The sequence below is a fragment of the Panthera onca genome, chromosome D1, assembly GCF_046562875.1.
Source record: "Panthera onca isolate mPanOnc1 chromosome D1, mPanOnc1 haplotype 2, whole genome shotgun sequence".
Taxonomy (NCBI): domain Eukaryota; kingdom Metazoa; phylum Chordata; class Mammalia; order Carnivora; family Felidae; genus Panthera; species Panthera onca.
The window spans coordinates 97,372,919-97,661,276 of NC_138348.1; the positions used below are offsets into that span (position 1 = coordinate 97,372,919).

Sequence of the window (288,358 nt, forward strand, 5' to 3'; positions counted from 1 at the left end):
ATTTAAAGTATGAAATGGACTGATGGATTTTAGTGTGACAAAGGACAAAAATGTTACTGATGGGGCTTCAGATTCCACACTGCAGCTCTTTTAAGAAACTACTACCTGTCAAAAGTTTCAGGGTGGTATCCAAGAAGAAGATCCACAATCATCTGAAGAAAGCTATTAAAATACTTTCCCCCTTTTTAAAATAGATGTGTGAAGCCGGATTGTCTTCATAGACTTCAACCAAAACAACATGGCACACCAGACTGCATGCAAGAACAGAAATGGGGATCTGGTTGTTTTCCACCAGGACAGGCTGAAGGCATTTGAAAAACTAGAGAGGCCTGGGTGGCTCAGTCGGTTGAGTGTCTGACTTGGCTCAGGTCATGATCTCACGATTCGTGAGTCTGAGTCCCGCATCGGGCTAGCTGCTGTCAGCATGGAGCCCGCTTCAGATCCTCTGGGAGCCCTGCATCAGGCTCTGTGCTGACAGCTCAGAGTCTGGAGCCTGCTTTGGATTCTGTGTCTCCCTCTCTGCCCCTCCCCTGCTCACGCTCTGTCTCTCTCTCTCAAAAAATAAACATTTAAAAAATTTAAATTAAGATTCTCTCTCTCTTTTTGCCCCTCTCCCCTGTTCACTCTCCCCCTGCCCAAAAAAAGATTGAGAATGGCTGCCCTTTATTATTTAAAATAATAGAGGGCAGAAAAAATTTCTCTGTACAGATGCTCCTCCAAAACCTTTAAAAAATTACCAACATACACCCTCATTATTGTTACTGATCAGAATGTTGACTGGGTGGCCCCAACCCCGTGGTCACACGTACAAAGAAAGAGATCCCCTGGAATAAAATGCTATAAAGGAAGCCTTAAGTTATAGGTAGGTACCAAAGCACCCTAAGCAAATAAGGGGGAAAGACTGGGACAGAAAGAGAGCTCTACCTACCTTAAATGATCTCACATCAAGGCCTCGGCTGACGCTCAGGGAATGATGGTGTCTCCCTAATGACGGGTGGCAGAACCAACCCGCTCCCTGACAGCTAAGATCAGGCAAGGGCTTGCAGTTCGTAATACGAATTACACTTGACATTAGAGAAAGAGATGGGAAACACCTATATCTAGCTATTTACCTGTAATATTTTAGGACATTCGTCATAGTAGGAAGCCATCAAGTCCAACTGAAAAGCAACTTATTCATCCAGACAGACCCTCTTATCTTTCAAAGTGGTATTAAACTTTCGGTGAGCCAGTCATTTAGCTTGGAAGAGGACAGCAAAAAGTGAAAGCAACTGCTCATATGCAACGACAGTATTTTATTTTTGCCACTCTTCTTAGAAGATGGCCATCCAGGAGTGGGGATGGAACAGGCATGCGTTTCCCTACCGGTTATGCTCATAAACACAGCCACAAGCACAAACAGGTTCATTTCTGCAAAGTACATTTGCGTAGTCTTCAGTTTTAGAAAGCTTAACTAAAAAATCCTACAAAATACTGAGCATTTTTTGTCACGCTTATTAGATCTATCAGCCAAATGTGCCCCTGAATGACTGAAAACTAAAGAATAAGTCGAATGATACCTCTGTGTCAAAACCAACATACCAAAAAGCCCAAAAGTTGAAATGGGGTCCATAAAAGCATAGAAATATTGCTACTTTAGGAAGTCCAGCACTGGGGATAAGAATGGTAATAAAGACACCATATTTTCATTTAGGGTGGCATTAAACCAAAGTCATTTTCAAGTGAACCATAAAAGCGGCCCCATTAATCCCACTGATTTATACATTTAAAAGATGGTTAAGATGACAAATTTTATGTTACATATGCTTTACAATTTAAAAAATACATACCAAAAATCATCGAACTGTACACGTTAAATGAGTGAATCGTGCGAAATGTGAATTATGTCTCAATGAAGCTGTTAGAGAGCAAAAGCACTGCCCCGGACGCTGCGGCAACACCCGCCGTCGGTGTCCTCACGGACGCTGGCCCATCACAGAGACGAGCTGGCTCGTCTGGCTAGTAAAGATGCTCTAACGAGCAGGAAGCTGCTCGACAGTCACTTGCCAGTAAGATGAATGAAGGCCTCCTTGGGGCCTCAACTTCTCTAATGCAACTCGGAGAAGACAAACGAAGAAGAACATAAATAAAAAGCCACATACTTGGTTCCTTTAAGCATATTTAATATTTGAACTCTCATTTTCTATTTTCCCAGACCCCAGAAAACAGAAAGTTTTTAGATGACCAATATTTTGTTCCAGAAACATACAGCCTTATCAGCTAATTCATAAAAGAGCTATTTTACAAAGGTACATCTGGATAATTAGAACAATAAAGTCTTTTAGGCATTTCAAAATGTGATCAGTAAAAATACATGATTATTAATAAAGTTCTTTTAAAGATAGTTCCAGATTTTTTTAAAAGTAATTTCTGTTAAAGAGTACATGATTGTATGGTGAACAAGGAAAATAAAATGTTCTAGTAGGAAGAGGCTTATTAAAAATAACCAATAGTGTGCACATTACAGTTACCACTTTTGCAGTACATCTGCTTAGCCATTGGCACCTGGAAATGGCAGACAGGGCTTCCTTCTACGAGGTACGTTGTTCTTCCACCAATTTATTATCAACACCATCAGTACCAGTGGGGAAGGCATACGGAACGAGGCAAAAGAAACTCTTTTCTCGAAGAAGGAACTATTTTGCAGATCAACGAAAGGGGTGGGTCAGAAAACAAACCAACAAAACAAACAAAAACAAAAAAACCCCCATGATTTAAAACAAAAATTGTAACAGGAGGGGGAAGAAACCAGCCAGCAGAAAGATGACTACACGGTCCTGACAATTTTGTATTCTGAGGTCCTCTGTACACAATTCTCAATGGTGCCCTCTGTGACGTATACAGAAGGAAATATTGACCAAAGCTCTAGCAGTTCAAAATAACATCATACACCACCTTCAGAGAAGACAGTTTCCAGTTTGAAATAGAGAAGCTCCATGTAATACACCAAATATACCAACATCAAAAGAAAAAAAAAGTATGCAAGTAAAAGACAACTCACAGGAAGCCTTAATTATCTTCTCTAGCTTCTAAAAAGAAGAAAAAATAAGCTTTTCTCCTTTACTCTCACATTAGGTTCCCCCTCTTGCCTCCAAAAAAACAAATAAAAACTGTCTTAAACAGTGGTTAGAAGTTGTTTTGGGGAATGGGAAGCCAGGAAACTAATGAAATGTGCCTTCTTACGGTACGATAGAATAGTTACAGTTTAGGTTCTAAAAGCCAAGATAACTCAAGCAGTCCAAGTTGGCTGATTTTAAAGTATGTAATCATGATTTTAAATTATAGCACTTTGGGGGCTTGCTGATTTGCCTTGATTAACTCTGTTCTCTGAAAAGGAAGGAGACACTCCAAATGTAATTTGCCACTTAATAGCAAAGGAGCCATCAGGCCCACGAGAGAGAGCACAGGGTCACAGCAGGTCACTTGGATGGCTAAAGCCCAGCCCTCCTGCTCTGGGAAGGTTGCTGTGTTCACCACCCTTGATTCCAGCTTCTAGTCAGGTAACCTGGGAGAAAACAGCTTCGCTGGGGACCACTGTCGCTCAAAGACACCAGGAATATCTAATTCCATTGTCCTGAAAGGCAGATATGGTATCAAAGTAAAATGGCTGTGATTATAACGGCCAAAAAAATGGAAGGTGTAGGAGGCAATGCTGGGAAGGAGGCGGGAGGGAGGTAGGCTGGGAGGATAAAAAGAACACACTCAAAATTGTGGAATCTTTTCAGACTCAGACTTTGTCTTGGGGCTTCATTTAAAAATCCAGATATGAGTTTATTTGGAAGTACTAGAGCTACGGTCAAAGTATTTTTCCAGTTAGCCCTGTTCCAAGGAGAGCTTCAACTGCAGGAAAAGCAAAGCCAATAGCTGTTAAGGGCGAGATACACTGGCTGAGCTAGAAGAGAAACCAAAACGCTGTTAACCTACAAAGCTTCTTGAGTGCTAGGGAATTACGGGATTACCCTGTACTGTCTGAATTTAAGATAAAAGTTCCATTTACAGTTCCCTTTCTCCGGATTAAGTGCCAGCTGATGACCCCGGTGTCAGGTGGCCACGGGCGTGTTGCCCTTTTGGTTGCGAGTGACGACGTTATCTCCAGCAGCACTACGTGATCATTTGGCTTTTCCACTCGCTTCTCTTAAGAGACACAGAAAGCTCAAGTCCCAAGCTTCACTTACTAGCTTCTGCCTCTAAAATTTTTAAGCCCACTCAGATTTAATTGATACTTGGTCTATGACTCAAAATAGAATTCTAATTTATAGATGAGGTCCAACAGTCCAAATTGGTCTACTTCAAAACATAGGTCAGATTTGAAAAAGGCAGGAAATAGGAATCCGGACTTAGATGAGCTTGTTAAATTGTAGTGGTGTTTACAAAAGCAGTAGGGAATCCTTACCGCTTGCGACGAGAGTGCGGGGGGAAGAGTAAAATTACTTCCTGATTACCCACAGAGTTCAGAGGGCACTACTGAAATGAGCAGTGGAGGTACTCTTTATGTAGTAACAGAATTTGAAGACTTGACCCATGATTTAGCTTTAGTTGGCAAAAATACTCCAAAACACATATACCTGATGCACAAAGAAAACCACAGAAAGCCAGTATCACTGAAGGAGTTCTCAAGTTACAATTCTGAAACATTTACCCTCTGCAGGGGGCAGCCGATACTACAATTCATTCTAGAGCAGGCAGTTGGCAACCCCTTGCCCACGGTATCCAGTGTATGCTCTGGTCTGCAACTTTTAAGGTCGGTCATGCACCAGTGTGGAAAAAGCTCCGGCAGTGAAGTCAGAGGAAGTGCTTCGGGAGCTGGTTTGAGCGGCTCTGCCTTCTCCACCTCATCTCTCTCCACTCCACTCGCGGCTCTCCTTTGAACTCAGAGAGCCCTTTGGCACCCATCAGTGCAAAATTAATATTAAGAGTCAAACCTCCAGGTACTAAAATTTTACTGGCCTTATATTCAGCAGTACCCGTGGCTAATGAGAGCCATGGTTCAACTCAGTAGTGATTCAGTTAGATAACCTTCCCAAACTCTTTTCCCCGCTCCCATCCCCCCCTTCCTCAGCACCCCCACCCCTGCCACCATCTGAAGCATCTCCATTTGTTTGTTTTTACTTCCCGCTCAACCTGCAGGGATAATTTTACACAAGCGCCGAAGTCTAATGTATAATTATAAAAATGAAACAATACCAAGAATAGCAAATTTATAGCCAAGAAAATAAAATTTGCTTTCCTCTCCCTCCCAAATCCCTACCCTCGATAGAAAGAAGACAAGAAGAACACACCCATTTTCAAGTGCCTGCTCTTTAGTACACTGAGGATTTCTGTTAATTGGGGGTTGATCCCGGCTACAGAGAAGAGGTGCTCGCCTCACGTGGGAGGAAGCCCACCTGGCTCTCTGCCCATCTGGGTAGCACACGGCTCAAGTCCTCCGCACACGGGAGCGGAGCCACGGGCATACTATGCCTTTGAGGTGACCCTCAAAGATGACGCCCACTGGGCAGCAGAGGGCATGGAATACAGTTTAGTGGAAGCTAGATGCTCCTTGCTCCCCCTGCTTACTTCCCCCTCTCCTTCACCTCTCTACCCAACCTCCTAACACCTTATCCTGAACTCTTGGCTTCAGGAGCAACTGACCCTTGGGTGTACTAAATACAAAGGGCTAAAACTCTCACTACTGAAAACAAAACATGGCAAAATAAAAATTAAAATGTGCTTTCAAATACGGAATGAAGTCAAATAAATACATCTGATTTTCTCTTTTTCTTAAGTCTAAGTAAAATTTCATATCCTACACCCAAAGCTCTATACATTTGGTTTCTGTTGTGAATCAAAATGAATTTCCGATAGTGAGGAGAGCAGAGTGAGAGAACGAATACTCCCTCACTGACAGACCAGTGCAGCTGCCAGACTGTGAAGAACTAGTCCCGCTCTGGGCGCCCGGGGAACATGGCTGCCCCGGGGGGGGGGGGGGGGGGGGGGGGAAGGGGGGTGGTTCACAGGCAGACCCTCTGGGACACACTCTTCTCTGCACCCACGGTGGAGCCAGGATGGGTGATACAAGGCCGACGCTCAAAATCCAACAACCTTCAGTCACCTCCAGGACACGCGGCTCTAACTTTTATCTGGGAAGAATAAAGACATGCGGAGATCCAATTAAGAAGAACAAATGACACTCAGAGAATACCGAGAGGTGAGGTCTGAGGGCACGGCTAGGTCTTTTGTTCACTGGATCAGAGCAGCCTCATTCGAAAGCACGTAAGCAGATGGGGACAAATCGCGTCACCGAGCACAGATCCATTTGCGGTCGCGGGGAGGCACCGCTCTGGCTGTCGGGACAGACGCCGGAGTACAGCCAGGCCCCCGGAGCACCAAGCCCCCTCGCAGCAGCACTGGCAGATCTCTAAGGAACCTAGGATTGCCCAGGCTTCCCACCGCCCTGCTTTCTGCTTCTGTAAAGGTGAAGAAAGACGGGGGCGGGGGAACGGGGGAGTGTGCGGTGGGGAGGGACCGCACAGGAACCGATGGCCGCGGCTCCTCTCACAAGAGGAAGAGCACAGTCAGCAAATGGCAGCCTCTGCCTGATAGATGATGTTTGGAAACAAGCAGTTTTTTAAAGACAGGAGAGAAATGGAATCTCAGAAGGCTTCCACTTTAAAGAATAATAAATCATTTCATCCGATGTACTGTTCAGGCAGAATGATTCTAGAGTCTGGAGTCCACAATTTTCACATACCTGAGTGCTTGTCTGTGAGGGCTGATCCAGCCAGCCTTTGGCAAAGAATGTTGTAACTTTCCTCCACCTTCTGTAAAATAAAACCCATAGGTTTTCATTTGAACATCCTAATCTTTCTTCATGAAAACAGGAAAGAAAGCTTTTGCATATTACTGGTACATGCCTCTAAATGTCCACATTAATGTCGTTAACAATTTTGTTAGTGGGGAAGAAGAGGAAACTTCATTCCTGTAAAAAGCTTCTCCCTTGAGTGAATAACTTAAAACCTTCTCGTGTAAAGGTGATTCTCCCACCCCTAGAGTCACCCTGAAAATGGTCCCATAGGTGACATGAACGGTGGCAGAGCCAATCTGCCCACAATGGCCTAGGAGATATCTCATCAGCTCTGGGATGAGGGGAACACCGACCAAGTGAGGTTAAAAGAAAAACTAAGATGGGTGGCTCAGTCGGTTAAGCGTCTGACTTCAGCTCAGGTCATGATCTTGCGGTTCGTGGGTTCAAGCCCCGCATCAGGCTGTGTGCTGACCGCTCAGAGCCTGGAGCCTGCTTCGGATTCCGTGTCTCCTCCCTCTGCCCCTCCCCAACTCACACTCTGTGTCTCTTTCTCTCTCTCTAGAATAAATAAGCACAAAAAAATTTTGTGTGTGTAAATAAAGAAAAGAAAAAAGGAAGACCAGTCTTTAGCTGAAAGGCTAAGATCACTTTTTATATTGTCTGCAAAGTAATGAAAAAATGTTTGGGCTCTAGCAGTTGTATCTACTGATGACAAACTTTAAGATAAAGTCCCTTTCTCAGAAATTACCACCTAAGTCAGTTTTGAAATAGTGGCCCATACGGTGACAGCTTCAACTACCAACTCACAAAAATCCATTCATGTCCAGGTTTTCAGATTACGGGAGCCATTGGAGCCAATGTCTATGTGTCAAAGCGGCTGGGAAACTACTGACATCACCTAACGATTTGCAGATAATTAATAAGTGAAAGCATTTTCTAGCCTAGATTCATAACGACACAAACCCCACCTCCGTCAGCTTGCTATTCACATTTTCTCATGGAGGCCAGCCAGTCATCCCAAATATATTTGGGTTCTTAAACTTAGAAACCCAAACAAACACGCTGTCTACGGTGCTACAACCTTTTCCTGTTTCTGTGATCTGCAACCAGATAAACAGTGCTGATTTCGGCTTTTTATCCAGGTCTGTTCATGGATACTGGTCAAAGAAAACAGCAAATCTAGAACCTGAACAAGCTTACTGACATCAGCATGTCAGTTGTTCTGCAGGCCCTCTCTGTTAGGTATGTTTCTTTACCCCAGCCACGAGGACACGGACATGTGAGGTACCTTTAAGTGTTCAAGGTCAGCCTCGATCTTACGAATGTACTCCATGATCTGGCTTTGTGAGTCTGCACAACAGGGGGGACTCTGGATCTCAAAACAGGAATCCTCCATAGCTCCCCAGCGCTGCTGGACCAGGAATTCCGGGGTGAACGGTGAGAGCGCCCCATCGGAATGGGCGTTCTGGGGAGAATGCTGCTGCTGGCCGGCAGAGTCCGTGGGGGGGGCGCCTGTCGTGGGCGGTGGGGGGAGTGAGGAAGCAACCTCCTCATCCGTGGAGCTCTCCTGCACCGCATCGTAGCCGTCAAGGATCAAATAGTTTCCTAATGACAGAGACGGAAGAGCTCGATGAGCTTGGTGCCGCCATCCTCGCATCAAAAAACAGAGACGAGGGGATATGCTGACAACTTTCAAAGCCACTCAAGATGGAGAAGAGCCATTAACTCTCCGATCCTCAAGTTCAGTTTTAAGTACATCAGGGTCTTCGCACTTTGGCTTGAAGCTAAACTTAGCACAGTTTCATGGCAAATCTCCAAAAAACTTCGTGTTAGTGTCTTAAAAGTCAAAAGCTGCAAACTGCAAAGTCCCCATATGATCCTGCCACAAGTGCCCTAGCCAAACAGTCCTCGTACCTCATGGCGCACCACCTTCTCCCTCACCCTGCACCTAGCCACCGCCAGACGCTTGCTCTTGTCCAGCGGCCTGCGTGCCCCCGCTCTCTCCTAGAGTCCTCTGCACCCCGACCCTGGTTGCCGACTGCCCTATCAATCTCTGCCGCCTCGGACTTATTTTTCCTCCTAATTCTTCTGTCTGACATCTGTTTACTCAGTTACCATTATTCTTTCCTCTCCTAGTACTTAAGCTTCCCAAGAATAGTGGATTTTTCTGTGTTATCAATGCCGTATCTCCCAGCACCTACGATGGGGTCTGGCATAGAGCAGATTCAGTCATCATTTACTGCATGAAAGATAAATGCTACACACACACACACACACACACACACACACACACACACGAGAATGCGTAGATACCCAAACAACATCCATCTCAGCACAGCACACAGCACAGTTAATGACATTCAAAATCAAAGTTTAAATGTAGTTTAAATGTGAAAGAAACTTGCCTGAGATGCGCAAATTAACATCCTCTTCCTTCTTAACCACTCCATCACCTTCTGATGGATTATCATCACTATGTGCTTCCCGGGCATCAAAAAAGTGCTCTCCACTCTCATCAAGACTCCCTTCTGGCTCTGCAGGAGGCATCTCTGGGGTCATAATCATGTGGTCCATTACTAAAATGTTACTTGCCTGGCTATCTTGGAATGCCAGTACCACTGAATCTCGTGGAGCAGAAGATTCAGTTGAAGTCCGTGGACTGTAACAAGTGGAAATGTCACCACTTTCAGTTCTACAGGACACCTGTCCTTCACCAGGAGGACAGGCCTTACTATTTTCAGAGTTCTGGGTTACACTGTCTGTCTGTACCCCGGAAGACGCTGTCCTGTATCTCGGGAAACGTGACCAGTCTTCCTGAGTGCTCTTCTCAGCCAAACCCAGCTGTTGTACAAGCAACTGCTTCAACAAGCCCACTGAAAGATTTAGGAGGGAGGAGAAAACACACATTCACAACAACAGCCTCAGACTGCCAGAATTAAATTCGTCTGCGGAACTACCAATTATTTCAAAAAGTAAGTATCTTTTTAGTAGAGTCAAAATATTAATTTCATACCATCATTTTTTTTGTTTTGTATTGAAAAATGAGATAAAGCACCATCTAGAAAAGATTTAATATCAAACAAGACTTGAAAAGATGTAAGTAAGCCTTCTGAATGAGGAGATACTCCTGTTCAGGACAGCTAACTAGTACCATGCCTTTGTCTATTTTTGATTCCATGTAACCTGAATAATACCCCGAAAGTACTTTTTAAAAAGATGTTAAAAAGCTGTGTTATGCTAGAAAAGAAGCCCTGAAAGTTTTGCTTTTTCCAGAAGCCGACACTGTATACACAGGTGTTATTTTTTCTAATTTTATTACGACACACAGAACATTTATTTTATCATTTTATAATAATCCAAAGAATCTCCTTACATGGTGAAGAAAATAAAGTTGCCTTATAATAAAATTTAATTTCAATGATTTGGTAGCATGTATAGTTTCAAAGGATAAGAACATATTTATTAGTTTTTAAAAAATGACCTTACTAGTGGGACAGTGTTAGTCAAACCATCAGAAATCATTCTGACTGTCAGAATCAGGAGACTCTAGAATGAATTAGATTTTAAAGAACTTGACCAATTCCGTACTTTTCACTCTGGCTTAATTTCGATCTTGTTTCTTTAGGGAAACTGTCTCCATATAGGTCTGAGTCTTTGGCCCTCTGTCCCGCTCTACCTTCATTTCCCGAGAGATATGATGAATTCCTATGGCTCTGACACTCAAACCCATCTCTTTCTCTACCCTCTCCCCAAAGCTCCAGGCTTAAAACTCCCAACTTCCTGCTCATCACTTCCTCTTAAATAGCTTGCCAGTTTTCAAATTGAGCCCGTAATCTCTGGTAAATAAAAAAAGGAAACGATAGGGTGCCTGGGTGGCTCAGTGGGTTGAGCATCTGACTCTTGATTTTTTTTTTTTTTTAATTTTTTTTTTTTAACGTTTATTTATTTTTGAGACAGAGAGAGACAGAGCATGAACGGGGGAGGGTCAGAGAGAGGGAGACACAGAATCTAAAACAGGCTCCAGGCTCTGAGCTGTCAGCACAGAGCCCGACGCGGGGCTCGAACTCACGGACCGCGAGATCATGACCTGAGCTGAAGTCGGCCGCTTAACCGACTGAGCCACCCAGGAGTCCCTGACTCTTGATTTTGACTTCAGGTCATGATCACAAGGTTGTGGGATCGAGCCCCGTGTCGATCAGATCACACTGCGCCCCCCTGCGCTGTGCCACCCTTCAAATTCGGAGGACTCAATCTGGTATTCAAGATTCACAACAGCTGGCCTCAGCGTCCCACCTTCCACCTTTCCCACCTTATCTCCCCTGCCTCCTTGAGCTCACAGGGTCTACCTGCGGCTCTCTGAACACACTCAAGAGTTTTCTGCCTCTGTGCGTCTGGCCCTATCACTATTCTGATCTGCGTGTTTTCTACATGCCTCTCTGAATCCTGCCCATTCTTCGAGGTGATAATCACATCCCCCTTGTTTCCTGATGCATCTCTCTCTGGTCACCACCACCAGATCAACTGTAACAACCTGTACCGGTTACTTTAAAAGGTGGGAGGAAGTGTTCTATCATCTTCCCAACGAGATAGTACAATTCTTTAAGGGAAGAGTCAGAGTTTAAACTTCCTTGGGTTCTCCCTAAATGGCTGCGTGGTACATGACACAACTCTGGCACTTCACAAACATCTGTGTTAACTTATGAACAGCACTTACAATTCCTTAGTGCGTCCAAGGCCCACCGTTCTTCTGAGGCAGGCAAGTGCGGGTCTGGGATTGGGATTTGGTAACTTGCTCCAGCTTCCTGCAGAGTCCCATCTGCATGCCGCTCCTTAGCAAACTGTCTCTCAGCCACAAACAGATCATCTACCTCGGACTTCCCAGAGGCACCCAGTGAATGAGACTGAGGTTTTGACGATATCAAGGGAGACTCTAATCCCAAATCTCTGTCTGTTCAATGGAACAGAAAAAGTAGAATAGATCTTAAGCAAAACTTTTAACTTTCAATGTGAAGCATTCAGGAAATACTTGAAAAAATAACCACAAGAGTACAGAGATCATCTGCTGTTAAGTGAAAGACACGGCACTTGGAGCGGTGTGAAAATGGCACACGAAAGGCTCATAAGCGAAGTTTGTTAGAAGAAACGACTTATGCGAGAATCTGCAAAATCCAAAAGACATAAAGGCTCTTTGCGTCTTAGTAATATTTAGACTCCACTCTTCCAGGCAAACCTAACAGATCAGTTTACCTGGACTCTGCAGACCAGGGACTGAAATGCTATGATGCTCCACTTTTAATTTTGGAGGTTCTTCTTCATCGTTGTCTCCTCTATGGAAGAAAGAAAACCATCTTTCAGCTTCACGAGTTGCCAAAACATCATTGTGACACGATGTAAGAATTAGCTATTCCCTTCCTGACAAAACGCGAAGTCAGTCCTACTGTAATGCAAATGCACACTCACTCGCAAGGTGGTGACTGGGGCAGTGGGATCGGCTTCGCCGACTGTTCCTTCACTGATGCGGCCATCCGGCAGATAAGGTCCTGCCAGCTGCAGAAGTTTGAGAAGGTTCCAAAATCCAAAAGTGAAAGGAAAAACAAACGCCCTTTAAATACACGCAGAAAGAAGTAACAACAAAAACAAACAAACCAGAAACCAAGCCAAGCCAACCCAACAAAAAACCCTACTTCTGCCAGAGTTATTTTTATTTTGGCAACGTAAGTAGACTATAAAAAATGCCATACCTTAAAGAAAAACCTAACAAACAGCGTTATGCACACACTGCCCATTAAAAACTTCACATGACACTTGTGAGAAATTTTCTTCAGAAAAGATACTTTCAAAAGAATAGAATCAAAATAAGAGACGTCAATCTAAAAAAGAACAGGTTCTTAGAAAAACATCTCTAAAAGAATACAGAGGAAGAGCTTCTTTCCATATAGTTTTCGGTTGTCAAACTACGATTACAAAAATGAAGTTAAGTTTATAGAATATTATATTCAGGACAATAAAAACCATTAGGGTAAGGTAGCTATATCTAATACATACACAGTCTTTTCAGAAACTGTCTGTGCCACCAGTTCATAAATTTGGGCCCCATTGTCCGACATGGAGATGACAAACAAAGCTTTGTTATCTGGAAGAAACAAGACAAAAATCACTCTGACGACATGAATGTGACCTATAGGGGCCATGAAGGATGCTTCTAGTGTCCTGATTTATTCTGCATCTTAATCTAGGTAAAGGTTAATGTGTTCACTTTTAAACATGTTCACTCTGTAAAAAATTGTTAAGCTACACGTTACGATTTTGTGCGACTTACCGTAGATGATGCTGTATATATTATATGTCAATAAAACAAAGACTATAAAAACCAGCACTGATTCCACAGTCACTTATTAGAAACAAGAGGTGTCGATATATCTAAATTACTGAACTGACTTTTTTGCATTTATTTTGAATTGCCCTTTTGCTAAACAGCTAGATGTTGGAGAAAAGAGGTCACCAATTTTTCTTGTCATGGCGGAACGAACAAGTTTTAAAAGGGATCTCATTGTTGGTACAGTTAACATATGACTTGCTGACTTAAACGGATTTCAAGTACCCCAAACTAAACCCATCTCTTCATTTTTGTTTGTTTGCGCTTTTTTCACAAATCAAAAAATACACCACTCTCATGAAAGCCTTTTCGTTGGGATTACCTCTCAATTCTCCATCTTCGCTGGTGTCTATCAATGATTTGAACACAGAATAAAGATCAGAGTAGTGTGCAGAAAATTGCTCAGAGAATCTAGGCATCCCAAATAATTTGGGGGCACAAACTCTTACTTTGTCCCCAGTAAATAAATTTCATTTGTCTAAGAACATGAAAAAACCAAAACTCTACACCAGTTGGGCTACTTAAACAATACCGAACATCTCCTGTAACTGTATCATGAACCTGAAGCTTCCTGTCACTCTGCAGACATACTTGCCTGTTGCCACTTGTCGAACCAACACTGTATTCAACTTAATGACAGGGCTAAACGTGTGTTTGCTATCAGCTGTGGATGCCAGAATCTTACTATGACATCGTAACACCAGTCTGTCATCCTGTTTTTGTAACAATACAAGAATGTCTTCCAGCAGCAACGTGTACAGATCTGGAAACAAAAACATAGAGGAGGTGATGAGTGCAGATACTGAGATGTGGTTTATAAACTTTTTAACAATTTGACACAGAAAATTTATTTCTGTTAAATCTAATACAGTCTAATACATGTTAAAAATTAACTTGCTATTGCCTTTTTTAGTTTTATTTTTAGGGGCGCCTGAGTGGCTCAGTCGGTTAAGCGTCCGATTCTTGATTTTGGCTCAGGTCACAGTCTCACGGTTTCATGAGTTCGAGCCCCACATTGGGCTCTGTGCTAATGGCCCAGAGCCCACTTCAGATTCTCTCTCTTCCTCTGCTCCTCCCCTGCTTGTACTCTGTCTCTCTCAAATAAACTTTAAAATAATAGTAATATTAATTTTTATATTGTATTGACACACACGCCAATCTGTGACTGATGAGGAAAAAAAAACCACCACGGTTTCTCACCACAGATAGTTTGAAATGGAGCAGTTTAAAGAAAGCTTATTGGAAAGCTCATTAGAATACAAGAATGATGGAGACAGGGCAGAATCATGACAAACCTCTGCTTCACCCCAAATGAATATGTAGTGTACTTCACATATAACAACACAGCATAAGCAGATCTGCAAAAATACGAGAGCAGCACTGCTCACTGCTGCAGCTGAAAACTGTGAACGGTCATCTCTTCTCTGGGCATAAGGAAACTTTACTATTTTCTTCTTTCTTCCACTCTCCCCCATACTGACAGACATTACACCTACCAATAGTTTTATCCCGATTCACCTTCCAGACCAGTGGCCCTTCGTGAATCATCTTCCTTTTTGTTAAATCCAAATTCTGCCAAAACAAAGACGATTATACACAAATTATTCCCAAACATTTAGGGAGATCATATTCCATACAGTCGCTTTTCAAAAAATTCTTCACATAAAAGATGCCATTTACCTTCAGTATCATTATCGAGATCTATCAACTATTGACCATGGAATAAAGATCAAGTTAAAGTAAGCTGCATACAATCTCCTAAAAAGGGAAGAAGCATCTTGCAGGAAAATATTCAGGAGTGCTGTCTTATAAATCTCACACTAAACACATGACAGCAGCTTATGAAAATGATCCGCACTGGATTCGCAGCCCATCCCCTCATTTTTCTATGAATAACTAGATAAGGGGGGTGCCTAGCTTATCTGCAGGAGGCCTGTGAGTGCCAGACTCTAGTTCCAAACCAAGTTAAGGAAGAAGAGTACTCATAAAAAAGTCGAGGCGGTGATCAGCCTTGCTCTAAATATTAATAATTTAGTAAGAGAATCATCTTTTAGTCTGGGTAGCCCTAGAAAAATCCCACTGTCTGGAAGAGATGGGGCTAAGCATATTAAGCCTGCTTTTTGATAAGCTGTTATATAGGACATAAAAGTCTGATTAACCGGCCACCAAATACATCTGCCAAAAACCACCACCAAGTAAAACAGACCAAGAAAGATTAAAAATCCTAAGCAGTTACTTAACACAAAAGCCCCATGTAACAGAAATGGCAATTACTAAATATTTTACTACCATTCCTGTAATGGTTTCAACATTTATGCTTCTGAAGAGGTTCATGAAAAAATCATTATCTTGTTTTACTCAATAATCTAGAAAGTTCCCAGAGTAAACAGCCCTACTCCCATTCAGACTGTAAGAACAAAATAAAACTAAATTACTAACGTTCCCTTAGTCTCCTGCAAATTTCTCTTACAAAGAGTTCGTTTTACAACAAAAGATTCCTCTAATGAAAGACTAAGCTTCACGCAGACCAGATGTTGCAAACGAAGAACAGAATCATAAATACAGACAATCTGTGATACAAGAACTCCTTCAGGTGATGGATGTTCCCACAGAGATGTTAATTACCTGCAAGGGCTTTAGTAAACTGTATTTCATTTTTTAAATTATGATTAGACAATCTCTCACCCTGAGCTCTTCCACATTTGGGTACTCTGACAACTTCAGATTGGAGGTATCGAGGCGACGCTGATAGTCTTCTAGGCGCTGCAAGTACGACAAGATGGAGCCAAGGTTACTGCTTTGGGTATCAATGACCTCCCTGTTCCTAAACCAAACGGACATCTTCTTACCTGTATTTTACAGAGCTCTCTGCAACCCCGGACATAACCGACAGCTCACTTGTTCTTAAAACAACCCCCTCCTTCCACTGGCTCTGGAGACATCACACCCTCCTAGTTTTCCTCTTGCCTCTTTGGTTGTTCTTGTTCAATCTGCTTTCCAAACTCACTGACCTCTAACTAGCTTGTGGTTATTTTCTGAATATGTAACTCATGTACGTGGTACAAAACCCGAAAAGTAATATAAGACACACAATGAAAACGAAGTCTCACTCCAATCCTGTCCTCTCGCCTCCTCAATCTTGATACCCAGTCTTGGGTAGCCTATGAGAAAAATTCTAAGCAAACGGAATATATGCATATGTAAGTATGCTTCTCTCTGTGCATGCTGTGTGTGTGTATATATCCTTTTTAAAAAGATATGGTAGCATATTAATATATTAATTACTCAAATGGTAACATTCAGATACACATGTGTCCGTGTACGTGTGTGTGTGTGTGTGTGTGTGTGTGTGTGCATCACTCATCACTTATCTTGGAGACTGTTCCACATGAGCACATAGAGAGAGAACTCACTTTTCAAATGGCCGTATGGTATTAAGCTCTATGAACGTACTATAGTTTACCCAACTACACTGACTGAAGGACGTGTAAGTTATTTCCAATCATCTCCTATAACAAACAATATTGTGATATAAAGGCCTTAAAACATATATTTTTATGGACATATATAGATATATCTGTAAGATAAATTTCTAAAGGAACAACTGTTAGGTCAAAGCGTATGTGCATTTTCCCCCAAGATTACAAAATGTCCAAGTGAACAGAAAAGTCTGAATGTGTATTGTGAGCACCTATACACTCATTACTTACGTCCACAGTTAATATTTGCTGTATTTCTTTTATTATATGTCTGTTCATCCCTCTAGCTATCCATCAAGGCACAACACATTTTGAATGCATTCCAAAACAACTTACAGATGTAAGCACACTTTACCTTTAAACATTTTAATGCGCATATCATTAACAAGAGTCAATATTTATTTATAGTTACTTTTTAAACATTTTTTTAAGTTCATTTATTTATCTTGAGAGAAGAGAGAGAGCATAAGCAAGGAAGGAGAGGGGGAGAGAGAGAACCCCAAGCAAGCTCCACGCTGTCAGCACAGAGCCCGATGCAGGGCTCGATGCCACCATGAGATCCTGACCTGAGCCAACATCAAGAGTTGGACGCTCAACCGAATGAGCCGCCCAGGCGCCCCTACAGTTACTTTTCTGAAGTAAAAGGTACCTGTGAGATGCACACACTTTAAGCGTACCTTTCCACAAGTTTTTACACATGTATGCCCCTGTGCAATCAAACTCCTATAGGAAACACTGCCATCACCTCATGTGATGTTCAGAATGTTCCCTCGTCCTTCTTCCTGGTTAGTATCTGGCCCCGCATCGCCAATAACAACCACTCTTTTGACCTTTTTTTCCTACCACAGATTAGTTGGGCCTGTTCTAGAAGTTCACATAAATCAAACTATATATATGTGCTCTTATCTGCTCTCTTTCACTTGGCATCATGCTGGTGAGGTTCATCCACGTTGTATCAGCAGTTTCCTTTCTTTTTATGCGGGTATTTATTACTCTAGTTTATGACTACACCACATTTGGCTTTATGCTAAAACACTCCTGTACAAATCTGTGGGCACATATCTTCATTTTCCCTGGGTAAATCACTAGGAACAAAATTGCTGGGTCAAAGGGTAGATGTATGAACGTATGCATTGTTAATTTAGGTACATATTGCCAAACTGCCCTCCGGAGTTTTATCATTTTACACTCCAAACAACACAATTGAAAGTTCCCGTTTTCCTACAGCCTCACCAACAGAGCCGTTGTCATAATTCAGTTCCTAAGAAATTACATCCAGGTCCACGGATTCAATTAACCTCTATATATACTCACAATCTTCCATTTTTATCTTCAGCGCAGTCCTCTTAGAGGTGGGTCCAGAGAGCCAACGGCACACCATACATCTTCACCTGATATTCCAAACTGAACTCCTCATCTTCCCTACAAATCTGGGGCCTTCTTCACTCGTCCTGTCCACCCAAACGTGCAAACCAGAGACCTGGGATTTATTCCCACCATCGCACCTCCCTTCGAATCCTTCTCTAAATCCGTCACCAAATCCTGTTAGTTTTACCCTCCACTTCTCCAACTCTTGTACCTCTCGAGCCGCCGCGACCTGTCGTGAACTGCTGCAACAGACTGAGCTCCTTCATCTCCTCCCCGCACCCTTCCACCCCTCCGCCACGGACCAGTACGAGTGATACTGACAAAGTGTAAAATCGGAACATGTCACTCTTCTTAGAAATGTCTGTAACGAATTCCTACTGCTCTCAAAATCAGAATCTAAACATGGTCTACAGGGCCCCGTGTGACTTGGTCCTGGCCTACTGTGCGTCCTTCTGTCAGCGCTCCGGCTTCACTTTGTAGGCATGATCCACACTAACCTAATCTTTCAGTTCCTCAGACAGACCACGCTTCCTTTTTACCCCAGGACTTTTGCACATGCTGCTCCCTCTACTTGTAAGGATGCCCCCTTCCATATTCTTTTGGTTGATTTCCACTCATTCTTCAGGGCTTGGCTTAAATGTCACCTCCTCAAAGAAGCCTTCTCTGATGGCTACCACCCAACACCCTCAAACCAGGCTCTCCCTGTACCCCAGCACTAAGCTATACACTCCTAGCACTCCAAATTCTCCCTCATAGCAGCTATTACATAAAATACTTGCACCACAATCTGCTCGGTACCTTCTTCTCCTGCCAGAAACTACGCTCGATGTGGGCACTTACTTGACTTATTTACTTAAGCACTCTATACCCTATACTCGGCATACACTCAGGATACAGGTGCTCTAGAAATATTTGTTGAATGAACACATAAATGAAAGACCGAACAACTACAGATGCTCAAGAAAGCCAAATACAAAACTGATGCTCTACCACAGACTGAACCGGACCCACCTACTACATGAAGAGCCAACAAATGTTCCATCTGTCAATTATGTCATGATAATTTCAATTATTATTTCACAGATCCCAGGTAACACTAATTTAATACTCTCCCTATGTCATCCTATATCTTGTTTTTCCCTTCTTACCTGCTTATTTTCTGCCTCCTTGACAGCCTGATTTACATAGTTTAAGATCTGACGACAGTGATCTGCAGCTTTCTTCACCTTCTCCCTTTCCATTGGCCATTCTAAGTATAGAAGAAAAATCCAAAATGTAAGATAAAGGAAGTCAGAAAAGAACATACATTTTACACACACACACACACACACACACACACACACACACACACGTACGTATATATATATATGTATGAAGAGTTTGAATATTTTTATATCAGGCCAAAATCTACAGCAGAATCTCAATTCAGATAGCCTTTGGGCAGGTGAGATGTCTTAGGACAAATAAGCCCAAATTAAGCCCAAATGCAAGGAGCTGTGCATTAGTGTCAGCCCCACCGTGTTACATACTCCAGGGGGTGGGTCTCATTCATGCTGTAAGCTATACGAGTGGGACCCCTTCTCCCCCTGGAATCTCCCCTGAGGGCACAGCCTATGTGATTATGTCCAGGGAACCTGTTCAGCGATAACTGTTTAATGGTAACACTGAATTCAAAATAACTGCAGAAGATGTTTCTTTGAATTTGAGAATATATTTAAGGAAAGAAAACAGATTACAACATTTTATCATTAAAAGAAGATAAAATTCACCAAAATGTGTTGAGATTACATTGAAGCCTACAATGTAAAGAATGAGAAAACCAGAATATTTAAGACAACAACCCTCAGAACAACGGCCCACCTATCTGGAACAGGTGTGTTCCCAAATGAACGTGCATGAGTATTTCCAAGTTTTCAGGTACAGGTAATAGTTTGCAGAAGATTATTAATGAGAACTACGTGTGAGAGACTAAAAGCTCAACTCAGAAACTCAGACTGACCTCCTGTTTTTAAACAGGAGAGCTGGGGTTACAGCGCACTGCTGGGGCTTCATGGAGGTACATGTTAGATACACAGAATTTCTTTGCCCAGGATATGCCTTCTTCAAAGCAAATATGATGTATGCTAGAGGAAGGGCTGGTGCTCTCTGTAAAGCGCCAGATGTACGTTTTGTCTGTAAAGCACTGGATGACAAATATTTTACACTTTGAGGGGCTAAGTGGCCTTTGTCACAACCACTCAATTCTGTTTGGTGCAGAAGTAGTCGGAGACAATTTGTCAACAAATGAACGCTAGTGTGTTCCAATAAAACTTCTTTACAAAATATGGGATGAACCAGATTTGGCCCACGATCCATAGTTTGCCAAATGCTGTATTAAGAGCTACTAATGGAGCACATTAAATCAAACAGCCTAAAGAAGACTGGACTGAATCTTGTTAGGAAATGTTGCCATATTCTTTGGAAATCAAACCCTCGGACACCAGGACTCTGTGAGAGATTATTCAGCAGGACATGGGTTTTTTGTTTTGTTGTGTTGTGTTCCTAAGCTTTTTAATTTCAGTGAAATGCTGTACCTGTGTATTTGGCAATATTATCTAACAGAAGAGGGTACTTAGTAAGCCTCTGCATTTGGGTAGGAATGATATCCTTCAGCTGCAGACGACGACACAGCGGATTGCTCTCGGCATCCTAAAATTAAAGTAAAATAGGTGAATTTGTGATTCGTATTAGTTACCTTACATGTACCATATATTCATCATGTATGTGTCTACAACATCACAGTTCTGGTTATTAAACCAAGACTTAAAACATGGCAAGGTATAACACGGTCTCACTGTACTTCTGGCTTTCTCCTTTATTGACGTAATGGGGGAGGGGAGCCTTTATCACTAAGCCAACGGCTTCTTTCTTACCTGTTTAAGCAAAAACTGAGAACATCCATAATCAACTCTAAGAACTGCTTGTTTGTGATAAAAGTTTTATCTTTACATATTCAGGAAATCTAGTTACATTTTCCTATGACTGGCATTCCCACCAAAAGTTAGTTGGCTGATTTGGTATTTGCCATTCCAAAGTGGGCACGATGGATCATCAGCCCGGATATATACCAGCTCATCTCTAACAGGGCGTCTGCAAACTTTTGAGTAAAGTGCCAGACGATAGATACTTAAGGTTTTGCATGCCGTCCAGTCTTTGTCACAAGTACTCAACTCTGCTGTTTTAGCACGAAAGCAGTCATAGGTAGCACGTGAATGAATGAACATGGCCGTGTGTAGTAAAGAGTTCTGAGACGGCCTTCTAGATTCCCATTCTCTGGTGCACACACCTGTATAATCACCTCCCCTTGAGGGTGGAAAGAACTTGTGAATGTGATAGGATATCACTCATATGATTAGGTTATTACCAGTTAACTTTGTATTGATCAAAAAGGAGAGTGACTCCTAGGCGAGTCTGGCTTAAGCAGAGGAGTCCTTAAAAGAAAGCTGTCAGAGAGACACAATCCTTCTGGCCTGCAAGAAAGGAAACAACTATCTTGTAAACTGCCTATGGGGCTGCATGGCAGAGATAGGGGCATTCTCTAGGAGACAAGAGCAGTTTCTAGTCAACGACGACAGGAAGACAGGGGTCTCTGTTATACATTTACAAGGAAATGAATTCTGTGAACAACCTTGGAGCTTAGAAGAGGACCCCAAGTCTCAGATGAGACCTGCCGCTCCAGTTGATGCTCTCATTTCAGTCTGGTGAAAAAGCATGAAGAGAGGACCCAGCTAAATGACACCTGTACTCCTAAACCACAAAAACCATGACATAATACATTCGCATTAAGTTGCTATGTTTGTGGTGATTTGTACCACAGTAAAAATCTACCACCCTGTGTTCCAATAAAACTCTATCAAAACAGGCAAGAGGCTGGATATGGCCCGTGGGCCACAGTTTACTGACCCTTGATATATACCAATATCAACACCTCTGTAAGCATGACTGTGGTTACACTCTTCCCTGGCTAGTTATGAGCCCATTCTCATGTTGTGACCGTATTATGTCACCGGCGTACATGGGACACTTGCTGACAATATCTCCGTGGCAATGTGGACTTCTCTGTCAAGTATTTTAACCCTGATAATTATTCTTTGTTATTTACCATTCCAACATCATCTTTATACTCTCCAATAATTTAAGAGATCATGTAGGACTTGCAAAAATATTAACATAATCCTTTTAAAAATCTTGGTCTGAGACTCCCCCCAGTTTATTCCATATTCCATAAAAAAAGCTGCATTATTTTTTTCCTTACATGACTCACTCAACTCACTTGCACAAAAGTCTGAAATCGGGAATCCTTTTTCTGACGAGACTTGATCATTTCCAGGGCAAAAGGTTGGTTACTGCAAAAGGTGGCAGCAGCGTGTTTCAACTTCTCCTCCCCTGGTCCGCTGAACTGTGCCGGGAATGCAAAGAACACAATAGAGAACGGCATATGGAGCCCATCTCAGGCCAGGCAAAATGAGAGACAACCACGATTCTTTCCACGTCCCACTAATTACTCTCAAAAGACAAGAAACGGAAATCTACATATGTCTGTGCGCTATCAATGCTTTTCCGTTACACAGGTCCGACCCTGATACAGCCAGACCTTTTCTGACCACGTTCCAATGTTTTCTTGCTCACAGGCTACCACAGCTTATCACTTGTTCAGTCTACGCCACTTCGACATGAAACAGGAAGATTGACACTTGGGAAATGTAAGACACAAAACACTTCAAGACTGAGATTAAAACTTGATTTCCTTATAAGCGGACCCCATCACAAAAATTGCTAACTGCTCTAGGAAGAAAAGCTGTGGGCTCTGGCTTTTTATGAAAACCCAGAACAAGTCATCAGTTTTCCGGTCGCAATAAAACTGAAACGCTGCTGCTTCATCCACACGGAGGGTAGAGGTCCATGCCTTCAACCTCTCTGGGGAGGGTCCCATGAGTCTATGAACCTCTTCTGCCAAAAATTACACCTTCTACTGATATTTTTAAATTTCTAAATTTAAGTTTGTATATATACTGATTTTAGGCTCTTATAAAACACCTAAGAAGTGCCTCACTCATATAGTCTTTCAATTATTTTTTAACCATCTTCATGTTCATAATAGTTGCTCTATAGTTTACAAAGAAGCTTTTCATATAATCTCCCATTTAAAGCCATTATTTCCAGGGGCACTTGGGTGGCTTGGTTGGTGAAGTGTCTGACTTCAGCTCAAGTCATGATCTCAGGGCTCGTGAGTTAGAACCCCACGTTGAGCTCTGTGCTGACAGCTCAGAGCCTGGAGCCTGCTTCAGAGTCTGTGTTTCCCTCTCTCTCTGTCCCTCCCCCACTTGTGCTCTGTTTCTCTCTCTCTCTCTCAAAAATGGATAAACATTAAAAAAAATTTTTTTTTTTAAAATAAAGCCATTATTTCCAGAAGTTTGTATGTGAAGGTATTTTGTGAAAAATCCTTTTGTAGTGCATTTGTAGTTAAACTCAGGGTATCCTTTCTTCAATTAGCATACGTAGTACAATGTGAAAACTTTAATAGTTTGCTCCAGTGTCAATTGGTATTTTATTATAAATATGACACTTAACACATTGAAAGATGAGACCGGCAGAATTTTTGGTATGTTAGTCAATCAAAGTGCCATATATATACTAACAGCAGCTGGGTTTACAAAAGAAAGTAACATCCCAACCTCAAGTAGCTTTTTTCTTCTTACAGTAGTTGTCAAGTAGCTTAGTATACATAAGGTGATCTCAAGGGACCAATACCAGAAAAATACTCTCCGAGCCGGTTTTAAAAAATAGAGCAAATCTAAAGGCCTATTTATGATTTCTGCTTGCAGTATTTCTGGCCAATGCTTTGCCCTAAGCAAACACTTTGTACCTCATAGTTACTAACCAAATTGGTTAGTCCATTCTGTTTTTCCTTAGCTTTTTATAGGTACATCACAATGGTCAAGAATACAATTCTTCTGGGGCACCTGGCTGGCTCAGTTGGTGGAGCATGCGACTCTTGATCTCAGGGTCCTGAGTTTGAGTCTCATGTTGGATGCAGAGATTACTTAAAAAAATAAAATCTTAAATTTTTTTTCTTAAGTTTATTTATTTATCTTGAGACAGAGAGAGAGAGCACAAGTAGGGGAGGGGCAGAGAGAGGGAGAGACAGAATCCCAAGCAGGCTCTGCACCACCAGTGCAGAGCCTGACGCGGTGCTCAAACCCACGAACTGTGAGATCATGACCTAGGCCGAGATCAAGAGTCGGATGCTTAATTGACTGCGCCACCCAGGCACCCCTTAAAAAAAAAATCTTAAAAAACAAAAGAATATGATTCTTCTTACATGTTCTAAAATTAATTTTCTTCTGTCCCACTCTGTTAAGGGGTTTCTCTACCTTATTTGTACCATGTAGTAGGTTTATGCAGTCTAATGGACTATGGCAAAAGGACTGACTGCACCTCTGTACCTTATTAATGATAAATCTCACTTGGCACTTGGTGGCAAACACTACTTATATGAGATCCAAGTGAAACTGCATAGGAATCAAGATTGGTATCTTAAGTCCACATGACTTAAGCTTTTAAGTCCAAATTTGACATGAAAATTGATGCTTTACCATGTCATACTATGGATTTTCTGTTTCAAGTTGAGTAGTGTGCTGCCAAGCCAAGAGAACGCGGTTGCAACCTTCACTGTCACCCTGAGATCAAGGAACAAAACGAGCCACACCATCACAAAGTAGTTGTAAAGTGAGTTGGGTTTTTCAAGGACTTAAATCTCCTTAGTAACAATAATGCCAGAGCAGGCCTTGTGAGAAGATGGTTTGGAAAGTTGAGTAAATGCAAGATGAGACCGGATTGTGATTCTGCAATTTTTTCTAGGAGTCAAGTGGCCGAGAGAAGATCTACTATTGGATTAGTAGATTCTGAGCCATGATCTCACCATCAACAAAAGCAGTATGATGGACATTGTTTTAGTCAACTTTCTAGTATTTAATTTTTTAAAAACTTATCATTGTAGAGTTAGCAAAATCTTGTGGCATTTTTTCGAGCCCTCTGCATAATGACGTAAAATAAGTTTCTGTGGGCGTATCTAACCAGTTTCTGTTCAACTTGGGTTAACATTTTGAGAGGAGGATCATATACTTTACTATTATCACAGCCTTAACTATAGTACTTTCTTTAAAAGTTTGGATCAAATTCACTTTCCCTTATGAAAATTTTCTCTATGTCCGAGTTTGGGTCTCCCTGCTATTTCTTCCCCTAATAACCTGTCCTCTCCCTTTTTTGTAACTCTTAACACACTCGGAAGAACTAATGACTGTCTTCCCAGGGACTGTAAGCTCCACCCAGGCAGAGGCCATGTCTGCTTCGACTGCCACTGTACCCCTAGCATCTAAAACAGGGTTTGGCTCAGAAGTACATACTGTGGGGTACATACTCACAGAGTCGGACAGAAAAACAGAACAGCTATGAAACAGCTATGACAGTCTCTGAACTCTTTCCTTACACTGTAAATAACTGTCACTTCTTTACTTCTGTGATGGTAGCTCTGGATCTACAATTGTTTAATGTCTTAGAGCACGATTCTGAGACCTGGACAACAGAAGACGGCTAAAATTTTACATTAGTTAAATTATTCTTATCAAGAGTCACTTTGCTATTTGTTAAAACACAAAGAATATCTTTGATGAAAAAAGAGCACTTAATTTGAATGAGCACCTTTTCTAAGATATTAACAACAACAAAAAACTGATATTACCCAAGAGAATACATACTTGGACCCCTTTCATCTTTACAGGAGCTTTGCAACATGGATGAGTTTGCAAATTTGCAGATTAGTTACTCAACCCTGAATGTGATCTCCAAGTGTCTATAAAAACATTAAAATGAAATAGCAAATTTCCTTACCCAGGTCAGTAAATCTTCCCCAATCTGATCAATAACTGAGGTCTCATTCCTCTTTCGAACAGCCTTCATTTGCTCATTCAATCCAACTAAGGGGGGAACAAAACAGCAAAAAATAATTAAGTATACAGCCTGCATTACTGGTTGTACCAAGAACCTAAATTTTCAAAAAAAAATTTTTTTTCACAGTAGCATACCCGCTTCTTGCCTCCTTAAATATAAATCTGAACACAATTCTTATACGTACAGATACCCGTGAGCTCTCTCTGAAAAACAGGTGCCAAAGCATAAAACAACGTGAAAACTAGCACATTACATACAGTATAGGTGCATCAAACATGCACCTAACTTCAAGACTCCCTCATAACCATGCTCATAAAGAAATTTAAATAGAACAGGTGATTCTGCCTACTGTTGCTCTCAAAATGTTCCCATTCACAGGCAGTGGATATAATCACACTGAACTTGTCAGTTCATGCCGGTGAAACCTAAGATCACCCACAAAGACGTAAAAGGCATCAATTTGGTAGGCAGGCGTTGGCAGGTGCTGATGGCATCCTTGATGCAAGAAAGCTTGAGAATTAAGGATCACAGAGAAGCAGTGACTTACAAAAAGAGAAACTGTGTCTACAAAAGTCTGAGATGACTATAACCAAGGAAAGCCAGCAAGGTAGAATTTTTTTATATATTTACGCAAACCTTTGAAGCAACAATAATTTAATTCCTGAAAATTATTCCATCATAAAATTATATACTGTATATTATATATCCAAAAAATATATACATCATTATATTGGATATATATTTTTAAAAACACATATACTGCAACTGATAAGAAACTTCCAAGGGTAATTTTAATTATTCATATTTTTCATCTTAGACATCAACTTTAGACCTTAACTCCTGGTGCTAATACTTTATATACAAAAGGCTGATGGTGTGAGTGGGTGTTTGGGGAGGGAGGTATTCAAACATCAGATCACTTCTTTATTTAAGTTATGTGCTCACATATTATTATATAATTTCAGGAATGCTAACATGGATACATTTAGAAGATTTTACTGTTATGGTGCCTTTATGCACTCACAATCTTTCATCTATTAAAAACGTTAACCACAAAGATCAGAGTTGATTTTTCTTACTGTGAAGTTGAAGAATATCTTCCAAGTTTGAAAAAATTTTCCGTAGTTCTGAAGGTGACAGAATTCCTTCTCTGGATACTCGCTGGTAGAACACTTGATCAAGAACCTTCAGTGTTCGAACATGAGCTCTTTCAGTGTAGAACAATTCTAAGCAGAAAAAAAGGAAATATGAAATATACCTCATTTAGAATGATTCCATGAGACCAAACACAAGCTTTAACTGGAATTAAGCAGCAAATTAGCTCTATAATAATTGTTCATAGTTTTGAAAGGATGTAGTATTTCTGATGTCACTTTCTTGAATCTATGAGACCCTCCTACATACCGGCTCTAAGAGTTGAATGCCAACAAATGAAAAATATCATTCAAAGCTATTCTGTATATTAAAGGTAACAACGTACTCCCAAATCCTTCTGTCTCTTCACAGTAGTACCCACCAACAACAGTAGAAAGCTAAAGCCCAAATAGTATACAGTCTTTCAGTTGAGACCTCTTCAGAAGTAATAGTATTTTGGTTACCTCATTTGCCTACAAACCCTCATTTCTGAGGCCAGACTTGTTATTTCACTACGTCTCAAAGTGATCAGACACAGGAAGGATATTTATTTAAATAGCATCCTAAAGTCAGTGGAGGGCACAGCCTCTGTGTCACCCCCATTTGTCGCATATATGCTGGGGTAAAATAAAGAATACTGCTCGAGGATAAAGGAAGGACTGGTTCCCAGTTTTCTCCCTATCACTTATCAGCTAGCCGTGTGGTCTTGATTAATTCAACCAATCACCCTGAGCCTGAGCTTCCTCATAATCTATGCATAAAAATAAGTTGGCATGAAAGTGAAGTGAGAGGACCCATATTGTCTTAATGACTATTCAAGTTCAAGATCTATAATGCTATGAATCTTAAATACCCTGAAAGCTAAACACCTTTGCCTTTTAAATTATCATTAAGAATCATAGAAGCGTTTGCATTTTTTGAGTTGGAAAGTTCAAGGATCAGCTATCTAGTTTAAGTTCCCTTTTATGTAAAACAAAAGGCTAGCAGAAATTTTGAAGCAAACTCCAAGACTCAGGGGCTTGTTTTAGTCTAATAAAACTCACTATGTGTGAACAACAACAAAATCTAATTACACTCACCATTAATTACTTCCTGTCTTTTGATCTCACAAGGCTTTAGTCCCAGTAACACTTCTCGACTAACGAGCTGTTGCCAGTTGGGTGGATCTGTCTCTAAGTCATTTTCAAACTGTTCATCCTCACTTTGACTTTCTCCAAAAGCTATGCTGTCGAATCTGATGGAAAAAAAAAATAACGAATTCTATTCTGAGGACATCAGGTGGACAACGGGAAATAGCACAAGTTTTTAGATTACAGCAAATAAGTCATATTTCTGAAGTACTGCCTAGCGCAGGGCCTGAAACATCATCCTCTCATACAAAATGATTTACGTGTGTTATAATATATAACTCTATAAATATCTTGTGAATAGTTTGTGTTTACTAAGAACTTTCTTTTATACTATCTAACGGATCCATGTACAGGTTTTTTCCTTTAAAATTAGAATGTTAGTTTTCTATTTCTTAAAATATGCCTCTACTGAAAGTTACTTCAGGATTACTCACTTTCGAAAGGGCTTTGGTGTCCCATGTTCAGGCACCCTAAAAATAATGGAGAATAAAGGGTCAACGTAAAAACAAAACGGTAATCAAGACATTTATGCCAAAGACCCTGAACAGACACTTTTCCAAAGAAGACATACAGATGGCCAACAGACACATGGGAAGATATTCAGCATCACTGATCACCAGGGAAATGCAAATCAAACAACGAGATATCACCTTGCTAGAATGGCTAGTATCACAATGACAAGAAATAGCAAGTGTCAGTGAGAATGTGGAGAAAAAGGATGTGATATATATATACACATATACATATATATATATATGTACACACACACACACGCACACACACGCACACACACACTATGGAATATTACTCAGCCATAAAAAGTATGAGATTTTTGTCATGTGTGACAATATGGATGAACCTAGAGGGTATTATGCTACGTGAAATAATACAAAGACAAATACCATACGATTTATGCGTGAAATCTAAAAAACAAAGGAACAAAGAAGCAAAGAAAGCACGAACAGACCTATAAATACAGAACTGGTGGCTGCCAGAAAAAAAGTGGTGAGGGGATGGACAAAATGGGTGAAGGGGTGACAGATCCAGGCTGCCAGTTAATGGAGTGTGTAAGTCAGGGGAACGAAAGGCATAGCACAGGGAATACAGTCAATGGTGTTATGATAGCTGTTGTGGGGGGACAGATGGCAGTTACACGTGTGGCCAGCACAACAGAACGTATAACCTTGTCAAATCCCTACGGTGCACACCTGAAATTAAAGTAACATTGGGTGCCAACTATAATAAAAAGCAAAAGAAAAAGAAATTCATGCCAGAGATACTCAAAACTGGGTTAAACTACAGTGGCTAATAAACAATTTTTCTGGAAGTTATAATGATTGAATATAAAATAAATTAAAAACATTTCAGTACCTGTCTAAGATTTACCAGCTATAAGCTCTAGCTCCTTTCTTAAAAGCATATGTGGGGAAAACGCTACAAAGTACAGGAATACCATACAATGAAATAGGTGAAGTTGGCCTAACCGTCCTCCATAAGATATCACTGAATTACCTTTCCACCTCCCACTCCTCCTCCTGCACTTGGTCTAAGGGAGGAGGTGGGAAATCGAAGATGGTATTGGGAGTGCGAGGGGCGCCATCCATGCAGTCTCCAGATGCAGGTGTTTCTCCAACTTGCTTTGATCCTGAAAAGACGAAAGTCAGACCCTTAGACGGTGTTAATGAAGACAACGATTCCAAAAAAAATCAGTCTCCAATGAGAGCTTCAATCCATCCACAGCACATTCGTAATTCAATTACAGGTTAGCTAGAACCAAAACTCTAAGATAAAATGCACTAAAAAATAAACAGAAATATTATTTTTAAGCAACTTTTTAAAAACCAACATAAGACACATAAACAACTCAGAAGAGAAACATTTGCTGACGTTATCTTTTTCTAACCCCTGTGCCAATCTTTTTCACACAAATCTTAGTTATTATGGTGGTCCAATTTGAAATAGTAACCTCCTACTTCTTTTTCTTGATTTACTACCTTTAGGTAATACACATTTCTTCCTCCTCTGAGGATTTTGCTCAGTTATACTTCCCACCTTCACTTTCCTCCCATTTCTTCCTGATGGATAATAATTATGTTATTATTACTAGCTGAGTTACTGGTTATAGTCTAAGTTTAAATGATAGAATTATATCTGTATTTTTATTCCATCAAGAAGTTAGTAGCTTAAATCTGCTCTATATCAAATTAGGTATTCGGTGTATCTATATCCTTCCCTTTAATTGCATTTCTCTCCTTCTACCCTTCATTTCTTTCAACTACATTTTTACTTGAATCAGTCGATGGAGTTTCACATTTCCCTGATCTATGGCCACAACTAAATATTCTGTGCCTTGCCTATTAGGTGGATTCTAAAAGCCTGAAACCCAACAGAGTGCTCACATTATTGTGTCAACGTACACAGTGTCACAAGCAAAATACAACACATTACATATACATATGATTCCTGCCAGGTTAAGAGGGATATTAGTTAGGATTATGTTTCCTTTTCTGCTGGTCCAAAGATGCAACTCACGGATCATGAGAAATAGAATGCTCATTGCATCAACGTCAGGCCCTCCATCAGCTACTTCAAGATTATGCCACTTAACTCTGTTTCACATTTAAATCATGACTTAACTTTCTTGAACAACTGTTTCACTTAGCATCTCTGGATGGCTTTATTTTACAACTGTCAAAGCACTATCGTTTTATCAATTCTCAGAGTTTTTCATTTGCTACATCATACTATCAACTGCTTAGAATCTCCCTTTTTCTTATCTACTAGTTCTCGCGCTCTAGTCGGGAGCAGCTGCTCCCTTGGCCTGTGACGTAACTATCGTCTAGGAACTGCCTGCCCGTCCCCACTTTTCTGGGTTGTTTCCACCATTTCCTGGATCCCGTAACATTTTCTTCTTAACTTTTCTCTCATTTTGCCGGAGTGTGTATCTTCAAATCATGTTCAAGGAAAGGGTGCATTTCAGCTAAACTTTGAATCGTGGCATATCTGAAAATGTCTTTGTATCTTCCTTCATTTCTGATGGGTAATTTGGATGGATATCGAATTCTAAGTTCAATGATTTTCCTTCAGCAAGTTGAAAGGCATGGCTCCTTTGTATTCTAGCCCCTCGTGTTATAATGAGAAATGTGATGCGGCATAATCCCCGTTTTTTTTTTCCCCCTTCAAAGCTTTCAGGACTCTGTATCTCTGATGCATGGAAATTTCCAGAGACATTTTAGGTATGGCTCTTGTTATTATTGCTGTTCTTGTTATTCACTGTAGGTGGTTCCCAGTGAAGACAACTATTCTTCTTTACCCTTAAGATGGTCTCTCTCATCATTTCTCTGTCTCTCCTCCATTTCCTCTGTTGATCTTTCATCAGACAGGCAGATATAGGACCTCTCAAGTGAGTCTCTCTCTCTCTATATAATTCTTGTCTCTCCAATTTCTGTCTCTTGGTATTTCTGATATACATTCTGAAATATTTCCTTGACTTTATTTTTACGGACTTCTTTTTTTTCTTTAATTCTTGGTAGCTCTGGTGGTTCAAAACGTGCACAAAGTTTTGATACTCCTTCCTTCAGGGGTCGAGCCTAATTATTCTGTCCCTTGAGTGTGAGCTAGATTTAGGGGCTTGCTTCTAACTTGCTGAGGTGACAATGTGCACCGACAGAGACTAAGTCATTAAAGATAGCGAGGCTCCTTTCTTGCTCTGTCTTTTGGATCACTTCGGAGAAAGTTGGCTACCGTGTCATGGAACACTCAAGCAGATCCGTGGAGAAGCCCGTGTGGTGAGGAGTCAATGCCTCCAGCAAGGAGCTAAGTAAGTCCCCCTGCCACCAGCCACCTCCCTGAGCGTAGAAGTAGGTCTCCTGGCCCCGGCTAAGCTTTCAGATGACCGACAGACACCTTGACCGCAACCACATGAGACAGAATTGCCCAGCTAAGCTGCTCTCAAGTTCCCCACCCACCAAAAATGTGACACAAGGAGTGTTTTTTTTGTGTGTTAAGCTATAAAGTTTTGAGGTGGTTTATACAAAGCAGTTGATAACTAATACGGTAGTTATTGTATTGTAATAGTTATATTAAATCATTTCTCTTTGGTTTCTGAATGTTCCTTTTTCATAGTACTGTTATTCTTGTTTTACAGATGTAATGCTTTTTAAAATTTCCCCAAGTATGCTATCTAATTTAGAGGTATTTTTTCAACGTTCTTGTCTATTACCTAAATTACAGTTTTCTGCTAGGGGCGGTTTTTCTGTTTATTTCGTTTTCTTTTTTTACGCCATCAACAGGTTTGGCATTAATGTATTATCTTCGGTCTTGACTCTAGCAAGCAAATTTTTTCAACAGCGAGTAATACTATTCGTATTTGAGTAGCTGCTGGGGCTTTCTTCTGCAGCTATACACAAGCAGATCCATTTCAGTTGGGAGCTCTCTGGACAGGGTGAGACCCTGGCATGTCTCCTGTCAGGCTTCAGGCCCCCAACTGTTAGAACTAACGTCCTAATTAATGCCCTCCAGGGCACTAATGTCAAGGAGGACCTACCCAGCTCTCCCCACACAACTCACTCACTCCTCTAAAAGAGCACACTCATGTTCTTCTGGTACATAAATGACAGACGGCTCACATTTTACAATGCAAAGATCAGAAACTGTTGACGTCATTGTTTTGATTACAGGCCTTCAATTAATTATTTTCAGCTTTATTTCTTACTCATGCGCTCCATGTAACACATGCCAACTGCTGAGCCCAACATCTTTCCAGGGTTCTAATGGGCAGACTGGCTCCCCGTCTGGGACCCCTTGTACGGATTATGGACTCCAGCTTCCTCTATGTTGTTTTACTCATCAAACCACTCTTGTCCACTTTTAATCTCCCCAAACTCTGTTGAAATCTCTTACTTATTGATAACATGTTCTCTTCCTCCACTTCCTTTCTCTTCATGGTTTTTATTTATTTGTTACTGGTTACCCATCTGCCATGTTTTTATTTCAGTGAGAGCTAGGAGCCATGAATTAATGCACGTACTCAACCCAACATCTTCAGAATTCCACGTAAGATAAAACCTCCAGAGTTTTCTACAAATGTCACCCCTCCTTCTTTGTCTTAAATAAAAACCTGCCTACCCCACTGGCGATGACCTCTTCTGCTACAGTGCTCTCAAACGGAGACAGATGTTTCCATCGTACGCTGTGTACTTCAGGGCAGAGCGGAGGTAGATACCCTTGTTCCTCAATACTACTGTCAGACCATTATCTTGCCTTCCTGTAAAAACCTCTTGTCGCCTGAGACTCTCACTCCGAGATACTATCACACGCTCTCCCTCCTCACGACAATCATCTAGCAATACTGAACCTTTGGCTGCTGGCTCACAGCTTCCCTCTCTCTGCTGCTATCACATGAGGTGACCTCAAAACCCAGGGCTATTAAGGTATTCAAACCCCTGGCTTGTTGGCCCCTTACTTTCTTCGTCTCTAGTTACTTCCTTTATGCCATTTCAGCGACCACTCCCATAGCTTTATCCTCGACCCTGTCATACCAGAAATTGAACTGCTTCCAAAATCGCCAGTATAGATAGGCATTCCCTTCTCCAAATAACACCACTGATTCACCCAGCTCACTTGCTTAAGAAACCCATTATAACAAGTATGAAGAAATATGGTAATAAGCTCTTTTCCCAGTGACCTACAATTACTTTACATCTTCTTCTACTCAAGTCCCCTTGCCCTTCACACACGCTCTGCCTCTCATCTCCTCTCTCCTTCTCCAAGCTCTTCCCTATTCGTTATATACAGTCTGTCCCCTGCATCTTCCACCTCCTCCTCCTTCCTGGCTTCCCTATAGTATTAAAACAACAACAACAAAACACCTCTAGTATCTCAGGTTTTTAAAAAAGTCTTCTTCAGCCTCCCCCCAGGTCTGCTTCTAGCTACTAAATCCCCTCAACACTTCTTTTACCCTTCCATTACTGGATCGGGCACAATCTGAATTTTTTATTAGTGTGACTATCTCCCCACGGGACTAAGCAGCACAGGGCAAGAATCTAAGTGTCACTTCTGTGTGCTAGCATCGGATACAGAGCTAATGCCTGACAGAGCGCTCGATCGATATTCCTCAATTGGTGAGAATTCAAAATGATCACTTAGCACAGATTTACCACCAGCTGTAGAAGATATTAAAACGTTAAAATGAAGTTAAACTGGGATTCAGGCTTGATTAAAATAATATGCCACTCTATTGCCGACTTAGTGTGATCGTTTTAAAGTCTTGAGACTTAGTGAAGTTGCACTACAGCGTTCGCTCACCCAGATCATTCTCTTTCCCTCCTTCCTGGGAAAGAGTGGCCCCTGAAGCCCCAGAGGACATGGAATTGGCTGGCAGGTACCCAACGTCTGTTCCTTCACCTGCTAACCCACTCTGGCGCAACTTGGCAGAGTCCTGAGGCTCAGGACTCACAGAAGAGGGTGTGGATAAGTGCTTAGGGTGCCGCTGCTTCTGTAGTTCCATAGCTCTGCCAACTGAACAGAAAGCAATGGTTAGTAATGAATGTTTCAAAAATCTAAAAAAAAAAAAAAAAAGAAGAAGAAGAAGATGTAAAGGATCTCAAAATTGTCTGGAACATGGAAAATATTTGTGAATTATACTGTGTGAGAGACAGATAGATAAGACAGGAAGAAATGAAAGAAGGAAAAGGAGAAAAAAAGGAAAGAGAAAAATAAAGGGAGAGAAAGAGAGCAAAAGAAAGGACGGAAAGAAAGGGGGAAAGAAGAAGAAAAAAAGAAAAGGAGGGAGGGAAAGAGAGAGGAAGGCAGGGGAAGGTGGAGGAAGGTAGAAGAGAAAGGGAGGAGAAGGTGGCAGTGAGAAGGAGAGACAAGAGGGAGAAAAGGAGAGGAGAGCAATGGTGGGGAGGGAGCGTGTTGAGAGAAGAGACGGACGCACACAGAACCGTACTCACTTGTAAGAGTGACGATGGAGCCTTCTGTGAGCCTTGGGAAGGCCCCGCCCGCCCCCCAACACTCACAGCCGCACCATCATAATGTGCCTCAGACACGATCGAGATTAATCTGCAGCCTGCTCACTATCCTTGTTTGCATCGGTAACCACGGGAAGCTAAAGACACTCGGGTCATCATCCCCCACAGCACCGCGCACCCTCACATAGCTCTGGACTTCCCCAATCCTAAACTTCTCCCTTCCCTAATTCCTACAATTCTCCTTCTGTATCCCTTGGAACTCATGGGCAGCACCTATGAAGGACTCCATTCTTGGAGTACCTGGTGGATCAGCCAGTGGAGCCTCCAACTTTTGATTTCGGCTCAGGTCACGATCTCAGGATCGTGGGATGGAGCCCCGTGTCAGGCTCTGTGCTCACCGAGCATGAAGCCTGCTTAAGATTCCCTCCCTTTGCCTCAGCCCCTTTACCCCGCTCACACATGTACTCTCTCTCTCTCCAAAAAAGAAAAAAAAAAAAAAAAAAAAAAAAAGACATATTCCATTTTCTCCACCTCGTCTCTAAATGTCCTTCATCTTCTCAGTGTTTGGGGCCCTACTGGTATTTGACACCGCTACCGGCGTCGGACACCCAGCACCGCTGTTCGCACAATGCCACTCCCACTCCAACCTCGCCAATATTTTCCAACGCGGTGCTGCCCGGTCGAAGACCACTCCATGACCTAATTTCCCGCCCGGTGGTACCACCCTCCCTACTTCTCCCGCAGAGGGCCGATCTCTCTCCGTTAGGCCTGAGGGTGGAGGGAGATCAGGAAACGAAGCACAATGGAGAGGTGGAGACATTGTACAAGTATGGAGAGAGTGAGTAATACGTGTATAAAAAGATTAAACAAAGAATGGTGGAGAAATCCACGCACGTTTTTCTTGTTTTGTTTTGTTTTTTGTTTTTTTTATTTAACAGAAGTTGAATGCAAATAAAATCCGAATAGGTAAGTAAATTATGTTATGGACAACTGACAGGATACTACAATTAAAGAAGTTTTTTTTTTTTAATTTTTTAATGTATTTTTTAATTTATTTATTTAATTTTTTAATTTATTTTTGAGAGAGAGAGAGACAGAGAGAGAGAGAGCACAAGCCGGGGTGGGGCAGAGAGACAGGGAAACACAGAATCCGAAGCTCCAGGCTCTGAGCTGTCAGCACAGAGCCCAACGCGGGACTCAAACTCACAAACCGCGAGATCATGACCTGAGCCGAAGTTGGACGCCTAACCGACTGAGCCACCCATGTGCCCCTAAAGAAGGTGTTTAAGATAATTATAGAGCCACGTGGGGATAGTTAGCTCAGAAATAACCTTGAATGCCAGCACGGTACATTGGAAATTCAGTGGAATCATTTCAAGAACACCTTTCTCTAATACTTCATTCTAGTTAACTGAGCCTCTGAAGGGAAGATGGAGGGAGCTGGTGAGAACGCGCCATTTCCAGCTTCACATACTTGCACTGTTGTCATGACGGCTTGGTCTCCTTGGGGGTCCCAGGATGCTGGGGAATCCTCTGCGCTTCCCTTTTTCTTCGCCTTCTCGATCTTTCTTCATACTTTGCTAGAGTCAAGGTACAACCAGAGAGATAAGAGACACACAACAGAGTCGAGTTCTTTTGTCGCCGTCGAACACAGAAACGCAATTCTAATGGTCAGCTGAAAGAACTGGCTAAATGCAAGTGAGAGACACACACGCAGCACTCATTAGAGGCCGACACACAGTACCGTGTGCACATCAAACTCAAGATGTCTTTTCAACCTATTTCGAGCTGACAATTTTGGAAAACAAAAAAGTAGTTTGACAACACATTTACCGGGAGCCACTTCCAAGCCATTCATTCCTCTGCTGAACAGACAATACGCCCTTCCTGCGTGATGGCACTGTGCTAAAAGCTGGGGACACGACGAAGGAGGCCCTCGCCCTCACAGAGCCTCCCCGTCTGACAAAAACTAAACGAAAACATAAATAATCACACACTGTGACCGGCGCCATAAAAGGAAAGACTGAGGCCGTGACAGAGCTGGGATGGCACTCGGCATAAAGTGCTATCTGCACTCCTCGCACTGTCTGATCACTGGTTTCCATGCCTGAATGTCTCACTAGATTTTTTACTTTCTTGAGAACGGGGACCACGTCTTACACACGTTAGCATGCCCAACGCTAACTTGCTGAATCGGTAAATACGAAGACGAAGGAAGGCACCGTGACCCCGTGTAAAGAAGCATAGGGACGTGAACACACTAGTATCCAGTCCTACCTTGATTTTTGGAAGGAATCCAATCCGACCTCGCTTGTGCTCCAAATTTCGAGGCTCTTTCACTTTTACTCCCAAATGCTTCATGTACATAAGGATAACATACTGCATTGTTGAACTGGAGGAAAAGGATTAAGTCAAAGAAGGACTCTGAGAAGGGAGGGTGGGCAGAATAAAGACATCAAATGATTTAAAAAAAAAAAAAAACAACTCAATACTGGAATTCTTAGAATTCATTCATCAAGAAAAAACTAAGCAGGTATCTACTGGTTGCAAATAGAAAAGGACTCTACTCAAGACACTAGAATATTAGTTGACTAAAACAGAGGCCACCAGAGGGAGACACTCTATACTTTGAAGTTAAAAGAAAGAAATCATAATTTAGGACTTAGAAAAGACAGTTTCTTTTTTTTGTAAAATTCTTGGGAAAAAAACCCAGTTATATTACCTTTTATCTTCTTCTACAGCCTGAGCAGTCATCCTAAAAGTAAAAATATTTCAAAATTAAACATTAAAGTTTAACGAAGGAGTTGCTATTAACTCAGATACCTGAAGCAACAGAACAGAGCTCAATCTGTCACCTGGCATGAAATAGCAGAGAAACCCTAACCCTCTAGGGGACTACAGGCTTTTCTCCTGTCATCAACTGTAAATGTTTTCTGACCTCAAACAGTTTCAAAGCCCATGAACTGAAACCGCTGGAAGTGTTTCTGATCAGTTAGACATTTTATAGTTACTCATTTTACCAATACCCAGAAAAAGAAACACAAGAACTTTTCTAAAACATCAGCAAAATTTAAAAATTAAAACATTAGGGGTGCCTGGGTGGCACAGTGGGTTGAGCGTCTGACTTCGGCTCAGGTCATGATCTCACAGTCTGTGAGTTTGAGCCCCACATTGGGCTCTGTGCTAACAGCTTGGAGCCTGGAGCCTGCTTCGGATTCTGTGTCTCCCTCTCTCTCTGCCCCTCCCCACTCAGGCTCTGTCTCTCTCTCAAAAATAAATAAACATTTAAAAATTAAAAAAAAAAATTAAAATGTTAAAACCAAAATACATGGCTCCACATACATGGTCTGACTCCCCTTTTGAGTTTGTTCAAAGTGTGCTTTAAGCATTAAGGAGCATCTCAAGAGAGAGGGTGCATCTGCACACGCTTCTGTTACTTACAACACTTCTTCGATTTTGGCAACAATCTGTTCCGCACATGCCCGTTCCTTCTCCAAAGTTACCCGGTCCTTGTCTCGCTCCGCATCAAGTTTTGTCAGCTCGCTTTCAGCCAAGGTCAGCCCCATGCTACGTTTCTGCCTAAAGGGAACAGGAGAAGCTTCCTGAGGTGGCCTAGAGAAGAACCGTCTCCCTCTGGAGATGTTTCATCAGAGTTTCCATGGCTATGAGTTTCTAGCAACAGGCGAAATGTCACAGTTTTCTATTTTGGGGCCCCTGTCACCTAGGACACCAGAGGAAAAGAATTCTAGAGGCGATCACTCAACAGAACACACATCCTGAAGGAACACACTTAGCCTAGAGGAGCCCTGAGCTCAAATCCTGAAAGCATACAGAATGGGGACTGTGGACTCAGTACCATGCCAACTCTTCGACTCTAGGTATTCCTTATGTTTTAATCACAGTGATAAAGACCATATGCTAAGCCAAGGACTTAATGTGTAACCTTTTCCTACCTAAACAGAAAGCTCCTTCAGAACTACCATATCAGTTTATATCTGCCACCAAGCTTACCGAAAATCTTCCAAGTGCCTCTGAACTTCTGGGTGGACTCTTTCCTGCATAGTTTGAATATAGTGGCGGTGTAGATCCTCAGGTATAAGCTCAGGTCTTCTTTTTTCTGCATAAAGAAAAGGCAAGGAGTTACCTGATGTGAAGGTATATCCTGTGCATTATAACTGGCAACATATCAATGCTATTTGGTACAAACTTGGAGTAAGACAAAGAGAAGGTCTTCAGTGCATTTTGTTTTTTACCTCACAATTCCAATTTCATATACATTTAATGTATTACAGAATCTATTTTCTGTTGTGATTCAGATGATCTGCTCATTACCACGTGACAGATAAAACCTTTAGAGATGAACTGTGCTACATATCTAACAGAGACATAATTCTCCAGAATATTGATACTCCAAACTTACCTAGATCTATTGATATTTCATCAGGAACAGAAACTTTCAGGTGCTAAAAAAAAATGCAAACAAAAAGTGAAACAACACTAAATACTTATATAAGGTGTATATATAAGGACTTGTATAAAGTGAAGAGATACAACTTGGATAACTATTTTTACAATCACATTCAGGTTTAAGCTCACTTATCCCATCCAAATTTCACAGCTCTGGAATGTACCACTGTTTCAACATGAAAATAGGCCCTTTCCCCCAATGATCATATACAGGAAATATCTATAATCACTGGTTAATATAATCAGTTATATACATCATTTGAATCAATATAGCTAACACCGAAACTGTGTATATATGGTATGAAAAATTTAGTCATATATAATCATGACTTTTTTTTTTTTTTTTTTTTTTTTTTTGCTGTACTTGAGACTCCAAACCACGTATTACCAGTAATTTCCTATGTAAAGTGAAAGAACCCTCACAACATTCATGCCCCGATGAGAAGGTACTGGGTGTCAATGTCGAGCCTTTGCAGTATTAAATCTCCAATAACCATCCATAGTTTTTACTATTGACCCAACTAAGGTAACCGTGTCATAATTAACTTCTTAGCTAGGATTTTCCCCATAATAACTGCAGTTTTCGGTCCTATTACCACATAGTTGTGTTTTCCCTCTCATCAATCTGGGAAGTATCTTAGAAAACAACTTATTTTGTATTTAAAGAAAGTATCTTAACCTCTTCATGCTTACTTTATAACGTATACCTACTTGTCATATACTTTGGGAATTTAAACAGTTCCTGTAAGATCTAAAGCTTTACATTAAAAAATAAGTCTGCTGCAAATTATGAGATCTCCAAATTCATCTGAAGAACAGTGAAATGGATTTCAAAGCTTTCTCTTTCACTGACGTTGTCACACAGTAGCTCAAATCAACTGTCCTAGAAGTATTGCTAGCATAAATGTAAAAAAGTATATACGTGCTCATTTCTGTATTTATATGAAATAAATAAACCACCTGTGACATGAAAGAATAATCAGCAAATAAATCTATCAGCGTTATTACACTTTAATACTGATAAATTTAATACAGATCACAAGCAGCAAAATAAAGATTTGACTTAGCTTGGAGCTCTTAAGAAATGTGACATTAACTTCTGGGGATTTACCCGAAGTAAACAAAAACACTAATTCAAAAAGATACATGCACCCCTATGTTTATAGCAGCATTATTTACAACAGCCAAGATATAGAAGGAACCTAACTATCCACCAATAGATGGATGGATAAAGAAAATGTGGTAGATACACACAGTGGAATTGTTACTCGGCCATAAAAAAAGAACGACACCTAGCCACTCACAACCACATGATGGACCAAGTGGGTATTATACAAGGCAGATGGTCTAGACAGAGAAGACAGATACTGTATAATTTCATTTACATGTGGAACCTAAGAATTAAAACCAATGAGCAAACACACACAAAGAACAGAATTAGGCTAATAAATACAGAGCAGACTGATGGTTGCCAGAGGGGAAACAGGGTGGGAAATAAGTTAAATGAGTGATGGGGATTAAGAGGTACCAACTTCCAATTGTAAAATAAGTAAGTCACAAAGTACAACATCCATTCATGATAAAAACCCTCAACAAAGTAGGTTTAGAGGGAACGTACCTCAACATAATAAAGGCCATATTTGAAAAACCCACATCTAACATCTTACTCAATAGGGAAAAACTGAGAGCTTTTCCCCTAGGGTCTGGAACAAGACAGGATGTCCACTCTCACCACTTCTATTCAACAAAGTACTGGAAGCCCAAGCCATAGCAATCAAACAACAAAAAGAAATAAAAGGCATCAAAATTGGTAAAGAAGTTGTTAAACTTTCACTATTTTCAGATGACATGTTATACGTAGAAAGCCCAAAAGACTCCACCAAAAAACTGCTAGAACTGATAAACCAAGTCAGTAAAGTCACAGGATACAAAATCAAGGTACAGAAATCTGATGCATTTCTATACACTAATAATGAAGCAGCAGAAAGAGAAATTAAGAAAACAATCTCATTTACAAGTGCACCAAAAATATAAGATACCTGGGAATAAACCTAACCAACAAGGTGAAAGGCCTGTACTCTGAAAACTATAAAAGGCTGATGTAAGAAACTGAGGACAACACAAAGACATGGAAAGACATTCCACGCTCAAAGATCAGAAGAACACATATCGTTAAAATGTCTATGTTACCCAAAGCGATCTACGTATTTAATGCAATCCCTACCAAAATACCAACCATATATTTCACAGAACTAGAACAAAGAATCCTAAAATTTGTATGGAACCACGGAAGACCCCAAATAGCCAAAGCAACCTTGAAAAAGAAAAGCAAAGCTGGAGGCATCACAATTCCAGACTTCAAGTTATATTACAGAGCTGTAGTCATCAAAACAATATGGCACTGACACTAAAACAGACACGTAGATAGATCAATTAAAACAGAATAGAAAACTCAGAAATAAATCCACAACTATATGGGCAATTAATCTTCAACAAAGCAGGAAAGAATATCTAATGGGAAAAGGACAATGTCTTCAACAAATGGTGTTGGGAGAACTGGACAGCAATATGCAGAAGAATGAAACTGGACTGCTTTCTTATACCATACACAAAAATAAATTCAAAATGGATGAAAGACCTAAATGTGAGACCTGAAGCCATAAAAATACTAGATGAGAACACAAGCAGTAACCTCTTGGACATTGGCTATAGCAACTTTTTTCTAGACACGTCTCCTGAGACAAGGGAAACAAAAGCAAAAATAAACTATTGGGTCTATATCTCAATCAAAAAGCTTCTACACAGCAAAGAAAACAACCAACAAAACTAAAAGACAACCTACAAAACAGAAGAAGGTATTTGCAATGACATATCCCACAAGGGTTACTATACAAGGTATAACAAGAACTTATAAAACTAAATACCCAAAAAGCAACGCAATTACAAAATGGGCAGAAGACATGAACAGACATTTCTCCAAAGAAGACATCCAGATGGCAAACAGACACATGGAAAGATGCTCATCATCACTTACCATCAAGGAAATGCAAATCAAAACTACAATGAGACATCACCTCACACCTGTCAGAATGGCTAAAATCAACAACACAAGAAACAAGAGGTATTGGCAAGGATGTGGAGAAAAAGGAACACTCATGTGCTGCTGGTGGGAATGCAAAGTGGGGCAGCCACTCTGGAAAACAGTAGGGAGTTTCCTCAAAAAGTTAAAAACAGAACTGCCCTACAATCCAGCAATTGCACTACTGGGTATTTACCCAAAGGATACAAAAACACCAATTCAAAGGGATACACGCAACTCTATGTTTATGGCAGCATTATTTACAATAGTCAAGATATGGAAATAGCCCAAGCGTCCAGTGATTGATGAATGGATAAAGAGGATGTGGTATATATACGTACAATGGAAATCACTCAGCCTTAAAAAAGAATGAAATCTTGGCCATTTGCTGCGACATGAATGGAGCTAGAGCGTATAATGCTAAGCAAAATAAGTCAGAGAAAGACAAATACAGCATGATTTCACTCATACGCAGAATTTAAGAAAACAAACGAGCGAAGGGAAAAAAAGAGAGAGACAAGCCAAGAAACAGACTCTTTAATTAGAGAAAACAAACTGAGGGTTACCAGAGGGAAGTGGGTGGGGGATGGGTTAAATAGGTGATGGGGATTCAAGAGTCCATTTGTGATGAGCACCAGGTGATACAGGGAAGTGCTGAATCACTATACCGTACACTTTCAGCTAATGTAACACTGTCTGTTACTGAACTGGAATCAAAAACTTATCAGAAAAATAAAAAAATAAATAAGTCACAGGGATTAGAAGTATAGCACAGGAAATACAGGTCAATAATACTAGAATAACTTTGTATAGTGACGTGATAACTATAGTTATCACCATGGTGAGCATTATATATGTAATTGTCAAATCACTATGTTGTACACCTGAAACTAATATAATATTGAATGTCAACTGTACTTCGATTTTAAAAAAAGGAAATGTGAAATTCAAATATACCTCAATATACTATAGTTTCCTCATGGAAGTAAATCATCTTAATGAATATACGTACAATATTTTATTTTTTAAGTCTATTGTTTTATTTTTGAGAGGGGGGGAGGAGCAGAGAGAGAGGGAGACAGCGAATCCTAAGCAGGCTCAAACCCATGAACCATGAGATCATGATGTGAGCCAAAACCAAGAGTCAGACTGCTTAACCAACTGAGCCACCCAGGCGCCCCTATAATATTTTAAACAGTGGCAGTATAATCAGAACCCTAACTCATTCACTCAATAAATATCAAAGTGACCACTCTTCCAGGATCGATCAGTGTTGGAAAAGTAGCAATGAACAAACAGAACAAAAATATCTGCCCTCATGGAGCTTTACATTCAGGGCAGAAGAGTAAGAATACAGACAAAATAAACCAACAAAATAAAAGTTCTATGGACAAAAATAACACATGACAGGTGACAGAAGTGAAGGGGATAAAATTTCAAGCAGGTTGGTCAGGGAAGGCCTCACTGAAAAGGTAACTGTATTCTGCAACATGTAGGTGTGCAGGCAACTTTGTAAAGGAATACAAAGATAATGAGGTAAGAGTTGGAGGGAGAAGTGGAGACAAAAATGTTTCTGGGTATGTTTGTTTTAGGATTGGTAAACTCACAACGTCTGCATGCTAACGTGAACAAAAAGTTGACGATATCAGAGAAAAGGATGGCAATTGCTAGATGATGTTGTCAAGCAGGAAGAAGGAAATGCAGTCCAGGTAAACAGGGGAAGAGTCACCTTGGTATAAAACAAGACAGTCTCTCCACAACGTCAGGAGAAAGGGCAGAGCATATACTATGATGAATGAAGGCAGTTGATATCTGGTAGAAGTTCACCTGCAGATACTTCAAATTTCTCAAAGAAACAGCAAGGTCATGAGCTGAGAAAGGGCAGGAGAGGAGGCGATGAGGTTTCCGGAGAGGGAAGTTGTGACACAGTCATAGAAGAGAGGAGCAAACGTGGAAGACGCCTCGGGAACCGCAGCACAATTATCTAGGGAGCATTACGGGCTGGTACTTACCCTACCACGAGGCCAAGAATAATAAAACCCATTAGTTTAAAAATCTCATAAAGACTTCTACTGGTAAAATGGGGCGCCTGGGTGGCGCAGTCGGTTAAGCGTCCGACTTCAGCCAGGTCACGATCTCGCGGTCCGTGAGTTCGAGCCCCGCGTCAGGCTCTGGGCTGATGGATCGGAGCCTGGAGCCTGTTTCCGATTCTGTGTCTCCCTCTCTCTCTGCCCCTCCCCCATTCATGCTCTGTCTCTCTCTGTCCCAAAAATAAAAAAAAAAAAAAAAAAAAGACTTCTACTGGTAAAATAAAATAAAACACTATTATCATTCATGTAAGATCTTTTCCACCACTTTTTAAACTTGTGCCTCTAAACTTCAAAGAGGCCAACCAGAGTTCATTATACCAGCAATATCCTCTGGATCCCAATATATACATATATCATTTGGGTTCTCCTTTTCACTCTCTTATTATGCACATGTATAAGCCCAAACGTACGTGTATACCCCCTAAGACCTACTGTGAGAATTCAGAGCCTACAACTAATTTAAAAATAATAAGAGTAACAGTCAAGAGTAATCAGTAACTGAGACACAAGTCAGATGTCAGAAAGTCCAAAACAATAATGTCCAAAAATATGAGGGCAGACTGGAAGTAGGAGACCAATAACTCAACGTACGACAGTGCAGATGACATAATATTAACTTGGTAACTTACTGCAGATCGATCCAGGAAAAACTGATGAAACTCGAGGAAGACACGCCGAGTCTCCTTGGAATTGGTCTGCTTATATAGGTCTGAATAGAGATAACAGAGCTGCAGTAGAGGAAGAAACGGAAAAGAGAAAGAAAGTGAGAAATCATGAAAAATATAATCTGCTAGATCTTCACTAGGTAGCAAAGTTTCCCACAGGTAGGCCACTACAGACAATGTAATCATTACCATGCAAGCAAGTTTACAAATAAATAACTTTTCAACTATCTTACGTATCTATCCGTATATGCTTAGCAACTCATCTTGCAGAAGTGCAAAGTTTTACAGTATAAGAATCAATGTAGGAACTCTGAATTGGCTAAATCGTCAAATACATTACCAACGTTGCAGGGTCAAACTGTGAAACTACGTGGTGTAAGAAAACAGCCAGGTGAGCAGGGCGAGATTTTAGCAGTTCAATGCTCTGGAAACAGCTGCACTGCCCATTGATCTAGAAAAGGAAATAATGATACATCAGTAACTCCACCACGCAGATGCAAAATGTAAGGTAAGCTCAGTTAAACACAACTACCCAAATTTCACTTTGACATACCCTAAAAAAATTCAACATCTTAAAAATTTCACTGGAACTTATGAGCACCTGGGCTTTTGGAATCTCTCCCTCTGGAAATTAATAATCTCTTGGAAACAGCTTGGAAGAAAAACCATCTTAGGAGAATGCAAGTTCAATAGATAATTACCGAGGAACTCAGATGTCTACAAGTCAGTAAGTAAAAAAGCAGTGTAGCAACACTTCTAAAAAGGTAATGGGAGGTTTTTGCCTAATAATGAAATAGGTGTCTTCCTTTCCTTTTGAGCTAATCGCAGAAATGGTTGTATGAAAATGGAGATGTAGAAGTTTAAGTGAGACAACTCCTAGAATAATTGTATTCCCTAACTGCACTGAACACAGAAAACTAATAGTTCAACTTAAGGTAATCTTGACTCACAATTTCCATTTAATTTCTCATGTTTAAATAAATTAAAGAAAGTTAATCTAAACAAATAATACCAATTCTTCACAATCTCTTTCAAAAAACACAAGAGGAGGGGACACTTCTGAAGTCATTTTAAGAGGACAGCATTACCCAAACATCAAAACCAAAGACATTCTAAAAAAAGAAAACTACAGATCAATATACCCCATAAAAAACAATGTAAACATCATCAGCAAAATAATAGCAAACTGAATCTGGTAATAAATAAAAAGGATACGACCTTTTTATAATAAAAAACTATATGACCAACTGTGGTTCATCCCAGGAAAGCAAATCTGGTCCCACATACTAATATCAATGTAATTTATCATATTAAGAGACTAAATAAAAAAAAAAAAAACCTGTATGATGTCAATTATTTAACAAAGTTCAACATTCATTCGTGACAAAAAACTCTCAGCAAGTAGAAATAGAAGTAAACTTCCATAACCTAATAAACAGTATCTACAAAATACCTATAGCTAACATCGCACTTAATGATGAAAGACTAAATATCTTTCTCCCTAAGGTCAGGAAGAAGGCAAGAATGTCCTGTCTTACCACTCCAATTCAACCTCATAGTGGAAGTCCTAACCAGTACAATAAAGGTAACAACAGGAAATAAAAGATAAACAGATTGGAAACAAAGAAATCGATGTGGTTGTCTATGTGGAAAATCCCAAAAAGCCATTTAATTTTATGTATTTAAAAAAAAAATTTTTTTAATGTTTTATTTTTGAGAGAGAGAGAGAGTGAGCAAAGGAGGGGCAGAGAGAGAAAGGGAGACACAAAATGAGCTTACCTTACATTTTGCATCAGAGAATCTGAAGCAGGCTCCAGGCTCTAAGCTGTCAGCACAGAGCCTGACATGGGGCTCAAGCTCATGAACTGCGAGATCATGACCTGAGCCCAAGCCACATGCTTAACCCACTGAGCCACCCAGGGGCCCCCCAAAAAGCTATTTTAAAAAGCTCCGAGGGGCACCTGGGTGACTCATTCAGTTAATTGTCCAACTTTGGCTCAGGTCATGATCTCAAGGTTTGTGAGTTCGAAGCCCGCAACGGGCTGTGTGCTGACAGCTCAGAGCCTGGAGCCTGCTTCGGATTCCGTGTCTCCCTCTCTCTCTGCCCTTCCCTGCTCACGCTATCTCTCAATCTCAAACATGAAATAAACAGTAAAAAAATAAAAATAAAAAGCTAAAAAAAAGGAAAGGCTCCTAGAAGTAGTGAGTTTATTAGCAAGATCATGGGATACAAAACCAAGAAATCAAGCCAATCATATTTCCAAACCATTGGAATTTTAAATCAAAAAAAGATATATTTACAATTGCACCCTCCTCTCCCAAAAGGAAGTACTTTAGTGTAAATCAATCACTTCTTATCAGCTTTAAAAGCAAAGTCATTTCTATTGGTCAAAGCTAAAATAAACAACTAAGCCAAGCAATTAATCTTAGCTCTAAGATACAGCTTCAAATCTTTACAAATACAATTTCAATCTCCAAAAAGCATTCATTTTTGTAACAAAGTAAACATCTCCAATAATTAACAATTTGTTTTTTAGAAAAAAAGCCATCACCTGTTCATGTTCAGTACCAAAATCATCATCCTCTGCTCCAATAATATGAGGTGCCATTCGGGGAGAGGGGCTCCCGATGAGTGACTGAGTGTCCTGGTAACATTCAGAGAAAAAAAATAGAGAAATTATCTGTTGGTCAAATTCAGAGAAAAAATGAAGCCAAATCATCAAAAAGAAATGGTTCAGTCAACCAACCAGATTTCATTTTATTGATTTTCTTTAAGTGCTTCACTTTCAAAGAAGTGGATCTCAAATTTTCAAGGCAATGAATCATTTTAGCAAAGAAAACCACAACAGTATCAACTGTTCTTAGGGAGAAAAAAACATTTCCTCTGGAAATAATTAACACCTTTTGCTCACTACACTCTTGGATATCTGATTCTAATCTCTGTGTACTCCACTCATTTCATATAAACCTTGTTCCAGACAGAAAGTTGGCTTCTGTAAATAATTACAATTCTCAAAAGCTAGATTAGGAAAAGTGAACGAAGACAACAAGACAAAGGAGAAATGAGAATAGAAATGATAAGATGAAGTGAGTGAAGAGGTTAACACAAAGACTTCTATTAACATCGCATAATTGAAAGCTGTCACTGAACCCTGTTTTTTCATTTTCAATTCATTTTCCTAAGTGCATAATGCAGGGTTTTTCAACCCTGGCACTGCTGACATTTTGGGCTGGATAATTCTTTGTTGTGGGGGCCGTCCTGTGCATTGTACGATGTTAAGCAGCATCCTGGGCCTCTACCCACCCACTACATGCCAGCAGCAGCCTCCCAGCCATGACAATCAAAAACGTTGCCATACACTGCCAAATGTTCCCTGAGGGACAAAATCACTCCCGGTTGCAAATCGCTGGCATAATGCAACAAAATTTTCAAGCAATCGCACAAAATTAAAATCATTTTGTACAGAAACAAAGAACCAGAGTTGCAAACACGAAAATGTAGGTTGGCAGATCTCCCTCCCGTGCCACAGCTCATCCACTTGTCAGCTCACTCACAAGGACGGACTGAGCAGGAAGAAGGCAGTGAGGGCACGAGCATACGATATAAAAAATATGCGACGTATGAGGTCCATAAATACTAAAATCAAAGGCCATACAGTATTAAGGAAATAAAAATTGGGGAGGAAACAAGGAAGGCATGAGTTTGGCTCAAACCTGACAGCAGCTGACATGCAGGATCTGGGGCTGAGCAAGGACAGTGGGGCGATCCTGACTTGGGGGCCACGTGCATCTCAGAGCTGAAGGTACGCGCGTGTAGCCACAAGATACATGAAGTCGTATGTAGCTAAGTTTTCCCTCCTTAAGTGTGCTGCAGCCCGTTGTATTTGCGTCTTCTAACCTTGATTCTGACATTTTTACTGCTTCTTTTTTAAACTCTAAGGCTTTTGTAATTTTTTAAAAAATGGTGCAACAACAGAAATTTGTTCAGAGTGGTTGTCAAGACAACTTTTGATTTTATAGCTGTTTCCATGTCTCTGAATTTTCAATAACCCTTACGTTGCTAATTATTGACGGATCACTTGCTGTTTAATTAAATCTTTTACTATAAAACTTTATACACATCTAATTAGAAAACAAAAGCAGAATGTTAAAAGTATTCACATAAGAATATGCAAAATCCAGCAATCTCACTTCTGAAGAAATACCCAAAAGAACTAAAAGAAAGCACTTGAATAGATATTTTACACCCATGGCCACAGCAGCATGATTCACAAAAGCCAAATGGCAGAAACAGCCCAAGTGTTCACTGACAGATCAATGGATAAGCAAAACATGGTATATGCAAACAATGGACTATTATTCAGGCTTAAAAAGGAAGGAAATTCTGACATAGGCCACAACATGGATGAACCTTAAGTGAAATAAGATAGTCACAAAAGGACAAACACTGTATGATGCTACTTATATAAGGTTCCGAACCTAGTCAAATTCAGAGTAAAACAATGGTTGTTAAGTGCTCTGGGGAGAGGAGAGTGGGGAGTCAGTGTTTAATGGATACTGACTCTGAGCTGGGGAAGATGAAAAAGTTCTGGAGACAGATACGGTGACGGTTGTACACGAAGGTCAATGCGATTTAATGACAATAAGCTGTATACTTAAAAATTACTAAAATGGAAAATTTTACGTTACGCATTTTTTACCACAATAAGCAAAGTAACACTGAACCACCTAATACTACTATCATGGAGTAGCTCTCCATTTATCAAATCTTACTGAATCAGTTTAATAAGCTTCTTCTCTCCCCACTCCCCCTCCATCCCCAAATACACAAATATCAGGGGTGTCTGTTACTGAAGTGGAAGGAAAGCGAAAGGAAGCCCTACCGCTTCATGGACTCCATACTCACAGTGTCCTGAATCACTTCGCTTTTCTCTGGGTTTTCCTCTAGATAAATCCTCTCTTTCAGGGCACTCTTGGGACTCTAAAAAAAGACATTCAGTTCATTTCAACAGGCTCCCCAAAAAGGGACAAGGAAAAATAGGGTGGAAAACAAGGTTCCGGATTTCACATTTGTATTTGAAACCACAAAGGATCTTGCATCATACCTCACTCTACTATTTTTTTCCCCGACTTTGGCAAGGCACTTATTCTCTTGGCCTTTTGAGTGTTATGCTGATGAACAATATCACACTAACAGAATAGTTGTACCTCATCTCCTGGACTGAGGGCTAATTTCTACCAAATAAACCTAACTGGATGCATTATGTATCTCTCAAACTAGTTATGTCAAAGTCAAACTCTGTCTTTATCCACCACTTCTAACCCCCTCTGCCCCCAACTGTTTCTTTCTATGCAAGTTAAAAGCATTTTGGCCTATTTATAGGAATGAGATTAAGTTTCTATTTTTCTGCGAGTATCGTGTAGAAGTGACGTGTGGATTCTTCTAAAATTTACAGGGTATGTTTGGGATGACCGAATACAAAACACAAAGAATATGATGTGTGGAACTTCGATTCTGGAGGATGAGGAACACTCCACAGCAAGGGAGCCATTCGTCAGAGCAGCTGAAAATGAGGTGCAAGAGATTTTTGTGTGAATGCCAACGGGGAACACGCATGCTATTTATACATATACTAAGACAGCACAAGATAAAAACAGTAGCTTCAAATATAAGCTCCACCTTGGACAAATGGACGACTCTGGGTCTTGGACAAGAGACATAAAAGATAAAGATAGAATAATCTTGTCACAGCAGAAAGCGTTGCTGATAACTTGTTATCAAAATTACTGGGAGGTCATGTTAAAAGAACACATAAGACAACTAGAAGGAGCTCCCACTGCCCAAAAAACAGACAATTTAAGCAACAAAAAGAAACAATGACTGCAATGGACTAAAACACAATAAGCAAATATGTTAAAATCTATGAATTCAAAATATTACACACGTGTGTATACACACACACACACACACATCCCCACATTGGTGACCTTTAGATCTTGTTAGGGTACCAGCTCCTCTGGAAACAGGTACATGATGGGATAAGAATCAAGTATTTATCCCGCATTTCCTGTATCAGCTATATTTTAGGGTCACCTAAAAGCTAGTAAGACAAAATTCTTTTAAAATGATTCCATCTAATAAACATAGAAGGAATGACAAAATTATAATATCATCCTTTTGAAACCACTAAAGAATGGATGCAGGCATTTTGATCATCAGTGACTGGTGACAACATTATATAAAAGCTTAATGGAAAAGTTGATTATGAAGGAATCATGCTGACATAGTCTGCACGCTTTAAACTTACAGTCAGAGAAAGACAACCAGACATCCACCTCCTGATGTGATGTAACAGGATATACACAGTCCCACCCATGAATTGTTCTGGCCAAACAACAGCTCTTAATCTGATCAAGATTCTAGATCTCACTAATAGCTTTCAGGAAATATAGAGAGATGAACATGTTAAACAACACCATGAAAATACAATTAAAATGTGGGTTGCTTTACCGGGCATATGACCCAGTTTCTGTCACAAAAGAACAGCAAGAAAAAAAAAAAAAAGGACATAACAAATTAAGAGACTTATGAACCAAAGGCTGAAGACCTTGACTAGATCCTGACTCAGATAAACCAACAGCAGAAAGATCATTATGAGACAATTAGGGTAATCAAATTACATACTTAGAAATTTGATTTGATGATGTTATTATGCCTGTATTTTTGAAAAAGTCCTCTTTTCTCTTCAAGACACATATTGATGAAATAATGTCATGGATTTACTTGAAAAGAATCCTGTATTTGGAGGGTGTGAAGAATGAGGGATACAGACAGAACAAGTTTGAGCACTTGTTGATGACTTGAGGCTGGGTGATCAAGTACGTAAAAGGGATCATTATGTTAGCCTCTATTTCTGAATAGGTTTAAAAGTTTCCAAAGTAAGTTGTTTTTAAAATATCAGCCACAGATTCACAAAAACCAGACAGATGCTCTACATTTTAGATGCTGATTTGTGATGTACTTGCTTCTGCTGTGAGAACCGGGTACATGGGTGTTCTTCCCAGCTTTCTCTGAGGTGAGCATAAGCAGGGAATTTTACAATAACAATGGTATCACAAACATTACAAGAATATTATTTTATAAAATGGGAGCAGAAAATGGGAAACAAGTAAAAGCACTGATTCAAAAGACAGTAAGACCCATTGGTTCCTGTGGTCTTAACAGAGTACAAATGAAACAAACATGGAAATCCACAAGCTAAACAAAGCACATCTCAAGCTTCCAACAGACCTTGTAGGAATTAAACTAGTTATGTGTTCAAGTAAATATCCTAGTTTGCGATGTATTATCTCTCATCTGGATTTCCACAACACCCATTTATTTACCTGGCTTTAATTTCTTCATCTATAAGATAGTGATATTGCTTCTTTAATATTATTATGAGAGTTTAATAAAAGAATATTTGTACCGCAGGCATGACTGTGGACACAAAGTAGGAGGAAGTCAATAAATGGTAACTCTTTATTAGCCATTCAGCACACATTTGCTAGGGTCTTATTAAGCCAAGCAATCTTCTTTCCTTACAGATCTCCCTGTCTCTTTATTCCAATTCATTGCCACACCGACATGTTTCTGATCGTGCCTCTCCACTGCAAGCAAGATAGAGCCCAAACTTGCATTCGTTCTGTTGTTCATTCAAATACTTATTATAGGGGTGCCTGGGTGGCTCAGTCGGTTAGGTGTCCAATTTCGGCTCAGGTCATGATCTCAAGGTTGGTGGGTTCGAGCACTGCATTGGGCTCTATGCTGACAGCTCAGAGCCTAGAGCCTACTTCAGGTTCTGTGTCTCCCTCTCTCTCCATCTCTCTCCTACTCGTGCTCTCTCTCTCTCAAAGAACATTAAAAAAAAATTTAAAAAAACCAAAACAAATACTTACTAAACACCAAGTACATCTCAAATAATCTCAAGTCACTGGAATGTTTATTTCTACACTTGCCAATTCACTCTGTGTTTCATAAAGTTATATTTCTTTTTTTCTTTTAATTTTTAGGGGGGGACGAGGGTGGGGGGGAGGGAGAGAGAGAGAGAGAGAGAGAGAGAGAGAGAGAATCTTAAGCACAGGCTCCACACTCAGTGCAGAGCTTAACGTGGGGTTCGATCTCATGACTATGAGACGACGACCTGAGCCGAAATCAAGAGTCACATGCTCAACTGACTTAGCCACCCAGGTGCCTCCATGAAGTTGTATTTCCAACCCACATATTTTATTGTAACATTCCTCTAAATACAAGGTAAAATTCAAAGTTTTCTTTTGTACCATCTGTTCTGAATTCCTGATTGTAGGATCTGCCAGACTTTGGAGACATGGAGTCAAATAAGACTGTCCCTGTCCTCTCAAGAAACTATCAAATGGTAAAGACGAGCCATGAAAACAGGAGAAGCAGCAGTGAATCTAAAAGGAGAATGTGAGAAGGACCTCCCAAAAACAATACTTCTAGAACAACTTGAAGGCCTCTAAAACCTGAACTCAAGCCTCTGTTTCTAAGATAAATTCTAGCCATTCCATTCATCTATCCCAAATACCAGTAAAATTTTCACTGCTCTCCCAAAATGTTATGCATTTTTACTCCTCAGGGCTTTTGTTTATATTTCAGGTAATGGTACTTTAGAGCTAGATGTAGGCAGATCACATACTATCGGGATAAGTCAGCAAATTAGTTAACTCCCTTTGGCCACAGTTTTTTCTTCTGTAAAATTATGGTAACAATAGTACTACTTCATAAGGCTGTTTTGAGAATTAACTAAAATAAGTAACATAAACGAGTCATTATAGCATATGGTGTGTATGGCCAGTAAATGTTTTTTTCTTGAGTCAAAATTGAAATTTTTCATTAAAACCTTTAGCCTATCGACCAATCATAAGACTGTTATGTTAGCACTGTCTTTAAAAAAAAAAAAAAAAAAAAAAAATCCTCAAATTTTCCCTGAATGAAGGACTGAGTCATTGGGCCTAAGCCTCAAAAGGTGGCCTGACTGATGGCTTTAACTGGTGGCTTCCAAATTTTTTTATCACAACCTTCAATAAGAAAAAGAAATTTTAATTGTTGGGGAGCCTGGGTGGCTCAGTTGGTTGAGCGTCCGACTTTGGCTTGGGTCATGATCTTGCAGTTTGTGGGTTCGAGCCCCTCATTGGGTTCTGTGCTGACAGCTCGGAGCCTGGAGCCTGCTTCGGATTCTGTGTCTCCCTCCCTCTCTGCCCCTCCCCCACTCATGCTCTGTCTCTCAAGAAATAAATAAAATAAACGTTAAAAAAATTTAAAAAGAGAAAGAAATTTTACATTGTTAACCAGCATACGAATGAACACACACACGCGCACATACACACATACACGTGTATATAACAAAAGTCACAAGAAGTATGTTACCTCATCTACATTTTGCAAAGCATTATTTCCTATACTATTCTTTCTTTTTTAATGCTAGCCCTAATCCACTAAACTGACTCCATGATCTACAGTTTCCAAAACACTGGTTTAGACTATTTTCCTCCTCACTTTTAAAGAGGGTGGTCTACTTTTTTAAGTCATCATTCTTATCACTGCATACCATTTACAAAGTATTGCTGAGTAAGCAACAGTGAACTTAGCTTTTAAGTACTCGTATGACTATGGTGCTACATCATATTCAATTTGAAATATTTTCTTATGATCTTCTTAACAAATACCCATGTTTATCTGGCAATTCTGGGGTTAATCAAGAAAGCATTACTAAACAAGGGCTATTAACTCAAGTCTATCTAACAGGACTAAGGCTTTTCCTCTTTGTAATGGCAAAGTGCCCCATGATTCAAGACTGAGTCACTCTGACCACAAATGGAATATTAACATGCACTTAAAGATATCAACAGTTGGCTTCTTGGTTCAGTAAAAAAACACTAGCATTATTAACTTCTCAACCCACAAACAAGAGGCCTGCTGGGAAATTCCACCTCCTCAAAAGAAACATTTGGCAATGTGTGTCTAAGGGAAAAAGTGAACTCTGGAATTAAAAGCTCATATACAACAGTGGCCAGGATTTCTGCTCATCAGATTGCTCTATTAAAGGCGGTGGTGATAAAAAGAAAGTATAAGAGAGCACCTCTTATTCACGTCACTTAAAATCAAATATGGAAAGGAGCTGTAAAGAAGAATACAAGACCAAGACGTAGAACACTTACTTCTGCGCTGTCACTACTGGGCCGAGAAGCATCTCCGCTGCTGTAGTCAATTCTCCCTAGTCCGTCACCAGGGTCTGCTTCTACCTCACTGACTGTCGGGGGGTCACCTAAAGACCTGGAGGACGTAACTACAGCTCCATCCTAAAACAGATTAAACACACAAACACACACACACACAAACACACCAACACAATAAAAAAAAAAGTCATTACTGACTGCATAAAGAAACAGACTCACGCTGCAATCTAAACGGAGACTGGTAAAAGCTGGCCAGTTTGATTCAATCAAGAAAGTTTAAACCTTTAAAAATTTAAAGCATCAGTAGTTACTAATTCTGTGGTTCTAAAATGGCATGATCTGAATTTAGCAAAGAGAATAAAAGTTCAAACTTCTGAATAGAACAAAAAGGTTAAACTGTATAATTCATATTTCCTGCCCATTACAGCAAAGATTATTACACTATAGATTCTGGTTAACTACCTTCTAACACTTTAAAATTTCAAAAAATTGCCAATTCTGGGACACAATACTATAATATAAATTATTACAGGCTTTTAGATCAGGAACCACGTTTTTATTGTTTGAACAGAATAAGAATGTTGTCTTCGCTCAGTAATTATAACAACATAAAACTGTCAACATTACTGAGGCATAGGACTCAAAATTTCATAGAGATAATGGGACTAAAAGTAATGAAAAAAAAAATACTGTGTAAATGGAAAGTACACCAAACCAGGAAGTCCGGAGACCTGACAGCTGTGCGCCCTTGTGTAAGTCACTTAACCAGTGTAGCCCCTTATTTTCTCAACCGCATGATTTTTTGACTTTAAAATGAGATGAGGCTAGATGATCTCAAAGAATCTGCGGCTTTCTATGAACCAGTGTTTTTCACTTATAGACTCAGGAAGCATGATAAATCAAGAGCTTTTACTCAGTTTAAATGGTGCAGGTAATTTGTCCATTTTGCTTTAAGATAAATTATAAGGAGCCTTTCATATTCCAAACATGAATATTACAGAATATAAATCTGCTTAAGCTATTTTTCTAATGAGACCATCATCTCCATAACTTATACCTATGTAACAAACTCTGTTTAAATCTAGTTTAAAATTCCAGTAAAAATATAGTTGTAAACAATATGAAAGTGCTTTGAACTCATCAGACTGGGTTTAAATCCAGTTCCGTTGCTTTTGAGGTACACGACCTCAGACAAGTTATTTCCTCTCTCTGAGGTTCTCTAAGTGTACACGTAGAATGGGGGGAAACAATAGTAGTATCTAATCTTGGAGGCTTGTTGTGAAGATTAAGCAAGAAAACGCTTGTCTCTGTATTTAGCATAATGCCTGTCATTTTATAAAATCTGTTCCTAAAAACTTAACTGCCATTCTGTTACAAAATGGCAGAATGAGTCTCAAAAATGTAAATATATGCGTCTGAATACATTTTGGTAGTTTGTTACATCAAAGCAAAAGCACTCAATTCTTTTTAAAGTTATTACGGAACAAAGAAACATGATATCATGAGCAAGCAGAGAATTAGAAGCCCACATTTCTTTTAGTTCATCATTATTTCTGTAACATGCTACACAGGACATCCTGTTGGCCTAGGCTAGAAAAAAATCACTTTTAAAAAAGGCAACTGCAACCCTCTGAACTGAACACATTCCCAGAAGAAAAATCTCCTGCAAAAAGTTGGGTAGCATTTTTAACAGCGATGCTACCTGAGCAGAGCCTGTGGCTTTGGATAACTGCTCTTGCAGCTGAGGAATGTGTTTCTTGGCCTCTTGGATCTCTTTTAGCAATCTTTGGGCAGGTGTTCGGTTGTAATCTTCCTGCAATAACTGAAAAGTTATAAAAATATTTTGAGAATTAATTACTTATGTCAAGAAAATATAGAAAAAGTCCATTCTTAATAAATTAGCAGATGGCATTGATTACAATACTGCGTGATTGTGATCATGACAAATATCAACTCAACTATGCCCACTCACATTTTCACTGGCCTGTAAACAGCCCCATTTCTAATTTAGTACCTGCAGCCGTTCTTGTTCTTTCTGTAACATTTTTCTCAGAATTTCTACTTTCTGGTTATGAACCACATTGTTTTCCTCCTAGAAAAAAGATAAAAAAAAACAACAACAACAACCAAACAAAAAAGAACCAATACAGGGAAAGTGAAGCTAAAATAAATAGCAGTTATGAAGACAGGCTATTAGACATGACACTTAGAAGGTTATTGAGAAATTTCAGCCCTTTTATTTCACTTTTACTAAACTAAGTTCAAGAAAACATTAAATACTGTTTATTAGCTGGAGAAATGAAATTGCCTTAAGTACAAGAATAAGATCTTACACTTTCCATCCTTTGGATCTGTATTACCAATCCTCATGCACGACTCCTAGTACTTCCTGCCTGAAATATTAAGACAGCTCCCTAACTCCTCTCTCTTTGCTTCACAACCCTATAATATTTTACCTAATTAGCCTTCCTAAAATCACTCTCTCGCTCCCCCCAAATTTTAATAGGTTCTTACTGCCCACCCAGTTACATGTAAATGAGTCTGGTAGTTGTGATTTTTCAAATAGTCTTACCTTTTTCAAGCCTCATCTCCCACTACTTCAAGCCTTAATAGGCACCGGCCAAACGAGAGTCCTGGCAACTTCCCCCCAATACTTGGTGCTTTCTTGGCTCTTTGTTTCTCTTTATTCTACTTCTTTTACCTGGGCTACTTTTCTCCCACTGCCACCACTTAAGTGATACCCATTTTTCAAGGTCCAATTCAATTAATAGCCTTCCATAAAGTCCTTCCTTACTACAACTGGATGTACTTCCTCCCTTTGAATTGTCACAGAACTTAGTATTTTCCCCTTCATAATGTCTACATTCTGCCTTTGTATTGTAATTACTCATATACCCTTGATTCTATCTCAAACAACAAAGGTTTAAGTACCTACTATACGCCGAGCAATATTTTAAGCATTGGGGACACAACAATACACAAACAAAAATACCTCTGTCTTCTTAAACTATATATTCTAAGATAACTAAGGACCTTGAACATAGGGTATCTTAACTGTATTTTTGTGAATGACTTCCTGTTTTGTATACGGCAGGTGTTAAATATTTGTTACTTAAATGTGTTATCCCAATACCCTATAATCATTTCAAACTATTATGTAAATTTTTATATTAGGGAGCTGTTTTCTACTATCTTGAACTTGAATTTGTCAGCTCAACACTTCAAAACTCTTAATAGAAAGCAAAGGCACCATTATATAAACTGAGCATTTATAAAGAAGTTTTCCCCCTCTTACCCCCATGAGCACAGGACTAGTAATTCTCTCCATGTTCCCAGATGCTCCAGGTGAATGAGGGGATGTCATGATGGGAGACATATGTCCAATGACTGATGACTCTACTTCAGAATCGGCAAGTGGAATCTGGGGCGACCCAGGTGGGCGTCCCTGAACAGTGAGAGCTACATAGGAACCAGCTTTGGAGGGGTAGATAGAGAAAGGGGAGGGAAGGAAAAAGAACATTGTCACCTTTTTTTACAGCATTTCACTACTTCATCTTTGACAGTCCTATAAGATCCAGTTATGTAAGCAAGCATGATCTGCTAACCATTGCTCCAGAAAAAAAGAATCCAACTTGTCATTTCTCTTTTGTTACTCCCCTAAAAATCTAAAAGAACAGTGCCATTTTCAGATAGCAAATTACCACTCAAAATATCAGATATTACATAAAAGCAAACAAAATTTCTAGTCCCAAGAATTGTTTTTAATTTAGGGAAGAGTGTGTTAGTAGCAACCATCTACTAATGGTTATGTTCAATTAATTTCTCAAATGTAAATTTAAGGAATGATCCTATTTTAAAACGCTATAATTAGGCAGGGATTAACTAATTTTCTAGAGTATCATGACGCATTTTTAAAATAACTTTAAAAAATGCATATGACCAAAAAAACCCACGAAAATTGGAGAAGAAAACCCAATAAATAAATAGTCAGTTTTTATTTTAAACTGTGGAGAAGACAGAAATTCACTAAGCATATTACAGGGGGAAGAAAGCACAGAAAGCAAAATCAACCCTGACCAGAAAGACTCGACAACGGACGCTCATTTATCTAGCATTGAGAAAAAAATGAGACTTTCAAATTAAGGACTTTTCTAGATAGCTGACCTTTGAGTAACAAAATCTTCCTCTTAGACTTTCCAATAGAACTTTTAAATGCATTCATACTTTTCTCCCTATTTAACTGTCCATGGAACTCACTGTCAATTATTTCAGTGTCTGGGGTCCTAAAAACCATTTTTTTTTTTAACACTTATTGGTCACAAATGCTATTATTTGGGGGTATTTTAGGTACATATGCTTTTCAAGGTTTTCTTTTATTATATTTCTCTCTGTGAGAAAGTCATCTACTATGTCTTATTTACTTATCCATGTGCTTGCCTCTGTTAGCTTCCTATTTCTTCCCTTCCCTTCCCTTCCTCAGCTATGTTTCAACTGCTTTCATTTGAAATCACTTGTATTATGTCTAGAAAATGCATTCATTACACAGTAGGACATGGGGGACCTCCAGCGTAAGTATAGTATACTTTAGTATGCTATAGTATACACAGGTTTGAGGCACTGCAAATTTATATCTGTTGGACACTCAGAGTGTTTTATGCTTTAAGTTTTTAGCTAGGCTCTCGTTATTAGATAAGTCATCTTTTGCTATAGTGATAGGATTTAACTTTTTAAGTAAAATTTACATTGGAATGGATAAAATATATAACCTAAAAAACTAAAGAAATCATCTTTTTATACTCTGCAATAGTTAGTTATCAGGCATATATTTAGTTATTATCATAAGCCATCATATTTATGTAGCACATAAAAATGCATAAATCACAATCTCATCATATAAATAATCAAATTTATTCATAAACGCAGACCTAATTTTGATTGTCCCTTTTCTTTTTAAAACATACTGAGATTAAGAACTATGATCACAGCGACCATTTAGAGCACTGGGAGTCTGATAAACGTAAAAGAATTCAAGGGTTGTTTTAAACAGTAAGATGGCCAAGGAGGAATGCCATTTATTAAATTTATCCAAAAGATGTCCAGTCTATGAAAAAAAAATGGATTAAATAAAACAGTAGTGTTTCTGCTCAACTATAAACAACTATTTCTCACTTGTAGTCTACTTTAAAAAAAATTTTTTTTAATGTGTATTTTTGAGAGAATGAGAGAAACAGAAATGGGTGGGGGAGGGGCAGAGAGAGAGGGAGACCCAGAATCCGAAGCAGGCTCCAGGCCCTGAGCTGTCAGCACAGAGCCCAAGGACGGGCTTGACCTCATGAACCGTGAGATCGTGACCTGAGATGAAGTCAGATGCCTAACTGAGTGAGCCACCCACGTGCCCCAATTGTAGTCTACTTTACTGTGGAATAGTCTGATGCAGAAGATTCTAAATTCTTAACTCTGGAGATTTCCAAGAGATCACTACCCTGCATTTTATTTAATCTTTTACTTATCTGAGGAAACATGATTATGCCAGATGATTTTTAAAGTTCCATTTCAGTTCATCTGGGTCATTCCATCTCAATTCTCAATCTCTTCCCCCTCAGATGACTCATGCATTTCCATATTACCATACGCTTTCCGTATTACCATATTACCAAGAATGACAAGGATATTATAATCAACCATGTATATGAAGTGGACCGAAGATAGTTATTAGTAAATTAAGAATTTTCGCCTCAGACTTTCCTTTAATGCAGCGTTAAAGCAAACTCCAGCCAAGAGGCTAAGTCCAGCCCAGACTGTTCTGACAAAATAAAGTTTTACTGAAACACAGCCACACCCGTTCATTTACATACTGTGTATGGCTGTTTTTGTGCTACAATGACAAAGTTGACTAGCACACTGTAAGGCCCACAAATCCTAAAATATTTACTATCTGGCCTATCACAGAAAATGTTTGCTGATCCCTACTTTAAGGAATTCAGAAACCAATTAACACTAAGAATAACACTTACATTTGATTAGCTTCACCACTTCCAAATGGTTTGAATGAGTCACCAATGTACCATTCACCTTTAAGAAAATGGAAAGTGTATGTCAGGTACACTTCACTGAGAATGGATAAATTGACTTCAGGAATTATTATACATAGTACAACCCATTATAATATAACATAGTACACATAACTACATTAAAATATGTATGTATTGGGTGCAATATTCACTTTTCTCACTGTTCTATAACGTATACTCAGCAATCAAATGAAGTTGAATGCAAAATAAGGCCTTGATTTAAAGGACATTACAATTTACCATGAAAAATGACAAAATACACCATGCAACAGGTTTTACAAGTCCTTCACAGTGAAGGACTCTTGCAAACAAAAAGGACTTCTCTGCTTTTAATTACAAATTCTGTGATTTGTCAAAATCATACTAATTTTTTTGAAAGATAAAAAAATAAGCAATATTTCCACAATACTCAATTTACTTTGAGTTTTCCAATCGTGACCTAATCTTTACAATGAACATTAATTTTCAGACAGGCTAACTGTGGGAAAGGTTATCCAAAGTCTCAACTAAACCAAATTAAGATATAAATATCAAACACGGATCTACCATTATTTTTGTTGATGTAAGTAATGCTAATTTTTACAAGTTCAAATATGTCAGTGTCAAAAACAGCAGTAAAATACTAACCATGCGCACCAGAGATGATCACTATTAACCCAAGAAATTTAATCTGTGAGACACTATTTTAGCAAACACACACCAGATACCCAGGCACATATACATATACATTATATCTGTCTTGTTTTCTGCAAATACTTTTTCATTCTACTGTGGATATCTTTCAATATAGGCACACACAGACCTAATCCATTCTTTTTTTAACAGATGTAGATGAAATGGAATTTCTTTCTCTCACCCTCCATTTATGCACATTTGGCCTGTTTACAAATTTTCAATATGATAAGGCTGAAATGAATTTCCCTGTATATATACCAGTTCACATTTGTAAACTTACTTTCTTAGGTTTAAGTTCCCAAAAGCAAAGTTTCTGGTCAAAGGTCATATACTTTTTGAAAGTATATAATCTTTGATGCAAATTCACAGATTTCCACCCAAATAGATACTACCCAATTTATACTCACAAGTTTATGAAAACAGCCATTTTACCATACCTAAACTATGCCAAATGTGTATTATCAATAATCTTTAAAATTCCTCACAACCAAATATATTTGCACCTACCATTTTATTTTTAAATGTTTGTTTATTTTTGAGAGAGAGCACGCACCCAAGCTGGGGAGGTGCAGAGAAAGAGGAAACAGAGGATCCGAAGCAGGCTCCGCACTGTCGGTGCACAGCCCGATGTGGGGCTTGAACTCACAAACTGTGAGATCATGACCTGAGCTCAAGTCAGATGCTCAACCGACTGAGCCACCCACCCAGGCGCCCCTCACTCACAATTTTAATTTCTACTTCTTTGTTATCAGTGAGGTGAGACATATTCTCTATAATATTTATTTCAGTTACTTTGGGGAACTGATAAAATTCTCTGCCTATTTTTCTATTAAGCTATTTATTTATTCTTTTCTTAGGAATTTAAAAATGCGCTTTACAAGCAAGGATATCCTACTCTATACTAAGTTTCAAATATTTTTTTTCCAGGTAGTTGTAAATACATTCATGGTGTGTTTTCCTGTACAGTAATTTGATTTTAAGTATTCAAATTACTCAACTGTCTCAAGAATAATTACTAACTGGGGCGCCTGGGTGGCTCCGTCGGTTAAACATCCAACTCTTGATTACGGCAGAGCATCAGGCTCTGCACTGCCAAGTGTGGAGCCTGCTTGGAAGTGTCTCTCCCTCTCTCTGCCCCTCTCCCACTTGCGTGCGTGCTCTCTTTCCCTCTTTCTCTCTCAAAGTAAATAAATAAGCTTAAAAAAAAAGAGTAATTAGTAACCAATCCACTCTTTTCATGCTTGTCAGAATTCCAGGCTTGTTTCTGGACTGATAGGTCTATATCTAGACTAGAGCCACTTGCTTTGAATTAATCCCTACATCTCATCTCACACATACCCATACGTGTTTGTTTTTTTTAGCTATTCTTATACCTCTGTAAAATCCATTTGGAAGAATCATCAGTTTCACAAGTAATGACACATCTCCTCAATCATATTAGTATATTTTGATGAGACTTTCTTGCTAACAGATTAGTCTGGAGAGAAATGATCTTTATAACTGACTTACTTTCCTATCCCAGAACAAGACTCCATTTATTCGAGTCTTTTATTATGCCCTTCAGTAGAGTAATATTAACCTTAAAATAAATAAGTTTTTTATAAATACATCCTATATAATGCACTGTTTTTGCAAAACTCCAAGTGAAAAATCCAATCCAAAAACAAATCCAACCCCAAATATGGCTAATATATGCTGTTTTTTAATCTACCATAAATTCCATCTTTTCCTTACCTTGATGATTCGATCACCTGTCTGTACTCCAGCCCGCATGGCTGCTCCATCTGTAAGAAAAATTAATTACTCAAAATGTAATTCATTTGCCATGTACTGATAATCTTCTTGAAAAAGGCAACATAACCAAATGGTTAAAAAACATGGGCTCTGCCACTCACTAGTTGTATGACCATAAAATCAGTCAATTTTATGTTTTCTTACTCTAAGCCTCAATATCACCTATAAAATGGGGATGAAAAATACCTACCTCAAACTATAGTATCCAAATAAAGTATTTGACATAGAGTAACAGAACATATTATTATCATTTTGGGAAAAGTAGATGTTTTTGAGCATATAACCATTTCTTTAATCTGGTCTACCAAAATATCTCTGGTGCCATGAAAAAATAAAAGTCCATAAATTTCTGTAAGTGATAATGAATAAACATGAACAAGGAGTCATACGGTTTCTAAAACTATATGAGACTGTTTTCTTCCTAGTGAGTACAAAGAAAATCACCTAGGGTAAATTTGTACCTATAAATATGACACTAAAGACTGATCTAGCCCAACAGGCCACATGACCAGCAGTGCATGTGATTATTTTATTATGCACAAGAAATATGAAGCTTTTCTGTTCTTACTCTGTTTGCTCCCAAGTGACAAGACTGTTTTAAAAAATGCCTTGCCTTCTTTGACAGACTGTACGAAGACTGGATTGTCTCCACTGACCGTCAGCCCAAATCCATTGTCATCCTTCTGGATGATCACACAACGCTGAACAAGACCTGCACAAGAACCACAGGGTAAAGAGAGAAGGAAGAGAAAATGGAGAGAAAAAGACATTATTACATATTAATAATGAACTGTAATGAACTGTATTCTATCTGGAGAAACACAAGATGACATGTGAGGCCCTTATCACAAATCAGAGTACTAACCCCATAAACAAAACAAACACAAGAACATCACGAAGAGCCATATATGTTGGTCTCTCACTGGAGAGGTAGAGTAGAATTGCCTCAAGATTAAAAACAGCTACGGCAAAGTGGAAAAGACGAATTATTAGAGAGGAGACAGAACGGAAGCCTATTCACATCTCTGCTATTTATGTGTAACACAAAATCCTCCCCACCGCACTGTGTTTTTCGGTGCTCTAGTTAGTATTTAAACCCAAGAAAATCAAGTATTTTGGGACATAAGGCTAGAAGCATCCCCTGGTAAACCCTAGAGAAATCCAATCTCACTCTCAGAAAAATCCACTCAGAAAAAAACTGACTATGTGAGGGAAACTGACTATACAAAGAAGAGCACCGGCAGATCTTCTCCCAAAACGAGCAAGTTCAAAGACAGACCCCGGCTCATAGAAAAAATAAACAGAAAGGAGAAAAAAGTAGAAAAGACAAAGAAAGAACCTGCGAGCTCAACCAGTTCATTTCTTTCACACACTCACCTGGATTCTACAGGAGAACTGTTTTCCTTTTAGCTAGACAGCAAACAAAAGTAGTCAAGGCAAGGCGAGAGAAAGAGGGCCACAACCAGAGGAAGAGAGATGTCCCATCACAGAACCCTGATTGACACCCAAGGCTGTTTGATCACAGATCAAGATCTAAAGATCCTGAACTCTGTGTTAGCCAGAGATTTAACACTTTCAGCTTTGCAGTATCTAAATGCTTCACCAAAAATCAATATACAAAATACGGAGAATAATGCAAGTATAGTGATGATGAGAAAATAACAATTTCTTCAGAATAAAGATTTTTATACAAAGAGCATGACCTTTTAAATAAGTCTGATGCACAAAACAAAGGGTATGTTAAAGATTGCATGTTAATGAATACACGTATTTCTCGCTGTCGTGCAATGTCACAAGTATGTGAGCCTACTACAACCGAAAGCCTGGAATAAGTATATCACAGTACAGGAAACACAAACTATGAACCTCACTCATAACCCTACGTGAGAAATTAAAGTGAATCATGGACCTAAACACAAAGGTTTCAACTTTTCATAAGAAAACACAGGAAAAAATCATCAAGACCTTAGGGTAGGCAGAGATCTTTTAGGATGCAAAATGCATCAACCATAGAAGAAAAAAAAATCATACATTGGACTCAAAATTTTAAATATCTGCTCTTCCAAACACTGATAAATGAAAAGGCAAGCCACAGAGTAGGAGAAAATATTCACGACACAAATATCTGATAAAGGACTTGTATCTTTATTATATTTAAACAACAACAACAACAACTCTACAATTCAATAATAGGGGACACATTTTACTTTATTTATTTTAAATGTTAATTTATTTTTGTGAGAGAGAGACAGAGAGAGGCAGAGCATGAGCAGGGGAGGGAGACACAGAGTCCGAACCAGGCTCTAGGCTTTGAGCTGTCAGCACAGAGCCTGACGCGGGCCTGAACTCTCGAATGGCAAGATCATGACCAGAGCCAAAGTCAGCTGCTTAACCGACTGAGCCACCCAGGCGCCCCTAGGGGACACCTTTTAAAAACAGCAAACGATTTCGGGGCACCTGGCTGGATCAGTCAGTGAAGCATGTGACTCTTGAACTCGGGGTTGTGAGTTCAAGCTCCATGTTGGGTCTGGAGATTACTTAAAAATAAAATTATATTGGGGCGCCTGGGTGGCTCAGTCGGTTAAGCGGCCGACTTCGGCTCGGGTCATGATCTTGCGGTCCGTGAGTTCGAGCCCCGCGTTGGGCTCTGTGCTGACAGCTCAGAGCCTGGGGCCTGTTTCAGATTCTGTGTCTCCCTCTCTCTGACCCTCCCCTGTTCATGCTCTGTCTCTCCCTGTCTCAAAAATAAATAAAACATATTAAAAAATAAATAAATAAAATTATATATAAAAAAGAAAAAGAATAAAAGATCTAAATAAACGCATCACAAAGAAAGATACTGAATGGCCAATAAGCACAGGTAAAGGTGCTCAACATCTGCAGTCATCAGGAAGACGCACATTAAGATACAATGAGATACTACTATACGGTAACTAGAAATGGCTAAAAATAAAAAGACTGATAATATCAAATGTTAGCAAGGATGTGGAGCAACTGGAATGCTCATGCACTGCTGACAGGAGTGTAAAATGGTACAAATGCTTTGGAAAACAGTTTAGAAATTTCTTATAAACATGAGTACTCGAATCAAAAGGTGAGTATGCATTTACACATGACACAACAATTTCACTCCCAAGAGAAATGAAAACCCATGTCCACGTAAAGACTGGTACACAAACATTCATAGCACTTTTGTTCATAAGAGCCAAAAACTAGAAACAACTCTAACGTCCATCAACACGTGAGTGGATAAACATACTGTTGTGTATCCGTTATAAAAAATACTACTTGGCAAGAAAAAAAAAAAAAGGAATAACTCACACGTGTAGCAAACATGTAAGAATCACAAAAACATCATGCTAAGCAGAAGAAAACAGATACAAAAGAGAGTACATACTATGTTATTCCAAATGGAGAACAGGCAAAACTGAAGAACAGTAACAAAAGCAGATTAGTGGTTGCCTAGGGGCAGGGTTGGGAGGAAGGGTAAGAATGACCACAAAGAGACACGCAGGAACTTTCTGGGGTGATGGTCCTGTATCTTAATTAAGGTAATGGTTACATGAATGTATTCATTTGTCAAAACTCATCCAACGGTACACTTAAAAGGACTGCAACTTATTTTATACAAATTGTACCTCAAGAAAGTTGATTTTCAATATCAAAATCTGTTAACCCTCAATTCTAGAGACTACTCAACACCAAACAGTATTTGAATTAGCAAATTCACCACTTCCACAAAACAGTACATTGAAACGGGGACAGAGGAAAGATAATCTATCAGAATTCAATGTTTGACTTAATGTTGCGTCCTTCAAGTAATTAGGAAAAGTTATAAAATCAAGGAAGAAGTGTTCTTTGTAAATTTCTAGTACATAATACAATCAATATAAGAATCAGACTAGAATAAGAGCAATGGTTTATCAGAATCTTTAAAAATTAAAGATTAAATTTTAATTAATAAGATTAATTAATTAATTAATTAATTAATAATTAATAAGATTATAAGATAATAAGATTATAAGATAAGATAATAAGATAATAAGATTAATTAATTAATAAAAATAAGAGCAATGGTTTATCAGAATCTTTAAAAATCCATGCCCGGTATTAGAAAAATAAACATTTGATGATCTATTTCCTTTAAAATTATTTAAAATTTGTTTTTTAAATTTTTTAAATGTTTATTTTTATTTTTGAGAGAGACCAAGCATGAGCAGGGGAGAGGCAGAGAAAGAGGGAGAGAGAGAATTCCAAGCAGGCTCTGAGCTGTCAGCGCAGAGCCCAACATGGGGCTCAAACTCATGAACTATGAGATCATGACCTGAGCCGAAGTTGGACGTTTAACCAACTGAGCCACCCAGGTGCCCCTGAAATTTCAAAGTAAGATATCATGACTTTAAAATAAAAATCAAGACAGCTGCAACACTGAATATAGAGATTTTTCTCACACTTATATCTATGTTCCCCAGTTCTCCTACCCCACTTCCCAAGAGCTGAAAAATCAGTGAATTAAAGGTTTCTAATGTTGGGGTTTGCTGTGCTAAGCCACTGGCCTTCTTAAACAGACTGTTTTTTTGATCCCTGTAGAGAACAGGATGCTTGTAAAAAATAAGGGAGAGGAGCAATGGGCATTAAGAGTTTTGCTACATTTGTGTATTTCACTTGAATATAATATATATTAAGTACTTAGCTTAATGCCTGACAAATATAAATAACGGCTCATAAATGTTATTATTTTATTATGATGAGGGGTAGCATGCCCTTGGATTTTCATGCTCAGAAATATAATACTCATCTCTCCATGCCATCAATAAAAAATCAATTAATAAACACTTTTAACTTATGGGCAACTGGGTGGCTCAGTCAATTAAGCGTCCAACTCTTGGTTTGGGTTCAGATCGTGATCTCATGATTCATGAGTTCAAGCCCTTTGTTGGGTTCTATGCTGACACCGTGGAGCCTGCTTGCGATTCTCTCTCTCTCTCTCTCTCTCTCTCTGTCTGCACCCCTGCCTCCATTCTCTCTCTCTCAAAATAAATTGAAAAAAAACACAAAAAAACACAACATTTTTCTGTTAAACTCCTGTCATTAATGGGAATGCTCCTTAAAAGGATCAATCCTCATTTATGTCTTTGTCTAAATTTCATTTTGTTTTGTTTTAACAAAACAAGCAAATTAGATTTGGGTGGGGAAGGAATAGAGAAGGGAAATATTACAGAGTAGGGCTTCTTCTTATAAGAAGGCAACGTTAGAATACGGGAGATAGCAAGAAGGCCTCGAGAAACAAATCACCTTCTCTTATAAGCTTTTCCTAAACATCCAGACTAGGTCGGGTACCCCCTTACAGACTGCACCCTCTTGTTATGCCCACAGTATCATTATCATTCACAATTGATTCCTATTTCTTTTTCTCTTCTCACTAGATTACATGCTTCAAGAATATAGGGTCTCTATCTTGTTTACAATCTTATCTCAGGAACTGGCACATGTTGAGACACAGAGAAATTTTCTTGAATTGGAAAAGTTGAGGAGTCTAGAGATGGAAGTTCAGAAAAGAAAGTCATTAATAAGAGAGAAAAAAAATCCACCACCGTCAATTTCAGCAACTATGTCTAGGGTCCTGACAGACTGCTACAATTTGAACGATATAGTAGAATTACCTCAGAATACTGCAAACCTGTTTTCTACAACTCAAAACTGTCCAGCTTGATCACTTTTCCCTCTTAATTCTACATCAAAAGGAGATGAGGACCAAAGGAGAAGAGCAAACAGAGAAAGAGCTATGTACATATCCTATTTATCTTTCTCCTCTCCCCAACCCCACTATATTGTCCATTTATTATTATTCTATCTGCTAATCTGAGAATCTGATATACTTTAACATATAAGAACTACTAGAACAATACAAAAAGAAAACATGACTTACATATACAGTCGATTCAGAATCCACGGAATTCAAATTAATGATCCTATTTGTCCTATGAATCTATGCCATCTGCAAAACCTTAGATTGGGGGTCGTAATTAACTAAAAACTAAGCTGTTGTTCCATTCAAAATTCAGAAATCCAGTCTTTCAAATGCTTAGATCTATTATGTTCCTTCCCATTGAAAATCAAATAAAATGCTTTCCTTTTTTCTCGGGAGAAATTATTTTTTTTTATGTTTATTTATTTATTTTTGGGAGAGAGAGTGCAAACGGGGAATGGGAAGGGAGAGAGGGAGACAAAGAATCTGAAGCAGGCTCCAGGCTCTGAGCTGTCAGCAGAGAGCCCGACGCAGGGCTTGAACTCACGAACCACAAGATCATGTTCCGAGCCAAAGTCAGGAGCTTAACCAACTGAGCCACCCAGGCGCCTCATTGGGAGAAATGTTCTACTTGTTGTAGACCAGAAGCTGTTTTAACCCAAATCTCACCCTTAACACCCTTAACACTGAAATCACCAATACACCAACAATGAAATCACCAAAGATTAAATTATCATATCACTGAAATATCCTTTTTGACAAACTAGAACCCACTTTCTTAATTTAACAAATTTGCATTGAACATCTGTCCAGTAGTTATTTAATACCACAGTCTATAGGTGTTGTGAAAAGTACAAAACTACTAGAAGCCTTTGCTCTCCAAGAACTTAAAATCTTGGCAGGAAAGGACAAAAGAGAAACAAATAGAGAAACAATGACAATGTTTAATAAAGAATCCAAGTATGGTACAGATAACAGGCCCTGTATGTTATAAAAGAAGGGAAAGATAACAGTGGAGTCCTAACTCCGAAACAGCCATTTTCAAATTTCATTGATTAAAAACCAACCAACCAACAAACACCGTCCACCATTTTTACTTTTTCTGGTTTTTACAAACACATGTAGTTCATAGTTTGTTTGTGGGTCTGTCTTGCTGAATCACTTACTGTCTGTGATAACTGCATACAATGTGTTGACCTCTGAGTATGAGTTTCTATACGGTCCCAAATCACTTTGAAGCTGCATCCAAGTGCCATGTGTGAAGACAGGCAGAGAGTGCTCAACAAGTAAGATAATGGTGAGGCTCAACCTCCCCTGAAACTTGGTCATGGTAATACTTTCTCATTCCCATTGTTCTTGGTGCCATATGAAGATTGTTTTCACAGCTATCCACTTGTTAAGGGCATACGGAGCACTGGTAAACAAGAGCCTATCTCTATTACGGTACTTACCAAAACGTGTTAAGATTCTTCTTTTGTGCTAGACTGTGAGCTCCTAGAAAGCACGTACAGATCCTATTATCTTTGCATCTCCATCCCTTATCATAGTGCCTGGCATACAATAGGTACTCACTGTATATTCACTGAGTAAATCTGCATGTATTTTATATACGGGAAATTTTAAACCATATTCAATCACTTTTTAGGAAAAAGTAAAATCATAGGCCTGAAAACCATGCAAAGTAGTGAAGTACTTTTATAAGGACACTAATCTCCTGCCTTGCCTAAATTCTAACTAATGTAATTTGATTCCCCACCTACCCTAAAATAACTCTAGTTACAAATAAATTTTTCTTTATTTCCTGTTTTTTAAAGTTTATCATATTTCACCTGGAAGCTAACAGACATCATGCTTCATATCATCAGTGAAGTAAGAATGTTCTTTAAAATTTATATAAATACTATTCTTTTCCTAAATTTTATTTTCTCTTTATAACAAGACATTTCTTTTTCTTGTTATAACAGTGGGGTATTTGAAACCAACATAAAATGACTGTTTCTTACTTAAAAGGTAATTACCAAGAATGGTATTTTGAAAAGTGAAAAAAATCAAGCCTTTGTAGTGCTTTGGAGTGGGGAGGGAAGAAGTCATGAAAAGGTCCCCTGAAAAAGAGGAGAAAGTTCTCTCTGATTTCACTATAAGACATATGTGGAGAAAGGCAACAACCATAGTGCCAAAGAGCAAATTACTGAAAATGGAGTGTTAAATACGCAAGGCAATATGTGAACCCTTCCATACTGCATTTAGTCCAGGGAAAGCACATTAGTCTTTCTTCACCTTTGATTTTATTACATGACCAAACTTCTCGAAGTCTCACCTCTTAAGAATTAGCTTCAGGGAAGGGTGTGGAGAAAGACCATGTGCAACCTCATAAAAAACAGCTCATTTTTAAACTGCTGCCAGACATACATGTTTTATGAGTAAGACCTCAGATAATCCTTTGATTAAGAAGCTTCTGGATTCTAAATGCACAATGCTGCCAGCAAGAGGAAGCCTTAACTTCCAAGTAGGCTGATTTCATTCTTTTAGACTATTACCAGCAACGAGGCTCTTTTCTAAGTTAAATTTTCTTCTACCTTAAAATTTTTCTGAAGACAAGAAAGATCCAATCAAGGTGAGCTACCATTTTGTTCTATCGATTCTCTTTACTAAAATACTTTATTCCAATATCAATAATCACTCATTCATAACTCACTTGATGTGTGCCCCCCCACCCCCACCCCCGTGTCAGGCACTACGGGAGATGCACAGATAAAGATAAATAATAACAAGACAGTCAAAACAGTAGACACAAAGCAGGATGTCGAAGGTCAGACAACAGAGGAGTGGGGTGGACCTAGGAAAGCCCTATGTTGGAGGTAGTATTTGAATGGCGCCTTGTAGGAAGGAGAGTTAAAAGGAGGTAAACCGTTCAAGACAATGGGAATGGCATGAGCAAAAAAAGAATACCAAGCTACGTTTGGAAAGTGAAACTTTGGAGGAGGGGCTGGTATCTCTAGGTGAGTGGTAGTAGAAGTAAGTTAACAGTAGGAGATTAGGGCAGAATGATAAACTGGAAACAAATTACAGCATATCTAAACTATCTGTACTCTCCTAGTAAGTGAGTGAATGACCAAATCCTTACTTTAGTATACTAACAGAAAGAGTAGAATGGAGAAAAGGAAGTGAATCAATGTGAAACAAAGTTACGAGTCTACGAGAATAGTCTTATGTTGTGATGGAAAACTGAACAAAGCGGTGGTAACAGAACCGAGTGAGGGCCGAAAAATAATGTGAGGGTAGAATCAATGGGACTTGGCAAATAGTGGACTACCGAGGACAGGGGAAAGAGGGAAGTCAAAGGTAACTTCAAGAAAATGAGACTAGGTGAATGGAAGAACGGCAGTACCATGAAAAGAATCAGGGAAATCAAAAGAAAGTCTGATTTCTGGCCCAATGATGAATCCCACACTGGCCATTCCGAATTTGAAGGATGGTTAGGGGCACCTGGGTTGCTCGGTTGGTTAAACGTCTGGCTTCAGCTCAGGTCACGATCTCACGAGTCGTGGGTTCGAGCCCTACATCAGGCTCTATGCTAACAGCTGAGAGCCTGGAGCCTGTTTTGGATTCTGTCTCTCTCTCTCTCTCTCTCTCTCTCTCTCTCTCTACCCCTCCCCTGCTGCACTCTGTGTGTCTCTCTCAAAAATAAACATTAAAAAAAAATTGAAGGATGGTTAGAGTGAAAGTATTCAGAAAATGGTTAAAAATAGAAGACTGGAAACAGGAGAAAAGATCAAGGACAGAAAAGTGGACCATGCCTACATTTATAAGAGGGAAAAAGCAATCAAGTAAAGAAAAGTCAAAACAATTGCAGACAGAAAAGGACCAGATTAATGCAATACCATGGAAATGAAAAAAAAAAAAAGGGCATCAGCACTGCCAAATTGTTCAGAGGAAGGTGAGAACTGAGAAAAAGTTTACTGATTGTTAAGGATCTTCTGGTTCACCTTCCAGATAGTATGTGTTCAGAGGTCAGATTTCAAGAGGTTAAGAAGTGAATGACTTATAAGGAAATAGAAGGTTCATGTTGTAGAATGCTCTTTGTCAGGCTAAAGAAGAAAGCAGAAAGAATAATAACTTGGTGAGAGTAAGAGTCAAACCAAGGACTTTTATATTTATGAATCTGAAGAAGCTGAATTTAAAAAAAATAAGAATTTTTAAAAAATACACTGAAGTATCCAACCAGGACAGTTCAAGTACTAATAGTTTGCCTCTGTTACGGACTGCTGCTTGTGTCCCCCCCCCCCCCCAAATTCATATGCTGAGCCCTAACCCCTAACGTAATGGTATTTGCAGATGGGGCCTTTGGGAGGTAATCAGAATGAGATGAGGTCCAGAGAGTGGGGCCCTCATGATGAGACTCATGTCCTTAGAAGAAGAGACACCAGAGAGATTGTTCTCTCTCTACATGAGCTCACACCAAAGAAGGGCCATGTGAGCACAAAGCCAAAGGTGGCCATCTGCAAGCCAGGAAAGAGAGCTCACCAGAATCTGGCACCCTGGTCTCATACTTCAAGCGTCCAAAACTTCAAGAAAATACATCTCTGTTATTTAAGCCAAGTCTCTAGTATTTTGTTATAGTAGTCCCAGCAGATTAAGACAGCTTCAAAAAGACATGGGTTAATTTCTGGTACATAATACTATCAGCTAGAATCTCTTCATGAAACAAGACAGAAGGTAGGAAGAAGCTGCAAACTCAAAATTCCCTTGCCCTTCTCTCATATCCCACAAAAATCCACAGAATTTTCCATTACGATAGTAGTGAGAAAAAGACAAAATTAAGTATAATTAAAATTGCAAATCAGAAACACGATCTGCTCATGATCAACGGACTCCAAAAGGTGCAGAAGGAAAAATAAGGAGAAATGGAATAAGTACTGACCTACTGCACCAGGCAGAAACCTAACAAAAGAAGTCCATACAAAACAAACATTTGGTTTCCTTTTAAAATGAGGAAAGTAAATCTACCTCACAAAGTAGCTCTAAAAATAGCCAAGAGAGTTCAAAATAAGTAATTTGTAAGCAAAGAACTAGCATTCGTCTAAGTAGTGAGCTAATGAATTTTACCCCAAGACCATATATAATCTCAAAAGTTAGAAGTGGGCTTGTTAAGAGACCCAACACTAAAGCAATGTCAGCAGTTGCTACAATTCTAGTCCATCATATTTCAGTATTTCCAAGCTTTTCTGGACTCCCTAGAGATTCCTTTCCAACTGTGCTAACTGCACCAAGTCTGAAGGAGTCCATTCACACAGGTGATAAAATATTTGTAATGTCAAAGAGATTTAAGTTAGTATGCTAACTCTGTTCCGATCAACTCATCCCTTTTATAAGTGCTTTTTAAAGACTCACGGCTCAGTTCCTTCCAGAAAAGGTATTTCGAGGGTTTTCAAGAAACAAACATACAAAGAAGCCACACCTTGTTTCCCCATTACCACTTTAAATGTTTCTATTACTAACAAGTGAATGGCATGCCTGAACTAGCATTGATATTCCTATCACTGAAATATTAACATCCAAATCAAACAGCAAGCTTTTGCATACATACCACAGATCTAGGAAAATGGTGGGGAGGTGAAATACAACACTGCAAAGGCTACTGGAAAAGAAGGGGGCCGTAAAGATGGTGTTCACATTCCTAAGGAGAGGATAAACCATAGGAAGCTCTTTACGAAGAACAGAAAGACAGAGTCTCGAGAAATTCGGAAGCTATTTCTTACTTATGAGAAGCCAAATACTTTGGAAGGGAGGAAAAACACAAACCTGCCATGCCATACAGCACGGTGCACATTTCATCTTGAACTACTGTAAAAGGTTTCACTGCACGAAAAAGGTACTGGTCACAAAAACCAAAGCAAAGAACCGTATTTATCCCACAGAGAAGCATTAACTGGTTTATAACCAAACACTGAAGCCTCGTAATATTAAAAAGTATGTGACACTGTGGGCTCAAGTGTCAGGAAATACAAATTACAAAATGTCTTACGGGGGGAGGGGCATTCTCATATATTTGTTTCCTTTCATGTATGTCAAGCTAGGAAACAGCTACATCTGGGCGAACTTCCGTTTGATAGACTTTTTGTTCTTTTAGAGAAGACCTGGTTCTCCTTTGAGGACAAATTTGGAATCTTCATAAAAAGAAGTAACTTATTAGTCTTTCAGCTATTTTAAAAGTCTTGGCTCCAAGCAGTGCTTCTCCTATTCACTTTTCTCAAAAAACGAACTGGATGCCAAAACAAGGGAAGAGGACGGCAGGGAACACTGTGCAGAGGAAAGGGAAAAACACATATGAACTTCACAAACATGGTTTATATTCTCTTTGGAAGACAGGACACAGTCTAGAAATATTAGTGTTTCAATCTTCTGTTGCAAAAAGTTAACCATTCAGATTAAACCTGCTCTTTGTGAAAAATACCTTTAAAAGGTACCATTTTGAAATTTTCCCATTCAGAATAAGCTTCAGGGAAACTTATAAAAGGCGTAAACAAATTCTTCAAGCCACAGAAATAAAATACTTAAGGTATTTTTGCTGTTGTGGATTAATCATACACGAACAGCATTTTCAGATAATGAAGGCAATTAAAAACAAATAAAAAAATCAAATAAGAATTCCAGAGAACTGCTAACACCTCTGAATCACACCAGTGCTATACTTAGAGGGAAAGACTGGTGCCATGAAATTCTACATGATCCAATCTCCGCAAATGGGACACGGGAAGAAGATGCCAAGAATTCAAAGCCCATCCATGTTGCATGGAGGAGGCTGACTCAAACATATCAGACATCATCACTTTCCCATCATCCACAAGATGGAAGAGAAGATGGGTCATGTGGCCTACCCTTACTCTACAATGTTAGTTTCTAGCAACCTTAAGCTTCCCAGTTGCAGCCACATTAAAACCCCGGCTCCCTTTCCCTGCAGTAGGTCATGCCATGCAGAGCAGACACAAGGAAGGCTGCAGTTATTTAAAAAAAAAAAAAAGTAAACAGCATGAAGCAAGCTCCAAAGGTGCAAGGCTGAATCAGCTACATTAGCTTACCATATATCTCGGATCTACTCTCCTCTGAACTAGACTTTGTCTTCTTGGAGGAGCTATCTGCACAAGAGCGGGAGAAAAGGAGAGAGATATAGAAAATATGGAGACCAATGTAAGGGGAAAAATTCATGGGGGGGGAAAGAATGAATCATGATCAAGTTAAATCGTGCAAACACAAAGTATGAACATCACAGGTGATAGCACTTAGAACAGTCACGAACAGCACAGGTAATGACATATTTTAAAGATTTATCGAAGAAAAGATAGTGCAATAAAAATATGTTCAAACAAAACAACACATGAATAGTCTACAAAATGTATCATCTGACGATCGTAGAGATGGCAAAAGCACCAAAAGCTGTGATAATCTCATTTTGAAGCACTGCATCCCCTCCGCTAAATCTGTCTTTGGAGACAGCACATCACAGGTGAACAATACAGAGTAAGTCATTCTAACAAGACTAGACTATTTGGGTGCACTTGGGCAGAAACTCATTAGCAAGACAGTAACTAATCATATAAACAAATAAAAGCCACTGAGCCTCATGATGTCAAAGTTAGGTATCAGAAATAATTATCTTTTAATAGAAATCCACAAGTTATACCCCACCACAAAGCCTAAATTGATGATCGGGACTTCATTTTTACCTACTACTCAAGATGCAAGTAAATTATTAGCTATTCACTTCCTATTCTTCCCTGTCTAGATGATAATATTTTTTCAAAATAACAGTTTATACTAAGAATATGAAATATTAGACACCAAAAATATACTTTTAAAAATTAAAAATCGTATTTATAAACAAAAATATCTAAAAAGATATTTTATTTGTGTATCTAAGACCCTAGCATTCATTTACTTTATCTTTTGTCATAGGAACATACAACTGAGTAAAACTGTTATGAGCACAGAGAACACAAATCAGTTTCAAATGACAAAAGCAAAATTATCAAGCATTTTTTTATAAATTAAATACTGAGAGAGTTTATAAGGAGAAAACAAAAGACCGTATTTTACAAAAGGAGTTCAATCTGTATGTATAAAATTAAGAATTTAATAATCAGAAGTCTACTAGCATGAAAACTTTAGGAAAGATCAACATTACTTAAGACTCTCTAAGCTCAGAATACTTGACTGAAGAAAAAGGGATCTCTATTCATTCGCTTACTCTAAAATCGTACGATCATTAATTTTTGAAGTTGGATTTTATCTAATACTCCAATTTACCACAATCACACATGAATTTTTAAATAACTACAGAAATCTGTAGTTGTTACTGCTTTGATTTCATGAATTACTACTGTTCATACTTATGATTCATTTTAACACTAAGTCCTTGGTCTGACTGGAATCTCTAATTATGATATAATAACTATTTCTCTTCTCATGATTATTTTTTTAAAAATCACACTCTACAATGATGCTTCCATAGTGGAATCCATAGTGTTGAGTGTTAAAAACGCATGCAACTCCTCCTGAATGCACAGGTTTTATATTACATCACTGAGGAGGAAGGAGAGTCCTGAACAGACCAAACAGTAACTCCTGGTGTTTCAGGTAGTTCTACAGCTTAAGCTGTATTAGTCTGAACTTCATTACTCTCAAAAGTCTTTGGAAAAATGGTGTTTTACCTGTGGGATCAAAATCATGTGATGCACTGCGCTCAACTTTCTGCTTCTTATCTGTTGGTGACTCTCGGTTCAAAATACTTCCATGCCTAAATTAAAGTAAAGCAATCAAATATTTACTACAAGCAAATCAACAGAATAAAAACTTAATTTAAAAATTGCTGATCAGTTTACCCTATACAGTCTCATAAATCTCTCTAACGCATGTTTTTCAAGAAGTTTTAAATTCAGTCTGTGCTATGTGTAATAAAGAGTCTATTTATTTGGTTATATAAAGTGCTTAAAAATAATAAAAGTAGTATTTAGCATGAAGTCTATTTTATTCTTAGAAACAAATTCTTTCAGTGGTTTTCACAAGTTACTATTATTTCCACCGAACAGGTAAGAAAACAGTGCCTGAAAATAATTAAACACATTCCTCGACCAGACTCTACATATACTATGATCAGGTTCAAAATCACTGTGTAAATATAACATGGATGAGAAAAGTTAAAAAGAAAAAAATCTTAGGCAAGCCTCACTATAGCTCTAGCTACAGAAGTCAGGCAGGCCCAGTTGACACTAGAACTATTATTTTTCCTATGGCCTACCCAACTACAGTGATCAAATAGTGACTGGGCAGCAGATAAGACCCTCAGGGTGACACATACGCTACTAATTAACTGAAATGTCAAGATCAGCATTGGTATCCTGGACCACACTGTCACTAAAAATGACAAAAGCAGTATAATAGTTAGGAATGATATACTACCTACGTTGTAAATAATATTCACAACAACCAGGATGAGAAAGAGATGTTGAAGAACAAGTACTGAGGAAAAGGCATTTAATCCCAGGGTATGAATACATATGGAGATATGGATGTGGGCACAGGCATATTTGACCACTCTGGATTTTTCCCTTTACTGGCTTAAAGTAATTAAGACTGATTCAGTTTGCCAAAGTTCATTAACTAAAGGCAGCTGTAGTTACCCAAGTGATAAAACACATCAAAAACTGGCAACCCATTTGCACTCCCCAAGCTACTCACTACTGAAAACAGTCACAATAGATTTTAAAATTAAATCTCTTCATAGGGAGTGACCTTAACTATCGATTTGAACAAACTTTTAAAATGCTTATATTAAAAACATTGAAAATGTTATCAAAACAATGCTCTCTCCAGAAAAAATATGCAACACCTGTTATATTTTAAATTTGTAAAACATTTTGATATTTTAAACTACTTAATATAAAAAATCCACATTTTCAAAAGCCACAAAAATCCACCATAATTTCGAAGGAATGCTTCTAATTAAGAGTTAACCTGAACATATGAAGGGCAACTGAACAACTTACCTTATAGGTTTTTTGAGGGGAAACCTGAAACAAAGGAAAGAAAAAAAAAATGGGTTAAATGTAGTTATCTCACTGGTAAGACTGTTATTCAATTTATTCATTCTATTAAACCAGAATAAGAGATTTAAATCTTACACTAACTTTCCCAAAGCAAGATTCAACAAACAGGCAGACAAAAAAGCTAGATTCTATTTTTTTAATATCTTAACTCCTTTGTTAAATCTTAAATTTCAGGTGCTAGGAGCTGTCACTAAAATCTAAATATTAAGTGCTCAGCACTATTCTAAACTGTTAACATGTACTATCTCATTTAATCCTTATATACTTATATATACATATACATATTATTATTATTATTTCCATTTTACAGGTTAAAAAGACTGAGGTAAAGAGAAATATCTTACCGTTAAAATATTCTACCTCGTTTCCCTGGCAGAGAAAGTTTCCTCCCTTCCGTCACCCCCTCCCCAACCCTCACAAGATATCTGGGTGCTGATTACTGCTCTGTTGATCTGCATCTACTACCCTTTGATCATAATCAAATCACAATTCTTGTTTATTTACGTTTGGCATTTATAACAGAAATCTAGAGAAAATACCATCGCAGGATTATCAGTTATTAAGAATATGTTCCAAAAGTAGAAAACAAAGGTTACATCTTTTCTTCTTGCAGTTCTATAAGCTATAAAGAACTACTGCATTTCCTCCCGGTTGTCTTTTTTAAAGAAATATTACTGGGGCTTCCTGATAAGAATTTGATGTTACATATAAACACTAAGTCTCTAAGTGTTCCCAAATTTCTTCCCATTCTCCTTTTCAGGTCTGTCCTTTCAGAAATCACCTCAACCTATGGCATTTTACGTAAAGACTATTTAGCCTGCGTAATAAAAACAGGCTTTCTTAAGAATAGCCATAAAATTTTTTTTAAAAAAGGTTATTAGTAAACACAGTAAGAAAAACAAAACAAAACAATGACATTCGAATGACTTTTATTTGTCATGGAGATAGTTTAGTTAAAAAAAGAAAAAACCCTCTAACATAAAAGTTTAATTACAATTTTCTTTAACTCCCACATAAGCCAAAATTGATCCAAAGAAAAAGACAAAGAATCTAAAAACTTCCGTGATAAGTGCACGTTAACTCACAACAAAGTCAGGGAAAAGGGGTTCTGGGGTAAAGAGCACATTGCTCTACTGAATGTACCAATTACAAACGATTATCAGACTTTTAGAAATAGTTCCTAAGAAGTCCATCCCTACTTGTTGGGGAAGTGGGTAGGTGGGAATGTTTTTCAATTTGGAAACAAATATAAAAGTTGGCAGGAAAGAATTCCCAGCTGAGTTTCTGCAAAGGATAATACCTGCAGTTAGCAACCTCAGCCACTCTTCCTGATAGCCATTACAGAAACTCCTACCCCAAAACAATGGCCGCTTGCGTCAGGGGCTGACTGCAACATCCAGGGAGATTCTGGTAAAGAATCCCGGAAGTTCCCAGACTACCGATTGAAAACCAGCTTCCTGAGCGGTTTTCTCTTACTAGGGAATGGAAGAGGAGGGGAAAGAAGATAAAAATGGAATGAAAAGATGAACAAGGACTACTGTACAGGAAAATTTGCTTACCACAATCTACTTACTAAATTCTTAAAGCACAGATGAAGAGCAAACATTTTTAAATCACAATAATTTTTCTCTAATCACTAAATTGCAGTTAGCCCGACACCAGGCTGATGAAACGGTTCCGCACAAAATCCTCTATTTTCAAGTCCTTGTCCATTCTGTAACCCAAGCATAATAAAACTGACAATCTCCTCTAGTTCGATATTTATGTAAAAGAGCTATAGTTGAATGAAGACATTATATTAATGTACTTAATCAAACTGTACCTGGCTTTTGAAAATACCATATTGATGACTTGGGCATTTAGCCAACAATGAACATGTTTGTGCTTATTTACATACACGTGTATGTATTCTTCCAGATGTAAGACAAAGTCCAAGTACTAATATGAAGAACCATAATTTAAAAAGGAAACTGGGGTGCCTGGGTGGCTCAGGTGGTTAAGTTTCTGACTCTTGATTTCAGCTCAGGTCATGACTCAGTTCATGAGTTTGAGCCACACATCAGGCTCTGCGCTGACAGTGCAGAGCCTCCTTAGGATTCTCTCTCTCTCTCTCTCTCTCTCTCTCTCTCTCCTCCCACCCCCACCCCCACTTGTGCATGTGCTCTCTTTCTCAAAACAAATAAATAAACTTAAAAAATAAATAAATAAATAGGAAAGGGTTGTCAAAATTTGAGCCACTGGGATAAGGCAACTAGATGCCCTTACTTTTGATAACCTATATAGCAAGCACACTCATACGCCACAAATCCTAACCAAGGGCCTCAAGCTTATAATTACATTGACTCACTTGACTTCGGGATGCCTTTCTTTCTTTTTTTTTTTAACGTTTATTTATTTTTGAGAGAGAAAGAGACAGAGACAGTCAGACAGAGCACAACTGGGGGACAGGCAGAGAGAGAGGGAGACGCAGAATCCAAAGCAGGCTCCAGGCTCCAAGCTGTCAGCACAGAGCCCAACGCGGGGCTGGAACCAATGGACCATGAGAGACCATGAGACCATGACCTGAGCCGAAGTTGGACACTTAACCTACTGAACCACCCAGGTGCCCCAGGATGCCAGTTTTTTTAAGTTTATTCATTTATTTTGAGAGAGAGAGCATGTGCAGGAGGGGCAGAGAGAGAAGGAGAGAGAGATAATCCCAAGCAGGCTCTGCACTGTCAGTGCCAGGAGCCCAATGCAGGGCTCAAACTCACGAACCCGTGAGATAATGACCTGAGCCAAGATCAAGAGAAGGATGGTTAACCGACTGGGTCACCCAAGTGTCCAGGATGCCTTTCTTACAAGTTCTGAGCTCTAATATTAAAGCCCCAGGTAGCAACACACAGAGGCCTCCCCAAAGTTTTTATTTTCACACTCCACCCATGTGTTATTACAGTATAAAGGGAGTTATGATTTGATAATTACATAAACCCTAACCAAATAAATATTTATTCTAGTAAAACTTCTAATTATAGCCAGGTTTAACTATACATATATACATACACATATTTAAGTATATAATATGTATACACACATACATAATTTTCTAACTGGGATATTCCTTTAAGTTTGTTAAACAGAATTTGTTGTAGATGAAAAAAGAATTGGAAAGGGCCGCCAAACTTAGTGTTTTCACCTATTTGCTTATAATGAAGAGCCTATAAGAAGTCATTTTTCCTTTTTTGATTTTTGTGACAGAAGAGCTAGCCTTTGACACTGTTCCTATGAGAAATGTCCCAAAAGAAAAAATAGAGATTATCACACTCAAACCCTAATTCCTACCCTCTCTCTCCTTCAAGGTAGATATTTTTTTCTTGGGGTTAGTAATGATGAAGAATTTGGGACTCTGGATGGTTCTTAATAAGGGATGATCGAAATGAGGAGAATAAAGTTAAGGATATTTTACCTACATTGTTGGATTGTGGTCGAGTTTTCATTAGCAAACAATGTTGGCTACTAAATTTAGAATTCCAAAAAATTCCATTGTAAGATACATCCTGACTTTAGCAGTGTTAAAATTCAGGGTGAAAAGCCTGTGTACCTTGGAATCCATGACATATAGCACTAGTTTATTGGAATTCATGCCAGTGAGGAGACTTTCTAGACAAAGAACTCTGCAAAATATCTTACAGCTAAGATAATTCTAAGGCTCAATCCTCATAAAGTGATGGCAAATATCAATGCAAAAAATACAGTGTTCCAATACAGTTATAGGCAATGAAAATCACGTGTGATCTCAAGGCCTCAGGAACAGGGATGTCTCAGAAAACAAAGAACAAGGTTCACATTCTAGTTTGAAAAGGCGCTTGCACTTGGGCAAGTTGCTTAACCTCTTTAACAATCATCTGTAAAATAATGATAATCCTACTACCTACCTTACAAATTTGTTTTGAGGATTAGATTAGAAAATGAGGAACATTAGATGAGAAGCACTGCCTAGCACAGAACAACCACTTAATGATTATTAGCTATTAGTTAAAATGCAAATAAAACCTGAACTTTAGAGACATAACTACAAATTAAGTCGAGGAGAAAAATAAACTTAAAGGCTAACAATATTCAAATAGGCTTTCAGTTCAGCAAAATCCACAGAAATGCAAAATCCAAAGCCAATGATGAAACCATAGGTTTAACGTGCCAAGCCATATTATATAAAATTAACGTCAATACTCAAGTTAACAAACTTCCCAGATGCTGCAGGGTAAAAGAAAAGATCAGGTTACAACCAAAACTTTTAATTTTCATGGCAAGTAGGGTCAGTGATTTTTTTTTTAAGGCTGTGAAATTGTGCTGACCATAACTGTCACTTCTTAGCAAGAGAGTGCATTATTTCCACATCGCCTTTAAAATATCAAAATGATTAAGGCATCCCGTGTCCTGGATATAAATTAGGTTTTTTACTTCTCTGTTTCTACAAAATGATTGAAATAGCCTAAAGTACAACACTTAAATTTGAAATTACTCCAACGTGAATACGAACCAGCTAGCTCTACTATTACATCATTTTTCACAAAATAACAAACAAAACAGCTAAAAGGGCATCTGTACCCATAAGTACCCATAAGTATAGGGATTTAGAACATACTGCTGACTTTAGCTAAACTGTTAATTCAAGCTTTAGATCTCTGGACAGTCAGATTCAAAGAACCAAAAGTAGTAATGACCACTACCACTCCTCCCCCTTCAAAAAACACCAGTCGTAGATCCTGTCACCACCTACAATTTATGACTGGCCTGGCTGAAAGTCACTAAAAGAACCAAAAATTATGGAAAGAACAAAAAAATAAAAGTCTGAAAATGACCTACCACTGTACCTTTTTATTAGGATATAGATCCAAAGCATGAAAAGTTGTTAGCTGAGCTGGCAATAAAACATTAGTTACATCAGAAAGACTCAAACAGAAGCTACAGCTGACAGGATGACTCATGGAGAATTTTTCATGGTGTTATTAGTTTTAAACCTCTGGACCTTGCAATACAAAACCACAAAATGACAAGGACCAAGGAGCTCAGTTCTGGTGTAAAATCCAAAAACAATTGTAATTGTAATGTAATGTAAGATCTCAAGCTAACTTCTTAAATATGGTTTGGTATACTGTCACTGTTACTGAAGAACTTGAAACACATGATGACCCTCAGTAAGTGGCTCTTCTTTCCTGGACGTACTTTGACAAATCAAACGGTAAATTCTAAATTATCTTAATTGCCTCTGTCAGATATTGTAAGCTGGACACTGGTTGTTTCGGAACTGAGAAAAGTAGTTCACAATTAATGTAACAGCTTATTTATTACAGGCTCTCATTTACTCATTGATAATCTGGAATAGTATCACTTTTGCAAATATTTCCTGTAAGGTTTCTCAATAACTTTCCTTTGAAATCATGAGTATCACCATTAACTTATACAGTGTCTTTTTAGACTTCAAATTACTCACTTCAAAAAACAAAGAGAACTGCCAGAAAAAAGTATGAGAACCTCAAACTACTTAGTTATTTGCATCCCATTCAACATCAGTCAAACCATCAAATCCATGATTATATGGATCTGGGCTTATATAAACAATAAACTGGACTCAACAGAATAATCTCATGATTTCTAAAATAATGACGATACATAATTTTCATTTGGTAGTGATTAAAATCTCAATCTTGTTTCATGATTCCCTATTTCAGAATTTGTTTGGAGAAGTGGTTCAAGACGGCAGTGCCTGAAGATCCTAAACTCACCTCCTCCCATGGACACAAAATTCAACAGCTAAAATGGAAGAATTTCCTCCGAAAAAGTTCTGTGAAAACTAGATGAACAGTGCCTCTACAACAAAAGATAAAAGGGCCACACTGAGACAGGTAAGGGAGGTGGAGACAGACATGCTCTTGCCAAAATGCCACCCCAGGGGCAGTGACCCACAATTGGGAGGGATCTCAAAAAACATGGAACTTTTTCCAGAAGGGTGAGGGGTTTGTGCCCCACATCAGGCACCCCAACCTGTGGGCCCTGCACCAGAAAGACAAGCCCTCAGAACTTTGTATCGACTAAGATTACATCCAGGAGAACCATAGAAATGTAGGTAATTAAAAAAAAATTAAAACACTCTTAAAGGTCTTGCAGGCAGACTCACTCACCTTGAGACCTAGCACAAAAGCAGCAGTTTGTAAAGTTCCTAGACCACATGTAAAGGAGACCGAATTACTCATCTTAAAGCAACTTCCAGAGAAGAAGGCACCTGATGGTTCTCTCTCCAAGAACAGAGTGTTGGCAGGTGCCATTTTTGTGATCACATTCTATCGTGCTAAGGCTGGCACTGGCGGGCACCGTTTTTATAATCTCCCTCTAGCCTGCTAGTGGAGGTTGGTATCCCCCTCTTCAGTGCCCAACCATGCCACAGCCAGGCAAACATCTCCTTCACCACCTCCAATGCCATAGCCATAGCTCCACCACAACCAGCAGGCATGTACAGAACACACAGGGGATGCCCTTTGAGAGCCTGGCTCTGGTGACCAAGGGGAACGCACTTCTGGGCCTCCGGGTCATCTCCTACAGAAGGCCACTCCATCAATACTAGGAGATGTAGCCGTTTTGCCTAATATATAGAAACGAACTCAGAAACTCAGGCAAAACAAAGAGACAGGAATGGGTTGCAAACAAAAGCACAAGACAAAAACTTCAGAAAACGATCTTTATGAAACACAGATATGTAATCTACCTGATAAAGAGTTCAAAGCAATGGTCATAAAGATGGTCACGAAACTTGGGAGAAGAAAAGATGAACACAGTGAGAACATCAACAAAGAGAAAGAAAATAAAAGGAGGTACCAAAAAAAAGTCACAGAGCTGAAGAATGCAAGAACTGAACTAAAAAATACACTGGAGGGGTTCAACAGCACCCTGGATGAAGCAGAAGAACAATCTGTGAGCTAGAACACAAAGCAACAGGACCCACCCAAACAGAGCAGCGAAGAAAAAGAAAAACAGAAGAGAAAATGAAACTTTAGGAAATGAAGATACGTAAAGGGACAGATAGGATAACATCAAGTGTAATAACACCCCCACTATAGGAGTCCCAGAAGGAAAAGGGAGAGGCAAAGGAGCAGAAAACTTATTTGAAGAAATAATGGTTGAAAACTTCCTCAATCTGGGGAAGGAAACAGACATCCAGGTCCAAGAAGCCCAGAGTTGTAAACAAAACAAACCCAAAGAAATCCACACAAAGCAATATTACAATTAAAACAACAGAAGTTAAAGATAAAGAGCCGGGTGCATGGGTGGCTCTGTGATCAAGCATCCATCCGACTCTTGATTTCAGCTCAGGTCATGATCTCACAGTTGGAGATCAAGCCCCACAGCAGGCTCCACACTAGAGGGAGAGAGGCTCTCCCTCTCCCCTTGCCCTTCCCCCCTCTTTTGTTCTTCTCTCTCAAAAACATAAATAAATAAAAATAAAGATAAAGAGAGAACCTTAAAAGCAGCAAGAGAGAAACAATTTGTTATGTACAAAGGAAACCGGTAAGGCTATCAGCAGAATTTTCAGCAGAAAATTTGCAGGCCAGAAGGGAATGACATGACATACTTAAAATACTAAAAGAAAAAAAACTTCCAACCAAGAAAACCCAACCTGGGGGGTGGGGGAGTGGGGGGAGGATACTCTACCTGGCAAGGTTATCATTCAAAACAGAAGAACTAAGAATTTTTCAGATAAACAAAAGCTAAAGGAGTTCATCACCACTAAACTGTCCTTACCAAAAAAAAAAAAAAAAAAAAAAAAAAAAAGTTAAAAGAACTTCTTTAAGGTGAAAAGCAATGACACTAATTAATGACAAGAAAACACATGAAAGTAAAAAATCTCACTGGGAAAGGTAATATATACAGTAAAGGTGGTGAATTAATCACTTACAAAGCTAGTATGAGGGTCAAAAGACAAAAGTAATAAAAATATCTGTAACTACAATAATGAGTTAAGGGACACCTAAAATAAAAACCTATGAAATATGACATCAAAAACAAAATGTGGGGGGGATAAAAATGTAGTTTTGGAATGTGTTCAAATTTAAGTTGCCATCAACTTAAAACAGACTATTATATAAATAAAGATGCTATTTGGGAACTTCACAGTAACCACAGAGCAAAAACTTATAGTAAATACACGAAAAAAAAATGAAGAAAAACCTGTACATAAACGAAAGAAGGTTATCAAACCACAGGGGAGAGAGAAAGAAGAGAGGAACAGAGAGGAACTACAAAGACAGCCAGAAAACAATTAACAAAATGGCAATAAGTATATACCTACCAATAATTACTTTATAAATGTAAATGGACTAAATTCTCCAACCAAAACGTACATTATAGTTGAATGGATTAAAAAAAAAGACTCATATATATGGTGCCTAAAAGAGACTAATTTCAGAAGTAACACAGAAACTGAAAGTAAAGGTAGGGAAAAAGATAGTCCATGCAAATATGAACTGAAAAGAAAGCTGATGTAGCTATGCTTTCACTAGACAAAATAAACTTTAAAACAAAGACTTCAATAAAAAGAAAGGCATTACATAATGATAAAGAGGTCAATCCAGCAAGAAGATATAACGTTTTTAAATAAATATGCACCCACCATAGGAGTACCATAGTAAATAAATATTAATGGACCTAGAGGAATAAACTGATAACAATACAATAATAGTAGGCATCAAAAGATGATCATCCACACAGAAAATCAATAAGAAAAAACTGAACTAAAACAACACATTAGACCAGATGTCCTTAACAGATATATATGGAACATTCTATCTAAAAGCAACAGAATACACATTCTTCTCAAGTGCACATGGAATATTTTCCAGGACAGATCACACGTTAAGCCACAAAACAAGTCTCAATAAATTAAAGAAGACTGAAATCCTATCAAGCACCTAGTCTGACCACAATGGTATGTATGAAACTAGAAATCAATTTTAAGAAGAAAACTGGGAAAACCACAAAAATGTGGAAATAAACAGTATGCTACTGAACAATCATGGGGACATCAGAGAAATCTAAGAAATAAAAAAAAATGCCTAAACACAACTGAAAATGGGCACCTGGGTGCCTCCGCCGGTTAAGCGTCAGATTCCCAGTGTCGTCTCAGGTCATGATCTCGCAGTTCGTGGGTTCAAGCCCTGCATTGGGCTCTGTGCTGAAGGCACGGAGCCTGCTTGGGATTCTCTCTCTCTCTCTCTCTCTCTCTCTCTCTCTCTCTCTCTCTCAAAAATAAATAAATAAATATTAAAAATTAAAATTAAAAAAAAAAGACAACTGACATGCAGCAAAAGCAGTTAGAAGAGGACAGTTCATAGCAATGCAGACACACTTCAAGAATCAGAATATGTTTGGGGCGCCTGGGTGGCTCAGTCGGTCAAGCGTCCGACTTCAGCTCAGGTCACGATCTCACGGTCTGTGGGTTTGAGCCTCGTGTGAGGCTCTGTGCTGACAGCTCAGAGCCTGGAGCCTGCTTCGGATTCTATGTCTCCCTCTCTCTCTGCCCCTCCCCTGCTCATGCATGCTCTGTCTCTCTCTGTCTCAAAAATAAATAAAAACATTTAAAAATATAATTAAAAAAAAAGAATCAGAATATGTTTGTGAGCATAATAAAAATAAGAGGAAAAAAAATGTCCTCTTAATCTAGGATAGGCATGTTTCCGAACAAGATTTTACATAAAATACATTAAGATTGAATGTTCAAATTTTGTAAACTGAAGAGAGAACTGTGCAAAATTTGTTAGGACAAACTGCTTTGTGTAGATTTGCCAAAGGTCACAATTGTACTTCTGAAAAAGCAGAAAGTCTTAGCTTTTACCTTTTATATTGAGGTGTCATTGAGACAAACTCCACCATCAATGTGAACTGGAGAATTTTATGAAAATGTAAAATTAAAATATAAAATAATATGTCAAATAACATATTGTCTAGTATATTAAAAAGTTCCACTCAAAATACAAATTCTTCTGTACCACTTTAAAGCACATATATGATATATTTGCAGTTGGCCATTTTTATTAAAGAAAAAGTCTGAAACATCCATAAAAATAGCAGTTTGTAGCAAGGAATACCAATTCAACAAAAAAGCAAATTATAATAGATTTCTCTTAAATTTTCCTAAACATTTCTTAGCAAGTGCCAACACAATGATAATGGGAATCTTTTAGGAGAAGGAAAACCAGTCAGGATTTACACTGACACCCAAATCACAGAGTATTAGTCATGATCTCTGCGTACCTTCAGCTATTGTACTTGGTATGCACTCACTCCTTGACTACAAAGAAAGCTAATTCATATCATATCTATACCACAAAGCTGAATAAACAAGGATTTACCCCCCAAAAGTCACAGCACAAGGAAACACAGGGAATGAGAAAAGTATAAACTTGGCACCCATATACTCTAAAAATGTGCACAATTTCTTTGAACCAAACCGACACAGACCTATTTCTTACAAAGAAATAAAAACCTCATATACTTTGCAGGAAGAACTCTAAGAGAATAAGGATTAAGGACGTTCCATGCTTTCTACTTATAATTGTTACAATTATTTAAGAAATGCATTATGAGTAAGCATTTTGATGACATATCATTACATTTATATGTCACACTCCTTAGTTGGTGAAATATTTCCATAAATAAATAAAACTTACAGGATATATGAATATAAAATATCAGTAAAGATAAGACTAAAAAAACTGATCATAGCCAATATCATTACAATTAAATCTTCTATATAACACACATCCCGCCTTCATAAAAATGTCTCATTTTCTTCTAAGGAAATTTTTTTTTCATTAAAAACACTTTTACCAGCTATGTATACAATGAATGTTATAATGCAATTTTTCGTTTTTAACTAGAGACTTCTCTTCATAAATGCTTTCGTTCTGGCATCAAATATTACCAATTCTTCAATTCCCCTTAGCCATCCACTTAGTCTATCAAGAAACCACATTTTCTATGACAAATCTGAATACCCCAAACTTTCAAACCAGCACAAAGGAAAAAAGACCTCTGATTCTGAGAGGGAAAGGTGAGAAAATTAGTTATATGCAGGCTATCTCACATCTTCTTCTACAAGAGTTTTTCTTGGCCCAAAACTATGGAGTTAGAGTAGAGGGTATACAGTCTTATCAGTAACATGGCTCACCACAACACTGAATTTGGAAAGTTGGAGGGAATGTGTGTTTTAAATATTTTGACATGGTTCTTTACATCACTCCAGATCTGGGAATCATTTTTAATTCACTGACATTTAGTTCTATTTTCTTCTTTAGATACTAAAAATGTGACTTATCCCAACACACTTTCACCAGGTAAGACTACTGACATTAATTTCTAAATAGATCTATGTTACCAATAGTATTTTTCTAACATTTTCAAGAGAACTCCTCTCTCTCAAGGGACTGAAGAATTAGACTGTTATCTTTCCAAAAGTGTAGTTTCCTAGAAAGCAATAGTTTTCTACTTTTCAACATGAAGAAATATCCTCTTTATTCCCCCAAAAATATATGCACTAAAGTTTTAAAAATTAAAAAGACAAAATAGAAAATAAAAATCACCCAAGAGTTCAATACCCAGTATTTTTATGAATACTTCCCCCAACTTTACTAAAAATACAGACTTTTCTATTTGTATATAGTATAGCTACAGTGTAAAAGTTTCTTTTTGTAACAATTACAGCATATAGGCCATACCGTTTGGTAGACTTTTTAACTAATGAAACATTGACATAATTTTACATCATTAAATATTTCACTACAGCACTGATTTTAAATTGTGCTGCACACAACCTTAAGGGTTCAAAAGACGTCCCTCAGAGAGCACAAGTGGGTAGATGGGAGGGAGTTTTAGGTTCCCTGCACATCAGAGCTGCTTAGCTTTTATTTATTTTATATTCTGAACTTCCAAGTAAGATAAAGATTTGAGAAAGAGATCTCTAAACAAATAATTCCTGATAGCTACAGAGTGCTTTGAGATAGGCTATTCAATTTAACCAATTATCTTTTGTAAATATTTGGACTAGGCCCATTTTTTTTTCAGTATAACAGGCATTGTTGTAACAAATAACCTTGTAACTCAAATTAGGCACTCCCTCTTGATTTCTTCCTTAGGATGAATTTATCTATAGTAAAGAATCCACATGGGAGTTTGGACTTGAAGAGGAGTTTGTGTGTGTGCCAGGTAAAGAGAAAAGAGAGGACACACTATTCCTTTAGCTCAATCCCATGGACTCATGCCTAACCCTTATGGAAAGACACAGCAGCAAGAAGCTAATAAAGGAGACATTTTGGGAACAGACCTTGTAAGACAAAGGGCCAGAGTAACATTACGTTGGTGTTCAAGTTGACGAAATTTTTCTCACTAAATAGACGAAAGAGATTCTTTCTGTTAAAAGTGAAAACAAAACAGAGGAACCATATAAAAGCCACAAATTGAATAAATACCAAAAAGCTGTATTTATATTTTCTAATTATAATACCAGAGTTACATTTGAAAAACAAGTAAACATAGATGAGGAAGATGCATTACTTACTCAGTGTGGGAACTGCACATAAGTGCATACAGAGATTATCAGTTCCCCTGCATTAAACGTGAAAGCAGCCCCTAAACTGGGCACTACCACACTTGTTATAGGTTGAATTGTATCTCCCCACAAAGGTACATTGAAGGCGCACCTGGGTGGCTCAGTAGATTAAGTGTCCGACTTTGGCTCAGATCATCATCTCACAGTTCATGGGTTTGAGCCCTGTATCGTATCGGGCTCTGTGCTGACAGGTGAGCCTGGAGCCTGCTTTGGATTGTGTGTCTGTCTCCCTGTGTCTCTCTGCCCCTCCCCTGCTCACCTCTTGTCTGTCTCAAAAATGAATAAACTTTAAAAAATTATTAAAAAACCAAAACATTGAAGTCCTAATCCCTAGTACCTGTGAATATATGACCTCATTTAGAAACAGGATCACTGCACATGCTTTGGGTGTCATATCTAAGAAGTCTTTGACTAACTCAAAATCACAGAGATTTTCTCCTATATTTTCTTGTAGAAGTTTGAGAACTTTCCAGCTTACTTTCAGGTCTTTTGACATATTTTGCAATAATCTTGGTATAAGGTGTGAGGTATGGATAAAAATTTATTTTTTTTATATATGAATATCCCACTGTTCCAGCATCAATTGTTGAAAAGACCATCCTTTCCCCACTAAATTGCCTTTGCACTTTTGTTAAAAATCAGTTGTCCGTATAGATGTAGGTCTATTTCTGGGATACCACAGAAGTGAAGTTCCCTTCTTATCACACATCAGGGGGTGTACAACTGGACTTGTCCCTTGTAATCATGTAAGCATGCTAACCATGATCATTTGGTCAAGGTAGGGTTTACCAGACTTCTCCCTGCAAAGTTACATTTTTTCAATTTTCATACTCTATTCTTTAAAAGCAGGTCACTAAATCCAACCAATACTAGGGGTTAGGAAGATTAAGCTCCATTTCCTGGATAAAGGAGAATGTACACATGCTATTTGGAATTCTTCCGTAATGAGTATTTCTGTCTTATTTATGCAATCATTTATGTCAATACTGAACTCATATGTATTATTTTATACTTGGAATTCTAATCCAATACATTACTTATTTTCCTGCTCAAACAGTTTCAGCTTAAGCCATTCACAGGTATTTCAGGTCGGCACCTGTTTCCTTTTGATATGTCCCCAGCTTTTTTTTTTTTTTTTTAATGTTTATTTGTTTTTGAAAGAGAGAGACAGAGCGAGTGGGGGAGGAGCAGAGTGAGAGAGAGGAAGACAGAATCCCCAGCAGGCTCCAAGCTGTCAGCACAGCACCCAACGTGGGGCTCGAAGTCACGAACCATGAGATCATGACCCGAGCTGAACAGACTCAACTGACTGAGTCATCTAAGCTCAGCCTTTTGTTTTTTGGAGCATTTCCTTGCTTCTGGCACTATAAGCTGCTCCAGACTCCTCTTTTATTTTCCCTAATCCAGCCTTGGAATCAACCATTTCTCCAATGAGCTATTTACTGGGGATTGGTAGTTAGAAACCAAGATCTGGGTTCTGGGTGTGCTTCCTGGTATTTCTACGCCTCCTCAGCAGACAGAACTAGAAAATCAAAAATTGCCTCAGTCTCTATCCATATTTATGTATATATTAAGCTAAACATGAGTTCACACTGATGTCTATAATTCTAATCCAGTACAAGGTTCATTGATCTTCCCTCCTTGCTTAACTGCCCTATGTGACAATGAGAAAATTAGCTTCCATCTACTCTGTACTCTCAGGATAAACTCCACTTGGTTATAATATATTGTTCATTTTATATGTTTATATATGTGTGTGTAAATGTGTATACATATGTGTGTATATACATACAACTGTGTGTATATCTGCACATACACACATGTATTTTACATGTTCATATATGTGTATGCATATATAATACATAGTTATACCTTACATATGTTTGTATATTGGTAGACTTTTTAAAATCCCAAACCATATTTCATCTAAGTTGTTAAACTTATTGACATAAAAGTATTCATAATATTCCCTTATTATCCTTTTTTTTTCCCTTTTTTTTTTAGAGAGCGAGTGAGCATGCGAGAGGGGGACAGAGTCATAAGGAGGCTCCACGCTCATCACAGAGCCTGTTGAGGGGCTTGATTTCATGACTCTGGGATCATGACCTGAGCCAAAATCAAGAGTCAGACGCTCAAATGACTGAGCCACCCAGGTGCCCCCTCTCCTTATTATCCTTCTAATATCTGTATAATCTGTAGTGATGTCACCTCTTTTATTCCTGAGAATGGTAACGTTTGTCTTCCCTCTTTTATTCCTCATCAGCCTGGCTAGAGGTTTAACAATTTTATTGATATTCTCAAAAGAAACAGCTTTGCTTTCGTTGATTTTCTCTACTGTTTTTCTGTTTCTACTTCATTGACTCCTACTCTGATCTTTATTATTTCTTTCCTTCTTACTTTGGTTTGTTGTTTCTTTTTGTTTGTTTTTAATTTACATCCAAATTAGTTAAAATATAGTGTCATAATGATTTCAGGAATAGAATTTAGTGATTCATCACTTATATACAACACCCAGTGCTCATCTCAACAAGTGTCCTCCTTAATGTGCTTCTGCTTACTTTGTTTTTAATTTTCTCTTCTTATTTTAGTTTCTTACAAAAGAAGTCGACTTTAGACTTTTCTTCTTTTCTAATAGGTGTTTAATGCTTTTTAAAGTAATGGTTTAGTGGCATCCTGCAAATTCTGATAAATTGTGGGGTTTTTTTTCATTTAGCAAAAAATAATTTCCTACTTCCCCCCCTTTTTGTAAGCTTATTTATTTGAGAGAGAGCAAGCAAACAGAGGAGGAACAGAGAGAGAGGGAAAGAGTATCCCAAGAAGGCTCCATGCTGTCAGCGCAGAGCCCAATGCAGGGCTCAATCTCACAAATCATGAGATTGTGACCTGAACCAAAATCAAGAGTTGGATGCTTAACGGACTGAGCCACCCAGTTGCCCCCATTTCCCTTCTGATTTCTTCTTTCACCCATAGGTAATTTAAAAGTGTGTTGTTTACTTTCCAAATATTTGGGGATTTTCCAGAGATCTTTCTTTTATTGATTTCTAATTTAATTCCACTGTGGTCAGAGAACATACTTTACAGGACTTGAATCCTTTTAATTTACTGAAACTTACTTTGTGGCCCATAATATGATCTATCTTAGCAAACGTTCCGTGTGTACTTGCCCAAAAGGGGAAAGAAAAAAAAGGTGTACTATGTCATTGGCTAGAATGTTCTATAAAATGCAATTCGATCAAATTGGTCAATGGTGTTAAGGAATCTATACCCTTGCTGATTTTCTGTATACTTCTTTCAATTATTGAGGGATACTGAAATCACTGATAACAACTGTGGATTTGTCTATTTGTCCTTTAAGTTATATCAGTTTTTCTTTCATGAACTTTCAAGCTCTGTTATTAGGTGCATAAAAGTTTAGAACTGTTATCTCTTCTTTTTGACTTGATGCTTTTATTATTATGTAATGACTTTTTTTATCCCTAATAATTTTGCTCTGAAATTTACTTTATCTGATTTTTAAAAATTTTTTTAATGTTTTTATTTATTTTTGAGACAGAGAGAGACAGAGTATGCAGGGGAGGGGCAGAGAGAGAGGGAGACACAGAATCCAAAGCAGGCTCCAGGCTCTGAGCTGTCAGCACAGAGCCCGACGCGGGGCTCGGACCCGTGGACCATGAGATCATGACCTGAGCCGAAATCGGATGCTTAACTGACTGAGCCACCCAGGCGCCCCCAACTTTATCTGATATTAATATATCACTATAGTTTTCCTTTGATTAATATTAGCATGGCATATCTGCTTCCATCCTTTTAAACTGTATGTGTCTTGGGGCACCTCTGTGGCTCAGTCGGTTGAGCATTTGACTCTTGATTTCAGCTTGGGTCGTGATCCCAAAGTCGTGGGATGAAACCTCCTGTTGGGCTCCACACTGAGCGTGGAGCCTGCTTAAGATTCATTTTTCTCTCTCTCTCTCTCTCTCTCCCTCCCTCTCTCTGTCTCTCTCGGCGTCTGGGTGGCTCAGTCAATTAAGCATCTGACTTCGGCTCAGGTCCTGATCTCCTAGTTCGTGAGTTCGAGCCCTGTGTCTGGCTCTGTGCTGACAGCTCAGAGCCTGGAGGCTGCTTCCAATTCTGTCTTCCCGTCTCTCTCTCTCTGCCCCTCCCCTGTTCGTACTCTGTCTCTCTCAGGAAATGAATAAACATGAAAAAAAATTTAAAAAAAGATTCTCTCTGCTTTCTCTTCCACTCGCGTGCTGTCTTTCTGTCTCCTCTCTCTCTCTCTCTCAAAATAAAAAAAATAAAAATAAACTATATGTAAGAGGGGAAAGTGGGTGATGGGCATTGAGGAGGGCACCTGTTGGGAAGAGCACTGGGTGTTGTATGGGAACCAATCTGACAATAAACTATACTTAATATAAAAAATAAACTATATGTGTCTTTATGTTTATTAAGGTGTGTTTCTTGTATGCTGTATATAGGTGGGCTTTGCAGTTTTATCCAATCTGATCACCTCTGCCTTTAATTGGGGTGTTTAAACAATTTGCCTTTAATGTGATTATTGATATGTCTAGATTTAAGCCTATCCATCTTGCCATTTGCTTGTTTGTCTCATATGTTCTTTGTTTCCCCTTCTCATTTTTTTTTTTTTGCTTTCTTTTGGATTAAATTACCTTCTTCAATTGATTTTTGAAATAATGTTAATAATCTGTTAACTTGTCACTCTCACTAGATCTTAAATTATCTGAAGATGATGGGGCGCCTGGGTGGCGCAGTCGGTTAAGCGTCCGACTTCAGCCAGGTCACGATCTCGCGGTCCGTGAGTTCGAGCCCCGCGTCAGGCTCTGGGCTGATGGCTCGGAGCCTGGAGCCTGTTTCCGATTCTGTGTCTCCCTCTCTCTCTGCCCCTCCCCCGTTCATGCTCTGTCTCTCTCTGTCCCAAAAATAAATAAAAAACGTTGAAAAAAAAAAAAAATTATCTGAAGATGAGGGCAGTATTTTATCTGATTTTGTATTCTAATTAACTAGTTCGTCACTGAGCTTCTACTTGACAATTCAATGTATGTTTAATAAATGAATTCATTCATTCAAAACATGTTTATTTCGAATTATAGAGGATATAAGGGCTTCCCAATCCACACCACAGCCCTCCTTCTAACCCCAATTCTATTCAGTTATCTACCACTTTCCCCAGAATGACTCAAGGAAAGATGACCCCATTTGCAGCAACAGAGATGGGCCTTTTTGCACTGAATGGTAAATGCACTGCTGGGTAACTGGTTCAGAAAGAGACGATGAGAATAGAAACAAAGTTTACTAAAAACATCTGTGGAAGTATTTTCTTACTCTTAAGAAAGAAGATGAAACTTCTTTTCCTCTCTCCCACTGGACAGGAATGAGGAAGAAAGCAGCCCTGACTGCTACTTACTTAGCATCCATCCTTAAGAACTAGTTTAAGATGATGCTGACACTAATGGCAACAGTGGACAATTAGAAAGAACCTGGGCTCTTGACACAGGTAAGCCATGAGATCAAAAATCCCTGAGCCCTGGGGCACCTGGGTGGCTCAGTCGGTTCAGTGGCCGACTTCGGCTCAGGCCATGATCTCGCGGTTCCTGAGTTCGAGCCCCACGTCGGGCTCTGTGCTGACAGCTCAGAACCTGGAGCCTGTTTCGGATTCTGTGTCTCCCTCTCTCTGCCCCTTCTCCGCTCATGCTCTGTCTCTCAAAGATGAATAAACGTTATAAATAAATAAATAAATAAAAATTTTTAAAAATCCCTGAGCCCTACCTCTAGACTTCTTTTTATGTGAGCCAGTAAATGTTCTTACTTCTTAGATTTCCTGTTAACGGGCCACCAAACACACACTAAGTTACACAAACAGCAATCTGTGCCATGCACTGTTCTAGTCACGGGAGATTTACATCTATGAACAGATAGAGCCTCTGCTCTCAAGAAGCTTACATTCTACAGGAAGACAGACTAGACAAGCAAATAATTGTACCAAATTGTTTCAGACAGTGGTGAGTGCTATGAGAAAAATAAAAGACACGTGACTATGACTAGACGGGTTAATTCTGTTTATTCACAGAAGACTTCCAGGGCATTTGACCTGACACCTAATGAGGTGAAAGAGCCAGCGATGAGGAGATACGGGGCCAGAGAATTATAGGCACAGGAATAGTCGCACAAGGTTCACAAGGGAGAAGCAGCTGAGCGTATTTGAGAAATACAAAGTCCAGCGTGGCTTGAGCATAGAAAATGACCGAGAGTAGTAATGAGATGAGATTAACAGATACAGGGGACCAGATAATGTAAGAATGTGAGCCATGTCAACAAATCTAGATGTTATTCAAAGTACAATGGAAAATTAGAGGGTTTTAAGTCATGATCTGATTCGTGTTTTAAAGGAGCACTCTGAAGAATGAATAAACCTTCATATGCCATAGACATGAACACCAGGAAAGTCTAATTCAGTCTTTGTTTACAGTAAGAGTGTATTTTGCCCCAAACATCAAATACTTATGAAGCACCTAACATGTGAAGAACACCAAAGTTTATAATGTGACATGTTCTGTCATGTATGAATTCCACATTATCTTAAAGTTAGACTTTATTAAAAAAAAAAAAAAAAAGAATAAAATGAGCACAGGAGAGGTGGGCTGTTAAATTTTTGTCTATATAATGTCTGAAACTCATAGACGTAACTTTTTCTAATTTTAAGTGTAACATGACTGAGAGGCATCTGGTAAACTTAGAACTATAGTTCAGCCATTTAGTGTCTGCCCAGGCAAGTGTTTCAGTCCTGTTCTAACACAAGTATTTGGATTTTTCCAAGAGCTGATGTCAGGGCTTTTCAGAGAGACAGAACAGCATTTACAGGCCAGAGAAGGAAAAAGGGTTTCCCCAGCAGCTATGCTCAATGTGGCCTTTGTACTGTTCCACTGCTAACGGCAGGAAGACCCCGCTAGATAAAGCTATTTAGTTCCTGAAAAAAAATTCTACCCGGGGAGGGTGAAGGAGGATGAATGGCCAGACTCCCCATTAAGGGAACCCAGCTCGGTTTTCTATCAGTGCTCCAACCCAAATTTAAATGAGCTCATCATCAGAACAAATGTTTCTGAATTCTTAGGAGGAAAAAAACATTCTACTGAACTTGTATTTAAAGAGGAGATGAACCGGCTGGAAATTGTAAGTCAGAGAGGTGAAGAATAACACAGTAAGCTGTTGCGTATTTCCTGGGGTTAGAGTCCCTGAAAAATACTCATTTGGAGAGAAGGATTAGTTGAGGAACACTCCATACCTTCAAGTCCACACCTGGGAGTTAAAAATAATGCTAGACAAATTGTTCCAACTACGTGTCCTCCATTATTCAGAAGAATAACGATTAACAATTACAAGTGTGATAATAATAGCTAAAACTTACCTGACTAGTTTCACTGGAGTTAACATATTTATATTACATATAATATATATGTATATTATATCTTATATATATTAATTCTAACAATAATTCTAAGAGATAAATACTATTTTTAGCCTCCTTTTTTAACAAAAAAAATGTGAGGTTCAAAGAGGTTAAAGTAACTTATACCAGTGACATAATCAGTAGATGGAGCACCCTTGATTCAAACCCTCATGGTCTAGAGTCCCTGCTCTCAACCTCTAGACCACTGCCTTCCCACAAAACACTATCTTCCCTTTGTATAGTTTTTTATAGTTGACCAAAAGTTTTCACGTTTTCTCATTTCAGTGAGAATCAGAAAATTAGATGTGATATAACTACAAAATATTTAGCTAGAAAGGTGTTCACACTCGTTATATAGTTTCAGGCAAAGATAAGCCAATATAAACTGGTTACAAGAGAACTCCCAATCCTACGGAATCTGCGTGTCCAAATCCCAAAGCTCAGTGGAGAATTCAGTTAACATCTACTTGCCATGTAGGCAACTTGCCAGCTACGCATCATAAAGGAAACCTGCTTCCACCTGAATGTGTTTCTTCATGGCGACCGTCTCACAAACCACCGGTTCCTTCAATAAATATGCATGAAATTCCAAGTAAAGATGAAAGATAATAAAAACAATTTTACTCCACCAGCCTTCCTCGACACTAAAAGCAAAGAGAGAAGGGGAAAAAAATCCATCTTCTATGAAAGAAGGACATGATTATAACCTTAAACCGCTAACTACAAAACATACTTGCCAAATCTATTAAATTCTGGATCTCTACCAAAACAGTCTTGGTACACCTGAACGGGAAACTGCTTTCCCTAAACATAAAGATCACAGATCTGAAATGAAGATCTAACTGTCCTTCTTTTAGGAAGTCAATATCCAGTTTGGGGAAAAAACAAAGGAGAAGGGGACTCCGTAGAGACTCAGAACAACAGGAGGAAGTAAAATTAAAAAACAAAAACATGCTGACACATTCCTAGGTTTATGATACTGCTGGAGGTAAAGTGGAGATAATGAGGGAAAGACAGAGCACCTGCCATCAGAACACAACATAGAAAATCCTGTAACCAAGAACTTTGCTGTGAGCCACATAGGTCTTTTGAACACAGACAGAAAAGAACAGTAAGTAACAGAAAAAAGGAATAGTTAACAATAACAGCTAACATTTATTGTGCATATAGCATGTACCAGTAACGGTTGTAACTGTATTACATATATTAACTAATCCTCAGTAAATACTATTATTATCCCTGTTTGACAGATGAAGAAACTAAGGCACAGAAAGATTAAGGAATTTGCCCAAAGTCAAATAGTAAGCAGAGAAGCTGAGACATGAACCCAGACCTTACAATTCTTGTTCTTAATCACTATGTAATCTTTTTACAGGTAAAAAGAATATTCAAAAATATACTAGAAAAAAATCCCCCCAAATACAAAATAATTGAAATCTGAACAATACACCATACTCTAAAAACAGACACAAAATAATCAACACTAACACACACACTGCTAAAGTTATGAAAATATAAGATTTTTAAATAAAGAGTTATATGACAACAGCATTTTTCACAGAACTAGAACAAAGAATCCTAAAATTTGTGTGGAACCACGGAAGACCCCAAACAGCCAAAGCAATCCTGAAAAAGGAAAGCAAAGCTGGAGGCATAATTCCAGACTTCAAGTTATATTACAAAGCTGCAGTCATCAAAACAGTATGGTACTGGCACAAAAACAGACACATAGATCAATGGAACAGAACAGAAAACCCAGAAATAAACACACAACTAAATGGTCAATTAATCTTTGACAAAGCAGAAGAGAACACCCAATGGGAAAAGGACACTTCAATACATGGTGTGGGGGAAACCGGACAGCAGTATGCAAAAGAAAAACTGGACCACTTTCGTATACCATACACAAAAATAAATTCAGAATGAAGTTAAGACCTAAATATGAGACCTGAAATCATAAAAATCCTAGAAGAGAACACAGGCAGTAATTTCTCTGACATTGCCCATAGTAAAATGTTCTAGATAGGTCTCCTGAGGCAAGGGAAACAAAAGCAAAAATAAACTATTGGGACAGTATGACAATAAAAAAGCTTCTGCACAGCAAAGGAAACAACGAACAAAACTAAAACACAACCTATGGAACAGGAGGAGATGTTTGCAATGACTTATCTGAAAAAGGGTTAGCATCCAAAATATATAAAGAACTTATAAAACCCAAAAAACAAACAGCCCAATTACAAAGTGGGCAGAAGGCATGAACAGACATTTCTCCAAAGAAGACATCCAGATGGCCAACAGATACATGAAAAGATGCTCCATATCACTCATCATCAGGGAAATGCAAATCAAAACTACAATGAGGTATCACCTCACACCTGTCAGGATGGCTAAAATCAACAACACGAGAAACAACAGGTGTTGGCAAGGATGTGGAGAAAAGGGAACTCTCTTGCATCATTGGTGGGTTGCAAACTTGTGCCACCACTATGGAAAACAGTATGGAGGGTCCTCAAAAAGTGAAAAACAGAACTACCCTATGATCCAGCAACTGCACTACTATTTACCCAAAGAATACGAGAACACTAATTCAAAGGAGTACATGCATTATCTACAACAGCCAAGATACGGAAGTAGCCCAAGTGTCCATCAACTGATGAAAGGATAAAGAAGACGTGGTATATATATACAGCGGAATATTATTCAGTCATAAAAAGAATGAAGTCTTGCCATTTGCAGTGACATGGATGGACCTAAAGAGTATCAGCTGTCAGTATCAGTATCAAACTAAGTCAGTCAGAGAAAGACAAATACCACATGATTTTACTCATATGTGGAATTTAAGAAAACAAACAAGCAAAGGGGAAAGAGAGAGAGAGAGAGAGAGAGAACCCAAGAAAGACTCTTAATTACAGTGGTACAAACTGATGGTTACCAGAGGGAAGAGGGTAGGGGGATGGGTGAAATAGGTGATGGGGATTAAGGAGTGCACTTGTCATGATGGGCACAGGGTGATGTACAGAACTGTATTACTATACAATTACTATATTGTACACCCGGAACTAATAGAACACTGCATATTAACTAACCGGAATTAAAAAAAAATTTTTTTTTAACGTTTATTTATTTTTGAGACAGAGAGAGACAGAGCATGAACGGGGGAGGGTCAGAGAGAGAGGGAGACACAGAATCCAAAACAGGCTCCAGGCTCCGAGCTGTCAGCCCAGAGCCCGACGCGGGGCTCGAACCCACGAACCGCGAGATCGTGACCTGAGCTGACGTCGGACGCTCAGCCGACTGAGCCACCCAGGCGCCCCTGGAATTTTTTTAAAAATTATTTTTTTAAAGTTATAGGAGTACCTAGACAAAAAAAATCTAAGTCTTATGCAAGTAGGAAAGATTAAGTTAGCTTAAGATTTCTCCACAGTAAGATTCCATATGCCATAATATAGGACTCCAGTGTAAGAGATAATGACACAATGTCTAAAATTTCTTTAAAAAGTTTCTATGTATACTGGAAATTAAAATATAAGGAATCTTTAGAGAAATTAAGGATATAAAGCACCTATGAGCCCTTCTTGGAGAGGGGGAAAAAAAACCTACTTGAGACAAAATCCATCCAATAAAAATATCTTCAAAATAAAGAACTCAGGAGCCATAGTAAAAGGATTGAGGGTGAGCACTGGACCAATTAACATACAGAAACTAATAAATACCTGTAACAAAAGCCATTCCTACTGCCATTCAATAAAACATTAGTATCTCCTCAATGGAGAATTTGTCTTAATTTTGTATCTCCACTATATCTTACACTTACACTTCTGCACACAGTATCAATAAATAAATGCTTTTTAAAATGATCATCTGATACATTAACCACCCACTCATGCCCCCTCCCTCTCTTGCAGGAATATAAGCTCCATGATGGCAGGATCTCTGGTTCACTGCTACATTCCTGGGCAGTGCTAGATACAGAGCTCAACAAATATTTGTCTGATGAAATAATGAGTATTAGACTCAGGAAATGGACTTCTTCTATCTTCTGGGCTTTAAACAACTGCTATTTGGGCATATTCATTTAGATATACCACTGACATCCCAAATTCAATAAATTCAAAACTAAATCCTTACTCAGCCTCTCAAAACTTCTTCTCCATCTAAAATAAATAGATCTCTGTCCACCTACCTGATCTAGTTAGAAATCTAGAAGTCATCAATGACACATTCCTGTCCCTGCTCACACCCAATACATTCAACTCTCCATCCATCCAACATTACTTATTGAGCATTTACTGTATACCAAGCATTGTTCTAAAGGTTGAAGACACAAACTAAAAAAGTCTCCATTTTCGTGGGTTAACATCCATCATTGCATTCTACTGATTGTACCTTCAACACATATCTCAGATTTGTTTATTTCTGACCTTTGCCACTGGTAGCTCAGAGCTAGCCACCTTGTCACAAGTTTATACTATTGTAATAATTTAGGGGCACCTGGGTGGCTCGGTCAGTTAAGTGTCCAACTCTTGATTTTGACTCAGGTCATGATCTTACAGTTCGTGGGTTCGAGTCCTGCATCGGGCTCTGTGCTGCAGTGCGGAGCCTGCTTGGGATTCCCTCTCTCTGCACCTCCCCCGCTCTCTCTCAAAATAGATGAATGAACATTTAAAAAAAAAAAGTCACTTGAAAGGTCTTGCCACTTCTACTCTTGCACCATCCTCCAATTCATTTTCCTATTCAGGAGCCATAAAATTTCAAAACACCAATCTTAGTGAGTTCCTCCCCCACTTAAATTCTTTCAGTAACTTCCCAGTGCACTTAAGAAAAAAAATTCAAACACCAAACATGACATGCAAGACCCAAATATAAAATACAGCTCTTCTTACTTTTTTTTAATGTTTATTCATTTCTGAGGGCCAGAGAGAGACAGAGGGTGAGTGGGGAAGGGGCAGAGAGGGAGACACAGAATCTGAAGCAGGCTCCAAGCTCTGAGCTGGCTGTCAGCACAGAGCCTGATGCAGGGCTCGAACTCACGAACCACGAGATCATGACCTGAGCTGAAGTTGGATGCTTAAGCGACTGAGCCACTCAGGTGCCCCAAGCTCTTGTCACCTTTCTAATTTCAGCTCCTCCCACTCTCCTGGCTCACTATGCCCCAGCCAGTGGCCTTCCCTTAGTGCTTGGCATGCTTCCCCCAGAAAGGGCTATCTTGCATGCTGCTCTATCTGGGAAACTCTCCCCACCAACCTAATTCCTGAATAAACTTTAGGTCTTTGCTTCAAGGTTGTTACCTCAGAAAGGCCTTTCCTAACTTCTGTTACCCAATTTAAATTGGGTTCCTCCTGCTATTGCCTCCCACAATTACCCTGTTCTCTCTTTTTTTGTTTGTTTTTACATTCTATAATTATATTGTGTTTAATGTTGGTCTATATCATCAGCTCTAATTTAGACATGGTAAATTCAGCACCTGGCACATTCCTCAAGGTGTTCAATAAATATTTCTTGAATGAATTAATACTTCAACCGAGGAAAAGAGACAAATGGAGAAATTCTAAGCAAAGGAAGAAGCATATACTGATGTGTCTGGAGAAAATGCAAGTAGCTCAGTATGGCTAGAGCATGAGGGTTGGGTTGGGGGAGAGTAATAATGTCTGCGGAGGAGTCTCTCTCTCTCTCTCTCTCTCTCTATATATATATATATAGAGAGAGAGAGAGAGAGAGAGAGAGACTAGAAAGATCCTTAACCCAGACTTCAGCTTCTACAGGTATGGAACATTTTGGGGTGAGAGAATCTCTAGAGAGAATCTCAAAAGAGGTCCATTAAAACACGGGTCTTCTCCAAAGAACCACTGCTAGAGACCATGCAGGAACACTGACAGGTTTTAAGCCAGGCAGTAATATGACCCAATATGTATGTTAGAAATATCCCCTTGGAAACAGAATGAAGAATGGGCAGGGAAAGTATGAAACTGGAGGCTGCAAAACCAGTTAGAAAATAGTAACAGCACAGATATTTTAAGTGATGAGGATCTAAACAATACCAAAGGCAATACAGAAAAGGGAATAAATAGTAAACATAATATTACAGTAATAAACATTGAACCTCCAAGCAGATCTAGAAAGGAGAAGGAAAGAAACTCCCAGGATTTTGGCTTAGATGACAAAACATTTAATTGTGCCACTCACCATGGAAAGAAATGCAGAGCAAGCTTGGGTAAAAAGCAGTCTGATGTTTGCCAAGGTACCTGCTGGAAGCCATGGTAGACATGTCCACCAAGGCCTTGAGTTCAGAGACACTGGTCTGGATGACAACAGAGTTCATGAGAGTAGGGGTAATTCCCCCAGAGATCTACTTAACATCATCTGTAAAATGTTAAGGGTTACACTAAATCTGAAAGATACTTCTACAGTAACAGTAACGTGGTTTTACTCTTTATTCATAAAAATGAGTATTTCAATTTTTTTATAAAAAAAGTCTATAAATGAATGAAAAAAAGTTTATTACAGCTGATCCTCGAACAACACGAGTTTGAACTGTGCAGGTCTACTTACATGTGGATTTTTTTTTTATAAATATAGTACAGCACTGTAAATGTCTTTTCCTTACAATGCTCTTAGCAATATTTTATTTTCTCTCGCTTACTTTATTGTAAGAACACAGCATATAATACATAGGACATACAAAATATGTGCTGACTGTTACCCGTAAGGCTTCGGTCAACAAGAGGCCATTATTAGTTTAGTTTGGGGGGAGTAAATATTAAACATGGATTTTTGGCAGCTCAGGGGTGTCAGCGCCCCTAAAAACCTTCATGTTGTTCAAAGGTCAATTGCATATTTTTAAAAATTTTTTTTAATGTTTATTTATTTTTGACAGAGAGAGAGAGACAGAGCATGAGCGGGGGAGGGGCAGAGAGAGAGAGGGAGACAGAATCCAAAGCAGGCTCCAGGCTCCAAGCTGTCGGCACAGAGCCTGACTCGGGGCTCGAACTCACAGACCGTGAGAGCATGACCTGAGCCGAAGTCGGACGCTCAACCGGCTGAGCCACCCAGGTGCCCCAAAGGTCAACTGTATATTAAAGTTCTTCTTATATATCTATAGTTTCTACTTCCTCCTCATATTCTTATGATATATTTGAATTCAAATTTATGTCACAACTACTAAATACAGGGAAAATACTAAAAACTTGTTTAGCTGTAACTTCTTGCAATGCCAGAATTTTGGCAATGGTAGAATTTTCTGTTAAAAAGAGTAATTATTATACTGAAAAATACTCTGAAAGTCTTTGTTCTTTATTTTTATTTTTTTAATGTTTACTATTTATTTTTGCGAGAGACACACAGAGCATGAGCAGGGGAGGTGCAGAGAGAGAGGGAGACACAGAATCTGAAGCAGGCTCCGGGCTCCAACCTGTCAGCACAGAGCCCAACATGGGGCTCGAACCCACCGATTGCCAGATCATGACGTGAGCCAAAGTCAGACGCTTAATCAACTGAGCCCCCCAGGCTCAGTCGAAGGTCTCTATTCTTTAAAAACATAAGTATGCTCTTTTCTATTTAAATTTTTTTACTTAATTTGAACAACAGTATTATCGATTATATTTCTAGTTCTTATAGCAACAAACACTCACAAAAAGAGCCTAATCTGATAAATGACATCTACAAAAATCTACAGCTAACATTGTAGTTAATGGTGAAGAACAGAAGGCTCTTCCTCTAGGGTCAGAGACAGGATAGGGACATCCCCTCTCATCACTTTTACTCTACACTGTACTATTCTTACAGCTAGTGCAGTAAGGCAAGAAAAATAAATACAAGGCATCCAGATTGGAAAGGAAAAAGTAAAACTGTATTTACATAGAGTACATGATGATCTATATGAAACCAAAAAAGCTACTAGAACTGATTAATAAGTTTAGCAAGGTGGCAGGATTCAAAATCAATAATCAATTGTATTTCTATATATTGTACTAACAACGGACAATTAGAAACTGAAATCGAGGGGTGCCTGGATGGCCCAGTCGGTTAAACGTCCAACTTCAGCTCAGGTCATGATCTCACGGTTTGTGAGTTCGAGCCCTGCCGTCGGGCTCTGGGCTGACAACTCAGAGCCTGGAGGCTGCTTCAGATTCTGTATCTCCCTATATCTGTGCCCCTCCCCCACTCTGTCTGTCTCTCTCTCTCTCTCTCAAAAATAAACATTAAAAAAAAAAAGGAATTGAAAAGACAGTATCACTCATGGCAACGTTAAAATGTTAAACACTAAACACTTGGGGTAAATCTGACAGAAGATATAGAAGACTTGTAAACTGAAAACTTACATGGCTAAGAAAAATTGACATCTAATTAAATGGAGCTATATGCCATGTTCATGGATTGGAAAGCTCAATACCGTTAAGATGTCATTTATCCACGAACTGATCTACAGATTCAAGGCAAGTCCAATCAAAATCCCAACGGGCTTTTTTCCAGAAATGAATAAACTGACTCTAAAATTCATATGGAAATGCAAAGGGCCTGGAAGAGCCAACAACTTTGAAAAAGATCATAGCTGGAGGATCAACTCTACTTGATTTCAAGACTTACTACAAACCAACAGTAGTCAAGACAGTGTGGTATCGGGGTCAAGAGAAACAAAGAGATCAACAGAACAGAATACAGAACCCCATGTATATGGACAACTGATTTTTGACAAAGGTGCAAAAGTAATCCAGTCTTTTTAACAAATGGTGTTGGACTATTTGGATATCCATATGCAAAAAAATACACTTCAATTTATACCTCATAACATTTTTTTTTTATTTTTTTTTTTCAACGTTTTTTATTTTTGGGACAGAGAGAGACAGAGCATGAACGGGGGAGGGGCAGAGAGAGAGAGGGAGACACAGAATCGGAAACAGGTTCCAGGCTCCGAGCCATCAGCCCAGAGCCTGACGCGGGGCTCGAACTCACGGACCGCGAGATCGTGACCTGCCTGAAGTCGGACACTTAACCGACTGCGCCACCCAGGCGCCCCTATACCTCATAACATATTAAAAAATTACCTCAAAATGTATCCCAGACTTAAAAGTAAAGCTAAAACTATAAAACTTCTAAAAGCAAATATAGGAGAAAATATTGATTAGGAAAATATTTCTTAGACATACCAAAAGCACAAGCCATAAAAGGCAAAACTGACAGACTGGAATTCAAAGTTAAAAACTTCTGATCTTTGAAATATGAACAACATATCAATAAAGTTGTTTTTTAAATAAGGAGAGAATACTAAAAGAATTTAAAGACAAGTCAAAGACTGGAACAAAGTATTTCCAAATCAAGTATCTAAGAAAAAGACAGCATAATTAAAAATAAGACTTCCATTTGCAACTTGGATGGAACTAGAGTGTATTATGCTAAGTGAAATAAGGCAGAGAAAGACAAATACCGTATGATTTCATGCACATGTGGAATTTAAGAAACAAAACAGATGAACAGAGCGGAAGGAAAGGAAAAATTAGATAAAAACGGAGAGGGAGGCAAACCGTAAGAGACTCTTAAATACAGAGAACAAACTGAGGGTTGCTGGAGGAGAGATGGGTAGGGGGATGGGCCAAATGGGTGATAGGCATTAAGGAGGACACTTGTTGGGATAAGCACTGGGTGTTACATGTAAGTGATGAATCACCGGGTTCTACTCCTGAAACTAATACTACACTGTATGTTAACTAACTTGAATTTAAATAAATTAATTTTTAAAAATTTAAAAAATAAGACTTGCACAGGCAACATGAAAGAAAAACGTATGAATGATAAACACATAGAAAGGTGCTCAACATCACTGGTTATTACATGAAATGCACATAAAACCTACAACATGATACCATTATACACCCACTAACATGGCTGAAATTAAAAAGACTGACGATACCATGGGTGCCTGGGTGGCAGAGTCGGTTAAGCATGCAACTTCGACTAAGGTCATGATATGGTTCATTGAGTTTCAGCCCCATGGCGAGCTCTGCTCTAACAGTAGGGAGCCTGTCTGGGTTTTTTTCTCCCTCTCTCTGCCCCTGCCCCATTTTCTCATACACTCTCTCCCCCTCCCTCTCAAAACAAACAAACAAACAAACAAACAAACAAACAACGAAAAAGACTAACAATATCAAATATTGGTGAGGCTGTGTAGCAACTGGAACATTGCTGGTAAAAACATAACACAGCCACTTCAAAAAACAATTTGGCAGTTTCTTAAAAAGTTAAATACACTCTGAGAGAGAGAGAGAGAGAGAGAACAGAGCGTGAGCAGGGGAGTGACAAAAAGAGGGAGACACAAGAATCTGAAGCAGGCTCCAGGCTCTGAGCTGTCAGCACAGAGCCTGATGTGGGGCTCGAACTTGTGAACCTCAAGATCATGACCTGAGCCAAAGTCAGATGCTTAACTGAGCCAACCACGTGCCCCAGGAAGTTTATTCTTAATAGTCCAAAACGTGAAACAACCAAATGGCCATCAATGGATAAATGGACAAACTATGGTCTATCTATACACTACAGTATTTACTGCTCAGCAATAAAAAAGTACTAACTAGGGGCGCCTGGGTGGCTCAGTTGGTTAAGCGTCTGACTTCGGCTCAGGTCATGATCTCGCAGTTCGTGAGTTCAAGCCCCGCGTTGGGTTCTGTGCTGACAGCTCAGAGCCTGGAGCCTGTTTCCGATGCTATGCCTCCATCTCTCTCTCTGACCCTCCCCTGTTCATGCTCTGTCTCTCTCTGTCTCAAAAATAAATAAAAGCGTTTAAAAAAAAAAAAAAAAGTACTAACTAGTGATACACACATGGACAAATCTTAAAATAATTATGCAGAATTAAAGAAGTCAAACAAAAAAGAACACATACTGTAAGATTCCAGTGATATAAAACTCAAGAAAATGCAAACTAATCCATAATGATAGTAACAGTGGTAGCTGGGGATGGGTGGAAAGGATTCAAAGGGAAGAATGGCAAAAGGTACAAGGAACTTTTGCGGTGATGAATATGTTTATTATCTTAATTGTACCGGAGAGTTTTCCTGCTGTACACAAAAATCAAAACCTATCATACTGTATACTTTAAACATATATAGTTTATTATACAATTATACCTCAATAAAGCTGTTCAAATCTCAAAAAGCCTAATGTTCAAATGAACCAAAACTGCCAGTAAACATTATGTCATACCTTAAGCTACTTAAGAAATATTTTAAGTAAAAAGACTCAATGGTTTGAATATTTTCTACTCATTGTAAACTAATAGCATTTGAGAGTATATATAACTATATATAACTTAAAGGATAAACCAAAAAGCTATGGAGTTTTGTTTGTTTGCTTATGTGGCAGCATCCAATAATGCTTTAGTACAGTATTTTTAAATATAATACTGGGCAAGCCTATGGTCATCAAGTTCTATACTGTCAATAATTTTATATGGAGAAATTTTAGCAAACTTTACTTGCCTAAACTTGATTGTAGGTTCTCTTCTTTTCAAGATTCTCACACTATTTAGTTCTTCAAAAGATCATTGCAATAACAAAATGAATAGTTTTAGCCCCAACAGAATGTGTTGGTATTAAAAAGCACAAAGTTACTTATCTATTTTACCAATGTACTATACAAGTTTATTATTCATTCATTCATTTATTCAATAAATGAATTTATAACTGCATACTCTATAGTCAAGCCCTAGCCTAGATCCTTGCAATATATCTGGGGTAAAGGCAAGAGGGAGAAAACAGATAATAATGATCTCAATAAATGTATACTGTAATAAGTTAGAAGACGGTACATATTTTAACAACACACATTAATGAGACTTGTTTCCATAAGCCACACATGAAAATCGCTTATACTAAATAGAATCACATTATGTTAGAGCTCTACTTTAGGGTGACTTAGTTTAATCTCACATTTTACAGATGATGTTAAATTATTTACACAATCGCCCAGTACTTGGCAGAGATTAGGATCCCTATCTCCTGTTCACTCTATTGGCAACACTCTTTGTCATGTACAATAATTGTGATAAAATGTTTTAATCTGCTCAGTGGAAAGAGATTGGGATTTGACAGGCCTAGGCTTCATGGTTTTGTTTATATTCCTTAACCTCTCAAAATATAAATTTCCTCCACTACAAAAGAGGGCCAGATGTAATTCTGTGACTGGGTTGTTATGAGAATTAAATGTAACAGTTTATGAAAAATACCTACATATTAGTACATGAGTATATAACCAGTATTCATATCTTGGCACCAAAAATAGCACATCATTTGCATGAGTTTTTTTATATCCTCTACTAGACTATAAACCTCATATATACCTAAAGTACAGAACATAATGTAAATACTCAATAAGTAATTGTTAATTTGTTAATATTCTAAGGGTCAACCAGCTTTCAAAATGTGGCAAACAGTATGATAACTCAAATCACCAAGATGGGGATGATCAAATTAACTGAAAGCTTCAAAGTATACTTAAAAATGGTTTCAGGCAATCTTTTCTAAACAGAGCTGTCTGTAGCGCTAAACAGTTTTTAGTGTCATAAATCATGGTCCTGGGTCTTTCTGTCCACAAGAAAATAACTTCCACTATGAAAAACACATTCAGGAGGAAACAAAAAAGCCTGCAGCATTTTATACTATTTCTTTTCACATTCATGCTTCTGCTCTGGTACGAATACAGATATGAATGCAGAAAAAAAAAAAAAAAAGCAAAATGCAATTCCAATGCCATCACATAGTAATCCGGCAGCGTCTTCATATTTATAACCAACATTTTAGCTGACAAAGGCAAAAAACACCACAAATTGAACAAAGGATAAAATAATTCAAGTTCATAAGAGTGTCTGGCACCATGGAGATCACCTTTTCCAAATGACTGTGTGCTGCTGCATTTTAGTTTCAAATTAAAAAATAATCATGAAAATTACTCTATAAAAACATTCCCTTCCCCCCACCATAGGATTAATCCCTGTTCTCTCATACCCCATCTGAGGTCCCTTGGGTATCAAAGGGAAACCACCATCCTGAAGCTTCAGATAATTAAATCACAATTTACAGAATAATAAATCAAAGTCCCTAGCTCAGAATTAAGAGAAGTTATATCATTTCAGGTCTAAAAAAGGTAAAAAAAAGGATGCTGCTTCCCATCCTTTTGAGTGAAAATATCCCTGCAGTGCTGGATGTTAAACCTTTGTTCTCAAGCTAAGCAATTAAAACACAGATTTTCAAAACTAGAAATTTTCTTCCTTTAGGTCAAATTAGGTTTTTTAAAACATGAAACAAACCTTAAAAGCTATTTTAAGAATAATGAATAATGTAAAAACATCCTTTTCCTTTTCTATCTTGCTCCTCCGTGATAGGTACATCCCTTTCACTGAAGCTATTTTTCTACCATTTTGCTACATTTCATACACCACCGAGAAAACAAAGACTGCTATAGATTACCTGGATCACCGGACAAATCAGCAGACAAGTAAAACCTCAAAAGGCTCGTTTCCATGGAGTAAAAGAGAATGAAATCCTCACCAAAACACCACTCCCTTAGCAATCTTAGGCTTTTCCTTTATATATACACTCGACATCCTTGGAAAGGCATTTGCCAGATGATTTTACTGCCCACAAGAGGGATGAGAGGAAGAAACCCCACCTCTTCTCCCACCCCCCAATCATCTACTATCATCAACCGAAGCCCACCACTACGCTGCTAATGGAAAGGCAAAGAACAGCATCCATGAACACTACTCTCAACGGTTACACCATAAAAATACTGCAAGAAAACAAAGATTTAACTGACAATTTTTTTAAGGGAGCAGGCCAAGCAACTCCCACAATATTGAAAATACTTGTGAAAGATCTAATTGTAGAGCTACAAAAAATTAATTTTCTTCAGAATTTCCTGAATAAAGTATGATTTTTATTTTTTTAAATTTTTTTAACATTTATTTATTTTTGAGAGAGAGAGACAGAGCATGAGTGGGGGAAGGGCAGAGAGAGAGGGAGACATAGAATCCAAAGTAGCCTCCGCTGTCAGCACAGAGCCCGACGCAGGGGCTCGAACCCATGAATCGTGAGATTGTGACCTTGGCCGAAGTCCGAGGCTTAACCGACAGAGCCACCCAGGTGCCCCTAAAGTATGATTTTTGGAAAAACAGTGTGTTCTCTATGAAAAATGCAGTTTTTCAAATACCTTAAAATTTTGTTCTTGCTTATTGCTCCTTTCCCTACAGGCAAATCAACCAAATAAATTAAGATTTATAAAAAAGGTCTCTTTGCTGGTAGTGTGATCTCTTCGATGATAATCTGGGACAGGAGATGGCGATGGAGGAGAAACAGATAAAATATGGGAGGAGGAAAAATAGTTTCTGCCCCAATAAGCCTAATTAAGTTTGTAAGCAAGGCTGAGAGGATTGAAATTTCTTCATGCTACTTTGTCTGTGTTTGATTATTGTAAATCTTCCCTGGTCTCTAACTATGCCCCAGGCATTATGATGTCTGGCACTCTGTTAACTTGCATCCCTGCCACTTACAGTACAATGAGGGAGGGACACACAGTCATTCAATTTAATCCCTGGAAGCCATGTAATTTTGCTAAAACAGTAATTTGCCTCAAATACCGCTCCCTAACAAATGCACTGCCACTCCAAGAGGACTCGTTAGCCTCTATTTTCCTTTTCTGAAGCATCAACCCAATTTGACAATTTGTACACACATAATTTCTGGGGTCAGTACATTAGTAATGAACAAAAAAACATATTCTTTGTTTGATAAAACATATTCCCGAAAACATCTGAATGTATCTAATTTTAAGTTAAAACCCAGTAATCATTGCACTCACTTAAATTATAGCCTAGGGTTCTGTGAATTTATAAGCAAATTCACAGAACCTCAGAATCAGTCAGTGATGTATGAGGAATCAGCTTCCATGGAACCACACCTTGGTAAATTCAGTTTGTAAAAAATAAATAAAGGAAGAACCAAAGGACAGATAGAGGAGTAGATTTTCAGATTTGCTAAACTAGACACTAATGATTTTAATGTTCTCCTTGGACAATATTAAAGAATAAATTTATTGCATTTATGACTTATAAGCACTTAGTACAGCAGCAGTGATGCAATTTACCATATGACCATATGACCCAGAAATCACAATTTGGAGGGATTTTACCCAAATGATGTGAAGATGTATGTGCACACAAAAATCTGTCTGTGGATGTTTACAGCAGCTTTACTCATCAGTGCTAAATATCAGAAGTAACCAAAATGTCCTTCAATGGGGGAATGGATAAACACACTACAATTCATTCATACACGGAATATTATTCAACAATTTTTAAAAGATGAAATACCATTTCATACAACAATACGGATAAATCTTAAATGCATTTCACTATGTTAAAGAAGTCAGATGCAAAACCCCAAGATTTTGATATCATTACATTCATAGGACACTCTGAAAAATGCAAAAGTAAAAGCAAATTAGACAAAAAAAACCCAAAAAACAAAAAAGACACAAAACCCAAAAAAACAGATTAGCGATTAGCAGTTACTAGGAATTAGGGGAGGGGAGAGTGGTTGGCTACAAAGAAGATGCAGACTGAAACATTTGGGGATGCAGGATCTTTTCCATATGATACTAGGGTCATAGATACAGGACTCTACTCTTTAGTCAGAAAACACAGAACTGCATGTTCTGAAGAGTGAACTTCTATGAATACAGACCAAACAATAGCAAAAATCCATCAGCCAAAATGTTGGAAGACTCCAAGATGAAATGCAGACCGTGATAAATGAATCTAACTGCATTACAAATTATGACATAACTGCACTAAAGGGGTGGAGGGAAAAGGAGCTGACCTAACTAGTTAATTCCTAACTAACTTTGGAAATTGTAAGGCTAATGACAAAAATAAACACTGGACTCTAATTGGAAGGTTTGTTTCTCCATGGGTATACAGGTTAACACTTCTGAAACAGTTTTGCGTGTATACTGAAGTCGAACAAATAAGTAAATGGATAATATATGGCTGGAATCAGGTTTCTCACTGTCAAATAGGGAAATCACATCTAAACAAGAAAAGACGACCAGAGTGAACTCTGTACTGAATTAAAATCAGATATACCAGTAAGAACTCAAGTTTAATATATATACAAATAGGTACAAAAACAATTACAGGTAGGTGTGTGTGTGTGTGTGTGTGTGTGTGTGTGTATATGTATACACACACACACACACACACATATACACACACATAACATACACACACATTACCTATATATACATATATTACCTAGCTAGCTCTGTCCCTTGAGAGGGCTTAAAAGCAATGGCATCCCAATGGTCATGAGCATACCCAACAACTACATTTTGGTCTCTAAATGCCATTCTCCAATAAAAGGAATCACAGCTCCTTGGGAAAATGGCTGCAACTAGGGCAAAGAAAATATAAGATGAGCATCTCAGAGTACCAGAAAATAAGGAAGTACTCAAAAAACAAAAGAGATACACGCAAGTGCCAACCTGAAAGTCTTTCCAGTGGTCAAAGGTGGAACAATATGAGCAACAAAATAAAAACATAGTATTGGATTAGAACTCAAAGTATAAAATAAATATACACTAGTCATACTGATAAAAGTAACTCAATAAATAGAAAGAAAGAAAGAAAGAAAGAAAGAAAGAAAGAAAGAAAGAAGACACAAAAATCTTTCTTACAGAAGAATACTAAATCATATATGTAGATACTTCCTCCTCCCCTAAGTGCAGATTGGACATAAACGACTTGCTTCTAAAGAACAGAGTATGGAAACAGAAAAAGAGTAACTTCAGAGTGGAGAAACCTGGCAAACACTACCTTACCCAAGAGGTCAAAGTTAATACCACCAATGACATCATATGGATGCCATACAGACATCATATACTCCTGATACCAAATGAAAGAGCACTTCACCCCTGCGGTATCTTTTCCAAAAATGCATAACCCTAATAATCAAAGACAGCAGCAAACCCAGACCATGGGAAATTCTAAAAAATACCTGGTCCACTACTCCTCAAGTCTATTAAGGTCATACAAAACAAGGTAAGCTTAAGAGACTTTCACAAGCCAGAAGAGACTTGGGAAACATGAAAACTGCAATGTGGTATCCTGAATAGGATCCTGGAACAGAAAGAGATCATTAATGAAAAGCTGGTGAGATCCGAATAAAGTCTGTAGTTTAGTTAATACCAGTATCAATGTCTTAGTTTTGATAGATAAGCCATAGTAATGTAAGATGTTAACAATGAGGAACACTAGGTGTAAGACATATGGGAGCTCTCTACCCTGTCTCCCATCTTTTCTGTAAATCTAAAATTAGTCCAAAACAAAAGTTATTGAATAACTAGTATATAATGCTAGAAGTCAGAACAGTAGGTGCTCTTAGGTAGTGACTTCAACTGTTGGTTAAAAACATTCCCACAAAGAAAACCCCAGGCTCAGATGACTTCATTGAGGAACCATCACAAATATTTAAAGGAAGATGTAATAACATCCTACACACACTCTTTCTGAAAACCCATGACACTTTCCAACTTAGTCTCTGAGGCCAACATTACACTCAATATCAAACCAAGGCAATGATATTACAAGAAAATGAAAACCAATATCCCTCATGAACACAGATGTAAAAATCTTCATCAAAATACTAGCCAACCAAATCTATTAATATATAGAAAGAAAAATACATAGTGACCAAATGGGGTTTATCCCAGGAATGCAAGACTGGCTTGACATTCAAAGTTCAATGTAACTCACCATATCACCAGTCTAAAAAAAGAAAAACTATCTGATCATCTCAATAAAGGCAGAGATAACATTTTACAAACTTCAATACCTGTCAATGATAAAACATCTCACAAACTAAGATAGAAAGTACTTCCCCAAACTGCTAAAGAGCATCTATAAAAAACAAACACATAACATCACACTTAATGGTAACCAATTAAATGCCTTCCCTCTATGAGAACAAGGCAGGGATGTCTACATGTCTACTCTCACAACTTCTACTTAACATGTTAGCCAGAGAGATAAGATAATAAAGAAAATATGTAATAGGCTTACAGACTGAAAAGAAAAAAATACAACTGTCTGTAACCACAGACGACATGATCATCTATGCAAAAAATCCAAAAGAGAGGCGCCTGGGTGGCTCAGTCGGTTGAGCATCTGGCTTCAGCTCAGGTCATGATCTTGCTGTTTGGAGTCTGAGCCCCACATTGGGCTCTGTGCTGACAGCTCAGAGCCTGGAACCTGTTTCAAATTCTGTGTCTCTCTCTCTCTCTCTCTCTCTCTCTCTCTCTCTCTCTCTCTCTCCCCCCCCCCCGCCCCCAGTCAAAAATAAACATTAAAAAAAATCCAAAAGAAATCTATATTTTCAAAAAATAGAATGTTTAGCAAGATAACAGTACACAATATCAACATATGAAAAGCAATTATACTCTATATACCAGCAACAAATTAAAAATTAATTTTTAATTACCATTTACAATAACCTCAAAACACATGAAATATATAGAGATAAAGTTAAACTATGTGCAAGACCTATATACACTGAAAACTATAGATTTTTTTAGAGAAATAAAATACTTCAATACAGGAAGAGATTATGTCCATGAATCAAAAGACTCATAATGTTAAGCTACTGATTCTCCCTCACCTGATCTAGATTCAACACAATCATCCTCAAAAAAATCACAGCATTAAAAAAAAAAAATACAAATTGACATGCTGATTCTCAAATTCAGATCCATTCAATACAAAAGATCTAGAAGAGCCAAAACAACTTTTTCAGAAAACAACAAAACTGGAAGGCTTACACTATCTTATTTCTAAGACTTAAGATAAAGCTAAGGTAGGAGTCCCTGGGTGGCTCAGTCAAGTTAAGCGTCTGACTTCGGCTCAGGTCATGATCTCACACTTCATGAGTTCGAGCCCTGCACTGGGCTCTGTGCTGGCAGCTCAGAGCCTGAAGCCTGCTTCAGATTCAGTGTCTCCCTCTCTCTCTGCTCCCCTCCCCTACTCTCTCTCTCTCTCTCAAAAATAAGCAGTAAAAAAATTAAAAAAAAAAAAGATAAAATTAAGGTACTCAAGACACAAGGACAGGCATATTGATCAGAACACAATACAGAAAGAACATAACAAGAATCATGTGTAGACGGCTGATTGAGTTTTTAACACAAATGCCAAGGTAACTGAATAAAAAAAGAAAGTCTTTTCTACAAACAGCACTGGAGCATATGCCAAGACACACACACACACACACACACACACACACACACACACACACACAGACTTCAATCCTTACATCACACCATATACAAATGTTAACTTGATATGTATCAATTGGACTAAACATAAAAGCAAAACTATTAAACTTCTAGAAAAAATTAGGAGAAAATTCTTACAACCTTGGGTTAGGTCAAGATTTTTCAGGTAGGACCCAAAAAGCAAAAGCTTTATAGTTGTTCTTTTACAGAAGTGGACAGATGGAACTTAACCAGAATTAAAAACTTCTATTTTTTGAAAGCCACTTTTAAGAAAATAAAGACAAGGCACAAACTGGGAGAAACATTTTCAAAACATGTACCTGATAAAGGACTCATATCTTATATCTAATAAGAAGAAGAAAGGCCAATTTTTTAAAGATTTTAACACATACTTCACAAAAGAAAACAAACAGCAAAAAGCACATGAAAAATCCTCATCATTAATCATAAGAGAAATCCAAATGAAAAAATACATTGAGATGGCCATCCAGACCCACTAAAATGACTAAAATTAAAAAGACTGACAATACGAAGTTCTCGTGAAAATATGGAGCAACTGAAACTCTCTTACCTTGCTGGTGGGAATGTAAAATGATACAGTCACTTTGGAAAACAGTTCAGCAGTTTCTTATATAGAATGCATACATTTGTCAGATAATTTATTAGCAATCCTACTTCAAGGTTTTAACAAAGAGAAATGAACATGTAAACCACACAAAAATTCACATGCAAATGTTCAGATTGATTCAAAACAGCCCAAACAGGAAACAATTCTAATATCCATCAACAAATAACTAGATAGGGAAACTCTGATACACTCACACAACAGAATATTTTGACAAGAAGCAGCAGCTACCGTAACATGCAACAACTTGGATGAATCACAAAAGCATTAAAGAAGACAGACACAAAGATTACATACACTGGATGATGCACTTACATGACATTCTAGAAAAGGCAAAACTCCTGTAACAGAAAACAGATCAATGGTTGTAGGAAACGAAATGAAAAGATGTAGGAGAGAGCTTTTGGGGGTGATAGAGATGTTCTGTATCTTAATTATAGTACTGTTAGTTAAAAACTACATACACTTGTCAAAGTTCTTCAAAATACACAATGAAAATGAGTGGAGTTTATTTTTTTTTAATTTTTTTTTTTAACGTTTATTTATTTTTTTGAGACAGAGAGAGACAGAGCATGAACAGGGGAGGAGCAGAGAGAGAGGGAGACACAGAATCTGAAACAGGCTCCAGGCTCTGAGCTGTCAGCACAGAGCCCGACGCGGGGCTCGAACTCACGGACCGCGAGATCGTGACCTGAGCCGAAGTCGGACGCTTAACCGACCAAGCCAAAATGAGTGGAGTTTATTATAGGTATCTCAAAATAAGGTTTTTTTTTTTTCTAGATAAAATGAAGAGAGTAAGTCCAGAATTTAAAAGGCTGATAAACTAACTTCTCTCACTCCCTACCTAAAATATAAAACCCAAGTTGTTGCTTTAAACATAAGATCTTTAGAATTCCACCAAAAAATAAATGTTTATTTCAAAAATAATACTTGAAAGGCTGAGCATTTTAAAATTTAATTCTTAGCTCTAAACATATTATTTATAAGAATATTGAACATTTCAATGACTACCATATCAATATGATGACTTACTTCAATACCTAAAGCCCAAGCAATTATCAAAGCAATTCACCTAACTTGGATATTCTGGCCAGAATAGTACAACACTTACAGTAGAGAAACCTGATGAACGCTACTTCAGACAGTTGATCAAGGTCATCAATAGTCATAAATTGTGTTGATGGTACTACCCTTGATATGATGATATGATGAAAATGGCACTATACCTCTGTGATCTTCCTTCCAACAACCCGCAACTCCAGTCTAATCACGAGGAAAACAGACAAATTCCAATGTAGAGGCTATTATAAAATACCTGACCAGTACTCCTCAAAACTTTCAAGATCATTAAGTAAGTCTAAGTAAGTCTAAGTCACTGTCACATCCAAGAGGAGCCCAAGGAGACATGACAACAAAATGAAATATGGCATCCTGTACAGGATCCTAGCACAGAAAAAGAACAAGAGATAAAAGCTAAGGAAATCGGAATAAACATTGGACTTAGTGAATAATAATGTATTAAAGCTCATTAATTTTAACAGAAGTACCGTACTGATGTAATACATAATAACAGGGGAAGCTGAGTGCAAGTCTGAAGTTCCTCTCTAAACTAGCTTTCTAATTTTTATGTAAATGTAACCCCGTTTCAAAAATAAAGTGTTAGAAAAAACTCCCCCTCCCTCCACTACCAAATAAAAAAGGCCATTACATCAGAACTTAGAACACTACAGGAAAAGGAAAGACACAAGGAGAAGGGAATCAAGAAAAGGACTGTACAGGTGTTAAAGAAATTCAGTACAGCTTGGGCAGAAAATTATGTTATAAAGCTTTTTTTTTTTTTAACTATTTAGTGGAAGAAGAGAGAACATAAAAAGAAAGGTCAAAAGATGATCTAACAGGGACGTTAAAAATACTCTTCCTACTGCTTATACAGCTGTACTGGTGTTTTGACGTCAATCTCCAGACTCCCATGGATTATAACAACAATTCATTCTTTGGTGTTTGCTGTATAAATTTCAAAGTGAAGCCCAGTTGTTAATGAATGTTCACAGTTTCCATGATGAGAAGATTAACTTTGCCCAAAATCTGAGAAACACAGTGGCTAATGATGGGGGGAGGAGAAACGGAGAGGGCCATTTTGAACATGTTCATTTGAGTTTAAAGTCAGTCTTCTCTCTTCAGTCTTCAGCCTGCGAAGTCATTTATGTTCTTTCTCATTCTTAATCTTCCAGTGAAATACTAATCTCTTTCATTTCTTTTACAAACCTGGAAAAATTGGATTGGGTAAAAGCAAATTATTAATGTGCCTTTCAACTGACGGTTGATATCCAAAAGCATTTGGAATTTCAGTCTGGAATATCTGGAATATTTTGTATGGTAGATTTAATACTTATATTAGTGATGTGAATCGCTTATCTGTATGATTCAGTGGAATCAGTTATTCATAAGAGCATAGTCTTCACTAAAACCATCACATAAAATCTTCATTATCCCAAGAGAAATGTTTTTTAAAAATACGTTTTTCCCTAAATTTGTAACTACATGAGGGCTCTCTGTTATACCAAAATTCATGAGGTAAATTCTGCTTTCTGGAAGGTAATTTCTGCTATGTTATATGTGTCGTATACTTAGCTTTATGAACCTCCGGAGCTGAGCAGAAAAATCGGCTAGAGATGGTCGGTGGTTCAACCAAGCTATTTTTATCAAGTAGCACAACATTCACATACATAGTTAGCTGTACACAATAATCCAACTTTATCTCCAGAAGTACCTCCCTACTCTTTATAGGTGATTAAATCCAAAGGAGTGAATGTTTCTTCTCTACCCAAGGAAAAAATATGCCAGCAATGTCAAAATTGCAGAACTGTTAGAGACATTTTTTTTAAAAAAGTACTAACTAGGCACATCATTTTTATGAGAAAAAGCCTATCTAGACGTCAAAGCATCTCTCCTACACTGAACAAAGGTTACACTCTGAAAATGATCATAGGAGAGGGACACAGGAGGCATGTAGGAGGAGATGGTTAATGACAGCCACTAGATCATATTTAAAAGAAGCATAATATAGGGAAATAACCACAAAAATACATTTTCATATTTTAATTTTGTTCGCAAATTAGTTTATTTTCACCATTATCAAAAAAAATTGTACACTGAAAAGAATATGGGAAAGAAACATAGAAAAATCACCTGAAGTCTTACCATCCATCATTATTCTACTAAATAATTATACAGCTATATAATAAATTACTATACAACCACAGAGTATAGGCACTCACATAGAAATAAAACATATTTATGGGGTACCTGGGTGGCTCAGTCAGTTAAGCGTCCGACTTCAGCTCAGGTCATGATCTCACGGTCCGTGAGTTCGAGCCCAGCATTGGGCTCTGTGCTGACAGCTCGGAGCTTGGAGCCTGTTTCAGATTGTGTGTTTCCCTCTCTCTCTGACCCTCCCCCATTCATGCTCTGTCTCTCTCTCTCTCTGTCAAAAATAAATAAACGTTAAAAAAAAAAAAAAAAGAATTATGGGGCGCCTGAGTGGCTCAGTCGGCTGAGCACCCGGCTTCGGCTCAGGTCACGATCTCACGGTTTGTGAGTTCAAGCCCTGGGTCGGGCTCTGTGCTGACAGCTCAGAGCCTGGAGCCTGCTTCGAATTCTGTGTCTCCCTCTCTCTCTGCCCTTTCCCTGCTCACGCTCTCTCTCTCTCAAAAATAAACATTAAAAATAATAATAATAAAGAAATAAAATATATTTAAAAAGTATATTGCTAATTGAAAACTTGAAGTTAGAAAACAATACATATAGATTAACTTCATTTACATAAAGCAACTTAATGGTTGTTACGTCTGGTAAATCAGATTAAGCAAGCGAATGAAGAGAGGGAATCTGTCTTCATTATACCTTCTTCTATGGTTGAAAAAAATTAATCTCAAGTATAGTTTTAGTACTGAAGTCGGTAACAGGTATATGAAGGTTCCCTGTGTATTCTAACTTTAATGTATGTCTAAAATTTTATACAATAAAATCATGTAAAAGCGCACTTTAAAAAACTACTTCTAAGGAAAAAAAACGTTTGCAACTAGTTTCTTTCTGAATTAGCCTTTGTGTCTGCATTTATTTTTAACTCTAGAGGGCGGTATCTTAGCTAGATCCCCTTTAAACAAAAAAACTATCAACCACCTACAATTTAATAACTAAAATATATATATATATATATATTACTCAAAACCCCTTGAAGTAGAATTACAGTAGATTTTACCAATAAAGAGACAAAATCGAAGTTAGAGAGGCTAAGTAATTTAAAGTCATTTAGCTAACAAAAGCTAGAGACAAAATTTGAAACCCAACGTATCTGATTGCAAATCCTGTCTGTTTCTACCAAAAGGTGGAAAATTTTGTGGGGGGAAAACCCTACAAAAATTGGGCACCTGTCTTACCTCTAAGAAACAAACTTCAGTTTCTCACAAATAATTCTTTCTTTTTTTTTTTTTTTTTTAACGTTTTATTTTATTTTTTTTGAGACACAGAGAGACAGAGCATGAACGGGGGAGGGTCAGAGAGAGGGAGACACAGAATCTGAAACAGGCTCCAGGCTCTGAGCTGTCAGCACAGAGCCCAACGCGGGGCTCGAACTCACGGACCGCGAGATCATGACCTGAGCCGAGGTCAGCCGCTTAACCGACTGAGCCACCCAGGCGCCCCACAAATCATTCTTTCAAATGTAAGGAGTTAACCACAAAAGGAGTCCTATACTCTATTGCTCACTTGCCTAGGAAGATCAAGATATGTCTGAGAGCAGACTGAACCCTGCAAAGCAAACTGATTAGTAACACACTGGGAGAAAGGTCTGCCAGAAAGAACTCTGTATTACGCTGGTATATGACACGGTGTGTGTACTGAGGCACAAATAAATTCAGAGGCATTAAATGATATCAGGCCCATGTTAAAGATGACATCTCTGTTAGAATACATGAGAATTTTACTTCCAGAATGCAAAAAGAAAAAAAAACATTATCAGCAGATGAGAGCAGTAAACAGTTACACTGAAACCCAGATTATAGTGCTAATGGTGACTAGTAAATAATAAGGTAGTTGTAGATTCTTTTGTAATTTATAAGGCAGTTTTACTGTAGTACTAGTTACTTGGTAGTTACTACTACTTTTCAAGTGTCCTTTTATATAGTGGCTTTAAGGGTGCCACTAAAAATTCCAATATTCAAAAGTATGAAGGTACAGTATAAGCACAAGTATAAACACAAAAATGTTTAGAGTACCACTTCTCAAGATTATAATCCAAGTTCATGCTTTGTAAATTAGATTATAAAATATCCAAAGTAACAGGAGCTTAGTCCATGCAAAGGATAGTTTTGGTGAGTTACGCTTTATTATCACTTCAGGTTTTTACCAGAGGTCATTAGAAAAGACATTTTAAAAAGTCGCTCATGACTTGTCATAAAACTGTTATTTTAGTTCTTCGCCTTCTCCCCAAAACAATGATGCCAGGTAGTAGGTGCAAGAATATCCATTATATTCTTTTCTCTTGTTTTGCCTTATGCCTGAAATATTTCACAATGAAATGAGAGGAAAAGAAAAAATTAAAATTAGATGTTACAGCTAATTGAGACTTCTGTTTAACGACACTGAGAAAGCATATGGTTTTTCCTTTTTTAAATTTAGAATTCATTGGAAGAATAAAATGTTCTTATATTCCTCCCAAATACTACCTTTGTTAAAACTGCAACACTCCAATTAATGTCTATAAAATGACAGATGTAGTATTTAAAAGAGCTTATACCACCAGTTCACTGACTTAAAACTCTCTAAAACGTATCAGCAAGCGCCAGTTCTGAAACAGCTCTCCCTTATCTCTGAAATCTATTGTGAGTTTTCAATTAAAAACAAAAGGTTTGCGAGTACACTTCGGTAGTCATCAGTCACTATATAAGATCACACTGCTGTCACGGAGCTAGCTAGAAACCAAGGATAAAACCAATTCTACTTTTCCAGCAGCTAAAGAATAACCACCTATATCATAAATGCTGGCAAATAAAACTAATTGAAAGGCCAGACGATATTTATTAATAGAGCTTTTCTAAAAGGGATGTACAGAGAGAAAAAAACATGGGTTCTGCTATTGGTCAGAATGAGGTCAAAATCTGGCACAGCCATTCAATGCTTTGTGTGACCCTGAGAAGCTTACTGAACTTCGCTGAACCTCAATTTCCTCACAAATGATTAAACTGAAGGCCTGCTTTACAGGAATGCTGTGAGGAATTAAATGACATAAGGATAGAGCCCAGTACTTCAGATATAGGTAAGAAACAAATGCTGATCCCCTTTAATAAAAATGTACCCAAATAAAAGGTACTATCTTAAATTCTACATTCCACGTGGAAACTTTGGGTCTCATGTTATCAGTAAAACAAAGTATCCCAAAATACCTTTCAAAAATCATTCAAAGCATGTAAACAACAGAAACAATTGACCTTTTTGCGCTGCTCTGTGATCCCTGGGAAACTCCCATTGACATACCTTTCCCCAAAACTACAGAAAAGGTTTCAGGACTGTTCACATATCTAACAGTTCTGAGATGTGACGAGCAGAACCGCAGATCAATCGGACACTCTCTCCTTCCCATGCTGTGGGATCCCTCCCTACTTGTGTAACAGCTCAAAGAATCCATGCAGTAAGACGACTACTGGACAGCAATGAAGCTTTTTTAAACTACCGGCTCCACTTGGCCATAGTGTAGCAGTGACTGGTAAAAAGTTTTCCTTTTCTATTTATTTCTATCCACCTATGGAGTATTTATCATGTGACCTCCAAGAAGGGAAGGCGGGTTAAGTTTAGAAATAGGACACAGAAGTCAGGATTTGGGGGGCAGACTGTGGTCATAGTAATTCACCTGTTTGCTCAGTCAAAAAAGGGAAGAGATCAATACTTTTGTGGAAAATTAAGGAACCTCATATTCGATACACAAGAACAGAGCACTCACTGCATTACTTTATTGCCCACAGCATCATGAAAAGATTTTAAAAGAAATCTAATGTAACTTCCCCAAAGCAGATATGTTTTAATTTAAATTAAATTTTGGGTCACCAAGAAATATCCCTTTGGTAGTGTTTTCTGTTTTTAATTAACCCTTTTCCCAGAGTCTTGCAGTGGAGGAAGAGTTAGTTGGCAGGATATTTTTTTTCCCAACTCTTTTGTTGTTGTTGTTGTGGTTGGAAGTGCTACCAGAGGTACACGTAATTTTTCCAGTTTGACCTAAAAATTATCCTTCCTTGCTTGAGAGGTGCTCTTTTTCGCTAAGATTATAACTTCAGGAGTGGTGCTCACAAATCGGTGAGCAAATCAGCTAACACCTGTCAAGAAACCCAGGTCCACTGACTGGCAATCCACAGGGTGACTGATGTCAGAAACATATCTTCATTGTCATACGTTTGTTCTTAGCCTTAACAAATTACAAACAGCATCTTCGACAACATACAGGATTTAAAGAATTCAAGTATAAAGAAAACAGAATCTGAAGTTGTTAATGACCACATTAAATTTATATGTTCTGCAAATAAGAATACATTTTTTAAGAGCCAAACTTTCGTCTCAATTTTTTTTTAAGTTTATTCATTTTGAGAGAGAGAGAGAAAATGGACACACACATGCGGGGGAGGGGCAGAGAGAGAGGGCGAGAGACAGAACTCCCTCTGGGGTTCAAACTCACGAACTGTGAGATCTCTTGAGCACAGATTAAGAGTCGGATGCTTAACCTACTGAACAACCCGGGCACCCCGTCTCAAATTCTTTATATTTACAATGAACATGCAGAAATGAGGGTTTTCCACAGCCCGCATTTTCCTTTATCCCTCTATCTTATTGGTCACTCAGGTCCTCTACAATCCTATCACCACTGCCCCACCGTAGAACTTCTGTCTCCCACTGCAGTCTCCCAACTGCCTTCCTAGTCTCGAGAATTACCTCCCTCTCAGGGTGCCTGGCTGGCTCAGTCAGTAGAGCATGTGACTCCTTGATCTCAGGGTCATGAGTTCAAGACCTACGTTGGGCCTAGAGCTTACTTTAAAAAAAAAAAAAAAAAGAATTACTTCCCTCTGGTCATCTTTCAGATTACTAAGTTTTTCATTAAAATAAAAATCAAATAAATAAATAAATAAGTAAAAACTAAATAGAGTTTTCACTTCAAAACATTTCTAATTACAAAAGCACTATATATTCATTGCTGAAAGCCTGGAAAATACAGATAAATATAAAATATAAAATAAAAATCATCCATAATCTCACACCCCAGAAACATTTATTTAAATGTTAATTTATTTTTGAGACAGAGAGGGAGAGAGAAAAAGCATGCACATGCGAGTGGTGGACAGAGGATCCAAGAGGGCTCTACACTGACAGCAGAGAGCCTGATGTGGGGCTCGAACCCACAAACCGCGAGATCATGACCTGAGCCGAAGTCAGATGCTCAACTGACTGAGCCACCCAGGCACCCCAACCCAGAAACATTTTGAAAATTAGTACATGACCTAGAAGTCTATATATTAAATATTTTAAGCACTATATGTGTTTTTAAAACATTGTTTTAATGTTTCATTTATTTTTGAGAGAGAGAGAGAGAGAGACAGAGAGAGAGAGAGAGAGAGACAGAGTCTGAGTGGGGGAGGAGGAGAGAGAGAGGAACAAAGAATCCGAAGCAGGCTCCGGGCTCTGAGCTGTCAGCACAGAGCCCCACGGGGGGCTGGAACTCGTGAACCGCAAGATCATGACCTGAGCCAAAGTCGGACGCTTACCTGACCGAGCCACCCAGGCGCCCCAAGCACTGTATGTTTTTAAAACATAACTGGCACTATATTTGAAGTTTTATCTTCTACTTTTCACATGCCATGGACACTTTCCCATTAAAGTTTACTTGAAAATGTCTTCAGTGCTTGAATATAAAATATCCTATCAAACGTCATACAGTAACTTAACACTGATCTGACAGCTCCTTGCCACTGCAACTTCTAGGTCTACCTCTTCAGAGACACCAGACTTACACTGATTCCTCTTTGCCCCTACTACAAATAATGGTGTGGTTGACATCTTTCCATAAAAACTGACAACGAAATCTTTATCTCCTTTTATGTCTTGAGATATATACTAAAATTGGCATTAATGGATCAAAAGGTTGAAATATTTCTTGGGCTTTTGAGCTATACTGTCCAATTATTTTCTATAAAGTTTAAAACTACTTTATATGCTCAACTGTAGAGTATAAAAACCAGTCCTTACCACAATCCTCCCTGGCATTACATATTTGCTTAAATTGAAATTGAAAAAAAAAAAAAAAAAAAAAAAAAAGCACCAAAGCATCCAAAGCAGTGTCCTACCAAACTCCCTCTGGACTAGCTACCTTCCAGATCCAGTCTGGGCTCAATTTTCTTGAGCAGAGGCTGTCCCTGTGTTGACCAACATGAAAACTGAGGCAACTGAAAGTGGTGAGGCACATCACCAGAAAAGTTAGAGGCCAAATTGTGAGTGGTCTTAAACGCATGTTAAGGAACTGGACTCTAACCCATGGGCTACTGTTTCTCACACTTAAATACTACCTTACTGATTTGCCGGTCACATAAGCCCTGAACTATTAGTTGCTTAATGTTTTCCTTTAAGTACCATGGAAACTTTATTTCACTATTAGAAGTAAAAAGCCGGGGCGCCTGGGTGGCTCGGTCGGTTGAGCGTCCGACTTCAGCTCAGGTCACGATCTCACGGTTCGTGAGTTCGAGCCCCGCGTCAGGCTCTGGGCTGATGGCTCAGAGCCTGGAGCCTGCTTCCGATTCTGTGTCTCCCTCTCTCTCTGCCCCTCCCCCATTCATGCTCTGACTCTCTCTGTCTCAAAAATAAATAAACATTAAAAAAAATTTAAAAAAAAAAAAAAAAAAAAAAAAAGAAGTAAAAAGCCAATATTATTTGCCACAAATAGAAGACAATAGTAGACAAAAAATACAAAAAAATACAAAAAATACAGATTTTTTAATTTTAAAAAATTAAAAGTGAAATGTAAATAAAACGTTCTTGGGAGTAGGAACATAATAATTAGCAGACTTGTTACATGGTCATTACAGCAGCCTAGAAAAAGAGGCATTTCTATGTTTCCTTCTCTTCAAATCTGAAGTCATGACATGCCTTTAGCCATACAGTAAAAACTTCCATTCAATTCACTGATAATAGTGATTGGTTATTTAGTGGAAAAAAAGTTAAAGTAAGGAAATGTTAAAAAAAAAAAAAAAAAAAAACTCATATATACCTTAAACTTCATTCCAATTTAGAATATGTAAGCGGTGCCTGAGTGGCTCAATTGGTTGAGAATCCGGTCGTGAGCTCAGGTCATGATCTCACAGTTCACGGGTTCAAGCCCCACATCGGGCTCGCTGCTCTCGGTGCAGAGCCCACTTCAGATCCTCTGTCTCCCTCTCTCTGTCCCTCCCCTGCTTGCTCTCTCTCAAAAATAAATAAAACGTTAAAAAAAAAACAATAAAATATGTAAATGTACATCTCTTTACCAATTTTTAAATGTAGGATCAAGGCCTTTTCCTGAAGTAAGGATGTGTTGATTGAAGTGCCCTATTATCTTTTTTGTATGAACTATACTAAAATACCTCAGCTATGATTTATTTCCTGTTTCAGTTTCCTTACAGTAGACCAAGAAACCAAAAATACTCACTAGACTCTACTTTTTTCCCAAATAACTAATAGTTGTTTTTCAGTCACATCTAATACAAAAGCCATTTCTTTACAGACAAGCCTCTATGCACATTTCCAAAGTGAACACAACTCAGTCATAGAAATACCTCTCTTTTTATGCTCATATTTCATTGTTTTTCATAGTATTTAACTAAATTATCTAATTCTAATACAAGTACAACAGGTTAGGATTATACAGTTCAACCGGAAGCAGAAGTATTTAGACATATTACAAAGGGACCTACTGGACAGAAACATTTAACCCACTGCAGGTATAAGTCACGCTCTACAGAGGAAACAGAGTGCACTAAATTGAGGTTAACCAACAGATTGATTCTCCCCTCCCTTCTTCCTAATATGTTAGTCACATCGTTCAAGACTTGACCATGTTTAGCTACCCTTGATGTTACGGGACTTCAAGGATTCCTAAGTGACCACCCATCTTTACCACATTTCCTCCAACAGTTCCTTAGCCCTAACCAGCCATCTTGAGATACTCCAAAACTGTATCTTAACATCAGGAATGATACTCTTTTTTGGCACTTTCGTAGCATCTCTAATGCTGTTATTTGCATGCTTTTTCTCGGCCATTAGAGCTTAAAAACATTCATTAAAAATCTTATGAAAGTATTCCCTATCTTAACTTCAAAATTGGAACTATGTATATAGTCTGGCAGAAACAGTGGAAAAGTCTTCACACATCCATTTGGGATGCAGGAAGAATTTCAACTATTTTGGAAGAAATCTTCAATTTGTGAGATCATATGCGTGACTGAGACAAGCTCTGCAAATAAGCACATCTTGACAAATATATCTGCTCATGTGAACAACTTAAATTTATCCTAACGAATTGAAGTATTCCATGTACAAAACAAAGTGAACAAGATAACTGCAAGACTAAAAGCACAAGATATGTGAGGTGGATTTTTTTTTTCTGCTCTAAAAGGACCACTTGAGGACTCTTCTGAAAAACCACTGAAAATATTTCAAATGTTATAAAAGATGCTTGGAAGATTTGGTATTTTTTCAGAAGAATTTTCCCAAACCAGATGGCAGCAAAGAGTAGACGAGGAACTCCTTTTTCCATTTCATGGACATCACCTAATAAATAACTGGACACATTCAGAAGAACAGACTCTAAAAATTCTTTTACGTGATTTCTTGGAATAAAAGATCTAATATTTATTAGTATAAACCGTTGATCAAAGTTGACCATTAACTAGCTTCTGACCTTTCCAACTAAAAATACGTGAGCGTTGAGATTCTTGGTATTTGTTAACATCAAAACTTTAACAATGCATCTGTCTTAATGACCTCAAGTCTCATCTTAGTTATACACCAAGCAGTGTCCAAACAAATATCCCCTATTGCCAACTAAAAACAGTCTTCTCACTGAGGAACTGCTATTTCAGGCAGACATTTCTGCTAATCAAAGGATGCGTTACTGTACTTCATTTTTAATTTTTAAAAACTTAATAGCAGTTGTGTAATTTTTTCTACCGTTCCCTTCTGTAAGTGGCAAGAATACTGATTTTCTATTTATAATAAGGAAATCAAGTTACTTTTGGAAATGGATTTTCAACTTAAAAAGTAATGTTAAAAAACGTATTAACAACAACTCATGTTAAAATTACAAGCAACATAAAATATAAAATTCCAAGGGCACCTGCATGGCTCAACCAGTTAACTGTCTGACTGTTGATCTCAGCTCAGGTCACGATCTCACAGTTTCATGGGTTCAAGCCCCACAAAACTCACAGTTTTGTGGGTTGTGCACTGACTGTGCAGAGCCTGCTTGGGACTTTCTCTCTCCCTCTCTTTCTGCCCCTCCCCCTGCTCACATGCATGCACACTCTCTCTCTCTCTCTCTCTCTCTCTCAAGAATAAATAAACTAAAAAAAAAAAAAAAAAAAAAGCCAGAAAATTTAAAAAAATATGTATAAAATTCCATCTAAAAAAATTAAGTAGCTGACAGTTCTGTGATTATAAGACTAGGGCAAATTATGAAGGCAATATCCAAATAATTTCAGTACAGAAAAAAATAGCCTACAAGATAAGGGCAATTCCTTACCGTGCATTCAAGAACACTCTATCTTCTCATTCTCTTTCTCACCACTTTCCTTCACCACAAATTTCACGTTCTAGCAATATCCCACACATAAAAAAATATACTTTCATATACATCCACTGTATTATCCATATCACGACCACCACCACACCTCCCCCCATACACACCTAAACATCCAACTTGAATCCTTACCTGTTAAAGAAGTTCTTCGTGAAGGTATTACTTCCTCCAAGAAAACTTCCCTTAACCATGTCTCCTCAGACTGTATTACAGTCGTGTCTCATTTTATTACACTTTGCATACACTGCATTTTGCACCAATTGAAGGTTTGTGACAACCTGCATCGAGCAAGTCTATCGGTGACATTGTTCCAACAGGTTTACCTCACGTCTCTGTGTCACATTTTGGTAATCCTCACAATATTTCACTTTTTCATTATATTTGTTACAGTGATCTGTAATCAGTGATTAGGACTTGCTGAAAGCTCAGATGATGGTTAACATTTTTTAGCATTAAGTATTTTTAGTTAAGGCATGTACTTTTTTTAGACATAATACAATCGCACACTTAACAGACTATATACAGCATGGTGCAAACATAACCTGTATATGCACTGAAAAACCAAAAAATTCATTTGACTTGCTTTATTAGTGGTCCGGAACCGAAGCTGCACTATCTGTGAAGTACGCCTGTATAAGTTACTAGAAACTATCTTATTCTCTATATTATCTTTCTCCGGTTCTCAGCAGTTATTCAGCAAGTAATTCTTGAAAAAATGACTCTCCTATGTTTTACTTCACTATTTTATATTGCTTAACAATGTTAATTACATTTACTTTCCACTTTAGACCTTCATGAAGTTTCCTTTGTACATATATCTGTACTCTCCTGGTACTCCTCTACTCCTCTGTAACCCTTCCCTTGATTCTCTGTAACCATTTCTCAATAGCCTTTGAGAGCAATTCTGTCCTCCCCCAAACATGTGACCCAAGCTATTATTTTGGTCAGCCTTCCCACACAATCTTTTTCTTTTGAACTCACCTATTCAAATTACTTCAACTACCATAACAGACACAACAGCAGTAGCCAAGACCTCACTTCTATAGAGCTCACATGCATGTCACTGAGTAGCCATTTACAGCCAGATATTCACAGGTACCTGTGGCGAGCAGCCTCTAAAGCATCCTCCAAAGAATCTTGCCTCCTGGAATTCGTGCTCTGTACAGTTCCCTCCCAAACAGAATTGATTTGCGTTACCAACAGACAATTATAAAAACGACAGCAGTGTGACTTCTGAGGTCAGCTCCTGAAGGTTCTTATGGCTCCCACCTTGCTAAGATCATGTGCTCTGGGTGAAGTGGGCCGCCTCAAACCTCCTCACAGAGAGGTCCGCCTGATGAGTAACTGAGGCCTCAACGACAAGCACTCACCCGGCATGTGAGCGAGTCACCTTGGAGGTGGATCCACCAGCTCCACTGAAGCCTTTGCTTATTCAGTAGCAGCCATCTGGACTACACCCTCATTAGAGACCTCGAAGCGGAACCACCCCGCTAAGTTGCTCCCTGATTTGATCACGGCAAATTATACGAGATAATAAATGTCTAGCAGCACTGCCCAACAGAACTTTTTGCACTGATTGAAATGGTCTATGTCTAATGTCCGACACAGTGCCCACTGACTACATATGGCTACTGAACACTTAAATGTGGTTAGTGTGCCTGAAGAATCACATTTTCAATTTTATCTGACTTTAACTAGTTTAAATTTGAATAGCCAGGTGTCTCATGGCCACCGTAAGTAGCAAGTTTATGTATTGTTTTGGGATAATCTATCCGCAGCAACAGACCACTCCTGTAGTACCTTAAACTAAATCTGCCCCTTACTGCATCTATCCTCTCCTCAATCTTTCATCTAACCAGTCAGCCAAACAAACATAATAAAACGAAACAAAACTGTGCCTCCTGTCTTTTACATTCCCCATCTTCGCAAGTGGTACCAACATCCAAACACCCAAGCCAGAAAGGTCTTCCCTTTCGCCACCTACCCTTTTCATACTGCTGGTATTCTTAACACCTTCTTAATGGCTCTATTTGTCTCTTCTCTTTTCTGTATGTTGGTACAACTTCAGTTTAGAACTTCGTCTTTTCACCTGGATTACTGAAAAATGTCCCTTCTTGGTCTCTCTGCCCCAAAACTGCTTCTTGAGACTAATCCATTCTTCACACTGCCACCCAAATGATCATGCTATGACATAACACTGATCTTATTACCCTTCTAATGTTTATTTTTGAGAGAGAGAGAGAGAGAGAGAGAAGAGAGAGAGAGAGAAGAGAGAGAGAGAGAACGAGAACATGAGTGGGGGAGGGGCAGAGAGAGAGGGAGACACAGAATCCGAAGCAGGCTCCAGGCTCTGAGCTGTCAACACACAGCCCAACACGGGGTCGAACTCACAAACCGCGAGATCATGACCTGGGTCAAAGTCGGACGCTCAACCCACTGAGCCACCCAGGTGTCCCTACCCTTCTCATGAAAGGTCTTCAGTGGCTTCCCACAATCCAGAAGATAAAACCCCATCTCCTCAGAACATAAAAATAATCTGGTGCCTCCCATCACTGCAACTTTATAAACTGCTATGCCCATCATCAACCCCTCTGCTCTAATCACCTATATGCTTTCTTAGAAACCGTGAGTAATTCACTTCTGTGCCTTTGATCATATTGCTACTTCTACCTGATCTGCTCTTCCATTCCTCACCTGTCTGGTAACTATGCCCCATCTTTCAAGATTCAACAGAAGCATTCACCTCTTCTGTGAAGCTATTTCCGATCTACCCAGAGAGTACTGATTCTTCTCAAGTCCCTACTGTACCTTGTGCACTTAGCTGCCTACATGTTTGTCTCCCTCTATTAGTCTAGAACTCCTCAAAGGCAGAAACTGCCTGATTCAATGCTAATATATCTGGTAGTATACCACAGTATTTAAGAACGTAGGTTGTAAAGTCAGACAAATTCAGACTAAAATCCTAGTTTTATCACTCACTAGGCACACCACTTAACCTTTCTGAGCTTATTTCTTCCCGTGTCAAATGGACATTTTATAACAAAACCCATTACTTCACACGATCATTATGAAAATTAAGTACAATACTATGTATAAAATATTACAGCGCCTATTATATAACTTTTACTCAATAAATATATTTTGGGTGGAGAGGTTAATGGTTGGGTTACTACCTCCTAGGTAGGTAAAGAAAGGGTTAGAAAGGTCAAAATAGAAGGTATCATCTTTGAAATAACTTGTTGGGTTACCCTAAAGACAAATGAAAGATAATCCAGGAAGCCTACTGGGTATCTACTATGTGGTTAGAAAAGTGCAGGAATGGCAAAAGGACTCAACTAGAAATAAATAAAAGCCTGAGGAAGAGCAGAGGTTCTAGATGGCATCAGACAGGAGAAGAGAAGCCTGGTGACGACCATAAAAATAAAGAGTTCATGCAAAAGGGTATGAGGGAGAAGGAAGAGAAGGTAAGAGATAGAAAAACAAAAATTTCAAAGTGGAATCCTTCCAAGCAATGACAAGATCTAAGATGTACTCATATTGCTAAAGCTCCCAGGATAAATCCTATGAAACTACAAATGCTGGGCTGCTTTTGACTAACAAGATGGATTGGGCCTTTTTAAATAACAGAATAAAAGTTTGGGGATTACATATTGATTCCATTTTATATTCTACCTTTTGCCTTGTGTGCCAGAGACAATGGAAGGATCTTAAGACAATCTGGCAAAATAAACAATGATATTTCTACTACAGTGTCCTGATGTTCTCTGGAACACAATTTAGAAATTGCTACTGTAGGGGCAGTCTGGATGGCTCAGTCTATAGAGCATACAACTCTTGATCTCGGGGTTGAGAGTTCAAGCTCCAAGATGGGTGTAGAGATTATGTAAAAAAAATTTTTTTTCATCTTTTTAAAAAAATTTTTTTTTACGTTTATTTATAAACGTAAAAGGGCAGAGAGAGAGGGAGACAGAGAATCGGAAGCAGGCTCCAGGCTCTGAGCCATCAGCCAAGAGCCCGACGCAGGGCTCGAACTCACGGACCGTGAGATCGTGACCCGAGCTGAAGTCGGACGCTTAACCGACTGAGCCACCCAGGCGCCCCAAAATTTTTAAATCTTAAAAAAAAAAAAAAGGGATTGCTGCTTCAAATTATGTTAAAAGAAACTAAACAACCTTCTTTGGCTGAAAAGTCAAATAATTTTATACTTTCTATTTGTGGATTCTGACTTTACAGAAAGGATGAGTCCCCAAAATTACGTGCAGTAGCAAATACCACAAACTAAAGAGTCAAAAGACCCGGATTTGAAACTTGGGTCCAAAAATGTACTACCTGGAAAATACTGGACTAGTCAATGAAGGCTATAAATCTAAGATTTTCCTCATCTGTAAAATGGGAATAACATTTGCCTTGTGGTATTGTTCTATGCATTAATTACAATGCTTATAAAGCATTTAGAATAATGCTTCATAAATGGAAGCTGTTATTGTTACTAAGTGAGAAAACAATTGTACAAGTATAATAAATGTAAACTAGTACTAGCATCATACGAATAAACATATGAAAGGGACAATAATTTGATTTGTCACATGTGACAAGACTGAAGTGAACTACACTGTTGTGAGATAATAACCTTCCCATTTTTAATTACAAAAAATAAGCCTGGGCAAATATTTTTATAATAACCAGATTATTTATAGACTATGAATTGGTTATTTACCTCCGTGTTATTTTTTTCCAGTCTGATTTTCACCTTCAGCAACCCTCAGAAAATAACAGAACATACTCCAGACTAGTCATATAGAGAACAGTAAACTTTTCAAGCTGGATAAGCAAAGGTTTCCTTATTGCTAACAGTGTGAGGAAGCAATGCTAGCTAAAATGAGATATGGTAAATATTTATGCAAAATTAACAGACCTTTACCCCACAGGGAGGCTGCAAGCATGGGAAAAAGCAGCTTCCCAGAACTCAGCATAGCGGATGTCTGCAGATCTCCCTAAGGGCTAGAAAAGTCTCCACATCCATAAGAATGCTTCAAAGGGCACGGCTTTTTTGCAGGCATCCTCTCTGTGGGTTTTAAACCTAGTAAAATTCTCAAATTGTAATTTCCTAGCCTTTCTCTACCTAGAAGCAGTACATATTCAATAAAAGATTTAGTTTGTAGGCTTCTTTTTTAAATCAACTATCTGCCTACCTCTGTTCTAGACTCTCTAAGGTTACTAAGAAAACGCAAGGAAAAAAAAAACCAATTTATAGCTAAAAAGGATTAGATTTTAAAAATACACTTAAATATCTCTTAAGCAAATTTCCTTTCCAATGTTATGACATAAAAAGTGGCTGGACTAAAATGATTCGTGCCACAGGATTTCAGTAACAACAACAAAAAATATCATTTATGAGGAAAAAACAAAGATTAAAATTAACTCTTTTATGGCTCGGAAGATAAATCTAGAGCTTTAGAGTAAAAGTGTTTACATATTTTTTTAAGAGGTAGAATATATAAAATGAATGATAAAGAAGGAAAGATCACTATTATAAACAAGAAATCTTTAAAAGGAAAATATCTCCATTGCCACTTAACCAAAGACTCTTGTTTAGGAAAAACTTAAACCCAATTTACTCAAATCACTTATACTTCACAAAGGCACCTAGTATTAAAATCATTCATTTGCTGCCTTCTTTTCCTTGTACTCAGTGTAACAATTTTTAAAGTCCCTTCTTACTGCTTTGTGTGCTTACAATACCAAAACAAACAAACAAACAAACAAAAAAAACCCAACAAAACAAAAAAACCCCACAAAACTTGTTTTAGATGGGCCTTAAACTTCTTAAAAGAACTTTAGAATAGTTATAATGGAAAATGATTTATAAGCAACATATATCAGGCTTCAAAAAAGTCCAATGTTTACAGATGTGTGTATTTAAAGCAATGAATAAGAAACCAAAACACAATGTAGCCATTCTTTAGAGGAAATGAGACAAAATCCCTCATGTCAGCAATCTGGAAAAGGGAGTAAGTGAATAGGTGATTAAAAATAGAAAGACTAAAATATAGTTACAAAATTATAATGCAAGACAACACTTTAATGGTGTTGTTGAAGACAAAATCCACTTTCTGGGCTTCGTCCAACTGATTCAAAAGATCAACGGACTGATCGAGATGAGCCAATCTGACTTATACTAGCAGGCCTGAGATCAGAAGGCCAAAGGAAAATGAACATTGGAATCATAATCCCAACTCTCTTGCTTAGAAACTATGTGACCTTAAGCAAGTTCGTGAATGTCTTAAAGCCTCATTTTTCTGTTTTAACATGGAGACAACAATATTTAACTTACACAGCTAAGAAGATTAAAAAAGACAATGCATAAAAAGTTCCTGGGACAGTGCCTAGCACTTAATATGTAGTCAATAAATACAAAAATCTTTTACCACATCCCAAATTTCTTTGTAAGACTAAACTGCATCCACTTTAAAGTGTTCATTTTTACCCACACTCACCTTTCCACCTTTCTGAAGTATAAAATACTAGTATACCAAGTCATCAGGATTTAAGCACTGTCTTGCTAAACAAACTACTGTACTTTCCAGAATCTTTCACTGATCAAATCAACATATTTACCACTGGATGTACAAAGTATAAGCCTAACAGGTTGCTAGCACCTTCAAAGAGGTAGCTAATGAGAGGGTCTCCCTCCAAGAGTGACTAAAGCAATGCCTAATCAATAAAATGTGATTTCTTCTATTCAAAAGCAATGAACATCTAAAGCTTCTTAAATTTCACCTTAAAGCACTGCCCTTTCCACTTTAAGTAACTCACCAAAACATAATTAAACTGAAAAAAGCAAAAGGAAACATAAAAGGACAAGTTTATGATGGGAAATAATTTAATTTGGAAAATAAGGTAAGTTTCATCAGTAATAATTTTATTTCCCCAAAATACACGACTTCTCACCTTAATCTACAGCATGACTCAACGGATGTCACTCTCACAGGTAAATTTCTTACTTGTTAAATATAAATCAACAGGTAGCAAGAGCTCAAAATAACTTTGCCAACACAATGACCCAGGAAGAGCAGCCATTCATTATTTACTGAATAAATGAATAAACAAATGAAGGAATGTTGTAAAGACAGAACTCAACAAATTCTGAGGGATCCAAGGCAGATGTAAAAGTTGATTGCCAATCCTAAAAGTCTTACCGCTTCAGCAACTAGACAGGTTAGTTACTATTTCAGTCTGAATTGAAATAACTGTCTCTCCCTGTCTATTCCTCCCTTCCAAATGTATCTTAATTCTAAAGACAACCTACAGTTTGAAATATAAAGGATAAGGAATACTATCACAGCAAGGAGAAAACACCGTCACAGCAGGAGCAGCAGAAAATACCTGTGAATTCAAAATCCTTGTACACGCATAGATCAAATTTTAGGAAAACCTAACAGCTACTGTAACTTACTGACCTCTTACGCGCTAGGTACTTAAATACTTTCTCACTTCACCTTCACAACAGCTCTGCCAAGTAAGTATTGTTATCCCCATTTTCACAGATGAGAAAACTAAGCTGCTGTTCTGAGAGGTAAATCTGCCTATGGTCCCAGATATAAGTAGCAGAACAAGCCTGACACCCTAAACCCAGGAGGCTCTTTTCTCTGCATCATCCTCAAACAGTTCCCTTCTATTGCTCCCTTTTACAAAAGCTGTATATACATATGATGTGTGACTATATATATATATATAGAGAGAGAGAGAGAGAGAGAGAGAGATATACACACACATAAAATTAAGAACTAAAACACCTTTTCCTTTCACAGCTACTTTTAATTTCTGACAAAGAGGATAGTCTCAAAAAGAATTCTGCCAGCGGAATCAAATTAATATAATTGCTAATATTTATCCACATAATATTTCGCTTAATTCCTATTTTTAGAAACAGGACTGTACCTTGTATCCTATTAAGCAATAACTGCATGATGAGAAGCTTCTCTTTTTTTACTGGTCACATCCAGGCAGCACACCCAACTTACTTCTAAACGCTGTCTTGAGAATTCTGATCTTGCGGAGCTTCTGAGTAAATACAGTAACTAGAAATCACAAATCTTTCCCCAAAATGTGCAACTAACAAATGCAACCGAGGTACAAATATATTACTCTGACAAAGGTGCTGACAAATTATTATCTCTGAAAACGATGTTTTTCAACTGTGATACAACAAAAAAAATAACATGAACAATGGCAAGTCCAAGGGTTATTCTCCATGGGGAAAATATTACTTACATTTTAAATAGACTATATTGTTCCAAGCAACCCAAGTCAGAATCAGTTCAATGCCAAGAAAAACTCAAATTTAAATAAAAAATGTATTTACAAGCTAATGGTTTCACAAGCCAAGCATTTTCTACTGCAGTTATACTACATGGATTCTGAAATGAGACTAACAACATAACTTAATTAAAGAAAACAAACCACTTGGATACCTAGAAAAACCATTTTATCCTAAGTGTTTCTAAGCACAGGGAAAGAAGCCCATTAAGAAAACAAAATTAGCTAGTCGTACTATACTAAAATAACCACTTTAATCAAATTATATACAATAATTTATTCACTAGTCTGTAAAAATCCTCTTTGATCACCTCACTGTCACCTGCCAATCTACAAACTGAAGGATTATATCTGCTTAATTCCTTCCCACTGTTGATTACATAATACCCCTTTCCCCAAAGAATTTCCTTGTGAAGCTGATGATCACAGATGCATAATGTAGAAATGACAAGTTATTGTATTACGCTGTATGCTAATAATATCTATAAAGTCTTGAGTCAAAATGGAGGCTTGAAGTCCCTCAGACAACTAACCTGAGCAGAGGAAAGTGGCTTTAATTATTTCTAAGCCAAAGTTAGACTCTCTTCCTTACTTTTAGATCACCTTAGGGATCTCCTTACAGATTGATCGGAGCCTTTCTCTGCCCAGCAAATAGCAAAGGTGAATAGAAGATTTTTAGAAATGATTCTGATGTTCTTCCTCTAGAGTAAGTAACATCACTGACTGGGAACTCCCAGAACACTTAGAGCCATTAAGGGCTGGGATTCCTTTCAGCTGGCACCATGCCAACAGAGGCTCAGTGAGAAATGAACCCTCCTGCAAATCAAATCTGTTGCCATGTTATTTTTTCCAGGGGTTAATTACCTGCTTCTGCTATACACACACACTCTCTCTCTTTCTCTTTCCCTCTCCCTCTAAAGTGGAGAAAAGGAGGTGCTGGGAAAACAGATGACATTCTGCTGGTAAGCCTCCTCCAGAAATACTCAAAACGAAATCAAAATAGGTTTCTGGCTGTCAAAATCCAGATACACTCCATGAACATCCTCTCCTACTTGACACCTGTCAGTCCCTGGTACCATTACCTCAAACTACTAGACAGTAAAACTTCACTAAAGGAAGTCACACTTTCAGACTTTATCTTTCAGAGCTAGTGAAATATTTACGGGTGAAATGTTGAGAAACTGCTTCAAAATAATCTGATGGAGAAGCAGGGCAAGCAAACAGATGAACCAAGGCTGTCCATACACTGGTAATTATTGCAGCTAATGACGGGTACATGGAGGTTCATCATACTATTCTCTGTACTTCCGTGTATCTTTGAAATATTCCATTAAAAAAATAAAATTTTTACAGATTCAAAACAACCCATCTAATAAGCATTTATGGAGTACTTCCTGTGGTAGACTATGTTACTGTTCCTAATTTTTCCCTCTCCTCTCTCCTTCCTTGAGAGATTTATACACCCTCACCCATCAGTATGTGATTTGCAATGCCACCTGTCGGAGGAGGACACCTCCCTGGCACACTGCAATGAGCCTGACTGTATGACTTGCTTTGGCCAATGACACGTGAATGATTTACGTACACCAGGCTGAGTAGAAGCTTTAAGAGCCACTGCATGTTTGCATGTTTCCTGCTCTCTCCCTCTGCCATGCAAATGACATATCCCAGACAGGGACTACTCCTTCAGCCAGGGCTCCAAAAATGTTACAGCCAATCCACAGCTAACAAGGTGTAATGCAAGCAAGAAATAAACCAGTGTTGCAAGCCACTGAAATTGGAAGCTGTTGTTATGGTAGTACAACCTAGCAGAAACAGATATACCTACTACCGGCTAAATATAAAGAATATTAAAATGATAGGCTGCTATATTTGTAAGGATGTTTTGGTAGATAGACAAAGTTTAGCTGAGGAGAGTATGAGAAGTGGTAGGTGTGTAGGGATAGAGGTAAGATCAGAGGGAGACTTTATTATTACTGTTATATATCACTGGAATTTTCTGGTGTGTTTTTTTTTTTTTTTTAACCTGAACAACACTATCTGACTGGTTGACTAATTTGGACTATTTTCTTCTTATGGTTCTTTATATTAAAAAAGAATAAAAACACAGTAAAGCAAATAGTAATCACTTAAAAATCAATAAGAACTATTCTCCTACCTTTGAGGAACTCAAAACTTAGTTGGCAATGTAGCTTTAAAGAAAGCCTCTTCCCAGAAAGTATTCATTGTTAATTTTTTAAAGCAACAAAGGGTAAATGCAAGCCAAAAATAAATAAATAAATAAAAGTATAACATCTGCAATTCGATCAGTTTTTTTAAGGTTCAAGCAAAGCCAGTACAGGGTTTTGTATACGAGTGGTACAGCCATTGATTTCAAAGGAAATTCTCTTATTTCTGTAGGCCAGTTAAACTAGTGAAGAAGCATGCTTGAACCATTAAGTTTTGTGAACAAGCCTTAACCAGTACTATAGATAAGGTATCCACTCCATTAAGTTAACCCATGTACAGTAAAATTACAGTTAGAAGAAGAAAAGAAAAAAAGGAAGAACTCCTAACCCTATCACAGCGATTAAACAACACCTGAATGGCCACAGAAGTCAAGGTCCACAGAGTTAACTCTTGACTGCATAAGAATGTTTTCTCCTTAAATTTGAGCAATATCTGAACAAAGCAGTAACTTGCAAATATGATTACAAGCATGTCTGCACTATTCATCTTAAGATCTCAAAGCATCTCACAGACATTAATTTAACCTTCCCATCCCCTGAAAGGTAGATGTTACATAACATTATAACCATCCATCCTGCTGCTACAAAATATTTCAATACCCCTTCAGCAGTACTCGCTCTGAGAAGGCCTTGCCCAAAAAGCCAATAAAACAGGAAATAAGCTGACAGTGCATGTGCCACCAACAATCTCTGAAAAGATCAGACCTTCACCCACAAGAACCACTTCCTCTGAGTAAACCACAGAGACAGTACAGGGCAAACCACATCATACCAGCTTGTGTCCGGAGCGCAGGCAGATAACCCATCTAAAATCAATGGAAGGATATATTTAAGCCCCTTCGTGAGATTTCTTACACGGATTTAAGTGTACAAATCTTCCTCAACTTACGATGGAGTTCCGTCCCGATAAACCCATTGTTAAGTGGGAACTATCGGTAAGTCAAAAACGCACTGAACGCATAACCTTCGGGACATGACAGCCTAGCCTAGCCTACCTGAGACGTGCGCAGAACACGTACATGAGCCTACAGCTGGGCACAATCATGTAACACGAAACCTTTTTCATAACAAAGCGTTGAGCATCCCACGTAATTTATCGAATACAATACTGAAAATGAAAAGCAGAATGATTCTCGGGGTGCCGAATGGTTGTAAGTATACTGGTTGTTTAGCCTTGTGACCATACGGCTGACTGGGAACAGCGGACGTGCTGCCTCTGCCCAGCATCGAGAGAGTACCGTGCCACACAGCCCTAGCACAGAAAAATACCAACATTCCAATTCCAAAGTACAGTGTCTACTGAAGGCACATTGCTTCTGCACTCTTAAAGTCTTAAAAAACTATGGTAAGTTGGGAACCATCTGTACTTTGGGGACTTGTGATTCTTCTAGATAAGATACAGCCACCTTTCTGCATTACACGACCAATTTTACATATAACTTCTTCAGATGCCGATGAAATCTCCGGTTTACGACAATATAATCTACATTTTCTGAATTCAAAGAAGACCCACAAAATCCTCTTTGACCTTGTCAGTATGTAAACCTAAAATCAGTATTTAAATGTGATATTTGACCAAAAGTACAGTCTCAGAGCAATATCATTAAATGACAACAATAAGCTTTGTAACATTAAAGAAAAAGCAGTGTACAAGTGGCAATTAACTGTAAGCATGAACTAAACCCGGTTTTCTTAGATTTCTCTGTGAATTTCTTCGTGAATTGTTACTCACAGTCCCAAGACAGGAAATCTAATTTTTCATTGGCCATTAGATTTGCTTGTCTTTCAACACTGGGAAGCCACCCAGGCCTATCATGTGACTATGATCTCAAAAACCAGGATTCAGCATTTGAATTAGTAAAAGATCCTGTTTTGGTATGAATCTAAACTGTCAGCTGCATTGGTACATGCTAATTCAATAAGGCAAACTTAGTGTAAATTTCTTCTTTTACTGAAAGTCGATAATGTACGCTTATGCAATTGAGGCAAAGCCTCTAACCTTCAGCACCATCAAGTGTTACCTCCACAGAATCAAAAAGCTAAGAATGATTCTACAGCACTAGCTTCAAAAGCTTGTCTGGGAGGTAGAAGCTGCCTTACAAAACCTTTCAAACTTGGCTATCTCGGTACTCTACATACTCTAAGTTGCAAAAGTAAAATGCCCTCACTTTGGCATGTTTCCAAAATTCTAAAGTTTGAGGAAACAAAATCATGAGCAAAAGGCAAAAGAACAAAGACATCTATTTAAATAATTTTAAACTAAGTTACCATCAGTGAAAAAGGTCTACTAATAAAACATTCAAGAGCTCTACAATCTTATGTATTTTGTAATAATTCAATGCGTACTTTTTCCTTCTTTTATGGTCTCTTATCATTAGTAACAGTTCTTATAAATACAGTGACAAAAAGAGACAGTATTATTTCAATATTAACAACAGTGCATCTCACTGGAAGAATAACGCTAAGCATTGCAGGTCTATTTCTTTTTCACTAATATGTGGAAACAAAAAAAAATGCAAAAAGTGACATAAAATTTAAGGTGAGACTGAAAAACTACTGCAGGAAAAAAAAAAAAGGGAATAACTTCCAGATATATCTCACCCCACTGCGACAGATATTTTACTTTAGAGCTACAATCACATCTCTTCATTTACTTACAAGTTCAGAAATGTTTTATATTCACTTCTGATTGATTTTCAAGCAAGGATTCCTCTAATGTTTATTATTTTTGTTTGCTACCCATTTGTCACATAACTGATAACACTTGTCACATTAGGGGCACTCATATTTTAAAGAATCACTTTGGAAAGAAGCCTTTTATAACATACATAATTGCTTGATTTAGTAATTATGCTGTTTGTATAAATTTGTTTTATTTGATTGTGATATCTCCCATATCCATTGTAAAAACTATCTAAAATAAAAGTGAGAATCTCTATAGCCCTAATTTTGGGCTATGCCTGGAAAAAACTGAAGACCCTGTGAATTACATTAAACTGAAGTTGGAAATTGCTGCTCTAGAATATGGGTAAAGATAAAATACAGAAGTACATCTAAGGAACAAAATCACTTTGCACTAGGAGAGCGACTGAGGAAAAGTTAATAAAACACTAAGAGGGGCAGGATAATTGTTAGACAACAAATCATCAGAAATACAAACTGGCTAAGCAAAGAATAGGGTGGGGGTAGGGAAGAGCTGCTGATTAACTGTCTAAGCCAGTTAGAGTCATATAAACACAAAATGGGAGGACAGCAAGTACATACAAGTAACAGGACAAATCAAAAGTCTGAGCTAAAGATCAGGAAAAACTTCCTGACTACAAGATCTATCAGATTGTTGTTCAGTCTCTTGAGGAAATGACGAGAGCTTTATCCTCTAGAGATACTTCAGGCAAGAATGTATAAAGGATAGAAAGCATCCTATAAGAAAAATCTAACTTGGTCAGATTGGAAGATTACTAAAGGAAAGTAAGAAAAAAATAATACACATAGAAACACCATAATTTAAAGTAAAAAGTGGGGGTAGGACTTGAGAGCCAGAAAAATCTAAGTTAAAATGGTGGCTCTGTCCTTTCCAGTTTTATAATCTTGACTTAAATTCTATGAGTTGCCTGAAGTGTAAGTGATGATCTGACCCGGGGGGGGGGGGGGGGGGGGGAGTCAGAAACATTGTAAATGTTAAAGAATTACACCACAGTAAGATATTGCTACATACACAAGAGTGTTTTACTCAAAAGAAAACAAAATGTTACTCATTTTATACTTTCAGTTCAAATGCCACCACATTTTGAAGACTCTTAATTATTAAAAGGGAAAAGAGAATATCATCAAATGAACATTTAAAACATCATCAAAACCAAGTTTTAACAAACAAGACTGAAAGAAGTTAAGCTCCAGCTCCCTGTTCCTGAAAATGTGACATGGTCAATTTCTAGGAGATAAGCAATTATATGATAAGAAACATTTCTAGTAACTTTGTCAGACAACCATGATGTAAGAGTCTCTCCAATTACCTCTGGAAAACCATTAAAATATCCTGCTCTCTGTGACCCATATCAGTTTGCTTCAAATTTCATTTCCTAAACTGAAAATTCAAACTTAATTTTAAAAATCCTATGTTAACTCAATGCTATCTACATTTTAACAAGAAATCACCAATGGGTTAAGCAGCATCACCAGGTTAACATATTTTTGCAGTGATTCAACTAAAGATTCTCTTGTCACCTCACTAAATAAATGAGAACATCTTATAAATGTGCCATTAATCAGGAAGACTATAGCTCTGCACTTTTTTAAAAACTTCACACTGTACACGTTGACTCATGTAAAAGTGTGCAAGTGAATGTACTAATGCACGCCTATATGAATCAAGATTTTATACTGTGCCGGAAGAAAGCAACATTAAACTGAATACAAAGCTAGCACTGTGATCCTGATCCCCAATATCAATTTTGTATTTATCAAATGACTGACTTCACAAGTAAACATTACAAACAATCTAACCTTGCATATGACTCAGGCAACCTTGAAAATAGCACTCATACAGGAGTGTTTTGTTTTCTTTTTTTAATCAAAAGCATTATGTGGCAATGAGGGCAGAAAAAGCATCATGAATGAAAATGTTAATTACTGGGTACATGCGTATAAAGTCACAGGTTTGCATACTCACTGAAAGTTTGCTTAAGTTAAACAAGCTCAAACTTGAACCCAGTACTAAGGAAATGCCAATATATCAAAAACCTTTGTTTTATCCATCAAAGTAACAAAATCCACAAGTCCTAGACCAGACAAAGGTCTATTTATTTCAAGTAAGACCCTTATAACAAAATCCTACCTGTATCGTCCCTGAAAAGTCACTGTTCTAGAATCTGGCCTGAAATCATTTAGTGAGTCCACTGAAAGAGCATTCTCTCGCCTCTATCTCTCAGAAGAAATTCCAAGTGCCATAAGACCCCTAAACGCTCCAGGACAGAAGACAGGCATCTAAGAGGACTGCCAACAATTAGGATACGTTTTGGGACTGAACACGGCAGTCAATGCAAAGTGAAGAGCAGCAATCAGGTATTTCTGCCACTTTTCAAGTGCTGATTCTCAAAGTGGAAAGAAAACTATATATCTCACAGAAGTTACAAAGCAAGACACTAGACGGTATTCATAAGCTTCTTAGATTAAAAAAAAACAAAACAAAACAAAAAAACCTATTCATATACCCTACATGAAAACAGTAGCTACCATGAACATAGTTTGGATTTTAAATTGACGACTATACCTTTCAAAAAGTGGAGCATGAGGGGTCTGGAGAGTAGACGAAGAGGAAGAGAAGGGAGCAAATGAATGTGTTAATTTAACTGCAAAATAATAACAGGATATAACAGAGTTCTGAGTATCCACAGTGACCAATCAGAGCCTAAACATAGCTGAATTCCATCCCAGCCCCAGCACGTCCCTAACACAAGAATAAAACCCTTCTTATCTTGTTCAGCCATGTGTCGCCTGCCACAAACTGCAAAACAGAACAACGCCCAAAACCAGCTAGTCTGATTTCAACTGAGGACAGACAGACTCTGTAGTCAGAAGCACCACAATGAAAGAACTCTAACTCACACAGCTGGCCTGGTGGGTCTGCACACTCTACAAAACAAAGCCATACCACATACGGTACTTCAAACTTGAAAGGATCTTTAAAAAGCTACACTGGCACTGTTAATTTGCCAGTAGCTCTAGAATCAGCAAAATATACCTACAGTATACTGGAAGTGGACAGTGAGAAGAGAGGATGAAGGAGGTAGAGCCGAGAAGCTAAGAACTATTCTGTACTCATAACTTTGTTAAGGTACCCTAGAAAAAAAGTAACACTAACCCAGCACTTCCCTATTTCACTCCAACATATATTCAGATCAGAGACAGCTACTCTTCTAATGCACAAATAGATGCTTGATATTTACAGAAGACGTAAAGAAAATGTAATAGTCACCCAAGAATAATCTTATTAAAAGAAAACAAACGAGTAAATCCCTAAGATACAGGTATCCATACTGTCTCAGCAATGCATATTAAATTAAATGGCTATTAAATGGTTTTTTTACTGTTTAAAAAAAAATCTATAAAATCAGCCAGCCCCTGAACTAATTCAAGGATACTAACACCCAAACCAATTTGCAGATTCATCTTATAGTTAGAATACTCATCTTTTAATCCTTCGTGCCTAGCACAGTGCCTGGTAAAGGACATTTATTGACTGCATGCTTATTGTATATTTGTATCTCATCTAAGCTATGAGAAAAAAAAACCCCAAATCCCAAGATTTTATTTCCAAGATAATGGAAAAAGGAAAAAAAAAATCTCTGAGCACAGAGAAGAAGAAAGGTTATCAGGTGGGCACTATTAGGTGATTTTCATGTGAAATGAGCTGGTGACCCTAGGTTCTGTTTCTACAAAATTAAACACCCCTAATGCCACAATAAAAACTACCAACACTACACTATTTCCTAATAAGACTTCTTGTCTAAAGGCTCAACAGAGAGGGCAAGAATTGAATGAACCAGGAAAATAAAAACAATTACCCACACACCCGTTCAAGTGATGTCTCCGTACCAAAACACCCTGAAAGTTAAAGGACTGGGGATGATTCAAGGAAATTAAGATAAGAATTGTTGCTACTCATGATACGGGTACAATCTGAAAAGCTGAAAACCAAAATTCATCTTAAAGAAAAATACGCAAAGACAACAGTTTAAATATTTGATGGAATCTTTTAGGTGAACATTCACGTGACACTGGAAAGCATCAACAGGAAGAGGAAGTTCTGTTTCTGGAGTAGCTGTTATGGTATGATAATGGAATTTGGCCCTTTTAAAATCAACAAATGAGTCTTACAATTGGGTGAAACTCTCTTATTAGGAAATTCAACTATTTTTTTGCGAGAGCACTATGGTTGCGCTTTTCATCAAAGTGCTTTCTTTGGCCCCCTAGTTCAGTCGTTTGATTTTTTTTTTTTTTTTTTTTGATGATGTAATGGTTTGAACAGTGACTAAAAAAAAAAGGTTGACTGAAATTTGGAATCAGCACACAATGTCATCATGAAAGTGAGAAATAAAATACAGTAGTGGAATTTATCATTGAAAACAATATTCCAAAGAATAACCCTTAAGGGTAAAGAAGCTCCACTTACCAACCACCAGCAACATAGATAAAACCTATAAAGGACCCACAGAACTCAACAAATCCACCTGCCATGCTTGTACTACCTAATTCGCTTAGGGTTTGTATCCCTTAAATGTAAATACTTCTCAAAGACAAAATACTAAAAATGCAGCAATTAAAATCAAGCCTCATGACTTTCTCTCCCCCTTTTTAGCTCCAACAAGAGCCTGTGATTTACCAGTAATTTCAATATTCTGTAAAATTATTAGATAATCAACGCTACACAGGTCAACATTCAAAGATCAAGTTCAAAAACCACCATGCAGCAGTCTCAGAATGAAGTTTACAAATAGCAATTCCTAAAAATCTAACAGGGTCTGGAGAACCACAGGGCAGGAGTAAAACTGATGATGCACCAATACCCCAGCCGACTTCGGGCACTGACCTTCACCCAAAATGACCTTCCTCTGGTTCCAAGATAAGTACAGAATCCCAATGCACAGTACAGACACAAAACCACAATCATGGTTTGACCTACCCCTTCGCCGAGAATCTGGAGAAAAGTTTCTCCCCAGAAAAAAAAAAATAAAAAAGCTACATTTCCAAATCCAATCAACCGGGTAACTTGGCAGCAACCCCAGACTAATTGCAGAGCTCCCAAACAACCCTCTCTCCTCTGCCTGTCAACTTCACTGGTCAAAGGCAATCGGCTATCACGGACTCTCTGCTAGGTCAGGCCGAACCCAGGGAAGCTAAAGCGCAAGGGGAGCTTCATACCAACCTGTCGGTGATAGTAGACTGTGTGCCGCTCATTGGGGCCCTTGGCGAGAGGTCCTTCTTTTATCCAACTTGCATTTTACAGTAACACCTCCACCCCACCCCCAGTGCACTGGGATCAGGCCCGACTCCGTAAGGGACACAAAAGTCCAATTCAAAACTCCATGCAGTCATCTAGAACGTCCGACTGGAAGGGGTCAAGGAAAGGGGATGTAGGTCGGAGCAAAACAGGGTATCTCCCAAAACAACCCGAGAAAGTCTGCCAGAAGGCGAGTTCTAGAGCTAGAGGGCAATCCTCGGGAAGGCACACGGAGAAAACTCCGTCACGGGGGGGAAGTCGGCGAGCCGCAGGGAAGGGGCCCGGGAGTCCCTCCGGGGCTGGGGCGGGATCAGCTCGGGGCTGGGTGTCGGCTCCTCCTCCGGAGTCTCGGGGGCTCGCGAGTCCCCGCCGCCGCGGGGCCAGCCGCTGTGGTCTCCGCTCTCTATCTGGGGCTGCCGGCCGCTCGTGGCCGCAGCCTAGGCAGCGTCTCGGGCCGTCCCGCGCCAGGCTCGCGCGGCCCCATGTCCCCGGGCCGGGGGACCCCTCTCGTCTTCCTCGCCGCCCCCACCAAGCTCCGGACGCTGGGACGACCGCGGGCGCCGGGGGAAGGGGTCCCGCAGCCAGAGGTGACAGGAACTTGGTCTCTCAGCGCCGCGGGCTGCTCCCCATCCCTGGGAGGCCCGGACTCTTCCGCAGTCGGCACGGGCGGCGGCGGCTCCTCCCCGACGCGCCGGTAGGCGGCGGTTCCCGCGAGGGGCGGGAGGTTCCCGTCCGGCCCGGCCTCGAAGCACCGGCCCCGGAGGCCGGCGGCGCGGCGAGAGCGACCACTCGGAGCGCAGGACCGGCTCGTCGGGTCCTGGGGCCCTCGCGGGAGCGCGCGCGGCGGGCGGAGGAGGCCGCCGGCGGTGGGGGCCGCGCGACGATCGCAGGCGCGCGCACGGGTTCCGGTTCCGGTTCTGTCTTCCCGGCCCCGGCCGCGTCCAGCGCGAGCTCGCGCTTCCCCTCCCCCGTCGACTTTTTTGGCCTCCTCCCCTCTGACTTCGGGAAGCCGCCTCACCCGGGATCCCTCCGCGGCGCGCGGGGCCGCCCCGCCGCCCTCGCCGCCCGGCCTCGCTCGTCTCCCCCGCGCCTGCCCGCGCGCCAGGGCCGCGCGGACGCCTCCGCCGGAGTCCTGTTTGGGGGAGCGGAAAAGTAGTTCTGCGGGGCGGAGGGAGGTGGGAACCGGCCGTCTCCGGGAGTCCCACCCACCGACCCAGCGTCGCCCCCAAGGCCCCGGGAACGCCGGAGAGCCGTACTTTGGAGTCTAGCTTGTACTAACTCGGCTTTACCCGAAGACCGCCAAAGAGCACTCCACCAGTGCAGAGGCGTCCGGGAGGAGAGGCATCACCCGCCCCCTTGCCCTGGAAACGTTTATTCCTTAATGGAATGTACTTGTTCTTATTTTCTGATAACACGTAACGACTACTTGTAAACTGCTGGCAACGAACTCGGGTCCAGGTGCCAGGACACCATCCCTCTCTTCCGCAGCAAACCCCAGCAAAGAGAGGGTTTGGCCTTGGCCGCTCACCTGGGGCACCTGCTGGCCTCCTCCCAGGACAGGGGCCGCCGCTCACAAATCCTGGCTGCCAGGGCAAAGTTAGAGGACGGTGGAGCGTCGGGCTGGGGGGAACGAGAGTATGGGAATTGGAGCCAGGATTTCTTGGTATAATATTGCTTTTAAGCTGCTTCTGCCTTGGCAAAGTGACATGTCTGAGTTGCCAAATGGAGAAAGCATGGTGCTTTCCACAGCGACTTCACAAGCTTGCTGTGGAGAGAAATGGGAGCAGCAAATAAAGTGCATTTATCCGGTAGAAAGCATTGCGGTTCTCTCTGAAGAGTTCCCAAATATTTGGGGAGGGGGCTAATTTTTTTTCCTCCCGGGTACATGTAGATATCCATCTAGTTTTATGATTGCATAATCCCGTAGTGTAGCAATTGTTAAGTACCACATACAATACGGTTCAGTTCCTCCGGCCACTGCCCTAAGTGGCTGTCCCTTTACCCGTTTTCAGAGTCAATGAGTTCAAACCTGCGTTGGTGGGAGAGCGTCTTCAGCCTTTCTGTGGAAGTCAGGTAATAAGGCAAATTTAAGAAAGAGTGGATGTGGAGAGGGGAAACAAGGACCTCTTAATGATGCTGGTTCTAAAAGTCAACCTGCAACAGTTCGTGAAAAGATCATTATCCCTGAATAGATGCATGAGCTAAGGCTGACGTTAGAACGGGGTAAAAAAAGGAAAAGATAAACAGAGGCCAAAGATGACTCTTTATTGCTTGATTTTTTTTTTTTTTTTAATTTTTTCAGGGCACAGCCAGCTAATTTTGTAATGTTTATTTTGGGAAAGAATAGCACCCGATAAAAGTTCCAAGCCACTTTCCTAATGATCAGACCAGGACACATTGCCACCTGCTGGTGTACCCCAGGATAATTCTACCCTGAGAACTCTTTTAATTGCATATTTTTGGCATATAACTGGAAAGAGCTCTATCCATCTGTATAAAATGACCAAAATGCAAACCTTATCTCCAAACCTGTATCTTTCTTAAACATAGTAAATATCATTTTGCCATACCCTAATAGGTACGAAATTAATTGGACCCAATGACTCATCAAATCATGCATTTAAAAAATGAGTTCTCCTCTTTCCTTCAAGAATGCCTCACTACTTGAGCTTCAGGAATAAAACAAACTGGAAAGCTTCCTAATTCACCTTCCCTTCCTTGCATACAAAACCTCTTGGCAGGCTGCTTTCAAGATCTTTCCAAACTTAAACAGACCCAAAGTTCTAGCTGTGAGCAAAGAAGGCATTTGCTGTGGGAAAGCTTCAGAAGATGGTAAGCAAAGGATTTAATTAAGCCAGTGGTTATTCATTCCAGAGCTATTTTTTTCAATGATGAAAATCTCTATGTTCACCCACAAAGCTCTAATGGTAAAAACATCCCTGAAAGCCTCTTTAGAACTGTTGGTAGCTCTAGACTGTTCTGAAGGCTCTAACTATAGAATGCCTTCAGAAGAGTCCCACCAATCTAGGTGGAACACACTCCCCATGGTCATTAGTCCCTTACCTAAAAAATTGACAACAGTGACACAATCCACCATGCATGCTCTTTGAGGTTTCCCTGGGGAGGGGGGAGGGGAGGGAGACTGGCTATCCTAAACCACATCCTTACCCATTCTTCTTTCAATGTTTATTGAGCACCTACTATGTGTCTAGCACTGCTCTAGGCATTGGAGGTGCAGTTCTGAAGAGAGCCGAGGGTCCTTATCTTCATGGAGCCCACTCCACATCATTTTCAAGGCAACTGCCCAAACAAATGGCAAAAAAAAAGAAAGGAAGTTCTTCCTCAGTCTTTAGCAAACTGTTTTCTGTATTCTGTATGTAGATTGTTGCCCCGAAAAGTAAACAGCATTAGGAATGGTTGATGGTTAAGAGCAGATAAGTGGTATTTCACAGATAATTATAAATATGGGTCAACATTTCTACACGCCATTTTTTTTTTTTTTTTTTTTTTTTTTTTTACACTTCTTGGCAAAATCACACCAAAGATACAAAGGCAGACTCTGGGTTGATAAAAATTTATTTTTATAAAATTTAGTACAAATCTTATTGAAATATAAATCTTGAGCAGTGTTAGGAATTATTACATAGTAATGCAAATGCAAATGAATAAAATACTTCATTTTGTCCGACCATACCACATGTTAATTAGCCCTTCGTTTACCCGTGATGTCAAAACTCAGCATCTTAACTGCTGAGTCACCTTCATTTCCCATTTTTCTCTCAGGGAGGTTCCTTCAGGGTTACTAGTTAAAGCATCAAGAAAAGCTGAAGTGAGCTAGTTTTCTTCTCTTATTATTTAGGTTATTCAAAACGCAAAAGAAACCTGCGTACATTCCCAGGAGTACCCCTAAAACACCAAGGTCTGCAATCCCTTCACGTCTGAGGAGTAAAAAGAAAAAAAATTGGTACCAGATTAAGCCTATTCATTTGTCTGGTATGGAACAGGTGGCACTGTGCCAAAATTCAAGAGCCAGCTTTTACTTTTTTTAAGCTCCTGCGCCAAGCCACTCTTTCACTAGGCTTTTGCTAGAATCAGCATTCCCCGGCATCCAACTTTGACCACAGTTTTGTTGGAAAGAAGCTCACCAGCATTCTGGGGATACTGATCCCAGGGAAAAAAAAGAGACGGGGATGCTACTGTCAGATTATTTCCATCCGCAGCAAAACTCATTAAGCAAATGACAGTCATTTTAAAAGACCACTGGCAACATGCCTTGAAAGTTGCTTTTCCCAGAGTAATGATGACGTCATGCCATTCCAACGCTCCGTCATGCCTGGGCACTGACATCCATTTTCAAGACCACGCGTTAGGTTCGTATTACCGGTGACCATAGAATGGGCGGAGACTTCCTACCGACCTAGGCTTAGACTTCGGTAGCCCCACACGTTTACTCACCAATTAAGCAAATCAATCCCCAGGGGTCTAAATGACATAATCCAATAAATAAATAAAAAGCAAATAAATAAATAAATAAATAAACAAACAAACACATAAATCGTCCCTTTCCCCATAAAAGTCCTACATTCATTCACAACAGGGTTTAAACTGGGATAGAGAACACAAGTGACCTGCCCAAGTGATCTGGCAAGTGAGTAGCAAAATCAGTTAAAAGAACCCAGAAAGTCTTGATTCCTAATCTCTCATGTTAAGCTTACGTTCTTGCTTTTCCTGGGTGGATGATAGACTATCGCACTGAGAAATTTTTGTTTGTTTCTTTCCTTCTAGGACTGGCCTTGCCATCCGATTTTATCCATAGAGAGTGGCACCTTGTTCAGAGAAAAGAAAACGTAGGAAGTGGGCTACAGGGAATGTGTTTGGGGAAAAAATAAAATAAAATTCGCCTCATCCCCCTGAGGCCAGTACACTTTACTCTTTGGTTCTGGTTTGCAGGATGTATAGCAGGGCTGAAACCTGAACTGCCATCTCAAGCACAGTGGAATCCACATGCTAAATCCCTATGGAATTCAGTCACAGCCTCTCATGCCTAGGAGATTAATGCACAAAAGCCCTGAGAATTGGCATCATTTTCTCGGTAGGGCAGAACCCGTACAACAGGACTCGGTAAATCTGCCCACACCTCATTCATCTCTCATCCGAAGCCCTAACTCCCTGGTTTTTGTACAGAAAAGAGTTACCAGAGCAGGCCTGAACTCCTGTCCTTGGAAAGGCCTCCTCGCGAGGTTGGCCCTTGGCTGGCATCTGGAAACTTAGATTTCAGGAGGGCTCCCTTCATTAACTGATGAGAACGGCTCACCGTGCCTACACTGTGCGAACAATATGGTTTAGGCTGAACACCTGCTCTCCTTCTGGGAGTCAGGAATTCTGCTACATGCCAGGCGATGGCTGCCTGCATGACCCCCAGTAAAAAACTGGGGCACTGGGCATCTAATGAGCTTCCTCGCTGGACATTTTACACGTATCGCCACAAATTGTTGCTAGAGGAAATCAGTGCATCCTCAGGGATCCCACTGGGAGAGGACTCTGGAAGCTCGGGCCCGGTTTCCCCTGGACTCTGCCCAAACACCTTTTCCCTTCACTGCTCTTCCCTTGAATCCTTTCCCTGTAATTGATCACAGCAAGGAGTTGCACTACATTCTGAGTCATGTGAGTCCCCTCAGCAAAGCACCAAACCTGGGGGTGTCTCGGGGCCCCTCGACAGTTGGTTTCGGGTCACTTCTCTCATCCTTTCCCTTTGTTTAAGCACAGCCCCTTCCCTGATCCAAGGCTCAGAATGCCAGACGTGCATCTTCCTGGAAGTCCCTCACTTTAGAGTAAATGGGGTGACTTTATTTAAATTGCTACACGGAAAGCAGGAACAAGGGTTTGTTCAAGGAGTCAATTCTCGAAGAAATTCTCAAATTCCTTCCTGAGCGGTCTAACCATCAAGCATCCCAGAGACAAGAGGACCCGGGGACACCACGAACAAAAAGGAAGGCAGCCGTGCCCACCCCCACCTCACAGCTCTGACTCATTCACAACTACCACTGAGTAGTCTCACTTTCTACACCTGCGCCACGGTAGGCATGAGTGTTTTAATACTGGTATGGGCTCCCCTCAAAGACTGACCACCCTGCCTGATACGTTTAGCCCTTTCTTGAAACCTAAGTGTGTTATGAGCCTGATTCTAGAACAGCCGTGATCTCCAACCTGGGTCCTGTGGCTGACTAACCCGATCCGGCATCTGGAGGAAGCCTTGGCTAGCGCGTTTTGAGATGTCCATGACGCTTCAGCTGCCGCTCCTCCCTCCGCCTGCTTCTCCAGGCGTGGTACTTTTTGATGCTTTTCTTCCACGCAAAGCGCCAGATGCTAAACATGAAACACCAAGAGACGGCATACATCGCCACTCCCCCAACCTTCACAAACCCCTTGGGCTTGGGGGAGACCATTTCACAGAAAAGGAGGCGAGCTCCGACGCCAATCCTCACTCCGGTAAACAGAGCCACGAAGAGGAAGTCCACCACATCTCCAGTGAAACTGTGGTAGTGCCCTGTTTCTCGGAGAAACCAGCGCATCTGTAGCAAAGGGTTGGTAATCTCACTTCCAAAGAGGACCGCGTTGACCTCTGTGCCTGATTCTCCGAGCACCAGGGCCATGATGATGCCCAAAATACTCAGGGTGTGGTGAGCCAGCATCAGGGCCCCCTCAGACTGGAAATAGATGCACCAGCCCAAGTCGAAGATGAAGTAGCCCAAGGTGAGACAGAGTACATGCACTTGAAGAGGTGTATTGGGTGAGCCTGCAATAAACCGAGACAGAAGCAAACTGAGTGACCGGGAATTGTATAAGAACAGTGACCTTGCACGAGGGTCCTATGTTGTTGTCTCCCACAACGGGGCCACGATGATCAGTTGCGTCACCGAAAGCAAAAACAAAGGCAGGCGCATGCATTGTAATGACAACCAAGACTAAAATCTAAAACCTTGGTCTTTATCAAACCACATAATGTGACAGGCCCAGGAAATGCTGGATTTGATGAATCAGCTCTCAATGAGTGATCTGAGCAACAGCCATTATCTCCGTGTCCGCTCAGTTATTTTGTTCTTTCAACTAAAATCTTACAGTTTCTTGCTTTTTTTTCTTCTTTTTATTTTACGTGTTTGTTTAACCAGCTTTAAAGGTCTGTTTCCAGACTCTTTCAGTTATTCTGCCCTGGATGTCGGATTAATTTCTTAGCTTAATGGGTTAGATTGTTGGACACTGGTGGCCCTGACCCTTCTCGAAAGCGGGCCTTGGAAAGAACCCCAGAAGTTAGTGTGTTCCCAGCTTACGAAAATCAAGTACAAGGACAGGACACGTTGAAATCTATTTGAAACCTTCATACGAGACACAAAGCTTAAGAGCTGCTTTCGTATCAGTTTGACAGTTTGGGGAAAAACTCAGAAGCTCACTATAGAAATTTAAGGAAATTAAAACAAAAAAGGATCTAAGGAATTGAAAAAAAATCACATCCTAGGGGATTTCTGGATTGAATTGTCCCTTGCAAACTCACGTGTTGAAACCCTAACCCCCAATTCCCTCAGAATGTGACTGTACTCGGAGATTGGGCCTTTAAAGAGGTAATTCAGTTAAAATGAGGTTGTTAAGGTGGGCTCTAGTCCAATATGGCTGGTGTTCTAAAATAAGGAAATGAGGACACACACACACACACACACACACACACACACACACACACACACCCCAACAGAAGACCACGTGAGGACACGGCAAGAAGGAAGCCACCTGCAAGCAAGAGTGAAGCCTTAGAAGAAACCAAACCAGCCAACAATTTGATCTTGGACTTCTAGCCTGCAAAACCGTAAGTAAATAAGTTTCTATTGTCTATGCTCCCCAGTCTGTGCCATTTTGTTATGGCAGCCCCAGCAGACTAATTCAAGGGGACACAACTTTTTTATTCTAAGGAAGTAATACTCAGACATTTAGCAGCTTAAAAATCAATATAGGTGCCCCAAATAATGAGACATGAGTTAAATAAATGACGATGTATGCATACAACACAATATTATATCACAATTAAGACGGGTAAAAAAACATCTATATAGATGTCCTTCGAATATACAATCGAGTGAAAATTGCAGGTTATCAAAAAGTATGTGTAATACAGTCCATTTGTGTCTGTTTGGGAGTGGTGGTGGAAGATACTGATACTAGCTTTATGTTTTTGTACATTTCGGTGGCTTACAACGTAACAGGCATTTAAAATTTGTTTTAAAAGCAGAGAGTTATGAAAAGCAGAAATAGGGACACATACAATATCAGAGTTAAAAATGAAGATGGCCGGTACAAATTATAACGGTAATTCCTCTTCAATATTGTACACATTCTGTGAAAATGTCCCATCCTTCCAAGACTACCCCCAAATTATATAATCCTTTAGGGAAAGCCCTCTAATGCCTCCACCTACCTGGGTGGGTAAAAGGCCAGGGGCCATCAACGAAGCCAATATAAGCTGAGAGGCCTATGGAGAGGACTCCATGGGTGAAAGTAACCAGCCGACAGTTCCACTCATAGCTTCGGTGCTTATTCAGGCGGCAGAAAGAAATGTAGAGCGAGAGCCAGCCCCCCAGGCTGCACAGCACCTGCGGACACAGACCTAGTGCCATCCTATAATGAAAAGACCGAAACCAGAAAAACAAAATATACCCTAAGAAAACAGCACTGGGTCAATGCGAATATAATCTTCATTTCTTCTATAGGAGAGTACAAAAACATTGCCTTCACTGAAACTCTTACTTATCTACACAGCTGAGAATCTTCTTCTTTTTTAAAAAATATTTATTCGGGGTGCCTGGGTGGCTCAGTCGGTTGGGCGTCCAACTTCGGCTCAGGTCACGATCTCGCAGTCTGTGAGTTCGAGCCCCGCGTCGGGCTCTGGGTGATGGCTCGGAGCCTGGAGCCTGCTTCCGATTCTGTGTCTCCCTCTCTCTCTGCCCCTCCCCCGTTCATTCTCTGTCTCTCTCTGTCTCAAAAATAAATAAAACGTTAAAAAAAATATTTATTCATTTTTGAAAGAGAGAGACAGGGCGTGAGCAGGGGAGGGGCAGAGAGAGCAGGACACAGAATCCAAAGCAGGCTCCAGGCTCTGAGCTGTCAGCGCAGAGCCCGACGCGGGGCTCGAACTCACGGACCGTGAGATCATGACCTGAGCCGAAGTCGGATGCCCAACCAACTGAGCCACCCAAGCGCCCCAACATTGAAAACACTTTTTTAAAATAAGGATGAGTACATGTCAATAATCTGTCAGTGATGACTGACCTTGAACAATGATACATGAGGAACATAGTACACGTCTTCGATAATGTGTTCACTCCAATGAGAAGCTCTGGTGAAAAAAACAGGACTACTACCTGTGGTTTCTGCTAGAGGTCACATGACATGTCACAGTTTAATGTGGTTTGAAGCTGGCATTAAACTCAACTGAAATTGGGACTTAAGTCACAGTTTTACCAGTTAAAATGGAAACTTGAGGTAACCCTAAACACAGAACTAATCAGACTCTAGATATTTTGGAAGAGAAAATAATCCGAGTTCGATTCAGTTCCGAAACCCAATTCAAAGACTAACCAAGAGGGAAGCAGAGGGATGTGGAGGTGCATGTGGGAAGTTTTTGTTGATATAGAAAAATATCTTTGGGGCGCCTGGCTGGCTCAGTCGGTTAAGCGGCCGACTTCGGCTCAGGTCATGATCTCACGGTCCGTGAGTTCGAGCCCCGCGTCGGGCTCTGTGCTGACAGCTCAGAGCCTGAAGCCTGTTTCAGATTCTGTGTCTCCCTCTCTCTGACCCTCCCCCATTCATGCTCTGTCTCTCTCTGTCTCAAAAATAAATAAACGTTAAAAAAAAGATTAAAAAAAAAAAAAAAAGAAAAATATCTTTAAGGCAATTATTTAATTATTTTAGTCAGAAAGCTACATTTTGAAATTTTTACTGATGACAAATATATCAGGCCAAGAATGACTGTAACTGAGTCAATCTAAGTCACACAGGACTAAAATCTTCAAGTAACCAAGATAGTATTAATATTCGTTAGCTCCTCTATTGAAATTTCGTACCAAAAAAAAAAAAAATTTCAGGTATCTGTCTCATCTCTGCAGGAATTTTCTGCATGGCTACACTTATTGCTTAACCCTATTCTGACAAGTGAAATAATATCTGAGGACCAACACACTTCAGTACACAAGCCGCTCCCAGGAATGCTATCCAGAGAGGGCTTTATGAAGGTCAAGTTCTGCGCTGCCTTCAGCTGCAAGCAGCTTTCTATTCAAGAAAACAGTAGGTGTCAATCACAGACCTGAGTTCCAATTCTGTCTGTGCCCCCTAACTAGCCATAAAACACTGGGCAAATCACTGTCACCTCTTGAGCCTCCCTTACAAAAAAAAAGGGGGGGGGGGGGTGGGGGTAGGAATAAGAAAGAGAGAGAGAAGAAAAGAGGATTGTAAACTCTAATCCGGCCCAGTTCTGACAAGGAGTTCTGAGATAAATTTTGTAAAGCATCTAGGCCAATTTTCGGAGCAAGGCCCAGAAATACAAAGTACCCAGAGTGAAAAGAACCGTCCTCGCTTATTTCCTTCTAAATGCCAGGGTCACCGGCCAGTAATGCGGATCAGCTCATTTGGATCTGCTGATTAGTATTTTTAGAGTCCTCTTCCCTGAATCCTAATTCCCTGGCAGCACAGAGGAAACAGTAGTCTATTTACAAACACTTAAAAGAATAGACATTTGTAAATGGCAGATACAAGTCTGTGACCTTGGGAAAGTCAGTCCATCTCTGGATTTCGGTTTTTTACTCTTGGGTAAAGGAACGGGGGGGGGGGGGGGGGGGGTATTGAGATGGCCGATCGGGCACAGAATTCCAAGGCCCCTGTCTTCGCTCCTCCCGTTCCCGGGCCAGATTCGGGAGGAGGAGCGCTGGGCGGACCCACCTGGCGGGCGGCCGCGGAGCAGGCGTGGCTGGGGCGAGCAGCAACCCCAGCGCCCCGCAGGCACCGCGACCCGCGCATCTCCCTCGGACGCGCCCGCGGACCGGGCCACGCCCGGCTGCGCGCACCTACGCCGCGCCGCTGTACGGGCATCCCGCCGGTCGCCGAGCCTGGCGAAGCAAAGCCTCCCGCGCCCCGAGGCAGGAGGAGCCCCCCACCCCCACCCCTCGGCCGCCAGGCCAGACCAGACCAGACCATCCGCCCGCCTCCTTCCCCACCAGTGGGCCGGGCGGGCCGGGCCCCCAGCGTCCCGAGCCCAGCCCCGCGGCAGGAGCCGGGCGGTTCGCGCCGCGCTGTTACCTGGCCGAGCGCATCGGGAAGCCTCGGGCGCCTCGGCCCCAGAGCTCCGAGCGCGGATCGTCGGAGCAGGAAGCGGCGGAAAGAGGGAGAGAGGACGAGGATCTGGCGGCGGCGGAAGAGGAGCCGGGGGTCTGGGGGCACCTTGTGGCTGGGAGGACGGAGCGCAGAACCCGAGCTGGACGGGGAACGTCCGTGAAGGGAGCCGAAGGGTACTCCTCCTTCGCTCGGGGCCCGGGATGGGGGGGACGGATAGCGGAGGGTTACCTGGTGGTCACGTGAGACCTACAGGTTGTTGCCCTTGTTTGTGTGTTGTTGTTTGTTTCAATAATTATCCATCCCGCCCCCCCCCCTCCATGTGGGGACAGCCCATCCAATAACCAGTGGCTGAGCACCTACTGAGGGCTCGCACCCCGACTAGGCACGATGGGAGACGTAAGACGTAGTCGCAGCCCTCCCACTGGAGTCTCAGTTGTGAAACAAGCACGCAATTAATTAGCCAGGAAAGTGCTCAGGCCCGGGAATTAGAAGTTATTCCTTTTCGTTACAGCCCTATCACCCTACTTGGCAGTAGAGTATAAGGCTTAAAAATAAACGTGGTTTGGGGCACCTGGGTGGTTCAGTTGGTTGGGCCTCCCACTTGGGCTCAGGTCATGATCTTGCAGTTCGTGAGTTCCAGCCCCACATTGGACTGGCTGCGGTCAGTGCAGAGCCTGCTTTGGATCCTCTATCCCCCTCTCTCCTCCCTGCTCGTGCATGCGTCTCTCTCCAAAAAATAAACGTTTAAACAATTTTAAACAAACAAACAAACCCAGCCTAGCTACCGACTCTGTGTCATTGGGCAAATTAACTTTTCTGTGCCTCCATTTTCTCAAGCATAGAACGGGGATAGTAATTGCTATCTTATAAAGCCATCGTAAGACTCTTACACACTTCACCTGTGAAAAGTGCTTAGAACAATGACAGGCACAAGGAAGCCACTATGTAAATGTTAATTGTTGTTGTTGTGACACTTTGGGTAAATCCTTTTCTCCGCTCTGAGATCTATTTTAATACCAAGGGAAGTAAAATTGGAAGAGATGACCAAACTAGCATGGAGGCCCAAATGCGGTAAAGAGGGCATCTGGTTTGGTTTATCAGGACGGGCGACAATGGGATGCTGAGGGGCCCAGACGGTCTTCAAAAGAGAAGACAGTAAGTAGAAGGGTGAACATTTACACCACGGCTGGGGAGTAGTTAATAATCTAGTTTTGGTGTTTATCTTGTCAATCTCTCATGAGTAAGGATCCAACTGTTTTCATCTTTGTTTTCTAATACCTGGTAGGAGGCAGGTGCACTAGATGTTTGCTGGTTGAATGAATGGGAAATGAGCCTGGAAAAGTGTATTAGAAGCATATGGTGTCTCCTAAACCTTGTTGATCTTCTGTAACGCTTGGGAAGTGTTTCCAAAATACGCTTGTAAGGTGTACCTTGAAGAGTACAATTCAGTAGCCTTAGTGTGGGGTCTAGGAATATATATCTTTTAAAACTTGCCCCTGGATCATTCAGATATTAGTCACACTTAAGAACCACTGCTGTCGGAGGGTCTTAAATGACTCTGATGCCAGCCTGAGATGCCAGGCTGAGGCATCTTATTATGTGGGTAACAAGAAGTCTATGATGTTATTAGGCAAGGGAATCATTTCATCAAGCCCTTGCTACTCAAAGTGTGGCCCATAGCCCAGCAAAATCTGCATCTCCTGAGTTTGTTAGAAACAGAATCTCAGACCCTGACCCCAGACCTACTGAAGCAGAACTGCATGCTAACAAGGTTCCCAGTGATTTGTATGCACTCTTGGATATTGGTTCTCATCCTCGATGGCACAATAAAATCATTTGAGGAGCTTTTAAAAATCTCAGGGACCAGGCTATGCCCCAAAGTAAATCGGAATCTGTGTGGGTATCCATCTTTTTTAAAGCTCTCCTGGTGATTCCATTGTGTAACCAAAGTCGAGAATCACTGCTATACATTCAACTAAAATCGCTGTAAGATGAACTGGAGAAGACAGTCTGCTTCAAGTAGGTTGGAACAGACCAGATAAGAGGTAATGAGAGCCTGATGAAAGAGAACAGGGAGGGATCCATTTCACTAAATGGAGAGTATGCCGATCTCAACTTTTCCCCATTTGCTTGCGATTATCGAAACGTTTTCTCCTTCTTCCTCTTCTCTCACTCCTCCTCCTCCTCCTTTCTTCTTTCTTCTTCTAAGTTTTACTTATTTAAGTAATCTCTACACCCAATGTGGGGTTCAAACGCACAACCCTGAGAACTTCCAGGGCACCTTCGTGGCTCGGTCAGTTAAGCATCTAACTCTTGATTTCAGCTCAGGTCATGAACTCACTGTTCATGAGATCGAGCCCCTCATCAGGTTCTGCACTCTCTACCTCTCTTTCTGCCCTTCCCCTCCCCGCCTTCTCTCTCAAAATAAACATTAAAAAAAAAAAAAGAGTTATATACTCTTCCGACTGAGACATCCAGCTGCCCCTCTTCTTGTTCTAGTATCTGAATTTGGAACTACCTTCTTGCTGTCACCATTTTCCAGGAAAGAACAGAGTATTAAAAGGCTTCAGGGGTCTAAAGGCTGAGGCGATAAGGAAAGGTGCCAGTTCTTTCTAGGAGCCTTTATCCGAGGGTGACTGATGGTCCAGGTTCAAGCTTCATTACCTAGGATTACATTTACTAATTTAGGTATTTTTGGCCATAATACTTGTTCTACCAGATCAGATAATGGTCAACAGTGGTATCTCCCCCCACCCCACCCGCCCCCCCCCCCCCCACAAAAGTTCTGGGCTATAAGGGAGAACAGGAACAGGAAGCTCTCCACCAATTTATTTGAATAATAATGACAATAATTATGTTTATAATCACAATAATAGCAGACAACACTTATTAATGTACCGGGCATTGTTCCAAGCACTTTACAAATATTAACTAGTCAATTCTCACAGCCCTTTGAGGTGGCTGCTATTGTCATCCCCATTTAATAGGGGAGAAACTAAAACACAGAGCAATTCAAGGAACTTGCTCAAGGTGACATGATTAGTAGGAGGTAGATTTGAGTATGAACCCAGGCAGTATGGCTCTGCACTTGACTAGAAGCCCCTACAGACGTGTACTGTATTATTCGGCATTCACAGCTCACAGCTCCTAACATCAATAAAGGGCACTAGAAATTATTTAGAGGTAAAAAAAAAAAGGGAATTTCATTTTCAAAAATCTTAATTTCCCATTAGGTACTAGGCACAGTGTTAGTCATGGGCATATAGAGAAAAAGAGACAGACTCAACTACAGGGAGCTCCCCACAGTCTAGAAGCAGAAGAGTCAGCAAATGCAGTACGTGAGATATGAGAGGCACACCGAGAGTGTGTGGGAAGGAGAGGCACTGAGCCACGAAACCTGGGGGGCTCAGGGCAGGATTCCTCATTTGAGTCCTGCAACTAAACTCATTCTCTGAGTTGCACCAAAAGGCCTTAGTATTATTCCAGCCCACGGTGGGGCCCACCAGTCTTGAGTCAACAAAAAATTGAAGTGTGAAAATTTGAAAAGGAGCAGGAGCAATTCTTCTCTTTCTTTCCCCCTGGACAACGGCTGGGTTTTGCCCTTCGATTCTCTTGTGCCTAATTAGCCGCTGAAGGAGCTAACCAAGCTTTGGTTGAACTTCACTGGGATTTCAGGGAATCACGTGGCTGTGAGAGGCAAATCAGTGCCTGCTTCCAAAGGGTTGGCTCTGCTGAACAATTGTCCGAGACAATGGACAATGGAAGCTACTGGAGGCTGAGAAGTTAGGCTACAATTCTGTATTTCTTTCATAAAAAAGTATGGTCAAATAGAGAGCAAAGAAAGAAACCCCCATAAATGGAGTCAACTGATCTTTGACAAAGGAGCCAAGGCAATACAGTGGAGAAAAAATGGTGCCTTTAACACACGGTACTGGAACTATTAAACATCCACATGCAAAAAAAAAGGCAACTGGACACCGACCTCACACCCTTCACAAAAATGAACTCAACATGGATCACAGACACACCTGTAAAATGCAAAACTATAAAATTTCAGGAAGGTGACACTTAGGTGAAGAAAACCTAAATGCCCCTGGGTATGGTGCTGCCTCTTTAGATACAACAACAAAGACACAACCCAGGACAGAAATAATGGGTAAGCTGGACTTCATTAAAATTGAAGTCTTCTGCTCTGCAAAAGACAAATATCAAGAGAATTAGAAGACAAGCCACAAACTGGGAGAAAATATTTGCAAAAGACACAGCTGATAAATGGCTGCTATCCAAAAGATACAAAGAGCTCCTAAAATTCAACAATAAGAAAACAACCTGATGAAAAAGTCGGCCAAAGGCCTTGCTAGACCCCTCACCAAAGAAGACATACACATGCAGATAAGTGCATGAAAAGCTGCTCCACACCCTATGTCCTCAGGAAAATGCAGATTAAGATAACTGAGATACTATTACACGCCTATTTGAATGACCAAGATCCAGAATGCTTGACAAAACCTTGCTGGCAAGGATGTGGAGCCACAGGAACTCTCGCACATTGGTGGAAATGCAAAATGGTACAGCCACGTTCTGTTGGGAGGCAGGGTGGAGGTTTCTTACAAGACTAAATGTACTTTTACCATATGATCCAGCAATCATGTTCCCTGGCATTTACCCAAAGGAATTGAAAACTTCTGTCCACACCATGACCCCTGCACACAGATGTTTAGAAAAGCTCTATTCATATTTAAAAAAAAAATTTTTTTTTTTTAAAATAATGTTTACTTATTTTTGAGAGAGAGAAAGAGTGCAAGTAGGGGAGGGGGACAGGGAGACAGAGGATCTGAAGCAGGTTCTGAGCTGTCAGCACAGAACCCGACACAGGGCTTGAACTCATGAACCGTGAGATCATGAATTGAGCTGAATTGACGCTTAACCGACTGAGCCACCCAGGCGCCCCCCAGCTCTCTTTATAATTGCCAAAACTTGGAAGCAACCAAGATGTCCTTTGGTGGAGGATAAACAAACTGTGGTGTATCCAGACAACGGAATATTATTTATTCAGTGCTAAAAGGAAATGAAGAGATGGAGGAAGTTTAAATGCACACCGCTAAGTGAAAGAAGCCAATCTGGAAAGGGTATGTGCTATGATTCCAACTATATGACCTTCTGGAAAATGCAAAGCTATTAGAGATGGAAAAAGATCAGTGGTTGCAAGGGTGTAGGGAGCAGAGAGGTGAAAAGGTAGAGCACAGAGAATCAGGGCCGTGCAAATACCCTTTATATTACAATGGTGGGTATGTATCATATTTTTGTCCAAACCTGTAGCATGTGCAACACCAAGAGTGAGCTCTAAGATGAACTGTGAACTTTGTGTGATTATTATGGGTCAATGTAGGTTCATTCTTGGTTTAAAAAAAAAAAAAAACTTTCTGGTGAGTGATGTTCACAATGGGGGAGGCTATGCATGTGAGGGGGCAGGGGTATGTGGGAAATCTCTGTACCTAAATCTAAAACTGCTCTAAAAAAAAAAAATAAAGTTTTTTTAAAACGTGAAATGGATGAAAACCATCAGTGTGGACAGCGCAGGATATCGGCTTTCAGCACTTACCTGAACAAGATGTCACGGTAGCCAGGATTGCTACAGAAAGGGTTGGCTCTGGCACCCACGAGTATACAAAGAGTATATACATGCCTGCGTGTGTATGCACACTTTTGTACACATGGGCTGGTGGGTGGCAGAATGGTCCTTTCATACACTTAAATCAGCGCCGAAGGCTCCTCTTGCTGTCTCTTTGCTGCATACGTAGCCGCTTCCAACCGGATCTTTTCTTGAGACCGTAACTACTACCAATAGGCTTTCTTCTCCAGCTTCGTGTCGTGAAAGATTAGTCTTACTCTAAGGCCCATTCCAACATCAGAAACAGTTAAGTCTTGATTATTTACATATAGGTTCCCCACTTGGATATTATTTGCAACAAATGTTTCATCCCAATCTTGGTTTTTCCCCATCAGCCATTACAGTTTTGAAGGGCTTCCCTTTCACACGGGTCAGTGTCAACCTTGGGAATGATAACGATTGAAATTTTTATTAACCTCGGAAAAACCACTAGGAGAGCTTGCTTGCCCCTCAAGCCCCTCACCAAAAGTCACAGCGCATTTCCAAAGCCACCTATATTTGTTGAATTATGCTTCGTTTTTCACATCTAGTGCTTTCCATTGTGGATATTGAATAACTGACCTTCAGGATCTCTGGGATATGAGCCTCCTCAGCCTCTGCCTCCACCTCTTAAGTCTGAATGACTTGGCCTTAAAACTCCCCCTTTCTATCCTCCCCCTTCCAAAATGAGGCAACCAGCCTCCTCCTACTCTGTCAGAAAGAGTAAGAGCTCTGAACTCTTCAAAGCCCTGTATTAATGTAGATCGTCTTTAGCAGCAGGTCTGGGGAGTAACAGACTTAATGCACCAACTGGCAACATTTTCCCCATCCCATTTTTTGTAAGTAATCTCTACGCCCAGCGTGGGGCTTGAACTCATGTCCCTGAGATCAAGAGTTGCCTGCTCCACTTACTGAGCCAGCCAAGTGCTCCCCCATCCCATTGCACTATACACACTCCTATCTCCCTCAACAAAAGACACAGAACAATAATCTAAACCTCTTCTTATCAGCAGTGGAATCATTTATATCATAACTATACAAATTTATTTAGGAACAGAGAGATTCCTTTGAATCTCAACATTTTCTTGGATATACAGTCTTTAAAAAAAAAAAAAAAAGTTACCATCTCTGCAATGGCTTCATGTTACATCTCTACACACTGGCCCACAAAGAAGGAGACTAGAGATAATGTTCCCGAAAAGTCAACAAAGATTCCCAGCCCATGTGGGAACTCTTGTGGAAGCTAGCACAGTATTTCACACTTTGGCATTTTTTTTCCTTTCTTTTTCTTTTTTTTTTTTTAAAAAGAAGATAAAATATTACAGAGATATCTTCAAAATTCACACCTGAGTTAAACATTTTGTTGGAAAATTCCACGTTAAGGAGAGAACGTCATTGCAAAAACTGGAGAGGGCTATATACAGGTATTTTGCCAACATAACTCTTACGTATTTGCTTTTGTGTCCTTTCTTCTGCAGCCGGGGTGGGGGGGGGGGGGAGGGAGAAAGGGGACCCAGGTAAGGACAGGGAGGGAGAGAAGGAGTAAGCACTCCTGAGCTCCGGGGCAGGTCTAGCAAACAAAAGAGCACCTGTGGGCAGAGAAACATGCCCCGGGGGGCTGAGGGTGGCTCAGCCTTCTGTAAAGAAGAGAGAACCTGGAGAAGGCAATCACGACTGGATCTTGGTTCTAGAAAGGGGGGCTAAAGAGAAAATGGGGTGAAATGAAGATTCAGTCAGAAAAGTTTGCTGAACGGAGAAAACATCAAGTCTTTGGTGGAGACATCAGATTCAAATCTTTTCACAGATTTTAGAATCGGTTCAGAGGCGGAGGCTAAGTTCAGAGTCAAAACCATCATCTCTCCTTCCGGTTGTTTGGCACACCAGGCAAACGTCTGTCCCCGAGAGGCCCACGGATGCATTGGGAAATCGTGGCAAGATGTCCTTTCTCCGAGAGACTACTGCCACAGTGAAGCCGTCTGAGATATTTAGAACTAGGAGACAGGAGCACGGGGAAGGAAGGTGAAAACGGTAAACAGCGAGGAGGGGCATATGTTTCAAGAACACTAGGAGTCCGCACATGTTTCAATCACAGTTTAGATCTCTGGGGGCCCTCGCTCCTGAAGAAGCAAGAGTTTGGGTTGACAGTGGGGATTCTCTTTCACTCTTCTGACCGTAATCTGTCCATACACAGAAGGCGTGATTCCCTTCCTTCCAGTGGGGAATACAGGGCCAGGTGGATTAGGAGAAACTTTTTGGTCTCAGTGGAGGTAGGTGGGATGATTCCATCGGTACCAAGATCTGGAAGGAAGGAAGGAAAAAAAACGAGTCAATGCTAAAAGGTGCTAATGTGACTGAGGGAAGACGCAAATGGGCAGTGACTGCTAACAGGTGTAGGGTTTCTCTCCGGGGCGATGAAAACGTTCTGGAATTAGATTATGGTGATGGTTATGCCACATTGTGACTACACTAACACGCACTGGATTCTACCTTCAGGGGTAAATTGTAGGGTATGTGAATTCTAGCTCAAAACACAGTAAAACATGTACATTATATGGTTTTTTTCGCCCCCCCTTTTTTTTTGGCAGGGGTGGTTGAGGAGCTCCAGAAGTTTGGTGTATGCAACAGTTATCGGTCAGTAAGACCTCGCTGCCTTGTGGAATGGCCTGGGTTTGGACAAGTGGATTCATTTCTTCCGACGAGGTACTGCCTAACTTTCAAATCTCTGCTGTGCTCTGAATCCGTGAGCCATCTCTCAAAGCACCTGCTCTGAGAATACTTTTTGGAGCAGACTCTTTGGTCCCAGGGGCGGCTTACCTCGCTGCATGCCAGGTGGGAACCCGAGATGGGGGCGGGGGCAGGGAGGCAATACTTCCCTCTGTCATTGTGTCAGCCACACTGACAGCTCCCGCTCACGTCAGAACGCCCCAAGAGCAGGGTTCCCGGCAGGGAGTGGAGAACCCCTAAGCCCACTGAAGGACCTGGCCCTTCCTTCCAGGAGTGTTTAGAAATTTCCACCCTCCCAGTGAGGATGGAAATATTGGCTTTGTTGACATCAGCCTCTTGCCAGGACTGCTGGCTGGCCGAAGCTTCTCTTTTAAAGCCCGCTCCCTAGGGATCCGGTCCAGCCTGGCTGTCCACTCTGTCCCCGTCCTGCCACCCCAACTCTCTTCTCCGAGAAAGTGGCAGGCTTCCTGCCCCGAAGGATTGACCCAGCTTCTTGCATGGTCCCTTGATCCTGCTGGAATGTCTCGGTATTCTCTCCTCCACCTTACCCCGAAGAGTTAAAACCGGAGGCGCTCATTGCCGCTTTGGAGTTATTTTGAGATGCAGTGGGGCTGTTGGCGTGGAGTCCGGAGCCGGGAGACGAAGGCCCGCTGTTGTTCCCAGGGGAACAGGATGACGTTACTGAGGACGAAGAGAGGCCAAAACAAGGGGAAAATAATGCTGCTGGGTCCCGGGACCTCGTGACCTGGCCCTTCAGACATGTATCCCCAAAGAACTCCCGCCCTCTCCCTACCTCCCACCCATCGGCCCACCTCCTGCCTTGTCTGCATCAACACCGGGCCCCAGAGGGACTCTCATCATAAATGCTCTTTGCAGCGCAGGCCCTGGAGAGCGGCATGGCTGGTTCTGCGGGTCTGAGAATTGCCAAATGCAAAAGGACAGATGCCAAAATCATCCTACCCCGGGACACACCCTGGGCTGGGCGTATGTAGCCCCAGACTGCGAGGAGGCGGGAGGGGGAAAGGAACAAGAAGGCTCGGAAAGGAGGAGGGGAGGAAAGCGAGAAAAGGGAATAGGGGAGGAAAGAGCATCTGAGGCCACAATTAAAGGTCACCGGCCCCTCTCGTGTTTCTGTCTCCACAGAAAGACGCCCGTGTATCTCCTAGAAAGAGTACAGCCAGGGGACAGGCTTGGATCCTCATTTTTGGGTTTCCCTAACAACGTCCCGTGAATAAGGGGACAGATATCTTGCCATCCAAGCAAGCCAAGATACTTTGACGAGTGGGGAGCAGTGCTATTGATTGTGTCCAGACAAGAGGCAGACGCTGGGGCTGTCCTGGGCATATGCAGACGTATGGTCACCCTGCTAGTTCTTTGGAAGGCTGTAGGTACTTTTTGAAAAATAGAGTTCTGCAGAAAACTGGTTTGGAAAACCCTGCCTTCTATACAGCTCCTTCAGGGATGTGAAATGCACTCTGGTACTGAGAAAGTATGGCAGCAGAAGCAGAAAGCAAACGCTCATTTTAAACTTGGCCTCTTCAGCACTTCCCAAACTTAGGTGGTCACGGAACCCTTCTTCTCCTGGCAGAGATTTTAATAGCCATTGAAATACATTTAAGGAAGGCTGACTTAGTCACCTTTCAGGTCTCCCATCCCATTATTTAAAGGAATTCTGGAGTTCTTCAGAAACCCCATTGTAAAGCTCACCTGTTCCAGGCATGGTGCTGTGGACAGGAGGGACAGAGAGGGGGCCCAGAGACCCAGAGGGAGAGACCTGAAAGGCAACAGAGGTTTGTAAATGTCTTGTGTCTGCTCCCTTCTCCAGTCTTGGCTGCTTCTCCCAGGGTGCTGGGCCCCAGAACGCAGATAGCAGGACTCAGCTTCCTGGCTGCTTGCCTAGTTCCAAACCTCCGCTCTGTCCCCCGCTTCCAGAAGAGGGCCTCTGGACCACGTACAGCATCGGCTCCAGTTCTGCAGACCCCGGGGCCCTGCCCTCCCTGCTGTGCCCCCTGGCAAGGCTTCTTCGGCACTGCCAGGATGAAGCTCGCGTACCGAGGGCTTGGCCCCTGTCGTGGCAGATGCTGTCAGTTGGCTACGGCACCTCGTTCTTTTCTTCCATGAGATCCCTTTGCTCGGTGCAGCAGAGCCCAGCCCTAACAACCTGTTTCAGGCTTCCTGGCCCGGTGTCTGAGCGGACCGCCCACTCTCCAGAGAAAACTGGAGGGGCTAAACTTTCATTTTGCCCTGAAGACCTCCCAGCATTACCGACTCTGAGATTGGGAAGGGACTTAAGGTCATTTAGTTCGAACCTCCTTACTCTTCAGGACTCTCCCCCTTAAGAATCACTGCCTTAGCACGACCTAGAACAAGTTGTAATAGAAAGAATGGGCTTCGGGGCCCAACAGATCTGGGGGTGAGAACGTGGCTCCATCGTAACTATCCACGTGACTTTGGGCGAGTTACCTAACCCCGCTGAGATTTGGTTTTCTCATCCGTGAAATAGAGGTAATACCTCCCTTATATTTCCTTTTAATTAAGATTTAATAAGATAATGTCCATAAAGCTTCCAAGTCAATGCCTGGCAAAGAGTGCCAGGCTTGTTAAGCGTCCGTTCCCTTCCCCCCTGAAGGAAGCTGTCAACTGTCTCTGGACACGGGTCACCTCTTCATTTGAGCTGAAATCTGCATACCTTGCCTTCCCTTTATTCTCCTCTTGCCGACAGGGGAAGCTCCAATCGATGTTCCCAAAGGACGTTGGAAGGAAGTTCTCAGGGAGCTGTGATTTGATATCCCTCCCCTCCCCAGCTCAGATCCTCTCATCCCAACAGGATGTGGCATGTATTCATTTCCCAATTAATCAGCTACGGTTCTGCTGTCTTCATTTACCTGCCTTTTTACAATGAGCCTCCTCAGTAGGGCAGGGGGCCCACGAAGGGTGGAGGCAGGTGTGAGGCCTCCTGGTAAGAGATGTTATCAATGATTTCTCTCCCTCTTCTCCTCTCCTCCCTACTGCCACACCCAAGACATTTGTTGTTGTTTTAAAATAAATAATGTGTTTAGTCACTGTGACCAGCTTCTTCTGTTTCCTTCTGGAGGCAGGCTATGCATATGCAAGCAGACGTATATATGGTTCCCCCTTTTTAGTTTTTTTATATAAATGCTAGCATTCAGCCCACACTGGTTTGCACCACTTTGTTTTGCTTTTTGTTTTTGGTTTTTTTTTTTTTTTTTTTGCTTAACTGTATATCCTGGAGATCACTTCATATCAGAAGCGGAAGAAACTATGTCCTAGTCCCAAGGAGACTGTGCCAATGAGACCTGAGGAGAAGATAGGATCAGAACATGCTCTCTCTCGGCTGCCTCTGTAACATCACAAGCATTAATGTAATTATTTATTTAACATCTTTTCCCCCCCGCTAGGCTGTAGTCTTCCCAAGGGCAGGATGATGTCTGTTCAGGTCTACCGACTACAGTGCCTAGGACTTTGTAGGTGCTCAGTAAGTAAGTGTGGAACGAATGATGAGAACGAATCAGGCTCCTTCCTGGCTCCTCCATGCCTCCCACTGCTTTTCTCCATGTGGGTGTCTTGAATTGGGCTTGGACCAAAGCGAGAACCTACCTCCCAAAGCCCCATGTTTAAAGATTCCGATGCTCTTATGACATGGTTCCATTTCTTTGACACGCCTGACATAATCTAGCCCCCGCCTACCCCTCCAGCCTCCTCATTCACACTCATTCACTCCCTGGGTTCCAGCCCATGCCAGCTTTCTATGCTTCCTCCTTTCCACCCATCCCAGCCTCAGGGCCTTTGCATACACTCTTTCCTCTGCCTCGAATATTCTTCCCTATGCTCTGTCCTCCCTGTGCACCCTCGACCCCCATTAACATCTACTCATTCTGCTGCTGCCAGTTTGAGCATCCTTCCTCCAAGAAGCCCCTGACACTGGGACTAGGTTAGGGCCCTCTAAATCACCCTCCGTCTCTTCTAGAGATTCCATCACAAAGAGCATTTGCTTAGTGTCTATTTTCCCTGCTGGGACCGTAAGCAGGGATCATACGGGTCCTGTGCACCACCATATCCCAGTTCCAAACATATGGTGGCTGCTCAATAAATATTTAAGAAAAGAATGATGACTGAATATCCCTTGCCTCCAACTTAACGTTTTCATTGCTTTCTCACAGCCTGCAGGGTAATTTAGTACCTGTGGCCCGTCGTGAGCCAGCCCTCATCAACCTCTCTTAGTCCCTAAACCTTAGCTTCAGTCAGATGGCAATGTTGTGATTCCCCGAATGCAGCACATCGTTTCATAATCCCATGCCTTCTCACAGATGGTTCCTCCCGCCTGGTATGGCGCTCTTGCTAATTCCTAATGTGTTTGAAGAACAAATTAGGGGTCAGCGCTCCCAGCCTCCATTCGGATTGGAGTGTCTCTCGTCGTCGGTGTTTGTCTGTGTTCCCGGAGCACTCCTACAGGGCTTCTCACATCTCCTTCACTGCAATCTCTTGCCTCTTCTGGCTCCTCCTTAGTTTCCTGCCTGGATCCTTTTCCTTTACCTGTCCCTCACCTGCTGGTGTTCCCCAGGGTTAAGACTAGACTTTTCTCTTGGCTCTGTTGTGCAAACAGCATAGCTGAGCTCCTCCTCCCCTAGGATTTCAGCCACCAATTTATGCTTATGACTCCCTGACCTACGTCTCCATCCCGGCCTTCTCTCCTGACCTCCAGACCCATCAATGCAAGTGCCCAAGGACGGCCCCACGTGGGTGTCCCACAGGCCTCACTGGACCTTATAATAATGTAAAGAATGGAAATCGTCACCTTTTCCTGCTCCCGAATCCGCTCCTCCACCTGTGTCTGACTGTCCCATCAGTGGAGCAGCCACTGGCCCCATCAGCCCAACAACCTGAATGCTGACAGTCAGCCCAGAGTATTGTCTTTCCTTCGTCATTTCCCTGCCGCCATCTGATTTCCGATTCATAACCCAAGACCCCAAAATTCCACCTTCTCATTGTCCCTTGACTCTCTCCCTTCCCCTCGTTCTTAGTCCCTAGCTTTGCTTCAGCCCTCATTGTTTCTTTCCTGGGTAACTGCAGCCACATCCTACCTGGTTTCCCCGCGACCAGTCTCATGTCTCTCAAACCACCCTTTATACTGCACTCAGAGTGATCATTCTGAAAAGCAAATCTGATGGTGTCAGTGGCCTGCTCAACATCCTTCGGTGACTTCTCCCAGCCGTCTCCTTAGCGTTGTACCAGAGTCCCCCCAGTCTGGCCCTTGCTGGTCTGTCCAGCCTCATCGTTCAACATCCCTCCGCAGGGACCACCTGGGAACATGCCATACACTCTCCCTGCTCCCTGCTACTGTTCTTATACTTTCCCCCCAGGAGAACTCCACCCCACACCTATTTGCCTCTTCACTCCTTTTCCTTTTAGACTCAGCTCAGGTATTAATTATCTCCTTGGGGGAGTCTTCTCTAACCACCACCTTGGCAAGGCTTTGTTAGCCGCAACTCCTAAATTCTCCTAGAGAAATTATGATGTTGTTTATCATTTGTTTCTTTGTCTGTCTCCTCTGCTAGATGGTGAGATCCTCTGGGACAGGGGACAGATATTATTTATTTGTGTATCCCCAGCACTCTGCGCAAAGGTCACTCTATGGCAGATGGCCAAGGAATGTTTGGTGAAAGAATGAACAATGGTGTCGTTTTTATGAAACAGCTGTGTTCCACCCCAGACAAGGCTGAATCTCACCCATCCTTGAGGGCCAAAAGATTTGAGGACAGTGGCATTGCCCCCAATTCCCTTAACCTTCCAACCATGGCATCCCCAGGGATGGAGGAAGAGAATGTTCCTCCAGACGCTAGCTTTCCCTGGATGCAGAAGGTATTTCCTACTCCCCAAACTTCCACGTTATTCCCGGCCCTGACTTTTCCCCCTGACCACCAAAATCAGACACACAACTGTCCACATCACACTTCCTCTCGGGTCCTTAGGAGGCATGTCCAGCTTAATCTGGCCAGCTCCAAATTCTTAGTCTTTTTCCCCCTCATACCTGTATCTCTGGCTTTCTTCATCATCTTAAAAAAAAAAAAAAAATGGCAGCGCCTTCCAACAAGTCGTTCACGCCAAAACCCTTAAACTCATCTTGGCCTCATTTCTCACACTCCTTATCTGAGCTCTCAGCACATCTCGTTGGCTCCACGGTTGAAGTATATTCAGAATCCAACCACTTCTTGTCACCGTCCTGGCTACCACCCTCCCCTAAGCTTCCTCTACTCTCAGCCTGGTTATTGTAGTTCTCCTCACTGGTGTCCCTTTGCCACGTAGATTATTCTCCACCTCAGTCAGTTTAGGCTTCTCCACTCACAGCTCTCCAGTGTCTTATTTCATACAAACCCAAAGCCAGGGTCCTTTAGTGACCTCCATGACCTTGGGTGGTCTGCTCTCTGTTATGTCTCTGATTTCCCCTCCTATTCTCGCCTCCTTCCTCACTCTGCCCCAGCCATACTGGCTTCCTTCTGTTCCTCAAACATGCCAAGTCTTTTTTACTTGCTGGTCCCTCTGCCTGGAACACTCTTTCTTCTAGATACTTCATCTATTTCCAACACTTTGGGCTCCACTCAAATGTCACCTTCCCAGGGAGGTCCTCTCTGACCTATTAAAAAAGCATCTCTTCATAATTACGTTCATTCCCCTTACCCTTCTTTATTCTCCTTTATATTATGTTTATTTCACATATGCCATCTATTTGCCTATTTATTGTATGCCCCTCTCAACTCCCGACGGCCATCTTCCCCCGGATGGAGAAGACTCTTCACCTTCCAGGCACCATTCCTGTTCCTGCCCCCTCCCCCCCCCACCCCCCCATGCTTGGCGGGCAGCTTGGTTCTTGGCCACTTACCAAGCGGGAGTTGTAGATGGGAGATTTGATGGGTGTGGTCACAGGGCAGTTGATTCGCTTCTCCTTCTGACGTCGATTGCAGAACCAGACTCTCACCACCTCCTTCTCCATGGACAACTGCTCTGCAATCATGGAGATCTCTTCTGAGCTGGGTTTGGGGTTCTGCGGAGACCAAAGGGATAGAGTGTGGTCAGCAGGAAGGGGGAACAGGGTCAAGAATCAGGGGTGGGGGCCAGAGGTTCCAAGGAAACAAGATAGGCCAATGGATGGATCAAAAGCTTTAGAATCAGACCTAGGATGGAATGCTGGCTTTATCATTTACTGTGTAGCTTTAGGAACCTTTCTTAATTAACTTCTCTGAGCCTCAGTCTTATCACGTATGAAGTGAGAACAATAATGTCTACTGTATAGGATTGTTGCGAGGCTAAAATGAGAAACCATGTGCAAACTGCCAAGCCCAGGGCCTGCCACAAAATACAGGATCCATAAATGTAGCTCTCTTCCCTCCCTTCTTACTTCAGGAGAAGTTCTGAAAGGAGAAGTCCTTTGACATGTGTGTGGGACGCGCAGAATCCCGAACCCCATGTTTCGCCACACAACCTGATAACCTTTTCTTGTGTTATTGCTTCCTGTCCCACCTCAAAATAGGAAAAGATAAACTAAAGCATGTGGATCCAAGACTGTGGAGACATATATATTCAGCACTTTCTTGTTCCAACCCCTCCCTGCACCCAATCTTTGATCTCAGCCCCTTTCCCTCCTTCCTACACACCCCCTCCCTTACTCAGGCTGCTCCCAGAAACCTAATCAGCAGGAAAAGCCAGCTCTTGTCATTCTGCCAGCAGGATGCAGCCATCAAATCCTTGAGCCAGATGCACCAGCGAATGAATTCGCTGGAGCGGGCAGCAGTCTTGGGGGCCTGGGGCCCACAAGATTAAATGAGGCCAAGGGCACATCCTTTAGGGACCTGGGTCGTGTGGATAGAGGCTCTGAAAGCTGGTATCCAAGGGATCCCAATTAGAAGCTGTTTAGACCACACCTGTTTTCCTTCTTCTCTTCCCTAGCTCCCACAGGGCACAAAGCTGGTATTATTATTAGCTTCTACATACTGGCTCAGGAATATGCTTTTGCTACAAGTTCAAACAAATGTATCATATTATATGATCACAAGTATTTAAATGCGTGTGGAGAAAGAAACAGAAGGAAATACATTTAGATGCCATTTGATGGTAGATTTTTTTTTCTTTCTACTTCTCTATATTTTCCTAATTGTTTACAGTGAGCATTTACTACATTGATAATTCTAAAACTACAAATCAATGCATAGAAAGTAAAGAATTTCAGATGGTAACTATACTTGTTATGATGAGCATTTTGTAATGGGTAAAATTGTTGAATCCCTGCTATACACCTGAAACTAATATAATATTGTATGTCAACTAAGGTAAGAAAGAAAGAAAGAAAGAAAGAAAGAAAGAAAGAAAGAAAGAAGAAAGAATTTATATGGAGTGTTCTGGCTTTGCTCCCTTTACCTCCACTGGATACAGAGATCCACCCTCTTCTGGGACTCTATATCCCCCCCTTTTTTTTAATGTTTATTTTTGACAGAGAGAGAGAGAGAGACAGAGTGCAAGCAGGGGTAGGGCAGAGAGAAAGGGAGACACAGAATAAGAAGCAGGCTCCGGGCTCCAGCTGTCAGCACAGAGCCTGCCGTGGGGCTCGAACTCATGGACTGGGAGATCACGACCTGATTCGAAGTTGGATGCTTACCCAGCTGAGGCACCCAGGCGCCCCCCTATATCCCATTCATTAAACCCAAGATGAAGGCGCCCGCTCCCTGGGACACATGGGTGCCTGGAGAGGGTGCCTGGGCTTGCTTTCCGACCCTTTCCCAGGGCAGGTGTGGTACCGAGGGGCCTGAGTGTGTCCGCTCATCCAACTCTGCACATCAGCCCACCCGTTCCCACCCGGAGGAGCCGCTCACGTCTTGAAATCTCTTCTCCAGAGTCAGGCGGATATTGGTCTCGATGCTGGTCCGTTTCTTCCTCTTCCTACCAAACACTTCACTGAGGGTGGGGAAAGAGCTGGGGGTGCTCCCCGAGGGGTCCGATGGAGAGGTTTCTGTCCGGAGGTGGAAAGACAAAGGAAGCTCAGAGAAGAGAATGCATGGCCAGTTGAGGCTCTGTGTCAATGGCCTTGAGATCCACCAACGCTGCCCAGTAGGCTCTGCAGTGGCTCTTTTGGGACCAGCCCCCTCCTCCCGGAAGGGGAACCAGAACAGGCCAAGAACCCTGCTTGTCCTCATTGCTCTGGGCAAAGGTCTTCCGCGACTCCCACGCCAATGCCTCCAGTGTTTGCGGTCACGGTTCAAGGACACTCAGACATCAGCGGCATGTGTGGGTGTGAGTGGGTGCAGGCAGGGCTCCTACAAGGGACTCTCATGAGTCTGTCTTTTACGAGGATGCTTGGATATGGATACTCAGTAAAATGGGAACTGATGTTTTGAGCTAAAAGCAATGGCACTTGGTGGCAGAATGTTGGTGCTGATGTCACTTTCTTTTCAGGGCAAGTGTTGGAGCTGAGGCTGTATGATCGGTGGGCAGACATACCCCACAGGAAGGATTCAGGCATCAGGTAGGGGGGACACACTAGAAACGACCCGTAAGGTCTCTTCCCAAAGATCCTAAGACCCTCTGATCATCTCTGTCACTTCAGTGCTCTGAAGAAAGCTGATGAAGGGACAAGTCGTTGGGGACAGCTTCCTTGACCTTCCATGTTTCCTCGTGGAGGGACTTCTGAGGGGGTGACTGACCCCTTTGTCTGCCCATCCCACCCTTTCCTTCCTCTGCACAGGAAGTACTCATCAACATGTGTCTCCTGACTAGAGCCCAGCCCGGCACCGGCTCTGCTCCTTCCCTCTCTGCCTACACCAGTGGTTCTCAGCTGCGGCGGTTTTGCACCACGACTGCTCCCCCAGGGGACATTTGAGATATCTGGAGACATTTTTGTATGTCTCAACGGGCAGCAGGTGCTGCTGGCACCCAGCGGGTAGAGACCAAGGATGCTGCTAAATGCCCTATAATTCACAGGACAGCCTCTTCCAACCAAGAATTCTCCGGTCCAATGTGTTGATAGTGTCCTGGTAAGAACCCTGTCACCCACCGTTCCCAGACACCAACCTCCTCCATTCAATATTCCAAACATCTTGCCCTTGGCTTGCACCCTTGACCTCCTGGAATGCCTCCCAGGTCACCCGGCTGACAGAATCCTGCGGACCCTGCTCCTGCTGTAGGACTTTCCCCACTAGTCTTGCTCACGGTGACTCCCTGCCCTCTGGAGACCTGCTCGAGGTTAGCCAGATAGAGGGCTTGTGTTGTGACTCTTGCCTTCCCGGCTCCCCCAGGAGATCCTAGAGAACCCATTCCCCTATCTTCCCAACCTAGAAGGGGTCCAGAGAGCAAGGCGAGTAAGTTTGCAGACCCAAACTTTGTCTCTGGTGAGCCGTCCCCAGGCGGCTGGGTGGCCGTAGGGTGGACAACGGAAGGGGGCCAAGTCTTCATGGCCACAGACCTGAAGCCATTTCTTTCAAGGGGCCCTCTCAGCAACGAAGCGGACATTTCCCTCTCCCCTTGTCTGTCTCCTGTATCTTATTTCTCAGGTGGTTCCAGGCCCAGGAGGAGAAGGGGTCTTACACACTGACCGCCTAAAGCCTCAACTCAGACAAGTCACCAGCCCCTTCCCTGCAGAATCCTCTGGGGCACCGTCCACCCTTGAGTCCCTGATGCCTACCTGCATCGTGCAACCATTTCTCCAGCAGTGGCTTGAGCTTGCACATGTTCTTGAAGCTCAGATTGAGGGCCTCAAATCGCGAGATGGTGGTCTGGCTGAAGTCATTACCGTACAGTTTTCCCATCGCCAGCCCCACATCTCCCTGCATGTGGGGACCGAGAGGGAAAAGCCGGAGGGACGGGCTCCTTCTCTTCTTTGCCCACATTCCCCACCATCCTGGCGCCCATCATGCACGGACAGAACCTTCAAGCACCCACCCGTGACCGCGACTCCTTTCCAGGTTTTTTCCCTCTAAGAGGGAGACTTTGGTTCATTTCCCTCCCCAGACTCGGAGTGGGCCGTGCCCATATGCCCAACCCCTTGTCTGGCTCTCATTCCTCCCACCCGTTTCCCAGCAGTGTCCCCCAGTTCCCTCACCAATAGAAACTGTGCCCTGTTCTCAGGGAACACAGGGACACGTGGGCTTGCCCCAAACACACTGAACATCCGGCCGCTCCTCAAATGTACACTCGGGAAGCCCCGTCTCCGCTCGCTCAACCCGATCCCTTCTAGCTCCCCGCAAACCAAACCTGTGTGAAACCCAGCTTAATGCGCCTCTGCTTGAAGGTCTTGGCAAACTTCTCCAGCTCTTCCAGGTCACTGGGCTCATCAGACCCTCCAGAGCTGGGTAGATGCTTCGGCGCTGGGAGATGTGGGGACGCTTCCAGATGGGGGTCTAAAGAAGATCCCGGCAGCCCGGGGCGCCCAATTGCCTAAAAGGGAACACATGCCAAACAGATCCACAATGGCACAGATCGAATGGCACTTTCTATCGTGTGCTTAGAAGGCGACAGATGTCTGGGCGCGCTTGATTCCTATTTTTTTCAGGGGCGTGGAAGTGAAAATTTGGGTTTCTACAAAGGGATGGCAAATAGCTAGAATAGCTGAGGCAGACACAGGACTGCAGGACGGGGAGGTGGCCTTCTTGGGTTTTAGTCTATGACTCATTGTTTGACTCTGGGCAGGTAACTTCCTTCTTTCAATTTTCCGCCGTAAAAGGAGATAGCGGGGTTGTTTACTAAGATTCCAAAAGCAAATCTCAGAATGGGACAAGGAAAAGGTTGTTTGCCTTGCCTGTTCTTTTCCACAAAGCAAAGTAACTGAGGTGTTTAACAGGCATTAACTGAAGATAACAGAGGACATCCGAGACTTGTTGTATGAATAGACCTTCCAGAAAAATTTAAACCCTTATGACTGCCATTGTACTTTCTAACCCATCATTTTCTTTCATGAGAGTGTTGTTTGGGTGTGTTTCGTTTTGTTTCGTTTTTGTTTTAAGTTTATTTATTTAATTTTTCAGTAATCCCTACACCCAATGTGGGGCTTGAACTCGTGACCCCGAGATCAAGAGTCGCATGTTCCACCGACTGAGAGGGGCAAGCGTCCTGTGTTTTTTGTTTCTAAATCAAAGGTATTCCCGTGCTATCTAAATATACGTTGATCTCATTTATGGTTGTCAGGAGATAGTCTTCCTTTAGTTCATTTTCGTAGAAAAGTGGGCTCTAAAACCTAGAGTTCATGTGGCGCCCTTTTGGGGTTGGATTGAATCCCCCTCCTGAAGACATCCACGATGGCACAAGCTCTGGAACTCAGACCGAGGGGTCCAGGCATCGTGTCCCTCCAGGAGCCACTGCCCACGTGGACAGCACTGCCTATATCCGCCCTTGTCTTTCTCCTTCCCAGTTTGTTTTCCTAGACTAAGGTGAACTTTCCTCCTTCTCTCTTCCGAGACCTGCAGATTTACAATTCAGATGGGCAGCCTCAGGATGAGGAAGGTGAGAGGACCCTGGCAAAGGATCTTTTAGAACAGAATGATTTGGAGCCTTATGGGTTTGGTCCTGTTTTGCAGGATGGGGGCGGAAATCTTCAGCTCTCTTTGAGACTTCCTTCTCATCGATTCCTTTGTTCTTTAACAAATACTTCTTGAGCTCTTTGCTAGACCTTCTTCTCCCTTCCTCTCATATCCAACGAGAGGCCAAATTGCATTCGTTCGTCTTCCCCAAACAGGTCCTCGTTTGCCCTTTCCTCTCTACTCTTATTGCCACAACCCTGAGCAAGTCCCTCATTACCGCTGTCCTGGACCATCTTAATAACCTCCTGAATGGCCTCTTGGATTCTCATGTCGTAAGATATGAGAGTTGATCTCAGGCCTCTATAAGATCTCTTCTATGATGACATTCCGAGTCCCCAGGAGAGTGTGAGTTTAGGATTCCAGTGGCCCCCGTCCTATTAGCCACTAGATGGCACCCTCTCCCCTTCCTGATGTCTTCAGTGGACACTCTAGCCCTCTAGAGTCAGGGCCCTTAGTGATCCGTGGGGATCTTAGTGCACAGAAGGGCCAGTGGGGCCCTGTAATCTGTCTCTGCAGAGCCATCTCCTGCAGCTATGCACGGGGGCACCCAGATGAGGGGAGGAGAGGCACCTACCAGACAGCTCCTGCTGCTCTTAGCGAGCCACACACCTAGAATGAGGCCACGTCCGGCCAGAGGAAGAGGTGCCTCCTTGTAATTGGCAAACAGGTACCGTGTGGCAACACGGGCAGCTCTGTTAACAGCCCCTCGCACCGGTCTCGGACCTCCTGACCCGCACAAGTGCACTGCAGGAGGTGGTCGAGGATAGTGGGTCTTGACAGGGACCCAGTGGTGAGAGACTGTGGCCTGGTGGGGACTCTGGTCTCCTCCTTGGGGCTTGAGAGGACCCGGGCAGGGCTGGCGGTCACCGTGGCATCCCTGAAAGTCAGCCCTCCTTAGGACCTGGCTGGTCCTAAGAGGAGTGAGCGAAACCAGGGCTGGTGTGGAGGACCCGCGCTGCTGAGCGGGACGGCCTGGGAGCTGAGATCTCTGGGCTCCAGTCCTGGTGCTGTTGGCGATGCTGGTTCGATCGTTTCTCCCGGCCGTGGCTTGGATTCCTCGTGTGTGAACAGGGATAATCCCTCGCTAGCCCCTCTTCCCAGAGGTGTAAGTGCAGCATCGAGGGGGTGGGGGAACACCGGTGAGCAGCTCCGTCCAGAGCTGAGGCATTCTCAGGGGGAGACAGGAAGAATGTGGTTGTTTACCTGGGACGCCAGGCCAGGCCCGGTCTGCGGGAGGAGGAGAGAGCTCTGTTGCTGCGGAAAGGGGAGAAGATTTGGCTGCAGACCTGAGTGGAAGGGGAGGGACAAAGGAACAAACAAAATAAAATCCAGGCCGTCTGAAGGACACGCTCCACAGCTTCGGGACCGAGATAACCGTCCCCACCCCCTGCTACCTCGTCAGGTCCCTCAACCCACCCCGAGCCCTGTGCAAAGGGCCCCCACGGGACTGCCAGGCATTGCCACACGCAGGTGGAGGTGAACGAGACACGGATAAGCAGGTAAACAGCCATCCGCAAACCAGTCCTCCGGCTTGCCCGCCCGCCTGCCTGGAATGGTGCTGCACGGGCTAAGGAGGTCAAGGCCAGCCTGCTCTGGGAGCTGCTAAGCAGGCTGAAGAAATCCAACAGGGAAGGAAAAGCAGCTGGAACGGAGGGGCCGGGGAGCTCCATTTTGCCTGCAGACAGCCACAAAAACCTGGGCAAATCTGCAAATATGCCAGGCCACATAGATGGGGCCAGAGAGCCCCAAAAGGCGGCACATGGCTGGCCAGAGGCTCTTGGCAGAACGAGGACATTTTCTACTTGGGAGGAAGAGCTGAGAGAGAAGGGAAGACCAGGGGCCAAGCCTCTGGAAACTCTGTCTGGTGGTATGGCCTCCCTCCACCTGCTCGTTGTACTGTCTGAGGACCGCTTTCTCCTTCCCTCTCCAGGAAAACGGCCCATGAAGGGCTCTGCCTGACTGGTGGTCATGAGAGTGGCCTCCCTCTAGGAAGGTCTTCAGCCAGGAGCTCTCACTGTCGCTGCGGGAATGAAGCCATTGAGCTACCAGAACGATGGGCCGGGTCACCCCAACCACTCAGCACAGACCAGAACCTTGGGGTCTCTGGGGTCCCTAAGCGGCTCCAGGTCACTGATGTACGGCATCTGTGGAAGCTGACCTTTACGCTCCTCAGTCTATAAAAGTCAGGGCTTAATTTTTCCTTATTAAAATAAACAAAAATCTCTCATAAGGAGCTCCGAGCCAGGAGTCAGAGGCTTAAATGCTACTAGTAATCTAACATTTATACTGCGTTTTGAAATACACGAAGCCTTTTTATATGCATTATTTTGAATAACCCTCAATAACCTTGTGAGGTAGAATTTTACTATTTTTCTATTTCTTACTGTCTTTCCATTTTATTTTATTTTGCTCCGTTTTTATTCAGAGAGGTTAGGTGAAGTTTCCCAAGGACACACAGCCAGTAAGTGATTTAAAAAACAAACAAAAAAAAAAAAAAAAAGAATTTTTTTTAACCAATGAGTTTTCTGCCTTCAGAAAATTTTTTGTTTGTTTATTTTGCCCTGCATCATACACTGACCTCACTGGTTATATGTATACCTGTGGGCCATTTTCACATCACTGTCTTTAAAATTTTTTTTCTAATGTTTATTTATTTTTTGAGAGACAAAGTGCAAGCGGGAGGGGGCAGAGAGGGGGAGAGAGAGAGAGAGAGAGAGAGAGCGAGAGAGAGAGAATCTGAAGCAGGCTCCAGGCTCCTAGCTGTCAGCACAGAGCTCGACGCAGGGCTTGAACTCAGGAACAAGAAGATGGTGACCTAGGCCGAAGTCCGACACTTAACCGACTGAGCCATCCAGGCGCCCCCCACGTCACTATCTTTTAAAACAGAAGGGAATTAGCTGTTACCTAGGAATGTGATATACGTTGTTTAGCTAAAATAAGTACTCAAAGGCTCAAGTATGTTCTCAGTCATCATCATAAAAATACTCTGAGATGCCTCAGAACCTAGGGGTAGGGACTGTAACTTAGGCAGTTGTTAGGGATGGAAGGCAGAGTTGCACGTTGTTTGGATTCTGGGTTTCCAAAGCCTCTACCTGGGATTTGTACACAGGTGGCAAACTCCTACTTCCTCCATCACTTTGGCCCTAGTCAGTGGAGACCGGAGAGAGGGGGGCGGTGGGCAGGCAGTGTAGGTCAATGGCCGAGAACACAGGTTTCGGGCAAACTTCCGGACTTTTCTTATGTCACCAGAGACACACTATGACTATCTACCACACAAGGTTATTTTGAAAAATGCCAGGAAAATCACTCATCAGGGCTCCTGGCAAATCACGTTCAAGAAATACCAGCTATTATCATGAATATTCTAATCTGTTTGCTCTTGGCCCAGGAGCCAGTCTCTGGTAGTAATTTCCGTGCCAAAGAAAACCTGAAAACCCCTTCTCCCGCCTGAGGGTGGCGCTGCCGCTCTACCCAAGCAGAGTCAAGGCCGGCTTCCTGGAGGTGAAAGTCTGAATCAGTCCTGAAAGATTTCCAAGGAACTGGGACTTGTCTGCACTGCATGTCCCAAGGAGCTCTTCCTTCCTGTGCTCCCCTCCGCCCCCAGCTCCTTGCCACCTTGCACCTCAGTCTCTACTGGCCGTGAAGTTGAGGAAGATGAGAGGGAAAAGCAGAGGACTCTCAGCCTGGCGGGGGCAATGCCAGGGTCCCTTCCCCGGGTCTCAATGCCAGAGGAGTGAGCCACTCACCCGTGCCCCACACTTGGGCTCCTTTATCCAGCAAGCCGCAGCAGCACTTTGCTGGACTTGATCGATGCGGAAAACGCCCGAGTTCTTACCTTGTTGCCCAGATTGGGTCTGGGATAGCAGGAACTGGGATACGGACTGGAGGTGGCCAGGAACCAGCACAAGCTGCTGGAGCGGATGGAGGGAGGTCATGTCCTGCACATGGGGAGACACATACATCGCCGAATTTACATGCTGGGGGTGCCGGGTCCATCTGCCTGCTGCCCATCTGTCCCGTGGGGCTCCAGACTCTGAGAGTTTGTTGGCAGTGACCTTGCCTTATGCCTCTGTGTAGCTCAAGTGCCTGGCACGGAGTAGCGATTCCATTAATGCTGGCATTGTTACAGCTCCTGCACTCAGCCAAGCAGTGCCTCTCAGCCTAGTGTACTTAAACTTTGCCTTGTTATTTAACTTTCGTGCGTGTCAGTCTTGTCTCCCAAGTAGTCGGTAAACGTCGAAGGCACAGGCTCAGTGTTACCCGGCTCTCAGAGGTTTACCCTAGAAATGACATGAAATCCCGATCGTCTGACTTTGTTTCTTTAATCTCATGCCACTCGACTGTACTAAAAGCCACGTCTTGGCCATTTCCTGGGCCTGAGGCTTTCCTGGAAGGAGGAGCAAGTTATTATTTCTTAACACAACCGATCTGATGAAGCAGAAAGGCCACTGCCCCTGGGCTCCTCCCACCAGCCCTCAAAAGGGAGACAGCAGTTCCGATACGTGGGGGATCGAGATCCTCAGGGCTCTGTGCCCCCCCCCGAGGGCTGTGCTTAGGTCTGTACACGAAGAGGTGGTAAACCCCTGCTGAATAAGAAAGTGAAGGAATGGGCATACGCTCCGGTCTTAAGTATTTCCAGGGAAGGGGTGGCATTTCTTCCCCAGGTGATCCAGACCAAGAGAGGGGCTCGCCACATGGACATCCGCCCTCTCTGACGTTTGCTGTTACTGTTTCAGGGTGCCTCCTCTTCCCCGCACGACACTCTGTTCTACTTTGGCTTTGGTGCAAAACCTCGAGGGAGGAGAGTGGGCTCACTGGAGACAGAAATGCTCTATATCTGTAGCCATTGTTGTCGCAATAGGGCCCCCTGAAATGGGGGCCAGCTCCAAAGCCGCTAGGTCCATTGTTCTGGCAAGGCCGGCTCCTTTTGGTCCCAGACAGGTAGAGGCAGCCGGGCTTCCCCTATGGAATCCCACCTCCACCCCAGGCCTGAATCCCTCGGTCACGCTCCCTACAGGGGGCTTTTCGGACCACGAATTCACCGAGAGCCAGGTCTAGAGGTCAAGCATTTTGGAGAAGGCTTGACTTCAACTCCCGGCTGAGTCCACTGAGACTATCAGGGCTCCCCGGCATCAGGCTGGCATTTACCCCAGACATTTGGTTTCCAGACATCATGGCAGGTCCTTGACTCAGGTGACATGGCCGATGCGAGAGGGTCTGCTGCAAGGAGTCACTGAGGTCCTCAGTTTTAATCTGTGTAAGTGGAGGCAGGAGAGCATCAGTGCGGGGCCTCCCCAGGCGGGCAGAAACAGAAACGTAGAGAAGGTCAAGGCGGATTAGTGACCAGCCCCGAGAGTAAGGAGCTAGCTCCGTGCCTACAGTACCTACAGGGCTGGGGCTTGATGTGCCTGCCTGTGTGTGCACCTCAGCCCAGGGCAGCTGGTAAGAGACAGGGAAATGGCACTCTGGAGTCAGAATCTGCAGGAGGGGGATTCACAGAGATCCATGGTTCCTCAGCACATTCTGTGGGCTGTGCAGGCCCACAGTGCAGTTTACGCGCTTCCTCGCGTAAAAAAAAGAAGGATATTGCAGGGACTTGAAACATTTCTTTTAAATTTGGAGATGGTGCTCTTCCTTTTTTCTTGGGGGGAGAGGTTAGAATTTCTTTTGTGACATGATGCTGATTCTAAATGGTATTTTAAGGGGCACCTGGATGGCTCAGTGGGTTAAGCGACCAACTTCAACTCACCACTTGTGGTTTGAGCCCCGTGTCGGGCTCTGTGCTGACAGCTCACAGCCTGGAGCCTGGTTCGGGTTCTGTGTCTCCCTCCTTCTCTGCCCCTCCCCTGCTCATGCTGTTTCTCTCTCTCTCTCTTTCTCTCTCTCAAAACTAAATAAACATAAAAAAAATTTTTCTAAATGGTATTTTAAAAACTCCCCACCTTGCAAAGTAGAAAAAAAAAAAAAAAGGCAACCCTTTACCAGTCTTCCCCATACTGTTTTTTTTATTTTCCTGGTCCACAAAATCCCACAAAGTCTGGGAGCCAGCTTCCCCTCTCTCTTCCCCTTGTTTTCCACAGTTATCTATCTTCTGCGTGGTGAGCTGCCTCTGCAGTCAGCCCTCTGCACCCATGCGGCTTTGATGATAGTCTTTGCCGGTCTCCCTACAGGTGGGGACACGTCTCCCTCATAGTCACTACTGCACTGGCAGCCCGAGGGGGCTGTGATGGCTTCTAAAACCTCTCTAGCCTCTCTCCACCACTCTTGGATGACAGCACCAATCACCCACCTGTGGGGCTCTCGGATGTCCAAGGGCAGGGCTGGATGGGTGCACTATTTGGGCCCATCCAGAGAACTATACTCTTGCAGCTTTTCAGGAAGTCCACTGGGGCAGGGGGAGCCAAGTGACTCTGAATTCATATAATATGACAAAGAGCATAGGATCTAGACTATACCTTTTAAAAGACATTAGGGAGACCCTCTGATGGAAATTCTTGGCCATAGACGTCCTGGCTTAAACCATTTTCTTAATCTACACTGGGGATGTCACAGACATCCTGGAATCACTCCTGTATTAACTTAATCCAAGTAAAACGTTCAGACCAGTGGCTATATTTATGCTTCATTGTTGTGAAATGAATCTCTAGATCACTAAAGAAAGAACTCCCTTTGGTTGGTGAGCTAGGCAGCTCCTACTGAGTGATATCAGAGATTGAGGAGAGAGCTAATGTCCTAAATATGGTACCTTGCACATAATGGGAATTAATGCAAATTAATTACCTAAAAGACACAAACAGAACCCATTTCTCCATAGACTCCAGGGGGATACAGTCAGGAAAACGTTGAACAGGGAGCTAGACCTTGTGTCTAAGTCCTCACCCCGGCTTGAACTTACTACGTAACCCTGAGCAATCTTTTAGCCTGTACAAGACTCGGTTTCTCCATCTGTTTGACGACTCTATGGGATTCTTCTCTCTTCCAGTCCTAACATGGAATCACAAGTTCCAGTTCCATAGTGCGTTTGGCAGACTTGGCTAGCCCAGGTTGCTGCGGCGTTCTAGAGCAGACCTAAAAGGGCACCAACAAGGGCTGGTGCCACCAAAGTTGGGAAGAGGATGCTTCTTTCAGGGACAGTCTTTACAAATCATTCCTCTCTTCTCTCACCCAAGGAGACTTATTCTGGAGCACTGGAAGCAGAGAAGAGGAAGGGAGAGAGACTGGAAGTAGGACAGTGGGGGCAGAGGGTTGAGACTTTGTGAAAACTCTAAAGACATGGCCAGCCGGGAGGGATTGCCAAGACGGCCCCAATCGCCAGCCCCAGGGTCCCTCGGTTCTTCCCACCCATGCTTGGCGTCTCCGTCTAAGAAGCTCTGGTGTCCTACTTTCTTCCCCTAGAAATTAAGAGTTTTCACATCCTCGATTCTGGGGAAACATTTGTTAGCAGGTTTTTAAAAAGCCAGAAATAGACGATACAACTACTTATTTAAAACCACCACCACCACCACCACCCTTAAGGTTTGTTCGAAGAGATTTTAGTGAAGCAAAGCCTTTTGGGGGCCACGTCTCCTTTGTAGATCCCCCCCCCCCCCGCTCCTGCCCCGGTGCATCCCTCTCCCAGTGTGGGGATAGGTGAGGCAGGATGGAGGAAGGGGGACAGAGGGAGAACGTGGAAAATTGGAGCCAAAGCCACGCTGGGTAGAACCACCGCGGGCAGCTTGGCGGGGCTCCAGCTCAGAGGCAAGTGGCAGGGTTCCTTTATAGACTCATTATGCGCAATGGAGATAAGAAGGTGCAGCTATGACAGAGCTTGAAAACATGTGCTTTGCCTCCAACCTGGGTGCTATCTGTTAGAATCACTGCCAGGTCTTCCTGCAACACTTAATTTCAGAAACCAGCGCCATCATAAAAGAAAACTCACCCTTTCATCTGCTTCCCGGATCAATTGCCCTCCAAACTCGTTGAGGGGCACAGCTGACCTCCCAGTTCTAAAAAATGAAGCGACCGATAGCAGGAAATTCCTCTGGGTGTTCATCTGGGGCGTTCTGACAGCCCCATGTGTCATTGTTGTGACTTTTTGCTTCGGCGACGTTTCACTCTTTCATTTCTCATATTTCATTAGCCTATGGGTGCGAGCTGCTGACAGTAACCCCCCAAGGAAGAGAGTCCTATACAAACCAGGTTGAAAGACAGTAAAGGAGATTTCTTTTTTGGTGACAGATTCTAGAAGTCTCTGCTTTGGTGGGTGGGTCTCAGAAAGAGAGGAAGGGAGGAAGATACGTTAGCGGCTCTTAACAGCCTCCTTCGGCAATTCTCTTAAGAGTTCACGGGTGAAGAAACTAAGAAATTAAGAAACGAAGTCCTTCCCAAATCAAAAAATCCCTTTCACTGCTGTCGAATGGAAAAGATTGGAGCCTTTCCAGGCAACTGGGTGTTGGCTGTGGATCTGGAAGACGAGATAGAGAGACTTCTGTTGGAATCCCATTGACTTCTAATGTGAGAACCGGAGGCAAATTGGACGAAAATCCACTTTCCCCCGTACTTGTGAAAACCCAATCAAACCCACAGCCTGCCTGGAATCATGAAGACTGTCTCCAGAGTCCCTGTGGTGGTTCTTCTCACGCAAAGGGATATCTCTGCAAGCCCTGCTTGGGATGGACTAGTCCCTGGGGACATGGGCCACCCAGAGGGCTCGGCCGTGTCATAGCCACTGACCGTCGGGTCCATCTGTTAGACAAGGTTTGTTCGCTCAGGATTTTCTCCACCCGCTGTGCTGTGTACAGGTATTACACTGAGTCTTGGGCAGTGACCAGGGAGGTAAAAAGTCATCATGGGTGATTATCTTTTCTAATCCCAATGAACTCCCTGACATCACCTGCTTGAGAAAGCAGTAGCCTCATTCTGCGAGGAGAGAGCCCCCTGTGAGGGGCTGGAAGCCTTCATACGTTCCTTACTCGGCTTCACACTCCCAGCCAGGGGTGTGGGGACAAGTATTTGCCTTCCCGTCTCATGGAGGCCCAGAGAGTTTTAGAGATGGGGATAAAGTTACATAACAAGACACTGGCCAAGTCCCTTAAGGGAATGACCCTCTGATTTCCCCCCCGGTTCCCTTTCTACAAAACAATACTACCAACTTCCCAGGGGTGGGAGACAGCATAGACCTCAGGTGACGGAAAAGGTGGCGTTCTGGCCCAGATAGACCCACGGACCTCCTTATGAACCATGTTTTGGGGTCATGTGATGGGGCACGAGGGTGCTGGGGTACTCCTCCTTAGCCCCACCCATGACATTTTCACATGGTTTTCTCTCTCGGGGAAGCAGCCCCACACTAATGAACAGATCACTGGCGATGAAAACGATCAAAGCTGTTGTCCTGGTTGCATAACTCGTTTGTGGAAAGTGTTTCATAAACATTTCACAAGAAGGAGAATTTCAAAGCATGAACATCTCCCAACCTGCCTTCAATTACAGGCAGGATTTTTTTTTTTCTTTCTCCCCCCCCCCCCCCCTCTACACTTCTCCTAGCAGTAAGGAGAGTTTCTGTTTTGTAACTGATCTATAAAGGGTTGGCAGCGAACATGTTGCTCATGAAAAGATCCTAAAAATATATTTCCAGTGGTAGAATGGGGCAGGCAAGTAACTCATCTCAGGTGAACAGGGCTGAAAGTCCCCCGGGAGATGTTGGCTTGCATTTTCGCTTGGGAAACTCTCCTCTTTCTGTGGTTCTTGGTTGTTCCCTGGGAGTCCAAGACTCCTGCCTTCAGATGCCTCTGGGAAGTGCCTGGGGAGATGGCCTCACCCAGGTTTCCAGTCAGAGCAATGACAGACCAGCTTCGAGGCACTTTTGCCCATGGACACTGGGATCTTCTCCCTGCCCGCATCAAACTTCTAGACAAAGGAAGAGAAGAGACAGGGGACCCTTGAATAAACTAGTAGCTCCTCAGGAAGCTGGGGCCACTTGGGGTTGCTACCTCCTGAAAAGGAACTTTTCAAAGAGGCATCCTTGTTTTTCTGGCTTGTACCGACTCTGGAAATGCAACAAGCTTATCAGTCATGTTATTTAATGCTTTGGCTTCAGTTCTTAAGACATAGCATTGCTAGTGCTGACACATGCGTGAAAAACCCCATCATTTTAAGCCTATAAAAGTTTTCTTCTCCCTCTGGCACATAAGTCCATGCATTCAAGTTTAAAAACTCTGGGAAGGGGCTGCGTCCCTACGGAGGACGAATCCTCACAAATGTTTCTTGGTGGCCAGGACTTGAACGACGTCACGCTCTACCTTCCTTCAAAGCCTTCCCGAGATGCCCACCATGTTCCCTTCTGGTGGGTTGATGGAGGCTCTCTTTTTTCTGACCCCGATCCCCTTTGAATCACACCCTTCTGGCTCTCCTCGTAGGCCACCTGGTAGAGAAGAGCCCAGAGCTACTACTGTCTTGAGAGGAATTCCACAGAACTCTTGATTTGCCCACACAGAGAGCTGTTCTGCCCCCAAAGAAGTGAAACGGCAGGAGGTAGGAGGTGCAGTGGGGGAAGAAATGCTGAGCACGTTCTCTGAATCAAACTCTGAAAATGGTTCCTGAGCCCAGTGGCTATTCTTGGGAAGTGTCTGGTGAGTGAATGCGGTTTGGCATCACACTGGGTTCTTCTGCATACACCTGGGCTGCTTATCATGGAAGGACTTTGCTGTCCTTTTCAGAGCAGGAGATGATTTAGAAAGAAAGAAAGAAAGAAAGAAAGAAAGAAAGAAAGAAAGAAAGAAAGAGAGAAAGAGAAAAAAAAGAAAGAAATAACAAAGAAGGAGGAAAGAAAGAAAGAAAAAAAAAGGAAAGAAAAGAAAAGAAAGGAAAAAAGAAAAGAAAAAGAAAAAGACATCCAGGAAGCAAGTGCAAGGCTCAGGAGCAACCAGGAGTTCTGACTTTCGGTCCCATCCCTGCTTCTAACTAGTGGCATGATCTTTTTTTAAAATTTATTTATTTTGAGAGAGAGAGAGAGAGCACAAGCAGGGGAGGGGCAAAGAGGGAGAGAGACAGAGAATCCCAAGCAGGCTCCGTGCTGACAGCGTGAAGCCCGATGCGGGGCTCGAACTCACGAACGTCAAGATCGTGTCCCGAGCCGAAATCAAGAGTCAGGCATTTAGCCGACTGAGCCACCCAGGCACCCCTGGTTGCATGATCTAATATTTTAAGTTACTTCATTCGGTTCTCTAGGCCTAGACAAAAGGAGAAAAGGAGACTAGATGGAATCTACTTAAGAAATTTATAATGCATAAAAGAGAGCGGGAGCAGACTTGGGAGCAGAAAGTATGCTGACTGTCTCACCAGCCCCATTTCACAGATGACAAAAGAGATTGAGGCTTGTAGATATTAAGAAACTTGCCTGAGGTCAGACTGCAGGTAAATAATAGAGATGAGATTCCGGTCCAAGTCTATGTGACTCCATAGTTCTACGTAAACCTAACTCTCACCTGGGAGTGATGGATTCACAGAGTCACAGACTCTTCACGGTGCCCAACGTGCCAGCTACATGGCAGACATTCAACAAGTGTTGGTTCCCTTCCTTCCCCATCAGAAGTGGAAGGAAATGCAGCTAGCACCTGGCCCAAACCGTTCATTTCACAGCTAGGACTCCTGAAGCCCAAGGAGGGGCAGACCAACTTGCTCAGGGCCACAGACCTAGAGTGGCAGGCAAGCCCGGCCCGGAGACCCAGGGCCCATGAGGACAGGTCTCCTAACTCCCCACACACTACTCCGTCCATTCCATTGCACTGCCGCGTGGCTCGGTCTCGTGTTTTTATCGCTCAAAATATTGTTTCCTACATTTCTTTGTCGTAACTCAGTAGCAACCCTAATCCCACTGCTCTAATGAGATTTCATCAAAAGAAAAGTCCCCGTTCAGAGTTCTTCATTACTACACAGACTAAAGTTCATGTCCAGATAAAGCACAATTGACTAGATATGATAACATAGCACTTGGCTTGGGACCCAGTATTCTGCATTTCCTTGACTCTCCCCTGCAGGAATTCACTCCAGGGGCTTGATATTTGCTCATTTCCCTCCCTCATTATCAGGAAGCTAAGTGGGGTAGGCGAACGAGAGCATCAGCTCCAGAAAGAGAGAACATAATATTTTTGTAGCACTTTAGAGATCCAAAAGCACTTGCAAATATATCATCATTTATCCTTCATGATAATTCCATGAGGCCAATAATCTTATCAAACGTTTTTACAGATGCAGGAACGATCAGGAGAGCTGACCGAACGCGCCCACCATCATGCAGCCAGGAAGAGCGCAGCGTGACTTTGTACTTGGGTCATTCGCCTCCAGACCCTCCCCCTCTTCTTCTGTACCATTTGGTCCAAGTGAGGCAACCCCATTGGCCTCCCCCCAGAATTTCCCATCCGAAAATGTCCCTGTGGACCCCTACCTCCTCTAAGTTCCATGTTGTTTTCACATTGGTACGTGGTTGGTGTAAACATTTTCACAAGGGTGGCCTGGGACTTTTATGTGCATGTGGGGCTTACATAGTTATTGAACGTAAAGTTTGCAACAAGTCTGAAAGGGATTCTCCTTGACATTTCCTGGGTGACTGCCTGTGACCTGGAAGCCTGCCCCTGAGAGTTGGAGCATGGGTTACCAGTGTAAGTAAATGGGTTTCCCTGGTAATTTTTACCTTTTTTTTTTTTAAGTTTGTTTATTTATCTTGAGTGAGACAGAGAGAGCATGAGCAGGGGAGGGGCAGAGAGGGAGTGGGGGAGAGAGAGAATCCCAAGCAGGCTTCGAGGTCAGTGCCCAGGGTCCCACGCGGGGCTAGAACTCATGAATGGTGAGATCATGACCTGAGCCAAAACCAAGAGTCAGACGCTCAACTGACTGAGACACCCAGTTGCCCCGGTGATTTTTACCTTTGAGAACAGTGTTCTAGCAAGACCGAGGGCCTCGTGTCTTGAACTGCTGTGGAACTCCAGATAAACTGAGGCACCCCTCGTGGCCTTCCAACACTGAGTCTGCTCTGACAGCATGGAGTAGCTGGTCTTCCACGTGGCATGCTTGAAACACAGAGGTTTCCTGTCCCATAAAGGTCCCCTTCCCAGGTCAGTTTAGTTCAACGAGAATTTAGTATGCACCTACTGTATACCAAGGGGGAACTAGAGGCACGAACATGAACGGGGACCTGCCGGGTTAATCAGGAGACAGGACATGAAAAGTAAACAGCAACCATGCAATGCTTACAGCAATCACAAGCACGCATCGTAGTGGCACGGAAAGATTGTGATTCACCGCGGCAGGGCACAGCACGGCCAGAGGAAGGGGAGCGAGGTAAGGAGAGCCCCACAGAAGAAAAGTCCTTCTGAGCAGCCCTGAACGGTGAAGGGGGCTCCCCAAGGGAAGGCACGGAAGGGCATGTCAGGAAGTGGGAACAGCTCGTCCAAAGTTGCAGAGGACAAGATCAACTAGCAGTCCAGCGATGTTGCTGCCGCATGGGGGTGCGGAGAGGAAGGCCTGGACGAGCAGCCAGGGCCCCCGCACACCGTGCAGAGGAGTTTCGACGGACTCTGGGCGCAAAGTGTCACCAGAGGAGAGGGGAATAGCACGGAGAGACTTTTGTTCAGCTCAGTTACGCCGACGGCGGTGTGGAATACGGGTCTGAAGTGGGTAAACCGCAAGCAGGGCCACTGATTAAGAAGCTGTTGATGGCAACAGTCCAGGTAAGAGCTGATAGGGACACATGCGCCCAAGGCCAAAACAGCAAGGACCAGGCAGAGGAGACAAAACGGAGAGATTTTAGGACAGAACATATATTTCCACCCTTGAAGCTTTATCCTTTGTAACAAAGGCCTGTTTATTTCAGGAATCCCCTGGTGAATGCCTGCGGGCCTGAAAGAGCGAACCCAGACTGGTATCTGAAAGGCCACGGTCAACCCAACTGCACACAATAGCCGGAGCGGAGAGGGTTTGGGTTTCCAGAAGGCGTGCACAGTTCGGCAATGTTTAATTTTTTAAAAGCTAATTATGAATTTTAAATGAAAAAAAAAAAAAAAACAACAAACAACAGATTAAGGAGTGTCCGGGTAGCTCAATCGGTTACGCGTCTGACTTCGTCTCAGGTCACAATCTCCTGGTTCGTGAGTTTGAGCCCCACGTTGGGCCCTGTGATGACAGCCCTGAGCCTGGAGCCTGCTTCGGATTCTGTGTCTCCCTCTCTCTCCCTCTCCCCCACTCGCACTCTGTCGGTCTCTTTCTCTCTCTCAAAAATAAACTTAGAAAAAAAAAGAAAGGTTAAAAACAGTAAGCACTCAAAATGTCACATATCCGTATAGAACTTTTTAGCTTACGAGGTGTTAAAGTTAGTTGTAGGGTTCCTTCTTTTTCCTGGGCAGAGGGACTCCTGAGAAGTTAAGGGGCACATGATATAAATAAACATACATACAGATATTGCTGTGTGTGCGTGTGTGTGCACACGTCCATGTTTAGCAATAACAATAGCTAAAAATAATAATAGCAAAAATAACCCAATCTCCTTCTCTCCCCACTTCTTGAGTCACTGTCTATACCAGCAGGCAACACCTGGGATGTGGCCTACAGACCTTAGAACTTTCTGTGATGTTCTACAGTTTACAAAGCACTTTCAAGCATACAATTTTGGTTGAGTTTCAGAATATCCCCATAAGATGAAGAGGCAGGTGATGGTCTTTCCATTCTACAGTTGAAGACAACAAAGTTCATGAGAGGTAGATTTTCCCCAAGTACATAGCTGGCTAGCAGGAGGCCCAGGGTCTGAACTCAAGTCCTCTGCTTTAAAATTCAACACATCTTGGGGCGCCTGGGTGGCTCAGTCGGTTAAGCTTCCGACTCTTGATCTTGGCTCAGGTCATGATCTCACAGTTTGTGGGTTCGAGCCCTGCATCGGGCTCTGTGCTGATAGCGTAGAGTCTGCTGGTGACTCACCTCTCTCTTCCTCTCTGTCTGCCCTCCCCCTGCTTGCACTCTCTCTCAAAATAAGTAACTAAACTTAAAAACAAAAATTCAACACATCTTTAAAATCCCTAGGATATCCTCCCTCCAGATAAGCAGATTTTCAGTCCCAAAACCCATCCCTTGCAGCTCCAAAGACTTTTATTGCAGCTTGGGATAGAGATATATTGGTTTCATTTTGACTAGAGATCTTACTAAAAGGTAATGTATATATCTCTACTTTCCCTTAAAGAGTACTTGAAAGATAATTTAGTCAATGACTCAAGTCGTAACTGTGAACTCCTCTTAAAAGCAATCATGCCCTTGGGGGTAGCAAGTGTTTGGCCTCTGTTGGCTGCAGCACTAAATAGTCCCTAGTTGCTTTTTTCTTTTTTTCTTTTTCTTTTCTTTTCTTTCTCTTTTTCTTTTCTTTTCTTTTTCTTTCTTTCCCTTTCTTTCTCTTTCTTTTCTTTTCTTTCTTTTCTTTCCTTTTCTTTTCTTTTCTTTTCTTTTCTTTTCTTTTCTTTTCTTTTCTTTTCTTTTCTTTTCTTTCTTCCTTTGCAGGTCTATTTTTTTCCAGGTTTTTAAACTCCTTTCTCACACCAGGTTTTTATCTGCTACTGTTGGTATGCTTGCTTTTAGCAGCCCCCTCTACCAGCTCAAATTTGCAGTTCTTATTTGCGAAGGGCTGGAAACACCAGATCATTAAACCCATTACAACTGTTTCTAAAATAAAACTTTAAGGCCCTGAGAAAGGGCTTGGTACGAGGTCTCATTTTGCTTCCTTATTCTTAGTTGGGTTCTAAATGGGTGAGGCTTTGGGCTCCCTGGATAAGTGAGGCACTACAGTAGGTCTGGGTAGCTCCCTTTTACATTGGGCTCGCCCTTTGGTTCAATTTCTATTGAGTACATAGCTCTCCTATTACCCTTCTTAGCCTGGGATAGGGCTCTCGGCATGATGGTTGTTCAAACCACCGTAATTGACAGTGTAAACTCAATTGTCTAGGGCTGGGAACAGTTACCAAATTGGTTATGAAAAGGCTGTGTGAACCTGAGTCAGAGGATTCTCTAATCATGTATCTGTTTCCCTACCTATAAAAGGGAAATAATCTCTGATTCTTACCCAGATCTCAAGGGCTAGGGCTAAAATATCTATGAAACATTCCAAGGAAGGCTCTCCTCGCTTTGGTCACCAAAACAATATGAAGGTAATGACTGTTGTTCATTTATTACCTGGGAGACCTACTTGCTTGCTGCCAGAGCACGACACCTGTCATTTCGTAGGTGCTTATTAGATCTACGGGGAATGAATGCGTGAACGCTTTCAACAATCCTAGAACACAGGACACTGGGTCTCAGAGAAGTCAAATGATTTCCCGAAGATCGTACACCTAGGAAGTGGCAGAATACCACCTGGTTCTGAGCGGATCCAGAATCAACTCTCTCTCCACTGTATCACACGGACTTGAAAAGTCACGCCACACTAGGCTGATTTCCTTTCATACAGGGTTCCTAGAAATAAGGATCTGGCAAATGCTATAATTATTGTATGCGTGCGTACAGTACATGTATGCACGCACTTTGATAACACATATATTTCAGTCTACCCATCACCCTCTTTAAGTATAATATCCGCAGGTGGACAACGTTCAATTATCAGATGACATCCAGTTAGGCCAGAGGACAGTGGGATCATTTGTGCGTTCACTGATCCATTTACTCCATCAACAGATGTGTATCGAGCAGGTACTATGGCTATGTTGTGCCCTGATTGCAGCCATTCCCAGCACAGATGAGACATAGTAGGCCTGAGCATACACGTATGTGTGCTCGTATACGTGTATGCATGTATGTATGTATGTACTGTCTCTGGAGGTCAAGATGGGGTCATATGGGTTGAGATAGGATTAATTAACACATCACCGTCATCCAGGTGGGAGGTCTCCGGTGACATGTCGTAGGACTCTGCGCGTGGCCAGTCTAAGAATGTTATCAGTAAATTGGATGAAGATACAGCACGCGTACTTCATAAATCTCCGTGTGAGGAACAGGACTACCTAGTACTTTGCCCAAAGATGTCAATTTTTTTTTTGAAAGCTTGAAAATATGGAAGGAAGGGAAGAAAGGAATAAGATAAAACATAGGGAGCAAATGTCACAATCGTTTACTTAGAATATGAAACTTAAATGTACAAGTTGAGGCAACATTTAACATTTAAAAATACTCGAGAGACATTAATGAATTCTAAGAGCATGTTGACAGTGTGATAGAAATATCTTCTTAAAAAAATCTGGAGGCTCGGCGGCACGAATGGAAGTAGAGCATCAAGGAAGCTTCCCCTATTTGACCATATAAGTTCCATGAAGACAGGCCTACTACTGTTTCATCTGGGCTTGGAATGGCTGCAATCAGGGCACAACACAGACATAGTACCTCCTCGATACACATCTGTTGAATGAATAAATGGATCAGTGAACGCACAAATGATCCCACTGGGCTCTGGCCTAACCGGATGTCATCTGATAATTGAACGTCGTCCACCTGTGGATATTATACTTAAAGAGGGTGCTCGGTAGACTGAAATATATGTGTATCAAAGTATTGAGGCACAAATGAATTCAAAGAGGTCATCAGAATACCGTAAAAAGAAGTACTTGAAACAACCTAATGTCCATCGACAGGGTGGTAAAGCAAGTAAAATGACACTGAAACCATAGAATGTTACATGGTCGTCAACAAAAGTCATACAACTATCTGCCATGAAACAACCCATATATCCTATTTTTTTTAAAAAAAAGTTTTAATGCTTATTTATTTTCAAGAGAGAGAGAGACAGAGCATGAGCGGGGGAGGGGCAGAGAGAGAGGCAGACACAGAATCCGGAGCAGGCTCCGGGCTCCGAGCGGTCAGCACAGAGCCGGACGCGGGGCTTGAACCTGTGAACCAGGAGATCATGACCTGAGCCAAAGTCAGATGCTCAACCGACTGAGCCACCTAGATGCCCCTGTAAATCCTATTTTTTCATTTAAAGAGAAAGTTGCAGAAGAATTCACACAGCATAATTTATACACATAGACGTACATACGTGTGAATTTTCAAAACCCACAAACATTTGGACATTTGCATTTGTACCCATGTCCGCACATGTGCAGAAAGAAAAGTCTTCTAGACATTTACACACCACAGTGAAAACAGGAGTTACCTCTAGGAGGAGGGCTGAGAGGGACAGGGATCCAAAGTCTTCCTTTTTATCTCTATTATTAAATTTTTTTTGCTACCAGAAGGTATTCATGTATTATGCGTGTCATTGCTTTAAGTAAAGCAGTCGAGAACCTGATGTGTGGAATCATCCGGGGAATTCCAAATATCTACATGTAAAGGGGAAGGTTTTGGGGTGATAGCTCTTTTCAAATATTGAAGGGCTGTCAGGTGGAGGAGAAGGACTCAGGCCCTGGAGCTAAGGCAGGCAGAGTGACAACTCCTAGAGATGGTGACCATGGGGACATGGATAGGGGTCTAACAGGAGAAAAAGTGGCCTAACAGTACAACCGCTGACCCTGGAGTAGGCTGTATTTTGGGTAGCGTGGCCAAAATCCCTGAGCGAGCTTTGGCAGAGATGTGGGGGCAAGGGCCATCTGACAGGGGTGTGAGACCATTTCATCACATACAATTAATATTTTAACACACACACGCACGCGTGTGCAAAATCTCAGATGGTAAAAACTGAATATATTTAGCTTTATAAAAATGTGCTCTGTTTTTTCATTTAAAATGTCACTGCAGACAGTGAAAGCTTAGTCCTAAGATGTTATATTATGAATCAGTAAGAGTATTGACACGCAAGATGGAAGGGAGGAAGAAAAAGCCTTTGTGCCAGATAGCAGAGGTCTGTGGCGCCCTTCTGGGAACAGGGGACCTTTGACCTGAGGGATCTTTTAGCCCTGAGAGTCTGTATGTCTCTGACTCACTCCAGATAGAGAGATTCAACCCAAACTTGTCTCCACGGTTGATGAAAAATAGTCACAGTGACATCAGGTGTCATTGGATATTCCTAGCTCCCACTGTTTCCATTAAACGGCCAGGAGAGGGCAGTCCCAGGAGAGCCACATAACCCACCAAGGGGCATTTGTTAAGGGGCCCGTTCTGGCTTGGGTTACTAGCTTAGCTCAAAGAGTTTAAAACACTGGGTTGGTCAGAGTCCTCTCTGCAGACCCTGGGTCCCTGGAGGGTGGCCCCTAGCACCCCAGCAACCACTGAGCCTCAGCTAACAGCTCCCAGCGCTGGCCAGCAAACTGTGGAGTTGGGAAATATTTACCAGAGCAGACTGGATGGAGCCCATGACATACTCTATTTGCATAAACCCAACAAGCTCACCTTCCTGGGGTAAGGGGTGAGATTTTGTGGTGAGAAAAAGACGAGAAAAAGACGCCAGGAGCAGAGCAGCACGAAGAGAAGTAGGCCCCCGAAAGCAGAGAGATGGGAGTTCATGACACCCAGGACAGAGGGACGGGTGGGTGGGCGGATGGGTTCATGCCAACTATCTCTCAATCCATTTATTTAGGAAACATGTACTGAGTGTCTACTCTATTACACTCCTCTACTGTAATAAATAAACCACAGACCCTCTCCTCAATTATTTCACAGTCTGGTGGGGGAGGCAGACCCACTCCCAGTAGAAGTCTGTTGAGATACAGAAGGTGGAGGGGGTGGTCCCAGAGGGCTGCCTGGAGAAGGAGGCATGAAAGCTGATGCCAGGGCTCACTCAAAACAGACTCAAGATGCTTGTGTATACCTGTTCCTCTCTACCTTCAGGACACTTCCATCATCCCAAGGAGGATTCTCATTGATTCTTTTTTTTTTTTTTTTAAGTTCACTTATTTATTTTGAGAGAGAGAGTAAGGGAGGGGCAGAGAGAGAGAGAGAGAGGGAGAGAGAGAGAATCCCAAGCAAGCTCCACACTGTGAGCACAAAGCCCGATTCAGGGCTTGAACTCAGATCATGACCTGAATCAAAATCGAGAGTCAGATGCTTAACTGACTGAGCCACCCAGGAGCCCTGGATTCTCATGGATTCTAATAAGCACCCAGGCAGTACTTAGAAGTCCTTAGGATCTGGGAAAGAGGGGAGCTGAAGCCCTCTTGTGAAGCTGGACTCCCCAGATCCTCTTCCCGCAGAGCATCCTGTTCCCTGCCTGAGCATTCCAGAAGAATCCTGGGTCCTCGCTGAGCTGCCAGGTCCTGGGCAAAGTCCGAACCCCAGGTCCTGCTGTTCCCTGCTCTGCTTTATGCCAGGAAAGTGTCTGTCTCTCCCAGGCCCCTGGGCAAGGCCAAGCTCTGGGAAGTACACTGCGAGCCAGGAAGCTGCCCTCCGTGTTGCCAGGCTAAGTATAAGGGGAAGTACCAAGTCCTGAGAAAGGAAGTTGGTTCTGGTTCATGTCAGAGAGGAAGAGACTCCTTGCCTCTGGGCGGCTGCACTGCTCCCCCTTCCAGACAGAGCCGTGTTAACCTGTTCTGGCCCGGTGGTTCAGTGGTTCGTGCTCTAGCAACTTGATCCCTCCTCTTCGTGAGGGTCCCAGGCCAGAGCGAGGGGGACTGAAGTACTCCGCCACTGCCCCCTGCAGGAATCAGCGTGTACCCCCAGCGGCTGGGTGTCCAAATCTTTGCAGGCCTCAGTTTACCAGCTACACAAGGGGTCTACAAAGCCTGCTTCTGATCCTTCAGATGCACCCCTTCATAGTGATGGGGTAAAGTTTAAACAACTTTCTTGCTATGATCACACACTTTCTTTTTTTTTTTTTTTTTAATTTTTTTAACGCTTATTTATTTTTGAGACAGAGAGAGACAGAGCATGAATGGGGTAGGGTCAGAGAGAGGGAGACACAGAATCTGAAACAGGCTCTGGGCTCTGAGCTGTCAGCACAGAGCCCGACGTGGGGCTCGAACTCACAGGCCACGAGATCATGACCTGAGCCGAAGTCAGCCGCTTAACCGACTGAGCCACCCAGGCGCCCCTCCTTTTTTTTTTTGAGAGAGAGAGAAAGAGAGAGAGTATGAGCAGGGGGAGAGGGGAAGAGGGAGACAGAGAAAGAATCTTAAGCAGGTTCCATGCTCAGCATGGAGCCCGAAGCAGGGCTCAATGCTGCGACCCTGGGATCACGAACTGAGCCAAAATCAGGAGTCTGGACGCTCAACCAACTGAGCCACCCAGGTGCCCGGGATCGCACACTTTTCTTTGAAAGATGTCATCAGAGGGAAAGGCAAGATTAATCTGTAATTTACCTTAAGCAAATACTATAGATGATGTTTGGTTCTAACTGACTGTAAAAGGACATTCTTCGTTTGCCTGAAAAGATGTGGTCTAACATTCCCTTAATAGCAGGCTCTCTTTTGGGAGAAAAATCAGATTTAGTTCACAAACTTTGACTTAAATGTGCATTTCAGGAGCCACCCTCTTAGGTACAGTGAGACATGCCTGTGTTTACCTGGCACAGACCAAGCCTGGCCTATTTCTCTTATTATTGAGGTAGCAACGGCATGAGTCAGGTACAAGGACACGGCTAAGAACACTCAGAAGAATCTGAATCTGAGCAGAACTGCCACCTGGAAAAAGGTGAACCCCAGGCCTCCAGAGCCTTCTGAGGGCAGAGCTAAGAAGAAGAGGCACACAGGAGCCAGGCTGACGCGAGATGGGACAGCTGGGACCAATGTTATTGTGACAACACCAATAACTCATGTTTATTGAGCATCTACTGTATCCCAGACACTTTACATTCAACATCTCATTTCATCCTCCTCCTGACAATGCTGTAAGGTTCGTGCTATTATTTCCCCCCATATTACAGAGGCAGAAACTGAGGCTGAGAGAAGGTGGAGTGACCAGATGACACAGAGCCTATTGGTAGAGCCAAGATTTGAATCCAGGTCTGTGTGATGCCACAGCTGGACCTCTGACCACGACACGGTCATCTGTAAGCCTCGAAGCAGGGACAGCCTGCAGTAGTCTATGCCAACAAAGCCTGTGCTACTTTCGCAGAAGATGCCGGTGCAGGAGAGGGGCTGCTAAGAAACAAAAGCAAAACAGGATGTGAACCAAGGATCCTTGGGGGTTGTGAGCCAAGGGGGTTTTTCGTGGCCACGTAGGGCAGAGGGAGGGGAGTCTTGACACTGGAGAGCAGCAGGGGCAGCTGCTATTCGCAGAAGAAGCTGAATTTGGAGACAACAGACCCGTACTGAACACGGTGCCGATGAGCGAGGAGACTCAGAATAAAGGGAAACTGAACAGGCCTCTGCTCCCCCACTTAGCCGCAAGTCACGTTACCATTTGAGGCGACTGACCAGGTACATTGGTGTAGCTCCTGAGCCCTGAGGGTGGCCTTCAAAGCCATTCTTGGGCTGGACCAAGAGAAGGAAGTTTGAGATGGAAAAAGTGTGTTTTCAGCTGCAGCTGGGAGTCTGGGAGAAGTAATCTCCCGGTAGGGGGCAGAGAGAAATCCGGGTCCCACCCCCTGCCCTGCAGGCACATACACAGGCAAACAGTCCTCTCCCTGCACCCTTCTCACGCACAGGCCCAGGGAGGTGCTTCTCATGGGGCCAGGGGAACCCTTCTCCACCCCACCCTTTACCTGGCAACCTTCCCTGGGCCTGCAGATACTATCTCTGTCACCCCAGCTGGCAAGCCGTGGCTGTCAGAGGTCTGCGGGAGCCGATAGGAGTGAGAAGACTCTAGAGACGTGGAAAAGTACTGTAGAGATGTCGAATGAGGGGCTCTGGGTAACGTTAGGTCGTGTCTCACCCGCAGGAGAGTGCTTGTGCGCTCTCTCTCTCTCTCCGTCTCTCTCAGCCTAATACAGTATAGAATCACACAGGCCTGTTGTATATCTGAGCTCCACCTTGGGTAAGTTACTTAACCTCTCTGAGCTATAGTTTCCCCAGCTACAAAATGGGAATAATAATGCTTACCTCACCAGGATGGCGTAAGAATTAAGTAATAGCAAATAAGATATAACTCTATGTAAAGCGCCTGGCACCTTCCCCCATCCTCGGTTTGAATCCTGGCTCTAAGCAAGTCCCTTGGGCTCTCCAAGACTCAGTTCCCTCTTCTGGAAAATGGGGATCACAAGAGCTACTGCCCTGGGTTGCTTTCGGATTTTAAACGAGATGCTACTTGTTGAAGAACTCAACCCAGGGTGCTTATTAAGCCGAGGGCTCAGCACATGGTGTCAGCTGCTTCCGCGACTGGGGCCAGATCCAGCTTCCCTGTCAACACCGCTGCTCCAAAACGATTCCCACATGGGGGAGACCTGGCCTTGCTTTTAGTCCCACCAGGGTCTCACCGGTATCCGCCAAAGGCAACTCACCGAGATCTGCAATGAAAGTCCACGTCTGTATCCCCGCAGAATCAGGGAGACTGGATGCGTGCCTCTGCCTCGCATCCTTGCCGCTCTCCAACCCACACCTGAGCAGAGAGGAACAGTCTGCATGCCCCGTCTAGAGGCATCCAGGGACTCGTTGCCAGTGCCGGAGCCGGTGGCCCAGAGGGGCTCTGTGGTGGTGTTTGCGCGGTCTGGTGACCAGAGTGTGCTGGGCACAGGCTTCCTGAGAAGCCCCAGCCGCTCCCGCTCCTTATCTGCCTCACTGCCCTGCTCTCAGCAAGGCTCGGTCCATCTAATGCTGGGGCCGCAGACGCAAAACAGCTGACCATCTGAGCCTCCGGCCAAAGAGCCAAGCTTGGCTGGCAAAGGAAGACGAATTCGCACCTCTCCAAAAGCAAAGACTCTTATCACCTGCTTCCCACCCAAGCGTGGAGGGGGGCGGGGCTTAGACTGAGTGCTCAGGGATCTCAGAAAAAAAAGTACTCTTCTAGGAGCGTCCGTAGTCCCTCTAAACGGGTGCAAGCCCAGCTTAGCAGCCACACAGAGAGAAGAGAGGAAGAGAAAATGATGGGTTCTCATTCACCAGAAAATAATAAGAGCTGATGTTTATTGGTTGCTCACCGTAGGTCAGAGACTATTATTCTAAGTCCTATATCATGCCTATAATTAATCCTTGCAACATGCCTAGCAAATAGGCCCTATTAGTGGTCTCTCATCTTTGGATGAGGAATGTGAGGTCCAGGGCAGCCGATCGGCTCGACCATGGTGACTGATGCCTCCTCCAAAGAAGCAGGGCCGTGGAGGGCGCACAGCCACGCAGTCTGGAGTCCGGCGGGCTTGGCTTTCAACTTGCTTCTGGGTGGCGTGATTGTGGGAAAATTCCTTAGCCTCTCGGTGCCTCAGTTTCCCCATCTACAGAACTGGAATGAGCCCGATACCTCACAGGATTGACAGAAGTATTCAATGGAACAACGGACATTTGCATTATAATAACAGGCGATGATGCATTTCGCACTCCGTGCCCGCACACAGGCAGGATCCAATAAATACCATTATTGTAGTATCTTGACTATGGTGGGGAAATCACTCTGGAGAAAGCACTCGTACAATCTCACCAGTTATCTCCTGCCTGAAAATTAATTCTGTTGCACGTCTACCTGGTGATTCCACGAACCCAGTTTTATTTCCTCTTCAGGCAGCAATGGCTTATGGAGCCCCTGTTCTGATATTTTTAGGGACGTTTCGGACCTGTCTGCCCCATTGCATAGCAAGTACGTTCTCTGAGGGCACAGGCTGCGCGTGTTATTTCTGGGGTGCCTCTTTCTAGTGCTGGGGAGACTCTGTTTCCCACTCCCTTATATTTCTACGTGCAAGGACTACAGCCACGGGTAAATCTTGCGCTCTGCCTCCTGGTGGAAGTGACCTGTTTTCCTGGTGGGTCTAGGTCAGCTGTCCTCACGGGGGATGACGGGCAACCTGGAAATTGTTTCCTGAAATCAATGGGGCGGTTTTTCTGGCTAATGAGGAGGCTCGATTTGCATGGACTGGGCAGAAGGCAGGCGCTCCAGACCTCCTGCAATGCGGAAGACTATACCAAACAAGGGCCATGCTACTTTCATACAACTTTCAAATGCCCCATGGGACATTTGTGTGTCAGCCAGTAGCCGGCCTAGAGTCACGTGAGCCTAGAACCCAATTTCATTATTCATATGAGCACAGAGTATCTTTCGCACACTTTCATTTTTTCCTTTCTTTTTAAAGTTAACTTATTGATTTTGAGAGAAGGAGAGAGAGAGAGAGAGAGAGAGAGAGAGCAAGAGTGAGCGGAGAAGGGGCAGAGAGAGAGGGAGAGAGAGAATCCCAAGCAGGCTTTACACCGCCGGGGCAGACCCCCATGCGGGACTCGAGCCCACGAACCGCGAGACCATGACCTGAGCGAAAATCAAGAGTCAGACGCTTAACCGACTGAGCCACCCAGGCGCCCTACTTTGGCACACTTTTAATACACACTGGCTTTTTCCACAGATGCCATTTTCTGTATAAATTAAGGAAAGATTTTTATCTTATTTTGCTTGGACCTGTATTGAGAGTTGTTTGACAACGTTTTGGAAGATCTTGGCTTTTGAGCTGCCGGTAGAACATACTGATATCAGTCTGTATTTGTGTCTGTCACGGGGCACAAGCATCCTACTATCTCGCTAAACATGCCAGGGGAGTATGCACAAAGACTTCCTTGCTGAAATACTTATTATTTTATTTCAAATTACTTCTCATTCTTTTAAAATCAGAGCATCTAGTTGATGCTTATTTATGTCTTCTATAAATTTCATTCTAGGATATTAAAGGAGCTTTACAGAATCCGTATTACAAGGGACATTGGGTCTGGTAAAGCTGAGGACAAGTTGCGTTTTAATTTTTTTTTAATGTTTATCTATTTTCAAGAGAGAGAGAGAGAGAGAGACAGAGAGCAAGCTGGGGAGGGGCAGAGAGAGAGGGAGACACAGAATCAGAAGCAGGCTCCAGGCTCCGAGCTGTCGGCACAGGGCCCGACACACGGGGCTTGACCCCACGAACCGTGAGACCGTGACCTGAGCCAAAGCTGGACGTTTCACTGACTGAGCCACCCAAGCACCCCCGGAACAAGTTTTAGAAAGAAGTGGATGTTGGGGCGCCTGGGTGGCTCAGTCAGTTGAGCGTTCGACTTCAGCTCAGGTCACGATCTCGCGATCTCACGGTCCATGAGTTCGAGCCCCGCATCGGGCTCTGGGCTGATGGCTCAGAGCCTGGAGCCTGCTTCCGATTCTGTGCCTCCCTCTCTCTCTGCTCCTCCCCCGTTCATGGTCTGTCTCTCTCTCTGTCTCAAAAATAAATAAACGTTAAAAAAAAAAGAAAAGAAAAGAAAGAAGTGGATGTGTGGGGGTTAGTCCCTTCTGGTCCCTCTTTTCAGACCTGCCTGTTGGCTAGAAGGGTACCGTAAGGTCTGTTCTCTATCACCTCTACCTATGCCGGGGGGTTGTATTTAATTCTTTGAAAGCCCACTGTGGCCGTGCAGCAAAACCATGTCCCCAACCACAGTTCTGTCAGGCTCCAGGGTCTATTTTTCAATTGCTTTGGTACCTCAGAGGGAAAAAAAAGGAGGGATATTACGTCTCAAGACTTTCAACCCACCCTTACTGCCTGGGGTTGAGCAAAATGAGGTTTGCCGGCTCCTCGGGCTCTTTTCTCTCTTAGCCTGACCGTCCCCCCATCCCCTCCCCCAAATCCTGTCTCCACTTGGAAGCACGGAACCAGAGCTGAGCGCTGCCGCAGATGGAAACAAGTGTCAGAGGACCGACAGTCTTCCCATCCTTAACGTCCATTCCCCAAGGTCTCGCAGGGAGATCTCAGAGCCTCCCTCCGGCTCCCTGGGTCCCTTACCCCTGCCTGGCTCTACGTGCCTGCCCAGCTTTTTGAGACTCGCAGAACCAGCCCCATTGGCATTATTATCACGGTACAGGGGATCTCCCTCTCCGCCACAGCCTCCTCCGCTGCGCTTTCTGTCCCACTGGCTAAGAGCTCCTATGGGCAGGGCCCATGTTCTAGTCCCCTCTGACTCCTTACTACCCAGCTAAGTACAGGTCAGTGGTATGAGATGGTTGAACTTGGTCAATTAGCTCCTTCCCTTGCCGTCTGGTGCTCGGCTCCTATGATGCCTGTTCTCCTGAGACTGCTGCCTGAGTGTCCAGGGGAGAGGGCTCACATGCGACCACTGCAGACCCTCACTTGCCAGCCTGAGAGCCTGGTCTGGCCTTCCCTGTGTTCCCCTCATGGGCCCCTCTGGAGAAGCCTATCATTCTGGACCCTCGCAGACCTTCCCTTAGGCTGAATTTTGTTGATTTTATAATTTTTTAAAAATGTTTATTGAGAAACAGCATGAGCAGGGGAGAGGCAGAGAGAGCGGGGGCAGACACAGAATCGGAAACAGGCTCCAGGCTCGGAGCTGTCCGCACAGAGCCTGACGCGGGGCTCGAACTAATGAATCGTGAGATCATGACCTGAGCCGAAGTCGGACACTTGACTGACTGAGCCACCCAGGCGCCCCTGAATTTTGCTGATTTTAGAGAAGATGCCCCATCAAGCCAACTGAACACTACAAATCAACACATACCAGGAACTGCCAGAGAACCATGGTAGTTCACGTTCAAGAAAACAACGAAGAAAAATCCCACCCCATTTAAAGCTAACTGCTATACGGGGGCACGCTGGGGTCACTGCTCTGGGCTGGCTGGCGTGGGAAAGTCATATATTGGCGCAGATGGGCTGAGAAAGCCATCAAGCCTAGGGCTGAGAGAAAACCCCAGGTCACGGATTCTCCACTTTGGTGGCAGGAAGCTTAGGGACAAGGATACCTGCCAACTTGCTTCTGATATCCTTCGGGCCTCAGAGAACTTTTGGAGTCTTCCAGCAAGATGGCATTCAACAACATACATGGAAACATCGCTCTGATCCACCTGGTGGAAACTCATGGCCCAGGGCATGAGGGCTTCAGAAGTCACCAGGACAGAACAGCTTGAGGCCTCCTAGGTGGGCACCTGCCACTGTGGGCTCTCCAACCCCCGGAAGCTAGTTCTACTTCCCAATGTCCTTCTGAAGCTAGCTGTTGGTCCAAAGAGCAGGGAATGGAAACGGGGTCCTCTGGGCTCCTGAACTCAGTGACAGGGCACCCAGCCCTTCTACTCTCTCGGACGAGTCCTTCTCCTCTTCTGGCCACACCTTCTAGTTGGGTCTGCCCTCTGTCCATGTTCTCTCTTTTCTGTCACCTATGCTGATGGCATCTCCTATCCCTCCCCAGGCCCACACCCAAGGTCTCCATCATCCCCCAAAGCCTTCCTTTCACACCGTCTCCATTTTAAGCCAGCACCCCACCCCTTTGTTGCCTCATGTCCATATTTCCTTCATCTCCTTAATTCCAACTTGTCCCCTGGCTACAGCAATCTGGCATCTGCTCTTACCACGGCCACCACAATAAGGCCATTGCTGCTCTTGTCACTGACAAACCAGAACCTGTTTTCAGGCTTTGGGCTCTACAGACACTGGGGCCTGTCCCCACTGTCATGAAAATCTCTCCTTTGTGGGTGTGGTTCTCCTCCTGTCCCCCTGACCATTCCTTCTTCTTCTTGTCCACAGGCACCCACTCTTCTGTCCCTTTACGTGTTTCTTCTGTGGGTCTTCCCAGGGTCCCCATCCCATTCTGCATACCATGTCAGGGGACCTCACTGCCTCCCACCATTTCAGTTAACATGATTCCACGGTGACTCCCTGATATGCATCCTGACCTGTGCCCCAGGCTCCGGGTCCCAACTTCTCACCGTGTATCGGTACCATCATCATACCATCACCGTGTATGGGTACCATCATGTAACCCATCATCTGCCCCTTCCTCCTCCTTCTACCATCTGGACATACTTGCTCCAGCTCCTGGCTTCTTGATCTCTGCTTGCAGTCTCTCTAATGCTTAGCATCCCGAGCTAGAAACCTAAGAAGCGTGCTGGACTCTTCCTATGTCTTTGCTGTCTGCGTCCAACCTGTTGCCCCAATCCTCTTGATCTTCTATCAGATCTCCCTCCTGAACTTGGTTCTCTCCACGCATGCTGACATAATCATAAGAACAGCAAATACACAGCACATACGTTCTAGACCCTTGTCAAAAAGGTACACACCCTCTCATTTAACCCTCACAACAACCTTGTGAGATAGGTACCGTTATTCTCCCCTTTTTCCAGAAGAGAAGGTTGATTTTTCTTAATGTTTTTATTTATTTTTGGGAAAGAGAGAGAGAGAGAGAACACACATGGGAGAGGGGCGGTGGGGGGGGGGGGGGGCAGGGGATCCGAAGCAGGCTCAGTGCTGACAGCAGAGAGCCCAACGTGGGGCTCAAGTTCACAAACCATGAGATCATGACCTGAGCCGAAGTCAGACACTTAACCAACTGAGCCACCCAGGTGCCCCTCCGGAAGAGGAGATTGAGATTCACATAGAAAGTGAAGAATTTGTTTAAGTTTATTTATTTATTGAGAGAGAGAGAGAGAGCGCGTGCACAGAAGGGTCAGAGAGAGAGGGAGAGAGAGAATCCCAAAGCAGGCTCTGCATTGTCGGCACACAGCCCTATATGGGGCTCAAACTCACGAACCCTGAGCTCATGACCTGAGCCAAAGTCTGATGCTTAACTGACTGAGCCACCTAGGTGTCCCAAAGGTGAAGCATTTGCCCCAGGCCACACAGCCAGGATTCTAACCCAGGCAGTCTGATTCTGTGTTCGTGTGCTTGATCTCTTCGCCATAATCCCTCTCCTTAGCTTTGCCTGCTTCTTCCTACAACAGCAACATTCCATCAGGCCTCTCCTTCATCCCTCCTTCCCTCCTCACCCACCCCGCCTCTAATGCCCTTCCATTAAATGAGACTAGTCACCCTGGAAAATGTCTAGTGGCTCCCTATTGCCCACAGGAGAAAATGCCTTGCTGGGCGTTCAGAGTTCTTCACAGCCCGGCCTGACCCACAGTCCTGCCTTCACCACCCCCCTTCTGGGCCCATGCTGATCTTCTCACACTTGCCCTGAAGCCAGGCCTTTTTGCAAGTGAGCCCTCACACTCACCGTCTCCTAGGCCTAGAATATTCTTGCCGCCCTACTCTGCCAGTCAAACCCCCTGCTCTTCCCTTGGTCACCCGCTTCAGACCTCATCCCCTTGGTGCTGTGCTCAGGCAGTATCAAGGAGCTCACGGAGCCACGGCATAATTCTGCAGTTTGCCTCCTTACTCACGACACCCTCTTGCTCACGCTTAGGAACGACCAGTCCTTCAAAGAATGAACGATCAGCCGCCGATCCAGGCTGCTGGGTCCTTCTGCCTCTGCCCCTAAATTTCCAATGATTCTTTTCACTGGATCACACAAAATCGTAACGACTGGAAAGATTTCATGGGACTCAGTTCTCCCCCACCCCTCTCTACAGCTCAGGGTGAAGAGCTGGGCACCCTCCTCCCTATTTCTTTTCAAAGAAAAAAGCAAAAGGAGGGTGGGAGTCAAACCAACCCGTCAGAACAGAGCATGAGAAAAATGAGGGAACGGAACAGACAGACTGCGGGAGCCTGAGAGATCACCTCGCGCAGATTTCTTTATCTTATCCGAGAGGAAACCGCGGCCCGGAAAGATGGAGAGGTTTGTATGAAGGACAACAAGTGGCACGGACACCCGGATGTCTGGCTCCCTGTCTGGGGATCTGGCCTTAACCTCTTGCCTTTCCACTCGCTTGTCTTCCCTAGGGAGCGCAGAGGGAGCTCAGAGTGGCACTGCTTCTGGGTCCCTGGATCTTCCCACAACTATCCCCCAACCCCGCTCAGGCGGCTTTCCTGGGACCAGGAAGTTAACAGATTCAGCGCAAAATTTCCTGATGAGCCAATGTCCCTTGCTCCTGCAGCTACAGGACTGCCCTCTGGCCGGTCCTGACTGCAACTCCCAGTTGCAACAGCTGGCCTGAGGCTTTCCAACCTGGGCTTCAGCGAGGGCAGTGGCTCATCCTTTGCTCTCCTGTGTCTGCCAACCCCTTCTCTGTCCCATACCGGCCGCTCCTACGCAACCGCTCTTTCTTCCCTTCCCCACACCCTCCGCCAGCCATTTCCTCCCAGTTAGTCACCGTGAGGTCATGCTCAGCCTCTGGCTCCCAGGCCTCTCCCTGAGGACGGTGCGTGTGCCGGGAGAGGAGAGAGACCGTAGGGGAGGATGTAGCAAGGCATCAGGGGAAAAATGGGCTCTGGAGTCAAAGGGATGGGAGTTCAAATCCTGGCTCTGCCAGCTGGTCAGTCATGTGACCTTTGGCAAATTATCTACTCTCCCAAATCCTTTGCAAAAAAAAAAGGGGGGGGGGTGGCTGCCGAGGAGGCACCGTCCTCTCCTGTCTGGCGGGGATGGTAACACTTGTAAGGAGCCCAAAGTGCCTTGCGTCGAACTTGGATGTTGGTTTACTTCGCCCTCACGGTGAAGTGTGCAGGTGGCCTGGAGACCCCGGGTGCCCACCTGGAGGCCTGCAGGCGAGCTCGTGTGAACGTGAGGCGGTGGGGCTAGGTATCTGATGGCTTCAAGGGACAGAGTGACACGTAGCAAGGAGGGGTCTTGTGGGGCCCACGGATGTGTATGCTCGTGAGCAGAGGGCTCCGGCATGAGCATGTAAAGGAGTGTGACCAGGCCGAGCCTCTTTCTCCAAAACTCCCCCCTTCTTGAAAGGAAAGATATGTCATGTCCATTCTTATCAGTAATGAGAAATCCAAAAACCCTTTCCAGGGGAGGGAGGGAGAGAACAACCCACCCCGTGGGGCTCATCTAAGCAGAGGAGACTCAAGGCCCACTCCTGCCAGAAGCCAGCAACTGTCTCCCGACTGGTGGAGAAGCCACACCCCAGAAGATGTTCAAAGGGTCAGGGGCCTCTCTGCAGGCTGCCTAGGGCCAGAGGGGCTGTCCCCCAGCCTTGTCCCAAGCACGAGGGTTTCTCAAGCTTCCAAAAGATCACACAGGCAGCCAAACCCACCAGGCCTGTGGAGCAGGCCACCTCCAAACTGGGCTGGTGTGGTCATATCTCGGTGTGGAATGGGCCCCTCCCATGCATCTTCTCCAAGGGCCTTGGACAGTGAGACGTGGGCCCCAGGCCGCCATCCTGAGTCCTCAGGGTGGAAAACACAGGGCACACGCCACATCCCAACCTGCTTAGGACTCTCCTTCGGGATCACAGAATCCTTGGGAATCTCCTCCGTCCTCCTGCCCTTAAAGCAAACCTGACAAAACCATCCCCCAGAGAAGAATCTGTCTCCCATTTAAAGACCAGGGGTGAGAAGCTGATTCTGCTATCTTTCCCTTGGCCATTCCGGTGTTTAATCAACCAGGTTGGCGGCAATTTCTTCCTTGAGGCTGTCTCTCTAACTGAAGGCTCTTTCTGTGTCAGGCCTCAAGTTCAGAGAGTCGTTAGCAAACTTCCCCAGCGAACAAAATGCACAAAAGTGACTGCCTACCAGGTTTTGGCTGACGACTCCAGAGTATTCCTCTCTCTGACCACGAGGGATGCACCCAGAAAGTACCCAGCCCTTTAGAAAACATTAGTACTGGCTTCAAATCACGCTCTAGATAAAGGAGAACATATGCCTGAGTCTGCTCTCCAGTCCCACCCCAGGCTGCCACCTAAACTTGGACGGAGTATATCAGAGCAGGAGGGAGCCCGTGATTATCCGATGCACCCCCACATTGGGATTGTCTTCCCTTCCAACCCACTCTTCTCTGCCTGACAAACTCCTACTCACCCTTTAGAGCCAGATTCAAGTATCACCTCCTCTGTGAAGCCTGCCCTGAGCTCCCAGGAAGAATGAACTCTTTGCATTTCTGGTTGACACACCTTCTACCTACTTGCAGTGAAGCAGGGATGCGAGCGTATAATTAATTATTCCCTTAGGAGTCTCTCTCTGCTCCTCCCTCCGCCTCTCCTTCTCTCTCTCTCTTCCACTCCCCATACTAGACTATAAATAAGCTCCTTCAGGGCAGAGACCACGTCTTAATTTTTTTTTGTGTTCCGACACCTGGCATAGTACACAGGCGCCCCACGCCGCCCCCCGCCCCCGGCAAATGGAATAAATTAATTGTTTTGTTTATTTATTTATTTCGAGGGAGAGAGAGAGAAAATGCATGAATGGGGGAGGGGCAGAGAGCGAGGAGAGAGCGAGAATCCCAAGCAGGCTCTGCACCGTCAGCAAGGCGCCCAACTCGACTCGGGGCTTGAACCCATGAACCACGAGATCATGACCTGAGCCAAAGTTGGACACTTAACCAACTGAGCCACCCAGGTGCCCCGGAATAAATTAATTTTTCAGCTGACCCCACCTTAGCTCTCCTCCCCCCAACATATCCTCCCACATCTGCTCTGACATCACGCCCTGTCCTGGTCCTCTCCCCTAGTCTCGCCACCAGCCCCTGATCTCAAGGGGAAAATCGTCCCCCCCCCCCCCCCAGCTCCATCCTTCCATTTACACACCGCAGCCATCCACCCTGCAGTCTGTCCAACACCACCTTCCCACCCCTGAAGCTCCTCCCCCGCCATGACTAACTCGAATCCCACCCGACTTGGTTTTCTTTAAAGGCGCCAAGCTTGTCTACATCGTCCCACTGAGCCAGGCTCGATACTCCGTCCTGGGCTCTTTTGTTCTGTTCCCCCCTGTCCTGTTCCTTCTCTTCTCCTTTCAATCCCTGAGGAACCCAGGCACCCCATCTTTTGCGCCTCCATGAATTCCTCTCTGCACAGTCGGTCCACACCCACAGACTCGCTCGAGAGTCAACTGAGGCTAAGCTGTGACAGGAAGAGAGCTGCCATTTTGCTTCTGCACCACATCAGGCATATGCTTATTCCTCAATAACTGTCTCCACTTGTCAGCACTCTTTTGAGGGGGATAGTGAAGAGGAGACCCCAACATTGGATTATGGATTGGGGGAGGGGGTGAACACAAAGGCTCTTTATAGGACCCGTCTAAGCCTGAAAGCTACCGAGTCCATAAATAAACACCCTCAAACTTGATATAATCTTTATATCTCCTGCACCTGATGAAGTATAAGTACCCCCCGCTCCCAAACATTTATAAAGGTTTTCTTCTGAAAATCCTTACCTGCCTGTTGAAATCTAGGCCATTTCGATCATTTCCTGAAAGAGATAAAAACGAAAACATGAATTGCTAGCAGGATTGGAACAAATAGAAGGTCTGGAAGGAATGGGGATGTTGGGAAGGGCTTGTCTATGTTTTGAAAAAGAACCCCCGTTTCCCCCGTGGCCAGGATCCTCCACTTATCCTGTTTCCTGGAGACGTCTTTGGAAAATCTCCTCCAGGGAGGTGAACAACCAGGAAGACTGACTTGTCAGAGGTCACAGAGAGTCAACTGGGATTGAAATTGCTATCCCGGAGACATCCACTCCCTCACACAGAGATATGGCCTACGCTTTTGTGGCTAAGCCAGGAGTGACCAGCCACGGGTCCGAACGGAGCTGCCCTAAGAGGTTCCTCCACTATCCCAGCCCTCCTGGGGTGATGGCATCTAAGTCATGCCAGGTAGACAGGTGTCTGTTCTGGTTTTCTCCCCTCCAGCTTTCATTTCCTGTTGGCTTGTCTCTTCTCTTTTATAATAACTGTTGGGTTGAACAAGTAAAAATGTGTGCTTAGTAGAGAAAAATATGTGGGACAGAGAAAGTATAAAGTAGCAGAAAAAAAAAATCACTCTGCTGAGAGGCAGCTGTAATTAATATTTGGGTATACATGATGGTCTGTTTTTATACTTGTTTTTCCTCATTCATATTCACCACTCTGTATAAATTTTACTCTGCTTTTTCCAGTGAACATCATTAATATTTCCCCTATACGATTAAGGAGCATCACAAATCTCTTTTTCTCCTGTGCTTGCAAACATCATTTTTAATGGTTCCCTAATATTCCTTTCTGTGGACCATAACTTGCTTAAACATACACCTATTGTTAGGGGGCTTGCTTCCACCGTTAGCTACAATAACAGTTTCCCTCTCCTATAACTCTAGGTTACGAACCGCCAAACAAGCTTCCTTTGTGCCCCACGGCTCTGTAATAGCAAGAAAAATGACTATTTACTAAATACATACACTCAGAGCCTAGCACTGAGCCTAGTACATAACAGGAGTTCAAAATATACTGGTTGGATCAAAGAGTAAATGCGCAAGTGAATGAATTCAGAACTTCCCATCAGAAAATTCTGCTTTTCATTAGCTTAGGAATGGAGTCCCAGTTTCTTAGCACAACGTATAATTCCCCATGTGACTTTCCCTCATAATCCCACCTCACTCCCCCCTGTCCCCACCAGGTCTCCTGAGCTCAGGTGCAAATACACCAAGCCTATCTTGTTTCCACGCCTCTGTGCACTGCGCCATTTTGCAGAATCAGTCCCCCTCCGCTCTGGATTCCAGGAGCCCTAGCTACCACCACATGGCCCATCAGACCACTCCTTCTTTGTCTGTGTGCTTCTCTCTCCCGCTAGCCCATGAGTTCCTTGAAAATGGGGACATGACAAGAAAGGCACACTGTGAGACGTGGAGTGACCTCTGGATAGCAGCCTGACCTTGAGATCAATTAAGAGGATATATAAAATCTGCAAAGGGGTGCTAAAGGTAGGAAGGGCCCACAGACTGAAAGTGGTTGTGCACAGAGAGGCGGACTTGAAGGCAAAGTTGCTTTCATCCTTTTTTTTTTTGATTGAGGTATAACTGACGTATAACATTATGTTAGTTTCGGGTGTACCACGTGATTCACTACCTGTATACACGGTGAACCGAGCACCACAACAAGACCGAGTGATATTCATCACCATATATAGTGACACATTTTTTTTCTCGTGATGAGAATTTTTAAGGTCTACTCTCTTAGCAGCTTTCAAACATGCAATGCCGGATTATTAACTATAGTCACCATGCTGTCCATTACATCCCCAGGACTTATTTGTTTTACAACGGGAAGTTTTGTTTTGAACCCCTTTTAGCCATTTCACCTATCCCACCCCTCACCTCTGGCAACCACGAATCTGTTCTCTGGATCTATGAGCTTGTCTTTTGGTTTTTTCGTTTGCCTGCATTTTATTTTTTTTTAAATTGTTTTTTTAACGTTTATTTATTTTTCAGACAGGGACAGAGCATGAACAGGGGAGGATCAGAGAGAGAGGGAGACACAGAATCTGAAACAGGCTCCAGGCTCTGAGCGGTCAGCACAGAGCCCGACGCGGGGCTTGAACTCACGGACCATGAGATCATGACCTGAGCTGAAGTTGGCCGCTCAACCAACTGAGCCACCCAGGCGCCCCGCATTTTAGATTTCACGTATAACTGAGATCATATGGTATTTGTCTTTCGCCGTCTGATTTATTTCACTCAGCATAGTGCCCTCAAGGTCCATTCATGTTGTCACAAATGGCAAGATTTCATTCTTTTTTATGGCCGGATAATATTCCATTATATATATATTACAATATATGTTTAGTATATATATATATATTATATATTTATTATATATTTTATTGTTGCTCATATATTTTATTTTTATATTTGTTATTATATAAAACTTAGGGGCCCCTAGATGGCTCAGTCAGTTGACTTCAGCTCAGGTCATGATCTCACAGCTTGTGGGTTCGAGCCCCACGTCGGGCTCTGTGCTGACAGCTCAGAGCCTGGAGCCTGCTTCAGATTCTGTTTCTCTCTCTCTCTTTGTCCCTCCCCTGCTCATTCACTGTCTCTGTCTCTCTCTCTCTCAAAAAACAAAAATTAAATACAATATAAAATATTATATGTATATATACACACATATTAATAGTATATTATATATTATATATTATACAGTAATATTATATATACATATATATGTACATATATATACACACGTACACATATGTACACATATACATATGTACATATATATGTATATATGTGTGTATATATAATATTTTCTTTACTTATTCATCTGCCAATGGGCACTTAGGTTGTTTCTATCTTGGCTATTGTAAATAATACTGCATTGAACATGGGGGTGCAGATATCTTTTCGAATTAGTGTCTTCATTTTCTTTGGATAAATACCCCAAGGTGGAAATGCTAGGTAATCAGGTAGTTATGTATTTTATTTATTTTTTAATATATATATACATATTTTTTGATGTTTATTATTTTTGAGAGAGAGAGAGAGACAGAGCATGACCAGGGGAGGGGCAGAGAGAGAGGGAGACACAGAATCTGAAACAGGCTCCAGGCTCTGAGCTGTCAGCACAGAGCCCGACTCAGGGCTCGAACTCACAAACTGCGAGATCATGACCTGAGCCGAAGTCGGATGCTCAACCAACTGAGCCACCCAGGTGCCCCTGTATTTTATTTTTTGAGGAGCTTTTATCTAAAAAAAAAAAAAAAAAAATCCTTTCATGACATTGTAAAATAGGCCTAATGAGGACTAATTTTAAAATCTGACAAAAGAACAACTTCATTCATTGAACAAGCATTTACTCGGTACCCTCGAGGCACCAGGCACTGTTCTAGGCACTCGAACTACAGCACTGGAGAAGACAGACGGAAGTCCCTGACTTCTTTTCTAGTTGAGGAGACGTAAAAGGAATGGGAAAACAAATACATAACTTCCTTCGGAGATAGTTACAGTGGAGAACAATAATACACGGTCAGGGGAAGAGTCTGTCAGAGGCTGTTCCTAGGCAGGTGGTCTGGGAAGGCCATGCAGGGGACCTCATGCTTTCATTGAATGGGGCAAAGACCCAACCTTTCAAAGGTCTCAGGACGATCATTCCAGACACGAGTATCAGGGCCTAAGGCAAGAGCAGGCTTGCATGGGCTGAGGAATAGTAATGAAGCTGGCATGGGTGAAGAATGGGGTAACCAGGGGCAAGATGACGTGGCTCTGGCAGACAGGTCACGGTGAAAGCTTCAGCTCTCACCCAAGGACAATGGGAAGTGATGCAGGGTTTGAGCAGAGGAGTAACACTGCAGGTGTTTGAACCCGCGGCGATGGGCTGGTAGGGGGTTGGAGAGCAGGGAGGAAGACCAATTGAGTGGGACTGCAGTGGCCCAGGGGAGAGAGGGCGGCAGGGTGCGTGGGACAGTAGCAGTGAAGGTGGTGAGAAAGGCCTGGATTTAGAAAGCATTTTGAACTGATGGTTGACAGGACCGGCAGGTGGATGGGCGGTGTGGTGCAAGGAACGGAGAAGAATCAAGGATGATTCCTAGGGTTTGGGCTTTCTTGACGGGATCAGTGGTGGTGCCATTACCTGAGATGGGGGTAATCAGGGAAGGGGAGGTCAGTGGTAGGGGATCAAAAGCTACATTTTTGAATGTGTTAAGTTTGAGATGCCAACAAGGTATCCCAGGAGAGGTGGGGAAGTGAGTTTGGACTCAGGAGAGGTGTGGGGTCAGAAGTATAAATTGGGTAGTTATCAGCATAAAGGTGGTACTTAAAGCCATAGGACTCAGTGAGGTTACAAAGGAACTGAGTCCAGATGAAGAATAATAAAGTGGTCAAGGTTGGCATGAAGAGGGGGAGCCAGCAAAGGAGACTGAGAAAAAGTGAGCACTCGAGTAGGAGGAACCCCAGGCAAGTATGGTGTCTGGAAGACAAGAGGGGAAGATGTTTCCAGAAGGAGGTAATATCAAAATGAGAGAAACGGTGGAGGGCCAAGACAGTTGACTTGGAGGAGGTCATCAGTTTTGGGGACAATTAAAAAAGGCCTTTGGGGCGCCTAGGTGGCTCAGTCGGTTGAGCGTCCGACTTTGGCTCAGGTCACAATCTCATAGTTCATGGGTTCGAGCCCCGCGTCGGGCTCTGTGCTGACAGCTCAGAGCCTGGAGCCTGTCTTCGGATTCTGTGTCTCCCTCTCTCTGCCCCTCCCCTGCTCATGCTCTGTCTCTCTCTGTCTCAAAAATAAAAAATAAATAGTAAAAAAAAAAAAATTAAAAAAAAAGGTCTTTGCTTCCAATTTCCGCGAATGCAATTATCGTGTTGTTTATGAGATCCACAAAATGCAAAAGATGAGCAAGCAGAATTCAGAGATTAATTTTAAAACCCACCAGCCAACAAAATTAACAACTGCTCTTGCCCGGAAGGTTTGCCATGGCCTTCTCAAGAGGCCTCTTCTCATGAGGATGCCTCTGCTGCCCTCGGAGCCTGGCGAGAACATTTCTCCTTCTCATCAAATTCACTCTTACCTGCATCAGTATCTCTGCCTCATCTTCTTTGAATCCCAGGCCAACTGAGTGAGGTCCCTGGGCTGGCCAGGCCCTCCCAGGAGACGGGCCCCATGACACTCCAGCAGAGCAGAGTGTCTAAGCTGAGCCATACGTAGTAAGGGCTCAGCTCCCCAAAGCGATTCCTGTTCTGATTCTGATCCCATTGCTAATGTTCTAGATTGAGAGATGACGGTGAGCCATTCCCAGGACTCAGTTTATTCTTTTTTTTTTTTTAATGTTTATTTATTTTTGAGACAGAGAGAGACAGAGCATGAATGGGGAAGGGTCAGAGAGAGGGAGACACAGAATCTGAAGCAGGCTCCAGGCTCTGAGTTGTCAGCACAGAGCCGGACACGGGGCTCGAACTCACGGACCGCGAGATCATGACCTGAGCCGAAGTTGGACGCTCAACCGACTGAGCCACCCAGGTGCCCCAGTTTATTCATTTTTGACACAGTGAGGAAGCTGCTGCTCTTTCACAGAGAAAGGAGGGGATGTAATTACCATATTATGTGAAAGAGTGGTCCACAGTGACCAGGAACTTATCTGATACCCCTTTGTGATGCCCTGTGGAGGAGCAGGAGGGCGTACTTGGAAAACAGTCGCGGACTTGAAGTCAGAGAACTAAGGTTCAAGCCTTGGCTACATCACTCCTGAGCTGTGTGAGTTTGGTGGAGGCAGCCAGCCCCACAGCCTCCGCCTTCTCGATGGCAAAATAAGGTCATAATTCCCTCTCCACCCGTTTTCTAGGAATATAGTAAAACTCAAGTGAGATAAAGCTGGCGACCGTGCCTGGTGACCTGGGAGGCGCTACCCAGGTGTAGACCTGGGCTCCAGATATCCTGGGCCATTCCTCGATCAGGCTGAGCCTGGTCCTATGTTAGGGACTTTGTACATGCCGTGCCCTGCTCTCCCTAGAAAATATACTCTTGTCCTCTGAGACCACACTCCAATGTCACATCCTCCGTGAAACTTACCCGAAGCAAAATAAGGGATCTTGTCTGTATTTCTGCACTGCTTATTCATACCTCTTATCGCACATATCACATTTTTAGACCCAGTGGGTCCTGTGTCTGTTTCCCTCATGAGATCATGAGCTCCTAGAGGCCAGCATTACTATAGCATCTTTGTACCTCAAGTGCCTAAAAGTGCCCAACACACGGTAGGTGCCGAGCGACCACGTGTTTGATCCAGATTACTAAGAAACTGCTCCCAAAAGAAATCTTTGATTCTGACCTGAGAAAATCATAGGTGCCACCACCTGCTGAAACCTCAATGCATCTTATTTCCAAGCCCTGGCTCCCTCTTTGGAAGGTGGCAGCCACTTGCAAAAAAAAAAAAAAAAAAAAAACCAAAAACCAAAAAACAAACCCAAAAGAACCAAAGAGGGACAGACACACAGAAGGAAGAGTTGGAAGGAAGGACACTGACGTCCAAACTCAGAGGGGAAGCACCTTGCAGAGGACACACAGCCCCAGAGAACTTGAATCAAGACCAAAGCTTGATTTCTCAACTCCTATACTCATACAGTGTTCCCGGGAAAGTCACTGTATGGGATGCCTGGCTGGCTCAGTCGGTACAGCATAGGACTCTTGATCTTGGGGTCATGAGTTCAGCCCCACGTTAGGTGTAGAGCTTACGACAAAAAAATACGCTGCACCCAGTGTCCAACACAGACAAACCGAGCATTCGCCTTTGATCAACGGCTTAGGCAAATAAATAGGTTGGATGCTGATTGAGTTTGGAAGTGATTCAAGGCAGAGTGGGAGACTAAATACAGAAAACTGGATGATAGAATCAGGATTGGAAAATATTTTGGCACCTTCTAAGAAGAAGCCGAAACCAAAAAGGTAAAATGTAACAGGAATAAATGCAAAGCCCTGCACTTAGGTTTGAAAATATCAAGTGTAGGGAGGCCTGCGTGGCTCAGTAGGTTAAGCGTCCAACTCTTTTTTTTTTTTTAATTTTTTAACGTTTTATTTATTTTTGAGACAGGGAGAGACAGAGCATGAACGGGGGAGGGTCAGAGAAAGGGAGACACAGAATCTGAAACAGGCTCCAGGCTCTGAGCTGTCAGCACAGAGCCCGATGCGGGGCTCGAACCCACGAACCGTGAGATCATGACCTGAGCCGCAGTCGGCCGCTTAACTGACTGAGCCACCCAGGCGCCCCTAAGCGTCCAACTCTTGACGTCGGCTCACGGTTCGTGAATTCGAGCCCTGCATCGGGCTCTGTTCTGACAGTGCAGAGCCTGCCTGGGATTCTCTCTCCCTCTCCCTCCACCCCTACCCCGCTTGTACTCTCTCTCTCAAAATAAATAAACTTAAAAAATGATTAAAGAAAATCAACTGTATATATAAAAGACAGGGGAGATTGAATTGTACTCTTAGAAATGCTTAAGATGGTACATTTTATCTTTAAATTTTAGTTTTAAGTTTTATATGTTTTATTACCTCAATAAAAATGAAAAAGAAAAAACTAAAGAGTTTTTTAAATCAGGAATTCTGTTTAAAACACTTTAGCCCAGGGGTGCCTGGGTGGCTCAGTCGGTTGAGCGGCCGACTTCGGCTCAGGTCATGATCTCGTGGTCCGTGAGTTCGAGCCCCGCGTCGGGCTCTGGGCTGACAGCTCGGAGCCTGGAGCCTGTTTCAGATTCTGTGTCTCCCTCTGTCTGACCCTCCCCCGTTCATGCTCTGTCTCTCTCTGTCTCAAAAATAAATAAAGGTTAAAAAAAATTTTCTTTAAAATAAATTAAAAAAATAAAATACTTTAGCCCAGAAATCTACTTTTCTACTTCATATGGGCAGTCCACTAAAGTCGTCAAATTGCACAAAGTTATACCCACCTATGAGACTATTTGCTACATATGATCTAGCAATCCCACTTCTGGGTATTTATCCAAAGAAAATGAAAACATGCTCTTAAGGAGATATCTGCACTCCCATGTTTACTGCAACATTATTCACAATAGCTACGGTATGGACACAACCTAAGAGTCCATCAATGGATGAATAGATAAAGATATTATTTACACACACACACACACATGCACACACACACAGAGAAATATTATTCAGCCATGAGAAAAGAGGAAATCCTGCCATTTGTAAAAACATGGATGGAACTTGTAGACATTATGCTAAGTGAAAAAAGAGAAATAAAAGTACCGCATGGTATCACTTATATGTGGAACCTCAAAACAATGTTTTTAAAGAGTCAAACCTACAGAAACAGAGCGTGAGAGAGTAGAAAAGCAGGGGGGTGGGGAGGATCGGGAGAGGTTGGTAAAAGGGTACAAACTTTCAGCTATAAGAGGATGAAGTCCAGGGGTGCCGGGAACACTTGCCTTTAGGTGAAGCCTTCTTTGCAGCATTGCCATGAGAATTAGCTATGAGATTCATTTTGAGTGTAATAATGGTATTATAATGAAGAAGGAAAATGTCCTGTTTTACAGATGCATCCTTGACACATCTAGGGTGGAACTGCTATAATGTCTATATTTTACAAGAAAATATTCCAGCAGCAAGAAAGGCAGAAATTTGGGGCACCTGGGTGGCTCAGCAGTCAGTTAAGGATCTGACTTGGGCTCAGGTCACGATCTCATGGTTCATAAGTTCAAGCCCCACGTCAGGCTCTGTGCTGACAGCTCGGAGCCTGGAGCCTGCTTTGGATTCTGTGTCTCCCTCTCTCTCTCCCCCTCCCCTGCTCACACTCCATCTCTCTGTCTCAAAAAATAAACATTAAGAAAACAATTTTTAAAAGGCAGAAATGTGATGGTTGTTGAGAGTAGGCAATGAGTAGACGGGGAAAACGTCCACAATAAAAATTGTTCGAAAATGGAAAAAGAAAAAAACAATGCTTCAGAAACAAGCGGATGAAAAAATATAGCAAGAAGTTAACAACGATTACATCCATGTGATGGGTGTATGGCTGTTCATTAGCTGTTTTCTCTCTTTTCTCTATGTCTGAAGTTTTTCAAAATAAAAATTTTGTAAGACAATCCAATGAGGGAACATTGGAAAGCACTTGGCACAGGGCCTCGTGCATAGTAAGTGCTTAAATAAATATCAGCGGACTTTTCCTTCCTCTCCAAATATTGGCATGGAAGTGAACCAGGCTTAGCCTACAGCAGCAAAGAACAGAACAGGGTCAGTGGCGAAGCTGCTAGGAAGCAGCTTTCATCTCAGTATGAGAAAGGATTTTGTAAAAAGTGAATTTGCTCAGCCGTGCAAACCACAGTTTCACGTCAACACAGCTCCGCATTGCTGGGAATATTCAAGCAGAGACTGCTCGTTTCAGGGATGGGACCGAAGCGGCTTTTGAATCGAGGGACAATTTGATGGCAGGAGGATGTCAGGGAACCTCTAAAATTCCTTCCACCTCGGAAGTCTTTCCCTTCAATGCAGCTGATTGAAATGTACCCCGACCTTTCCTCCCCTCCCAGAAGCGGGTCCCTGTCTGCAGCCCGTGCAGAGGCCCAGAGAGCTCTACTCACCATTTCCCTCTATCCTGTTTGTTCTGCATACACATAAAAGATAAGGACACAGAACGGAGAGGAAAGGCAGAAAGGGCTCAAGAAGGAAGCTTCAGAATCCCCCATTTGGAGGCGTTGGGGGGCAAACGGGTCAGATCTGTGCCAAGCTGGAAGAGCCACCACCTGGAGTCTCTCCAGGCTTCTTTGGGTTCTCGTTGTCCTCTGGCAACCTTTGGGCCATGAGGCTTCCAGCAAGAAAGCAGGAAGAGGGCAAACACCCTGAAACCCTGGCTCAGGGGCCTGGGAAGAGACCTCAGGAGATCATCAGGGCAAGTTCCCTGCCTTTGGGAAGATGAAACATTACTACACACCCCGTTTTACAGGGGAGGAAACTGAGTCTCGCCAGGTTAAGGGATGCGTACCACCTGTGGGGACCCCAGCCCACAGTGGACAGGAGGAGCCTGCCCCAGCCCCCCTGCTTTCCCACCTCTGAGCCCGCAGAGCCTGCTGATTTGCATAGCTTTGGCAAGCCCTGGGATGTGAGTTTGCCTGGGGAGCAATTCTCTGGGGGAGGGAGGGAGAAGCACAGGAATGGAGAACTGTACCAGCAGGATTTTTCACTTCTGCCCGGCAAACAAGGCAGAGTGCTCGGCAACGAGGCTGAACCTCTCCCAGTTCTGGACGGCTCCTCTGCTCTCCAGTTCCGCACCCAGGATAACCCAGTAAGACTCCCAGTGCCACTTTAGAACCACTTGGCAGCTGGCTGGCACTTCCTGGGAGAGCAATTATTAAAGCCACCAGGACCTTGGAGACGCTCCTGGGCAGCCAGCCACCGGAGCCAGCCAGGAGACTTCCCATTGAAACCAGTCAAAGCAGTTTTTTTTTTTTTTTTCCAGGACCCCACAGACACCATGCCTACCTTTTTTGTTACTTGAGATTCCTCCAAGGCACTGGAAGGTGTTGCCTAATGGTCAGCGTTCTGTACAGAGAACACTCGGGAACCTGAGCTCGAGGGTTACTTCAAAGGCTGTTTTACGCCGGACTTTGGGCAAGTGGCTTAATCTCCGTAGCCTTCAATTTCCCTTAAATATTAAAACAAAAAAGTTTCTGTCTGCATTCCTGCCACCTCCTTCGTAGGGGCAAAGAAATGCCCAGGAGGAACCTGAGGAGGACCCCAGAAGACCCCTGAGGAATGGGATACAGGACCTAGAAAGGGCTCTAGCTTAGGGGTCGGGGAGATCTGGCTCCCAGCTGCCCACTAGCTGAGTGTCCTCAGTCACCTTGCCTCTAAGGGTGTGGACAGCAAGCGCAGGCAAGCCGTGTGGGTGCAAGCCATGCCCAGGGCCGTACCACTGGTGGATCGTTGCACCCTCTTCTTTTTCCTAAAGTCCCTGCTCAGCGACCACCACTGATGGTCAGGATCAGCTGTCCTGAAGAAGTCCATCTGCTAACCCCAGGACAGGGTGACCTCTCAGCTTCCCTTGACCTCTGGCCATCTGTGCCGTTGGGAATTGTCAGGACTTAAAGCTTCTTCCTCCCTGCACCGAGGTAGAATAGCAGAGCAGGTACCCTCAGGGATTCCTCAGGACGTGGCCTATGTGAGTGAGCCACCTGATGCCTTTTTGCCACCTGCACGGCTGGGAGAAGGAACCCCGAAGCCTAGCTCTCTCGCCCCTTCGCTCAGATCAGGAGCCTGGGGCCGAGGCACAGTGGGAACAGGGGCCCCACTGCACCCCTTTGCTGGGGGAGAAGTCCAGCATCCTCCCGGCTCCCTCTGCGATCGGTCAGGTCCAGGTCATTCTGTACAAATGAAAGGCTCCTCACGTGCACGGTCTGCTCTCTCTCTCTCTCTCTCTCTCTCTCTATTTTTTGTTAGGAAATGCAATCGCATTACTTCTCAGCCTGAGCCATAGATGGGACTCCCTGGGGCTTCCCTACTTTGCCCCCTCGTCTCCTGCTGGCCGGACACGGGATGCCACACACATCTCCAAGGAGGCCCCAAGTGGGCAGCACCATCAGAGGCGACGCTGAAGGAGCATCTGGGCGGATGCGCCAAATTCCAGAAAGACAGGCCAGGGACTCAGGTCCCTGCGGCAAGGAATGTGGCCAGAAGAGCCAGGTCCCCACCAAAGTCTCCACTCCTAGTCCCCTGAGCCTGGAAAACAATACAAAAATCCAACTCCAAGGGAAGAGCTCTGTTAAATAAGCCTAGTTCTGGCTGCACTAAGGACATCTCAGAGAAGCACTTCAGCTGCTATTTTGCTACCAGAAATTTCTCCGGCTCTGGGGGACTACGGACTCCTAGTGCTATGCCCGCCATTGACAGGTAAGGAAACTGAGTCCCAGACAGGACAAGTGATGAGCTAAAGGTCACACAGGCCACGAACGACACAGCAGGAACAAATCGCCAGAGTTCCAGGGCCCAGACTCCAGTCTGCACGACAGCCAGAGGGTTCTTTAAAGGTCAAGTCCAGACAGGCACCACTGTGCCCCTGGCCCAGCCTTAGCAGGGAAGAGGTTGAAAGAGGTTTAAGGTCAGCCAGAGACTGAGCGGCTCTATCCTAGCCCTCTTCCCCGGGGCCAGAGTGAAGGCGGGTGAAAAGCGGTGGGGGATAAGGATAGAAGGAGGTGCCCAAGCCGGCCACTCGGTGGGGCTCTGGCTCTCCCATGGGCACAGATGTCCTTGTACAGCTCCGAGGGGCACGTGTGCAGGAAGAAAGCTGAGGCGGGAGATGCTATCTCACACTTGTAGAACAACTCACACTTCCGAAAGCTGCCAAGGACACACTCTGGTTTCATTCCTTCCTCACGAGTTGTTCTACAGACAAGGAAACCGAGGCTGGGCCCCTCTGCCAGCCCTGGGGGTCACGGAAGGTGGGAGGGGGAAGCAACTTGGACCTCAAAGCTGGCTCCAGGGCCAGTGCCCTTGCCGACACGCAGAGGCTACGGTGAGAGGCATTGGGTCTGTGCCTTGGCTGTGCTGTGCATCTTCTATATCCAGTTTGCGTTTGACCTTCACCTGCCTGTGGGGTCTATCGGGCCGGCCGGAGCTACAGGGCTCCTGTTTTATCAGTGAGCAGAGGCTCGGACAGGGTGGGGCTTGTTATAGGTCACACAGCTGGCTGCTGAGCCCAGACCCCATGACCTTTCCCTCTCCTTTCCTTCTTGCAGGGTAAGGTCTTCCTCTCTTCTCTGGGGCTGGAGGAAGCCGCCTCTGAGGGAAGGGCGCTGGGGAGAGGGAGGAGGCTTAGTCCAGTGAAACGACAAAACAAAAACAAAAAAGGACAGAGGATATAGCCCCCCGGGGCGGGGAAAGCGTTCCAAAAGAAATGTCTGGTCTCAAACCCCCACTGTGACCTTGGGAAAGTCATTCCCCTTTTCTGACCCCAGTCTCCTTCCCCATAAAACAGGAGAATAGGACTGGATCAGAGAATTTTCAAACAATTTGGCATCAACACACTGTTTTCAAATAATAAGGAATAATTACTAGCTGACATTTATTGAGCATTTACTACGCACCAAGCTCGGTAATAAACGTTTTACACACATGCACCATTCAACCCTCAAAACCGCCCAGTGAGTAGGTGCTTTTATTACCCCATTGTACAGATGGGGGAACTGGGGGCTCAGAGAGGTTAATCAACTTGCCCAAGGTTACTGATTAGTAAATCACCGAGCAGAAACTCAAACCCAAGTCCATCTACCAGGCAAAGGCTGTCCATGCTGCCTCACGCCATTCGCAAACGAAGCCTCATACGCAGTTGCCGCAGAAGCTGGCAAGAAATAAAAGACTTTTGGATTTTCCAGAACTATCAGCGTCACCTAATCGCATTGAATCTGGCCTGTCTCTTGGCACTGGATCCTGGGGTGGGGGGGGGGGGGAGGGCGCGTCTCTCTACCAGCTCCCTTCCCTTCTGTCATTTCCGTATCTCCTGAGAAATAAAGACAGGCTTGAGAGCCAGGATCAGTACGAGGAGCCCACATGGGTTGAGCTGGGCAGGTGCTCAGTGGGGAGGCCAACCTAGCTTTGAGAGCTGCTCCTGGGGCCCTTCCCTGAAGTGTGCTCCCCGCTCCCAAATGCAAACGGCCACAACAGTGTGTTGGCCAAAGCGGATGGATTCATGGGCAGGTCTACTCATAGTCCTCATGGAGGTTCCCTGGACTGGCTGTCGAGTCCCCGCTCCACTCTGTGGACACTTCATGCTTCTGACACTGATCCTAGCGAACAGCATTACTCTACGGCAGGCAGTGATGTACGTGTTTCAGTTTAATGCTGACCCATTTAATCCTCACAGCACCCTCATAAGGTAGGTACAATTACTACCCCCATTTTACAGACTAGGCAACTGAGCAGCGAACCATCAAGGAACTGGCCCAAGGTCATAAAACTAGTTAGCAGAGAAGCTAGGATTCACATATAGACTCCGGCTCCAAAGTCTACACTCTTAATGACTGTACCTTGGTGCAATTCACCTCATTCAAAGCATCTTACAAATAATAACTGGGGTGTGCAAAGGATCAGAGTGCTCTCAGATCACAGCATCTTAGAGCCAGAGGTGATTTTTCGAGACCCTCAAGTTCACACCTGTCATCCAATGCACGACCTCCAGGCCCAAACATGGGAAGTGCTTGTCTAAGAGAGCAGGTTGGTGACAGAGGCCAGAATCCATCTGTCCTCACATCTCCTCGGCCAAACAAGAGAGGGCAAATTGTTTTTTCCAATTTCACAGCTAGAAAAACCGAGGTGGCCAGTTTGTGGTTGCCAGAGGGAGGTGGGCCTGAGCCCAGAACTAGAACACACGCCAGGGGTGCTCCGAGCTCAAGCATCCTCAGCACATGGAGGGGTAAGCGGAGTCCAAGGGCAGGAGGGGGACCTCGCTGGTTCTTCCAGGAGGCAGAGGCCAGTAGCACCCAGCCCAGCCTGACCACCGTCAGCTCTCCAGAGGCCTGCGGAGGCGGGGCGGGAGGGAGTCAGCCGACTGCCGCCTCCCTTTGATAACTTTGAGCCTGGGGCAGACATTTGCCAGCCAGCTTCACCCCCTTTGTCCGAGCTTCCCTCCTCAAGAAAACCTTAATCATCCTCATTTGAATTTCAAATGACCTCTCCCCTCTCCCCCTCCCCGCCCCAACAGGCTTTGAGGCAGGGATATGGAAATTCACCCTGCAGTATGGAAATCATCGCCCTATGCAAATCGGGCGCCAAGACCCCATCGTCATAGCAACCACTGGGTTTCCTCTCCTTTCGGCACCTCTCTGGGCTCTCAGGTTTAGATTTTTTGTTCCTCTTCCCAGCCCGACCAGGTTAGGGGGCGGGGGAGGGAACAAGCCCCCTGCTAGGGTCCTTGCTGGGGCTCAGGGCAGGCAGGTGGGGCACCCCTAACTAAGGTGCCCGGCGGGGCCCAGACCTGCCAGCCTGCCTGCGTTTCTCTCAAATCTGGACCCAGCTTACCCAAGCGAGGGTCAACCGCTATGTTTTTTCCTGGGCTGGGCTAATCCAAGGATGGGCTAGGTGTTGGTGGGGAAGTTCTGGAGTCTGGAGGACAGAGAAGGGCCCCCAAAGGGGGCGGCGGGAGAGGGGAGACCTAGCCAAGGTACCAGTGGTAGGAGATGAAAAGCCCAGCGTGGAACCTATATGTAAAATGTCATGCAAATGAACACCTATTATTTTTTGAGTCAACAGCATTGGTGCTTTTTGGGAGATGCCAGCAGCTCAGTTTCCCATGCTCCTGGCGTAGCACAAAGGCCTGCCCAGTGCCCTACTGTTACCCCAGAAGAGCTCCCCAGTGAGCACCAGCCCACGGAAGAGGCAGGAGGGGACTGAGAAGTCAGTGGCTGAAGTCTCTAGAAATGAAATGCCGCAGCCCGAGGGCTCAGCTCATTCTCCGAGCCTGCCCTGCCCAGCCAGACCCTCGGGCTCCAGTGAGGGGGACCTAGCCCTAGCTGGGGTGACCTCATACAGCTTCCTTTTTTTTTTTTTTTTAATTTTTTTTCAACGTTTTTTATTTATTTTTGGGACAGAGAGAGACAAAGCATGAACGGGGGAGGGGCAGAGAGAGAGGGAGACACAGAATCGGAAGCAGGCTCCAGGCTCTGAGCCATCAGCCCAGAGCCCGACGCGGGGCTCGAACTCACGAACCGCGAGATCACGACCTGAGCTGAAGTCGGAGGCTTAACCGACTGAGCCACCCAGGCGCCCCATACAGCTTCCTTTTTAAGGATGCTCAGCTCCGATCCCCTCCCTCTCCTCCCAAAGCTGCTTCTCCCTCTCAGCGACTCTTCCTAAGGATGGGTGATCGCAGGCAACGCCCTTCACAGGGGAGGTGGTTCCAACACGGGGTGGTGGGGGGCACCCACTAGCAAGTGCTGGCCTGAGACCCTGCCATCCTGTCTCCCCGGTACCTCCGGCAGGTTCACACCCCGCCCCCCCAACCACGAACCCCAGCCTGCCTTTGAAAGCGCAGCCTCTGCCAGCAGGGAAGATTGCCAGTGGGTGCACCCGCCGTGGGCCAGAGGGCTTCGAGGTGGAGATTTTGTGAGCGCGGTTGTGTAAGCGGGTCTGTCTGTGAGCCAGCGGGATGGAGGGGCGTTTCAGTTGCCTGGACCTGGGCTGCTCTTCAAGCCCCTAAAACCCATCCCAAGTGGGGAGCTCGTTTCTCCTTAAATTCTTTTTTCCCCATTCCGTCAGCACTTCTCCACACCAGGTGTTCTTTGCCCTAATTGTTTCTTCAGGAAGAGAGTGGACCCGAGGGACCAAAAGCATTTACTCACACTTGGGAGGGTGAGGGTGGGCTGTAAGTTTTGGGCACTTTAATGAAGGGCTGAGGCCCAGCAAGTCGAGGTGGCCCGAGTCTCCCACTGTGCGCGCGGAGGGTGGGGTGTCATCCACCCCTGCCAGCAAAGGACAGCCGGGGACCAGCCTCTCCTGCTAGATCTCCTCGTCATCGCACCCAGGACACCCACAGCGGGAGGGGAGGAGTGTGGAGAAGATCATAAGATATACCCAAGGTCGGACGTACCCACCGCTCATGGCATGTCAAGGGGCAGGGACGTTCTGAGACACAGTGCAAACTCCTCTAAGTCAGAGCACCCCAAAATGTGCTCCAACAGCCCGGGCCGCTCCGTGAACTGTTTGCGAACGTCCGAGACCAGATACATACAAACATAGGGAGTGAGTTTAGAAATGTTCACAGCAACCCAAGCTTGGGATGAGTGGGTTCTTGCTGTTGATGGCAGGTATAGACTAGTTGGGGCCCTGTCGGACGTGTGTGGTGGGTGTGATCTGTGGTCCCGCACGGTAGGACCGTGTGCCGGTCGGTGACAGACTAGAAGCAAAAACACCTGGCCCTGTACCCCCAGATCCTTTGAGAGGCCACGCTGTAAGGAATGGCCACTAATAAAACCACGGGGGTGGTAAGAGACGTCACGTGGGGGCTCCGCTCTGGGCTCTCTTTCTTTGTCCCCTCTAAGGCTGAAGAGAAAGGAAGTCCATGAGCTTCCGGGGGTGGGGGGGGGTGGCAAAGATGGAGGCAAGTGTGGTGGGGAGCCACTTCCTTCAAGAGACCCCCCCAGAATGACAAGGGCTGGTGCCAGGTAGGGCTGGCCCGGTCACCTGTGGCTCATCTGGGCAGCACGATCCTGCCTTGTTTGCCCTGGGGACTTGGGTTTGGGAATCGAGGATGGACAACAGTGAGTGGAAAGGATAGCTGCTGTAGTTGTTTTGTTCGCTAAGGTTCTCTGACGGCTACAGGCAGACAGGCAACTCCGGGTACAGACTGCTCTCCTGAGATTTCTGGCAGTCGGAGCCACAGTATGAAGTGTGGGTGGTAAGTTAGTACTTACTCCCTGTCCCAGAAACTAGAAACACTCTGGTTTAGAAGGCTGTAACAAGAGGCAACAGGCTTACGCTGCAGTGTAGAAGGGCTCGCGCAAGAGAGGAGAAAGGACTTCTAGGCGCTGAGGATTGTATCCCACAAGAACAAGTGGCCGAGAGAAATTATGGGGTTAGCTTTTCTTTGCTTCCTTTTTTTTTTTAAGATTTTTTTTAAGTTTCTTTTTTTTTGTTTTTAATTTTTTTGAATGTTTATTTATTTTTGAGAGAGAGAGAGAGAGAGAGAGAGAGAGCGAGCATGAGCGGGGGAGGGGCAGAGAGAGAGAGGGAGACACAGAATCCGAAGCAGGCTCCAGGCTCTGAGCTGTCCACACAGAGCCCGACGCGGAGCTCGAACTCACGGATGGCCAGATCATGACCTGAGCCGAAGTCGGACGCTCAACCGACTGAGCCACCCAGGTGTCCCCCCCCCTTTTTTTTTTTTTAAGATTTTTTAAAAGTTTGTTTAGTTTTGAGAGAGAGAGAGACAGAGTGTGAGCAGGGCAGGGGCAAAGGGAGACCCAGAACCCCAAACAGGCCCAAGGCTGTGAACTGTCAGCACAGAGCCCGATGTGGGGCTTGAACTCACAAACCACGAGATCATGAACTGAGCCGAAGTCAGACGCTTGCCTGGCTGAGCCACCCAGGCACCCGGGGGTTAGCTTTTCTTAAGGACGGACGGCAGATGAGGAAAGAAAACCTAACAGTAGATCCCTTCATTCTCCAAGGATGGTTTTGAAATGTCCCCAAGGGAACACAGAGGCATGGACAAGAATCCCTACATCCCCAGAATCCTTACATCCTCAAGAATTCGTATCAGTCCCCCCTGGACACTTGGAAGGACTGTGGGGTTTCAATTTTCTCTTCGAGAGAGGTGAGGACAGAGCAGGTGCAGACTGGGCCACAGGACGAGCACCACTCGGGGCAAATCCTAGAGCCCACGAATCCATTCTCTTCCTCTTCCTCTTCCAGTTCCCCCCTCCCATTACAGCAAGGAAACTCAAGTCTAGGGCACAAGCTGACTTGTCCCACATTCCTCAGTGACAGAGCTTTGTCTTGTCTCCTGAACGTTTCTGATAATTATCAACCGAAATGATGGATTGTATTGGTGCACTGGCACACACTTTGCGAAGCACGCTCATACCCACTCCCATTTAATCACGAAAAGGACGGGTGTGTGTGTGTGCACGTGTACCTCGTTTAGAACGGGCTGTCAATAGGAGACGATTCTTCACCTTCCCCTCAAGTACTTCGTAGATGCCTGCTGTCCTCTCGGTCATTGAAAGGATATTTGTGTTCCGTAAATATTTGGATCGAAAGCCACAGACATCTCTAAAAGGCTTCTGCCTGTTTCTGCCTGGAACCTCGCTTCTTGGTTGTCTTGAGACAGTTTCTGTACCCTCGGCTTCTTTTCTTGGGGACTCAGTAGGCTGGAGGTGGCAAGGAATGAATTGGTTCAGAGGGACTTTGTAGTCTTGGGTCACTTATTCTTCCTGTGGGGTCTCACGAGAGTCACTAGCCTGTATGCACCACCCCCCCCCGTGATCATGCCCATTCCTTCCTAAAACCATGTTGGAGGTTCTCAGGGTGATGCGCAAAGGGTCCCCAAACAACTAAGATGCCTTGGCGGTCCTTCTGGAAGGTGGGGCAGGGATTAGTCCTGCCACCTCACAGACAGGACAACTGAGGGTGGAGAAGGGCAGCAGGAATGGACAAGTGACTCAGCTCAGCCCCTCCCTCGTCTCTAGCTCCCTGGCTTCCCCTGGCCCCCCTCACAGGATTCTTCCTTCCCATATCTCCGAGCAGGACAAGGGGGCCAAGGAATTTGCTCCCCTCTTGTTTGGGTTTGCAAGCCCGCCTCACTGCCCCCTCAAAGGGTTGGGTCGGGGGAGACTGGTGCATTGGTGAGGCCGGCTCAGGAGGAGAGAAGGGAAGGAGAAATTCTCTCTGTGGCCAGATTCTCACCCCTGCCTCCAGTTCACCAGAGTTCCTGCTCTTTCCTGGCAAGCGTGTTTTGGCCCCAGACAGGGCTTCTGCCTCTTGGACTACACCAACCCACCTTCCAGAGGCTTGGCTTCCCTCCAGCCCCTCTGACCAGTGCCACCCTCCACAATCTTGGCATCTCTCCTGATGTTACCACTTTCTTCTGTCCTCTATCCCTGGTTCCTGTGTTGGTCCCCAGTCTTCCCACCACCATCTTGGGGTAGAAAGTCACCAGGAAGACCCAGGTTTGATTCTGTCATTTGCTAGGTGTGGGATCTTGGGAAAAGCAGTGAACATTCTTTCCCATCACCAGCCTCAGTTTCCTCTTCAAAGTGGGATGATGATATCTACCTGCACCAAATTGTTGTAAAGGCCAAATACATTAGGCGCTCGAGTGAGCTTTTTTATTTAAAAAATTTTTTAATGTTTATTTATTTTTAAGAGAGAGAGAGAGTCAGAGCATGAGTGGGGGAAGGGCAGAGGGCCACGGGTAGAGAGGGAGGGCTCCACACAAAGGAAGACTTCCCATGAATACAGGACGTGGAAAGTGATAGCAGAGAATTTGGAAAAGCAGAACGTGTACACTGTTTTCAAGGTTCAGCTCTTAGACATCATCCAGCCCAAATCCTCTTTTATGGGAGGAAGATAAAGGTCCCGGTGGGGAAATGTTTGCCCAATAATCTGCAGGGAGTTAATGGCAGAGCCAAGATAAGAATCTAATGGAGTCAGACAGGCCTGAGTTTGATTCCTGGTTAGAAGCTGTATGATCCTGGGCAAATTAGTTTTCCATTCCTTTTTTATTTATTTTTTGTTAAATTAATCTCTTTATTTTGAAAGAGAGAGAGCACGCACGCATGCTCAAGCAGGGGAGGGGCAGCGAGAGAGGGAGAAAGAGAATCCCGAGCAGTTCGGAGCCTGGCATGGGCCTCGAACTCGTGATCCCTGAGATCATGACCTGAGCCAAAGTCAAGAATCAGATGCTTAACTGACTGGACCACCCGGGTGCCCCTAGTTTCTCATTCTTCAGCCACAGTCCCCTCATTGATAAAAACAGGGACGGTAAGAGTGAAATGAGATGGTGAGTGTGAATACACATACAGGTGCCCAGGTGTGGGGAAGAGGCTCTGTGAATGTGGCCGGACTTTCTCTCCTTTTTTCCGTGCCCACCGTATTTGTCCTTGCCTGTGTTTGAGGCTACATGGTGACCAGTGTGGTCTAAAGTCCTAAGGTTAGCCGTTTGGATGCTTAGGCGTTGTCAGTTACAGACCTGGGGGCTTGTGAAATGTGGGTAAGCCTGTGTATTTTTATCGACCACTCAATACCCAATTGAGAACAGAAAAAAAAGTGTTGTCAGTCTCAGGAACGAAGGGAAAACAACAGTCAGGGAAATAAAAGAAAGGATAGAAAAGCTAATGATTCAGAAATCTAGAAACTTGGCTTCAGTCCTCTCTTGGTGGCGGGGGGAGGTGGTGTAGGAAGAGGACCGAACGGGATAGGAAGCTTCTCTGGTCCCTAGCGCTGCCATAGAGATACTCTGAGGTCTTCGGCAGTTAGTTGATCCTCTGTCCGCGCTTCGGCTCCTCGTAAGCAGGAGGAAACGGAAGAATGAGCTGCCTGCCAGGTCTCTGCCAGCCAGGAGGTCTGTGTCTGGACCTGAGAATGCTCTCCTTTGCAGTCCTAGCCTGTGTGGATGGGGAAATGCCTTCCCTTTCCCAGTTCCCAACCCTCGTGCCCCTTGGGGATTTCACACAACACAGAAGGTGCTCTCAGGGAGCTGGGGGTTTCTAGGTCACCTTTGTTTGTAGTTCCTTTAAAACTCAGAGACAAACCACCCCCTAATTCATGCACTGCTGGGAAGGGGAATCTGCCTTTTAAAAATCCAAAGGAAGCCATTTAACCAAGTTGGTAACCATTGTGACTCATAATAAGCTTTTCTCTGTAAAAAATGAGTCAGAATGACTTTCCAGGAAGTTTGGTTACTTTAATTAGCTAGCTCTTTTTTCTTGCCCTTAAAAACCTACAGTAATTTGATGATCACCTAAGTATGGGTGCTACCAGCCACGGCGCTGAGTCCCTAGAAGTAAAGAATCTAGGGGGTGAAGTTCCAGACAGCACAAACTTCTTGGTCTCCATGGAGTAGAAGAAGACCCACACAGAATCCTTTGCTGAATGTGAAATGAGAAAAACCAGCCTCCAGGGCTGACCCACTTGGCCTGACGAGAGGGGCACCCCAGCTACCGGGAGCCCCAAAGTGCTTAGCCCTGATGTGCATGCATTCTGTAAACTACAGAATCACAGAATCGTGATGATGCCATCAGAGGTAATGATCACAGTGGCCATGTGTCAAGCACCGTGCTAAACATCATTGCAGTGAGCTCTCAACCCACGCTCTAAGATGGGCATTAATTGCCCCCCCCCGTACAGAAATGACGAGGCTAAATTAACTTATCAGATCATACAAGTGGTGAGCAGCTAAGCTGTGATTTTTACCCTAGGTCTGTGTGATTCTAAATCCATACCCTTCAAAGGTCTTCTATTCCTGCCTCCTAAGGAGGCAAAGTGGCTGGTAGAAGGTCACGTATGAAACCGGAGGACAATCAGATTCCCAAAGTCCCAGCTAGTGTTCGGATTCTTTCTCCTTCAACTTAGTCTGCACCTAGCTCCCACGGTCCCAGAGAGGAGGCTAGAAAGCGCTCAGTTTATCTCTAACGCCTTAACCTTCCTAACCCCCACCAGGGATCTGAACTCCATTTCTCCCCTGGCTCACCTCCTAGGGTTCCACGTAGCTCCTTCCCACTCCCAACACTGTTACCCTGAACTTGGTTGCATCACTGGTAACAGAACACCCGTGCCAGCCTGCGAAGTGTGGTCTTCCCGCACTGGCACTCTCTTAGTTGTGGCCCCACACACCGGGGGCAGTACAGCTGGCCCAGGTGAGCAGAGGTGGCTCCCACCAGCCTGCTACCAGGAAAGGGCCACCCAACTTCTCCTGAATAGTGGCTTCTGGAGTCTGATTCTTGTCCAGGGAAAAGGCTGTGCCTACCACTCTCCAGCTGAACTGATTTTAAAGCCTTGCTCAAGTTCTTCAGGTTGGAGGGAATTTTCTTCTCAACCGGGGAGAAAATGTGCCTCCTTCCACAGACCCTCAGTAAAACATACTCAGCGGTTAAATCCATTGAAAATTGAGTGGAACTGGCCCGTATTCTCCTAGCCCAGCTGTCCGTGCTCACAAAGCAAAATATAAAACCTACAGCTCCAATGCGTATTGCTACCCGTGCGATAGGCATTGTTTCAATACTAAATAGGGCGGCAGAAAAGCTTAGGGTAAACATATCCTCCAGATGCCCCCGACAAGACCCCCAATTATCTTGCCCTCGACCCAAGCTTCTAGAATGGAACTAGACTGCACCTGAAGACTTGGGAAAAGAGTTTAGCTCTGGGGGACATTGATTCTCTTCCACTTCTAATTTCTATGTCTCTAATGATCCAGATGAAAGACTAATTGAGGTCTTGTTGGAAGGCTATTAAAGTTATTTGGTGGTGTTACAATTTATACTCATGTTTCTCTAAGTTCTTTTTAATTATATGGAGCTTTCAAAGCAAAGCTTGGACGGTGGAGTTAAAAGCAGAGTGCTACGAAACTTTCTTCTCAATTCTTTCCTGTCCTCTTTCTCTTCTTCACAAAGCAAAGTCATCTCCAGGCACCAAGCCTTTCTTTCTGGGTCTATTTACCACCCACATGCACATAATTTGGCCTCTTGGCTTGTTCCTTGCCTAGGCCTATTGAGAAATCTGGGGTTAAAAGGCCTTAATCCCCATCTACTGAAGGCAGGTCATGCTTTCTATCAGTCAGCAGCAGCTAGAAACACAGCCTGGTGCTTCTAAGGGTGTTGGAATGGCATATCAGAAAGTCAGTCTCGGGGCGCCCGGGTGGCTCGGTCGGTTAAGCGCCCGACTTTGGCTCAGGTCATGATCTCGCAGTTTGTGAGTTTGAGCCCCGCGTCGGGCTCTGAGCTGTCAGCACAGAGCCTGGAGACTGCTTCCGATTCGGTGTCTCCCTCTCTCTCTCTCTGCCCCCTGCCCTCCTCACGTCTGTCTCTGTCTCTCAAAAAGTGAATAAATGTTAAAAAAATAACGATAATAAAATAAAATAAAATAAGTCAGTGTCTTCCCTAACTTTTCTGTTTCCATTTTGTTTTTGAGGATCTGGCCCTTTCCTAAACTAGTCCCAGAGATTGTGTTCCACCCTAGACCAACATCTAGTGTTGAAAGACTCCAGGGGCATATCCCATGTCTCTAAGGAATTCCTTCATTTCCTAAGACTCTCAGCTTTGGGGTCTGATTGGCCGAAAGACTGAGTGAGAAAAAATACCGCATTGTTCGATGATTTTCAACAACTATCTCCTGCCCGGGCTTTCTTGTTGCAGTCCCCAGAAGAGAAGACCCTTACCTGTCTCCACCTGGCCGAGGGCACTTCGAGCATCCGTGGAATCCGCTACATCCCCACTCATCTTGATATCTGCAGGGAAAACACAACTGATTTTAATAACAGGTCACAATTTGTCTTGCTGTGACATATGTGGCTTTAGCTAAACAGCAAAGATGAATGTGTAATTACAACAACCATCAGACTTTCAAATTCCTGATTCCCCGAACATACAACCATTAGAATATTCATGAGCTCAGGGCACAAATCCCCTCCTCCCAGGCTAGCCTCCTTTCCCTGGTCTTTCTTCCCCCTCCCCACAGCTACTGTGGGATCTCTCACCTTTTGCATCCTTCATGGCCACTTCCTTCAATCACCAGTCTCAGTTGGTAAAAATTTAACAAGGGGAGGGGTACAGCGAGGTGGGGGGTGGGGGAGAAGGCTTCCCATTTTCAATCCTCGTTTCCTTTGGGATTGGGGGGATTTATTTTATTTTATTTTTGTAAGTAGCGTAAGAAATATCTGTCTCTCCCTCACCCCTGCCCTGTCATAACCCTACCCTGGGGGTTAAGAGTACCCTTGAGCCAAGGCTTTCTCACCTTTCTTGCCCAACTCCTGCCCCTGTTCTCTGTCTGGCTCTCGGAGGTCTGCCCACCGTCTGGGGATGAAATCCTAGCCCCTGTGTGGCCCCTCCGGAGATCCTCTCCTCTGGGGATCCTTACCTTCTTTCCTACTCCTTCAACGTGCTCAGTGAGAAAGGGATGGTGGGTGGGTCAGTGCCCCGCAGAGAGAGAATACCTACACCAGGCCTGATCTCAGCCCCCTGGTGCTGCTGGTCCGGCCTCTCTGCCCTGCTTCATTTCAATAAATTAAACATTTACCCTTAACAGACAGCTGCCACCACCTAAGAGGCCCCTAAGTCTCCTCCAGGATCAGCAGAGAGAAGCAAAGAGGCAACTTTGAACTAACTCACTCTTCTCAGCTCCTCTCCTTATTAAACCACCCAAATACTGAAGCCGTTAAAGACAGAAGAATATTTTATTCAAATCGTGTTGACCCCCCCCCCCCCCACACACACACCACCCCCACCCTCTTCTCTGGGGCAGCACTTTAACTCTTTCAAACCAGATAAAGTCTTGGTGAGGCAATTTGCATAGCCGGCTCCCCAGCCAATCCCAGTGAAGCAGGCAGTCTTAATTTGCATCAGGTAATCAGGCAGTTGGCAGTGTGGACCCCGGAGGTCTGGAGATGATCAGGATGAGGAAAAAGGGCGGACCTCTGCCCCAGGAAAAACAGGGGGGGGGGGGGGGCGGTGTGTGAAAAAACTACTTTTTTTTTTTTTTTTAGGGCAATGATGTGTGTGGCTCTGGCAGAGATTTCCATTGTGGCCCCTGGGGGTGTAGTGACTATAGTGCAGGAGGGGTGACTACCGTGCCAAGCAAGACAGAGACGGAGTGGGGTGGGGGTGGGGGGGGCATGTGGTGGGGGGCAGATTCAGACAGAGGCTCTCCAACCCTTAGAACAACCCAGAAGCAGAGGCTGGAATAAGCAACTTTAGGAGCCACCGTGACTTGAGGAATATTTTGAGACCCGCCAAAGCGATGACTCCCAGGTAAATGCTCGGAGCCCCACGCGGCCCTCTCTAGACAGCCACGCTGGCCTGCGCAGTCACAGACCCTGAGGGCAGACCCTGCACCCCTACCCACTGCACTACGTTTAGGAAGGCATTTCTTGAGCCTAACGTAAGTCCTTCCGGCTGCAGTTTGAAACTTTCTGTACAGTCTGTCGTGCGTCAATATGCAGAATAACTAGCGTGGGTCACCTGGATGCATCTGCAAAGGGCTTCAGCTGTGGCTCACCTTCTGCTCCAATAAAGAAGTGGGCTTTGCTTCGTTCCACCCCTGGAGCTGGGCATTACCAAACACAGATCTGCTCAGCTCACACTCCCCCATAGGGATTCTACAGGGGTGCTGAGGAAGAGGTCTGAGACTGCCCGGAAGGTAGGGGAGGGGGCAAGTCCTCCCCTTCAGGAGTTTTTTTTTAACCTGCTTCCGTAGCAGACGGAATTCAGAGCACTGGTTTTGGTGGCAGACAGACCTGGATTAAAAACCCAATGCTATAGTTAACTAGCTGGGGGACCCCGGCTCCCTATTTGAACCTCAGTTTTCTCAAGTAAAAAAAAAAGGGGGGGGGGAATAATGCTCCTTCCTAGAGTTCTTTCAAGGAGCAAACCAAATGCTGAATGAAAACTGCCTGGCTCAGTTCCTGGTGCAAAGTAAGCATGGGATAAATGAATGAACTAAACAGATACCTCAGCTTTATGTTAGCCCCCTTCTCCCATAACAAGAAATAGCTTTTGGTTTTCTGTCTCGGCGCTATTGTAATCTGCCCTTTACCTGGAAAGCCTTAGGCGTCCTCCAAATGCTGACTTCACAGGGAAGGAGCTCATGGGGACAGTAAGAGTTTAAGAGGCAGTAAGGCTGGGATTGATGACCAGATTCTCAAATCAACCTGTTTCCAATTCCTGACATTTAAGCAGGGTAACTGTTGAGCTAAACCATAATTTCATGCCCGTAACCCAGACTCCCTTCTGACACCCTTTCCCTGCATCGCCTTTAAATATAGCCAAGAGTCATCTCACATATCCTTTAAATTAGCTTAAAAGGTAGTCCTAATCATGTCTAAAAATGACTTTCGAAGGAGGCAAAGGGCCGTACTCTGCCAGGACATCTTCTCGTTTGATGTACCCACACGGGAGCGACATGGTGACGCTTGGGGATTGAATGGAGGGGCAGACTGAGATGATCTACAGAAGCCCTTCAGAAGTCCCACAGGATGCTAAGATACTGAGAACCAGTTCTTGTGGGTAGGAGGCTGATGGGTGGGACGAGCTCTTGGGTCTCAGCCTAAAAATGGGCCAACACCGAAACTCCCCAAGCCACCATAGCCGAATGCCTGTCTGACAGCACTAGCCGGGGGTTGAGTGAGAGAGGTGTGGGGTGGGGCTAGCCTTCCCAGCTGTTCTTATCTCTTCGGGCAGGCGACTGAGTAGGCTCCTGGCCATCACTCCCTTCCCTGGGGAGGCTCAGCTGCTCTGTACATGGATCCGTGTGGATCCCAGTTACCAGACACAAGACCCTCATCTGCCTCACCGGCACCACCACACCCTGAAGCTGGGGCAGGACGTCGGCCTTGCCCTCCCTGTGCCTTGGCATGACCTATGAGCGGCCCCTCTTCACACATCTGTGAATCGGGGTGTGCACGTGAGCCTGAAGGAGCCAAGTCCAAGGGACAGTATTTCTCCCAGGCTACAGGCCGAGTGTCCATAGTGCCCTGAACCCCCAGTTCCAGGCTATGCCGGGAAAGCAGAGAGCCCACCCTTCTGTCTTCTACTGTCCATATCCATCTCTGTGAAGGAGGTCCCTCCTGACTTCTTCCTCACACACTCGCTGACGGGGGCACATCTCCCAGAGGGAAAGCAGGGGGCCCACCCGTCCTACTTCTGAACTACTCATGGCTCGAACTCTTTTCCTGGAGTAGACTTCTCTCACTTCCTCTTCAAGATAAAGCCACTTCCCCTCACAGTGAGATCTTCCAAATCCAAACGGTATTCCTGAGCTGTAACTGGTATCAGCCTGTGAGACTTACCCCAAACCTGACAGGAAAGAGCTCACAGTGAGGAGACAGAAAAAGAGACGCCCCGGGGCCAACCCAGTGTCCCCCCTCCATTCCCACTGTTTTCCTCTGTTTCTTCTGTCCCTCCCCAGCTGTCTGCCTGACTCTTATCTACCCCTCTGCCTGTTTTTTTTTTTTTTTTAACGTTTATTTATTTTTGAGACAGAGAGAGACAGAGCACGAATGGGGGACGGTCAGAGAGAGGGAGACACAGAATCTGAAACAGGCTCCAGGCTCCGAGCTGTCAGCACAGAGCCCGACGTGGGGCTCAAACTCACGGACCTCGAGATCATGACCTGAGCCGAAGTCGGCCGCTTAACCGACTGAGCCACCCCGGCGCCCACCCCCTGCCTGTTTTTGACCCAGGAGTGGGAGGACCCCCCTTGGCTGGGGTGTCCCCAGCTCTGGTGACCTCATCCCTGCTCAAGCGTTCATGTTCCTGGAGAGAGATGGCTCTAGAAAGTACAAAGAGCTGAGACCCAGGCCGACCCGAATCATGGCTTACACCTGGGTCACCGGAGTGGCAAGCTGGGCCGGGTCGGGGGCCACATTGCCTGTGGACCTGAATGCGGGACCCTACTTTTTATGCTCTTGTTCTCCCTCCTTTCCCCACCCAAAATGCTCCAGTAAATCAATCGAGGGGGAGTCTCTGAGGGCCCAGGACTGGAAATTCTCAGGGGAAGCGCTGTATGTGAAGAAGCAGCAGGACACAGAATTACTGGGAGGGAATAAAATAAAACTCAGGAGAGACCAAATGTCCACCCAGAGGATCCTGAACCGAGAGACCCTAGAGAGGGACCCTCCCTCACAGACCCTGTGGCAGAGCCCACACTGAAAGACCCCACAAGGATGACCTCAGACTGAAAAGCCCAAGAAGACCCAGCAAGGAGAGCCCTCGAATGGAGACCCAGTCAGAGAGATCCACAGGAAGTCCCAAACTGAGAGATCTCTTTGGGGTGCCACTAAAGGGGGACCAGATATCGCTGAGTGGCCAAGACTGAGAAAGCCATAGGGCAGTGCAGACAGACTAAAGAAGTGGGCTGGGGAGGGGTAAGTGTGGACAGGTGAATCAGGTAACCCACCCATGGTAGATGGGGACCCCACCTTGGGTTTAGCTCAATCTCCCCTTTTGTGTTTGGAACCCCTGCCTCCAGGAGGTGAGTGAGGGAAGGGTCAGCCTGGAGCTTCCTCCAAGGCCAAGATGTTGGGGGGGGGGCTTGGCCCTCTCCCGGTTGGCCACACAGCTCTCCTCTCTCCGCCAGATCCCTGCTGGGTCCTAGCTGTCCCACTTCCTCGCCCTTCCCCCGGAGCAGGAACCTCCGGGAGACAATGAGGTGGAAAACCCCTAGGAAGTCTCTGATCTTGGCCCTACAGAACTTCCGGCTGAGGGCCCACCTTTCTGAGGTCTTGCTCCCATTCCAGCCTGAGGCTTCTTGGTAGGAAGTAAAGCGGGGAGGACAGAGGATCTGCCCCCCAGGGGTCCCAGCTCCATGTTCCGTGCCACGGGGTCTGGAAACTGACTTCCTCCAGATATTGGATGACACCCAGTTGGATGCTTCCTTTGGCCTCACCTGGCCCTTCCTGACATGTCCTAGCACCTGGGGATCCACTCGGAGTCCACATCTCCCCGGCAGGCTGCCTTTTTCATTCAGCCCCGCCAAGACCAAGTCTGGGGAACTGCGGACCCTGGGTCTCCTCACGTACCTGCTGCTGCCTGTTTTTAGGACTGGTAGGCCCCAGGAAGGGCCAAAGCCTCCAGACTGCTCTGCTCCTTGGGGTAGGTCAGGAAATGTACCTGTCCTCACTCTTCCTCTCTACTCCTCCAGAAAGGAGGAGCGGTACAAAATTCCCATCAGCAGGCCGGAAAGCCTAAGTCAAGGTCACGTGGTGCTGCCCTCTCTCTCTGAGAGGCAAATCGGCGACTTGAAATGACCAAATCAGGTTTGGCCTTCTTCGCCTTGAGTCTGGTCTTCCACTCAAACCCTCCGACCTCCAGAGAGCCCACCCCAACGCCAAGCCCAGCGGCTCAGGATGAAGCAGCTCCTGCCCTAGCCTGCCTGTGGAAGGACGGACCAGCAGGGTGAACGGAGGGGCCCTGCCTCACGCCATGCCCCCATGCCATACACGTAGGGGAAACTGACTCCCGGAGAAGCATCTGCACCTCCTAGGTTCCCTGCCCGGAGCAAAGCGGGGCTTGGAAGCACCCATCCAACAGGTCCGTGTGGCTGGCTGCTCTTCCTCCGGGGTGCCGCAGAGCTCCTAACCAGCCCCTGCATCCAGATTCCCCAGCACCACCATGCACTGGGCCTATAGTACTGCCAAGAGCCACAGAGCGAGTGGGTGGGCACGCCTTCACACATGGGGTCTGCTCCACCTCCTGCCCCCACACCCCTGAGGACAGCAGACTCACCTCTGATACACAGGGACACAGGCTTCCACAAGTCCTAATCGATACGTGTGTGGCATGGCACCCGCCCCAGGTGTGCCCCTGTAAGTGCCAGGCCCCCCTCACCTCTCCTAGCGACCCCCCTCCCCAGACCTTCCAAATGCCCACTTTGCCTCCACTTCCCATAAACGCCTGAGACACAAAACACATAACGTGTGGATACAAGTACTCTCCTCCCTTACGCACTCCCAGGCCCACACCCCTGGCTGACTGAGTGAGCCATCCTTCTGCAATCAGTGAGCAGGGCAACTTCAGCCAGACTATAACAGCTCAGCACACACAAGTCCCACACATCTGCCAGTCTCCAGACTGGAGGCCTCAGAAGCCCTCCCGGCCCTTACTGCCCCCCTCCCCCCCGCCCATTCCCCACCTCTCTTCTTTTCCAGGGGCTCCCCCCCCCCCATCCAAATACCCGCACCGGCCCCTGGCTGACCCGCTATCCACACTGCCCTCTCCTGGCCGCTGGGGAGTAAGACCCCCGAGACCGGTGCCCCTCTCCTTCGCCCCCGCTGCCCTTCGCGGACACCTGTCGGCGCTCACTCCCTCCGCCCCTCACCTGGGTGCATGGGTTCCAGATTCACCATCCTGCCCCAGGCGGGGCCAAAGCCAGCGCCCCCCCAGGCCCCTCGCGTCTGCCCCGGCCGGGCCCACTGGGAAGCCAGGGTCTCCTTCCTCCCGCCCCCGGCCGCCGCCGCGGTGGAAGCCGCTGCCGGGGCCGTCGCCGCCGCTGTCGCGCGCTCCGCTGCTCCCGCCCGGGCAGCGCTCGACACGGCCGGGATCGCCACACGCCCCAGGTGAGCACGCGGCGCGGCGCGGGGCGGGGGCCGCCGGCCACGCCCCCCCTGGCAGGGCCCCCGCGCCTGGCCCCGGGCCCATGCAAACCGGTGATTTGCATCCGAGGAGCCGGGGGGCCCGGGGGAGGCGGCCGGGGGCTGCTGGCGGGGCGGGTCCCGACCCTGCGGAACACCTGTCTGCCCTAACCCGGCCTGGCAGCCTCTCCCTACCGCGCCCGCAGAGACCCAGACTCCTGGTCCCCCTTTTTAGGAACCCCTGAGGGATTATCCGGCCGGGGCCGGAGCTGGAGCTTCCGTCTGGACGCACTCCCCAAGGGTAAGCGCTGCAAGGAGTCGAGAGCCTTTAGAGAAGCCGTGGGGGACGTTCTGGAAACAATCCGGCTTTGGACTCCTCTCAAGCGCTCACCAGCTGTGTGACAAGAGACCGGGCTCTTCCCCTTCCTGCACTCTTTTCACTCATCTGTAACCCCCCGGCGGGTGCCTATCAGAGCTCGCAGCTATCTGGTTGGAGTTTCACAGGTGGCCGAGCGCACCTAGCCCCCCCCCCCCAGTACATCCTCACAACATCCTGGGAGCTAGATGGGGCCCAGCTTCTTAGTCCGTTTTCCGGCGCAGACACCGCCCCTTGCCTGCCCTCCAGGTCCGCGGTGGTCGTGAGGTTCTCGAAGAAGATGATGAGAAAATTATTTACCAGCGTCAGGGGTATGGGGACAGCCACCTGCCTCATCTACAGAGCTGGGAGGTGACTTGTCAAAGGCATACACATCCCTAGTGATGGAGCCTGGCTCAGTCAGGTCTCTGGACTCCCATTCCAATGCTCTTTGTAAGCGCCCATCATGGACTTACCATCTGAGGTCCCCCCATATTTATCCTCTGTTCTTTAGGTCCCAGGAGGTGGCACCAAGGCCAAGGAACCATGTGCCTATAAACCTAGAAAGCCACGAGCACAGGACCTTGCCTTCCTTTCCAGACTGGTGTCCCTACCAACCAACCTTGACCCTAGTCTCAAGGACTATTTCCTGCTCGCAGAACACGTCCGGAGCTTTTCTGCCTCTCTGCCTTGTCTAAGGTGTTCTTTCCAGATGGTATGTTACCCGCCACCAACCCCAATGATCCCTATTACAATATCCAGCATTTATTGAGCTTTGACTAGGTGCCAGGCCCTGAGCTAACCAACACTTTAAAGGCCTCCAATCTCGTCTAGTCCTCATAACAGCTCATAAATGGGGCTGTTATTATTTCCATTTAGCAGGTGGGTAAAGTGAGGCTGAGAGGGTAGAACCTGCCCAGTGTTGCACAGCCAGTAAGTATCAGGGCTCCTGTTCTGAGCACTGTATGCCTACTCCCTCTGCACAGGTCAAATGCCGCCTCCTTTTTCTGATGGTGGAAGTGATCTGATCTTTTACTAAATTAGCATAACGCTTCAATGTTCTTCATAGCCCTTGCGGCGGGTTCTGGGGGGCTTTTCCTATCCTACCTCCCGGTTGTTAACTGACCGGCTGCCCCACAGCACTGAGCACAGTGCCCGTTACACACAGGCTTCGGGGAGAGCCCAGTGGCTGCCACAGTGGCCCCGGAGAAACAGGAAGTCCCAATTAGTACCTGTTGAGGTTCACACAAACCACCCTCCCCCAGTTACATCGTCTTCTCTTCTTCCCACCCTTGGTAAGAGGGAAGAGGACCGTCTTCCTGTTTTCTCTGGCTGGGGTAAGAGATCGGTACAGGCTTCTTGGAGGCCTCCTGAGCCCAGGGACCGCCCCCTTAGGACACCTCTAACCTGTCCCTTCCTTCCCTTCTCCCTCCTTTCCCGTCCCCCCTCCACCTCAGGTGTGGCTCCTTCACCTGATGGCCACTTCTTATCTACAACAGTTTTTCACCTGCCATCATGCTAGAAAAATGCCTGCACATGGTTTATATCCCCCCCCACCCCGTGTGCCTGAGATTTCCATTTGTCAGTTTGCATAGCATTTGTGTGGCTGGGCGCACGGCGGGTCTGATTCTCTGACCACCGCGTCTGGGACCTGTTTCTCTTTTCCTGTGCAGTTACCTTTCTTTTCTGGGCTTTGGTGTCTAATGATTTCTGAGGGCCTTCTAGCTCCAGCAGGCCAGGATTCTGGGGCCCTGGGGTTGAGATGGGGGTGGAGCTCTTGGGGATGGGGCCCATTGGGGCAGAGGTGGGACCTTGGAGGTTCACAGTTGGAAGCACAGCTTGGGATTGCAGACCTGGGGTGGGAGGAAGGGAGGAGGAGACCTGGGGAGAGGGTGACAGACATTACCTCACCTTCATGCATTCAATAAATATTGACTGAGTGCTTCCTATCTGCCAGGAAAGGTGTGACATGCTAGGCATGTCCTTTCTTATTTACCAAGTACAACTTCAGAAGGAAGATACGATTTTTAGGCTCCTTTTATAGATGAGGTTCAGGGAGGCTAATGCAGCTAGTAGATGGCAGAGTTAGGATTTAGAACGGATCTGCCTGACTGCAGTGCTGGCGCTTTTAGTCCTACCCTCCAGTGTCTGCGCAAGTCTCTCCTCCTCTTAGATCCTGTCAGCTGAGGTGGAAGGAGTCTGGATTCTCATGCATACGAGGAAGCCAGGTCCACCGGGGGAAGGACTTGCTCAAGGTCACACAGCAAGTGGGCAAGTCAGCACAGCAGAGACCCTTCCATTCTCCCTGTTCCTCCTTCATGTGGTCTTCCTGGGTCTTAGAAGGTTGGGTGGGTTTGGGGCATGAGAGTAGGGGGCAAAGGCCAGAGTTGGACAATCTCTATTCCTTCCCTCTCTGACTTGCTTGATGATCGTTTCAATTAGATGAGCTGAATGGGAATGCAGAAAGAAAACAAAACGAAACAAACAAACAAACAAACAAACAAACAAAAAACCATGTCCCTCCCTCTTTTCCCAGAACTCAGAATCTCCACGGAACCAACTTTTTGGGTTCTGGGCAGATGGGAGATGATGGGGAAGGTGCCAACCGCCTGGGCCTAATACTCCACGGCTCTGTTTGGCCTGGGAGAGGAAAAGCTGTGGGGAAGGGAAGAGGGATTGAAGGTTGCCCGGAGGTTAGAAAGGAACAGAGGAAAGAAAGGGAAAAAGAAGCAAGGGCAGGAAATTTCATTGCCTTTGGACATCAAAAGAGTCGTATGCAAATTAGATGCAAATTAAATACAAATGAGCACTCCCGGCTTCCCTTACCTCCCCCCTCTTTCTCAATAGCTAGAGGGCTTTTTCAGCGACAGGCCAAAACCTGAGTCTAGCATACTGTAGTCCCCAAACTCTGATCAACTCTGACCCCACCCCAGATCCTCCTGGTCTTCCTGAGGTGACATCCGATCCCCTCGGCTGCACCTCTGGGAAGTCACACCAGCTCCCTAGGCCCCATTTCTACTGGAGCATGCCCTCAGCTTCTTGTGCTTCAAGGACAGAAAGGGGAGTCCAGCCTCCCCTTTCAGACACATTGCTGGAGGTGCCGTCACCCGCGTAGAGAAGGTGCCTGGGGGAGGGAGGTGGGCCCCCGGCCCCTGTTCTCCACCTCAGCCAAGAGAAGTGCCCTTTTTTGGCTGTGGGCCCTGTTGCTCCTTCTCATTTCCTGTCATGTCAGCTGGATTGAGTTGTCAGGGCTGGGATAAGGGTGGAGAGCGAGGCGTCCTGGAAGGCCACCAAACAACAAGTCCCTTCTAGCTCCTTCTGTCTGCCAGATGGGCTGTAGGGCCCAGAGCGTGGGGGTGCAGGGTGGGGGTCAGCTCCCTGCCTTGGGGCAACCACAGGGAATGGATCCAAGTTCAGGCTTCCCCAAAGAGCAGATGGAAGGAGCGTAGAGGCCAGGAAGAACTTGCGGGCCTCTTTTAAACTCACACCTCCGAGGCAACCTGATGGCGCCGTTGCCAAGAATGGGGGTGGAGGGGGTAAGGTGACAGAGTGAGAGAGGTGCTCTGGGAACCAGGATAAAGCAGAGTGGGCCAGAGAGGACACGGGAGTCAGGACACCGAGCTATTCCCTGCCTCTGATATTCCTAATGCAGATTCGCCAGCCCTGGACACCCGCTTCACCCTGAACCCAGCCTTGGCTCACCTCTAGAGGGAGCACACACAAGCCCAGGGCCCACGTTGCACTTGAAGGTTCCAAAAAACAGACAATTATAATATGGATTTGATTTGAAAACAAAACTCTGCCTTCTTTTCGATCTTGGGGACCACACCGGGCCTGGGTCTGGCCACTCTGATCTCACCTTCAAAAGAACCCTGCCTCAGTCCTTTCCTGACTCAGAACAGGTAAGCCTCCGGGTCCACCTGCGCGCTCAGGGCAAGTCTAAGGCCAGCGCGCCCTCTTGTGGTGATGGGGGGGGGTGCGTGTGACTTTAACCTGAGCCCCGCTACCAGCAAGACTGGAGAGATCTCCCCGCGGTCCCGAGGAGAGTGCCCATCCGTGGCTGGGGCAATTTCAGGTGAATTGCCCCCATTCCAGACAAGGTGGAGATACTGAATTTGGTTTCAGCGTGATGTTGGGGCTTTGGTCCCTGCTCCCCACCAAAGGCCGGACTTTCCCGTGGAACCCCAGTTGGAGTCAGCCGGCCTTAGCCCAATCAGTTGTAGTGACGGGAGTCCCTGGTCTTGTCGGGTGGCCGTCCTGTTTCAGGGCAGCTCTGCTGGCTAAAATGTCCTACCTCCCATACTGCCCTCTGGAGCTGCTGAGCTATGTGTAATCCTACGCGCCGACGCATAGGTCAGTGGCCATTCGCCCATTCATCCGTTCGGAATGCGTATTGAGTCCACACTGGAGCTGTGGGTTAAGCTAGGAGCTGGAAATGTAATGGAGACCACACACTGTCCCCGTCCTCAGGAAGCTCAGCCTGGTGATGCGTGTGGAGCAGGGAACAGGCAAGTCCCTCCTACCGGGGCACATGCTCTCACAGAAAAATGGAGGGTGCGACGGGGGTCTGCTGCGGGGCATGACCTACCGGACTCTGGGGGCCGGGCACCAGGAAAATCTTCTTGGAGGAACAGAGATCAGAGCTGGGACCTCCAGCAAAGAGGAAGGAAGTGGGAACAGGAGGAAGCAGTACACGGAGAGGAAACAGTAGCATTCCCCCGGAGGGTGCATGGGGCGTTGGAGTCCCCAGGAGGGTGCATGGGACGTTGGAGTCCCCAGGAGGGTGCATGGGACATTGGAGTCCCTCAAGCAGGGCACCTGGGTGGCTCAGTTGGTTGACCGTTGGACATCTGCTCTGGTCATGATCTTGCAGGTCATGGGTTTGAGTCCCACATCAGGCTCACTGCTGTCAGCACAGAGCCCGCTTCGGATCCTCTGTCCCCAACCCCCCCCCCCCCCGACCCCCGTCCCTCTCCTGCTCGTGCTTGCTCACTCTCAAAAATAAACACTAAAAAAATAAAAAAAAAATACTCTCAGGGCTGATGGGAAGAAGGCAGGAGAGAGAAGCTGAAGAGAACGAGGGGATAGTGTCTCCTAAGAGAAGGGGGAAGGGCTGGGATTCAGAGCCCTGGGGTTGGTTGGGAGGGGGCACCTCCCCCACCATCAAGGCAGGAGGGGGTCCGGAGAGGCATGTGGGCGTGTGGGCCGGGTAGACACGTGGCATCTGTTTCTGCTTCCCCTGGTGTAGGGGAGGGGGGTGCCATGAGCGTACTGTCACTTCATCCTGCCTGTCACTGCTGAAGAGTCAGGACGCTGCCTCAGCAGGACACACAGCTGGAACCCGGGCCCAGGCGATGAGATGGCCACCACAGGGGATGTGGATACCACACCGAGGTAGCTTGTGACCCGCCTTCTTTCCCTCGCTGGACTTGAAAGCCCCCTTGTGAGGTCGGGATCTTCTCCAAGGAGAAGGTGCGCACGGAGTCCCTGTCATGCGAGCCTGTGTTTTCCAGCCCACTTTTGCCTTCTTCCTTCCCACTCTCCATTCCTCTGGGGCCCCAGCAGGGGCAGGAAAACAGAACTGACTCAACACGGAGTGCCTTTAATGAAAGTATGGCTTATTTACAGAGGTGGGAGCGGGATTAAGGGAACCAGAGGGCCAGTGACACGGAGAGGCTAGGGAGGAAGTGGCAGGAAGAGGAAATAGTGGTCTAGGGGCCCGAGGAGGTCTGGTGCTTGGAGAAAGGAAGCCAATGCAGAGGTGTGGTCTGGAAGCAGCAAGGGGTGGGGATAGATGCCTGGAATTCTCTCTCATCCTGCCCTCTGATCTCTGATGCTCCTCACTGGCCGAGCCAGAGGTGAAGGAACCCAGGGGAGGCAGATCCCCAGGTTGGTATCCTGGGGCACAGAGCAGGGCAGAGGAGGGTAGAGAGGAAATGGGGTGGGGGCAGGGGAGGGAAACAGGAACAACCAGCCGTTACCTGGCTACAGTCAACAGTTGATGTCTGAGAGTAATCCCTAGAATGCTTTACTGTTTCTCAAGGTCAAAATGGCAAACACCATATCATGATATCCAGTGACAGCAGGTGCGATGGTTAATTTTATGTGTCAGGTCGGCTAGGTATTACGGTGCCTGGTCTAACACTAGGCCAGATGCTGCTGTGATGGTATTATTGTAGATGTGATTAACCTCTACAATCTACTGGCTTTAGAGATTACCCTTGATAATGTGGGCGGGCCTCATCCAATCAGGTGAAGGTCTTAAGAGCAAACAGTGAGGTTTCCAGAAGAAGCAATTCTGCTTCAAGACTATAACAGAAATCCCGTCTGAATTTCCGGACAGGTGACTTGCCGTACAGATTTCAGACTCGAGACTGCAACGTCATCTTTTGCCTAAGCTGCCTGCTGCCAGCATTTTGGATTTTGCCAGACCCCACAATCACATGAGCTCATTCCTTACTAGAAATCGCTCTCTCTCTCTCTCTCTCTCTCTGTATCCTATTGGCTTTCTCTGAAGAACCCCACCCGATGCAGCAGGAATGTGGGGAAAAGGGCCTCTCATACACCTGCTGGTGAGGGTGCAAATTTGGACAACCGCATCTGGAGGGCCATCTGGCAGCCTCTACCAAACACTGGGCTTTGTGGTGCTCCATTTTTACCATTTCTCTACAGCATGGCTTGTAAGAGCAAGTCGTGGACAATTCAATTGTCCACCAGTCGCCCAACACCTAACGATCCGAGGTAGAACGCCAGCCAGCATTTACCCACTGATTGCCGGGTCAGGAAGCCCTTAGAGAGGGCCACCTCCTAGCAGATGAGGAGCTGGGGGCTTGCAATGGGGGTGACCCACCCCAGAATGCACAGAGCTGGGACTAGGCCGGTACCCACATTCCTCCCAGGTAGGCGTGGTCACCCTCAACCTTTGCTTCTTGGGAGCGGTCCTGGCCCCCGCTTTTTGCCAGACTTCTCCGTGGCTCCACCCACCATATCTGAGGTTCGGCGAAGACAAGCCTTCCCTTGACTAAGATTGCAGGGAGAGGAGCCCGAAGTAAACCCACAGAAAACCCAGCAAGACCCAGTCCAGGCTGGGGTCACCTTGCCCGGGGAACTTGACAGTGTTCATCTTCTCTGGCTTGAAGAGGCTCCACCAAGGCCTAGGCTCCTGGCCTCCCACCCAGGGCCTTACTTACCTTGACAAAAGGGACCCATCAGGAGGCCTGTTCCCGCCAGCTCTAGTTGAAGAGGACCTGTGGGCACCGCCCCCTCCCCCCCATGTATTCGGTGATTGCTGTTGCAGGACTGGCCCCAGTGGGTGCTGAGTACCTCGTGCCTCTCCCCTCCCCGCTGCCCCGAGGTTCCAGCTGGCCAATCTGATAACCCATTTAGGTTAGTAGGTATGCCTGGGGCAAGGAGGCCCAACTGGCTGTCTGACCTGGTCAAGCCACATAATTGTATTGGTGAGCCGCGTCCACGAAGTGTCACAGAATTGCTACAAGGAGCCAGTGAGCTCATTTATGGGAAGTCACTTTGTAAACTCTAACGGGCCAGAGAAAGGAGCGCTCGTTGTAGGTGTGTTACGTTTTTACACGTGCACAAAGGCCTCCTGAGGAAAATAAGGCCTGATCTGCGTGTTTCTCAAATAGCTGACCCTGGCAATGGGCTGAGCTCCCAAGGGATTCTGATGCCACACAGGTGGCAGGCAGTGGTGGCACCTGACAGAGCTGGGCTGGGAGGCTGGGAGGATCGTTTGGAATGAGGGGTAGCATGGACTTGGCCTGAGTATGGGGTCAGCCCAAAGTCTCAGGGAATCTTAATTTTCATCCCCATGCCCTAAGACCAAAGAAGGGGCCCCAGGCAGAATGGTGTGTAATGAGTGTGCAGACGCCCCCTCATTGCTTGGGACAGACAGGCTTGGAGGTGTGAGTCACTCCCAAGGAAGATCAGAAAAGCACTCTTTAGGGGCGCCTGGGTGGCTCAGTCAGTTAAGCGTCCGACTTCGGCTCAGGTCATGATCTCGCGGTTCGTGAGTTCGAGCCCCGCGTCGGGCTCTGTGCTGACAGTTCAGAGCCTGGAGCCTGCTTCGGATTCTGTGTCTCCCTCCCTCTGCCCCTCCCCTGCTCGCTCGCGCTCTGTCTCTCAGAAAAAATAAACATTAAAAACAAACTTACATTTAAAAAAAAAACACTCTTTAAAAAAAAACAGCATTATTTTGGTCACCTGTGAGTGAAAAGGCATATATGACCTGGGACCCCACCTCCAGTAAAAAAAGGCACACAGACAGGGTGGGGAAGTGGGAGGTGCCTTCTCCAAGTAATCCCCTCCCCCACCCAGAGCTAGGATTGGGGCTCAGGACTGAGGGCTGTGATTGGGCAGCAGGGGAAGGAGGAAAGGGCCTGGGGAGGAACACCTCCCTTCCTAACCGCCACTCCCCCCTCCAAAGGACAGCTAAAGCTGGTCCTCGAAAACAGGTTCAGAAACAGGCATGCCTACCTGAAAAGGAGGTCTCACCACCTATCTGACTTGACCCTGGCTGAGCAAGCCTGGCTCCCACCACAACCCTCTGGTCTATACAGCTTCAAGGGGCGGCAGCAGCCTGTTCTGGGGAGCCTTCAAGGGGGGGGGGGACATCCTGAAAGCCTGTTTCCCTTTCCAAGGTGGACAAGGAAGGACTTGACTCTCCCGTCTCCTCCTTCCTAAGGATTCCGGTCCCCTGTGGGACCCCTGGAGCACTCCTGTCTCTGCCCTGTGCTCAGTCTCCTCCACCTTGCCAAATGCCTACCACCCTCCAGCTTCAAGCCGTATCCCATCTGGTCGAGGAGACCTCCCTCGATAAATTCAACCTGCGCCATCCCTCCTTCCCGAAAGTTCTCCAACACCCGGCTCGGCACTTCCTATTACAGTCTCTTCAAACTGGAAGGTACTTTGAAAGCACAGAGACCTTCAGGATGTCTGGCTTAGCCGTCTCAGGTGTATAGGTGAGGAAATGCCTGCTCTTCTCACTAACAGTAACGATATTAATAATAGCGAATACAATGAACACTATCGTGCTGGGCACTTCAGATGTACGAACACCCATGTAAGTCTCACAGTTAAGCCCATTTTATAGCAGAGAGCGCTGAGGCACAGGAAGGTAAAGTGACTTGACCCAAGATTGCACAGGAAATAAGCCACGCCAGGATTTGGACCCTGGCAGTTTGGTTCCGGGTTTTTGCCTTATTGCTTGCCTTAATCTATTTATACTATTACCGTCTGACTTGCTCATCTATGTCTCTTCTTCTTAAGTGCAGAAGTTTTGTCTTATCCTTCCCTAATACGTCCCGGGTCCATCCACTCCCTGCTGCACAGCGAATGAGCACACAGCAGGTGCCTTAGCGGTGTGTCGAGACTGGTCCCCGGCAGAGCGAACGCCCCTCCTGCCACCAGGTGGCAGCATTGGCCAAGAGTTCTTTCAGAACTCTGAGACGAGCTGTCAAATAAAAATTTAAACTTTTATTTCTGGTACAAATGATAAATACTTTGCATTAAAAATCTGGAATTCAAGTTTTCCTCATACTTCGTGCTCCCCCCCGCCCCAGAACTTTACAAAAAATATTTCTGTCTCGAGGAGGGAAGCTGGGGCCTGCTCTCCCAACAGAGTCTGGGTCTGGGGAAAGGCACATGTGGTTTGTGTCCGGGCTGGGAGGCCCTCACCTGCCCCAGTGTTGGGAGGACAGCAATGAGCAGAATGCACTGTGATCTGGAGAAGGGGCTATGGCAATGGTCCCCGACGGCCCCCTCGCTGGGACGTGGTCCCCTCCTCGTTGGGCATTTGATGGTGCAGAGGGGCCAGCTCCTTCCAGATGGGGGAGTGGGGGTGCATGTGTGTGGGGGGCGGCCAGGGGGGAGGTCGGTGGAACAGGCACAGACACCTTTTAGGGTCTAAACCTTCAAAGAGTTCAACAGAATCACGGGCCATCACATTTTGTTTGCTTGAAAGAGAACACTTCAGGGGAGATGAAGGGGAGGGGGACACATCTGGAGAACCCCCTTCTCTCTGTCCCCAAGGGAGGCACAGGGTGGGAGTGGGGGCTGCCTTCATGAGTTAACCCCTGCCACGCCACACCCCTTTTCACAGTCTTGAGTGATGGGGCCAGAGGCTCCGGGATCAAGGGAAGAGAAGGGAGATAAGGCCTCAGTGGGGGGCGGCCACCCCCTCCAGTGGCTGGGGGAAGGGCGGTGGACCCAGAGCAGCGAACTCAGAGACGGCCCCCTTTCACCCCAGCCCAGCTAGGGGTCCTCATCCCAGAGACACAGCTGCCGCTGGGGCACATAGAAGTCGAAGCTGTAGTTTTTCTGGCAGCTGCGGATGCCGCACTTGTAGGGGGTCGGCCGGTCACGGCTGTGGCAGTACTTGAGCATGCAGGGGTACCAGGCCAGGCTCAGGCCGTAGCGGCAGACACAGGGCTCCCCGCCATCCCCCACCTGCCCGCAGCGGGACAGGTGCACCTGCTCTGAGGCCTCCGGCAGAGCCTCAAACACGGAGCTGTCCACACCTGCGGGAGAGAGGCGGGCATCAGCAGAGGGGAAAGGGAGTGAGGAGCCCGCCCCGCATGGCCTCTTGGGGCATCCCATCAGCCCTGTGAGCTGAGCATTTCCATTCTTGTTTTTATAGAGGAGAAACCCGGCCCAGAGAGGTTTAGTGATCTCACTGCGGTCACACAGTAAGTAGTGGGAATAGAGCCCAGGTCTTTCTGACTTCAAGGCCTTCCTTATAGGGGCACCTAGGTGGCTCAGTCAGTTGAGCGTCCGACTTCGGCTCAGGTCATAATCTCATGGTTCGTGGGTTCTAGCCCTCCGTCGGGCTCTGTGCTGACAGCTCAGATTTGGATTCTGTGTCTCCCTCTCTCTCTGCCCCTCCCCTGCTCAGGTCCGTCTCTCTCGAAAACAAATAAGTGTTAAAAAGAATTAAAAATAAAATACCACTATACCAGGATGTGATGGAATAGAGACGTGGGGAGAATGATAGAAAATCGAGGAGAGCTTCTTAAAGGAGGTGGTATCTGAGGAGGGCCAGGTAGGGAAGGACCAGCACAAACATGCTGGGAAGTCAGGGTGGCCAGGGTACACACAGGGGTGCTGGGGGAGACAGCAGTGACCTGGCCCCTGGCTTGGCTCAGTGGCCACGGGACGGACCAGCCTCTCGGGGGGGACAGTACTGAGCTTGAACCTCAGTTTGGAGTGCAGCTTACTGGGAGGGGTGTGTGTGGAGGGCATGAGTACAGCTCTTGGCTATTTCTTTTTTTTTAATGTTTATTTATTTTGAGAGAGAGAGAGAGAGAGAGCACAAGAGAGCGAATGTGAGTGGGAGAGGGGCAGAGAGGGGGAGAGAATCCCAAGCAGGCTCCAGGATGTCAACGCAGAGCCTGTCGTGGGGCTCGAACTCACCAACTGTGAAATCGTAACCTGAGCCGAAGTCAGCCGCTCAACCGACTGAGCCACCCAGCTCCCCCTGTTGGCCATTTCTAAATCCAGTGGTGCCCTGGGAAAGGCAGGCACTTCTCTACTGCTCAGCTGGCTGGGCAGAGGACCAGGGGCCTGGCATCTCCCTGTCCCCTCTACACAGAGGACCTGAGGACAGTCCTGGGAACGGAATCAGGAAATGGGGCAGCAGTAAAGCCACACAGGCCAAAAGGCAGGGACCACACCAGAGACGGGAAAGAGATGCTGGCACCAGGGAAGGCATGAAGGAAAGGAGAGAGGGGGGCAGCAGGGGTGGGCAGGGAGGAGTGGGTGCCGACCCTGATACCTGTGCCCCCTCCCCCGACAGAGGTCCTGTGTTCTCACTAATGGAAGGAATGAGGTGGGTGCTGCCTGGGTATCTCCCTCCACACGACCTGGGAAGTCACAGGTCTGTGGGTCCCTACCTGGAAACGGTCGCTTTCGTCTGGCTGACTCCTCTCCCCGGAGAGCCACACGGGCACCACCTCCTCCAGGAAGTCTGCCCTGACCGACCCCAACCCGGTTTCGGGGTCTCTCCTCTGAACTCCCGCATCTCATTACCGCGCTCTCGCCTGGGTGATGTGATCCCAAGCTGACCTTGCTCCAGCCAGAAGCGGACGTCCTCCCGGCGGGTGTAGATGGTATCCACGGCCTCGGCACACACGTTGCGGAGATGGGGGCTCAGCAGGCCCCCCTGGCTGAAGTTGACGGCCATGTCCATGTGCAGGTGCTCTAGGCCCCGCACCTCCTCAGCCTGCCGCACTGCCCGAGGGTTCTTCTGTGTGGAGAGGAACAGCCACTCCCACCCGGCCTCCGAATGCTCCCTGCCCTGCTTTGCCTAATCGCTGAGAGTCAGACAGGCCAAGGCTGGTTGCCTTCAGAACCTTGGGGCAGGCTGGCAGTCTAGGGGCACCCGGCCTCTCCTCCAGCTTCTGGAGACACCAATCCCCAGGGCTCAGCCGAGCCTCTGCAGCTGGCCACTGGCTGGCGTCTGGGGCTGACGGAGAATTCTGACAGTCATCAGGGCTGGTATTGGAGGTGGCAGCCGGGCGAGCTGGCCCAGGACAGATGCCCCCGGGGTCCCACACCTTCCAACAGGCACAGAACAGAGTCTGGGACCGGGAAGGGAGGGGAGGGCCTTGTTTAGGGAACACAGATGAGGCTGGGGGAGAGGCCCAGGGGCCAGGAAGGGACAGGGAGCAGGTCAATGGGCTGAAGGGTTCTGAACACTGCACTGAACACTTTCCTATGCATGCTCTCATTTAATTCTCAGTATAACTCATTTCTCCATAGGAAAGTAGAGGCTTGGAAGGCAACGTGTGCAACGTCCCCGGGATACAGGGGGGTGGCGCTGGGTCTGAAGGCATATCTGACCTCGGAGTCCAAGCCCAGAATCTCCACCATAAAGGGGGAGGAGCTGAAATCAGGAGGCTGGAGGGATCTGGCAGTTGGGGGTCAGTGCAGATTAGCGATCTGGGGTGATGGGGTTAGGTCTGGCCTGGGGCGATATCAGGGGTTCAGGACTACGGGGTGAGAGTGGGGTGCCGGGGGTGAGGGTGGGTCAGGGGCTGGGTGGGAGAGTGAGGTCGGGGTGCGGTTCAGGCTTGGGGCTGGCTGCAGGGCTGGGGGCTCTGGGGCAGGAGCTGGGCCAGGGAAGGCTCGAAGTGAGCACTCACCTGCCGAAGCTTGGCCATGGCCTCGCTGGGGATGATCTCATTGTGGTGCAGCCGGGTGACAAAGCAGAGTGCCTGGAACTGACTCTGCCCCTTCTCCAGCTCCCCCAGGATCAGGGCTCGGAAGATCTTCACGTCCTAACGGGGAAGGGCAGGAGCATGGGGACCAGCGGGAGTGGGCGGGGCCTCCCACCCAGCGCTCAGCCCAGGCCTTGGACAGGACACGTGCCTGGACACCGCCCCGCGACGGACATTTCCCTCCTGCTGGTCTAGGAATTTTTATCTTTCCCATTTAAACCCATGACTCGAAAGAGCACACCCCAGATGTTCCAGAGCCCCCTGGAAAATTCACATGGTGAACCACTAAAAAGTCTTTTCAAAACAGAACTGTTTAAAAAGTACAGAACTTCACCTTGAAAGAAACAGCACCCTGTTTTTGGTACCTGGCTCTTTCAAGGCGGATGCCGCCCCTCCGTGGCACCCGCGTCACCCTGATCAGGGTGGGTCACAGCCTCTAGAACTACCTGACCAGGCCATAATAGGGGAGGGGTTGAACTTTTTACAAGTACAGATCCCAGAGTCTCATATTCTTGGTCAGTAGGTTGGGTGGGGGGAAGGGGGCGGTGCCTAGAAACTGGTGCTCCTCAACATGCCCCCCAGTGCTTCTAATCGGCCAGACCCCTGGCCATCCCATCTCAGACTGAGGTAGTGGGCATGGGACGGGGTTAAGGGCAGACGCAGCCCAAGCTGGCTGCAGCTGTTGCCAACTTCCGGCCTGGGGGAGCTGGGATGGCTCACCTTTCCCTTCCCCCCTCCACTTCCCCTTTCCCCTCGGGGTTACTAATGGCATTACCAGCAGGCCAATGGCTCCTTCCTGTTACTCACTCATTGTGTGCGTGCGTGGGGGAGGCTGGAGGGGAGCAGAGGGAGGAGGGAGAGGGGCCACAGGGCAGGATGGGGTTCCCCTGCCAATCTGGCTGCTGGAACGCTGTGCTCTGACCCAGCTGCACCCAAGGTGACCCCTGCTCTCACTCAGCTCTGTGCCTTGGCTAACTGCTCCCAGTGTGACATTAGCAGGCCCCACTCAGAAGTGGTCTGGATCTGTCATGATGCTCCCTGCCAGGGAGGTACCCTGGCCACAAGGACCATTCTCCTCTAGAACCCCAATGACCCTGCACTGGCACTGAGCATATACAGGCCTGTGTAGTTATTCATCTTTCGACGTACGTGCCCTGGCCTCGCCCACTGAGAGAGCCCGCGGTGACTCAGGGGGTATGGTACGCCCACTAGAGTATAAGTGCTCTGAAACAGGGGCCAAGGTTCCCCTTGGGCTCCTGTACAGGCAGTGAGGGCAGGCCGTACCCCAACTCTGTCTTGTATTAGCCAGCGCCCAGGCATATCTTCCAGCCTCTGTAAGCCTCACTGGCAAGATGGGGACGATAAGGCACTTCCCTAGTAGGCTTGTGTGAAAACAGTGTGGAGGCCACAGGAGAACGCCCGCCCACAGTAAGCACTCAGTAGGTGCTGGCTGTCGCAATCTCAAGTCTCGTCCCGGCAGTGATCAGCAAATGTTACAGGTGGCCTGTGTGCTGCCATCCCATAACCCCCGTGCACTTGTGAGGTCCCTTGACTACAGGGATGGGTCTTTCACTTTCCTCTCCTGCAAATGATCTCCAGCACAGGGAGGTGTGGGCACGTGCGGGGAGATTTTCCACCAGTATTGCAGAAGGAGAGACTGAGGCTCAGCTGGCGACAGAGGTTCCACGGGGCTCTTTCCGATGCCAGATCTCAAGGAAGGTGAATCAGAGCTTGGGTTAACCCAGCTTCCTCTCAACAGGAAATCCGTTCTTGGGCCCTGAGGCTGGAATCTCCTTGTCCTGCCAGGCTGGGCCATCCGATCTTCCTTCCGTTTGCTCAGGTTGGCTGAGGGGAGACCGGAGGCCGGTACGCTCGTGTATTTTCCACTGGGGGCTCACTTCCTGCCAGGTGAGACCTGATACGAAACTTCCCCTCCTAGGGCTCCGGGCAGCCGGGTGTCCCCGGCAGGACCCTGAGGCAGGATCCAACATTATTTTCAGCAATGACTCTTTAAAAGAACCTTATCTGGAATATTCAGAGCATCTTCTCCAAGACCCCAGCCAAATGCCTGCGGTCTGGCAGCCGCAGAATGGTCTCTTTGCTTGGGGATATCACCTGCCCACCGTTCAGAGAAAGCATCTGAACTCTTAGACCAGACAGGAGGGTTAAAAACAAAACAAAACAAACAAACCTGCTTTGAGTTGTTTTTTTTTTTTTTTTTTTTCTCCCCTGCCTCTATATTAAACAACAATGTTGGTGACGGCAGCAAATGGGGGCACTAAATTGGGAATCTGACTGGGAGCGAAGAGAGGGAACGAGGATTTCTCATTGAGAGAGAAGATTTAGTCGTGGAGGGCAAAGATTTATTGAAGCTTATAACTGGAAGGGATAAGTCACTGTTCTTATGAGGATGTATCGTCCTGTCTAAAATCCTCACAACAGGAGGTAGGGAGGATGATTATTACTGAGTTTGGAACGGGTTACTTGCTCAAGGTCACGGGACGGGAGGAAACGTGGCCAGAGTTCTAACCCCCGGCGGTCTGACTCCAAAGCCAGTGTTCTCTCAACCACAACGCACCAGTGCCTCCCAGGTGTCCTTGACGCCCAGCTCGAGAAACTGAAGCTCAGGTCCAGACAGGCAGTGTGGTCCGCCCTTGGCCACACAGCTGGCAAGTGGCAGAACCAGGATTAGAACTCGGTTCCCTGGCCCAGCCATGCCTGGAGGTCCTGTGCAGACCTGCCCTGGGAGTATGGCAGCTCCCACTCACGGTTCAGCGTGACTACCAAAAAGCAGCGTCTGACACAGATATGAGGGTGACGTGAGGCAGGACCACCCTCCTAGCCCACCAGCCTGCCCTGCCCAGAACCTCTGTAGACCAGTGTCCCTCCCACCTTCTATACCTCAGACTCACCGCTAAGGTCCCGGGGGCCCCTTTCCCTCCAGCACAGAGGAAAGGGCAGGGGAAGAAGTCCCCCTGCTTCAGCAAACATCTGGCCGGATGCTAGGCCCAGGCTAAGGAAGTTTCTATAGGGCTCCCAGGACCCTCCAGCCCAACGGGAGCCGAGCTGGCCAGCAGGCCGATGCGGGAGCAGGTCAGCAGGGGGGCAGAGACCTGAGCCGTGCAGCCGGTGTGGTGAGCGGGCTGTGGAGACAGAGTCTGCTGAAGTCCTTTGCCTATGGCTTTGTTTGTTTAATTTAGAGAGCACGAGTGGGGAAGGGGCAGAGAGAGAGCGGGGGCAGAGGATCCGAAGAAGGCTCCGTGCTGACAGCACAGAGCCCGAGGCGGGGCTCAAACTCATCAACTGTGAGATCATGACCTGCGCTGAAGTCTGATGCTTAGCGGACTGAGCCACCCAGGCCGTGCCCCACCACCCCCGCCCCCAGCCCCCTTGGCCTGTGGTTTTAAGTAAGCATCAGGAGTAGATAGGTTGTGGGACGGCACAGTAGTTAAGGACAAAGGCTCTGTAGCCAGAAGTACCTACATTCAAATCCTGGCGTTGCTCATACTGGCCGTGTAGCCTTGGGTGAATTAACCTCCCTGTACCTTAGTTTCCACATCTGTTAAATGAGTTAAACTAACAATGCCTACACCTCCAGGGATTATTGGGAGGGAAAAATGAGCGAAAGGTCTCAGAACACAGTGGGCTGAACTCCCTATTATTGTTGCCATCTCTGGCCTTGCTCCAACTGTGATCTATTCCAGACCTGCAGACGCAGGAGCAAAGGGTTTTCTCCTAAAGAGGCACCCGAGGCCCAGAGAGGTCGGGGGAGTCCTCTGGGAGTGGCAGGTAATCAGCAAATCCGTGGGAGAGCACTGGTTAGCATGACCTGGGGCAAGGCCTTCACAGGCACCAGGCTGGACAGGGAAGTGGCCAAAACCAAGGCAGGGGCCCCTGTCTTCATGGGGCTCATGGAGAGGCTGGCCTCCTGCAACCAAAGCCAGTGCACCAATAATGGCCGAGGGTCGAGGTTTATGATACACGCTATGGGGCAAAGGATGGACGGAGGGGCGTTTGTTTTCCCCTTAACGATGGCGCAGGGAGGCGAGGAGGGAAGGAGGGAAGACTTCCCCGGAGTGAGGGACATTTCAGTGCTCCTTAGCAGTCAAAGGATGTTGGGGGGCTTTCTAGCAAAGAGAGAGGGGCATTTACAGAAGACAGGGAAATGTGACGCTCTCTTAACACCCCACCCCATCTATCCCTCCATGTTGTTATTGATCTGCCTAATGCCTAATGCCCTTCAAAGACCCCTCCAGAGGCTGGCATCCACTTCACCAACAGCTCGTCTTGGACTCCCTGAGCATTCAGCTAAAGAGCTGGTAGTTCCCAGAAGAAGCGATGAGGCCATGTCACTTTCCATGAGCTGATTCCTCTGCTGGGGGTGCCCTGTCCTCATCTGCCTACCGTGTGTCAGGACTGGGTTCCAACGCATCCCCTGCTCTGGCCCGTCCCCCCCAATGCTACCCTCACCAACCCTCCAGCAGACTCAGCCGGCCCCAACTCCTAACCTCTACAGCACGAGTCCTGTTGTGTTTGCAACCCTGTCTTGCCGTACCTTCCGGACTCAGCTCCTTGAGCCTGGGGCAGTATCCTATTTGCAGCCATCTCCACCCCCTAGAACACAGTAGGTGCTCAGTAAGTGCCTGGCAACGAAGAAACGAAGGCAGGAGGCCACAAACGAGAGCCTGGAAGCATTCTGGGAAAACCACCAGGGGCAGGGCAGGGTGAGGGAGGGCAGAGAGAGAGGTCGAAGGAGGAGGCTGGTGAGAGGGGAGGGGCAGCAGGTCTGAGAGCCCAGCCAAGGAGTCTGGGCTTCATCTAGCGGATCCCCGGAAGCCACGGGTTTCGAGCTGGACCGGAAACTTGAGTTGTGCCGGGCCCGCGTGCACCTGATCTACATCGACAAAGGACCCCGTCCTCATGTGGCATCTTCTGCCTGGGCAGCAAGTCATCCAAGCCCTGCATGGCCTGCCCCTGGCTCAAGGGCGGAGACCAGGCCTTACTTATGCCGTAGCCTCAGGGTCTGGCACAGAGCTGGGTCGCCACTTATCAGCTGAGTGAACGAACGCATGCGTGCACGTGTGCTCCGGGGCCTCCATCAATTCCCTAGCCTCCAACAAGAAGGCTGGTAGTCCTCCAGCTGCTATTGTGGCTTTTAGAGGGTTTAGGGGATCATTGAGCTCAGGACGTGACCTCCACAAGTCATACAGCTGCAGAGCCAGGACCAGAAGCCCGGGGCTCCCGACTCACAGTCCAGTGACCTTCACGCCCCCCCCACCAAGCTCCCCTGTCCGCCCTTGTCCAGATCTCCTCCTTCTCCACACTCACTCCCCGCCAGGCTGTGCTTCTGAGATCCACTGCAGCTCGCAGAGGGAAGGCTGTGCTGGCTCAGCTGTGCTGGGGCTCCGGGTGAACACCCATGAGACAGTGGAGGGCCACTCCGGGAAGCACAGGGGCGGTGGGGTCGGGGGGGGCGGGCAGCCCTCTGCACTTGAACGGCAGACATCCTGTGCCAGGCCCAGGTGCAGCCTTCCTGGGGAGAGGCCCCAGGGGAAGCTTAATGTCAAGGAAGGGGAGCGACGCTGCAGACAGAGCACACAGGAGTTCGGCTGCGATGACAGCAGAGCGGTCACACCGCCCTGGACCGCCGACCCCCAGCCTCAGATAAGACGGGGGAGAGGGACACAAGCTTCTCTTTTGCTTCAGCCGCTGTTGCGGTTTTCTGTCTCAGCCAAGTCAGATCCTAAGTGATACGCAGGGATGCCCGCCTGCCTCCCCCCATTCATGGGCCACGCGTCTGGAGTCTTTCACGCGTACTTGCTGCTTCTAGAACAATCTCTTTCACATGCAGTGGCTCCTGTCTCTCCCCGGCTCCCATCGGCTCGGCTGCACATGGCCAACCCCCCCCTCCCCATCCCCCTGCCTCGCATGCCGGTTGCTCACAGGAGCACCGCCTCCCTCCGTGTCCCCCCACCTGTGGAGTCTCCACCTCACCCCTTTCTCTGAGTCAGTGTGGTGTCTCTCAGAGTCTCTCACGCAGCCTCACGCACTCCCTCACCCACGGTCTAACAACGTCCTCACCCCGCTGTCACACTCTGCCCCCTTCTCCAGAGAGCCCACCTGGGGAGAGGAGGGGGCCTCTGCGATCTCAGACCTCCCGCCAGCCCAGCACTCCACCATGGGGAGCCGAAAACTAAGGGGGCCAGGGTGGGGAGCTGCCCCCTCCCTCAGTGCCCTCCCAGCCACCCACCCTTCTGTCCAGGGTCCTTGCGAAGCACCTGCTCCCCCCACCCCTCCTTGCTCTTGGACAGCAGACACGGTCTCCTGGGAGTGTCCTCGACCATCTCTGTCTCCTTCCCGTCACACCAGAGCGCATGATTCTGAGGCCCGGGCTGAGCCAATCTAAATATTTATTCCTCTGCTCCTGGCTGGGGCCGCTTTATGGCTAGAGAAGGGGCCAGTTTTGTTGGACCGTGGCGGCGAGGAGAGGCAGCCCGGAACCAGCACCTTCCTAACCCACGCTGGCTGCCCTGGGGCAGACACGGGAGCGCCTTGGCCCCTCTGCCCCATCTACTCGAGCAGGAACAGGGGTGGATGGGGTCAACCCAAAGCCAGGCGGGGCACATTCCCAGGCGGGTGCCCAGGGACTTACGCTGCCCCCATTACAGGGATGTCTGTATACCCTCAGGGCCAGTCCTGGGACAAAAGCTTCTTGTTAAGGGGCATTAGCACCACCACCAGTCAGGCGCAGTGCCCTCTGCCCTCCTCCCAGCCCCCCGAGCCCCCAGTTCTCTGTCAGCCAAATCCCAAAGGTCACTACTGTTCCAACTGCCCCGGGGAACAATGTGAGGCTTTATGTGGATCGACTGTGCCCCACTGTCCCGCTGACTCAGGGCTCCTAAGATGGGGCTCCATACTCCTCTCTCACCCGGATTCCCAGCCCCAAATGCCTCTGTTGCTCCCTGCCCTTTATCGGAATCCACAGCGGCAGCCACTTAAACACTTGCCAACCTAAGGGACAGAAGAGCCTAATGACGCGCTGGCCCCTAGAGCAGAAAGAAAGTGCCAGAACAATGGGCTTGCCAGCGAGCAAGGAGAGCCGGGGAGGGGACCTGCCGGGGCCCTGGCTGGCACCGCTACCTCACTTCTCACGAGCCTACGCTGGCCTCTGCTTTGCCACAGCCTCTGATTCACTTCTCATCAGACCGTGAACATCACGCTAGTGTCTCGGCCATGCCTGTGCCGTGTCTGGGCCTGGGGCTCCGAGAGGTGAAGTGGCTCGTCAGGACGCACAACTGGCGAAGGGCAGAAAGATGTACACAGTGAGTGTTCAGTGGTCTCCGTGAGATCTTTTACAAACGGTCCCTGTACCCCCCGCCCCTTGCATCCCCATCTCTCTAGAGGAAGAGCCTCTTGGCACAAAGCTGCCAAGGGCCAATACTCAAATCCACCAGGGGTTATGAGCTCGGGGGGGGGTAGGGGTCCAGCTCAGGTCTGTAGAGAGGAGGGTTTCTCTGTAGATCTGTTCCTCTGCATGAAGGTTTTCCGTCAGCTTCCTTCTTCCCTTTCCCCTCCCCTATTCAGGTATCTTCGGCCTTCTGGAAGAAGCCTACTTACGTTATGGCGCACATAGTCAACTGCCATACAGCGGAAAGATCCCTGGGTCCTAATCCCGGGTCATTAGCCACTTGATCTTGTCACAGTCGCTTCAGAGCTCGAAGCCTCAGTTTGCACATCTGCAAAATGGGGGTAACCCCTGCCTCATGAGGCAGTAGGGAGGATCAAAGGAGGCTGTGCGTGAAAGCACCCAACAGCGTGTGACCTGAGGGACCACTTGGCGCGTGAGATACAGGGACATGTGGTTCTCATCACGAGGCTGCACCGTTCCTGTGAAAGAGACAGCCCTACCCTGCCTCTCCCCATCTTATTTCTAGCAGGCCACTCCTCCCTGGTTCCAGGTGGGAGTCTTCACTGCCTGACCCAGGATCTTTTGCTAGGACTCCCCCTGGACATTGGCATTCAGGGGTGGGAGATGCTTGCCAAGCTTCAGGGAGCATATCTCAACCTTCCCTCAGGGCTCTAGATCCCTGATCCATGGAAGAATTCCTCAGACACGGCAGAGGGACTGCTGTGAGCCCCGGGGGCCCCACGGCCACAAGCCAGGTTGTTCCATCCGGTCACTTCTCGTAAACTCCTACGAGGAAACGCTCTGGACCCCAGAAAAGCCTGGGCCTCTCCTGAAAGCATCTCTGCTGCCCTCCGTTCCCCAAGAAGACAGCCCGTCCATCACAACCCTGTGTTCCCAGCTGCTACACTTCAGAGGCCTAACGCAGAAAGGGTAGGGGGAGACTGGTCTCTCGCAGCTTCTCCGGCCTGACATCTGTGTGACATGACATCCCGTTGTAATAAACAGCCTCCGGCAGCGCGCGGTCATTTGCACGTTCCACATCTTGCAGACTACATCTGACAGCATGCAGCTTCCCACGCTGCTCCCTCACCCCAAGCAGGAGCCCCCTAAGGCGGGGGCTCTGGTGCTCTTTGGACTGTTCCTTCCAGACTCCCACTCACCCATCGGCGCTCAGGCCGGGGCTCAAGTTTCAAGGACGCTTCTTGGGTCCTTCAGAGTGACCTTGAGCTGACCCACACCACCATGTGGCTCCCCTTATCTTGGCTCCACGGCGCAGCCCCTCCGGGTCCCTCCTGCCATGCTTCTGGAGGCTGTGGTTCCTTCCTCCCCCCTCCCGCTGCACCCACTGCCCTGAAACAGTTGCACATGACTTTCTCATATCTTTCAGGCCCACCCTACCCTTCCGGTCAGCACCAAACCACACTGCCTGCAACATGACTCATCCCTTCCCTCAGCTTTTGGACGCTCAGACCAGGGAGCCAAGGGGAAAGAGAATTTGGACGGGGACACCAACCTGGGGGACGGGGACCAAGCGGTCTGACTGACAAAAAGCCAGGTTAGAGCCTGGGGGCGGGGACGTGGCCGGTATTAGATATTGCCCGGTGAGTACGTACATACGACTATAATTGCATCCACGGGATTTGGACTATAAAGGAGAGTACCGTCGACTGGGTGTGTATTAGGAAGGACGGTGTGCGTGCCGCGGGCAGGTAGAATTAGGCCTAACGCCTATACGCTGCTTCAAGCACATTAGGGTTCCCCTGGGTAGAATGACGGGTTGCCAAGTGCTCAGTGAGTGTGGGCTCTCCCTGTATTTAACAGTCCAACCTGGGCCCCGCCTCCAAGTCCCCTCCCTTCCCTGGAACAGCTATACCAGTGGTTCCCGAACCTGCTGCCTGCTGGAAATCGTGGGGCCTCTTTAAAAATACCGTTGCCCTCAGAGATCAGATCGAATTGCTCTGGGCTGCAGCCCAGGCATCGGGATTCTCCAAAGCTACCCAGGTGATTCTAACGGACATGAAGTCTGGGAGCCACGGAGCCATGGCACTTTTTTCAAAGCCAGAGCTCAGTCTGCCCGACGGTCAGCAGCCTTGGGGAAGGGTATGCAGCGACAGAGGAGGGCCGCTTGATAGCTCCAAGCGACCTGCGGAGTCTATCCTCAATCCTTGCCTGGGCTCCAGGCTCCGTGTCCTACAGCGAGCGGATTACTCTGATTACTGTTACTGCCTCGCCGCCTTCGGGTCCAGCGTGGCAGGGTGGGGAGAGCCAGACAGTCCTAGAACCCTGCCTCTCAGTGGAGGCAGAGAGGGTGGGAGGGGCTGGGGAGAGGGGGCTGGGGGTGGGGAGAGGCTGGGCCAAGGGCATCCGGCACAAGGCCAGTCCCTGCAGCCCTGGGTATTCTGGCGGGCCAAGAATGACCGCTCCGTGCTCGGAGGGGCTGGTCGGCAATGCTGCGGTGTGACTGGGGGAAAGGGGTGCCCAGAGGGCTGGTCAAACATTACTGCCGGGTGTATCCGTGAGGGTGTTTCCAGAAGAGATGAACATTTGAATGGGCAGAAGGAGTAGCAGAGATGGCTCTTGCCAGTGTGAGTGGGCACCAACCCATCCGGGGAGGCTGTGGATCGGACAAAAAGCCGAGGAAGGGTGAGTGCGCTCTCTCTGCTCGGGCTGGGACATCCGTCTTCTGCCCTTAGACATTGGCACTCAGGCCTTGGGACTCAGGCTGGAACCGCACTGCCAGCTTTCCTGGGCCTCCAGCTTTTGCAAATGGCAGATCGTAGGACTTCTCAGCCTCCACGATCATGAGGGCCAATCTCTTGTAATAAATCTCTTTCCGCGTATCTCACTCTACGTCCCGTTGTTTCTGTTTCTCTGGAGAGCGCCCACACGCCGTGCTTCGAGGAGAAGGTTATGATGAGGGGCTCAAGGCCCCTCCAGGCTCAGCACTGACTCTGGGTCCATCATTCAACCTCTCTGGGTCCAGGCTCAGCACGGAGGGCCCATGCTGCACTGTGATGTGGGCAACGATTACGAAAATTAGCGGCTTCCATTTCTTGAGCGCTTAGCACGGGAGCCGACGCATAGTGGGCACTTCACTTCATAGTTATGACCCTCGTTTTACAGATGAAGAAACGAAGGCCTGCAGAGCTCAAGTCCCCTGCCCAGGGTTAAACCGTATCGATCTCATTTCGGTCTGGACTGTCTCCTAAAGGTGAGAAAATGGCAAACATTGCCATTCCTAAGTGGACTGGGGTGTTTGGTACACAAAACAAAAGGAACACAACGTTCAAGACTTCTTCCCACGGGAAAAATTGTTACGTCTACATAGAACCTTGTGTAAATCTGCCAAAGGCTATGGGGCACAAGGCCTTGAGGACTGAGAGGGCCACGGAAGGATCCGCATAGAAAAGCTGCTCTGGCCAATGTAGACAGCGACTTGGGTGGGGGAAAGGCTATGATGCCCCGCCCCGGGCTAAATGAGAAACCCGGAGCTGGAGAGCCCTTAGAGAGCGGGTTCCCTTTCTGTGCCTTCTGCCCCCAGTTCCAGTCCTTGCTGGTGAATTAGGAGATGCCAGGGCGGGTGTGAAAGGCCAGGTTCTGGGTCAGAAGCTAACCTGAAAAGCAGACTCTGGACTAGAGTCAAACCTGGGTGGAGGTTTGAGCCACTGCGGGGATTAAAATGGGGCCCTTGCCATCAGCTCCAAGAGGCTTCTTCAACTGGGCGGTCAGCCCCCTAGTAAACTCTCAGCTCCAGACCCCAGTTCCGCACCCCACTGCCACTGGGGCACTCCCCTCTCCTGGCCCACAGGGCAGAGTAATAAAAAAGTTTATGCTGCAGCCAGAGGCTATAAAAGCTCAGCCCTACCCGTTGTGTCTCTCACTGATGTCCTAGCCACAGCCTCAGCTGCTGAAGAGGTCCCAGGAATAGGGAAGCCTCTCCCCAGGGTTCCAGCTACCATAAAACAGTCGGCATTGGGCAGGAAGGTTAGGAGACTCTTGTCCTGGCCAGCGGGGCACTCTCAAGTACAAAGGGCTTCAGTGGAAGGTTAGAGGGGAAGATGAGACCACCGCCCCCTGAGGGGTCTGGCTACTCTGGGATTTCCCAGGAAAAGAAAGCATTTGACAAAATTTCCCCTGGAGTTTAGGTGTGGGGAGGCAGGAGGTATTCTGGCCCCGCCAGCTTCCTTCTCTCCACACACGAACCCACCTGCCTCTACCTGAATGTGAGAACCTAGCTTGGGCCTACTGAGTAAGGAAGGGCCACAAAGTCTTCCCAGCTGGGATGACCACCCACACCCCGTGGTCCACCTATGTCCCATGTCAGTGACAACTCAGTAGTTTTGGGACAGGTCGGCAGTCAAGCCCTATCTCCGCTGTCCACTGGATCCCCTCCCCATGCTTCTCTATGGCAGTTTTGCTGGGTCCCTAGCTGCCTCCCCAAGTTCTGCTCCTTTCCTCTCAAGCTCCCACTCTCTAAGAGGGAGGAGAGAGAGATGGCTTGGGCGAGGCTCTATAGCCCTGAACTTCTCCAGCTGCCCAGCTATCTAACTGGCCTCACCTCTCCACTTCCCCAGAGACAGGGCCTCCTTTTATCAGAAGAGGGGCTGGTGTGTGCATGTGCGTGCGTGCGTGCGTGTGTGTGTGTGTGTGTGTGTGTGTGTGTGTGTATCAGGAGACTCCTTTCAAGTACCTACTCCTCACCCACCCTTTCCTTCCAGAATTCCTGCTGCTGGGTCACCGTTAGTCACTCACTGCCCTTCCGGGCCCATTTACTGATAACCCCCCAGTTCCTCCAGTCTCCCCCCAACCCCAACAACCTTGGGGGCCACGTCCACCTTCTGGTTCCTTACACATACTGAATAGGGGCTGCTTTCTGCCCCCTTCCTGCAATCTGGGCCAAAACATGGAGGTTGGCCAGCGGTCCTGCCAGGCGCAGTAAGGAGTGGCAACTCTCCCAGAGTGCGGGGACCTCACGTAGGGCCTCTCCCCAGGTTCTCCTTCTTCAAGCTTCCCAGCTTTCCAGACCCAGGAGCAGAGGTAGCTTCTCCTTGGTCCCGGAGGGACAAGGGACAATCAGCTCTTACCTCCCGGCCTCCCTCCCGCCATGCCTCTGGCCTAGAACGGTGCAACACGAGAGTTGGTTCAAAGACTCCAAGATGTCAGAGCTGAGGGGCCTGGTGCCACCTCACCGACCTGTGCAGAGGTGAAAAACGAGGCCCAGAGAAGGAAAGGGACTTGCCCAAGATCACACAGCAAGAACCCAGGACCTCTGATTGCCAGCCCAGGACTTTCTCCTCTAGAGCACAGGGAAATGACTCCAAGAAGGGAGTCAACTCTTTTGAAGGAGAGTCCGCACCTGGAGGGCTCTGGGAGAGCTGGAAGAGAAGTGGGCAGAAGGCTGGGAGTCAGGGAGAGAGAAGGGGCCTGGGCACCCAGAGCAAGGGGGTGAAGGGCTGGAGGGCCGGCGGAGGACTTCCTCCAGCAGAATGAAGGGGCCGGATCTGGGCGCCGGGGACCCCGACGACCCTGGCTCAGTCTCTCCCCTCTCCTGGCCCGCCTTCCACCTGCAGGCCTCAGTGCGACCGGGGACCCCCGGGCGCCCGGGCTCCCACGGCCCTCCAGGCGAGCGACGGTGCCTCACCTTCTTGAAGTCGGCGGTGAAGGAGACGAGGGTGCCGTCGGGCTTACGCAGCTCGAGGCTGATGCTGTCGGCGTCGCTGTCCGCCTGCAGGCTCTCCTCGGTGACCTGGCCGTCGGGCAGCCGCACGCGGACCCGCAGCTCGGCCGGCGCGCCCGGCCCGGCGCCCACGCCGCGCGGCGCCCCCAGCAGCGGCCCGAGCAGCGGCAGCAGCAGCAGCAGCAGCAGCGCGGGGGGCGCCGTGGGGACCCCGCGGCGGCCGGGCGGGCGCATCCCCGGGGGCCGCCGCCGCCCTCCGCGGGCCCGGCGCGCGGCGTGCGAGCCGAGAGGGGCGCTGCCAAACTTCGCGCGAAGTTGCTGGCTAGTTCGGGGCGCGCGCGGGGCAGCGGCTCCCCGGGGGGCTCAGGCGCGGGGGGCCCGCGACGTGGCGCGGACGCACGTGGACTGCGCTCCGCCGCGCGCCCCCCCGGCGGCTCCGAGGCGGACGCGGCGCTCCCGGGGTCCCCCCCCCGCCCGCCCACCGGCCCAGCGCCGCGACCGCCGCGGCCCCCGACTCCGGCGCGGCGAGACTCTGTTTTGCACTTTTCATTCAATCCCACCCCCCGTCACTTCCTTCGGAAAACAGAAACCACCAGGACCTGCCTTAAAGAGACCGCGCACCTCTCGGCCCTTAAAGGGCTCGCGGCGGCTCCCCGCGCTCCGGCTGCGGCCCGGGGCAGGGGGCGGGGACAGGGGACCGCGGCGCAGCGGCTTTGTGGGAAAAGGGCTTTCTCGATCTCCCTCCCTGCCTGCCGCGCCCCGCGCGACCCGGCCGTGTCAGGAGTTGGCTCAACGGGCAAATCCCTTCCTCCCAGCAGGGGCGGGACGGGTGACTCTTCCCCCGTCCCGTCCACCTCCCCCCGCCCCCGCCCCCGCCCCTTTGGCTTGCTCTTGTGCCACGTGGACGAAATAATCGGGCTTGGTGTTTTAGGGGTTTTGTTTGGTCTTTTCGTTTCTCTGACACAGCGAATTTCTAAAAACGGTTCTGCAAAATCAGACCTCACCTCGCCTTCAGCCTTTCGACTGTCTTGGGTCAGGAGAGGTGAGCCGAGGTTCTCGCCCTCATTTGACATCCCTCCGGTGTGGTGCCTTGATAAGTCAGGCCACCTCCCTGAATACGTCCCCTCGACTTGCGCACATTTTGTGAGCCCCGGGACAGCTTTTCTTTTCAGTCCCATCGCCCTCACTTACCCCATTCACGGCCTATCCTCGGTCCTGCCCACCTCCCAAGACCCCCACCCCCACCCCCCCCCCCCTTTCTCATAGGCTGAGCAAATCCAGGGAAATTCAGGAGAATGACTAGGGACTCGGGACACCAGCAATCGACCAACAGGGGTTCTCCCACAAGTCCCAAAACGATATACGCTGCCATGCACCCCAACAGTGACCTGAGTGAGGGCAGGGAGATCTGGATGCCTGCTTCCTCTGATCAGCTGTGTGCTTTGGGAACGTTTGAAAAATTCTTTGGGCCCAAGCGTTCCCCCGTGTACAGTGGGAGTTGCCGAGACCTGCGATATCCTGCCAATTCCACCGAAGAGAAAGGCCCAGGGAGGTGCTCAGAACCTGCTGTTCCCTGAGGTCCCTTCCACTTCCGTGGATTCTAGGTCCCCCTGTTTCTTTTGAGATCTCGATCACAGATGGTGACCACTCCCCTCGCCTCTGAAGCCTCCTTCCCTTCTAGGTTCTCCTCAGCACAGGGTTCTTATTAGTACCGGAGATGACAGCAGGAACCCAGGCAGCCAAGAACTGTGAGGGCACCAACAGCAGCCCCAGACCCTGTGAACTGCAGCTTTGGGCCTGGAACCTGTCTCCTTACTACCCACCCAGGGATCTTCCTACTACACCCTGCTGCCTACATTTACAGGACTGAAAGGGGTTCAAGAGATGATCTAGCTCAGTGTTTTCCAAGTTGGCCTGACCAAAAGAATCATCTGGGTGCTTGTTAAGAAAACAAACACCCGAGTCCCTAAAGCTAGCCACACAGACTCCCTAGAGAAAAGAACCAAGGATTTGCATTTTTCACAAAGGCCCAGGTGATGCTTGGTGTAAGGGGTCTGACAGTTGGTACTTAACAGAGGGCTCGGCATAGGGGATCTAAAACAAACAACATCTTTCCTGGGGAACTGTCCTGGCCCCTGAGGAGTTTATCTTCACATCAGGGAGATAAGGCAGGCTGTCAGAGAATGATGGATTAGCACAAAGGCTGTTCCTGAGGCCCTCCCACCCTGAGCTGACAGGACGGAAGAAGAGAGATGCCCAGGGTCTCAAAACTGGCCCCCTGCCTGATACGCTAGGATTCCCAATCCAGCGTTAAAGCTAGATCTCGCATGAATCAGTCCACACGGTCACTGGGACCTCACCCGCATTTCCTAACTTCCCCTATTCCAGGCATCGTCAGCTCTGCCCCAAGCCGTGTTCCCAGGCCCCTTCCCCGTCACCCCGGTGAGATCCCGGGAGACCTAAGCCAAGAAGCCCTGTGTGTCTGGCTTCTTTTTTAAGTCTCTGAGGCTGTCTTTATCTCCATTCAAATCCTGGGTTTGGAAACTCCTCTATCACTTCCTCGCCACGATCAGCTTCCTCCGTTAATTTAACCACAGATCAAATTAGATTTTTCTTTTAAGATAGGGGAGCTGATGTCTCATCCCCCGCCCCACCGAGCCCTGTCTTTGTCCCTAGTCCTGCCTTTTGGTTTCACCCGACCAAACTCTTCAAGATCCAGGACCAAGTTGGAGTTTTCCAGGAAGACGTTCTCAGCCACTGAGCTACGGCTCTGCCCAGCGCCTCTCTCTCCGGCCTCTGGACTCCCACAATGACAATTACCATAGCACCTACCATTCATTGTATCCTTATTACGTCAAAGTTCTGTGCCAAGCGCTTTACGTGTGTCATCTTAGTTCATTTTCATGGCAACTCTCCAAAGTAGGTTCTATTCTTAGGCTCTTTTTCACTGACTAGGAAACGGAGGCTTACAGAGGTTAAGTAACATACCCAAGGTCACACAGGTAGGGGAGCCAGCGGGGACTCAGATGCAGGTCTGACCGCAAAGCCCTTGCTTGGAGCCACAGCAGGGCTTGCCAGGAGCCCTTGCTTTCCACCACAGGCACACAGCCTGTGCTATGTTCTCCTGTAACCTAACGGTTTCATGTGCGGTTGTCTTGTGCCCCAGTTAGTTCCAACAGGCCAGCCCCCGTGCTGGGAACACACAGGGCACACACAGTGCGTCCCTTAAACCAGCCAGGCATAGAAACATCCATTCTTCGTAAATGTAAAGGCCCTCAGAGGAAGAGCTCTAACAAGCCTAATTACCCTGACTACAACCAAACAGCCCTCGTTGTCAGAACATTCTTTCTGTCAAATCTCAAGCCCTCTGCCCCACCATAAACCAATTTCCTTTCCTTTCTGATCTGGAGCCCTAGAAAAGCAGTTGCACGTGGTGGTTCAAAGCAAGGGCGTCGGGACCTCAATCCTGGAGCTGGGCCACTCACGAGCTCTGTGACTCAGTGAGCCTGCTTCTTCATCTGTAAAGTGGGCACATAAATGCTTACCCCACTGGGTCGTTTTGAAAATTAAATCCAAGCCCCTGGATACAAAACCCTTCACAGTATGTTTGGCATATAGTAAAGACCAACTCAATGGGGGCTATCTTTATTTAATACTGTTTATTCTCTCCCATGGTATCAAATACGAAGTCCCTCTGTGACCTGCACACGACTCTCTCCTCCCTTGGCTCACCCTCTCTGTATGACTACACACTCTTTCGGGAACACTTTTTCCCTGTGTTCTCTTTAGGTCTTCCATTTTATTTTTGCTCGGGACCTCTCAAACCGGGGAGTAGGCGGCCAAACATCGGGAGGAGTCTCCCCTTTGCTCTTTGGTCTTAGCGTGCCTCGATCTGGTAGGAAGAGACATGCCGGGCCCTCTCCCCACCTGTGACTTGGAAAACAGGTGCCGACAGAGTCCCGTCGAAGGCTGAAAGGGAAACGGAACCAATGACCTCTATCCAGAGAGAGGACGGATGTGATAAGGGGCTTGCCTTTGCAACAGTGGACAGATTTTTTTCTTTCAATTTCTTTCTGTGGCTGGCGCCTGGCTTGGGGTGTGGTGTGGCTCTCAGTTGCTGGGCCCTGGCACACGGGGCTGGCCACCTGCGCTGTGAGTTGGAGGAGGCTCTGGGGCTGGGGCAGGAGCGCTTGCTCTCCTTTGCCTCTCCAGGCCGCGAAGCTCGTCACTTCGCTGCCCAAGCAGAAGTTCAGGTTAGTCTTACAGCATCACACAATTACTCGGTTACATAAATCCAAGGGTGTGGTGGGAAAGTGGACCGGAGAGGCAACGGACCGGGGTAGAGAGCGGGAAGGGAAGAGAAGGCCGGGACAGCCATCCTTTCCAGGGCCGAAAACCCGGCGGAGGGGAAGCTTCGATGGAATCCGGCTGAGTCGATGACTTTCAGGAAAAGAAAAAGAAGCTTGAAGAGTGAGAGCTGCGAGGGAAGGTACATCTCACTCATAGACTCCAAGCCCGCGACTCTTGAAGGTCCTGAACGTACCTGTCTTCTTCTCCGGGCTAGTTCTTCCAGAAGGCCTTTCCTGCTCCCCACCTGGACATTCATTCATTCATTCATTCATCCATCTAGAGTCAGACGCTGTGCCAGGTGCTAGAGTTACAGCGGTGGGATAGGGCGGTTGAAGCGGTTCCTTGTCCTGGGACGGAGCCTACAGCTGTAAGGGGAGTGGGTGTTAATAGAGGACGTGCAAAAGCAAATATTTAAATTGCAGTTGCTGTAGCTGGTACCGTGGAGAATTAGAGGGGATGTGAGCCTAGACCAGGGGGCCTGGGAAGGCAGCAACGTCGAAAGCTGACTTATAAGATGAATCAGGATTGATGAGCAGGGACGATGGTCCAGGCAGAGGGAACAGCTTGTGTGTGGAGCCTGAGTCTGGTGGGCTTCCCAGAAACTTCACCAAGTACCAGGAGTGGGTGAGGGCGGAGAGCAGCTCGAAGTAATGCAGGAGAGTTTGGCAGAGGCCGGGTAACGCAGGCCAAGGTAGGACGTGGGCTTTGTTTTCCTAAGAGCAGTGGGCAGTCACCGTATTATGTAAGGCAGTGACATGATCAGACGTGTATTTTAAAAAGAGCATTCTGGAAGTGGATTGCAGCTGTCCAGATGAGTGATAATGGTCGCTGGCCCCACGGTAGCGGCAGCAGGAATGTAAAGACATGTCGAACTTCGGCTGTGGTTTGGAAGTAGAATTTGGAAATACGGTTTGATATTTCATTGCACTTGGGGGCGAGGGAGAGAAGGAGCCAAGGACAGCTTCCTGGTTTTGGCTTGGGCACTTGGGTGGCACCGTGAGCTGAGATTGGGAGGCTGGGGGAGAAGCCCTCGGATTACTTTTTTGGCAGTTCTGCATCCTCTGGCTTTTGTTGTAATGATTTCACAGCATTTGTGCTCGAACGAGAAGGACAGGAGCACCGGGGCCACGGACGAGTGGCACCGCTCAGATTAGAAGTCTAGCGTTCCGAAGCCAGGCCTAGCCTCCTTCTGTGACCCCACATGGGGTTTCCATTTCATTGCTGGGGCCAGAGCGTACTGGATCTGGCCCATCTTTGTATCCACCTTGAGCTCTTGTGCCTTGTACCCCGAGGATGCTCTAAACTGAGGTCTTCTGTAGCCCCGTGTACCCGGCACTGTGCTGTAGGGAAGAGAACGTGGGGCACGGGTCCCTGCCGTCAAGAATCTTATTAGTGGCACGGTCCATGGAAAATAGGGCCTGCCAGGTAGCAGGCTGGGCCACCTCATCAAAACGGAAGACCTCAGGCCATTGGCACATGCTGGTAATTCTTCCCCCTTCGGGAAAACCACAAAAGGTACAGAGTATACTGCAGATCACAGCAGACACACGTGTGGGTCTCTGAGAGCATCCGGTCCCCTCACACCCCAACAATTCCATCACCAGGTCGCACAGCCGGAGACCTTAGAGAGGAAGGGCCTGGCCTCTGCTCTGTGGAACCACACCCACAGGTCCAGCAGAGACCTTAGTACGTCTGCATGCAGCAAGACGAGGGGGCCAGGCAGGGTTGCGTGCTTTGTATTTACTATATTTTTCGTGGCGAAATACGCCTTCCTTTATGCAAAGCTCCAAGGAAAATTTATTACTAAAAAAAAAAAATCAGTTGGATTTTTAGCCCAGATTTGTCCTCGGTGCACGAACACGTTATGGCATGGGTTGAGAAGTCCCGCCTTCTCATCAGGAAGCTGAGTATGAGCAAGTTGGGCCTGGACAGGGGCCATTTCAGCCCAGAGCCATCAGCTTTTCCTGTCACAGTTGCTGCTGGGGCCCTTTAGCATCTCCGTTTTCTGTGGCTCCCATCTGGCTGATGGCATCATCTGGGCCTCTGACAGAATCACCTAGGAAGGGCCAGCGTCAGAGGGTCAGGTCCCAGTGGAGGCCAAAATTGGGGATCACATCTCTTCCTTATCTCATGGAAAAAGGAGACACCCTCTCTCCCAAACCGGGATCTCAGAACCACGATCACTGTCACGACTTTTTTTTTTTTTTGGTTTCTTTTTTTTTTTTTTCAATATATGAAATTTATTGTCAAATTGGTTTCCATACAACACCCAGTGCTCATCCCAAAAGGTGCCCTCCTCAATACCCATCATCCACCCTCCCCTCCCTCCCACCCCCCATCAACCCTCAGTTTGTTCTCAGTTTTTAACAGTCTTTTATGCTTTGGCTCTCTCCCACTCTAACCTCTTTTTTTTTTCTGTCACGACTTTTTTAAAAAAAAGATTTATTTTTATTTTTCTGAACAAATGGAAAGATACCACGGTATTGAAGGGAAAACAATATAATATGTTGAGTGTGTTATGAATTCATATCGCAACAGAGCTTTACGTATTTTTAATAGATTTTGGTTTTTTGAGCAATTTTAGGTTCACAGCAAAGTTGAGTTGCAAATATCGCATTTCCAAATTCTCCTTGCCTGCCCCCCCCTCCCCCCCCCCCCCCCGATACACATAGCTTCCCACAGGGTCAACATCTTCTACCAGAGTGGTACCTTTGTTACAATCATGACAGAAGGCTGACCCATCATTATCACCCAGAGTCCACAGTTGACATTAGGGTTTATGCTTGGTGTTGGACATTCCATGGGTTTTGACAAATGTATAATGACATGTATCCACCATTATGGTATTATACAGAGTATTCTCAATGCCCTAAACTCACCTATTCATCCCATTATATATATATATTTAAAATGCATACGATGGCCTTGGGCTACTTGAGAGAAAATAAAACCCAATCGATATTGATTCCAAATGACCTTCTGAGCTTTGTGGCTTTTATAAACTTAGCACTTCACGCTCTCTGTTTCTTATTGTGTGTGTGTGTTTTTTTTTTCCGGCGTTATTTTATACATGTATTCCCGTATATTGACATAGTTCACATGTCATTTCTAATAACATGGAATCAATTTCTAATACATGGTATAAATCATTGATAGCTCATGCTGGTCATTTGGTATTATCTTTTCCCTATATGCTCTTGCAGAAAAGGTTTAAAAGAAGATCAGAATATGATTCCAATATGTATCAATATAGTATGAATAATGACAATGCTTTTTGCAAAGATTGGCTCTCTGCATATCGGCTTTCAGTCCTGCCTCCAGCCAGGGCCATATCTAGCAGCCCCAGAGACAGAGTGTTTCATCTATCTTTTATCAATTTATTATTTTAAAAAATTTTTTAAGTTTATTTATTTTTGAGAGAGAGAGAGAGAGAGTGCATGCAGGGGAGAGGCAGAGAGAGACAGAGACACAGAATCTGAAGCAGGCTCCAGGCTCCGAGCCGTCAGCACAGAGCCGGATGCAAGGCTCGAACTTATGGACAGTGAGATCATGACCCAAGCTGAAGTCGAACGCTTAACCAACTGAGCCACCGAGGTGCCCCTCATCTTCCACTTAATCTCTGTGAAGGGAGAGGACCCCATAATGTCCTGAGACTTAATTACTACTAGGCAAGTTGAAACTGGAAAGTTCTTTCCAATGTACAACACAAATCTCCTTGAATTTAAGTTTTCCACGTTGTTCTCCACGTGGACGGTTTTTTCACCTGTATATGGTGTCCCTGTGCACAGCAGGTGAGTGTGATCCATGATAGGAATCATTTACATGTGCTACCGTTCTGCTAGAGAATGTCATGGGCTTTTCGCGAATTGTCATCAAATCCCTAACAATCCTCGAGGTAGGCAGTACTATGGTTTCCATTTTTCAGATGAGAAGAGAGGCCAATTAACTCCAGCTTTTAAAAATTATTTCTCATTGTTGGGGTGCCTGGGTGGCTCAGTCGGTTAAGTGTCTGACTCTCGGTTTTGGCTCAGGTCATGATCTCGCGGTTTCATGAATTCAAGCCCCTCGTTGGGCTCTGTGCTGGGCAGTGTGGAGCCCGCTTGGGATTCTCTCTCTCTCTCTCTCTCTCTCTCACTCTATCTGCCCCTCGCCCACTCACATTGTCTCTGTCTCTCTCAAAATAAATAAATACACCTCAAAAAATAATAATAAAAATGATTTCTTATTATCTATGTTTCCTATTTGGAATTTCAAATTACTTCCCCCAGATTCCCCACTGGTAAGGGCGCCTGGGTGGCTCAGTCGGTTAAGCGTCCGACTTCGTTCAGCTCAGGTCATGATCTCACGGCTCGTGGGTTCGAGCCCCACGTCGGGCTCTGTGCTGACAGCTCGGAGCCTGGAGCCTGCTTTGCATCCTGTGTCTCCCTCTCTCTCTGCCCCTCCCCACTCATCCTCTGTCTCTCTGTCTCTCAAAAATAAATACACATTAAAAAAAAAATCAAATACCCCACTGATTAAAAGTAAGTGGTAACAAGCTGTGAGGCTTTGCACAGATTGTTTACCGTGAACCTGGGATCTTCGGATTCATCTTCTAATTTAATTTTTCTAGTATCTCTGGGAGGCAGTTATTATTACTCATTTAATAGGTGATGAAATTGAAACTCAGGGGAGTGAATACACTTGCCCAAGTTCACGCCAGAAAGGAGGGGGGGCTAGACCTAGGATCCACGTCTAAATCCAAGGTCTTGGGCTCTAGGCTCCACCTCCTGTCCTTGCTAAATGTATCTGTATCAACTACACAGTGTTTGTTTTTTTTTTTTTAAAAACCTTTTTGCTGCCTTTTGGAAGTTGGAGGCCTAAAAGCCTCTCTCTGTGTGTGTGGTTGCCCTGATGGCCTTGAACAGTCAGAGGAGACCAGAGCAGCTTTTAAACCCTAGACCTTGGGTGAGGTGGGAGTGGGGGGAACTGGTCAGGGCCATCAGGGTGAGGGCAGAGGGGCAGGAATCCGGTTCCCACAGCCCATTCAGAACCCCCATATCATTCCTGCCAATAACAGAAGGGAGCCCATCAAAGGGCTTGTGGTGGCAACAGAGAAGGACAGAAAGCGGGAACTGTCCCTTGGTAGTGAGTGGGTTTGCAGTTTGAGCCCATCCCAGTTTCCCAGATTGGGGGTGGGGGGATCCTGGCTTTGGTGTTTGTTGGGCCTGAATTTGAAATCTTGGCCCTCCCATCTACTGGCTGTGTGAAACTGGGCTGGAGATAGCCCTGCCCGCACACAGAGTCTGCTCCCTCCCATGTCAAGTGGGTATCGTCATTGAGATGTGATGTGGTGGGCAACTAGCCCAGTGCCTGCCCCAGATGGAGTCCAGTACAACTCCTTTTTTCTCTCCTTCTTTTGCCGCCTTGTAACACTCTCAGGTCACCTCCGCTGCTTCCTGTCCCTTGCTGTCCCTCAGACCCCCCAGCTCCAACACTGTTACCCTAGGGCTCCTGAGCTCTCCTGGAGAAGGAGATGGGAGCCAAGAAACCTAAGCCAAACCCTGGCTTCCTGTTCCAGGAGGCAGAGCCCTGGCCACTCCCTGCCTCTGCCAGGACCCTCCTCCTGTTCCCCCCCTCCCCTTTGTCCAGCTCCCCACCATTAGCAATGGCTCACAGATCAAAGGATACCCCAGTAGGGATCCTAAACCACAGATAGCTTCAGGGTCCAGAACTCTGGAAATTAGAAGCAAATGTGTGTGTGTGTTTGTATTTTTCTGGAATTAGAATCCTCAGGGATCCCTGAACTCTCTGGATAGATTTGGGGTGGGTGAGGGACTCTGGGGCTTCTTCTACGTGTTCTAGAACTTTTCTTAGCAACTTGCAACTTGTGTAGTAAGAGTCTGGTCCCGTCCTCACTGGGCAAGGGAGTGAACCGGGGATGAAAGGCCCACCTCTTCCCTGAGGGAGGGAATTCCTAGGGGAAGGCAGACCTTTGGCTTTGACCCTACAGAACCATTCACAGTCTCTTCCTATTTGGCTCATTGATTCATTCATTCATTCCACCAGTTAGCATTTACCGTTACCTGTTATATGCTTGGCTTTGCCCTAATATTGGACACATAGACATCAGACCACTGTTATTTAAAATGTGGTCCTACAGACCCGCCTCATTAGAATCCCATGGTGCTTGTTAAAAATACAGATCCCTGCACCTCAACCACCAAGGGCATTGCCTGGGACTGTGCATTTTAAACAGGCTTCCCGGGCTCATTAAACAAGTTGAGAGCCATTGCTAGAGCCTGGCATCTTTCATAGCCCTTGGCATTGGTCCCCATAAAGTCACTCAAAGAGTGTTGGTTGGCCTGAGAACATGGTCCCAACCCTCCCTCTTCCTTCATTCCCCTTGCCCTTCTTCCCCTGCTGCAGGGGAGAGAGAGGGAAGAGCGGCCGGCCCTATCCGCCCACCACAGCCGCAGAACCAGGGGTGTAGTCTCGGGCAGATTGTGAACCCCAAGGGCAGAGACCTTGTCTCAGCCTGCACGGCTCCGTCCTCACTGGGCAAAGATCTGATAGTACCAATTAACGTCAACAAGGCTTCCTCGCCGCCTGGGCCTGTCCCGAGGCTTTGCTAATTAATACCTCTATGGTCCCCTGGGTCCCTGGAATGAGAGGTTTGGGAGTCCTGGAGAAACCGACTGGTTTCATCCCAAAGGATCTTTCTTCCCCAGCATGAATACGGAGACTGGGGCTGGCATCGGCGGTGGCATGGGAAGTGAGATCTAGAACAGTAACAGCTAACATGTACTACACTCACTACACGGCAGACGCCGGCCCAGATGCTTTAAATATGGCATCCCACTTAATACCCACTTGCACCCCAGGAGACAGGAACTTTACAGAGGGGCACCCTGAGATTGGTCCGGGCTTCTGTCCAAGGTCCACCTCTAGTGTGGCAGAATGCAGGACTGCAGCCGGGCCATCTGACTCCAAAGTCTAGGCACCTGCTCCTGCTCTCCAGGGCCGTCTGGACTTACACCCCCTGGGCCCCCACCCCAGCCACGGCCTCTTGCCCAGGGCCAGGCGTTCACTCTCTACTGGGTCCCACAGAGGGGCGGGCAGAGGGAGATGTCCATGCTGCCTCAGCGCTTGGATCCCTCTCTCCCAGCTGTGACTTTGGACCTGATCTTGGGCTCCCTGTTCCCGCAAAGGGCGGGCCACAGGGGGGGTGGGGTAGGGCAGGGACTAGCCCTTCCCCTCTTCGGGGTCAAGAGCCTAGAGGAGAATCAACACCCTGTGCCCTCCTGGACAGCACTGGCCTCTCTACTGGGGAGATGACTCCCACCTCCCAGAAGAGCACGGGGTGGGGGGGGGCGGGTTAAGCTGGCTGGGGCATTATCCACACGGCCAAAGTCTTGCCCTCGGGAGCCTGTCTCCGGCATGACTATGGGGCAACTTTGAGCTGACTTCAGATTTCTAGGAACTAGAGAGAGTGTCTCTGGATCGTTGGTGGTATCACTCAGCCTCCCCCCAGATTTCTGGCTCGTGTAAAGGTGGGCAAATGCCGTAGCCCCGGAATGGGTAGTATACTGCGTGGGCTGTGGTCTACACTGGCTCGACCGCTTTCTAGCTGTGTGGCCTCGGATAAGGGACCAACCTCTAAGACTTAGAGCCTCAGTTCTTCGTCAGTAAAAGGGGCATAATAACTCCTATGTCATCAGGTTGGGGTGAGGATTAAATGAAGTTCCGTGTGCAACGCCCCTGACTTCCACGCACACCTCTGCCTCTTGGTCAGGGCCGGGCGTTCACCTCCACAGTCGGGCTGGCATCCGAGGTCTTGGGCAGAGGGGAAAGTCCACAGAGTGGGAGGTCCTGGCTGCACAGAGATGTCGGATAAGAGCCATGCAAGGGGTGGCAGTCTTGCTGTAGGTGCGTCAGCCGTTGGCAACCTCGCCTCATATGTATTCATTAGGGACAACGGAGGGCAATTTGGGGTGACGCTTATAGACCCCAATCAGAGGCACCGAAATCCTGAAAGAACCCCAGGGCATCTCTGGCACTCCTGCTTGCACTTCAGCTCTCCCAGTTCCCCTCCTCCTCTCCCCTCCTCCCTCAGGCCGGCTTCCAGCACCCCCTCCCTCCTCCTCCCTGCTGTCCACATCTGGATTTAACTAGGAACAACAGGCTTTCTGTGAATGCCTCCACCTTCCCCTGCCCTGCCGTCCTCTAGTTCAGAACTTTGGTTCTCACGGGGCGGGGGTGGGGCGGGGGCGGGGTGGTGGATGTGGGGAGAAGGGGTCAGGGAAAGCCCAGAGATCTCTCTTCCCAGACCTCTAGTGTTGGGGTGAAACCCGTACAAGGCCTCCACCCCTCCCCGTTGTCCTGACTCTTAACCATTCCCGGTTGGTCGGGGTTCACCGAGGCGCCTGGGGCGCTAGCTCGAAGCTGGAGCTGGCGGTCTGCAGGCACAAGAAAGGGACTTCAGTCCCCCAGCCTCCACCTTAATCCCAGGCCAGGGAGCACGGCCACCCCTCCCAGCCAGAGAAGTCCCGCTGGGCTCCTGGAGGCCAGGCAGTAAATTGGAATGCAGCAGTCACAGTTGAAGGCAGCTGTAA

General features: G+C 44.6%; 4 protein-coding genes and 1 long non-coding RNA gene across 14 annotated transcripts; 1 reads left to right on the forward strand and 4 right to left on the reverse strand.

The window, feature by feature from the left end:
* Nucleotides 1–2,145: 2,145 nt before the first annotated feature.
* On the reverse strand, nucleotides 2,146–152,483 carry ARHGEF12 (Rho guanine nucleotide exchange factor 12). Of its 7 annotated transcripts, none has more exons than XM_078432849.2 (41): nucleotides 151,565–152,479; nucleotides 80,143–80,166; nucleotides 78,808–78,893; nucleotides 77,179–77,235; nucleotides 64,964–65,062; nucleotides 64,291–64,340; nucleotides 61,825–61,882; nucleotides 59,106–59,284; nucleotides 57,825–57,902; nucleotides 57,513–57,632; nucleotides 55,793–55,933; nucleotides 50,481–50,555; nucleotides 48,127–48,219; nucleotides 45,915–46,025; nucleotides 45,539–45,637; nucleotides 39,694–39,736; nucleotides 39,285–39,390; nucleotides 38,715–38,852; nucleotides 37,996–38,028; nucleotides 37,551–37,665; nucleotides 36,748–36,853; nucleotides 34,606–34,818; nucleotides 29,812–29,944; nucleotides 28,734–28,769; nucleotides 28,249–28,403; nucleotides 27,115–27,261; nucleotides 25,976–26,061; nucleotides 22,359–22,484; nucleotides 20,620–20,734; nucleotides 19,195–19,295; nucleotides 15,885–15,962; nucleotides 14,696–14,771; nucleotides 13,795–13,962; nucleotides 12,869–12,956; nucleotides 12,284–12,370; nucleotides 12,071–12,150; nucleotides 11,538–11,771; nucleotides 9,229–9,696; nucleotides 8,112–8,428; nucleotides 6,770–6,839; nucleotides 2,146–6,158 (listed from the first exon to the last, which is right to left on the reverse strand). In XM_078432849.2, the coding sequence occupies exons 1-41, from the start codon at nucleotides 151,594–151,596 to the stop codon at nucleotides 6,148–6,150; spliced, it is 4,632 nt and encodes a 1,543-aa protein (XP_078288975.2). In that variant the 5' UTR covers nucleotides 151,597–152,479; the 3' UTR covers nucleotides 2,146–6,147. The 7 variants fall into 7 exon arrangements, with proteins under 7 accessions (XP_078288975.2, XP_078288980.2, XP_078288981.2 ...); XM_078432854.2 differs by lacking the exon at nucleotides 151,565–152,479 and adding an exon at nucleotides 148,910–148,934; XM_078432855.2 differs by lacking the exon at nucleotides 151,565–152,479 and adding an exon at nucleotides 81,557–81,607.
* Nucleotides 152,484–155,197: 2,714 nt separating this feature from the next.
* Nucleotides 155,198–163,246, reverse strand: TLCD5 (TLC domain containing 5). 3 transcript variants are annotated; one of them, XM_060605049.3, is made up of 3 exons: nucleotides 162,974–163,246; nucleotides 160,101–160,275; nucleotides 155,198–158,435 (listed from the first exon to the last, which is right to left on the reverse strand). In XM_060605049.3, the coding sequence occupies exon 3, from the start codon at nucleotides 158,329–158,331 to the stop codon at nucleotides 157,897–157,899; it is 435 nt and encodes a 144-aa protein (XP_060461032.1). In that variant the 5' UTR covers nucleotides 158,332–158,435; nucleotides 160,101–160,275; nucleotides 162,974–163,246; the 3' UTR covers nucleotides 155,198–157,896. The 3 variants fall into 3 exon arrangements, with proteins under 3 accessions (XP_060461032.1, XP_060461031.1, XP_078288974.1); XM_060605048.3 differs by having other exon boundaries at nucleotides 160,101–160,300; nucleotides 162,974–163,088; XM_078432848.2 differs by lacking the exon at nucleotides 160,101–160,275 and having other exon boundaries at nucleotides 162,974–163,046.
* A 6,035-nt stretch (nucleotides 163,247–169,281) lies between these two features.
* Nucleotides 169,282–248,726, reverse strand: POU2F3 (POU class 2 homeobox 3). The gene is made up of 13 exons (XM_078432847.2): nucleotides 248,496–248,726; nucleotides 241,843–241,911; nucleotides 217,950–217,984; nucleotides 189,110–189,214; nucleotides 187,797–187,899; nucleotides 185,165–185,247; nucleotides 182,640–182,822; nucleotides 182,071–182,212; nucleotides 180,266–180,402; nucleotides 178,282–178,443; nucleotides 173,091–173,157; nucleotides 171,932–172,064; nucleotides 169,282–170,957 (listed from the first exon to the last, which is right to left on the reverse strand). The coding sequence occupies exons 1-13, from the start codon at nucleotides 248,521–248,523 to the stop codon at nucleotides 170,918–170,920; spliced, it is 1,287 nt and encodes a 428-aa protein (XP_078288973.2). The 5' UTR covers nucleotides 248,524–248,726; the 3' UTR covers nucleotides 169,282–170,917.
* Nucleotides 248,727–258,572: 9,846 nt separating this feature from the next.
* Nucleotides 258,573–276,168, reverse strand: OAF (out at first homolog). 2 transcript variants are annotated; one of them, XM_060605036.3, is made up of 4 exons: nucleotides 275,382–276,168; nucleotides 262,258–262,392; nucleotides 261,179–261,359; nucleotides 258,573–259,635 (listed from the first exon to the last, which is right to left on the reverse strand). In XM_060605036.3, exons 1-4 carry the CDS (start codon nucleotides 275,649–275,651, stop codon nucleotides 259,370–259,372), a joined length of 852 nt encoding a protein of 283 aa, XP_060461019.1. In that variant the 5' UTR covers nucleotides 275,652–276,168; the 3' UTR covers nucleotides 258,573–259,369. The 2 variants fall into 2 exon arrangements, with proteins under 2 accessions (XP_060461019.1, XP_060461020.1); XM_060605037.3 differs by lacking the exon at nucleotides 275,382–276,168 and adding an exon at nucleotides 263,906–265,686.
* Nucleotides 272,139–275,391, forward strand: LOC144612900 (uncharacterized). Its single transcript, XR_013550041.2, has 3 exons — nucleotides 272,139–272,383; nucleotides 272,864–272,951; nucleotides 274,459–275,391. It is a non-coding gene; the product is annotated as an uncharacterized LOC144612900 (long non-coding RNA).
* Nucleotides 276,169–288,358: the final 12,190 nt, after the last annotated feature.

Bases quoted from the DNA above. Each gene is read 5' to 3' on its own strand.
- POU2F3 (XM_078432847.2), bottom strand. From the start codon at position 248,523: ATGGTGAATCTGGAACCCATGCACCCAG. The intron at 187,900-189,109 runs GTAAATGCCAGC...CCCCATGTGCAG, and splicing joins CTGGAAACCAAATGTCTGGG to GACATGACCTCCCTCCATCC. The intron at 173,158-178,281 runs GTAAGTGGCCAA...GTTGCCTTTCAG, and splicing joins CCATCTACAACTCCCGCTTG to GTCTCTCCCTCTGGGTCTCT.
- TLCD5 (XM_060605048.3), bottom strand. The intron at 158,436-160,100 runs GTAGGTGGAGGC...GGTTTATTGCAG, and splicing joins CTGGCCTTTTACCCACCCAG to GCTCACCCAATACACCTCTT.
- OAF (XM_060605036.3), bottom strand. From the start codon at position 275,651: ATGCGCCCGCCCGGCCGCCGCGGGGTCCCCACGGCGCCCCCCGCGCTG. The intron at 262,393-275,381 runs GTGAGGCACCGT...CTTCCCCGTTAG, and splicing joins TCACCGCCGACTTCAAGAAG to GACGTGAAGATCTTCCGAGC. The intron at 259,636-261,178 runs GTCAGCTTGGGA...TCTCTCCCGCAG, and splicing joins CCGCTTCTGGCTGGAGCAAG to GTGTGGACAGCTCCGTGTTT.
- ARHGEF12 (XM_078432849.2), bottom strand. From the start codon at position 151,596: ATGAGCGGCACACAGTCTACTATCACCGACAG. The intron at 48,220-50,480 runs GTGAGTATGGAG...GAATGTTACCAG, and splicing joins GCGAAGTGATTCAGGACACT to GACACTCAGTCACTCATCGG. The intron at 12,957-13,794 runs GCAAGTATGTCT...TGTTTCTTCCAG, and splicing joins GGTTCGACAAGTGGCAACAG to ATAACAAAGCTTTGTTTGTC.